At 41.4% G+C, this 288,358-nt stretch overlaps 8 protein-coding genes across 14 annotated transcripts; 2 read left to right on the forward strand and 6 right to left on the reverse strand.

The window, feature by feature from the left end:
• Positions 1 to 6,472: 6,472 nt before the first annotated feature.
• On the reverse strand, positions 6,473 to 30,559 carry yoy6 (ZK652.6). Its single transcript, NM_001165309.1, is given in 7 exon segments — positions 6,473 to 8,157; positions 13,548 to 13,836; positions 14,222 to 14,399; positions 14,546 to 14,647; positions 14,973 to 15,112; positions 15,301 to 15,468; positions 30,395 to 30,559. Coding segments are annotated over 7 exon segments (1,182 nt in total). The 5' UTR covers positions 30,411 to 30,559; the 3' UTR covers positions 6,473 to 7,868.
• A 701-nt stretch (positions 30,560 to 31,260) lies between these two features.
• On the reverse strand, positions 31,261 to 56,349 carry LOC106562078 (calcium/calmodulin-dependent protein kinase type IV). The gene is made up of 11 exons (XM_014126641.3): positions 55,927 to 56,349; positions 41,860 to 41,938; positions 41,688 to 41,750; positions 41,493 to 41,575; positions 41,183 to 41,255; positions 38,340 to 38,430; positions 37,987 to 38,061; positions 37,554 to 37,629; positions 36,792 to 36,918; positions 35,767 to 35,919; positions 31,261 to 32,874 (listed from the first exon to the last, which is right to left on the reverse strand). Exons 1-11 carry the CDS (start codon positions 56,046 to 56,048, stop codon positions 32,710 to 32,712), a joined length of 1,107 nt encoding a protein of 368 aa, XP_013982116.1. The 5' UTR covers positions 56,049 to 56,349; the 3' UTR covers positions 31,261 to 32,709.
• A 3,358-nt stretch (positions 56,350 to 59,707) lies between these two features.
• LOC106562085 (WD repeat-containing protein 36) lies at positions 59,708 to 80,499 on the reverse strand. Its single transcript, XM_014126651.3, has 23 exons — positions 80,189 to 80,499; positions 79,630 to 79,657; positions 79,210 to 79,310; positions 77,311 to 77,428; positions 76,978 to 77,110; positions 76,694 to 76,748; positions 73,811 to 73,943; positions 73,483 to 73,658; positions 72,451 to 72,571; positions 72,296 to 72,361; positions 72,080 to 72,163; positions 71,805 to 71,959; positions 71,527 to 71,641; positions 71,267 to 71,432; positions 71,022 to 71,130; positions 70,822 to 70,901; positions 70,466 to 70,573; positions 68,906 to 69,003; positions 68,464 to 68,606; positions 68,111 to 68,230; positions 61,934 to 62,015; positions 61,478 to 61,665; positions 59,708 to 60,078 (listed from the first exon to the last, which is right to left on the reverse strand). The coding sequence occupies exons 1-23, from the start codon at positions 80,342 to 80,344 to the stop codon at positions 59,929 to 59,931; spliced, it is 2,685 nt and encodes an 894-aa protein (XP_013982126.1). The 5' UTR covers positions 80,345 to 80,499; the 3' UTR covers positions 59,708 to 59,928.
• Positions 80,500 to 87,310: 6,811 nt separating this feature from the next.
• Positions 87,311 to 95,001, reverse strand: LOC106562119 (mitochondrial outer membrane protein SLC25A46). The gene is made up of 8 exons (XM_014126726.3): positions 94,502 to 95,001; positions 91,406 to 91,448; positions 91,159 to 91,216; positions 90,859 to 90,936; positions 90,599 to 90,699; positions 89,934 to 89,990; positions 89,616 to 89,673; positions 87,311 to 88,687 (listed from the first exon to the last, which is right to left on the reverse strand). Exons 1-8 carry the CDS (start codon positions 94,749 to 94,751, stop codon positions 88,112 to 88,114), a joined length of 1,221 nt encoding a protein of 406 aa, XP_013982201.1. The 5' UTR covers positions 94,752 to 95,001; the 3' UTR covers positions 87,311 to 88,111.
• Positions 95,002 to 95,021: 20 nt separating this feature from the next.
• Positions 95,022 to 114,329, forward strand: tmem232 (transmembrane protein 232). 4 transcript variants are annotated; one of them, XM_014126706.3, is made up of 13 exons: positions 95,022 to 95,337; positions 95,673 to 95,784; positions 96,377 to 96,477; positions 96,780 to 96,937; positions 97,099 to 97,198; positions 97,363 to 97,484; positions 110,695 to 110,843; positions 111,086 to 111,212; positions 111,430 to 111,628; positions 111,952 to 112,130; positions 112,742 to 113,061; positions 113,175 to 113,253; positions 113,664 to 114,329. In XM_014126706.3, the coding sequence occupies exons 2-13, from the start codon at positions 95,750 to 95,752 to the stop codon at positions 113,847 to 113,849; spliced, it is 1,755 nt and encodes a 584-aa protein (XP_013982181.1). In that variant the 5' UTR covers positions 95,022 to 95,337; positions 95,673 to 95,749; the 3' UTR covers positions 113,850 to 114,329. The 4 variants fall into 4 exon arrangements, with proteins under 4 accessions (XP_013982181.1, XP_013982163.1, XP_013982171.1 ...); XM_014126688.3 differs by having other exon boundaries at positions 95,023 to 95,337; positions 96,372 to 96,477; XM_014126696.3 differs by having other exon boundaries at positions 95,023 to 95,337; positions 96,372 to 96,477; positions 111,451 to 111,628.
• On the reverse strand, positions 113,998 to 177,029 carry man2a1 (mannosidase, alpha, class 2A, member 1). Of its 2 annotated transcripts, none has more exons than XM_014126665.3 (22): positions 175,998 to 177,029; positions 174,830 to 175,087; positions 167,425 to 167,569; positions 165,486 to 165,657; positions 162,846 to 162,973; positions 161,644 to 161,817; positions 156,634 to 156,820; positions 155,730 to 155,907; positions 155,189 to 155,388; positions 131,458 to 131,643; positions 131,095 to 131,209; positions 130,472 to 130,539; positions 130,075 to 130,240; positions 129,599 to 129,829; positions 125,921 to 126,043; positions 125,455 to 125,569; positions 122,397 to 122,530; positions 119,262 to 119,403; positions 118,821 to 118,954; positions 118,439 to 118,630; positions 117,038 to 117,151; positions 113,998 to 116,410 (listed from the first exon to the last, which is right to left on the reverse strand). In XM_014126665.3, the coding sequence occupies exons 1-22, from the start codon at positions 176,136 to 176,138 to the stop codon at positions 116,258 to 116,260; spliced, it is 3,456 nt and encodes a 1,151-aa protein (XP_013982140.1). In that variant the 5' UTR covers positions 176,139 to 177,029; the 3' UTR covers positions 113,998 to 116,257. The 2 variants fall into 2 exon arrangements, with proteins under 2 accessions (XP_013982140.1, XP_013982148.1); XM_014126673.3 differs by having other exon boundaries at positions 176,316 to 177,027.
• A 3,885-nt stretch (positions 177,030 to 180,914) lies between these two features.
• On the forward strand, positions 180,915 to 199,035 carry pja2 (praja ring finger ubiquitin ligase 2). The gene is made up of 9 exons (XM_014126770.3): positions 180,915 to 181,148; positions 183,800 to 183,994; positions 184,529 to 185,573; positions 186,036 to 186,197; positions 188,494 to 188,679; positions 193,163 to 193,274; positions 196,162 to 196,276; positions 198,238 to 198,353; positions 198,539 to 199,035. The coding sequence occupies exons 2-9, from the start codon at positions 183,802 to 183,804 to the stop codon at positions 198,662 to 198,664; spliced, it is 2,055 nt and encodes a 684-aa protein (XP_013982245.2). The 5' UTR covers positions 180,915 to 181,148; positions 183,800 to 183,801; the 3' UTR covers positions 198,665 to 199,035.
• Positions 199,036 to 199,294: 259 nt separating this feature from the next.
• fer (fer (fps/fes related) tyrosine kinase) lies at positions 199,295 to 245,952 on the reverse strand. 3 transcript variants are annotated; one of them, XM_014126757.3, is made up of 19 exons: positions 245,808 to 245,952; positions 240,540 to 240,848; positions 238,194 to 238,367; positions 237,886 to 237,985; positions 237,225 to 237,408; positions 232,609 to 232,746; positions 230,849 to 230,968; positions 230,482 to 230,604; positions 224,996 to 225,185; positions 211,204 to 211,299; positions 210,707 to 210,910; positions 209,966 to 210,088; positions 208,106 to 208,162; positions 207,860 to 207,975; positions 207,569 to 207,663; positions 207,329 to 207,452; positions 204,405 to 204,559; positions 203,974 to 204,096; positions 199,295 to 203,156 (listed from the first exon to the last, which is right to left on the reverse strand). In XM_014126757.3, the coding sequence occupies exons 2-19, from the start codon at positions 240,747 to 240,749 to the stop codon at positions 203,020 to 203,022; spliced, it is 2,469 nt and encodes an 822-aa protein (XP_013982232.1). In that variant the 5' UTR covers positions 240,750 to 240,848; positions 245,808 to 245,952; the 3' UTR covers positions 199,295 to 203,019. The 3 variants fall into 3 exon arrangements, with proteins under 3 accessions (XP_013982232.1, XP_013982215.1, XP_082834962.1); XM_014126740.3 differs by having other exon boundaries at positions 210,707 to 210,913; XM_082978836.1 differs by lacking the exon at positions 245,808 to 245,952 and adding an exon at positions 242,640 to 243,896 and having other exon boundaries at positions 210,707 to 210,913.
• Positions 245,953 to 288,358: the final 42,406 nt, after the last annotated feature.

The following is a 288,358-nucleotide window of genomic DNA, read 5'->3' on the forward strand; positions in this document are numbered from 1 at the left end:
TGATGCTGTCTGTCTGTGAGAAGGCCATAGACTCTTGGTCACCTGGAACGTCAAAGGACCAAATCCAGTAACCAGGTGACCCAATGGGGACGGAGGCCATATCTTCAACCCCCAACCACTCATCTCTATCTCTGACTGTAGCTTATTTAGGGTGTTTTTTCAGATGAATAACTGTGACTTTGCATCATGAATAGTATATTATTTTGAATGTAATCTAGAAGGGATGGGACCTTTTTGAATGTAATCTATTTTGGGATGGGAGGAGTGTCAATCATATATTTTGTAAATATGAAAAAGCATAATAGATTTTTTTCATCCCTGTGCAGATAACGTTTTACCTGCTGTCTGAATGATGTCGCGTGAGAGTCCGAGTGTATGCGTGCATTTGTGTGTGTGTGTGTGTATACGTGTGTGTGATACCCCTGAGCTGCGGTGTGTATGTGTGTTTTTTCTCCCGACAGATTCAATCCCACTGCTTAAGTAATAGTCGATTCTATCAATCAATTCTATGCTTTGTGCATCATAAGAGTAGCTTCTCTGCAGTTAATGGAAATGCTCCTTGTAATAATGTGCATTTAATAAAGGTGGTATGTCTTACAATAAGTTGTCTCCTTTCAGAATGTCACTTTGAGTTATGCTTTACCAATCTCATACATTATGTTCTGTACATCTTATTCATAGAACCCCAAGCTGATTGAATTACATCTGAGATTTGGGCCTCCTTGAGCAGCTGTTCAATTGTTAGCTAATCATATGAAATCATATACTGGCTACAGGTATATGCCGTTTTTTTTTATATCAAATCAATTTACATGATTTATTGCATGTAGGCTACCGACCTGCAGCAGAATTCAATACCGCGCTTCCAATCTCTCCTAGAATTGCTGTCAGAGGTCATTTGTCATTGTACCCCAGTAGCCACGAGATAATGGACTCATCTGATCCATGTACCTTATAACTCGCAATGATTTACTGCTTCAGTGCCGCCATCAGGGTTGCGTTAATTCAGGCACGCCATACCAAAACGTTTTGCAACAGAAAACGAGTATTCCTTAATGAACAAGTTCAGATATTCAGTCCATTTTATTAAGTTTGGTACCTAATGAACATAACCCAGCTTTCTGTTCTGCATCTGATAGGCATAGTATCTGAACACTGTGTTGGGATGTCCATCTCGGTAAAATGTTGATTGATACTTGACATGTAAACCCGCCATTGCTTCTGGTGGCTATTTTATAGAGCCAGCCCTTGCAGTGTCGTGAAAGGCATCCCGAAGGGCAACTTTGGGATCTAAAAATAAACACACAGTTAAGTGACAATGGCAGCTGGCCCGTAGAACAAGAGAAATTGTACAATTTACTGTATGCTGCTGCTCTTTCTTTTCGAGAGTGGCGTGTGGCACGTGTAGCTTGTTGTTGGGGAATAATAATAAGGCTATATCTAATCAATGGAAGATGGAATTAAAATGACGTAATTAAAAAGTAAAGGAGAAGGATAGGTTACAATGACCAAGAGCCAACAGGTATGCTGCTACTTAATAATCTGATTTGATTTATTTCTAACGGTGTAGGGCGAGAACGCGCATCCCGCCTCAGTTAGCCTAGCTAGCTAGCTAAACTAGCTTCTCCAGGTTTGATGCAGTCAAGACAGGTATGACGTAGTCATATTGCATGATAAATAACCTAGCTATGGCAGCTGTCGGGGGCCATGCAAGATGGCGACGAGGGCAGCAGCATCCATGTGAACTCTGGGACAATTATCAAGTACCACATTGATTTATTGAACCGCAAACTTATCTCCATTACGAAAGGAATTTAACAATAGGTCTTTTGAACCAAAATCAAGAAGATCTACCTGTTAGTTGAGACCCAAAAAGGAACTTTCTCTGTGCACCTGATTCGATAGCTAGATAGCTAAGTTACTGCCTTTAGCTAACTTTTTTTATAGCAATTGTTTAGCTGTCTGGCGAGTGACGGTACTGCAAAGGCCATGACTATGTTTACACAAGAATCTCCATGATAAACATAGAGGAGCTTTAATGATGCACCGGATGACTTAGGAGATCATTTGCCCCCAAGGACAACAATCAAGGTTCAAGGCTATCTCGTTTATTTGTGACCAGTTGTTGGTATCAGGCACTTGATGGTTTTTGAACCCTAATGGAAAAGACTTCACTTGGAGCAATGCTAAGAGAACTTTTTGTTTGCGGTTTCAGAAATCTCACACCATTGAGCACCTTTATCTGATCATAAGATGATAGTCTTGTTGGTTCTAAAGAAAAGAGTAGCAATATTTGTGGTTACTGGAAATTGAATAATAATGTATTACTAGATGACTTATTCATTGACACTATTAAACCTGATGCTACATTGGGCATGTTGCTCTACCAAGGAGAGGAGGTAACATCGAGATCCTACTACTACAAAGGGAGGCTTACTGGATATCCTATCTAAAAACATTGACCCCTAGTGGTCTGAATATTGACTTTGATCTCAGGCCCTTCTTATGAACAAATCTTTATTTTATGAACAAGTCTTATAAATGGATATATTCTTTCTACAGCTTATTAGCGTACACCTAATATGTTCCCCTGTTGATGATGCTCATTATACATTAAGGTTGAACCAAATTATTACAGGTAACAAAGATGAAATGAAATACAAAATAATTATGTGAAATTGAATTAATAATGTATGTTGACGCTAATATGATGTACAAAATGCAAGAGATACTGTTGCATGTAGGTCTAGATTATTTATGGAGTGATCATATAAACTCAGCAAGAAAAGAAACGTCCTCTCACTGTCAACTGCGTTTTTTTCAGCAAACTTAACGTGGAAATATTTGTATGAACATAACAAGATTCAACAACTGAGACAAACTGAACAAGTTCCACAGACATGTGACTAACAGAAATTGAATAGTGTGTCAATGAACAAAGGGGGGGGGTCAAAATAAAAAGTAACAGTCGGTATCTGGTGTGGCCACCAGCTGCATTAAGTACTGCAGTACATCTCCTCCTCATGGACTGCACCAGATTTTCCAGTTCTTGCTATGAGATGTTACCCCACTCTCCCACCAAGGCACCTGCAAGTTTCCGGACATTTCTGGGGGAATGGCCCTAGCCCTCACCCTCCGATCCAACAGGTCCTAGACGTGCTCAATGGGATTGAGATCTGGGCTCTTCGCTGGCCATGGCAGAACACTGACATTCCTGTCTTGCATGAAATCACGCACAGAATGAGCAGTATGGCTGGTGGCATTGTCATGCTGGAGGGTCATGTCAGGATGAGCCTGCAGGAAGGGTACCACATGAGGGAGGAAGATGTCTTCCCTGTAACGCACAGCATTGAGATTGCCTGCAATGACAACAAGCTCAGTCCGATGAGGCTGTGACCCATCGCCCCAGACCAAATCGGTCCCGCTCCAGAGTACAGGCCTCGGTAAAACACTCATTCCTTTGACGATAAACGCGAATCCGACCATCACCCCTGGTGAGACAAAACCACGACTCGTCAGTGAAGAGCACTTTTTGCCAGTCCTGTCTGGTTCAGCGACGGTGGGTTTGTGCCCATAGGTGACGTTGTTGCCGGTGATGTCTGGTGAGGACGAATTTTTATGAATTGTTTTTAAAGACAGGGTCCTGAAAAAGGGACATTTTTTGTTGTTGTTGCTGAGTTTAGAAATATCAAAACATTTTAACAACTCCAAAGCAATTGCATGTGGCACGGGAACCACTGACTCACTCCATTTTTCTATTCTCAGGACACCTGCTGACAACTCTTAACTGGTTAGGACATCTCACGAGATGCCCTAAATCTGTTGACTCGGTGTGACTCATGACTGAAGAGGCTTCATGCATAGCTAGAATGTTTTTCCATAAGAGTAGGAGTAAAATGTCTCTATTCTCAGCACTTATGACAAATGTTCTATTCTGAGACGGTTTGTGGATACAGGACCAGTTCTTACATCTTACTGCACGATAATGCAGCTGTAGAACATTTTGAGGATCTGAGGACCCATGCCAAATCTTTTCAGCCTCCTGAGGGGGAATAGGTTTTGTTATGCCCTCTTCACAACTGTCTTGGTGTGCTTGGACCATGTTAGTTTGTTGGTGATGTGGACACCAAGGAACTTGAAGCTCTCAACCTGCTCCACTACAGCCCCGTCGATGAGAATGGGGGCGTACTCAGTCCTCCTTTTCCTGTAGTCCACAATCATCTCCTTTGTCTTGATCAAATTGAGGGAGAGGTTGTTGTCCTTGCACCACATGGTCAGGTCTCTGACCTCCTCCCCATAGGCCAGGGGTGGGAAACGCCAGACCTCGAGGGCCTGATTGGAGAAAGGCAACACTTAAAGTAGACGGCACTAGCTCGCAAAAAGACAGTACTAGACAATAGATATACAAAAATTATACTTATCACTCCTGGAGATATCAGCTGTCCTCAAGCTATAGAATAAGTACAGTGCGTTGCTCACTGCTGTCATACTGGTAGTAAAAAAAGGGAAGCCATTGCAGTGCATAGATAGAGGTGAGAGCTTAAAGGGATACTTTGGGATTTTGGCAATGAGGCCCTTTATCTACTTCCCCAGAGTCAGATGAACTCGTGGATTCCGTTTTCACGTCTGTGTCCGGTTTGAAGGAAATCAGCGCTAGTGCAGTTGATAACTAGTGTTAGTGCAATGACTGGAAGTCTATGGGTATCTGCAGTCATTACGCTAACACTAGTTAGCATTGGCTTGCAAGTCTTGGCAAGTCACTAGTTAGCATTGGCTTGGCAAGTCGGTTAGGACATCTACTTTGTGCACGGCCCAAGTAAATTTTCCAACAACTGTTTACAGACAGATTCATTCACTGTATCACAATTCCAGTGGGTCAGAAGTTTACATACACTAAGTTGACTGTGCCTTTAAACAGCTTGGGGAAAATTCCAGAAAATTATGTCATGGCTTTAGAAGCTTCTGATAGGCTAATTGACATAGTTTGAGTCAATTGGAGGTGTACCTGTGGATGTATTTCAAGGCCAACCTTCAAACTCAGTGCCTCTTTGCTTGACATCATGGGATAATGAAAATAAAATCAGCCTAGACCTCAGAAAAAAACTTCTGGTTCATCCTTGGAAGCAATTTCCAAATGCCTGAAGGTACCACGTTCATCTGTACAAACAATAGAACGCAAGTATAAACACCATGGCAACATGCAGCCGTCATATCGCTCAGTAAGGAGACGGGTTCTGTCTCCTAGAGATGGTGCAAAAAGTGTAAATCAATCCCAGAACAACAGCAAAGGACCTTGTGAAGTTGCTGGAGGAAACATGTACAAAAGTATCTATATCCACAGTAAAACGAGTCCTATATCGACATAACCTGAAAGGCCGCTCAGCAAGGAAGAAGTCACTGCTCCAACACCGCCATAAAAAAAGCCAGACCATGGTTTGCAACTGCACATGGGGACAAAGATCGTACTTTTTGGAGAAATGTCCTCTGGTCTGAATAGAACTCTTTGGCCATAATGACCATCCTTATGTTTGGAGGAAAAAGTGGGAGGCTTGCAAGCCGAAGAACACCATCCCAACCGTGAAGCTCGGGGGTGGCAGCATCATGTTGTGGGGGTGCTTTGCTGCAGGAGGGACTGGTGCACTTCACAAAATAGATGGCACCATGAGGAAGGAAAATTATGTGGATATATTTAAGCAACATCTCAAAACATCAGTCAGGAAGTTAAAGCTTGGTCGCAAATGAGTCCTCCAAATGGACAATGACCCCAAGCATACTTCCAAAGTTGTGGCAAAATGGCTTAAGTACAACAAAGTCAAGCTATTGGAGTGGCCATCACAAAGCCCTGACCACAATCCCATAGAAAATGTGTGGGCAGAACTGAAAAAGCATGTGCGAGCAAGGAGGCCTACAAACCTGACTCAGTTACACCAGCTCTGTCAGGAGGAATGGGCCAAAATTCACCCACCTTATTGTGGGAAGCTTGTGGAAGGCCACCCAATACGTTTGACCCAAGTTAAGCAATTTAAAGGCAATGCTACCAAATACTAATTGAGTGTATGTAAACTTCTGACCCACTGGGAATGTGATGAAATAAATAATTCTCTCCACTATTATTCTGACATTTCACATTTAAAAAAAAATAAAAGTGGTGATCCTAACTGACCTAAGACAGGGAATTTTTACTAGGATTAAAAGTCAGGAATTGTGAAAAACTGAGTTTAAATGTATTTGGCTAAGGTGTATGTAAACCCCTTCTACACCCCGGAATACACTTTTCACAATTATGTGCAGACCATAACCAAACTGTACTGGGTAAGGGTTTGTTACATTTCTTTTCACATTGTCCTTTCCAGCACGGTTCCGGGAACTATGGTGGCTGCGCAACCAGTACAGCTTGGTACAGCTCAGCAGTGTGAAAAACCCTATACCGTAGCCGAATAACACGTCATCATACAGATCAAGAGGGAGGTGCTTCGTTTCATCAAAAGCTGTGCGCAGTTTATTGTAGTATTCTAAATTTACATTAAAAAAAAACAAAGTCTGCCCATGTCCTAGAACCATTATGAAAGTTAACGCACAAATTCAATATACATCTCATTGTATTTTACATAGAGTATAAGAGTATAGGCATGGAGGCGGCATGATTCATTACAAGGCTTATTAGAATCAGAGAGAGAGAGAAAAAAAAAAAGAATAAATAGAAGGTGCTATCTTCAGCTGAAAAACAAAATCTGAACGTATCTTTTCTTTTTTATAAGTGGAACAAAAAACAATGCCTGCAATGTGGAGTCCCGAGCTCCCCTTCCTCAACAAGGAGAAGAAATACAAATTAATGTAGGGAGGGAGTCTGGGCCTACAGAAGCAGAGAGATGGCAGAGGAGCAGAGTTGAGTGCGATCGATGAGAATGGGAGAGACTAGTTCTTCTGTACAGGTGCATAAAGTAGAAACTACATCTGGTGGTTACACACCGCTTATCACTAAAACATCTAGGAAAAATGTCAGAGGCAAGATCTTGTTTTTCTGCTCCTAGTACTGTATTATTTTATCATCTGCTAAGTAAATGCAGACGTCTTGAGTTGACTTTAGTGCAGCAAGTTGTTATATTCAGACGATGGTGTCACAGAGAGGGAAGGACAAACCGGAGCTGAGAGACAAACACATTGCATTGTTTTCTTTTTAAAAGCTACAACAGATTCCAATATGTTGCTTTTTTTCTATTAAAAATAAAAAAGTTGTAAAAGTTCCTAAACTTTTCAGCATGTCAGTTTTTTGGTGATATTAAATTTTTCGGAAAAACTCAAATCATGTAACCCTTTTAAAACGGTTGAAGATAAAAAGCTTTGGGATATTTTTTATTTTTTTTTAGCTTTTTAATGACGATAAGGTCATTAAAAGTCATGCACGCTGCAAAGAACCTCATGCAGTAGTTATGGTAAACCATTCAAGCACTTTATTAGTTAAGTCATAAATACACACAGCAGCTTCATCAGAGGGTGTCTGATCCCTCTTCAGTTTTTGAATGTGGAGTATTTATAAGGACCCTTTTGCATGAGAACAGGAAGCAGAGGTCTGCCACGGCTACCTAATGCTGACCTGCTAAAGAAAAATTATGTGATTATCAACTTTTTATATATATTTATATATTTATTTTCTCTCCATCGCTCGCTCAGCGCTGCGCACTCATCCACTTGCACTTTCCCCAATCGCTCCCACTCTCCTTTTTTATGGTTGTACACAATGTAACAAAGGTGACAGACCTGAAAGTACAATCACCAAAAAACAAACCAAAATACAGCCTGCTGCCCCACCCACCCATCACTGGCAGTGGCAGCACAGAGGACAAAGTCTGCGTGGTGCTGGGATATCATCAAAGAGGAGGCGGTGGAGGCTCCTTAGAGCTCCTCGAGCTGCTGCCGTAACCGCCTGTACCGCTCTCCTTGAGGTTGAGATTCTCCAGGGCCACGTCTAAAGGCATGATATCCACGCAGCCCATTGCCCCAAAGCTGGCGAAATCTCGCCGCTCGTCCTCGTCCGAGGAAGAGCTCTCCTCGCGCATCAGCGTGCTCAGCAGCAGCTCCTGAACAAACAGGCTGCGGTCGGCGCGCTCGCCCTCCAGCACCTGCCGCTCCGCCTCCGACATCTTGGGCTCGTTTAACCTGTAGCAGGACAAAGAGGGGAACTGGTTAGCACCAAGCAGAGGCAGGGATTACTGCAGTAGTGTTGTCATAATAGAATTTAGAGACTTTGATACCAAGGTTAGCATCACGATACTCGACCCCACGACAAAAAAAGCGGGGAGAAATGATTTTCCCACACTTTTTTTAATAGAAAAACAAAATTGAATGTTCTAAGTCCACATTGCTTTTTAGGTATAGGAAAAATCGAGCAACAACACGTACCATGTGGACCGAGGTGATGGAAGACTGATTGATGGAGCTGTGGAGAGAACGTGGCTGCCTTTTCAATGGGCGAGTTAGTTTTACATGGCCCAGTTTGCTCATTTTAGACCTTTCCATTGGTCCTTAGGTTAAATCTCCATGCAAAACATACTCCACCAATATTACATCTGCGAACTACTATGACAGAAACCAAAAAGATAATATGAAATTAAGTCCATAATCTGTCCTCCGTAAATTTGTTGACGTTTCTGCAAATAATAATTTGCACACTAATAAAGCAGCTCAATGTTTGCGTGTCAGCATTTTTTTCCTACAACAATCGAGAAACGCAAGGCAGGATTAAATAAGGAATCATCGTGTAATGCGAGCACCCACGTCCTGGGGTTGAGGATGGATGGAATGAAACATTTAGGACAAGGAAATGAGGAAATGTGAGCACTTCCAAGTTGTTAGCATTTTAAAAGCCGTGTAGTGTATGCCCAGCATTACTTGTAGAATCGCAATGCTCGGTAGTGGTCGACAACTTGACTTTGAGCCAATCAAAGAGCATGAACCTCCACGTGGGGGAGCAGACGGGAGTGACAAAAATAAAAATGGAAAAAGAGGGCACTTTTCCCGGTGTAATCCACCCCCAGTTCATCAGAATTGTTTTAATCAAAACAAAGCTGCATAATGCACCTTTTTTCTAGCGCAAGTCTTTATTTTTACTAAGCTAGCTATCTAGCATGATGAAGAAATAATCATTCTCCATTCTCTCATACTGTCAGTGCCAGTTCGCTTACTAGCTAACGTTAGCGTCACCATATGCAGTAGCACGTGCTAGCTCGCATCTACACTGACTCTTGGCTGCTTTATAATTTTTTTAATCCATTTTGATTTAATTATAATGGTGCTAGTTACCGACACTGAACAAAAATAAATGCAACATGCTACAATTTCAAAGATGCTTTACAGTTCATAGAAGGAAATCAGTCAATTGAAATAAACTCATTAGGCCCTAATCTATGGATTTCACATGACTGGGCAAGGGGGCAGCCATGAGCCTGGTCCACCGAACTGGGGAGTCAGGCCCAGCCAATCAGAATGAGTTTTCCCCCACAAAAGGGCATTATTACAGACAGAAATAGTCCTGAGTACCCCCCTCCCCCTCCTCAGGGGAAGAAGCCGGATGTGGAGGTCCTGGGCTGGCGGGGTTACAAGTTGTCTGCAGTTGGGAGGCGGCTTATGGTAGAGAAATTAAAATGGGACCAACACTTTATGTTGTGTTTATATTTTTGTTCAGTATAGTTGTTGATACTAGCCAGATGGCCACAAGGGCTTACTAACAATTCTAGCTAACTAGCAACAACATTTGCACAGCTTGCTATTTAGCTATCAGTTTTCTAACGCTGGCAAAATACAAAACAAGCTACTGCCACCTTGTGGTCTGGAGTATTTATTTCATCTGTGGTTAAACGGCTGTGTGAACAACAAAAAGTTAGCACCCCTACCCAGTGTCGGCAGTTAAGTACCTATAGATATTAAGACTTCTTGGAGTGTCTCTAACCCTTTAAAGAGGCATCGTCCTACTTGAGATGTCGAATTCTCTCTCTCAAATGACATACTTCAGAAAAAATGAATAATTAATAGGCAATGCTGAAGGATAAAGCAATGACTTGCATTTCTAAATTATATTACACAGCATTTTAAAATACATATAATAGCCAAATATAGCCTATTAGTAGCTGAATATAGCGAGAAGCATGCCAGGGGTGTCAAACTCATTCCACGGAGGGTCGAGTGTCTGCAGGTTTTAGTTTTTTCCTTTCAATTAAGACCTAGACAACCAGGTGAGTGAAGTTCCTTACTAATTAGTGACCTGAATTCATCAATCAAGCACAAGGGTGGAGTGAAAACAGGCAGACACTCGGCCCTCAGCGGAAGGAGTTTGTCACGTGCTATATGCCCTGCATGAAAAAATACGAATAAAATCACACCATGTCCGGGCCATTAGAAATTCTGTTTTTGCCATTAGAGTTTTGGCCAGTGAGAAAAAAATAATATTTGCATTTGATCCTGTGATGGAGTTTGCAGAACAAATGGCCACTGGATTGATGCAAATAATCAGGATTCTGCCAGGTAGACACAGCCTACTTTGTAGTTAACTTTTAATTGAGAATGTTTTTGGGAAAGCCTTCACATCTACCCGAAGACAGTTATCATTAGCATCGCTAATGGTAGTCCCAATTGTGTACAGTCATTTACATAGAAAAAAAACTAAAGTCTCACCTGTCACAAATATTGAATAAAATTATATTGGAACTTACTCTGACGATTGTCTGTGGGGTTGGGCCATCAGTGGGTTAAACATTTGAGACAAAATTTCCACAAAAATGTATTATTAAACCGACTTCAAAACGCGGGTCTCCAGATTAGTTTGCTCGTGACCTAAAACGTGTGGACAAGACAAAGTATAGTGTATTCAGAACCCTTGACTTTTTCCACGTCGTAAAAGTTCCAGCCTTATTCTAAAATTGATTAAATAGTTTTTTTCCCCCTCATAAATCCACACACACACACAATACCCCATAATGACCAAGCAAAAACAGGTTTAGATGTTTCGGCAAATGTATTAAAAATATTTTTATATAAAAAAAAAAGACATTTTCATAAGTATTCAGACCTTTTACTCAGTACTTTGTTGAAGCACCTTTGGCAGCAATTACAGCCTTGAGTCCTCTTGGGTATGACGCTACAAGCTTAGCACACCTGTATTTGGGGAGTTTCTCCCATTTTTCTCTGCAGATCCTCTCAAGCTCTGTCAGGTTGGAGGGGAGCATCGCTGCACAGCTATTTTCAGGTCTCTTCAGAGATGTTCGGTCGGGTTCAAGTCCAGGCACTGGCTGGGCAACTCAAGGACATTCAGAGATTTGTCTCAAAGCCACTCTTGTATTGTCTTGGCTGTGTGCTTAGGATTGTTGTCCTAATGGAAGGTGAACCTTCACCCCAGTCTGAGGTCCTGAGAGCTCTGGAGCAGATTTTCATCAAGGATCTCTCTGTACTTTGTTCCGTTCATATTTCCCTCGACCCTGACTAGTCTCCCAGTCCCTGCTGCTGAAAAACATCCCCACAGCATGATGCTGCCAACAACATGCTTCACCATAAGGATGGTGCCAGGTTTCCTCCAGAAGTGACGCTTGCCATTCAGGCCAAACAGTTCAATCTTGGTTTCATCAGAACAAATAATATTTTTTCTCATGATCTGAGTTTGCCTTTTGGCAAACTCCAAGCAGGCTGTTATGTGCCTTTTACTGAGGAGTGGCTTCCGTCTGGCCACTACCATAAAGGCCTGATTGGTGGAGTGCTGCAAAGATGGTTGTCCTTCTGGAAGGTTCTACCATCTCCACAGAGGAACTCTGGAGCGCTCTAAGTGAGGTTCTTGGGTCACCACCCTGACCAAGGCCCTTCTCCCCCAATTGGTCAGTTTGGCTGGGCGCCAGCTCTAGGAAGAGTCTTGGTGGTTACAAACTTCTTCCATTTAAGAATCATTGAGGCCACTGTGTTCTTGGGGACCTCAATGCTGGCATTTTTTGGTACACTTCCCCTGATCTGTGTCGACACAATTCTGTCTCGGAGCTCTACAGACAATTCCTTCGACCTCATAGCTTGGTTTTTGCTCTGACATGCACTGTCAACTGTGGGACCTTATCTAGACAGGTGTGTGCCTTTCCAAATCATGTCCAATCAATTTAATTTACCACAGGTGAACTCCAATCAAGTTGTAGAAACATTTCAAGGATGATCAATGGAAACAGGATGCACCTGAGCTCAATTTCAAGTCTCATAGCAAAGGGTCTGAATACTTATGTAAGTAAGGTAATTCCATTTTTTAAATATTTAATACATTATCAAAAATGTCTAAACCTGTGTTCGCTTTGGCATTATGGGGTGTTGTGTGTAGATTGAGCATAAAAAAAAATGTAATCCATTTTATAATAAGTCTAAAGTAACAAAATGTGAATATTTTCCGCATGCACACAAACCGAAGTCCTGCAGGTGTTTACTATGGCTGGGAATTGGCAGGGACCTCACAATACGATATTATCATGATACTTAGGTATGTAATGCGATTTTCACGATTCTATATGTATTGGAATTCCATACTGCAAATTTATTGCGATTGACGTTCCAAACATATCGCACATTTTAGGTTTGCTGCAGCGAGACAAAGAGCATGAAAAAACGAGTTTGATCAGTCAGGGAAATAAGAGCTGGAAACATGACTAGCTATTTAAAAAGATGTAGAACAAGCTATAGGATGAAATGTACTGGCGTTTTGGTAAGTCAAATCAATACTCGGAAGTCAAATATCGATATAATTCTGTCCCAAAACTACTATCAATTTTTTCTCCGATCACTAGTGTTTACATGGTTTTGCACATGTGCCAGGTATACAAATTACAACGGCAGTACCGGCGCTCTAAAAAGTCAGGCGAATAATACTTTCCAGTGGATATAAGGTCTCAAATTTCGACCCACTGAAGGACCAACAGAATCTGTAGAGTAAGTTCAAATTTAATTTTATTCAACATTCTGGCTTGTAAGGACACTTTCCAAGTTGCTGCAGGCTTTATACCAAGAACTGGTATCACAGTCTGATTTATTCGGCAACGCTAACGGATACACAAAGTGGTGAACACGCGCACCACACACAAAAAACGGGCATTCCCATGCCGTCGCCTCTTCAGAAAGTTGCAGGGAATACGAATCACTGATGCATTCTGTTTATGCCTTATGATAAACTCTTTCATTTGATAAACAATTGGTTGATTTCCAAACGTGAGACATTCGATAGAAGAACCAAAACGAACAGAATTCTAGTACCAAACTGTTTTTCATGTTGTAGTATCGAAAAAGGGTAGTAGGGGAGGAGACCTGTGAGTCTATGGGTGTGGAGAGAACAAGAGGAGGGAGACTCGGTGGGAGATACCATGCAAGGGCGGAGGGGACAGAGCAGATCCTGCCACTCGGGGCATTCAACGCCTGGGGCCTGATAGCAGTAACAGCGAACAGTGTGTGTGTACAGAGCCTTCCATTTAGAATAGTCAAGTAAAAAATTATTTTTAAAAGCCTCTGTTCACATGTACACCTCAGAGGGACCAACTCACCGTGTGAGCAGGAACTGAGAGCTGTGGGAGGCCATGGGGTTGCTCTCAGCCACGCCAGCCGAGTTGGCGACGGCGCTGGGCGGGGGGATGGTGGCGCTGATGTTGCCGCCGGGATTGGAGCGTCGCGTGGTGTTCCTGGCCGTCTCCAGCTGTTGCCGGGCCGCCTGGGCCTGCTGGCGCTCCAGCTGCAACTGCATCTGTAACTGCTGCAGCTGAGATGCGGACGGGCCCGACGAGTTGAGCTGGCCGCCCGCCGAGCGCCGCACGCCCGACAGCTGAGACAACAGCTCTGTGGGAGGAGAGATGAAGAAGTGTGTTCTGAGTTTCTTCTAGTGAGATTAATAGTTTACAACTAGGCTCCAGTAGAGACAGGTGAATGTGATACAGTAAGATTGTCACAGAAAAGAGGCACGGCGCTATGACTGTGGGTTATACTTCATACGAGATCATGGCCATAGCCATTACGTCTCATGAGACGTAATGGCTATGGCCCTGATCTCGTATGAAGATAACCACTGAAGTCAACATTCAAGTGACTCCAGTACACCAGAAGTGAACACAGATCAGGGAGTAAAGAGCAGACAACCAGATTCTCTATCAATCTCAAATGGGAAAGACCCTCCTTGTCGTTAACTATACAGACAGAGACTGGTCAGACCAGGTGCACTGCTCACCTGCTATGGGGTCCATGGCTTCCCTGTTACTGGGTGAGTACGAGGAGCTCTGTGAGGAGGAGAGCCCCCCGGTGGAGCTGCTAGTAAAGTGCATGTTGGTCCTGCGTGCCCTGGGACCGCCCAGCCCGCGACCGGGGTGGAACATCCGACGCACGTGCCGGACGCCGCTGGACTCATCGTAAACCAGGCAGGTTAAGGAGCAGAGTTGAAAGGGTTCGCAAGTACTTGGAATAATCATAAATAATACACACCCCGCCCACAATGGTGTACACACGCGCAGAAGCAGACACACGCAGACAGAGAACAGCTGCATTAAAAAGATATTAAATCTCTAGGTGCTCTGTGTTCTAGTGTGAGATGAGCAGCAAAGTCGTCGGTCACATGATTGGGGTCCCCGCCCGGCAACGCAGCACATATTGGACAGATCTGAAATAAAGCAAGCGGTAAACACCCTCTGGATATATTCAACTGACCACTCAAGTTATTGACAAGCATCAGTTGTAAAATAATCATTTGTGAATTGTGTTAATGCGTCCATGAGCCCTGGAATCTAAGCTGGATGTATGAGGTCATTGGCTACAATCTTTCCCATAGATTTTTAGAGGAGGACGTAAACGCCAAAACATTCTATTGAAACCAATGGAGGACACTTTTTTTTTTTAAACAAAAGGGCAACAGAGCTAGACTGGGGGAACGGTCCTTCCCATCTTAGTAAAGCTAGATGAAACACTAGGATGATGTGTCCACTCACCACCTCTGTGGAGGTCTCTGTATGCTCTGAGGCGACATGCTCCTGTAGGGATGTCTCTGTGTATCCCATTTTACCACAGTAAGGACAAGAAAAGCTCTGGGGCTGCTCTACTGAGAAGGCCTCACCGCCGTAATACAGGTCTGCAAAGAAAACAATCCATCTTTAGAGTCACTGTTATCATCATAACACAAACGGTTTACATAAAATACAATTAGGGCAAGGTGTTTTTCCTGACCAAGAACTCCAAGCCCTGCTTGGGCCACGTGGTTCAGGAAAAAACTCCTGTTATAAATGTCAAATGTTTCATCTACGCAGCAAATGTCCTTACCAAAGTCTACCCTGGTTAATATACACTGCATGGCGTGTTCTGTCGTGTGTCTCGTTGTGGTGGCGCCGCTCTCGTAGCACGACGCGCACAGGTCGTAGTCGTAGCAAATTAAACACTTGTACCGGCGCCCTCTGAAGTTCCCTTTTAAACACGCGTCACAGCTCACACCTGCAAAACAAGGGGGGAGGACTGAATGTCAACATACAGGCTAATTGCATACCTGATAGCGTGGTCTAGTGGAGTAGGCCTACGACCAGAGTGAGAGAGGAGGAGAGAGGGAGAGAAAAAGATAGTACAATCTGCTCCTAGGCTGGCTGATACTCAACAGCACGTCTTTGGCACTGACACTAATCCACAAATGCCAACCGAGAAGACAATCCACCTAAAAGTCAGCAGCAAGTCATTAAGGTATGCCAGTGTGTGTGTACCTGGCTGGCACTGAATAATAGTGCCCCATCTTATCTGCTCTTAGGCATTTGTATGTCATTTTTTCCCCCCCATTTGTTGCCCGGGCTTTATATTACAATGTAATAAACTAAGCAGGCCTAAAGAGCAAAAAGACAGACAAAAGAGATGATCTGGAGAACATAAACAGAGCACGTAGACGAAGTGAAAATAAAAGAACAATTTTAAAAAAGACACACCATTGTCCGCTTCCTGTCCCTTTGTGCCCTTTGTCATCATCTCATAACGCCTGTCTGAAGGAGGAAATGATCTAAACTGCTATAACCACCACCTTCACTTTGTTACTACTGCTTTTATCATACAATTTCACCACTGTTATAAAGCCAAGGCATTTACCACATAGGCCTATCACTCCTTAGGCAACTGACAAAACTGATACAAAAGTGTAGGAAGTGAAAAAGGAAAAGGTTAGGCTATGCCGCTGTTCCTTGCTCACATACAGTCAGACATGTATGAGAACTTCTATACAGATTGGTCATTCAATTGTCTGGATTCTCAACATTTTCAATTTGAGAATATGCCCTTGCTCTGTGATGACGACAACAGCAGCTGACTTCCCCATCCTTTGATGACAATCAAGCGCTGATGGAAAATGGTACCAAATGAATTACACCCCTTGCTACACTACTCCGAGGCCAGGGGCCTCATTTATAACCGTTGCACACATTTTATACTAAATATCTGCGGGCGCTATTCCTGAAATGACTACATATGCATGTTTCCTGTTATAAATCAGACCTGTCGTAAAACTGTGCGCGCGTGAACGAGCATTATAACGCCGCCTGAATAACGTCCATCATTCACCTTTCATGGTTACAATAATCCCCCTTTTTGCTGAATACTTTGGAAGTATTGGAATTAGGCCAAAACAGAATATCTAAAGGAAATACCAATAGCGAACATGATCAAATGTGTTGGCAGATTTATTTTTTATTTTTTTGCAGTGACATTCGCTGTTTCTGAAATACGAAAACAATTGCACATTGCTGTGAACCTCTAAACATATAATTTAATTCAATAATGTTTTTGCATTTACTTTCTCCTGAACCTAAATATGCTGCACTGCCCGCGAATTCTTAAATATTGTCTACTCTGGATTTTTATTTTTTACTGTAATAGGTCTACTTACAGTTGTAGCCTACAATTTAACGCTAAAAATATCAACTGTCTGTTCACCTGTTAAACTATACTATATGTTATAAATCCCTTTCAGATGAATAGAGAAAACATTCAATGATAATAGCCTATCTAATAGGCCCAATTAAATGAGACGAGCATGCTAATTTGTTGTATGGCTACTCCGAATATGAACTCATCGTGGCTAGAAAAGGTGCAACGGTTATGATATATTTAGGTTTAAATGAAATAGTGTCTTGGCTACTCGAGAAATTTGACATTACAGTATTCAGACGTAGCCTACAAAATGTCAATGGGAAAGGAGAACCGTCTGTTCTACCGTTAAACTGTGTTTAGCATCACATAGAGCAAAATACTTTAAATACCGGTAGCTTATCTATTTACTGCTGTGAAGTGGGTCCAATTAAACCAGAGATGTTAGGATAGGCTACCATTCGTCCCTTGTTGAAGGCCTATAGGCTATTTCACGAGTATGAAACCATCACAGTCAGAAAAGGTGAGGAATTTTAATTGGAAATAGATGAATACAAAAGATAAAATAAATAGTTTCTCACGAACAGCAAATTATTGCATCTTATTATATTTAGCTACATGTTGTTTTTTTGTTATGTATAAGTCATCATTTATTCCCCATTTGCACTCTCATTTGCCTTCTTGCAAAGCAATACTTCAACCACTAGAAACTGTACGTATGCATGATCTAAAGTTTGTGGGAGGATAACCACATTCTCAGGTCAAGTTCAGTTTTTATAAATGCCAACTTTTGCGTGAAAACTGGTGCACGCATGTTTTGGGGCATATTTTGTACGTACGCAATCGTTTATAAATGAGGCCTGTTGCAAAACGTTGCTTTTCTCAAGCAATTTACCCAATAGAAAATCTCGTTACACTTGCAAAACGGTGTCTTTCACACCACAGAACGACGGTTTGTGCCATCATTCTGTTACCAAACTTTGTACCTGCACTGTTCAAGTAAAATGTTAAAGTAATTGACATTTTTTTCAAACTTTGCAATCATTGGTTTCAGTGTCACTCCTACTGTGGAATTGTCCCTATGCAATGCTTGTCTGGACTCCGGATAAAAGTAGCCTGGGTACCAGTCTTTTTAGCTAACATTCCACTCCTGTCATTTGCCAAAGAGGCTGCTGGCCTTTCCGCAATCTCAATATGCAGCCGGGATTTACGGCACAGTTGCTGATTGGTAGACGGAAAAGCTGCTGTGTTGTTCAATGTACATGTAGCCAAGTAAAAAAAATCCCAACCTAAGGTTCGCAATACTCCCACGTAGGGAAATAGAGCCTGCGAGAAGAGCCCTGTGGCTTCAGACTATTCGGTGTGGGACGCCGTGTTCAAGTAGGCTACACGTAGCTATGTGTGTAGAAAACATATTACAGGTCAGACATTTAACGCCACTCACTACTTGTAGCTGTATAGTCCATTTGTGTTGTTGGTCTAGGCTAACTTAACGTTCCAGTCAGTAGCCCTACAATATTACGTTTTTCTAAGTAGTAAGAACGCTAGGGAGCAGGACATTTTTTAAAGTAATCTTTAGACATGTTGTACTTTTCTTAATGTAGTTTTGTAATTGACTAAAACAAATAAATAGATTACAAGAAAAATGTCATTTTAAAAAGAAAAGTTTTGGCTGTGAGCCAATGGGGTAATCTAAGCAACAACAGGTTGATTTCCCCACAGGTAGGTAGGGTCGCAACATTCTATCTAATACCGACTGTGTGAATACCGTTACAACCTGCTGCAGTCATTCCCTTGTGAGAAGGTAGTGTCAATGCAAGATCACGTTGTTCAAAGTGGCTTGAGAGGCCTCCGTAATGAGAGAGAAACAATGATACAGAAAATATTAGCCTACAAGATTAAAATCGAGCTACGTTTGCATCCCATATTTTTATTTATTTAATTTATTTAACTAGACAAGTCGGTTAAGAACAAATTCTTATTTACAATGACGGCCTACCCCGGACGACGCTGGGCCAATTGTGCGCCGCCCTATGGGACTCCCAATTACAGCCGGATGTGATTCAGCCTGGACTCAAACCAGGGACTGTAGTGACGCCTCTTTCACAGAGATGAAACGCCTTAGACCGCTGTGCCACTCGGCAGTCCATTAATGGGGAAAGTAATGTAAAACTGGCACCTGTTGTCATTCCTCGCACATATGCTGATTATCATGACTCCTCTCTTATTAAAAAGTGGAACTGACAGCATTTTAGCAACTTGAAATCTTATTAAAATCCGTTCAGTCACCCCCCCAGGAAGAATGACACTTTCCTTCTTCTGACAAGCAAGCACTTACATATGGTCATTTTCATAAATTCATAGAAAGTTTGGTTATGTCATATAGTAAGGCATTTCTGAAAATTCTATAGCAATATAAAATGGGAAAGCGGCCGTGTGTTTGAACAATTAATAGACACTGCAGTAAATAAAACTGCAACTGAAGTGGAATTAACCGATGCGAGTGCATCAGTCTAATTTCATAAAGTAGATGACTGTTGACTCATTTATACTTGCTTCTGTGTCCTATTCAGCCCGCGGGCCTGATGTTTGACGGTGCATCCCAAATGGGTGGCAGCAGCAAACAATGTACCAGGTCAGCTGATCTCAATAGTTTTGGGACTACCAAGACATGTATTGGTGAATTTTACACAATGGGTGGGTCTAATCCTGGACGCTGATTGCGTAGCCGGAGGTCTATTCCACAAGTTACCACCGGCTAAAGCTATGACGTTGAAATGCCAATTTACTCTGTTCCATCTCACTGCGGAATCCACGGTCTCCTCAGCCCAGCCAGACAATTTATAAACTTGATCTCCACTGTAAAAAGTATCTAGACATTATTCCCCAATTCTTTTAGACTAGCAATTGGTTTTCAATAGCGTAGATGTGTATAAACCTTGTTGTTAGTCTCTGACATTTGCAACACTGTTTCAATACCATAGCAATGAATGTGCAGGGGTCGGGACAAGAAAAACAGACAGGCAGCTTTTCTCAGCCAATCGAAATCATTAATCAGCATAACCTTTATGGGTATATACAAAGACATATCAATAGAAAACAGTTAAAATGAAAAGAAATGCAGCTAGTTTGCAGTCTTTCCATCTTCAGTTTGAAGTGATTGTGTTAGCTATATTTTTGCCTAGCTCCTCTGAACAAGTGTCTTGACGAGAGACCACATTTTCGATGCCAGGTGAAATCGCTCATCATTAGCTCATTGTTATAGATAAGGTTGCAAAGGGTCGGAAACTTTCCGGAATTTTTCCATGGGAAGTTAACCTGTTTGGGCTAGGGGGCAGTATTGAGAATTTTGGAAAAAATATGTGCCCATTTTTAACTGCCTCCTACACCAACTCAGAAGCTAGAATATGCATATTATTGTTCAGGTTTGGATAGAAAACACCCTAAAGTTTCTAAAACTGTTTGAATGGTGTCTGTGAGTATAACAGAACTCCTATGGCAGGCAAAAACCTGACAAGGTTTCATGCAGGAAGTGGCCTGTCTGACAAGGAGTCGTGCGTCTTGCATCTGTTTATTGAAGAGTAAGGATCTTAGCTGTAACGTGACAATTCCCAGGGCTCCAATAGGCTCTCAGAACCCGGGAAAAACCTGAACGATGACGAGGCAGCCTCTGGCTGAAACAGATTATCGCCTTATCCAAGTGGCCGATCAGAGGACCATTGAATGAGGCGCGTGCACGATTCGCCCCCGTGGAGAAATTTCATTCGGCTGTTTAGCTTATTGCAGATTCCCGGTCGGAATATTATCGCTTTTCTACGAGATAAATGGCATAAAAATTGGTTTTAAACAGCGGTTGACATGCTTCGAAGTACGGTAATGGAATATTTAGACATTTTTTGTCACGCCATGCGCGCGACCGTTATTTACCATTCGTATAGTGTCTAGAACGCACGAACAAAACAGAGGATATTTGGATATAACGATGGATTATTTGGGACCAAACCTACATTTGTTATTGAAGTAGAAGTCCTGGGAGTGCATTCTGACGAAGAACAGGAAAGGTAAGAACATTTTCCTTATAGGAAATAGGATTTTGGTGAAGGCTAATCTTGCCGGGTGTCTAAATAGCTAGCCGTGATGGCTGGGCTATGTACTTAGAATATTGCAAAATGTGCTTCATCCGAAAAGCTATTTTAAAATCGGACATATCGAGTGCATAGAGGAGTACTGTATCTATAATTCTTAAAATAATTGTTATGCTTTTTGTGAACGTTTATCGTGAGTAATTTAGCAAACTGTTAGTAAATTCCCCGGAAGTTTGCGGGGAGTATGCTTTTTCTGAACGTCACATGCTAATGTAAAAAGCTGTTTTTTGATATAAATATGAACTTGATTGAACAGACATGCATGTATTGTATAACATAATGTCCTAGGTGTGTCATCTGATGAAGATCATAAAAGGTTAGTGCTGCATTTAGCTGTGGTTTGGGTTTTTGTGACATTATACGCTAGCTTGAAAAATGGGTGTCTGATTATTTCTGGCTGGGCACTCTCCTGACATAATCTAATGTTTTGCTTTCGTTGTAAAGCCTTTTTGAAATCGGACAGTGTGGTTAGATTAAGGAGAGTCTTGTCTTTAAATAGCTGTAAAATAGTCATATGTTTGAGAAATTGAAGTAATAGTATTTCAAACGATTCAAAAATCGCGCCACTGAATTCAGGTGGCTGTTACGTAGGTGGGACGAATTCGTCCCGCCTTGCCCATAGAGGTTAAGCCTGGGAATTTGGGGAATTTTGCTTAAATTCATCAAAAGGGTTAGCTTATAACAGTGAACCTTTTTTGTGGGATACACATAAGGCAATTGTAGGTCTTACGGCATATTTTGGTTAACCTGTTAGGGCTAGGGGGCAGTATTGACACGGCCGGATAAAAAACATACCCGATTTAATCTGGTTACTACTCCTGCCCAGTAACTAGAATATGCATATAATTATTGGCTTTGGATAGAAAACACCCTAAAGTTTCTAAAACTGTTTGAATGGTGTCTGTGAGTATAACAGAACTCATATGGCAGGCCAAAACCTGAGAAGATTCCATGCAGGAAGTGGCCTGTCTGACAAGTTGTGTTTCATCTTGGCTCTTTTTATTGAAGACTGAGGATCTTTGCAATAACGTGACACTTCCTACGGCTCCCATAGGCTCTCAGAGCCCGGGAAAAAGCTGAACGATATCGAGGCAGGCTCTGGCTGAAACACTTTATCGCTTTTGGCAAGTGGCCGATCAGAGTACTATGGGCTTAGGCGCGTGCCCGAGTCGACCGAATGCTTTATTTTCTTTCGTCTGTTTACCTAAACGCAGATTCCCGGTCGGAATATTATTGCTTTTTTATGAGAAAAATGGCATAAAAATTTATTTTAAACAGCGGTTGACATGCTTCGAAGTACGGTAATGGAATATTTAGAATTTTTTTGTCACGAATTGCGCCATGCTCGTCACCCTTATTTACCCTTTCGGATAGTGTCTTGAACGCACAAACAAATGCCGCTGTTTGGATATAACTATGGATTATTTTGAACCAAACCAACATTTGTTATTGAAGTAGAAGTCCTGGGAGTGCATTCTGACGAAGACAGCAAAGGTAATAACATTTTTATGAACTTCATTGAACAAAACATGCATGTATTGTATAACATAATGTCCTAGGGTTGTCATCTGATGAAGATCATCATTTCTGGCTGGGTACTCTGCTGACATAATCTAATGTTTTGCTTTCGTTGTAAAGCCTTTTTGAAATCGGACAGTGTGGTTAGATTAACGAGAGTCTTATCTTTAAAATGGTGTAAAATAGTCATATGTTTGAAAAATTGAAGTTTTTGCATTTTTGAGGAATTTGAATAACGCGCCACGGGATTACACTGGCTGTTGAGTAGGTGAGACGCAAGCCCATAGAGGTTAAACTATCCCCAATTCAACAGAATTGCAACCCTCTGCATGCACAGTGCATTCTTCCATCACATGTGCCATGCACTCTTCCATCACATGTACAGCTGATTCTCAAGATCTTGCACACTAATGAGCCCACACTAGCACACTGTCTGAGCCAAGGACTACATGCTTTCTGTTTTGATTACAATACTGGGTGGAATTAATATCTTTTTTATAACATACATGATTTCTTGTTAACTAGTAGCCTACAGTAAAGTGTTTTTAAATCATTTCTAACAATTTCTGCTAGCTAGTTTTTGCTACCATGTGGGTTTTAGCTTACTTGAGCCTGCTAACTGAGGAGTGTTAATTCACCTGTTTCCATACATGTTTCATTTTAAAATATACACTGCTCAAAAAAATAAAGGGAACACTTAAACAACACAATGTAACTCCAAGTCAATCACACTTCTGTGAAATCAAACTGTCCACTTAGGAAGCAACACTGATTGACAATAAATTTCACATGCTGTTGTGCAAATGGAATAGACAACAGGTGGAAATTATAGGCAATTAGCAAGACACCCCCAATAAAGGAGTGGTTCTGCAGGTGGGGACCACAGACCACTTCTCAGTTCCTATGCTTCCTGGCTGATGTTTTGGTCACTTTTGAATGCTGGCGGTGCTTTCACTCTAGTGGTAGCATGAGACGGAGTCTACAACACACACAAGTGGCTCAGGTAGTGCAGCTCATCCAGGATGGCACATCAATGCGAGCTGTGGCAAGAAGGTTTGCTGTGTCTGTCAGCGTAGTGTCCAGAGCATGGAGGCGCTACCAGGAGACAGGCCAGTACATCAGGAGACGTGGAGGAGGCCGTAGGAGGGCAACAACCCAGCAGCAGGACCGCTACCTCCGCCTTTGTGCAAGGAGGAGCAGGAGAAGCACTGAGTGCACGGCACATGTGATGGAAGAATGCACTGTGCATGCAGAGGGTTGCAATTCTGCCAGAGCCCTGCAAAATGACCTCCAGCAGGCCACAAATGTGCATGTGTCTGCTCAAACGGTCAGAAACAGACTCCATGAGGGTGGTATGAGGGCCCGACGTCCACAGGTGGGGGTTGTGCTTACAGCCCAACACCGTGCAGGACGTTTGGCATTTGCCAGAGAACACCAAGATTGGCAAATTCGCCACTGGCGCCCTGTGCTCTTCACAGATGAAAGCAGGTTCACACTGAGCACGTGACAGAGTCTGGAGACGCCGTGGAGAACGTTCTGCTGCCTGCAACATCCTCCAGCATGACCGGTTTGGCGGTGGGTCAGTCATGGTGTGGGGTGGCATTTCTTTGGGGGGCCGCACAGCCCTCCATGTGCTCGCCAGAGGTAGCCTGACTGCCATTAGGTACCGAGATGAGATCCTCAGACCCCTTGTGAGACCATATGCTGGTGCGGTTGGCCCTGGGTTCCTCCTAATGCAAGACAATGCTAGACCTCATGTGGCTGAAGTGTGTCAGCAGTTCCTGCAAGAGGAAGGCATTGATGCTATGGACTGGCCCGCCCGTTCCCCAGACCTGAATCCAATTGAGCACATCTGGGACATCATGTCTCGCTCCATCCACCAACGCCACGTTGCACCACAGACTGTCCAGGAGTTGGCGGATGCTTTAGTCCAGGTCTGGGAGGAGATCCCTCAGGAGACCATCCGCCACCTCATCAGGAGCATGCCCAGGCGTTGTAGGGAGGTCATACAGGCACGTGGAGGCCACACACACTACTGAGCCTCATTTTGACTTGTTTTAAGGACATTACATCAAAGTTGGATCAGCCTGTAGTGTGATTTTCCACTTTAATTTTGTGTGACTCCAAAACCAGACCTCCATGGGTTGATAAATTGGATTTCCATTGATTATTTTTGTGTGATTTTGTTGTCAGCACATTCAACTATGTAAAGAAAAAAGTATTTAACAAGATTTTTTCTTTCATTCAGATCTAGGATGTGTTGTTTAAGTGTTCCCTTTATTTTTTTGAGCAGTGTATATTTTACAAAGTAGTTGTTTAACTTCTTCGGTCTAGGTGGCAGTATTCGGAAGTTTGCATGAATGAGGTGCCCAAAGTAAACTGCCTGTTACTCAGGCCCAGAAGCTAGGATATGCATATAGTATTGGATTGAAAACACTCTAAAGTTTCCAAAACTGTTAAAATAATGTCTGAGTATAAGAGAATTGATATGGCAGGTGAAAACCCGAGGACAATCCATCCAGAATTTCTTTTTTTCCCCAGCTCACCACTGATTACAATGGCTGGGAATGGGAATGTAAAAGGAAGTCCTCCCAGATTGCAGTTCCTAGGGCTTCCACTAGATGTCAAGTCTTTAGAAAGAGTTTCAGGCTTGTTTTTTGAAAAATGAGCTAGAATTTGTAGTTTTTGTAAGTGACTCCCATTTTGGCTGTAACGTTTGTTGCGCGTTCTGGTGAGGGCGCGCATTTCATAATTTATCTCCGGTATTCTCTGTCTTAAATTTGATCGTTTATTTACATATTAGGGTACCTGAGGATTGATTAGGAATGTTGTTTGATATGTTTGGAAGAAGTTTATTGGTAACTTATGGGATTCATTTGTATGCATTTTGAACGAGGGAAACCGGTGGATTACTGAGTCAAGTGCGCCAATGAAAATACTTTTTTGGGATACAAAGAAGGACTTTATCGAACAAAAGGACCATTTGTTATGTAGCTGGGACCCTTGTGATTGCAACCAGATGAAGATCTTCAAAGGTAAATTATTTATTTTATCGCTATTTCTGACTTTCTTGACGCCTCGGCTTTGTTGGAAATGTATGTAATGCTTTTGTGTGCGGGGTGCTGTCCTCAGATAATTGCATGGTGTGCTTTCACCGTAAAGCCTTTTTGAAATCTGACAAAGCGGCTGGATTAACAAGTTACGCTTTTAAATGATGTATGACACTTGTATTTTCATGAATGTTTAATATTACGACTTCTGTAATTTCGCGCTCTGCAATTTCACCGGATGTTGTCGAGGTGGGATGCTTTATCCGTAAGAAGTTAATCTAACTGCTTAACTATTTATCTGTTCATGGAATTGTATTTGGATTTTTTATTCTAATCTTTACAAGAAAATGCCACGGGCACTATCTGATGTGTGGAAACATTTCATTGCAGCTAATGTAGAAGGAAAAGCTGTGTACATTTGCAAATACTGTGCCAAATCATATGTGAAGAATGCAACAAAGATGCAGAATCATCTGGCAAAGTGCATAAAGTTCCCTCAGCGCTCACAACAAGCAACCTCTGACAAAAGTCCCTTTACTTCTATTTGAGGTGAAAATGATGAATAAGACACCTTATCGATAGCAACAGCTCATGGTCCTCCTGGAATGAGAAGTTTTTTTTGACTCACTGGAGGAACGTAGTCAGAGAAATGCTGATGAATGTCTTGCTCGAGCTGTGTATGCAACTGGTTCACCTCTGATGCTCACAGGCAATGTGTATTGGAAGAGATTTCTGAATGGTCTTCACCCAGCATACACCCCTCCAACCAGACATCCTTTATCTACTAATTTCCTGGATGCAGAGTTCAACAGAGTTCAAGTGAAGGTCAAGCAAATCATAGAGAAAGCAGACTGTATTGCAATCATCTCTGGTGGGTGGTCAAATGTTCGTGGGCAAGGAATAATTAACTACATCATCTCCACCCCTCAACCAGTATTCTACAAGAGCACAGACACAAGGGACAACAGACACACCGGTCTCTACATTGCAAATGAGCTGATGGCAGTCATCAATGACCTTGGACCACAGAAGGTTTTTGCACTGGTGACATTCAATGCTCTGAACATGAAGGCTGCTTGGTCTAAAGTGGAGGAGTCCTACCCTCACATCACACCCATTGGCCGTGCTGCTCATGCATTGAATCTGCTTCTCAAGGATATCATGGCACTGAAAACAATGGATACACTCTACAAGAGAGCCAAGGAAATGGTTAGGTATGTGAAAGGTCATCAAGTTATAGCAGCACTCTACCTCACCAAGCAAAGTGAGAAGAATAAGAACACATTGTAGCTGCCCAGCAAGACCCGTTGGGGAGGGGAAGGAGTCTCTCCAAGAAATGGCCATATCACAGTCTGCCGATATGGACAGCCCCATCAAGAGGATCCTCCTGGATGATGTATTTTTGGAGAGAGTGGTAAGCAGCCTGAAATTCCTGAAACCTATAGCAGTAGCCATTGCACGGTTTGAGGGAGACAATGCCAACCTGTCCGATTTTCAGACTCTGCTTGCAGATGTAAGAGAAGAAATCCATACTGCCCTGCACTGTTGCTCCAAGCAGAGGAAACTGCAGTTCTGAAAAACATCAGAAAGCGTGAAGACTTCTGCCTGAAGCCCACACACGCCGCAGCGTACATGTTGGACCCCAAGTATGCTGGCAAGAGCATCCTGTCTGGTGTAGAGATCAACAAGGCCTATGGTGTCATCACTACCGTGTCTCACCACCTTGGCCTGGATGAGGGCAAGGTTCTTGGCAGTCTGGTGAAGTACACTTCCAAGCAAGGGCTTTGGGATGGAGATGCAATATGGCAGTCGTGCCATAATTTTACAGATGTATGTTGAAAGATTTTTGGGAGATGTGATGAATCATTCAATATTCTCTTTTGTTCAGTGAAATAATCCCATGTGAAGAGTCAACTCATTTAATTGAAGTTCAATTTCTAACTACATTGTTTTTGTTTTATTGGAAGGATGTAATAATTTGCAATTATGTCTACTTATAAGGTAAAATGTTTATGTTTCTGTCTCCATATGATACGTTACATTTATCCAATACAAAAAACATCTACATTTAAATGGTATTCATTTGCATATATTTCTGTTAATTCCCATATATTCCTGTTAATTCCCATGGAAAGTTTCCACCTCTGTATATTCCCCAAAATGTGCAATCCTAGTTATGGATGTATCGAAATAAGCTGTTTTCTAGTGACATTTAAACAAATGCAGCTACTTAGCTGTTATTCTGGCTGCACTGTTTGACATGACTGTACGTTGGCCGTAGTTGACTAGCTAGCAAGCAAGCAAGCAAGCAAGGGAAAAGAACGTTGCCAGCCGGTATGGCAATAGAACATCTAGAACGAACGACTGGGTTGCGTTCATAGACACAGAACAAATAGACTTAATGACTGGGTCGTGTCTCTGGCAACCAAACCGATATATATCTTGTGGATGGATGAAATAGTATGAAGAAAGTTTTGAATGAAAATATGTCAATCATTATTTGAACATTTTGGTAACCCATTGTATAATGTGATAATGCCCTCGAAGTCTGTGTTTTCGACTTCGTCTTCGGCCTAAGAACACCCGTGCCAACATATCATTCAAACACCGGCTTTACTGGCATCATCACTTAAATATTTATGTTTAACTGCATCCATCTATTCTGCCAACAATGCCTTACTGTATGTCATGGAATTTTGAGTCAAATAGAACCTATTTTTAAAACCTCTTATAAAGTTGGTTTTGAAGCATAAACTGGTCATTTATATTTGTGACTGATATGATTGCAGATATGAAACAAACAGACAAAGTAGTTAAAACACTGAGGAAATCAATAGTGACATATAGGGATATTATTTTACTATTTATTTTATTGTTTTGACAATATCGCAATATTATTTTTCTGCTAGTTGGCTGTACCTGCACCAAAACTCCAGTATTTTTCCCTCATAGCTTGTTCTCCATCTTTTTAAAATAGGGAGCCAATTTGTTTTCCTCACTTATTTCCATGACTGCTCAAAACTCGTTCTCTCATAGCTCTCTTGTCCCTCCGCAGCAGACATATGGTGAGAAATATGTTTGGACAATGAAATCGCAATACATATATAATTTAAATACATATCATATTGGCACCTAAGTATTGTGATAATATCGTATTGTGAGTTCCCAGGCAATTCACTTATTTTGAGCAACTAAAAAAATATATCTATTTGAGGGGGGGGAAAAAAGCACCTTGCAGGATATAAAATAGGCTATTCACAGTGAACTGGGAGAGAAGTTTGAATGGCGAGAGCTTCTGTGGTGATCACATTTGTAAAAATGTAATAAACAGGAATGCTGTTCTCCCAGCAACAGAATGTCCAATGTTTGAATGTTTCCAATCAAATATATGAATGAAGTTAGAACGTTTTCCCATCAATCTAATTTGCATAAACATTGTGATTGGATGATAGCTGTGAGGGTTATCAAATTTGTATTAAATCCTCTGATCTCCTAGAGCTCATTAATGATAGAATGTTCATATTTGAAGATTTCCCGAAAGGCCAGTCTCTTTTGCTAATGACAAGAGTGGACACGAGTGGAATGTAATAGCTGAACAGAGCCCAACCAGGCTAGGGATAAAGGTGTGCTGCCTAGAAAAACATCCTATTTGGAACCTCTATGTCATTTTGACATAGCTAGCCAATGCACCAATTCACTGACTTCATAACAGGCCTTCATAATATTTGCACAGATCCTCTGCAGCAGCCCAACTAAAATGAATTATTCTCCAAACCTCACCAGAAACGTGTCTAAAGTGAAAAATGATGATCCTTAGTTAGCTACAACGTTACCCTCATTTGAAAAAAGCCTGACCTGGCTAGTCATCCAGACCTAATATGGCACAAGTGAACAAATCTGTCTAGCAAGCCAGATAGAGAAGGCTAGCTATCAAACTGGTTGTTCTCCAAATCCGTGCTCTAACAGAGTTAACTTGGCTAACTAGCTGGCTAACCTTAGCTAACTTGTGTTAGCTAACTTCACTCTGCTTACAGTTACCTAGTTTGCTGTTATACGGTACTCTTCTGCTCCGATAACCCTAACTAGCTAGCTAACGTTAATGAGTTTAATTAGAATAGGTAGCTAACGTTAGATAATTGAGTGACCATAGACGAGCTAGCTAACTAGCTAGCTAGTTTAGCTAACTAGCTAGCTAGTTTAGCAAACTAGTTAGATACATGCCTAGGTTTGGCCCACTGTGACGGAGGGCCTCAAACTAACGATACCTTGATGACAGTGCATTCAATGACCAAACCTTGGTGACTGAGTATTTCAGCACGAAGTCGTTAACTAACTAGCTATGAAAACAATCTGTGGCCATACCAAAATATACCACGCATTCACCCTTCCATTCACCAAAGTCTGGACACTTTAAACTAGCTACTACTACTGTGTACAGCGTTGAAGAACGCTAGTTAGCTTGCTAGTTAACGTCCCAGCTAACTAGTTAGCAACCGTCGGACCATCATCAGTTTAGCTAGCTAGCGTTAGCACGCTAATTAGCATTAGCTAACTCGCTATAAGAAAATGCCCCTCACTAGAAGTATGACTTCTTTGAAACATGACTGTTAATGAATTCGAAGACTGTCGTTAAAGAAAAACTGCCTGGTTCCACCCAGTTATCAGGAGGTTGAGAAAAGGTTGAAAATTCATGGTGGCCGCCATCATGAGCCCTGTCCAATGCATTGCAATACAAAACATGGCATGTTAGCTAGCAAGCTTCAGTGCTCAGTCTGCGACGCTAAGGACGTCTATTTTTCCACTTACCCTCATGTCGGGACATCCTACAGACGATGACACAGCCCCCTCCTGGGGCTCCCAAGCACGGATCACGAGGAAAAGATACCGTTTTTGAGGGATAACCCTGGGACGCGATTTCTCTTTCCTATTTTCTCTTTAAGATGGATACTGAGCTTACAGTTCTCTGCTTCCCCCTCCCCGTCTGTCATGAAGAAGTACTGAGACAGAGCATTCGCAGTCTTCTGAATAAACACTAGGAGGCGCCCTTCGCAATAATGTATTTTGTGGTTGTTCAACAGAAGAGGGTAATTAAAAAAAAAAATTAACTGAGACAAGAAAGTTATTCACCCAAGCCCTGACTAGTTTGAAGTAAAAACAATAAAATACATCCCCAAGCTGCAGGATCCATGGATCATGCTCAGTGATCATGCCCATCACTCTTTCTCCACATCGACCTGTTACACTGGTGGCAGCAGTGGGATGGCCTTTGGAGGAGCTTACCGGTTTGCATTTAGGGCTTGGTGCAAATGCAAGGACGTTTCGAGAGAGAGGGGTAATTCTGTAGCATGGCATAGCATAGCTATGTGAGAATACTACTGCCTCTGCCCTCGAGGCCAGGGCTTTCGTGGCGCAGGGAGTAGTGCTCTCACCTTTGCACCACAGGATCCATAGATCCCCCTTACAGCTCACTCTCTCTCCACATTTACCTGTTACATACATTATACTTACACAACCATAGACACTGGTCAGTATAGGTGCATCCTCCAGTACTGGGCGATGGAGACCAATATCAATAAAACAATATGTTAAGGATACTGCCATTATTCTTTACTTGATAAAAGTATTTGTTCAAAAAGTACATAAGCTGTCAGATATACAAAACCGCTCAAACGTATAACTTCATAAAGTTTTATTTTATCCTGCAGTCCATACCAAATCAATCCTAATGGTAACCATTTTAAGACAACACTGAATGATTAAATGTTCCCTTGAGCAAATAAAATGAATATCAAGTTGACGTCTTGGGGCCTTCAGAAGGCCTCTAATACTTCACTGTTTAACACAGATTACATCTGTCATGTGACGTAAGTCAACTATAGGGCGTTTTAACAGACAACCGCAGCAGTTCAATTCAACATTCCCACATGCAAAAGGACAACCCTTGTTGAATACATTTCATATATTATCCACAACATTCCTTTATACTGCAGGCAAAATCATGCTAAAATTCAATACACAGCCAGCCTTTTTCTTTGTAGATAAACAAACATTCCACTACAAGGCATGTCAGTTAATGGATTAATGAGAGAGAAATATTCGCACCAAGAAAACAGCCTCTTCCATTGTATATGACAGAGGTGGGATATTATCGAATAAATCAACAGACTCAACCAATTTTGGCACTGAATATCTACTCGTCCATTTCCGTGAAAATTGTGTATTTGGCAATAAAAAAACTGGGGTGCACAACCATTTTGGTATACAAAAGAAAAAGTTCTTAATGGTAAAACAACTCTACACTTTTAAATAACGTCACTTTTGTCTACCAATAACAGCTAGTTTTCAGTTTTCCCCTCCCCACTCAGATCACTCCCAGACATTCCTAGCAAAATTCTTGCTTGAGAAATTGGTCTTTGCTAAGAAGCAATTTTTGTTTCTTTTGACCATTTTAATGGATATTGTTACCCTGAAATTATTTGATTTTCTGATGAAAACGGGTGCATTGGACCTTTAACAAGATACTTAATATTTCTTACAAAAGGAGTGTAAAACACAGTTAATAAGATACAATAAGGCATTCTCCTTAGAAGTTGTAATAAAGGTTCAGTTTATGACCATCTGAAAAATGTGTCCAACCCGTTCTCCAAACAGATACTGTAGGCCTACACAACCACTACTACAAATCAACCTAAATCAGTTCTCCCGTCTATATTATATTCTGCCACCAGAGCAGCATGATGATTACCATCGTTATGAATTCATTTATAAACCGGCAAATTAATACTGTGAACACTTGGATGTCATTTTGCAGTTATGACATGTATAATGGAATAGATAAACCATCCAGTGAAGTTACTTGTTGTGTGAGTTAAGAAATGGGCATGCGCAGTCGTAAACTCTGATTTCACGTGTACTTAAAATACTTGTGGCATGTTGTTGCAATGTGCTGAGTCAGCATGGTTGTACATCATTTAATAAAATCAGTCACATGCAATAAAGCCAGGCGGAGTATCTCCAGTATAGGTGAGACCATATATGGTTCCTCTCAGAAACTGTCACAGTCCAACAGGAGGGTAGAATGGCTTCACAGGGTGACATGCAACAACAGAGGAGATCCACAGTTAGGATCCTTCCTTGATCTGTGACTGATTGTTCCGTGGCTGCTCCTCTTGTGCCCCTTCCTGATTGGTGGCGCTGTTGCAGTTGCTGTTCTTGCTGTTGTCAGCGTGGCTGTGACTGCCAGCGCTGCCCAATCGTGATGAGGCCACCACGGCCTTTACTGCAGCCTGTCAACAAACACATCATTCATCGACATAGTTTAGGATTAATGTGCAGGCCCACTCTGACTATGCAGATAAATCAACGAATTCTAGCAATCATTTACACAGAGTATACAAAACATTAAGAACACCTGCTATTTCCATGACATAGACTGATGAGGTGAATCCAGGTGAAAGTTATGATCCCTTATTGATGTAACTTATTAAATCTACTTCAATCAGTGTAGATGAAGGGGAGGAGAGGTTAAAGAAAGACTTTTAAGCCTTGATGCAATTGAGACATGAATTGTGTATGTGCCATTCAGAGGGCGAATGGGCAAGACAAAATATGTAAGTGCATTTGCACGGGGTATGGTAGTAGGTGCCAGGAGCACCGGTTTGTGTCAAGTACTGCGGCGCTGCTGGGTTTTTCACGCTCAACAGTTTCCCGTGTGTATCAAGAATGGTCCACTACCCAAAGGACATCCAGTCAACGTGACACAACTGGAGTCAACATGGGCCAGCATCCCTGTGGAATGTTTTCGACGCCTTGTAAAGTGCATGCCCCGACAAATTGAGGCTGTTTTGAACGCAAAAAGGGGGGTGCAACTCAATATTAGGAATGTGTTCCTAATGTCTGGTATATTCAGTATATGTTTGTATCTGTTCTGCCTGCAGCTATGGAACCCTGACCTTTTCACCGGATGTGCTACCTGTCCCAGACCTGCTGTTTTCAACTCTCTAGAGACAGCAGGAGCGGTATATATACTCTCGGCTATGAAAAAGCCAACTGCCACTTACTCTTGTGTTACTGACTTGTTGCACCCTCGACAACTACTATGATTATTATTATTTGACCATGCTGGTCATTTATGAACATTTGAACATCTTGGCCATGTGCTGTTATAATCTCCACCCGGCACAGCCAGAAGAGGACTGGCCACCCCTCATAGCCTGGTTCCTCTCTAGGTTTCTTCCTAGGTTTTGGCCTTTCTAGGGAGTTTTTCCTAGCCACCGTGCTTCTACACCTGCATTGCTTGCTGTTTGGGGTTTTAGGCTGGGTTTCTGTACAGCACTTTGAGATATCAGCTGATGTAAGAAGGGCTATATAAATACATTTGATTTGATTTGATCTGCTTGCATTCCAAATATACAGTCGAAGTCGGAAGACACCTTAGCCAAATACATTTAAACTCAGTTTTTCACAATTCCTGACATTTAATCCTAGTAAAAATGCCCTGTCTTAGGTCAGTTAGGATCACCACTTTATTTTAAGAATGTGAAATGTCAGAATAATAGTAGAGAGAATGATTTATTTCAGCTTTTATTTCTTTCATCACATTCCCAGTGGGTCAGAAGTTTACATACACTCCACTCAATTATTATTTGCCTTTAAATTGTTTAACTTGGGTCAAACGTTTCAGGTAGCCTTCCACAAGCTTCCCACAATAAGTTGGGTGAATGTTGGCCCATTCCTCCTGACAGAGCTGGTGTAACTGTGTCAGGTTTGTAGGCCTCCTTGCTCGCACACACTTTTTCAGTTCTGCCAACAGATTTTCTATAGGATTGCGGTCAGGGCTTTGTGATGGCCACTCCAATACCTTGAACGTTGTTGTCCTTAAGCCATTTTGCCACAACTTTGGAAGTATGCTTGAGGTCATTGTCCATTTGAAGGACCCATTTCCGACAAAGCTTTAACTTCCTGACTGATGTTGTGAGATGTTTCTTCAATATATCCACATAATTTTCCTGCCTCATGATGCCATCTATTTTGTGAAGTGCACCAGTCCCTCCTGCAGCAAAGCACCCCCACAACATGATGCTGCCACCCCCATGCTTCACGGTTGGGATGGTGTTCTTCGGCTTGCAAGCCTCCCCCTTTTTCCTCCAAACATAACGATGGTCATTATAGACAAACAGTTCTATTTTTGTTTCATCAGACCAGAGGACATTTCTCCAAAAAGTACGATCTTTGTCCCCATGTGCAGTTGCAAACCGTAGTCTGGCGTTTTTATGCGGTTTTGGAGCAGTGGCTTCTTCCTTGCTGAGCGGCTTTTCAGATTATGTCGATATAGGACTCGTTTTACTGTGGATATAGATACTTTTGTATCTATATCCAGCATCTTCACAAGGTCCTTTGCTATTGTTCTGGGATTGATTTGCACTTTTCGCACCAAAGTACATTTATCTGTAGGAGACAGAATGCGTCTCCTTCCTGAGCGGTATGACGGCTGCGTGGTCCCATGGTGTTTATACTTGCGTACTATTGTTTGTACAGATGAAAGTGGTACCTTCAGGCGTTTGGAAATTGCTCCCAAGGTTGAACCTGACTTGTGGAGGTCTATAAAGTTTTTTTCTGAGGTCTTGGCTGATTTCTTTTGATTATCCCATGATGTCAAGCAAAGAGGCACTGAGTTTGAAGGTAGGCCTTGAAATACATCCACAGGTACATCTCCAATTGACTCAAATGATTTCAATTAGCCTATAAGAAGCTTCTAAAGCCATGACATAATTTTCTGGAATTTTCCAAGCTGTTTAAAGGCACAGTCAACTTTGTGCATGTAAACTTCTGACCCACTGGAACTGTGATACAGTGAATTATAAATGAAATAATCTGTCTGTAAACAATTGTTGGAAAAATTACTTGTGTCATGCACAATGTAGATGTCCTAACCGACTTGCCAAAACTGTAGTTTGTTAACAAGAAATTTGTGGAGTGGTTGAAAAACGAGTTTTAATGACTCCAACCTAAGTGTATGTAAACTTCCGACTTCAACTGTATTCAATCAAAGGATATTGACACAAGCACACAATCATTACTTTAAAATGGCGAGACATCAATAAATTATACATGGTACTACTTGCTCCTCAACTACTGTACAAAAAAAAACGACTGAAAGAATTTGTTTTTGTATCTACCTTGAGTTTTCGGCGTGCATTGAACTCCTGCAGTTTCTTCTGAGCAGTGTCCATATGGGCTGAGTTAACTGCCTTCCCAGTCACCCAGGGGTGCTGCAGTGCTTGCAAGGTCGTTAGCCGCTTCTTTGGATCCTGGACAATCAGCTTTCTCACCTACAGGACAGCAGCACATACAGTAGCATATGGTTAGTAACTGGGTCACTGAGACCGTGAGTCTGAATTCATTATTTGCTTGGATGCTGTTTATGCAGTTTTTTTTGTCCCCATAACAAGTCGGCCCAGTTCGTAATTTGGAGATAAAATACAGAAATACAGTAGGAGATGGATGTAGTCTAGTTACCCTCCTTTTTTATCTTATTTTATAAATCAGACACACCTACATGGACATACTCCCACTGACCCTTCAGCTGGGAAACAGTTCACCTGACCCAATGCTACAATGCAGCATGCAGCCATATGCCTAACCAAAAGCAGAGGTGCATAAAGATGGCGGTCCATGCACTTACCACAAATTCCTTGTTTTGCTAAGTTCACCTTATTGTACATTGCTCTCTGTTATTCTATTTTTTTATGTATGGTCATTAGCAGAGTATAAATTATCCCAATTTCATCTCCAAGACGGTGGCAATTTGAAAAACCGAAAAAAGTAGGATTGTGCTGATTTATTGGCACATTGAACCATATCGTGTGCCGTAGTTTAAAAACTCAGTGTCGATAGTGCTAAAACAATGACGTCATATCGGAATTCTGCCATCTTTATGCACATTCGCCATTGTTTAACCCATGGTCTAACCGATCGGATGCTAAAGTGCAGGCATATTAGTCTGGAAGTACAGCACACTATGGTTTTTCATAAGCCAAGCCAGTAGTCGACAGGGCAAGAAGAGAACCCTCATGCTGGTTAGGTTTGCATTCTCCACCAATTACTGATTTATCAATTAGGTCTAAGTACCAGGGGGAAATGTCAACCCGGCAGCAGAACTGTGGTAACCTCTGGACCCCTGGTAACAATAAATAGAACTCACCAGATCCTTGGCATTGAGGGACACATTGTCCCACCAGGGGGAGACAAACTCATATTCACAGTTGAGGATCCTCTTAAACATGTACTGGTCCCCTCTATCATCGAAGAACGGTTCAAAGCCACACAGCCTGTCAGAGGGAGGATGAAAAATGAGGTATACATCAACCACAGACAGCTCCTATCTATTGATTCACTGGCTGGCACAGTCTGACAGGCTCTGACAGCCGCAGGGGCCTGAGCTACAACTCTTTTGGAGATGCAATCCTCCTCACACTAAGGTTTGCCTTTAAATGTTGGACAAAATAATAAGAAACTCACACACTCTCTTTTTCTCTCAGATTGACGTGCCTTCGAAATATGTTATTTTTTACAGTTTAATATTAATTAACTAGTAGTCTATATACCACTGTGCTTCTTCTGAATGCTGTTGCTTGCAGTTGCACTACCATTTCCCTGCTTGCTGTATAATGGGGAACTCACACCCACATACTATGTATACCAATCAGGATGTGAGGAGATAAAAAAAACACTCAACTGCTCTTAAACATGAATGCACCAACACCCTTGATCCAGAAACCAAAATGGTCTAACAATGCAATTAAAAAAGGTCTGTACTTCCTCTTATCAAATAAAGAACACAAATTGTTGATGCATTTTGTTGTTGTTTGTTTTCTGCTAACAAAAGAACAAAACTGTTCGGTGTCAAAATGAACTGACGTGACTCAGGGTTCCAGTACACTTTTGAGGGGCTGGTGTCACTTACAAGATGTATGTGATAACGCCCACCGACCACATGTCAACCTCAGGTCCATAAGCACATCCTCGCAGGATCTCTGGGGCTGGAGGAAGGCAGAGAGGGAGGGAAGGATAGAGAGGGAGGGAGGGAAAAGAGAAGCGCAGGATGTGGGGGGGGATGAGAGGCAACACGTGGAGGAGGGAGAGAAACAGAGATGAAAAACAGAGTAAGGAATTCTTACTGTACTAATTTATCCAAGGAAGAACGTACTATATAGTATGTGGATAAATATTACAATATACAGTGCAAACTATCCTCAGGGTACTTATCTCTGCTCAAAACTTGGCAGGTAAAGCATGCATGATCAAAACAACAACAATCTGCTATGTCTGAAATGGCACTGTCTATTATTTTGTTCCAAGTGAATTAAATAGCATCACAGTAATGGGTTACAACTCACCACAGTATCCTGGTGTACCACAAACTGTCTTCATTGTGACCTGATCGTCGATGATCTTTGACAGTCCAAAATCAGCTGCAAAATGAAAGAGAGCTACATTAGAGATCCTGCCTCTTTCTGGAAGTTCTCATTGTCTGGTATCGTTATAAAATAGTAGAATAGAATAAAATAGAATAGGACACCGGTACAATAGAATGGAAAACAAAAGAAAAGAATAGAATGGAATCGTTGGCATTGATCCCCCAATTATCTCAGTTCTGTATGTGATAGCACAGCAGAGTCTGTTCGGGCTCAGTGGATGTTCTTTGGGATAATCGTAGTGAATCCCACAGTGTATTGACTTACGCACCCACCTATTTTGAGGGGAGCATCTGGTGCTGAGGTGGCATATAGGAGGTTCTCGGGTTTCAGGTCTCGGTGCACCACGCCGTTCTCATGCAGGTACTGCCCAAAGACACAAGACAACAGCATAACTGACTGACTCCTATACACATATAGTGTTATTGATCTGTCTGGTGGTGAGTATGGAGCTGGACTGTTAGGGATTTTGGGGGCGGCATCTACCCCCACAGTTCATTTACTACGCAGAACCGTAACATTCCTGCATTATAGTGCACTGTTAAAAATGTAGAAACAAAATGCAAAGTTCAACTATTTTTCGCGTCCTCTTTCTTATCGTTGCCAATACAGTGTATTACACTGTAAAACAATATGCTATGATACTGTGTATTACACTGTAAAACAATATGCTATGATACTGTGTATTACACTGTAAAACAATATGCTATGATACTGTGTATTACACTGTAAAACAATATGCTATGATACTGTGTATTACACTGTAAAACAATATGCTATGATACTGTGTATTACACTGTAAAACAATATGCTATGATACTGTGTATTACACTGTAAAACAATATGCTATGATACTGTGTATTACACTGTAAAACAATATGCTATGATACTGTGTACTGGATGTAAGCATGTTTTAAACTGTTTTGGGGTTCAGCGAGGACTTTCACCTGTGTTACCACAGTAACTCATCAAACAAGGCCGCGTGGGCCATAGAATTCTGCACAGCTACAGAAAACAGCAGCACAAGGCAGCTTCCTTGATAACGCTGGTCATTGGAAAGACAAAGTTGGGATTTGAGTGAGGGAAAGCAATGTGTTCTCAGACTTTGTAGTGTCATGGATATAGACCTACTCTGACAAGTCTATGGCTCACTGTCTTGATAATGGTACCTGTTTGTAAAGCAACCTATTGTATAACTTCATATCATCTGCACACTGTGGGTGGGTGGGTGTATATCCAAACCCTTAGTTTCTTGTGTAAACTCTTAACATCAAGCTGTTGAAGAAAACCACATTCCATTCCACTGGCACTGACATTAAATGTATAAGCATCAAGGTTCGCACTGAAGGAGCTACACTTATTATGCAACAAAACAGACATATTTTCTGCTTGGGAATGACTGAGTTGAATAGACGTTGTTCACAGTGAACGAAGGCATCATTTTCTCCCCACACTATGTATTGTGACCCCCGCCCGGTGTGATCTCTCTATGATGTCAGAGGGGAATTCTCCTCTCCTCTCCTCTCATCCGATACGTGGAGTGTGGGAGGGATGAAAGGAGGGAAGAAGAGAAGGAGGTGAGGAGCGAAGACAGTAGCCCCCACCACACACACCAAACACACACACCGCACACATCCCAGGCCTCGCACGGATGCCATAGCACCACAACAAAAAGCTATTCGTACAGCACTGTAACCCAGCGACACAGCTGTGTATTCTCATTGACTGTGGTGCTCTTCTGCCAGAGAAAGTAAAGTAGGGCCTACCTGAGAGGTGGGCTAGCCGATGTATTTGGCCAATGAGGAAAATATTATTTGGAGATGCATAGGCTCTCAAAGGTAAAATATCAATATCAAGAACATTATATCCCGTCCTGACCAGTAAAGAGGTTATTTGTTATTGTAGTTTGGTCAGGATGTGGCAGGGGGTGTTTGTTTTATGTGTTTCAGGTTTGTGGTTAATGTTCTATGTTAGTATATTTCTATGTTTGTTCTAGTCTTTCTATTTCTATGTGTAGTTTATTGGGTTGACCTTCAATTGGAGGCAGCTGTTCCTCGTTGCCTCTAATTGAAGGTCCTATTTAGTAGGGGTGTTTTTTCATGGGTTTTTGTGGGTAGTTGTTCCGTGTGTAGCTGTATGTCTCACAGGACTGTTTTCTCGTCGTTGTTTTGATTAAGTTTTGTTTTTTTCTTCATAATAAAGAAGATGAGTTCACACATGCCCGCTGCGCCTTGGTCCAATCTTTACGATGAACGTGACACATTAGCCTAACACCCTCTTTTGACATAGTAAAAAAACGTCATGAAGAATCTCTGGATTCTCCGTTATCACAGCATAACGTGTCCAAAATAATCAACACATTGTGATGCTAAGATAACACCAAATGAGTTGCCTATAATGAAGGAATCTGTCACAAACAGAGTGGGGACTTAAGTGTAGATGTGTCAGTGAGATTGGCGGGAAATGAGGGTACCGCAATGCTCCACTGGGACGTTAGCAAGATATCCAGAAGGAGTTCATCATGTAACACAGACTGCAGAAGCTCTCTGCTGTCTTTCAAGTGACTGTGCACAATGTAAATAAATCACTCCAAATCAACACGGAATAAACACTTTCTCAGCACTTGCTCAACAACAAAAGGAAACTTTAAGAAACTGACTAAAACACCTAGTCCTAGGCTGGTTTCGATGTGTTAAAAATTCCCTGTCTGTCTTACTATTTAATCTCCTTGGCAACATCAATTTGTTGCTAACTGAGGATCATGGAAGGAGATCTCTTACAAGACACTAACAAGTTAATGCCGTATGACATATGGCTCGGTCCATGTGGATAAGATGTCAAAGATAGCTCAGTGAGAGACGTATGCTTGGTTATGCGATAGCTCAATGAAGTGAACTTAAACCGTGTCCACTGTTGATCCAACAGTGCTGGTTCAAATGACAGTGAATTTGGGATTTGATTACGGAAAAAGCTTTCTATTTCCCTTTTGTCCTTTATAATGTATAGATAAGGAGACAGGCGGGAGTGAATATGTGATGGTTTTACAGTATGTCAAGAGTTTGCTAGACATTTATTGGCCTACTTTTTGACATGTGTCAGAGGAAGGAAGTCAACTCACTGCAACAGCTTCTAGTACTTGTTTGACAGCATCAGCAGCATCCCGTTCAGTGTAGAAGCCCTTTTCCACAACCCTGAGAAAATAACATGTGTTGTGATTGTTGTAACAGAGGAATGGTACAGAGAGTGTGTGTGCGTGTGTGTGTTTTTGTGTGTGTGTGTGTGTGTGTGTGTGTGTGTGTGTGTGTGTGTGTGTGTGTGTGTGTGTGTGTGTGTGTGTGTGTGTGTGTGTGTGTGTGTGTGTGTGTGTGTGTGTGTGTGTGTGTGTGTGTGTGTGTGTGTGTGTGTGACCATTAGGGCAGTTAACTAACCTGTCAAATAGCTCTCCTCCAGTCACAAGCTCTAAGACCAGACTGATCTCTGACGGGGTCTCAAATATCTCTTTTAGTTTGATCTGGAAGAAGTAAAACAAAACAAACATGAATTCCGCATGAATAAAAAAAAAACACAACAGCAATCGTTAATTCTATGCAAGGGCAGCCCAATAAGTGCTGTAGAACACTCACAATGTTTGGGTGAGAGAGTCGAAGTAGAACACCTATCTCTGTCCTTACTATCTTCTTGTCCACCTGCAGAAACAAAACATAACTGGGTTAAAGAAGGACACTTAGCGTGTTGTAGTCGCTGGGTAAAATGACTACACTAAGACTCTACGGCGAATATACAGCGAGAACTTACTGTCTTCTTCAGCGTTTTCACCGCAAACGGCTTCTGTGTTCCCTTCTGTCGACATCTGCACACCACAGATGTCGCTCCCCTAAATGCAGAGGGAATACACAGTTAAGATACAAGAGCAACTGTCAAGTGGGTAGGGACACGATGTGCAAACAGCGCAAGGAAATGGTGAATAGGCTTTGATGAGATTCTTCTTTACTTCCATTATGGCTGCGTACAGTGCCTAGAGTGTTTGTCTGAAGCGTCAGTTGGCAATTCTCCCAAAGAAACTCAATGCTGTATTTTCTCTGTACTGACGCGTTCAAATCTGAGTGCTAGGTAGACAAATTACACCACAATCCCATAGGCCTATAAATTATTACAGTAGTAGGCAAACATGGAGATCAGGCCTATATTCCTTCAGGATTTAAGCAACACCTATGTAAGAATGCTGTTCATTGACTACAGCTCAGCCAGCGTTCAACATCATAGTGCCCACGAAGCTCATCACTAAACTAAGGACCCTGGGACTAAACACCTCCCTCTGCAACTGGATCCTGGACCTCCTGATGGGCCGCCCCCAGGTGGTAAGGGTAGGCAACAACACGTCTGCCACACTGATCCTCAACACTGGGGCCCCTCAGGGATGTGTACTTAGTCCCCTCCTGTACTCCCTGTTCACCCACGACTGCGTGGCCAAACACGAATACAACACCATCATTAAGTTTTACTTTAGTTTATTTGGTAAATATTTTCATAACTCTTCTTGAACTGCACCGTTGGTTAAGGACTTGTAAGTAAGCATTTCACGGTAAGGTCTACACTTGTTGTATTCGGCGCATGTGACAAATAAAGTTTGATTTGATTCGATTTCTACATTGTCATGTGTTCAGCGGTTCGGTCACCTTGGCCACTGGCTCGGGGTCAGTAATTATTTTACATTTACATTTAAGTCATTTAGCAGACGCTCTTATCCAGAGCGACTTACAAAATGGTACATTCACCTTATGATATCCAGTGGAACAACCACTTTACAATAGTGCATCTAAATCTTTTAAGGGGGGGGGGGGGCTTCAACTGGAAGCCAGTGGAGAGAGCGGAGGAGCGGGGTAACGTGAGAGAACTTGGGAAGGTTGAACACCAGACGGGCTGCGGCGTTCTGGATGAGTTGTAGGGGTTTAATGGCACAGGCAGGGAGCCCAGCCAACAGCGAGTTGCAGTAATCCAGACGGGAGATGACAAGTGCCTGGATTAGGACCTGCGCCGCTTCCTGTGTGAGGCAGGGTCGTACTCTGCGAATGTTGTAGAGCATGAACCTACAGGATCGGGTCACCGCCTTGATGTTAGTGGAGAACGACAGGGTGTTGTCCAGGATCACGCCAAGGTTCTTAGCACTCTGGGAGGAGGACACAAGGGAGTTGTCAACCGTGATGGCGAGATCATGGAACGGGCAGTCCTTTGTAATTAAAAGCCCTGGGCTTGTCAGAGTAGGAGTGCGGAATACGGTTATATGGACAGGGGAGGATGATTCTAGATAAGGGCCCTGAGCTACAAAGCCAACTAAAGATCTACTTTGTATTTATTCAAACATAAGTAGTACTGTTAGTTCTGAATAGAGCTCCACTTTGCATATGACATCTTTTACAGGTACAACATGACCCTGCTGTTGTCAGAGGAGTTGACATGACATTTTAAAGAGAAGATTGCTATAATGGCTTCAAGAAAGCAAAGGGGTACATACTGTGCTGCCTGCAGTATATAGAAAGGTAGCTATTGGAGCGCCTCCAATGTGCAAATAAATCACATTTGGTAGCACTGCTTACAAATTAGTGGGGAGAGGGAAGAGGCAGAGAGGGAGAGAGAGAGGGAGAGAGAGAGAAAGAGAGAGAGAAAGAGAGAGAGAGAAGCAGCTTCTGTGTTCAGAAGAAAGCACTTGGGCTCTCATTAGGTGTCCAGACCTCGATACTCACCATTACACCAGAAATACAAAACAGATTTTCTTTCTTCCCTCTCCCTCTCTCCCTTTCTCTCTCTTACTCCTACACACATCCTCTCTGCCTCTCTCCCTCTACCACACATTCTCTCTCTTTCCCTGCCTCTCACCCAAACCTCCTCTCTCTCTTCTCATCTCCCACATTCTCTCTCTCTCTCTCTCTCTCTCTCTCTCTCTCCTCTCTCTCTCTCTCTCTCCTCTCTCTCTCTCTCCCTCTCTCCCTCTCTCCCTCCCTGCCTCCTGTGGGAAATACCCTCACGGCAGGTCCATGTGAGCAGACATAAGGCAGGCATGACAGCCAGCTCACAGCTTCAATCCAACCACAACAACAGCCAAGAGTCTTAGGAGAGAGAATTCATGTGATAAACTAGACTTGGACTATACACTATTGTTGTGCAATGGAGCTCAGGGGCAAAGGCAAAGGCCTACCTAAGCATATAACACAAATCAAATAAACACTAATAACAAAATATCATTAAATTGTTATCAGGTTGACTAGATGACCTCATCCTAGCGTACCCTCCTCATTCCACTTTGGATCCCTCCCTGTAATTTCTACAATGCCTCATTTCATTAAATCATTAAATCTTAATGTCGTACAGAAAAGAGGGATCTATATTTATGAGTTTGCCCTGCTTTCTTCTCTGTGATGTATGAGAGCACGTGTAATGACCACTTTCCTATCCGACGTCAAAATGGCCATTAATTGGCAGAGGAGTAAGAGTTTGAAATACACAGACAGGCCACGACACAACGAAGAACTGAACATGTTATATCAATACATAGTTAGGCCTATACTCTACTATGTGTCCTCCTTATGTAATTGTCTAACAAAATCTGTCTAAATATCTGAGCCAGTTCTTGAATAAACTACCAATTTATTCCATTCATTTATTTTAGTCCACGCATGTGTTAATCCACTTTATAAATCCACCTCCCAATTCAACTTCTCCCTGCATTGTTTCCGTCATCCTTATTCCATGATTTCACACTTTAATTATATAGCATTTTGTTGAGCCTCTCAACTCTTGGAGAGATAAGCGTTATTTCATTCTAAAGTCATTGTATACACAGCATATGAGTCAAGATGCTAGACCACTTAGCATTGGAGGCTGACACCCTGAGAATGAAGTCTGTTCTAGCACTAAGCTCTACAGGGACAGGCAAAAGAGATCTGCACATAAAGCTGTACAGAGATCTGCATATATCCAGACCCTGGTCTGTCCTGCACTCCAAAAGGGTTCTTCGGCTGTCCCTATAGGAGAATCCTTTTGGGTTCCATGTAGAACTCTCTGTGGAAAAGGTTATACATGGAATCCAAAAATGGTTCTTCAAGGGGTTCCTCAATGGGGACAGCTGAGGAACCCATTTAGTTTGTAGAGACCACCTTTTTTTCTAAATGTGCACACACACACACACAGACACACAGACACACGGGGAAATTAGCTACTGCTATCATCAGATTCAGTTGTGGGATGATTTAATGAACAGATGGGCCTTCTACATCAAGCCCAGAGAGCTCCATCCCAGATCATCAGTGATGAATTCCACTAATTGACTAATGGATCATATTCATCATTCTGGAATGGTCATATCCATCCACAGCACCAAGACAAACACATCATTGATACTAAAACATTTAGTATCAATGAACAACACAAGCTCATATAGCTTTCCCCATAATTTTGCAGCCAAATGCAACAATGCTTCATGTGGGACAATATTGCTTTACGGAAGGAATTTTTTTAGGTAGGCTAAATTGTTTGAAATGTCCATGTTTGTCATACTCATTTACTGTTACAATTCCACTGTAACGGACTCAAATTTGTACTTAAAATGTATCTCAAACAAAAACAATTTATTTCAAAGTTTAACAAAATCACATTAACTGGAAGAACTGTGCAGAATTTCGGTAAAATCTTTTTATGTGCCATGTTTTCCAAAAACTCAGTTAAATATTTGAGATTCAATGATGTCTGCAGAAAGAATGGGGTTTCAGCGATGACATGACACATTGACTTTGAAAAAATCTATTTGGGTTATTGAACTACAGTAGGTGAAGTGGATTACACCAGGTAACGGAATTGCGGTAACGATGTTTCATCATGGGTCCCTGATCTACAGAAATGTATAATTATGGATATGAATGTCATTCTCTTCATGGTGATGTATCCTAAATAGGTACACAAAGGTATAAATATGTAATATCCTCCTTTGCATATTTGGGTATTATTCTACACACTGGCTATTATTTTAATGAGCTCTGCCCCAACAAGATCAAATTTGATTGGTCCAGACAAGACCAAATCCTAACAAATCATACGTCTATGTTTCACAAGTTTGGACATCAAAGTACAGCACAGTAGAGTAAAGTATAACACAGTACAGAAGAGTATTTCATTGTAAAAAAAAAAAAGGTTCATCTTTATTTAACTAGGCAAGTCAGTTAAGAACAAATTCTTATTTACAATGACGGCCTACCCCAGCCAAACCCGGACAACGCTGGGCCAATTGTGCGCCATCCTATGGGACTCCCAATCCCGGCCTGATGTGATATAGCCTGGATTTGAACCAGGGGCTGTAGTGACGCCTCTTGCACTGAGATGCAGTGCCTAGACCGCTGCGCCACTCGGGAGCAGCATGTGATACAGTAGAGTAGAGTTCAGTGCAGTACAGTACAGTGTACACAACTCTAGTGTGCTCTACTGCGTACTGTACTGAACTCTACCTTTCTTTACTGCACTCTGTGCTGTACTGTACTGTGCTATCCGAACTTGTGAACCCAACTGTGGTCTGTGACTACTATGATTTCCATTGCAACCAATTCAATTGCAGAAATTCCGTTACCAATCTTTCAGAAATTCCGTTACCAATTTGGTAATGGAATTGAGTTTTAATCACCTAATAATTCATAAACAAATTTGATATCAGTAAAAACACGAACTAATTGTCAGGTCTACCTTTACTTGTTACTTGTTTTCATTATCCTCTCTCCTCATGAGGGAGAGAAATGTTTAAATATATTAAAGATATGTAGGTTGTTGGTTACGGAATTTCAAGGCACAAGGCAATGTTTCTTAAAAATACAGATGGCAGAAACATTTCACCAAAACTAAATATAAGTATTGATATTAGTTGGCAGCGGTTTTTACTTCAACATTATTGTGTTTAGCTGTATTTGTAATTGTCACGTCCTGACCAGTAATAGGGGTTATTTGTTATTATAGTTTGGTCAGGACATGGCAGGGGGTGTTTGTTTCATGTGGTTTGGGCTATGTATTTAGGTAGAGGGGTATTTGTATTATATGGTTCGGGGTGTGTGTGTATGTAGAGGGGTGTTGGATTTATGTGTTCCGGGGTTTTTGGTTTATGTTCTTGTTTTGTATTCTAGGGTTTCTATGTTGTGTATTTCTTTGTTGGCCTGGTGTGGCTCTCAATCAGGAACAGCTGTACATCGTTGTTTCTGATTGAGAGTCATACTTAGGGAGCCTGTTTTCCGCCTGTCCCTTTGTGGGAGATTGTTTTTTGCATTGCTTTTGTGTAGCCTGCGAAACTGTCGTACTGTAGTTTATTGTTTTTCGTATTCACTTTACAAATAAAGTTATGATGAGCACGCAACCCGCTGCGCCTTGGTCTAATCCCTTCGACTATCGTGACAGTAATACCTTTTAAGACTTTCTGGTAGACGTTTTCTAAGACTTCTTTTCCATCTGTTTGACCAGAAATCAAAGCCTTTGCTTATTTCAAATGTTATTTGGCCCTTTATTTTTTTTAATTAATTCTTAGCTGTCATTTGACACCCAGTTAGACATGTTCTTATGAACTTCACGTTGGTATTCAAGGGTCCTTTTACATCTTAATTTAATTCTCTACAAAAATCTTAATATGCTGCAAATTAGATTAATAAAGATAACTGTCCATGGAGAGGATGACACAGATGAGGGTAATAATAATAAGCTGGATCTGCCCTCTGAATTGCACAATATGATTTTCCCCTGGAAACTACACTGACCTCTTTAATAAGTAACAGGCAAAATCCAATCACGTGTAACATCTCCAGCATGAAGTGTGACAAATGTAGAACAATGTAGGATATTGACAAGCTTATTTCAGATGGCAAAGATGCCTATTTTTGCACATCTGAAGGTTGTCCTCAAATAGCCTAGGTATCAGTGCCTGTCACGTGGCTTTACACAACATGGATGGAAATAACAAATTAACTTCAATTTAAAAACGACTGTCTTTTTCAATCACAGTAGTTACAATAACCCTCAAGCTTTTCTAAACCAACGAAACAAGTCATCTGAGTGAAGGCATCTCTCTGCTGTTGCAGCTCAATGCTGCCTGCCTATATATTACACAAGCTGCTCTTGTTTCAGTTTTGTACTCACACAACATTATGTAATTCCAGAAGAGATGCTGCTGCTACTCTCAGGAGCAAGACAAGCTACAGTACTTCTCCAGCATGCCAGTGGCAATCAACGGTGATCATTTGCCCACTACAGTCAGGTCAAGACCCTGGTGTGGACGACGAGCACACAGATGAGCTTCCCTGAGATGGTTTTCGACAGTTTGTGCAGAAATTCTTTGGTTGTGCACAGTTTCATCAGCTGTCCTGGTGGCTGGTCTCAGACGATCCCGCAGGTAAAGTAGCCGGATGTGGAGGTCCTGGGCTGGCGTGGTTACACAGGGTCTGCAGTTGTGAGGTCGGTTGGACATGTCATGGAAATTCTACACAGGGACACTCAGTCAATCTTAAATTAATCATTCTTTATTATTAGCGTGCTGAAGAGGTTCCAACCAGCTAAATGCACCAAGATCAGGAGCTCTTCCGGGGCAGTCCCGTTAGTTCTCTTATATACAGACAAGTAACATTTGCATAATTTTGCTTATTCATCATTCATAATTAATTGATAATTAACATGTGCTTCATTCATGTGACCAACCAAAACTGGGTCATGCTTGTGACATACCAATACCTCACGAGGCTTCTTCTCTCTAAGTTGAGACCTAGAAACTGTGATATCTTTAATTCTCAAAAGAAGGGTTGAGACATCTGAGGTATTGTGTTGTGTGACAAAACTGCACATTTTAGAGTGGCCTTTTGTTCCCAGCACAAGGTGCACCTGCGTAATGATCATGCTGTTTAATCAGCTTCTTGATATGCCACACCTGTCAGGTGGATGGTTTATCTTGGAAAAGGAGAAATGCTTACTAACAGGGATGTAAACAAATTTGTGCACAACATTCAAGACAAATAAGCTTTTTGTGTATATTGTGGAACATTTATAGGATCTTTTATTTCAACTCATGAAACATGGAACCAACACATACATGTGGCGTTTATATTTTTACAGTATCTCCTACAGGCAACCCTGTAATTGAGTGGGCATGTACACTGTTAGCTAATTCCTGCCTTTTGCAATAGAAATAGCCTGCACAATCCTGTGGGAAAGACGCCGCTTACAAAGCACTCTACCTCAAGCAGGATTAGCAAAAGGCTGGAAAAGCTGCCATATACACTTTCAGGGTGTAGAATGAATGGCCCTGCACGAAAAGCCCCAGTAGGATCATTCAAATGTCCACCAGAGAGCTCTGAAAAAGGAACAATTCCTTTATTTTGGCACCAACGCTCGAACACCCACCACAAAAAGTATATGGACACCTGCTCGTCGAACATCTCATGCCAAAATCATGGGCATTAATATGGAGTTGGTTCCCCATTTGCTGCTATAACAGTCTCCACTCTTCTGAGAAGGCTTTCCACTAGATGTGGGAACATTGCTGAGGGGACTTGCTTCCATTCAGCCACAAGAGCATTTGTGATGTCAGTCACTGATGTTGGGGGATTAGCCCTGGTTCACAGTCTGTGTTCCAATTCATCCCAAAGATGTTCGTCGGGGTTGAGGTCAGGGCTCTGTGTAGGCCAGTCAAGTTCTTCCACACCGATCTCGACAAACCATTTCTGTACGGACCTTGCTTTGTGCATTGGGGCATTGTCATGTTGAAACATAAAATGGCCGTCTAGAATGTCATTGTATGCTGTAGTGTTAAGATTCCCCTTAACTGAAACAAAGGGGCCTAGCCCGAACCATGAAAAACAGCCCCAAATCATTATTCCTCCTCCACCAAACTTTACAGTTGGAACTATACATTCGGGCAGGTAGCGTTCTCCTGGCATCCACCAAACCCAGATTTGTCCGTCGGACTGCTAGAAGTGGGATTCATCACTCCAGAGAACGAGTTTCCACTGCTCCAGAGTCCAATGGTGGCGAGCTTTACACCACTCCAGCCGACACTCGGCATTGCGCATGGTTTGCGGCTGCTCGTTCATGGAAACCCATGAAACTCGAAAGTTCTTATGCTGACGTTGCTTCCAGAGGCAGTTTGGAACCGAGTGAGTGTAGTGAGTGAGTGGCGATTGGAATGAGTAGGTGTGTCAAAACTTTTGACTGGTACTGTATTTCACCAGTAGGCCTAGTAAATGTACCGTTGATCCCTGTCATTTGGTTCTATACATTTCTGTTAATACATGTATTAATTACAGTAATTTATCGTTCTCATTCTCGCAGTGGAAACATTGTTTGCATTGTTCACAATCTGCTACACTTGTGAGAAACAAGTTTTGGTTTATTTCATAACCATCCCCCCCAAAAGAATGTTGGGAGTGCTCCATGTGAACAATGAGCATGTGTCTGCTTACTCTATACTGATACTGTTGAGGGAACCCGCACGCCAGAGCCGGCATAGAAAAAGCCTAGCTGGCCTGCTTCACGCAAATGTAGGAAAGTGCCCATTTGACTCACCACGTCCACCACTAATAAGCTGAGCTTCTCAGTACGTTTTTCTTCACCTCAGACAGTAAACCAACAAAGTCAGTTTTTTTAACATCTATTGAGAATGATATTAGTTCCTCACAGTATTTGAAAAATCTTTTCAACACTCTCCCTGCCTCGATAATCATCAAGCCTCAGTGTGAAAGAGCAAAATAGCATGATCTGATGGTCCCATATATCCAGTGGAAACGTCATAAAAAACTTCTGTCTGTCCCGAGCTCACTGGGCTGCATAAATCTGAGAGCCCGGAATAGGCTAGGTGATACAATGCTGCAAGTTCCCTAGGGACAGCTTCAGGCCGGACACAGTTGATTGATTTGTGTTACGCCTACTCCCGCTCCCCCTCCCTGGTGCTTGAGGGCACCAGACTGCCCATTATTACACATACCTGTCACCATCGTTACGCACACTAGCGCGTCTATGGACTCACCTGGACTCCATTACTTTGTTGATTGCCCCTCCTATATCTGTCTGTTCCTCGGTTTGATCCCCGTGTCAGCAAATTGTTGTTTTGTTTCCCCTGTCCAGACGCTGTCCTTGTTTGTTTCTTGTCGATTATTTATAAAAAATGTTCACTCCCTGTACTTGCTTCTTGGCTCCCGGCGTCTGTCCTCACAGAATGCTGACACCAATATTTGAAGCATCAGGGAGTTTTTTTGTTTTTGTTGGTGAGGTAGGGTACGGGTGCCGCTGCCGAAGGAACCGGGGGTGCCTCAGCTGGCTCGTCGGCCTTCCACGCCTTAGCTGACTCGAGAGGTTTTCTTGCCTCGGTTTGCTCGGCAGGCTCCCATCCCACGTCATGCCTCAGCCAGCTCGTCGGGCTCCCACGCCTCAGCCGGCTCATCTGACTCCCGCGCCTCAGCCGGCTCATCTGACTCCCATGTCTCGGCCGGCCCGTCAGGCTCGCCCAGGTGGGACGCCGAGTGGCGCCCCTGGGGGGGTGGGATGGGGGGGGGGTACTGTCTTGCCTGCTCCCGCTCCCCCTCCCTGGCGCTCGAGGACGCCAGGCTGCCCATCATTACGCACACCTGTCACCATCGTTACGCACACTAGCGCGTCTATGGACTCACCTGGACTCCATTACTTTGTTGATTGCCCCTCCTATATCTGTATGTTCCTCGGTTTGATCCCCGTGTCTGCATATTGTCGTTTTGTTTCCCCTGTCCAGATGCTGTCCTTGTTTGTTGATTATTTATAAAAAAATGTTCAGTCCCTGTACTTGCTTCTTGTCTCTCAGCGTCTGTCCTCACAGATTTGATACAATGTTTCACTTCACTAGAGATAGCTCAAGACAGATTAAAAGGGAGGAAGACAGGTGGAGTAGATAGATGAATGCAATTAAAAGAACCTGCATTTTCATCAGGATATTTTATACTGTTTTTATTTATTGGCTTTAGGCCTATGTATTTTATTTAATTGACGATGGAAGTTATTGGCCTATAGGCTGTCTCTGAGTTCCATTAGCTAATTTCTTTATCTGCAAATGGATCACGGTGCATCAATGTGTCCATATGGCAGAGGCTGGTGCTCTCGCATTAGTTGAATTTTTACTTTTAGATTTTTTTTATTTTAATTCAGATGATTATGATTACCTGAGACAATGATTTTGAGAAACTAAAACGTCATTATTGAAATGAAACTGTTCCATGATAATGCGCATAAGCCTATAAAATAATCATAACTGCCACTCAGATCGGTATAAATGGTAGGATAAATTGTAAGCTTCCCCAAACTTGAAACTCACACACGGCCTATGATATTTACTCCCATGTGCACACGCTTGCACACAATGGAGGTCCTGTGAAAGAAACGTGCCCCTCTATAGAACCCATTGCCCGTCCAACTGATTCCTTCTGGCACCGGCACTGCCCATGAGCCAACAGATATGGATAGCCTATGTTCAGCCCTAAATATAATATAGTATCCCCCATTTCATCTTACCAAAATCAATTATCAACCTGAATTAATTCAAACTCAACAGGCCGCCATCTCCCTGCTCACGACCAACAGCAGCATGGGCAGAAGCAGGTCCATTATGGGACTTCTGTAGATGGCTCTAATTTCCCTGATTCTATGCATTAGATTCCCTCTCTCCATTCCATATGCCTGATTAGGGCTCAGTGGCAGATCCTTGAGTGCAACTGTGGTCCCGATGCTATCAGACTGCCTTGTATAATACAATTAGTTATGAATATGGAGTAGGGCTCTTCTCATGTGATTGTGGCGGCAGAGCCAGAGCCATATAAAGCAGTGCCAGTGCATGATCAATACCACTCCTTTAATACGGTAGCCTATTGTGTGACTTTCCCTGTCTATCAGTGTACGAGTGTTTTGTTACTTGTCATGTTTTGTGTTTTTCGTGGACCACAGGAGGAAGAGTAGCTGCTGCTTCTGTAAAAACTAATGGGGATCCAAATAAACAAGTAAACAAATACACACCTCAGTCAGGTGTTCAGAACGTAAGGCGTAAAGGAAATAAATACAACACATACACCAATCCATATCATGTCACCAGACCACCAACTGAACGTGTTATAATCTGCTATGAAATCATTAACATGTGCTCCTGCTTATTTCTTATTTTCATATCTTGTGTGTTTTTGTTCTACCTTGTTATTTTTAGTATTACACTGCATTGTTGGGTTTGGAGCGTGCAAGGAAGGCATTTCAATGTACTTGTGCATGTGACATTAAAACTTAAAACTTGCTGCTGGTGTCTCACAATGTCATTGCCTGGAGACTGTTTAGGTAGGTGACTTGCTTTATGTAATCCACAGAGTATCTCAAATCAGGACAATATGTTAATAGTACTGCTATAACTCACGAGCAAAAGTGATGAGCAAAACTTCTTTGTATCTATTTTTCATGCTTTGGAAGTGTTTACAGTTGTACAGAAAAGTGCTATGAGGATAAACATGACCAAACAGAGTTGTGTTTTTCCCAATGGACCATGTTCCTAAAAGGACAATTACCGGTGTGACAGCCTGGTCTCAGAGCTTTTCGTATTAATCTGTACGCAAATCGAAGACACTCCATTTAGTATGATATGTTATATTTGGTATGGTTACATAAGACAGATGGTTACTTAAAGCAAAAACAAAAAAGGTCAACGTCCTGCAACCCAAAGATTGCGAGTTCGAATCTCATCACGGACAACTTTAGCATTTCAGCGAATTAGCAACTTTTCAACTACTTAGCGACTACTTAGCATATTAGCTCATCCTTCCCCTAAACTTAAACCTTTTAGCTAACTTTTCACTTAAGCCTAACCCTTTTAGCTAACCCTTCCCCTAACCCTACTCCTAAACCTAACCATAGCTAGAATGTGTAACATATTATACATTTGCTAATTCGTAACATATCATACATTTCGCAAATTCGTAACATATTGTACGTTTAGCAAATTCTTAGCATAATAGGTTATGCGAATTCGTAACATATCGTACATTTTACAAATTCGGAACTTAATATAATACGAATTGTCCTTCATAACATACAGTGCATTCGGAAAGTATTCAGACCCCTTGACTTTTTCCACATTACAGCCTTATTCTACAATGGATTAAATTTAAAAAAATCCTCAATCAACCAACACACAATACCCCATAATGACAAAGCAAAAACAGGTTTAGACATTTTTGCAAATGTATAAAAAAAATAATAAAAAAACCTTAAATAAATATTCAGACCTTTTGCTATGAGACTCAAAATTGAGCTCAGCTGCATCCTGTTTCAATTGAACATCCTTGAGATGTTTCTACAACTTGATTGGAGTCCACCTGTGGTAAATTCAATTGATTGGACATAATTTGGAAAGACACACACCTGTCTAGATAAGGTCCCACAGTTGACAGTGCATGTCAGAGCAAAAACTAAGCCATGAGGTCGAAGGAATTGTCCATAGAGCTCCGAGACTGGATTATGTCAAGGCACAAATCTGGGGAAGGGTACAAAAAAATGTCTGCAGCATTGAAGGTCCCTATGAACACAGTGGCCTCCATCATTCTTAAATGCAATTAGTTTAGAACAACAAAGACTTCCTAGAGCTGGCCGCCCAGCCAAACTGAGCAATCCGGGGAGAAGGGCCTTGGTCAGGGAGTTGACCAAGAACCCGATGGTCACTGACAGAACTCCAGAGTTCCTCAATGGAGATGGGAGAACCTTCCATAAGTACAACCATCTCTGCAGCACTCCACCAATCAGGCTTTCATTGTAGAGTGGCCCAGCCAGAACCCGGACTTGAACCCGATCGAACACCTCTGTAGAGAAAATAGCTGTGCATCGACACTCCCCATCCAACCTGACAGAGCTTGAGAGGATCTGCATAGAATAATGGGAGAAACTCCCCAAATATAGGTGTGCCAAGCGTGTAGCGTCATACCCAAGAAGACAAGGGTTGAATCGCTGCCAGTATGCTTCAAAGTACTGAGTAAAGGGTCTGAGTACCTATGTACATGTGATATTTAAGTTTACTAACTTTTAATAGATTTGAAACATTTCTAAAAAAAACACTTTTTGCTTTGCCATTATGAGGTATTGTGTGTAGATAGATGAGGGAAAAAACGATTTAATCAATTTTAGAATAAGGCTGTAATGTTTTTTTTAACATATTTTTTAAATTTAACTAGGCAAGTCAGTTAAGAACAAATTCTTATTTACAATGACTACCTAACCCGGCCGACGCTGGGTCAATTGTGCGCCGCCATTCGGGAGCAATGTAGTGGAAAAACTCAAGGGGTCTGAATAGTTTCCGAATGCAAGGTATCATATGAAATGGGTGATGGAAATCCACAAATTAATACATACCATACAAAACGTAACATAACATACTAAATAGAAAGTATCGGATTTACTTACTAAATGCTCTGACCAGGTTGGGCATGATGGAAATTGACTGTTATATTACATAACTTTTTATAGCCTTATCAATTATTTAGATGACAATTATGAATTTTTAGATTGTTGTTAAATAATCGTTTTCTTTAGCAAAAGCATCAGGAGATGCTAATCTAGGCAGGAAATTGTGGTAACCGAATGCATTCTCTCCTGTGTTGTACGCAGATTTTATTTCCATTTAAAACAAAATAGTGTTTATTTAATTGATGCAATACAATTTCCTGCATGTCCTTCGATCACTTACTAATACATTATTAAAATAATTGATTGAAAAGACCAGAAGATCATCAGAATGCGACTCCCTCGGCAGTGAAAACATGAGAACACTGAATACAGTAGTACTGTACAGAGAGAGATGATGCTCACCGTCCCAATTCGGACTCCAACTCATAGTAGTCAGCCAAGATCTCTTTCTTCGATCCATCTATCCAATAGTCTGGAGCAGGGGTTGCCCCTGCTCTGGACGAGAGCATAGTGACTTTAAGCATCACCAGCTATCCAAACAGATTTAAGTATCTTGACAGCTCGTCTCCCCTGCGGCGATTCAAGGCTTGACTCAGTTACAGTGGTTTGAAGAAAAGCGAGTTGTATACTGTCAAGCTGTGATAGAGACGCGCGAAAGACCGTTATCTTCTCCAAAGCAGCAAAAACCCAGCCTTTTGTAAGATCTAATATGAGTTACAAGACCATTTAAAGGACCGGGTAGCGTAATGAGCTTGGTCCTAAATGCATATTATTCACAGCCTCCAGCCCAGCATTGCTGCCATATTGCACTCAGTGTAAAGGAAAGTGTGCAGACAGTGGAGTCTGCGTTAGAGGGTTTCCACCGGGTCTTACTGTCGCTGGTTTAACATCCAAAAACAATTGAGTTACCTTTACCTGAGGTCACAATCAAGCACGTCATGTTACCATAACTACCAGACATAATTGTGTTGCTTTTTAATGACATGAAAATAGGCCTACCATATACACAGTGCATTCAGACCCCATGATATTTTCCACATTTTGTTGTTACAGCCTTGCTCTAAAATTGATTAAACATTTTTTTTGGGCCTCAATCTACACACAATACCCCAAAATGACAAAGCAAAACCGGATTTTTAGCAATTAAAAATAAAGAAAAAAACCCCCAGAAATATCACATAAGTATTTAGACCCTCAGTATTTTGTTGAAGGACCTTTGGCAGCGATTAGGTCTTGGGGACCTTCAATGCTGCAGACATTTTTTGGTACCCTTCCCCTGATATGTGCCTCGACACTCCTTCGACCTCAGGGCTTGGTTTTTGCTCTGACATGCACCGTCAACTGTGGGACCTTATATAGACAGGTGTGTGTCTTTCCAAATATTATGTCCAATCAATTTAATTTACCACAGGTGTACTCCAATCAAGTTGTAGAAACATCTCAAGGATGATCAATGGAAACAGGATGCACCTGAGCTCAGTTTCATAGCAAAGGGTCTGAATACTTATTTTAATAAGGTATTTCTGTTTTTATTTGTAATAAATTTGCAAACATTTCTAAAAACCTGTTTTCACTTTGTCATTATGGGGTATTGTGTGTAGATTGATGAGAGAAAAAAAATATTGAATCCATATTAGAATAAGGCTGTAACGTAACAAAACGTGGGAAAAATCAAGGGGTCTGACTACTTTCTGAATTAATTGTGTATATATAAGCAATAAGGCCTGAGGGGGTGTGGTATATGGCGAATATACCACGGCTAAGGGCTGTTCTTATGCACGACGCAAAGCGGAGTGCCTGGATACAGCCCTTAGCCGTGGTATAATGGCCATATACCACAACCCCCCCGAGGTGCCTTATTGCTATTATAAACTGGTTACCAAAGTAATTAGCGCACTAAAAATACGTTTTGTCATACCCGTGATATACGGTCTGATATACCATGGCTGTCAGCCAATCAGCATTCAGGGCTCGAATCACCCAGTTTATAAATATATTTGTAAACTTGGTGGTGTGAGTCCTGAATGCTGATTGGCTGAAAGCTGTGGTATACCAGACCGTGTACCATGGGTACGACAAAACATGTATTTTTAGTGCTCAAATTATGTTGGTAACCAGTTTATAATAGTAATAAGGCACCTCGGTGGGTTGTGATACGGCCAATATAACAACGGCTAAGGACTGTGTGCTTGCTTTCGTACATAAGAACAGCCCTTAGCCGTGGTATATTGGCCATATACCACACCCCCTCTGGGCCTTATTGTTTAACAATATGTACACTGTATATGGTTCTGGGCCTACCATTTGAACTATGTAATTACGCTGTAGCCTTATATTCCCGCAAACATATATGTTTTGGGGCACATAATTAAAAAAAATACTGCCCTACAAATTAAACACTGACAAATCACTAAAATGCAATTGATGCCCAGTAACTAACATTATCCTTCAATAATAACACTTTCATATGTAAAAGATGTAGTAAGACGTAATACATTAACAAAAAGTTACTCTATTGCTTTATCTTCCATACCATAAAAATGACAGGCTTGACTAAAACCCCTATCCCAAACCCATGCACCCTGCGTGGCTTGGTCATCCTCTAGGACTCCAACAGAGCCTAGCTACAGAGAGAGGCACACAGAGACACCATCTGCTCCACTACCTGCTCCGTCATCAGACAAAAACTATAATCCCCAACAGCACTGAACACAATGAAAATACAGTGCATTCGGAAGGTATTCAGACCTTTGAGTTTTTCCACATTTTGTTACGTTACAGCCTTATTCTAAACTAGAGTTTCCCCTCATCAATCTACACACAATACCCCATAATGACAAAGCAAAAGAAGGTTTAAAAAAAAAAAAAAAAAAAAGCACAACAAAACATTTACATAAGTATTCAGATCCTTTACTCAGTACTTTGTTGAAGCAACTTTGGCAGCGATTACAGCCTTGAGTCTTCTTGGGTATGTAACTACAAGCTTGGCACACCTGTATTTGGGGAGTTTCCCCCATTCTTCTGTGCAGATCCTCTCAAGCTCTGTCAGGTTTGATTGGGAGCGTTGATGCACAGCTATTTTCAGGTCTCTCCAGAGATATTCGATCAGGTTCAAGTCCGGGCTCTGGCTGGGACACTTAAAGACATTCAGAGACTTGTCCCGAAGCCACTCTTGTGTTGTCTTGGCTGTGTGCTTAGGGTTGTTGTCCTGTTGGAAGGTAAACCTTCACCCCAGTCTGAGGTCCTGAGCGCTCTGGAGCAGGTTTTCATCAAAGATCTCTCTGTACTTTGCTCCGTTCATCTTTGCCTCGATCCTGACTAGTCTCAGTCCCTGCCGCTGAAAAACATCCCCACAGCATGATGCTGCCACCACGCTTCACCGTAGGGATGGTGCCAGGTTTCCTCCAGACGTGACGCTTGGCATTCAGGCCAAAGAGTTCAATCTTGGCTTCATCAGACCAGAGAATCTTGTTTCTCATGGTCTGACAATCTTTAGGTGCCTTTTAGCAAACTCCAAGCTGGCTGTCATGCGTCTTTTACTGAGGAGTGGCTTCCATCTGGCCACTCTATCATAAAGGCCTGATTGGTGGAGTGCTGCAGAGTTGTCCTTCTGGAAGGTTCTCCCATCTCAACAGAGGAACTCTGGAGCTCTGTCAGAGTGACCATCGGGTTGTTGGTCACCTCCTTGACCAAGGCCCTTCTCCACCGATTGCTCAGTTTGGCTGGGCGGCCAGCTCTAGGAAAGGTTTTGGTGGTTACAAACTTCTTCCATTTAAGAATCATTGAGGCCACTGTGTTCTTGGGGACCTTCAATGCTGCAGAAATGTTTTGGTACCCTACCCCAGATCTGTGCCTCGACACAATCCTGTCTCGGAGCTCTACGGACAATTCCTTCGACCTCATGGCTTGGTTGTTGCTCTAATATGTACTGTCAACTGTAGGACCTTATATAGACAAGTGTGTGCCTTTCCAAATCATGTCCAATCAATTGAATGTACCACAGGTGGGCTCCCAAGTTGTAGAAACATCAAGGATGATCAATGAAAACAGGATGCACCTGAGCTTTATCCTCTGTATAATCCTTATTACTATGCTGCACACTATTGAGACAGCAGGGAACAAAGCAAACTAAAGCTGGCCAAAGGAACAAACAAAGTGAAAACAATCTGGAGAAATACAATGATAACAATCATGTTGTTTATTTTAAACGGTTACATCAGGTGTCGGTCAACCGTGGTTTCATTGAACTTCATATTTTGTTAGACCATTACAAAAGCATGAGAGCACTTCACGTAAAATGTGACCAATTTGTCTTGCATCAACTGTGATACTTGCGCCGAGAATACTGTATAGAGATTTAAACATAAAAGTTATGGTGAAAAACGACATTGGGAGAGGTCCACTTCAAAGCAGTGCACTCTTGGTGTATGACAGCAAACACAGGCTCTGATTGAAAAGTGTCTGCATGGATGTCCACGTCTCCTCCAGTTTCTCTGATACTTTAGATGCCTCCTCCATCAGCCCTGGTTCCTGGGAGATCAGTCTAAGATGTAGCTAGAGAGAGAAGAACCAGGGTTAGTGATGGATGTAAGTCTAGCCATACATGAGCACACACACTTGTTATTTGCCCTCAGAACGTGCCTGTGGTGCTGTGAAGACAAAAACATCATTCTTCATGTTCTGTAAAGATGCAATTTGAATGAAGGTACTCAACAAACTAGATGGTATTTTAAGAGGGAAACAATAGAACAGCCTATCAAGTCTGGGTATTAGTTTTGATTGAATAGGGCGTTGTGTATCAGAGTATTTTTATGTTTCTGTTTTTTTCTTTCCAATCATAATGTTCTGATGCCATCTGCTGGCTGCAGATGTAAGTGGATGACAGTCAATGCAACAGAAAACAACTTCCCCATCATCTAGTGGCATCTGAGTTGATAACATTTAACATTAAGCTGCTCTTATACCTTTGTAACAACGATACAATTACCGTAGAAATATTGGACTAAAACGTAACAAAAACAAAATCAATAAAATGTAGATTAAATATTATTTTTTTTTAAACTGTTTTTACACAGGTATAGAGTGGTTACATTAACGCAGAACTCTGTATTTTTCACCCAGAAAAATAGATAAAACGGCAAAAGAAATAGCTTGCTGTGTTTTGTAAACCAGATCTAAAAATGCTCCTTAATGTAATTTCTGCTTGGCATCAGACTAATTTTGTGCTTCAGTTGCACTTCTCCACTCAGATGAGAATACACGAATGGGCATTCTAGCATCAGACTGCGCTCTGACTGGATGTGTAGCATCAGACTGCGCTCTGACTGGATGTGTAGCATCAGACTGCGCTCTGACTGGATGTGTAGCATCAGACTGCACTCTGACTGGATGTGTAGCATCAGACTGCACTCTGACTGGATGTGTAGCATCAGACTGCACTCTGACTGGATGTGTAGCATCAGACTGCACTCTGACTGGATGTGTAGCGACTTTTCTCTGGTACTTTTCTCAGTTTCTCCTGAGAAATGAAGATTCACTTCAGGCAAAACAGGAAATGTAGCTGGCTACATTCTTTCTATGATAAATATGATGGCCATGCATCATTTTAGCAAAAAATACCTTTCTTATTTAATGCTAGCCAAATAGCGTTGCACTTCTGTTGTCATCTGATGAAAATAAAGCTATTTCCCACCGAATGTCGCACTAATGTATTTTCTGTGACGGTAAACTGTAGTTGCACCGCCTTGATCACTCCATTTGAAGCAACAAAATTTAAACAAAAATAAAATAAAATAAAAACACACGACTTTCAATATAGAACACAGGCAAAAAAACTTAAAATCAATACAGATGTCTGCATTTTGAAAATACAGTTGTGAACTAACGCGACCCTTGGTATAACAGCAGCTTATTAAACGTACAGTGTTAGTGACTTTGATATTTATGTGGTTACCTTTAGGAAGAGAGCCAGGTAGGCCTGTGCCAAATCAAAGTCTCTCTTGGAGTCCAGCATGCTAGCCACCATCTTCAGGAAACCTTGTAAGACGGAGACATCTCCACCCATATCAGGGGCTAGGCCTCGGAGCTCAGCATCAATTCCAGACGGACCCATCTCTTTCAGCATCCCCACAGGGCCATTATCTGGAGGAAACAATGAGGAGGATGCGTTATTCATTGTACTGGTATAGGCCTGAGGTACATGCCATTAGAAATGTAAAGTTCTGCCAAATAATACTTTAGTTAGCGCACATGCTAATGACTTGACTTCATAGCAGTAGGCCCAAGTATTGTGATTCTAAAATATATTCTTGAGTTTTTATGGCCTCAGAATTGATTTGGGGTTAGAGGAATTGCTATGCTTGCAAGAGGTGCGGTGAGTAATAGCTAGCTAAGTGAGATTCAGACTTACATTTGTTGCTGAGCATAGCAGATTCTAGCTGTTGGTAGAAATGGGACTTCTGTGCCAGGACTCCAAAATTCACAATCTTTGACTGTGAAAAAAGTAAACAAAAGAAGCATTGTTTAAACCAAATAACAGTTATTATGGGAGTGGGGATAATATGAAAAGCAAACAACCTTTTTTAAAGTTGGAATCCGTAGTAGGGGAAACAGGGCCACAGTCCATTATTGTTTTGTTGACAAAGCAGAGGTGGGGAGGGTCGCATAGAGCCCTGCACGGGCATGAATTTCAAGTCCGAGCCCTACCCATGTGTGACGACCCTCCCACTCTGTCTGCCAAATTCCTTCTCTTTGCTCTTCTTTTCCTTAATATGATGTCGGTGGGCGGAGCCGGGAGGGTCGTCAGTGAAATGGGACACACCTGGGCTCGGGTGTGTCCCAGGATAAATGCACCTCTTCCCCATTCATGGAGGAGACTCTCTCCATGCAGACACAGACAGATTTTGGTAGTGGCATTTTTGTGGCTATTTGGTTTGTTTGCGTTGGCACCTTTCAACACCCCTCATTATCACATGTATACACGCGACCACTCACTTACACTAACGACTAAACACACCATTGTTAATTGTATTTACTTTATTTCAGTTAATAAATATATTTTGTATAAATATATTCACGTATATCCTACCAATGGGACATTAAAAACTAATATCTTATGTTTTACCGAGTTGTGGCTGAACGACGACATGAATAACATACAGCTGGCGGGTTTTAAGCTTTTCGGCAGGATAGAACAGCGGACTCTGGTAAAACAAGGGGTGGCGGTCTATGTACAGTTGAAGTCGGAAGTTTACATACACCTTAGCCAAATATATTTCAACTCAGTTTTTCACAATTCCTGACATTTAATCCTAGTAAAATTCCCTGTCTTAGGTCAGTTAGGATGACCACTTTATTTTAAGAATGTGAAATGTCAGAATAATAGTAAAGAATGATTTATTTCAGCTTTATATTTCTTTCATCACATTCCCAGTGGGTCAGAAGTTTACATACACTCAATTAGTATTTGGAGCATTGCCTTTCAATTATTTAACTAGGGTCAAACGTTATGGCTGGCCTTCAACAAGCTTCCCACAATAAATTGGGTGAATTTTGGCCGATTCCTTCTTAGAGCTGGTGTAACTGAGTCAGGTTTATAGGCCTCCTTGCTCGCACACACTTTTTCAGTTCTGCCCACACATTTTCTATAGGATTGAGGTCAGGGCTTTGTGATGGCCACTCCAATACCTTGACTTTGTTGTCCTTAAGCCATTTTGCCACAACTTTGGAAGTATACTTCGGTTCATTGTCCATTTGGAAGACCCATTTGCGACCAAGCTTTAACTTCCTGACTGATGTCTTGAGATGTTGCTACAATATATCCACATCATTTTCCTGCCTCATGATTCTATCTATTTTGTGAAGTGCACCAGTCCCTCCTGCAGCAACGCACCCCCACAACATGATGCTGCCACCCCCGTGCTTCTCGGTTGGGATGGTGTTCTTCAGCTTGCAAGCCTCCCCCTTTCTCCTCCAAACATAACGATGGTCATTATGGCCAAACAGTTCTATTTTTGTTTCATCAGACTAGAGGACATTTCTACAAAAAGTACGATCTTTGTCCCCATGTGCAGTTGCAAACCGTAGTCTGGCTTTTTTATGGCGGTTTTGGAGCAGTGGCTTCTTCCTTGCTGAGCAGCCTTTCAGGTTATACAACTATAGGACTCATTTTACTGTGGATATAAATACGTCTGTACCCGTTTCCTCCAGCATCTTCACAAGGTCCTTTGCTGTTGTTCTGGGATTGATTTGCACTTTTCGCACCAAAGTAGGTTCCTCTCTAGGAGACAGAACGCGTCTCCTTATAAGTGAAATAATCTGTCTGTAAACAATTGTTGGAAAAATTACTTGTGTCATGCACAAAGTAGATGGCCTAACCGACTTGCCAAAACTATAGTTTGTTATCAAGAAATTTGTGGAGTGGTTGAAAAACGAGTTTTAATGACTCCAACCTAAGTGTATGTAAACTTCTGACTTCAACTGTATATTTGTAAACAGCTGGTGCACGAATTCTAAGGAAGTCTCGAGGTTTTGCTCGTCGAGTATTTAATGATAAGCTGTAGACCACACTATCTACCTATATTCTTTGTAGCTGTCTATTTCCCACCACAAACCGATGTTGGCACTACGACCGCACTTAATGAGCTGTATACGGCCATAAGTAAACAGGAAAACGCTCACCCAGAGGCGGCGCTCCTAGTGGCTGGGGACTTTAATGCAGAAAAACTCAAATCCGTTTTACCTCATTTCTACCAGCATGTTAAATGTGCAACCAGAGGAGAAAAAAAACAACAACTCTCGACCACTTTTACTCCACCCACAGAGAAGCACACAAAGCATTGAGTACACCACATCAGTCACTGGCTTCATCAATAAGTGCATTGATGACGTCGTCCCCACAGTGACCGTACGTACATACCCCAACCAGAAGCCATGGATTACAGGCAACATCCACACTGAGCTAAAGGGTAGAGCTGCTGCTTTCAAGGAGCGGGACTCTAACCCGGAAGCTTATAAGAAATCCTGCTATGCCCTCCGACGAACCATCAAACAGGCAAAGTGTCAATACAGGACTAAGATCGAATCGTACTACACCGGCTCCGATGTTCGTCGGATGTGGCAGGGCTTGCAAACTATTAGACTACAAAGGGAAGCACAGCTGCGAGCTGCCCATTAACACAAGCTTACCAGACGAGCTAAATGACTTCTATGCTCGCTTCGAGGTAAGTAACACTGAAGCATGCATGACAGCATCAGCTGTTCCGAATGACTGTGTGATGACGCTCTCCGTAGCTGATGTGAGTAAGACCTTTAAACAGGTCAACATTCACAAGGCCGCAGGGCCAGACAGATTACCACGATGTGTACTCCGAGAATGCACTTACCAACTGGCAAGGGTCTTCACTGACAGTTTCAACCTCTCCCTGTCTGAGTCTGTAATACCAACATGTTTCAAGCAGACCACCATAGTCCCTGTGCCCAAGAACACTAAGGTAACCTGCCTAAATGACTACTGACCTATAGCACTCACGTCTGTTGCCATGAAGTGCTTTGAAAGGCTAAACACCTCCATCTGCAACTGGATCCTGGACTTCCTGACAGGCCGCCCCCAGGTGTTAAGGGTAGGTAACAACACATCATCCACGCTGATCCTCAACATGGGGGCCCCTCAGTCCCCTCCTGTACTGCCTGTTCACTCATGACCGCATGGCCAGGCATGACTCCAAAACCATCATTAAGTTTGCCGATGACGCAACAGTGGTAGGCCTGGTCACCGACAATGACAAGACAGCCTACAGTGAGGAGGTAAGCGACCTGGCCGTGTGGTGCCAGGACAACAACCTCTCCCTCAACATGATCAAGACAAAGGAGATGATTGTGGGCTACAGGAAAAGGAGGACCGAGCACGCCCACATTCTCATCGACGGGGTTGTAGTGGAGCAGGTTGAGAGCTTCAAGTTCCTTGGTGTCCACATCACCAACAAACTAACATGGTCCAAGCACACCAAGACAGTCGTGAAGAGGGCATGACAAAACCTATTCCCCCTCAGGAGACTGAAAAGATTTGGCATGGGTCCTCAGATCCTCAAAAGGTTCTACAGCTACACCAGAGAGCATCCTGACTGGTTGCATCACTGCCTGGTATGGCAACTGCTCGGCCTCCGACCGCAAGGCACTAGAGGGTAGTGCGTCTGTCCCTGTACATCACTGGGGCCAAGCTTCCTGCCATCCAGGACCTCTATACCAGGCGGTGTCAGAGGAAGGCCATAAAAATTATCAAAGACCCCAGCCACCCTAGTCATAGACTGTTCTCTCTGGTACCGCATGGGAAGCGGTACCGGAGCACTAAGTCTAGGTCCAAGAGGCTTCTAAACAGCTTCTACCCACAAGCCATAACACATTTGAATATCTAATTACATGGCTACCCAGACTATTTGCATTGCCCCCCCCCCCCCCCTTACACTGCTGCTACTCTCTATTTATTATCTATGCATAATAACTCTACCTACATGTACATATTACCTCGACTTACCGGTGCCCTTGCACATCGACTCTGTACCAGTACCCCCTGTATTTTTTCTTAAAACGGCATTGTTGGTTAAGGGCTTGTAAGTAAGCATTTCACTGTAAGGTCTACACCTATTGCAGACCTGCCAACTTTTTTTGAGTACCAGACGCGCACGGCAAATTGGAGATTCAACTCTCGCTCGTAGCACTCCCCGAATTGGGGTTCCTTCCCCCGCAAGTGCGCACACTGTTCGTGAGTCTGATCGCAATTATAGAATTGTACCAAATCAAGTCTATAAAAAGGTTGGAATACTTTGACAGCGTTCCAGTTACACACATGGTAAAAGTCACTAACAAGATGTAATTAGAAAGAACACACCAAGGGCCTTTATTCTTGGAGTTAAAACAAAAAATATTAAGCAAATAACAAGTTATTTGTTTAGGTACAAAATGTACAAACGTCTTATCCACGGGAATTTCAACAACAACAAAAAAACGTATCCATAATAAAATGCTATGATAGGAAACAGTGGGTGAGAACAAACCTTCTCGAGACATTCAAATGTTCAGGAAATCATTTCCTAGAAAGATTTGCCTGGTAGCCAGCAGACTTAGCCTCACGCAGCAGGGCATCAGGGTAGACATCTCTGTGGCAAACAGTTCCTCTGGCAATCATTGAAACCTTGGTAACAAGGGCACTCAGCATGTCTATACTGAGGGTGGCTCTGTAGTGAGTTTTGTCCTTGGAAATGAGACTGAATATTCGTTCGCAGTCTGCATTGCTGTGGAATATGACCAATATCCCCAGCATCACAGCCAAAAGGTGGGAGTAGACCAGGCTGCCCCCCCCTTTTCATTGTGCAGATTTCTCTCCAGGTCCTGATCCGTGCGCATGTTGACCAGACTCTGCTCAAAGGTTGTTGCCTGATAAGAGGTTAAACTCATCTTCCACCAGATCAACAGAGGCTCCCTCAGAAATAATGCAGGGATAGCATGCAATGAAAAAGTAGACGGATGAGATCTTGGCAGTCTGTCTGTTGGCAGCGCATACATCATTTCAGATTTTCAAAATTGAACAAATCTCAAATCTAGTGCAAAGACAGTTTAGAGGCATTGCCTCTATAGCTAATACAGGACACTCATTCATTCTTCATCGCGCCGTCTTCTAAACTCCCGACTCCATTTAATGCCAAGATGTTTATATTTATTTTGGATTATACTTTTGTAATGCTTTTTCTGACATGGATCATCATTTCAGTTACAGTCTATCAGGTTGCGTGACCCTCGTAATGTTACGTAGAAAATACAACTAATGGGACGCAGAATGAAATGTATATCACACTCGCACAAATGCGACCAGTTATTTTCCTTATTGGATTTCATTTCGTTCACTAGCAAATGCGAGTAAACTGCTGTCACTTTAGAGCCCACTGAATGTCCATCTTATGTTCGCTAACGTTAGCGTGAAACAATTAGTGTTTACCTTTCCACAACACACGGAGTCCGAAAGGGATTTGTCCATGCGTTTACGTACAGCTGACAGTGAGCAAACTCAGCATCACAACAAACAGGAGGAGCGGCAGACATGGGGTAGCTATGTCCAATAACGATGTACTAATCTCCATGTCCGTTGACACAAACTCCGTAGATGCCTGTGTGTTGCAGCTCGAGAATAGGGATGTTAGATTTACTCAGAGGATTTATTTTTTATTAAAATGTTATATAAAAAAAAAAATGTTTATATAATAATCAGTCCCCATTAATTTCTGCGTACTTTTAACTCGGATCTCGTACATGGACAGAGAATTGCGCAGTTGGTATGCAAAATGCGTGCATGTTGGCAGGTCTGCTATTGTATTCGGCGCATGTGACAAATACCATTTGACTTGATTTTTGATTTGAACATCGCAAACAGACATGGCAGTTTCAACATTAAGGATTCCAGCTCCTGTAATTTACATTGAATGTAAAAAAATATATATATAAAAATGAAAATGTATTTTACAGTGTTGTGGTTTCAGGGTCATTCATGGAGTTCTGTTTATTATCAGAACTTGAAGTAGAAGATAACTTCTCTCACCTGTTCCCCCTGGTTGGAGTCTTCAGAGGGGGCGAACTGTGGTATTAGTCCTGGGATGGTGGGCATAAAGAAGGGGGCAGCCTTTGGAACCTTGGGGGGCTCCTTGGGTTTGTTCCGTTTCTATATGCGAAAGGGGAAAACACCAATCTCATTTCAGTCCGACATAACAAAAACAAAATATATGAGCACTGTGAACGTCTGTCTTATGAAGCGATGACAATGATTTTACTACACGTGTTGTCAGTCACTGCATGTGTAAGGAGACTTGTGTTGCCTTGGGTTTAGCTCAGAGGGCTAAGACAGTCGGTGACCCCGTTTTTCCTCCACAGACAACCACAGTGTGACATGCTCACCTTGATGATGTCGAGGTGCAGAAGGTTCTTCCAGCGAGAGTCGGCAAGCATAGAGAGGGTGACCAGCTGCTCGTCCAGTTGCTCAGGAGACTCATACTCTATCATCTCAGTGTTGAGATCAGCATCTCCCTCTCCCTCTTCATCTGCAGAAGAAAACTCATGTTTCTTTGGCAACGGATACCATCAACTACCATCTGATATTGCTTAAGTCCCTGAAAGGCTATTTCAAGCATTTGAATGTACAGTACTCTGGCACACACACATTACGGCACAGTATTGTTTTTCTCCATCAATATCTAGTCAATATTCAAAAGGACCGCTTGAATAATTGGCTGGTACCACTGTTACATGTGCCAGTCCAGATGGTGTGGGGGACTTTCGAGCCCTCTGTGCTCGGTACAGAGTAAGTGCTACATGGGTACAGTGGCTGTTCAGTCGGTACCTTGGCCGGGACAGGTTCCTGGCAGCATGATCACGGTGGGCTCGTAATCTGCAGGCAGGGGACGCAACGACACCATACCGCACAGCGTGTTGTTGGACCTGGAAACACAACAATATGGAATTCACTCAACATGGGATGCACACTCAACAATAATACTAATGTAGCTGTATGAAAGTTCAATCAGGAAGGCTGGTCTGAATGCTCATTTATACTTCATCCAGTAAGCATAACATAATTCACTTTGTTTCCTATTCTAGAGGCATATACAAAACTAATCATCATCAGCATAGTGTCCTGTTTCTTCTCCTCTTTCCTGGTAGCCATGTGTGGAATGTCATTGACCTATTGACCTTATAGCCTATAACCACGGCACAATAATGCACATTCCTCACACATGCTGTTTAACCCGTGGCCTCAATCCTGCAAGTATCACCTTCCTCTCTCTCAACCAATGGGTGTAAATGTTGGGATGTATTTATATGTCAACTTAACCTCGTTCTCTCACTTGCCATTTTCAACAACCATCCAACTCCCCACCACCACTAGCTATTATAACCTTAAGGTCAGTCACTGGAACTCCTTTCCTCCAGCAGGAGGGGGTTTCGATGCCAGCAGCCCCGCATAGGGCTACCTGTCATCACATCATCTAGCTCCGAGGATCTTCCCTCGGAGACCATACCATTCCCCAAACTATTTCATAAAATGTAATATTGCATTGTCTTTGTTGTTCATTCAGTTGGGCCTGTACTCGATTGAAATACTAATACTACTATGCTGTCGGGCTTTGTAGCCCAGTTGGTAGAGCATGGTGCTTCCCTGTGGCTCAGTTGGTAGAGCATGGTGCTTCCCTGTGGCTCAGTTGGTAGAGCATGGTGTTTGCAACGCCAGCATGGTGTGTGCAATGCCAGGGTTGTGGGTTCGATTCCCACGGGGTGCCAGTACAAAAACAAAAAAAGCATGAAATGAAATGTATGAAATCACTACTGTAAGTCGCTCTGGATAAGAGCGTCTGCTAAATGACTAAAATGTAAAAATGCTTGCAACGCCAGGATAACGGGTTCAATTCCCGGGACCTGCCGTACGTAAAATGTATGCACACATGGCTAAGTCGCTTTGGGTAAAAGCGTCTGGTAAATGTCATACATTATTATTATTGCTGAATACTACCAGTTACTATCCTGAATACTATTATACTGGATACTGGATGTGATACTACTACTCAATATACATGCAACACATTGTGTCACAGCAAACTACTTGAATACAAGGAAATAACTAAAATCCTTCATAAATAACAAATAAATGCTTCATAATAATCCTTCATAAATAACTGTTAAATTGAATAGATGCTGTAACAATTGACCATATGACTACTCATTTGTTGAGTCCCATTTATTCAAAGACTAAGCTAATCAAGATTGTTCCTTTATCATCTAATACTTGGTTGCCTATTAGTGTGAACATTAACCAGCAGGTTAGGTTGCGTAACAATGACATAACCTCAGATAATCATTGACTCCCCCCCACACAGTCTTTCTTTGATGTGGTGGTGACTCTTACCATAAGTAGATCCCCAGGTTGTCGACATGGGAGGAGGCTAGAAAGTCCCCTGTGGGTGACATGGTCAGACTGACTGCAGCAAAGTCAACCAAGAAGCAGTCTACCAGGCTAAGAAAGAAAGTTAACAGTGACAGAAAAAAAAAGAGAGAATAAAATCAAGTCAATTACTGAACACAGACAGAAATTCCCCTGCAGAGCACTTGAAGGAGATTCATTGATAAACTACATTTATGATAAAGCCCTTTAAAAAAAGAAGAAAAAAAGAAGTATCTGGACAAAGGTCATCTCAACGATTTCAGGTTATGGCGAGAGGAAATGACGAGAAGCTGCTCCAGAAGCGGAAGGGTTAGTCTTACCAGCCGGAGGGAAGGTCCCATGTCCTGATAGTACAGTCCATGGCTGCCGTTATCAACCAGCGACCGTCTGGACTGAAAGCCTGAGGGGACACGGCAGACAAGAAAAATCCCTCAGTACTCAAAAAGATATTTGGGGAGAAGGCAAGATCAAAATCGAGAGAAAAACAGAGAAAGGGAGATCAAGAAAGATAATGACTCACCATGTCATTGACCTGTCCTCGATGGCCAGAGAACTTGCGGACAATCCTCTTGGTCTCCATGTCCAGAACATTGAGCGTGAAGTCGTCCAGCGCTACGGCCAACATACCACTTTACCGGGGACAGAAAAGACTGCGATCAGACACTTTTCTACAGCTATGTTATAACCACGTGGAAACTAAAATCAGTTGGAAGAAGTGCAGTCGTGTAAATGCTATTATTCCCTGTGGTGTCATCTGTCCCGTACCTGTCCCGGTGCAGGTGTGTGGTGACGGGCGTGGTGCCCAGGTCAATGGAGTGGACCAGCTTCCTAGATTTGAACTTCCAGATGTGGACCAGTTTGTCAGCTCCGGCACTCACGGTCAGCTGGTTGAGTCCATCCACCGACACGCCGCGCACCGCCCCCCTGTGAGCTACAGGGTCAGAGATGGGACAAATAAAGCTGAATCTTTCACGGAACGCACGCGCCAAATATACATCGGTAATTGTCTTTCTGGGGGTACGCACCTTCATCCTCTCCATATTGACCTCTATGCATGCCAGACTGCATGTTGTAAACGTCAATATGTCCAGATGAGAGTCCTACCACCACGAAGTTACCACATGACGTGATATCAACCGCCTGAGGAGAAAGTACACATTTTAACGAGATAAATAGCGCTTACATCACGTTTATTTCAAAATGTGTAATAAACTTTGCATTATAAACTAACTCATCAAATCATTTGGGTTCATTTGACACACAAAAAACAACATTTTACATAACCAGTAACATATTTAGCTACCGTAGCATGGACGCTGAGAGCGCGGTTCTTGTTGAAGCGTTCGGGCTCCAGCTTGTGTGCTCCCATGCTGCCCTTCTGATAGTTCCAGGTGGTCGTCATGAGGTACCCTCGATGACACGCCACTATACTGTCCCAATCACTCTGACGGGCACTCTCTACATCACACAGAATCAGAGAAAACAAGCGTGTCAACAAATTAAATCCCATTCAATGATAAAGGTTCTACAGAAAAACTGACTTGTTTTGAGTATTTTTTTTTTTGTTGCTGAACATACCTGAGGCGAAAGTGGTGATGGCAGGAAGCTTTAGTTTGTCATACCTCAAGCTTTTCTTTTTGGATTTCTTCTTGTTGATGGAACCTAGTTACCAATTGGTTTATTGTCATGAAGAATAGAGCAAACAAGGATTCATGCAGGTAAACAGTACTCAAATTGACATCTCATTGTCCATAACAGCAATTTTTCCTACAACCGAAAAAAATGTCATCGTACCATGTCCTAAACTCCTGTTGAATCTCTCATGAACAGTGGAGAACGACTGCAGAGTACCATCTTGACCTTAGAAAAAGAAAGAGTACAGTGGATTAGAGAGAAAAAAAACTCATAGATGCCTTATACAACTGCCTGATACAGCAGGTCACACATACCAGCACTGAGAATGTGATGTCCGTTCAGGCCGTGGTGCTGGACCTTAGTGGGCGGGGCGCTGTGTCCCAGACGACTCCTGAGTAGACGGCCTCCTCCGCCCGCCGTGTCAAAGATCCACACCTGAGGAATATGACTGATCATTCAAAACTCTATGGTTGAATACCAAATCTTGAGGGCTCCCGAGTGGCACAGCGGTCTAAGGCACTGCATCTCAGTGAAAGAAGGCGTCATTACAGTCCCTGGTTTGACTCCAGGCTGTATCACATCTGGCAGTGATTGGGAGTCCCATAGGGTGGCGCACAATTGGCCCAGCGTCGTCCGGGTTTGGCCGGAGTAGGCCGTCATTGTAAATAAGAATTGTTCTTAACTGACTTGCCTAGTTAAATATGTTGGTACGAGTATGTGTTAGCCGTGATGAATTTGCAACTTGAGATTTGCAAATACAAGCTTTAAGACAGGGGTGTCAAACAAATTTTGCCCCGGGGGGCGCATTCGGTCTACAAAGAGGTCCGGGGGGCGCATTCGGTCTACAAAGAGGTCTGGGGGAGCCGCATTCGATCTACAAAGAGGTCCGGGGGGGGGCCGCATTCGATCTACAAAGAGGTAGGGGGCCGCATTCGGTCTACAAAGAGGTCCGGGGGGGCCGCATTCGGTCTACAAAGAGGTCCGGGGGGGCCGCATTCAGTCTTCAAAGAGATCCGGGGGGGCCGCATTCAGTCTTCAAAGAGATCCGGGGGGCCACATTCAGTCTTCAAAAGAGGTCCGGGGGGGGGCGCAATCGGTTTTCAATCTTTAAAATTTTCGATGCTCCCTGACTGTCAAGCTTTCATGTCGGTGATTATTAGCAAGCTGGACACAGTCAAGAAATTAATGTAGACACAATCATTTCCACACAGTTTCAAGAGAAAATGTGGCCGTATGGTTGACACCCCTTCTTTAAGATGTGTAGTAAAAAAAACTAAAACTAAAACATTTTTACAGCAATTGTACAGTGACGCCCTCTAGTGAATGACAATTTAAGTAACACAAACCCGAATGCCGTTATCAGCCCCATTGGTGATGAGAAGAGGTTCGCCATGGAGGAATGTCAATCCAGCGATAGCTGTGTTGTGGGCATCTCTCATCTGACAAACAAGCTTCTTCTCCTCCAGATCCCACAGCCCAATATGTCCAACAGGACTACCAGCCGCCATTACTGGATGGCCATCTAGAAGACAATCACATCAAAGTGTTAAGAGGTCAGTAAACATTTTATTGGACGCAAAGCAGTGACACACCAGACACAAAATGAAGCCACACAATGTTGTGTTTATCATTATAAATCATAAAGACAACACCACGTTCAATTGGGGATGTCACCTGTTCTGAAGGAAAGGGAAGTGACTGGGCCCCAGTCTTGCTGGAACTTCATCAGTGACTCATCAAACTTGATGTTGTGGATGATGATCTGACCCGATGATAGGCCAACACCCACAACGTCCACAGCTGGGGTCTGAGGGGGTGGTTTAGAGGAAATGGGTGAGAGAGAGATAAGCTCGACAGGAAACACATTGACTCTCCTTTTTTTACCCTTTTTTTCTCCCCAATTTCGAGGTATCCAATTGGTAGTTATAGTCTTGTCTCATCTCTGCAACTCCCGCACGGACCAAGCTGCACTGCTTCTTGACACAATTCCCACTTAACCCGGAAGCCATCCGCACCAATGTGTTGGAGGAAACACCGTGCACCTGGCGACCTTGTCAGCGTGCACTGCGGCAGGCCCGCCACCAGGAGTCGCTAGTGCGCGATGGGACAAGGACATCCCTGCCGGCCAAAACCTCCCCTATCCTGGACGACGGTGGGCCAATTGTGCGCCGCCCCATGGGTCTCCTGGTCGTGGCCGGCTGCGACAGAGTCTTAGAACACTGCGCCACTCGGGAGGCCCACACATTGAATTTCTGATTGCACAGTAGCCGACTTTTCTACACAGTAGATCCCATACATAGTGTATACCAGGGATCATCAACTAGATTCAGCCGCAGGCTGATCTTTCCTTGGGCGGATGGTTGGGGGGGGGACAGAAAATAATTACAAATCATTTTAAGACTGCAAATTGACCGCAAGCAGCCAAAACCAATATAATATTTGACTGACACATCATTTCAAACCTTGCTTACATTTGTATACAATCACTTCTTCCTATTATACGTGGGAATACTTGGGAACAGATTTCCCAAAATAAAAATCACTTGGAGCTGATTTTCTGGTGTTTTAAAATTTTATAAAAATGTTTTGCTCATTAAGCTTGGGAGGCCAAATAAAACCACCCGCGGAACAATGGTGTCACATCGCTCCAATACAGTTCCAGACACTTGTAGAATCTATGCCAAGGGCCAAGGTGCACTGAAGCTGTTCTGGCTCATGGTGGCCGTTGGGGTTTCCTTTATTTTGGCAGTTACCTGTATGCGGGGGCTTAGGCACAGCACCCACTGGGGAGCCAGACCCACCCAATCAGATAGAGCATTTTGCTCTAAGACATTATTTGTCTTTTAACTTAAGCGCAGTACTTGACTTGGTCAGGAGCTCACCGGAAATATATATCAGCACCTCAAATTCTCTTCTGCTTGAGTTCCTGCTCCTCTTATAGAATATTATCTCAAAAGTACCTGCACTGAAATATAAACGGTACCGGCACCCAAAATGAGTACCGGGACCTATTTCAGTCCAAGTCAAGGACTGGCCTAAACATGCATACACCATCAGATGAAATTCATAGCAAGCAGTAGGGAGGAGGTGGAAAACTAAAGAGATATATATTGAAAATAATATATATATATATATATATATATATATATTTTTTTTTATAAAATCAGCTTATGAATTTCTAAATAATGGGCAGGTTCTGGCACGTGTCACTTCGCAATGATACCATGTGCAGTAAACAGTAGCTATCGCTGTGTAGGCTAAGCTACGTTGTGTAGGCTAAGCTATACTATGTAGGCTACTAACTGTTAACTAGCTAGCTAAGATTCACTAAACAACTTGGCTAGCAAAAACTTGTAAAACTGCCAAACAAAGCATACCGCATTTTTTTCTTCTTCAAGAGGTCGTGTATAGAAGAGGATGTTGGAGCATTTCCCAAGATATTTGATGTAAGTATTTTGCCTTTAAGGGCCTCAAGTTCCCCTCTATATCAATCACTGATTGCATTGATCTAATTGAGGGCCTTTAAGAACAAATTCTTATTTACAATGACGGCCTAGGAACAGTGCCTTGTTCAGGGGCAGAACGACAGATTTTTACCTTGTCAGCTCGGGGATTCGATCTAGCAACCTTTCGGTTACAGGCCCAACGCTCTAACCACTAGGCTACCTGCCGCCCCACATGACTATCAGTCCAGTGAAATGGAAAAAATAAAAAAGGTATTTCTATTTATACTCTGATGTGCCTCGCAAGTAATAGGCTACATCAACTGACCTATTACCAGGGTTATCATATAGCCTAGCTTGAGACTTGAGTTTTGAAATACAAGGGACTGTACGTTATTTATAATGAGGAGTAGGCCTACATGGAGAAATCGGACCTCTTATTATATATGAAAAGAATGAAACAGTATTTATTTCCAGTCAATGTAAGTAGCCTATCATTTTTAAGAACTTAATTTCATTCAAAAAAGGACTTTGCCCTGTGCTTCTCCGGCCATACACTATAGTGAGGCCCTATAGGCTATTGATCATTTAATTGATACACAATACATTGTAGGCGCACCCTGCTTACATTTTCACCCAAAGTGATCTAGACCAAGAAGAAGTTGGTGACCACTGTTCTAGTCTACGGCTGCTTATTGTGATTATTAACGTTACATAGGCCTACGGTTTATTATGTGTAGAGTCGCATGTTAAAATGCAAGAGTCATGGATTTCCGTAGGTCTACAAGACTATTTGGTCTGTAATGCGACATCACATTAGATGGTTTGTTATGTGTGACTGAATACAGTAGGGTATAGGGTAGGCTATGCTTTTATGATCATTTAATTATGGTTCGAGTGCCCAAATATTGGCCGACCTAAATTTTTGCTGGCCCTTCCATCATCAGATTTCTGCCTATGCCACTGCCTGCATGTCTTCCCGAGCCAGAATGTAGGCTACGCAGTACCTTCATTCTACACAGTATTTGAAAGGAGTTGAACACATGTTTGCTTGACCGTTCCTCAACCTAAAAACTTTCAGCTTTGAGAAATGTAAAATGATATTTTAACCAACCTGCTGAAGCACTGTAACTCCTGATGGCCATCCAGTGAAGGTGTACAGAAGCTTGCTAAGATACAAATGGAATGCACTTAATGAGCAGAGAACATGGCAAACATTTATACATTTAAGAACAAACTTTGATAAAGCACACTATAACAATTTCAGTTGCATTAATACAGATCTTTGGTTGTTCTGTCCTTCCATCAGTTTTATGATTTCACAAACAAATTATAATTATATTATCAACCAATACTTTTTTAGTTCAATATATTTTAAAACTACATTAATGACCGTACTTCGATTTGACATTCCAGAGCTGGAGACCTCCTTGGCTACTCCCAAACAGGATCTTGTTCAGGTAAGTGCTTGGGTGCATTATGGCAGACACTTCAAATGACACTTTGTCAAATGTTATCTGCAGGTACTCCTCTGTGGGACGAACAAGCACGAGAGAACAAAAATATTTAACTGACTTCACAAAAACTGGTTTGAGTGGAAAATGAAAAACTACTGATCATCATTTCAAAACAATCAATTTACCAAAACATGTTCAACTCAAGGTTCATTGGAACAGATAAACTCAACGATGATCCCAATGAACAGTTCTGCATTATTTTTGCAACACAAACCCTCTGACTCCACGTCCCAAACAATGACAGCATTGCCCCGGTCTACAGAAATGATGTGATCCCCAAAAGGCAGCAGGAGGTGAACATCAGCTCCATGGCCGGTGTACATGTGAACAACCTGGATAGACGCAACAGCTCACAGTCAGTTTACTATAAGCAATGTCATTCACTATAATCAACGTAACATTTAAGCTAAAGTGAGCGTGTGCTCTCAGCTAGCCTCGTGTCATGACAAGTAGGTGGCCTAAATAGTTTGATATCATTGTCTTAAAAAAAAAAAAAACATCATATAATATACTGCTCAAAAAAATAAAGGGAACACTTAAACAACACATCCTAGATCTGAATGATAAAAGTATTCAATAAGATTATTTCTTTCTTTACATAGTTGAATGTGCTGACAACAAAATCACACAAAAATAATCAATGGAAATCCAATTTATCAACACATGGAGGTCTGTATTTGGAGTCACACTCAAAATTAAAGTGGAAAACCACACTACAGGCTGATCCAACTTTGATGTAATGTCCTTAAAACAAGTCAAAATGAGGCTCAGTAATGTGTGTGGCCTCCACGTGCCTGTATGACCTCCCTACAACGCCTGGGCATGCTCCTGATGAGGTGGCGGATGGTCTCCTGAGGGATCTCCTCCCAGATCTGGACTAAAGCATCCGCCAACTCCTGGTGCAACGTGGCGCTGGTGGATGGAGCGAGACATGATGTCCCAGATGTGCTCAATTGGATTCAGGTCTGGGGAACGGGCGGGCCAGTCCATAGCATCAATGCCTTCCTCTTGCAGGAACTGCTGACACACTCCAGCCACATGAGGTCTAGCATTGTCTTGCATTAGGAGGAAGCCAGGGCCAACCACACCAGCATATGGTCTCACAAGGGGTCTGAGGATCTCATCTCGGTACCTAATGGCAGTCAGGCTACCTCTGACGAGCACATGGAGGGCTGTGCGGCCCCCCAAAGAAATGCCACCCCACACCATGACTGACCCACCACCAAACCGGTCGTGCTGGTGGATGTTGCAGGCAGCAGAACGTTCTCCACGGCGTCTCCAGACTCTGTCACGTCTGTCACATGCTCAGTGTGAACATGCTTTCATCTGTGAAGAGCACAGGGCACCAGTGGCAAATTTGCCAATCTTGGTGTTCTCTGGCAAATGCCAAACGTCCTGCACGGTGTTGGACTGTAAGCACAACCCCCACCTGTGGACGTCGGGCCCTCATACCACCCTCATGGAGTCAGTTTCTGACCGTTTGAGCAGACCCATGCAATTTGTGGCCTGCTGGAGGTCATTTTGCAGGGCTCTGGCAGTGCCTCTCCTGCTCGTCCTTGCACAAAGGCGGCGGTAGCGGTCCTGCTGCTGGGTTGTTGCCCTCCTACGGCCTCCTCCACGTCTCCTGATGTACTGGTCTGTCTCCTGGTAGCGCCTCCATGCTCTGGACACTACGCTGACAGACACAGCAAACCTTCTTGCCACAGCTCGCATTAATGTGCCATCCTGGATGAGCTGCACCACCTGAGCCACTTGTGTGGGTTGTAGACTCCGTCTCATGCTACCACTAAAGTGAAAGCACCGCCAGCATTCAAAAGTGACCAAAACATCAGCCAGGAAGCATAGGAACTGAGAAGTGGTCTGTGGTCCCCACCTGCAGAACCACTCCTTTATTGGGGGTGTCTTGCTAATTGCCTATAATTTCCACCTGTTGTCTATTCCATTTGCACAACAGCATGTGAAATGTATTGTCAGTCAGTGTTGCTTCCTAAGTGGACAGTTTGATTTCATAGAAGTGTGATTGACTTGGAGTTACATTGTGTTGTTTAAGTGTTCCCTTTATTTTTTTGAGCAGTGTATATTCATCATATAAGTGATGGAATGGATACTTCACCTCTTTGTTCCTGGCAAACGCTGATACTTTTTTACCAGTTGCAACATAGACCAGCATCCGATCAGCTGCTAGGTATGATATGTCCTCTGGAAGTGCATTACCTTGGGAAAATTCATACATTCCTTAAATCTACAGTCAAATTGTTTGAAACTGTAACACCGGTGAATTAATAAAGGGAGCTAGACTTAGTGATATGAGTGATCGTCATACACAGTCGGGAAACTCTTACAGACATCAACAGAATCCAATCTTCCCGACACATGCCCACATTAGGAAGAGCAAACAGTGTCTCTTTTGGCAGATATGCATTTGATTGCTGTTGATTTCTGTAGGGAGGACGTCCCACTGTGTAAAATGTCATCATATCATAAAGGCTACCTTTAAATTAAACTACATAAATATACATGAAGTCCTACTTACTGACAGCAACGATTCCAAGTTTCTTGACCTGTAACATTGCAAATGGTTGATATCATTACCAAACAAAACAATGGAATGGACAATGGAATGTGCAAAAAGGTGAACTGATGATAACTTGTTATTTAGTCACTGTTATGGCTACAGAACTAATGATGATCACCAATAGGACCACTAAATAACCACTCCGATTATAATATGAGAATTAGCGAGCTATCAAAAAACTAAGTATACTCTTACAAAAAAAAATCGAGCAGTTTTGAAACTACAGTAAAAGTGCAGTAAGTGCAGTCTACTGTGGTATTTTGGGCGCAGTATTTGCAGCATACTGCACTCTGACTGCAATCTTTTTTGGTAAGGGTAAATAACGTTATTTTAGAAAAGACTGCCCTCAAAATCTGGCGTTGCATTCGTGGCACTTCCTCTAGCTATGTTGTTTCATCGATCTAGTTTTGACATCTGGAAATGGCAAAGACACTATCATCATATATGTTTTAAATGATTGCTCTGTGACAAGTAAATAGCTAACTTTATCGTTACATTTATCAACATAAGTACTTACATTGTACGTGTGGAAACAGTTTCCCACGGCTGTTACAATGTAGAATTCTCGATGTTTCTTGTGGTACCGTACCACGTGTGAGAGGTGATTCGAATACAGTCCCAATGCTCTGAAGCCTGAAAATATAACGCTTCCCTTTTTACTACCCACAGGCATGTTTTAGGTTATGATGTATATCAAGTAATGCTTTCTATCAAATGTAGACACCTTTTTCGTAAACTATTTGAAACGGCAGGCAGAATAACGTTCTTCCTGTGGTTCTTCAATGTTTTCGAAACGTGAACACATCTTGTGTAACACTGAAATGTGTCCGATCGACTGGATTTAAGAGAATTATAACTTCCGCGTGATAAATTCCCTGATATTCCCTCCATAAATATCTACCCCTCTCAATCTCTATTATATTGCAAATAAATGCATCAACAAAATCTTGAAAACGGTCTGATAAATGATTGGTATAGTAAAGAATATATTGCCTTGTGTGTCTATTGAGAATAAAATAATGAATTAATCCCCCACCCCATATTTTGTGTTGTAGCTAAATCAAAATACGGTATTACAGTGTTTATTATCAAACGTTTATTATTATTTTTTTAAATACAGAAATAAGACATCATTAATAAATCCTGAAATAACCAAATTAAAAATACGTTGAAATTAAAAATGTAATATCTGAAAATAAGCAATCATATAGAACATACTTAGATTTCACCAAAGAAGGTTGCATAAATACTTTTACAGAAAATACTTGATAAACAGCGTTGATTAATATTTGATTATAAAACAATATCAAACAGATTTTCTGCTGCTGGTTTTAAATGTGGATATGATAAAAATATATATCAATCAGGTTTGCAGTGGCGGTTCTAGACCATTTCAACTGGGGGGGCCACGCTGGGGCCAGTTGTACTGTCAGAGGGGCCAGTTACATTAGACGTTATTGTTGTCATATCGTTTTCTTCACTGCATTGCAGGCATTAGCAGGCAAAAAACGAAGTTCATAATCATCATCGCTGCCACTGTCTAATAACGGATGTAAAAAAAGAACGATAGCAAAAATGTGTTATGTAAAAATTATTTCATACTCCACATTTAGGGGGGCCATAAGGGGGTCCAAAATTGTTGTCACAGGGGCACTGCCCCCCCCCTCCCCCAGAACCGCTAGTGCAGGTTTGCAGATACAAAAATTTGCAAGCATTGCAAGAACTTGTATGGAACTCTTGCACCTTTACATGGCCGCCACTGAATGTCCTTCAGATGCCCACACTCTTCACACTGTGAAAATCAAACATACAATCAAAGACAATACTATTTGTACCTTTGATTTCAGAGAAACTCCATGTGATTACTGTCTGTCATAATAATGACAGACAAATATGGAAAATATGACAGATAAGAATGTTCAAAATACTCACCTTTGCAGAAGATGCCAAACTATTTTGTATCTCCCTCAATTCCTCCATAACGTATTTTCCACTGGGCATTGGGCAGTGAGACCATTTGAAAATGCAATTAGGCAGGATTGTCTGCAAAGTGAAATGAAAGGTATAATATGATGGCATTAGTCATTGAATTTTTTGTTGTTGTTGTCTAAATCAAGTCAAACCGATAGGATATTAAGAGCTAACCTTGTTATAACGCTTCGGTCTCCAACTTCCGCTGTAGGTTTTCCACAATGCCTGCAAATTAAACCACTTAGGTGTTTCAAACCTCAGGGAATCTCAGAATGTACAAACCTAATATCAACAAGATAATTAATACATTAAAAAAAACTAACTTTTAGAAATCTGACTTACATCCATGTTATATTTTGGTATGATAACATGTTTAGCTTCATCCTGCATTTTTTTGAGACATCCCTTATGCATTGCTGAAATGCTGTCAACAAGGTACACCGCAAAAGCCAGTGTGACATAACCTGCAAAAAATGAATTCAACACACAGACCAATACCACAATTACAACACGTCAGAAAGAAGCCAGGAAAGCTGTCAAAGTCAACATATGTTAAATTGGATCAGTTACCAATCAATTGTAAAATTCAGTCATTTACCAATCAGATGTGCCTTGCTCATCTTTGTGTTAATTTGAGAACTGAACATTTCAGTGATAGGGCATCTTTTATACTCTCTCAAATTCCCTTAATTTTACCCATAATGTCACTCCATAAACAAAAAATTATCACATGAACAAAATAAACTGTGACTCACAGTATGAATCATATAGGCATGTACTTTAAACTAATGGTCACTTCATCTAACATAGAAGAAATCTCAACCCACTCACCCCATTCCATAAAATCTCTGATCTCATAGTTTGAACAACCACTACGTACTCAGATTGAAAAGGGTACACCTCGGATTGACATCAGACCAAAGAGTTATCATACAAATTGATAAAATCAAATAGATAATTTCACTTTTCTCAAAAATGGAGTTCCCACAACTGTGGCCATTACTGACATTTGAGGGTTTCCTACTTTGAGCTTAGTCAGACCACTTTATCGTAATGAAGACATCGGTCTGTGTGTGAGGTTATATTCTGCACAAGGCAGACTAACACATGCAGCCTGAAGCACACCTTACACTTGACCACCATACAGTCCTCTCATCTAGCCTCCCCTGGAGAGAGAGCTGCTCTTATGGTCGCCTGATATCCACAATGAACAAAAATATAAACGCAACATGTAAAGTGTTGGTCCCATGTTTTATGAGCTGAAATAAAAGATACTAGACATTTCCCATATGTGGAAAAAGCTTATTTCTCAAAAATGTTGTACAAAAGTTTTTTACATTCCTATTCGTGAGCATTTCTCCTTCGCCAAGATAATCTACCTGACAGGTGTGGCATATCAAGAAGCTGATTAAACAGCATGATCATTACACAGGTGCACCTTGTGCTGGGGACAATAAAAGGCCACTCTAAAATGTGCAGTTTTGTCACACAACACATTGCCAAAGATGTGTCAAGTTTTGAGGGAGTGTGCAATTGGCATGCTGACTGCTGGAATGTCCACCAGAGCTGTTGCCAGAGAACCGAATGTTAATTTCTCTACCGTAAGCCCCATCCAACGTAGTTTTAGACAATTGGGCAGTCCTTTCAACCCAGCCTCACAACCGTAGACCAGACCCCGTGTAACCACGCCAGCCCCTCCACATCCGGCTTCTTCACCTGCGGGATAGTCTGAGACCAGCCTCTCGGATAGCTGATGAAACTGTGGGTTTTCACAACCGAAGAATTTCTGCACAAACTGTCAGAAACGGTCTCAGTGAAGCTCATCTGCATGCTCGTCGTACTCACCGGGGTCTTGACCTGACTGCAGTTCGTCAATGTAACCCACTCCAGTGGGCAAATGCTCACCTTTGATGGTGAGCGACACACTGGAGGAGTGTGCTCTTCATGGATAAATCCCGGTTTCAACTGTACCGGGAAGATGGCAGCCATATTGCTGTATGGTATCGTGTGGGTGAGCGGTTTGCTGATGTCAATTTGTGAACAGAGTTGACATCATAAGCTAGGGAAAACGAACACAATAGCATTTTATCGATGGCTATTTGAATGCACAGCGTAACCGCGAGGAGATCCTCCTCAGGCCCATTGTAGTGCCATTCATCCACCGCACTCTCCTCATGTTTCAGCATGATAATGCATAGTCGCAAGGATCTGTACACAATTCCTGGAAGCTGAAAAATGTCCCAGTTCTTCCGTGGCCTGCATACTCACCAGACATGTCACCCATTGAGCACATTTGGGATGCTCTGGATCTACGTGTACAACAGTGTATTCCAGTTCCTGCCAATATCCATCAACTTCACACAGCCATTGAAGAGGAGTGGAGTGGGACAACATTCCACAGGCCACAATCAGCAGCCTGATCAACTCTATGCGAAAGAGATGTGTAGCGCTGCAATTTATCAGCTGGCTCTTGTCGTGCAAGACTTTCGGTCTCATGGTAATTGACCAATAATTAACATAAACACATTTAGCATCTCCAATAAATCCAATTGAATAATATATCAATTTAATATATAACAATCCATTATCTATTTTAGATATGTCTAAAGAAACTATATTTCAGATCAACAGAGTATGAGTTGGGCTATTGCTGTATGTTATCTGGCTACATAGCATGCCATATAGGCTGTAGGCTTGTTCATTTAGTAGACAAGATATGCATATAAGTCCCTTGCCATTATATGATTTTATAGTAAGAACATCATAAAATGTTGCTGAATAAAATTTTTTAATATTTTTCCCATTCCTGAGTGAGTGTGTATATGAAGGCTATGTTGAGCATAAAAGTGATCATTTGAAACAGGTCCTATAGGTTACGCTAGATTTAGATTTATTTGGCAACTTTAGTTGTGTTGATACAAACCTTAGAATGTCTTAGAAATCAATACATAAATAGCCCGCATGATGTGCTTATAGGCTATTGATGACTTGAGAAAGTCACAAAAAAAGCTTGCCCTCTGTTCCTTGCCTCAGGCTGCACACACTGTTCTCTCATCAAGTGATCATATTATCACCCATCAGACTATTCTGAATGTAATATTGTCTTTACTAACACTGTGTTAAATTAGTTTTGATTTCGAATGGCCCATTATCAAATAGCGAATGGAAGGCGCTTTCCCGCCTTTTGGGTAGGATACTCCTCTTACTTCACTCCAAGCGTCAACCACTGTTTGAGGAGCATGCGGCCTCTTGCTGCGACAGGTGATACTGCGGTCATGACTCATGACTGCCAGTGTGGCGGTAACACGTCATCGCAATAGCCCCAGTCACACCTGAAACTGTTTTTCTGATCCACCCCTACCTTTATTTTTATTGTATCTGTGACCAACAGACGCACATCTGTATTCCCAGTCGTAAAATCCATAGATTAGGGCTTAATGAATTTATTTTAATTGACTGATTTCTTTATATGAACTGTAACTCAGTAAAAACCTTGAAATTGTTGCATGTGGTGTTTATATTTATGTTCAGTGTAACTGCCCCAGGTAAATCCCTTGGTACCGAGAGCAGAATTCCTCATACCTCCCTTATGATCAAATCAAATCAAATGTATTTATATAGCCCTTCTTATATCAGCTGATATCTCAAAGTGCTTTACAGATACCCATCCTAAAACCACAAACATCAAGCAATGCAGGTGTAGAAGCACAGTGGCTAGGAAAAACTCCCTAGAAAGGCCAAAACCTAGGAAGAAACCTAGAAAGGAACCAGGCTATGAGGGGTGGCCAGTCCTCTTCTGGCTGTGCCGGGTGGAGATTATAACAGCACATGGCCTAGATGTTCAAATGTTCATAAATGACCAGCATTGTCAAATAATAATAATCATAGTAGTTGTCGAGGGTGCAACAAGTCAGTAACACAAGAGTAAGTGTCAGTTGGCTTTTTCATAGCCGATCTTTGAGAGTATCTCTACCGCTCCTGCTGTCTCTAGAGAGTTGAAAACAGCAGGTCTGGGACAGGTAGCACGTCCGGTGAATAGGTCAGGGTTCCAGCAGGTCTGGGACAACAGGTCTGGGACAGGTAGCACGTCCGGTGAACTGGTCAGGGTTCCATAGCTGCAGGCAGAGGACAGCAAGGAGTCATCAAGCCAGGTAGTCCTGAGGCATGGTCCTAGGGCTCAGGTCCTCCGAGAGAGAGAAAGAAAGAAAGAGAAAGAGAGAATTAGAGAGAGCATATTTAAATTCACACAGGACACCGGAAAAGACAAGAGAAATACTCCAGATGTGACAGACTGACCCTAGCCCCCCGACACAAACTACTGCAGCATAAATACTGGAGGCTGAGACAGGAGGGGTCAGGAGACACTGTGGCCCCATCCGATGAAACCCCCGGACAGGGCCAAACAGGTAGGATATAACCCCACCCACTTTGCCAAAGCACAGCCTCCACACCACTGGAGGGATATCTCCAATCGCCAACATACCATCCCGGGACAAGGCCGAGTATAGCCTACAAAGATCTCCGCCACGGCACAGCCCAAGGGGGGGCGCCAACCCAGACAGGAAGACCACGTCAGTGACTCAACCCACTCAAGTGACGCACCCCTCCCAGGGACGGCATGGAAGAACACCAGTAAGCCAGTGACTCAGCCCCCGTAATAGGGGTAGAGGCAGAGAATCCCAGTGGAAAGAGGGGAAACCGGCCAGGCAGAGACAGCAAGGTGATGATGGCTGATACGGTACTTTTTGCATACCTATGATCTCCACTATAATTATTTGTTGATTTCCAAAAAGCTTTTCATTGGGAATATAATAGATCTACTTGTGTGTAGAGCTGGCTGGTAGACGAGACTAGTGTGGGTGGATGGAACGTTGTATATAACAATTAAATGCCCTATACTGAGGTCCAGTACATGTAAATCAGAGACATATTTAAATATACATTGAGTGTACAAAACCTTAGGAACACCTTCCCAATATTGAGTTGCACCCCCTTTTGCACTCAGAACAGCCTCACTTCATCGGGGCATGTACTCTACAAGGTGTCGAAAGCGTTCCACAGGGATGCTGGCCCATGTTGACTCAAATTCTTCCCACAGTTGTGTCATCGTGGCTGGATGTCCTTAGGGTGGTGGACCATTCTTGATACACACAGGAAACTGTTGAGCATGAAAAACACAGCAGCGTTGCAGTTCTTGACACACTCAAACTGGTGTGCCTGGCACCAACTACCATACCCCGTTCAAAGGCACTTAAATTTGTGATCCTTTTAATTGAAGGTGATGCCAAAGAAAAATGTCCATCCTGGATGGACAATAAAGTCCTATTCTACTCTAGCTTGTGTCTTGCCCATTCACCCTATGAATGGCACACATACACAATCTTTGTCTCAAGGCTGAAAATCATTCTTTAACCTATCTCTACACTGACTGAAATGGATTTAACAGGTGAAATCAATAAGGAATAATAGCTTTCACCTGGTCAGTCTATGTCATGAAAAGAGCAGGTGTCCCTAATGTTTTGAACAATTGGTGTATGTCTCTGAGGTAAACTATCTGAATGCTGGTTGGTTTCCTACTGCATTTGGAGTCAATGATGTAGCCACTTTATCGCTATCAGTCCTTGGCATTGGAGAACTCATTGTTCAAATTACACAAACCCACACCGAATATAAGTCAGCCATTTATTTTCAGCAAGGTTCTCAAGCGATCTTATACATTTCCCTACTCTGAGCTCCGTAAAGTCCTTAAACACTTAGAGGCAGCTCAATAATTTAAAATCCCTGAACTCAAATCAGCCATCTGCATAAATTATACATTATCTGCTCATGTTCCTAGTCTCGTACTAAATATCTTTAAATTGTTCCTAAATTTACTGTACTCTGTGGATGCCAAAATGCGAACAACTTGATACATACCTACACACACATTATCACTCCTAAAGCAAAGAATAATTTAAAGACATTCTGTACATACATTTCTGGCACAATCCATCATCTGCTAGTGCTAACACAAACCCAAAACCAACAAATTGTCACATTCATACAAAAGCAGAAAAGCGCAGAGAAAGCATGTCAACATGATTTGCAGAGAAGACTACTGACTGATACTTCACATAAATGATGCCAGGATGAGTTTGTTTGACAGATAAAAGGAAATATACACTTAACTTCCATGACTATTAGGGATATTTGTTGATGCCATACGTTATAGAACATATTAAGTACTTTGTGACACAGTGGAAGTGGTGACAATTACGTGACGAACACCACTCTCAGCAAACACTTGAAATGTGCTTCTGGACAGAAAAAAAACAAGTCATCTTTTGGTATTTTCCTTTTTTCCTCTTTTTTTTAGGACAACATTCTCTGCAGTGAGCACAACCCTGACTCACGTGAGAAAAAAAAACAGGTTTCAAAGGGGGAACCACCAGCCCAAAAAACATTTAGGAATATATTCCATTGTTTTGCTTTAAGCGTTTTGCAGCAAGGTGGAATAGATCACCTTGGTGATCTGCAGCACGGCGGCGTGTAGCGAGTACTGCACCACGATGGAGCCGAAGCCTTTGTAGAATCCCAGGGCTCCCTCCTCTCGCCGGATCACATTCACGCAGTCCCTGATACCCTCGTACTGCGTGTTGATGGGGAGGACCTCAAAGCCCAGGTCCGTGTTGTCGATGATGGTGCGCGTGCCCTGGATGTGGAGCCTGTGCATCACCGTCTCCAGCGGATAGAGGAGGACGTCGGCACACAGACTGGCCACGAAACTGGCCATGAGTTCAGGGAAGTAGGCGTCCAGCATGGTCTGGACTGTCTCTGAGCCGTCCTCGGGCTGTTTTGCCGGGCTCCTCCGGCGCAGGAGGAAGAGCACTAGCTTCTGCACGGTGGAGCTCACCACATAGTGGAGGACGCCGTGGAGCACGGTGGGGAGCATGAGGCCCCACAGGGGCAGCAGGCGCTTGCTGTGGGGAATGCCCATGCCCATGACCCGGCCCACACCCTCCTTCACACATTCCAGGATGCCAGGGTTGTCCCGGATGATCTCACTCTGGGGACACACAACAAGGAACAACATTGGTATGGTATTGCAGAATAGTTAAGAACAGCCTGAAATTATATTTGCTTGTGTGTTTGGGCTGGAATGACCAGATCTGCGAAGGAATCGTAAAATGTACTGATTCTTTGATACTGACAAAGGTGGAGTTTCCCAAAAACATAAAGATGATATTTATCTTTGGTAGGCAACGGACGAACGATGATCTTCACAAAGTGGTAGGAAATTTCCCAATTGTCATACTTGAGTAAGAGCATAGATACCTTAATAGAAAGTTACTCAAGTAAAAGTGAAAGTCACCCAGTAAAATACTACTTGAGTAAGTCTAAAAGTATTTGTTTTAAAATATACTTAAGTGTCAAAAGTAAAAGTATAAATCATTTCAAATTCCTTATATTAAGCAAATCAGACGGCACCACTTTCTTGTTTTTAAAATGTACCGATATCCAGGGGCACACTCAGACATAATTTACAAACAATGCATTTGTGTTTAGGGAGTCCGCCAGAACAGAGGCAGTAGGGATGACCAGGGATGTTCTCTTGACAAGTGCATGAATTAGACCATTTTCCTGTCCTGCTAAGCATTCAAAATGTAACGAGTACTTTTGGGTGTCAGGGAAAATGTATGGAGTAAAAAGTACATTATTTTTTTTAGTAAATGTAGTGAAGTAAAATTTGTCAAAAATATAAATAATAAAGTAAAGATACCACAAAAAAACTACATAAGCAGTATTTAAAGTATTTTTATTTAAGTACTTTACACTACTGTTTTCACGCTCACGATTATCTTTATGTTTTAGGGAAAATCAGTTAGAATGTGGAGGGGAGTTATAAAAGCGATACCGATGGACAAGATAAGGGTGACCAAAATACAAACAGACCACAAACGGATCATCATTCATACAAGTATGGACTCACTGACCTGCACAGTTTCAATGAGACTAGCTGAGTAAAATGGCATGGCAACCACATAGGTCAAACTGTAAGAAAGAGAGATACACAATGACTGTTCAAAAGATCAAAGCATTCTACTGATATAAAGATATTATCAACGCCATCTGATACCAGCATTTACTAAGGGTAAAGTCCCTTCAATCACACTGCACCGTTTTGAGAAATATATCCATTGGCAATCAATAGTTACGCAACTGAATCCCCACTTTCACCAGACATACTTTGTCCCTACTTTTAACAGTATGAAAACCATCCATTATAAAACAAAGCAAATAAATGGTATTACCCTTTCAGAACCAAATGTCCAATAACTTGCTTGGGGTTCCATTTGTGGGAGAGTTCCCTGAGGAAACAAAAATGTAATGTAATGAAACAAACATAGTCAGATCTGTATCCATGGTAACAGTTCATATTTGTTTATTGCATATGTTCAAATAAGGAGATTCAACATGATTGTGATTTTTACGAATTTAAAAAGACTGGTTGAAACTAGTTTTTGTGTTGCTTGAACAGTTATTGAAGTATGTGCTATAGTTTTGTATTATGTCGTTTTCCCCCCCATTCATTTAAAGTTCTTAGTGGTCTTTGATTTTGGTACTGGGATGTCTTGCTCATCTCACTGGAAACCTTGGAAGCTGATAGATATGGCCCCTCTGAGTAGAATCGGCCACTTCAGCATGTTCTGGTAGAGGCTACATTACAACGTGAATGCAAGTTTGACACTTAACGGCATCTATAATGACTCGCAGTAGATGTTGTGCTCGATTTTTATCAACAGCATTAAAAACATTTTTAAAAATGTGTTCATTGAAGTCTTGTCAAAGCTAATCCATAAGGAATAGGATATGGTGGGCGATCAGGCGATGACTAAGGGCAATATCTGTTCACACCCATTAGCTAGGTTTCTTACAACCTATTAGCTAGATTTCTTGTCTAAAATATAATCCATACCGTGGTAGTGGAGTACATTCACTAATGATGCCTTCTGTGCCCAATGTGACTCCTTGTACCACAAAGGTGCTGCCCATTCCTTTCCATAAGGCCTTAGGACCCTGCGAGCAGAGAATTCACAACAATATACCGGCATAAAAACAAAATGCCAGCCCCAAATTCACATTTTCAATATCTTTTGAACGTTTTTTTTGTGATTCACAATTAGCCCTAACATACAGTGCATGTTGGGTTTTGGGTTCATGAAAAACATTTATTACCTGACTCTTGGTGACATTATACATCACACTGACAGCAGTCAATGGGGACAGATGGTAGCACCTGGCATGATAATTGACCTGGAAGCCACAAAAAAAACAGAATTAGGAATAATGAACATTTAATATTACTACTTATTTCAACTTACTTCATTCATACTTACTTCAAGCGCACTGGAACATTCTAATGGACAACTGTGATATACCCAGGAAGATTGATATATTGTATGGTAGAAAATTATGAGTCTACAGACTACACCTAAGGTGGAACACATACAGTATCTAACCTGACCATATGCTTACCTGGCACTGACGACGAAACACAATGCAAGGGTGAGCCAGGACATTTTCAGTAAAGAGACTGGAAGAAGAAGTCATGGTGAGAATAAATGAATATAGGGCTACTATTTTCCATTTCTCAAACACTTCTCCTGTATATAGAATGTTCAATGACGTAAATATTTTTTTCTTATGAATTGAAGTTGGATTATAGTCATATCTTGACATTACTGGTGAACTACCGCCGTAGATAGGCCTAACACTGAATTACCTTGCAAGCCCGATACCAAATCCAGCAAATCTGTTCAACTGCTCTGAAAGAGAAAGAACAAATACATGTGAATATCAAACAGCAACATTTAATCGCAAACCTTATTTATTGCTCTATTTTAATAAGACATAGTCACTCAATAAGTAATAGTTTCTTATAACTATTTTGAGCATCACAGATTGAGTAGCGTAGCAGCAGACTATTTTAATTGTGTTTGTCGTTTACAAACCGGGTATCTGGCACACGTATTAGTCAGATGTGGGAAATTCCACAGTAAGGGAATTGCGCTGAGACTGAATTCTTTCACTTGAAATCAATGCCAAACAAAAAACATTAACACTGAACATTTTTCAAAAACACATTTACTGGAAGAACTGTGCAGGTGCAAAACTTGGTAACAGAATTTTGGTAAAATCTCCCTCAGTTTCTCAACACTCCGAATGAAGATTCAAAAGATGTCTGCAGAAAGAATGGGGTGTCAGCGATGACATATCTGATCTTAGAGAAGTTGTCATTGAAGAACATTCTCTGGGTTCTATTGGATAAATAACTATCCAACCATGTGCTGGCAGGTTATTATCCATTTATTTTAACCAATCATGTGTCATCTGGGTCAGTGCAGTACAAGTTGAGTGGCCTTCTCTATATACATGCTGAAAGTCAGCAGTTAACTTGTTCCCTGAAAAATAGCATTGTATTTGGTCAAACACAATTCTCTCCATCAGTTTACTAAGAACAAGCAGCAAATTAATTGGGTGGCTGTTAGAGCCAGCAAAGGGTGCTTTACTATTTTTAGGTATTGGAATTACTTTAGCTTCCTTCCAAGCCTGTGGACACACACTCCTTTAGGCTTTGGTTAAGGATCTAGCAAATAATGGTGGCAATACAGTCTGCTATCATTCTCAATAGTTTCCCATCAAGGTTGAGAATACCTGGTGGCTTATCATTATTGATAAATACTCTTACAAAAAAAGATTGCCATTTATAAACTGCAGTAAAAGTGCAGTAACTGCAGTCGACTGTAGTATTTTGAACACAGTAATTGCAGAATAACTGCAGTTACACTGCAAAATTACTGAAGTAAAAAAAAAAACAACAGTGTTATTTTGGACGCAGTATTTGCAGCATACTGTAATTAGAGTGCACTTTAACGGCATTGTACTGCAGTTAAACTGCACTCTGACAGCAATCTTTTTCATAAGGAATAACAATAGTTTTTCCAACTCTCCCACACGAACTTCACCAAATTCTAAACAGGCAATCCTTCTCTTTCATACAAAAATATAATGCTTCACTGTTGTTGTTTCCCTTGAGTTTTTCAACTTTACTAGTGAAATGGTTCATTGAAATGATTGGCAATACCCGAAAGGTTTTGTTGTAAATGAACCATCAACTTCAGTGAACGATGGAGATGAACTGTACTGTGCTGTCCAAACTTGTGAACATAGACGTCTTTACGGATCAGACCAAATCTGAACCAGTCACGGACGTCTATTTTTGGGCCAAATGAAGGCTGGTCCAGACGTCTGTGGACGTTGAAATCAAGGCTGGACAAGGCAGACTGACCAAATCTCAAGTACTTTTAAACGTCCATGGACGTCCGGTGTCGGTCGATGCTCAGTGGGTGAGGATGCTGGTTACAGTAAATGGAAAGAGAGGGGGCTCATGGATAGGTCTCATTAAGAGCATGGAGAAGTTACATTAATTGGAGAGAGAAAGCGATAGAGGAAGAGAGAGAGGGAGGGGTTGTCTATACTTTTCACACTATTGCTTTGACACCAGACGGCAGAAAAAGAAAACAGTTATGAGCTGAACATAACAGAATGCCAGTGGAAGGGAGGACAGTAGCAGCGAACCAACTGTGGTTTGTGACTACTATGATTTCCCAATGTAGACAATTCAATTGTAGAAATTCCATTAACGATTTTTCTGAAATTCTGTTACCAAAATTGACATCAGTAACAACAGTATAACTTATTGAAAGGTCTACCTTCACTTGTTACTTCTGTGAACTTTCAGGAGAAATTAAAAACAATAACGTTGAAGTAAAAACCCCAGCCAACTAATTTCAACACTTACATTTAGTTTAGGAAACATTGCCTTGTGCCTTGACATTCCGTTACCAAAAACCAACATATCTATAAGATGTTTTCTATGTATTTCTAATATATTTTAAGACTATTTCTGGTAGATGTTTTCTAAGACCCCTTTTCCATCTGTTTGACAAGAAATTAATGTCTTTGCTTATTCCTAACTCTATGGATGGAAAATGGTTGAAAAATTGATATGCCTTACTTTTCTCTCAAAAAAAAAAACATATAGACACTTAGCTTTCATCTGACACCCAATTTGACATGTTCCTATGAACTTCATATTTTGGTGCTCATGGGCCATTTTACATGGAAATGACCATTGTTAAAGACACCCACGATATACTCCCCCCTGAGCTGTGTCAACAATATGCCATTAGCTGTCATGTAGGCCTAATTGACGTCAATCAATGTTCACAAATCCACAACTAACCTAAAAGGTACTTCATAATATAAGAAAGATAGGCATTTCGATTTCTGTTGCACTCTACAGATGTTCCAGTGGGCCATGTTGCCTACTTGAGAACTGCACCTTGGTCTACTCTAGCCTCCCTCTCTCTTGGTCTTGTCTGACAACATAAATGGCTGTCAGCCATCTTTCTCTGGACTTGGTTGGACACTAACGGCCCAATTGTACATGCAATAAAGAACAATGCCTCATTCAAACTTAAAAAAAATATATATATATAACGTTATAGGCCTAGTTTGTGCTCTGTACTTAAATGGTCTTTGTACTTCAATGTTACTGAATCCCTATATTGCACACATATCAGCTGTGTGACTGGTAAATTATTGTAAACATAGATTTCAAGGCGAAGAAGCAAAACGTCTTCTACTGACACTGACTCTGCTAACATATACAAGCTAACGTTAGCTAGCCAGCTGAAATGTGTGAATGCTTTCACGTTCGAAACACTCATGACCCAGTGATGATACTGTGTCGTTGTCATTGCGGTTAATGAAAGGGGCCAGCATTACTGGAATGATCATGATGTCGATCCCCTACCGGATGGAGGAGCCGTGGGCAGGGTATCTTGAGTACCAGGCGCTGCAGGGGCCGCCTCAAATGGGGGCGTACGGTCATCAAAATGCAAATTTCGGCTACCTGGAATATCTGGCGGTGTTGTTACCCAATTCTGTAGGTCAACGCTAGAGGAATTATTAAATGACCTTCCACTGTAGCCCCCACTGAAAGCAGGATCCTCCCTACCCCTGTAACCTAAGCCATCGAAATTGTCCGGACGGCGAGAAGTCATGCTGCCTGAGAGCTAAATAGGAGTGACAGCTCCCTGGTATCACGATTGGTCAAATTTGTCTAACTATATCACTCTCAAAATCTACGAGGAACACATTAAATATAAAACTTAACCACTGTATAACATCAATTTCACCCGCTAGCAAGCTAGCCACTCTAAATGACGTCGTTAGATAGCTAGCTATGTACCTAGCAAAACAACGCGAATGAACCGTCAACTGATCAACCGGAAGTTTTTTCGTTCTTTTCCGCGTCCAAATTGCATTGTGGGATAGGTAATTTTTTGTGCACTTATTTGACATCGCTGCCATGCGTCCATGGAAACACAGCAAACAAACAAGGCAGATGGACACGAGATGAGAGTGAAATTCCATAGACGCAGGCGAGGAAAACAGGTGTCTACAAAATGGTAAAAGCTGCCTATGTTGTCATTTTGTATTTATAAAACTGTGCAAGATGCCTATAATTAAAGTTCCAGTTGTCCATAATTTGGGGATAATTTCCCAAACACACAAAGAGGATTTGCAAAAAAGACTTTTCAAAAAAGCTCAGGAAATAACAATCACAACCAATTCAAAGGCTACCAGGTAAGGACTGAGTTTACTGCACTGTCCCTTTTTGATCTTAATTAAGTAATGTAGCCTATAACCTGTATGTGTGTAAAGGTCTGGACCATATGGCACAGGTGATGGTAAACTTGCACAATAACCTCAGGGTTGCTGGTTCAAGCTCTGTCTCTGCAAAATGAGCTAGACTGGGGAACTCAATTTAGGCTACTGTCAGAATTATGTTTTACTGTTTCAATCTCGATATATTTTTGTAAAATGTATATACCCCTTCGTAAAAAATTGCATAGCCTACTACTGTAAGGTTGTTGTCTTCACTTATGCCTACTGTATGGTAAAATGTGTCTATTTTACAGAAACCCATTTGAAATAACAGAGGAGTTTATCAAAAAGTACAACAATTCCCAGGGCTCTGAGGAACAAGACAAGTATAATGAGCTGGCACGACAACTACTTAGCCGAAGCAAGGTGTTTACCTGGACATGTCCAATATGAAATGCTCATATGTTCATGTTCTGTTGCAAACGATACAGGGGTGCGTTCAGTTCGATTAAATGTTTGTTACATTACAAAACGTCTTGTACTGATCAACACCTTTCTCCAAAACGTTCTTCAAATTTCTTTAACAGACTTTGAAGGTACGTATTTAAAGTGCAGCGGCCACGCTGACAGCGTTCCCCAACCCACAACCCAACCCTCCCCTTTTCCCGTTTAATTGGACGTACCATAATGTTTTTTGTACTGAACGCAGCCCAGGTGTCAATGTCCCGCATTCATTTCTCAACCATTTTCTGTGACAGTTCACAGAATTCACAGCAGATGGTGACAAAATCAAATATGTGAGGCTATTTAACTGGACACTACGGTTGGGGCCAATTCCATTTAAATTCCAGTCAATTCAGGAAGTACATTGAAATTCCAATTCTCTTCTTGCGTTTCAATTAGGAAAAATGTGGCATAGGAATTTGGTTTACTTTCTGAATTGACTGGAATTTAAATGGAATTGACCCCAACCCTGCTGTACACCTCAAGGTTACCATATTTTTCCTCAACAGCGTAGAGCTGGACTGAAATGCATGGGCGAGGGCTACCACGTTCAGCTTCCTCTGGCATGGACAGAGCTGCTGTTGCTTGGTTTGTGCCATGGTAAAATTCAAAATGGTAGGTTATTATTGAGAGACCTATTGTGCATAGAGTGCACTTTTCAGTAACTGTACTGTAATGATTGGGCTGGGCCCTGATTTCTTTCCTGACCATTTGACCTGACCATTAAAAACTCAGGGCACTATAGATTACTATAACTATGCAACTAGAGCCTAGAGGTTTTCCTGGTCAGGTCACATGGTCAGGAAAGATTTAGGGCCTTGGTAATTATAATGATTATGAATAATATGTTAATGCCATAGCTGTTAACACATACTGTTTTTGTTTAAATCAAGACAAACATTGTGTTACCTCTTTAGATTCCCTGGATTCCCTTCTGATGTCATTGGACCATGCTCCAGTGCATGCAGAACAGATTCCTGCCCTCTTTTACCTGGGAGAGTCAGTCTTGTACTGGGTCTGTGCTGATACGTCTCAGAAGCCCAATTTGTACACCTGCGAAGTGAAGATACTCAAGGTAGAGTGGACAGATCTATGTTTCTTTTAAGTACGTGTCACTGTGTGGGAAAAAATACCTTATGTAACAAGTTTACAGAACAGCCATACTCCTAAAACAGGGTAAGAACTTGAATTGTATTATATTTAGTTCACCTTTACAATTTTATTGTGCTCTTTTAGCTGGGATATTTGGTCTTCTTGAGACTATTTCTCTTTCACATCTCTGGAAACCTGAGTGGATACCAAAGAAGCAAATCCCATCTTCACGTTTTTTTAAAAGGTAGAGTACTAGATGGAGAAATAGTGATTCATTCTACTTTTACATAGTAATATACTGTAATGGTGTAATTATTGTGTGTGTTCACATGCAGGTTCTACTAATTGATGTAAACTGTGTTGTTGAAAAACACAACTAATGGCTGTAAACTGTTGTTTCCCTTTTAGCTCTGTCTCAGTGTGAGCCATGCTACCAACCGTATCCAAACATTTTGCTCTCAGTGCACTTCATGTTACGTTCAGGGGAGATCATTTGTGGACTGGAACCTTTTCAAGATGATTCAGCATCAGTAAGAGTTCCATGCAAATTCTACAAATCTCCTAAAATATTTATTTTGGTCCTGGTGGAACAGTTGTTAAGAGCGCTGCCCATAATATATACCCTTAATTAAGTAAAAGTACTTTAAAGTACTATTTAGGTCGTTGTCTCTGTACTTTACTTTACTATTTATATTTTTGGACAACTTATACTTTTACTTCACTACATTCCTAAAGAAAATCATGCACTTTTTACTCCATACATTTTCCCTGTCATCCAAAAGTACTTGTTACATTTTGAATGCTTAGCAGTACTGGAAAATGGTCCAATTCACACACTTCTCAAGAGAACATCCCTGGTCATCCCTACTGCCTCTGATCTCACTAAACACACATGCTTCGTTTATAAATTATGTCTGAGTGTTTGAGTGTTCTCCTGGCTATCCGTAAATTTAAAAAAAAACAAGGAAATGGTTCCGTCTAGTTTGCTTAATATAATGAATTTTAAATTAATTTGACTTTACTTTTGATACTGAAGTACATTTTAGCAATTACATTTAAGATGATATAGCTTTAGACTTTTACTCAAGTAGTATTTTACTGGGTGACTCACTTTTACATTAGTCATTTTCTATGAAGGTATCTTAACTTTTACTCAAGTATGACAATTGGGTACTTTTTCTACCAGTGCTGTAATGTAAGTTGCTTTGGATAATACTCTTCTAAGTGGCATATATTCATTTAAATCCAGTCTATCCCAAAAATGAATTTGGTTTAAGATTAACATTGGAAAAGTGTATTCACATTCACTCAAATGCATGTCAGTATGTGTAATTTTGCACTGTGTCATAACACAACATGACTTATCTAGGTGGCTAATTAAGCGATAATGCCCTCAACTGGTATTTGGAAGATATATTGGCACGGGTGTTGTTAGTCCTGAGACAAAGTTGAGTGCTGGCAAACCATGCCAATATATCCTTCTAACACCAGCTTCTAGGGCATTATCACTTTTATACAACGGGTTACCAACATATTCAAATAATGATTAAAATATTTTAATTTTTTTATTTTTTAAAATTAATTTATTCATACTATTTAATCCTTTCAGGAGATATAGTCCCGACACAAATCTATGGTTGATACCCAAGCCGGTTGGTCGTTCGTTCTATTGGTTTGGTTGCCAAAAACGCGACCCAGTTGTTAAGTCTTTTTGTTCTGTATCAATGGACGTGACCCAGTTGTTCATTCCAAATGTTCCATTGCCATACTGGCTGGCAACCTTCTTATCCCTTGCTTGCTAGCTAGTCAACTGCAGCTAACTTACAGTCACGTCAAACAGTGCAGCCAGAATAACAGCTAGGTAGCTGCATTTGCGTTTGTTTAAGCTGTTTTCTAGTGACATTTACAGTGCCTTGCGAAAGTATTCGGCCCCCTTGAACTTTTCGACCTTTTGCCACATTTCAGGCTTCAAACAAAGATATAAAACTGTAATTTTTTGTGAAGAATCAACAACAAGTGGGACACAATCATGAAGTGGAACGAAATTTATTGGATATTTCAAACTTTTTTAACAAATAAAAAACGGAAGAATTGGGCGTGCTTAATTATTCAGCCCCCTTAAGTTAATACTTTGTAGCTGTAAGTCGCTTGGGGTATGTCTCTATCAGTTTTGCACATCGAGAGACTGACATTTTTGCCCATTCCTCCTTGCAAAACAGCTCGAGCTCAGTGAGGTTGGATGGAGAGCGTTTGTGAACAGCAGTTTTCAGTTCTTTCCACAGATTCTCGATTGGATTCAGGTCTGGACTTTGACTTGGCCATTCTAACACCTGGATATGTTTATTTGCTTTATGTTTTGGATCATTGTCTTGTTGGAAGACAACTCTCCGTCCCAGTCTCAGGTCTTTTGCAGACTCCATCAGGTTTTCTTCCAGAATGGTCCTGTATTTGGCTCCATCCATCTTCCCATCAATTTTAACCATCTTCCCTGCCCCTGCTGAAGAAAAGCAGGCCCAAACCATGATGCTGCCACCACCATGTTTGACAGTGGGGATGGTGTGTTCAGGGTGATGAGCTGTGTTGCTTTTACGCCAAACATAACGTTTTGCATTGTTGCCAAAAAGTTCGATTTTGGTTTCATCTGACCAGAGCACCTTCTTCCACATGTTTGGTGTGTCTCCCAGGTGGCTAGTGGCAAACTTTAAACAACACTTTTTATGGATATCTTTAAGAAATGGCTTTCTTCTTGCCACTCTTCCATAAAGGCCAGATTTGTGCAGTATACGACTGATTGTTGTCCTATGGACAGAGTCTCCCACCTCAGCTGTAGATCTCTGCAGTTCATCCAGAGTGATCATGGGCCTCTTGGCTGCATCTCTGATCAGTCTTCTCCTTGTATGAGCTGAAAGTTTAGAGGGACGGCCGGGTCTTCGTAGATTTGCAGTGGTCTGATACTCCTTCCATTTCAATATTATCGCTTGCACAGTGCTCCTTTAAACTTCTCCACAACAGTATATCGGACCTGCCTGGTGTGTTCCTTGTTCTTCATGATGCTCTCTGCGCTTTAAACGGACCTCTGAGACTATCACAGAGCAGGTGCATTTATACGGAGACTTGATTACACACAGGTGGATTCTATTTATCATCATTAGTCATTTAAGTCAACATTGGATCATTCAGAGATCCTCACTGAACTTCTGGAGAGAGTTTGCTGCACTGAAAGTAAAGGGGCTGAATAATTTTGCATGGACAATTTTTCAGTTTTTATTTGTTAAAAAAGTTTGAAATATCCAATAAATTTCGTTCCACTTCATGATTGTGTCCCACTTGTTGTTGATTCTTCACAAAAAAGTACAGTTTTATATCTTTATGTTTGAAGCCTGAAATGTGGCAAAAGGTCGAAAAGTTCAAGGGGGCGAATACTTTCGCAAGGCACTGTATTTTGATACATCCACAGGCCTGCCAACTTTTGAAGAAAGCCCGGAGTGAGATTTGCTACGTGAATTTCATTGCCCCCTGGCACAACCGCTAGATGGGGGACTGGGGGTCCTCCAGGAAAATGTTACTTTTTTAAAGCTCATTTCCTGAAATGCTATGTATTTTGACATGGCTTAGACCTATGAGCAGGGTGGAAAATTAAAAACCACAGTTCAGGTGGAAAAAAAAAAGAAGGAAGGGAAGGGAAGTGCTACAAAGGTTCACAATAGTAGTTTTTTGTAGACAGAAGCTGCTAAGATACACAATAGCAGGTTTTGGTAGACAGAAGCTGCTAAGGTACACAATAGCAGGTTTTGGTAGACAGAAGCTGCTAAGGTACACAATAGCAGGTTTTGGTAGACAGAAGGTGCTAAGGTACACAATAGTAGGTGTTGGTAGACAGAAGGTGCTAAGGTACACAATAGTAGGTGTTGGTAGACAGAAGGTGCTAAGGTACACAATAGCAGGTTTTGGTAGACAGAAGGTGCTAAGGTACACAATAGCAGGTTTTGGTAGACAGAAGCTGCTAAGGTACACAATAGCAGGTTTTGGTAGACAGAAGGTGCTAAGGTACACAATAGTAGGTGTTGGTAGACAGAAGGTGCTAAGGTACACAATAGTAGGTGTTGGTAGACAGAAGGTGCTAAGGTACACAATAGCAGGTTTTGGTAGACAGAAGGTGCTAAGGTACACAATAGTAGGTGTTGGTAGACAGAAGGTGCTAAGGTACACAATAGTAGGTGTTGGTAGACAGAAGGTGCTAAGGTACACAATAGCAGGTTTTGGTAGACAGAAGGTGCTAAGGTACACAATAGCAGGTTTTGGTAGACAGAAGGTGCTAAGGTACACAATAGTAGGTGTTGGTAGACACAAGGTGCTAAGGTACACAATAGTAGGTTTTGGTAGACAGAAGGTGCTAAGGTACACAATAGCAGGTTTTGGTAGACAGAAGGTGCTAAGGTACACAATAGTAGGTGTTGGTAGACAGAAGGTGCTAAGGTACACAATAGTAGGTGTTGGTAGACAGAAGGTGCTAAGGTACACAATAGTAGGTTTTGGTAGACAGAAGGTGCTAAGGTACACAATAGTAGGTGTTGGTAGACAGAAGGTGCTAAGGTACACAATAGCAGGTTTTGGTAGACAGAAGGTGCTAAGGTACACAATAGTAGGTGTTGGTAGACAGAAGGTGCTAAGGTACACAATAGTAGGTTTTGGTAGACAGAAGGTGCTAAGGTACACAATAGTAGGTGTTGGTAGACAGAAGGTGCTAAGGTACACAATAGCAGGTTTTGGTAGACAGAAGGTGCTCTTTGGTAAAAGGTGTAAATTGGTCATCAAAAGAAAAGGAGGACCAAGGCACTCTTCATATAATTAATTAAAATGCCTTTATTTGTATGGCATGTTCAATGGAAACAAAGTTTAAAAACTCTGACGCGTTTCTGCTGCATGGCCTTCTTCAGGGAGTACAAACATATGATAATACAATGTCCTCTTTTGAACAGCTTTTTCCAATCAACCCTGATTTGAAGTAGTGGTTACAGAATTCACTGGACAACACCTAGTAAGCAATACTATACACATATTTTTTAAAAGTTAAATACTGTAGATATGTTATCAGAAATGCTAATCAAGGCTTGAAGCATCAGAACCCCTAGAAAGGTAGTTCTAACCTTGAACATGACTGGGCAAAGTGTTAAGAATAGGAGAGCCATCTATTTTATTGTACACTAGATCACAGCAAACGGACCACAGCAGTCTAAACATAGCTGAGGGCAGTTGAGCAATATGTCCACTAAATGACAGCGAAGGGACCTCTCACAGGAAAGGTGAGAAATCCATATCTTCATTTAAACCAGGGTACTTAGTGGCCTGTAGTTTGTAAATTCCAAGAACTTTCCCTTTGGTCTAGTTGTTGAAGACGGTCCCCTTTTCTAATTGAGGCCGGAACATGATCAATACCCATAGCTTGTAGGGAGGCAGGGTTGCCATGGTGTAAGGACATGTAGTGCCTTGCCATGGGGTAGTCTTCATTGCCTACCCGTATGGCGTACTTGTGTTCCGCTAAGTGGTCTTGAAGGTGTCTCTGTGTCCGTCCTATGTAGAACACCTTGCACTGTGGACATTCCAGTCTGTAGATGACATGAGTGGTTTTGCAGTTAATGAAATGCTTGACTTGATACTCCATTTTAGAAGCTGTGTCAACAAAATACTTTTTCTGTGCAATATTTTTGCAATGGTTGCACTGGTTGCATTTAAAAGAGCCCTTGGGTTTGTGGTCTAGCCAAATTTTTGGAGAGTCACCAGGAATATAGCTGTGGACTAATTTGTCATTTAGGGTAGGACATCTCTTAAAGCTTATGACTGGTGGCTCTGGGAAGACTTGGCATAGTAGCGTATCACTTTGGATGATTCCCCAATTCTTTTTATCATTTTCATGTTCTGTATTTTGTAACAAAGTACACTCTCTCTAGTACATCACGGTGTGCTCCCCTTCGCAACAAGTTCTCTCTGTCAAGTCGTCCGGCCCTTATACCTGCATCTTTCAGGACCTGAGCACTGTAACCGCGATTCAAGAAGCGATTCTCCAATTCAGCAGCTTTGACACTGTAATCTGTTTCCTGATCGCAAATTCTGCGGACTCTTTGGAATTGGCCATATGGAATGTTCTCTTTTAGCCTTTTGGAGTGAAAGCTGTCTGCCCTCAGAATCGTATTCCCATCTGTAGGCTTCCTAAAGATTGATGTGTGCAAACAACCTTTGTCATTTTTTACTGATGTCAAGGCCCAAAAAATGAATGTCTTCCTTGCTGTACTCCCTACTTAGTTTGATGTTAGGGTTAATGCTGTTAAGGTATTGGTGAAAGGAAATAAGTATATCTTCTGAGCCAGACCAGAACTGGCAAACATCAATATAGCGTCCCAAACATATAATCTGGTCAAATAACTGGTTTTTAGAAGGATCCAAAATGAAGTCATTTTTACCATTTACATAAGTACAAACCAGCGTAGGAAGGGCTGTAGCAAGCTTCCATGGCACATCCTTTGACTTGTTTAAAAATATGGTCCTGAAAGACAGATGTTATTATTAAGAGTCCATTCAGTCAGTGAAACAATGAATTCTGTGGGAGGCATCTCAGTTTCAGGCCAGGTACTCAATGGTACATAGCTGCCAATCCTTGTTTGTGTTTAATGGTGGTGTATAGAGACTCCACATCCATGGTGACTAAAAAGGAAGCTGTACCTATATTGTTCAATTCCTTAATGTTGTTCAATACATCTGTGGTGTCTTGAATAGAGGTCGACCGATTATGATTTTTCAACGCCGATACCGATTATTGGAGGACCAAAAAAAGGCGATACCAATTAATCGGCCGATTTCTTTCATTTATTTATTTGTAATAATGACAATTACAACAATACTGAATGAACACTTATTTTAACTTACTATAATACATCAATAAAATCTATTTAGCCTCAAATAAATAATGAAACATGTTCAATTTGGTTTAAATAATGCAAAAACAAAGTGTTGGAGAAGAAAGTAAAAGTGCAATATGTGCCATGTAAAAAAGCTAACGTTTAAGTTCCTTGCTCAGAACATGAGACCATATGAAAGCTGGTGGTTCCTTTTAACATGAGTCTTCAATATTCCCAGGTAAGAAGTTTTAGGTTGTAGTTATTATAGGAATTATAGGACTATTTCTCTCTATACGATTTGTATTTCATATACCTTTGACTATTGGATGTTCTTATAGGCACTTTAGTACTGCCAGTGTAACAGTATAGCTTCCGTCCCTCTCCTCGCTCCTACCTCGGCTCGAATCAGGAACACATCGACAACAGCCACCCTCGAAGCAGCGTTACCCATGCAGTCTCAGAGCGAGTGACGTTTGAAACGCTATTAGTGTGCACCCGGCTAACTAGCTAGCCATTTCACATCGGTTACACCAGCCTAATCTTGGGAGTTGACAGGCGTGAAGTCATAAACAGCTCAATGCATTGCGAAGGGCTGCTGGCAAACGCACGAAAGTGCTGTTTGAATGAACGCTTACGAGCCTGCTGCTGCCTACCATCGCTCAGTCAGACTGCTCTATCAAATCATAGACTTAATTATAACATAATAACACACAGAAATACGAGCCTTAGGTCATTAATATGGTCGAATCCGGAAACTATCATCTCGAAAACAAAACGTTTTTCCTGTCAGTGAAATACGGAACCGTTCCGTATTTTATCTAACGGGTGGCATCCCTAAGTCTAAATATTCCTGTTACATTGCACAACCTTCAATGTTATGCCATAATTACGTAAAATTCTGGCAAATTACTTCGCAACGAAGCCAGGCGGCCCAATCTGTTGCATATACCCTGACTCTGCATGTAATGAATCCAAAATGACCCAATTTCACCTGGTTAATATTGCCTGCTAACCTGGATTTCTTTTAGCTAAATATGCAGGTTTAAAAATATATACTTCTGTGTATTGATTTTAAGAAAGGCATTGATGTTTATGGTTAGGTACAGTTGTGCAACGATTGTGCTTTTTCGCTAATTTGCTTTTGTTAAATCATCCCCCGTTTGGCGAAGTCGGCTGTCTTTGTTAGGAAGAAATAGTCTTCACAGTTCGCAATGAGCCAGGCGGCCCAAACTGCTGCATATACTGACTCTGTTTGCAAGAGAAGTGACACATTTTCCCTAGTTAAAAGAAATTCATGTTAGCAGGCAATATTAACTAAATATGCAGGTTTAAAAATATATACTTGTGTATTGATTTTAAGAAAGACATTGATTTTTATGGTTGGAGCAATGTGTACCTAAGCGATTATATGCAACGCAGGACAGGCTAGATAAACTAGTAATATCATCAACCATGTGTAGTTAACTAGGGATTATGATTGATTGATTGTTTTTTTATAAGATAAGTTTAATGCTAGCTAGCAACTTACCTTGGCTTCTTACTGCGTTCGCGTAACAGGCAGGCTCCTCGTGGAGTGCAATGTAAAGCAGGTGGTTAGAGCGTTGGACTAGTTAACCGTAAGGTTGCAAGATTGAATCCCAGAGCTGACAAGGTAAAAATCTGTCGTTCTGCCCCTGAACAAGGCAGTTAACCCACCGTTCCTAGGCCGTCATTGAAAATAAGAATGTGTTCTTATCTGACTTGCCTAGTTAAATAAAGGTCTAAAAATAAATAAATAAATCGGCGTCCAAAAATACCGATTTCCGATTGTTATGAAAACTTGAAAACGGCCCTAATTAATCGGCCATTCCGATTAATCGTTCGACCTCTAGTCTTGAAGATAGGCTGGGAGTGACGGCAGATGAGGCTTAATAAAGTAATCAATGTAGTTGGAGATGGGTTCTGTCAGACTTTCATTACCACTAATCACTGCTCTACCTGGGGGGTTTTCAAAATTCTTGTGGACCTTTGGAAAAAGATAATACTTTTTTAACTCATTGTCTGAAATGTAGCCATTCTCCTTAGCTTCTGTGAGGATCCCTTTCAATTAAGTTTTTAGGTCCTCTGTAGGGTTGAAGGTAAGAGATCGTTAGAATTCATCGTCTAATTGACGGTAGACTTCTGTCACATATGTCTTTACGCCATACTACGGTACTGCCACCTTTTGTCTGCTTTTTGAACCACAATCCGTGGCCTTCAGATGTAGAAACAAAATAGGTCAATCTTTCTATTGAATTCATTAGTTGAGTACGTGGCTGCAAAGGACAGTCCTTTAGACAAGACCCTTACACAACCATCATAAAGGGGTTCTCCAGAAATGTTGATCACAGCCTTGTTCTGGTCCTGCTTCGTGTGGTTGGATAGTCTTGATTTCTTCCTCCCCCTCTGTGTTGGCCTCTTCCACGTCATCTCCCTCTCTTGTTGGGGAACCTGCGTGGCTTCTCTTCCTGGTCTAAAAAATCTTGGGAGGAGCTGGCCTCTGAGCGTCTTGGGTGATCCTCATCATCGCTGCTCGTAAATTTGATCTAGGCTTCCTCTGTGGGTGTGATTCTGAATTCTTGCGGGTTGCGGGTTCTCCAGGCAATGGGATGGTATTCTTCGGCTTGCAAGCCTCCCCCTTTTTCCTCCAAACATAACGATGGTCATTATGGCCAAACAGCTCTATTGAGACCAGAGGACATTTCTCCAAAAAGTACGATCTTTGTCCCCATGTGCAGTTGCAAACCATAGTCTGGCTTTTTTATGGCGGTGTTGGAGCAGTGGCTTCTTCCTTGCTGAGCGGCCTTTCAGGTTATGTCGATATAGGACTCGTTTTACTGTGGATATAGATACTTTTGTACCTGTTTCCTCCAGCATCTTCACAAGGTCCTTTGCTGTTGTTCTGGGGTTGATTTGCACTTTTCACACCAAAGTACGTTCATCTCTAGGAGACAGAACGCGTCTCCTTCCTGAGCGGTATGACAGCTGCGTGGTCCCATGGTGTTTTTACTTGCGTACTATTGTTTGTACAGATGAACATGGTACGTTCAGGCGTTTGGAAATTGCTCCCAAGGATGAACCAGACTTGTGGAGGTCTAAAAAAAACTATTCTGAGGTCTTGGCTGATTTCTTTTGATTTTCTCATGATGTCAAGCAAAGGGGCGCTGAGTTTGAAGGTAGGCCTTGAAATACATCCACAGGTACACCTCCAATTGACACAAATGATGTCAATTAGCCTATCAGAAGCTTCTAAAGCCATGACATCATTTTCTGGAATTTTCCAAGCTGTTTAAAGGCACAGTCAACTTAGTGTATGTAAACTTTTGACCCACTGGAATTGTGATACAGTGAATTATAAGTGAAATAATCTGTCTGTAAACAGTTGTTAGAAAAATGACTTGTGTCATGCACAAAGTAGATGTCCTAACTGACTTGACAAAACTATAGTTTGTTAACAAGAAATTTGTGGAGTGGTTGAAAAACAAGTTTTAATGACTCCAACCTAATTGTATATAAACTTCCGACTTCAACTGTAGGTGTTAAGGCCCTGCAATAGACTTGTGTCCTGTCCAGGGGGTGTACTTTACATCAAGATGCCTCACGCTACAGAAACAGGAGATCGGCTCCTGCCCAATGAGCCATTCGGGCTCGCACAAGCCAAAGCTCTTATAATGTTACTTTTTTACTACTTATGCCTACTATATTGTTGAAGATCCTTTCCATCATCTTACTCTAAATAGACAAAATATGTGTTTATGAGTTGTGAGACCCCTACCATCTCTGCCTAGCTTGTGCACGTTACTAAAATATCAAAAATGATTTTGGATTCCTGGAGCATTTAATATCCAATGCTTATTTGTATGACTTATTCAAAACTGTCCAAGAATGTCTGCAATAATAATAAAAATATCCTACATTTTCGAAGACACAAGTACGCATATCGGATATGTGATTACACTGGGAAAATTGGGAAGAAGTGGAATAATAGAATAAGTCTGGGGAATAACGGTAGTGTTCTTGGTGACAAGCACAGTAATTACCCTATATTTTAGCCCATTGTTAAGAATGAGAATTGTTCCACTGATCAGACTAAATCAAGTAAATAGATAATACAATCTCCTGAAGACAAGATTACATAAATCTGCCCCTACAACCTAACCAAGGAATTGTTATATTCATTCCCTCCTCTAGAATCAACTTACACTTTTCGGTTGAAAACTGTTTGACAAAATTATTTTCATAGTTACAAATAAGGTCACCCTACCAAACTTCCCTGCTAAAACATACTGTAGGTCAGTGGAGGCGCCTCAGAGGAGGAAGGTGAGGACCATCCTCCTCAGTGAATTTCATAAAAATAAAAATGGTAAAACATTGAAAAGCTATTTAGATAAAACTATACAAAATATATTCACATATCACCAAATAATTAATTAAAACTGTTCTCACCCCCTTCCATAGACTTACAACAGTAATTATGACAGGTTGGAGGACGTCCTCCAACCTATCAGAGCTTTTGCAGCATGAACTGACATGTTGTCCACCCAATCAAAGGATCAGAGAATGAATCTAGTACTGAAAGCATGAGCTACAGCTAGCTAGCACTGCAGTGCATAAAATGTGGTGAGTAGTTGACTCAAAGAGAAAGACAATAGTTGAACAGTTTTCAACATATGAATTTCTTCAAAAATGAAGGAGAAGCGAGAGAGGGTGAGTGTCATTTTTTTCTCACTTTTAGTTTCATTTACTTATCTAGCAAATGCAGCTGGCTTGTTTAGTTACTCAACACCCGGCTCAAACAGAGGAATGCTATGTTAGCTAGGTGGCTATGACTATCCAACACAACACTGGAACTCTTCCAAGTCAAGGTACGCTTTTGGTTTTATTAATTTATTGCCACCGGCACCTGCCGGTGTAACTGCTTAATGACTGTACCTTACTGCATGATTGTAGTGGGTTTACTAACGTATTTGTTTTATTAGCTATGTTGACTAGAATGTTACTTTAGCTAATATAGGTACAACGATGTAGGCTGTGTGTAGCGGTTATGACATGGTTTGGTTTGGAAAGGTTTTTTCGCCTGGTCACATAGAGCTGATGTGTTGTTTATTGAAGTCCACAAACAAAGGGAAAAGGTGAGAGGAGGAGAGTGCATAGAGGCGAGAAGGAATACAACGTGGCTGCTATGAAAGTGAACTGTGTTTATGCATGATCAGGTGTGTATTCATTCAGCCGATTCTGTTGAATTTTATTTTCTTAAACGGAAGCAAATTACCAGAATATGTCCAATAGAAACTCGTTTGCAACTGTTGGACTAATGATTGCACCCTAGATTAGCTAGAAGCAGGCAAACATGTGCAAGGCGGTATTGAATGGGTCACTGTCTGTCCATGTGTCACTGTTTGTCATCTCAAATTTTTCTCTCATCCTGTGTGCACCTACTTTGTAAACTTTCATTCAGGCTAGGTTGTAGCAACCTCATGATGGGTATAGGGAACATTTGAGTATCATGTAGTAGCCTAAACCTATCGATGTTACATTGAATTGGGTGAATGGAATATGAATGACAGTCATCAAACATGTTGTAATAGAAAAAAGAAAATCGTCCCCCCTCATCATAAACGGCAGTGACCGCCACTGCTGTAAATCTAATTAATACATTTTCTTTGTCACAGCCTAAATGCCAATCACCAAACGAGGAATGCGAGTGTGGATTAAATCGACTTTAGTACATGCTGTCAAAAGGCTGCATTCAGCAATAATAGGGACGGGAGTAACAGCAAAACATTTTTTGACATTGTACATAAAATGCTCTTTTTACAGTTTTATAAACTCAGCGGAGAACATTCTCGCTCTGCATTCAGCTCCACTCTAATTTGAGGGGCGTTTCTTTAAAACATGCATTCAATCCCCTTGATCCCTTACATAACTAGACCAATAATATGCTTCAATGTTCAGCTGTTCACTGTGCTGTTGCAAAACAGGACAGTAGTAGAGGTTCCGCTCGTGATGTTAAATTGCAGGCACAGAAGCTACGATTTCAAAACGATTTGGAGCACAGTTGAAAAGTTAACGCGCTGACTATACAATTAACTAATTCGAAAAATAAAAGCAGTACTTTTCAATGCGTGAGAAGAGGGTCAAATGCGTGTGTCTCACTGCCAATGTGTGAGAGTTGGCAGATATGCATCCACAACAATGAGCTAATGATGGGCGATTTCGCCTGGCAAAGAAAATGCTCTCTCATCAGGACACTGTTGTTCAGAGGAGCTAGCCAACAACACAGCTAACACAATCACTTGAAACTGTAAAGGCTGCAAACTAGCTGCATTTTGTTTCGTTCGACCTGTTTTCTATTGACATTTCTTTCTACATAGCCATAAAAATGATGCCAGCTGATTCATGATTTCGCCTGGCTGAGAAAAGCTGTCAATCTCATCCCGACCCTTACACAGTTTATTACTATGGAACAGCTAGAGGTCGAATTTCAATACTGAAATAATATTGCAAATGTCAGTGAGACAGTAAGGGTTATACAAATCTCCACTATTGAAAACCAGTTGCTAGTCTAAAAGAAACGGGAGATAATGTCAAGATGCTTTTTACAGTGGAGATCAAGTTGAGGAATTCATATACATTGCCTGGCTGGGTTGATGTAAATAGGCATTTCAAAGTCATAGCTTTAGCCGGTGGTAATTTGTGGAATAAACACAGGCTGGAATGCGGTTTCAACCAATAAGCGTCCAGGATTAGACCCACCCGTTGTATACTGTTTGCATATCCCGTAGCTACGTCCTGATGCTTTCCATATGTGATCTGTTGTGTACTGTAGGCTCAGGCAGACTGTCAGGAGTATGACGTGAACCAGGTGCTCTGGCATTGTCTTCTCAGTTGGTACTGCGTGCAAAACAATGTCCGCCAGCTCTCCCAAGTAGCACACCACCTCATCATGCTGAGAGAGGAGCTGCAGAAAGACGACTGGTTGGTTTGGGCTGTGTATTGTAGTCTTGTTCTCTCCAACAGTCAAACTTTTCATTAGTGCAACATTAGTATAGACTACATCACTCATACATTAGTTCATACATTACTCCTGATGTATCATTCTTCATAAATATATGAATGTTTATTTTATACCAGTATCAAGTCATAGACTTGTGTAATCATCCAAATCAAAGTGTTTTATTCTAAATTAATACATTTTATTTAATCTATTTTAAATCCAGGGTGGACTGTGCTTTGGGATTAATGGTTCTGGGTGAGGCTGCAAAGTCCAGCTTGTTGTGCCTTCAGATGTTGATGAGTCTCCACATCAACCCAAAGACAGAGCAGGATGGGATTATAGAAGAAAATGTAAAGCTATTAACTGCCATTCATATTATGGGCTGGTTACCCAGACCAAGATTAAGCCTAGTCCTGGACTAAAAGTTATTTTTTAACTGGAGATTCTCCATTGAGCATGCTTTTTTTTAGCCCAGGTCTAGGCTAAATCTGGTTCTGGTAAAGCCGGCCCATATCCACACACTAAATGAACTTCTCTCTCTTTTCATTTCTTTCATTCGTGCTATAGGTATGTCATCCTCTTTTCCAGGAAGGTATGTCTCAGAGTGGTTGCTGGCCGTGGCAGTTGGAACACATCTATACCACTGTGTTAGCAGATATATGCCAGCATAGCAGCAATGCAGAGATACAGAAAACAGCTCTGCTGGGCAGTCAAACCCCTCCAGGATATCACAATACTGATGGACTGCTTAAACTTCTGAACCACTGTAAGTCCAGGAAGTGGCATGATGGATGGAGATAGTGGAAAAACAAGCAAACACTGAAACATGAGCATTGTACAAAAATAGCCACATTTATTTTGGTTTGTGTGAGTAATAGATTTTTCATCATCTTCAGATTTTATGCCTATATAATTTATTGCCTAAACTTCCATTGCATACATTACAGTTTAAAGCAAGAGTACGATCCAATGAAACAGCTTGCGTTAGCCATTATCTTTACACCAAAAGTCTAAAGCAGTTATTCCCTATCCTGGTCTCCAGTTTGTCAGGGTTTTCACTGAGTGTGGTGTCATCTGTTTATTCGCTAGCTGGCGCCGAGGCCTGGCAGCTGCGCTACAGTGCTGTTCAGGCTTTGGTGTGCGTATGCCGAGGGCTCAGCGGAGCTGTGTTGCAGGAGGGGCTGAGGAATGTGGCCTGGATCACTCTGCAGGAACACCTGTGCCAAGAGACAGACCAGAGAGTCGGAGATGCCGCCCGGGTTATAGAGGTGCTGAGTTAGATCTTTTCCTAGTCCGGTCACATGGTTAGGATGAACTCTGGGCCTTATTCATCTCAAATGTCAACTTACTCTCAAAGGAAAGAGATGTCTTTGACTGCTGTATTGTCACAACTGCTTTTACCTTTACAAAGCATTGTTTAAAGCACAAACATATCTGCTTACCAGCTTCGAGCTGAATAACATCATTAGGAAAATCCTGAAAGTCCTGAAATTTGTCACAGTCTATAGTATGGAAGATTCTGAAAAACTAATATCAATTCCCTGTACACTGAGAGGATTCAGTCTTAAAATCCAAACAGAATCAACAACTCGGCTTCTTATTCACACATTTATTGTTAGCTGAAATATAATTTGCATCAGAAAAATGTTAAACCGGTTCTTACTTCTGATCGAAACAACGGGAACAAAGGCCGTTTTTGGTGATTTATGGATCCAATTAAAGATTAGCATATTTTATCATTACTGTGGTTATTACCATGGCATTGTTTAATACTCTGTCCAAGTTTTTGCAAATTAAAGGCATAACTGCTAAAATGACTAACTTATTGATTTATTTTTTAAACATAAGTTAAGGTACTGCTATTTTATTTGTTTCCTAGGCTGAAATTAATGTTCCAGAGAGCAGTCTTCTCAGTGAGAGAGGGAAGCCATCATCATCTTCCTCTGCTTCTAGCGTACCTGCTAGTCTACCTGGCCAATTGATCACCTGGAGGTTAGCATGTACCCTCTCTCAGCTCTACCTGCCCCCCACGCCTCTCCAGCTCACCCCCCACACCAAGGCCAAGAAGGAACCACCACCTCCCTCCAACAGGCCTAGGCTGGAAGCCTGTCGTCCACTGCCTAAAGAAACACTCCCTGGCCCTGCCAGTAAGACTCAGCATCCAACCAGACATCCAGAGGAATATCACAGTGCCCCGGGGTAAAGGAAACAGATTTTGGCTAAATTGTTCTATGTTATGACTACACTACTTTACGGAACTATGGAAAAGAAGTGAAATGTAATTTAACATGATGTTATTACATTTATTCTAGAAAAAGTAAGAAGTATCAAACTTACATGGACTTCAATGCACGTACAGATGTTGACTTGATGAGAGTTGTGGAGGACCAGGTGAGAGCATTACATTAAGGCATACATGAAAAGTGATTCACGCAAGGTATTACAAATCTGATATATGCAGATTACAATTATGAATGTAAATTTGTATTGATAATGTCCCTTGCATAAATAGAGATGTGCCAAAAACAAATCATAGAGCGTAATTAGAAATGAATGTACTCCTTTTCTAGTGTGTGTGATGTGTTCCTTATGGTGGCATTGTGACTGGGGGATATACTGTACCCTGATTGCTTTTTGAGGATGTTCTCTTGCTAAAAGCGTACTAGCCAACCCTTACTGTGCATGGTGTAGTATATTAGCAGTGATCGCTTAATCAAAGTCCTTATAATTTCTGATGATGGTTGAAAATAAGTATGGTTGGGACGGAAATTCAAATCAATTGTATTTTCATTTCACTACAGTGGCAAAAAGAACTACAGATCAAAATGGCAGAGGAGGAAGATGCTGAAAAGAATGAATTAGAGAAAGTACAAAAGGAAAAAGAGGAACAATTCAAAGAGATTATGAGGAGGCGGGTGGAAAAAGTCAAGAAGGACACCAAACCATATGAGCTGCCTGGATATCAACAAACGGGAGGTCAAATGTGAATCTGAAAGAGACATAAATGACTTGTGCCATGCTCTTTGTTATAATACTGATCCCAAAACATTTTACCATGATGATTGCATCTAGCATTATTTTGGAGGGAATAGGGTCTTGCATACAACAAGTGCAAATTTAATTGGCAAACGTAACTTGGGTTTCATCCTTTTTTAATCTCACATTATATGTACAGAAAGATAGAAAAATGTGACTCTTAACAAGCAACATTGGTAGAAAGAGATTTGCACATAACACCCTCCCCTGATGCTGATTTGTAAAGATAGCCAAAACTATTGAAATTCTATACCAAGAAAAGTATATTGTTTCTCAAACGTGCTTTTGATTTCAAATCATCCCAGACCAGCTTGTCTTGAAGGTGACTTTTGTCTCTCATAAACGGAAATACTTAAAATATTTGCTCATTTGATCAGATATGATAGAAACTATTAAACTAGCTTTGACATTCCCGTCGACATTTAAAAACATTACGAAACAATGGTTTCCACATTCATTTACATTGACACAAACAGACTTGAACTTTTTTTTAGCAACCAATGTCCCAGGAATCCTTCTGATTTGTTACACTAACAGTGGAGGTGCAATTCTTTGACCCTCCTATTAGCTAGGCATGCTGCCGTATCACGCTTATGATACGCTCATCTCAAAACACCCCAGGAAATGTAAGGGAATATTGTAAACATCGTTACCAGAAGGTTTGCGTTTCCTTGAAACTTCAAAGGTGGTCAAAACATCAAATAAAAACCCGTGGCAACATGTTGAAGTGGAATTGGAAATGGCTCAGTCAGGTCACAAGAAAGAACAGAACAAAACAAAAATAGTATGAGCAAACGTGACAGGGTTTGTGACCTTTGGCATGTGTCATATGCTTAAGCAAGCGGTTGTACGCTTTTGGCCATAGTAACAAAATGTGTCACAAGGATGTAATGAGTAACTATTGTAGATTTAGAATATTCGAATCATTCGGATGGATGTCATTAGCAGAAAGGGGGGATTGCTGCATATACTGTATCAATGTTGAGTTGGATCAGTTGCATAGTTTGATATCTAGGCTGTAGGCCCCAATTCAATCAATCGCACATAATAATCAACCACACGGTTTCCCAGACACGGATTTAGCCTAGTCCTGGACTAAAAAGCATTTATGATGCAGAATTTCCATTGAAAGTGCTTTCTAATCCAGGAATAAAGTTATTCCATGGAAAACCGGCCTTGAAAGTTCACTCAGAATGTTGACACTACAGGTGTTTTTTTTCTTTTCATCAATATCCAATTCTAACAATTTCCCAGAGAGGAGCAGAGTGGGGTGTGTCTGTTTTCACACCACCACCTCAATGCAGTGTGAACATTCTAAGTGAACTCACAGTGCAGTTTCCCTTTACCTGCAAGTGATTGAATGGCTTTATGACTGGTACACCCTTGCAAATGTCTTGAACAAAACATCCGACTTGTGTGCTCTACCAAGAGGAGCTTCACAAAACAACAGTAGATGTGGCGTACGTGAGGACATTGCAAATCTCTGTTGAAGCAGTAGATATAGTGCACTGAGGTTATTGTAAGATATGATAAAAAAAAAAAAAATGTGATAGCTGTGTAAAGCAACAAAAAAATGTTTTATCACTCACTACAGTACATATATGAAGGTCACAATAACAGACCTTAATGCCACATGTCAATCTTGTGACATCAACTATTAAATGCATTCATTTCGCATCGATAACAAATTGTAAGTGACAATTTTCTCCCAAGAACAACATACAAAGATATGTACATAGGGCTCATTATAAAACTGTGAAGTAAGGCACATTTTTTGCTCTTTGGAACGACAACAAAACAAGATCTCACTTGCAATTAACAATTTATCACATATAAATGTTGACCGCTATAAAATATTGAATTAATATTTAGAATCAGTTGGCCTTCAAATCTTTTTTCAGGCACGCCAAGGACATGAAGCAATATTCACTATGACTGAAGCCATACCTCGGTATAAAGAAAACAAAGAATCACATTGTACAAAATCATATTTGTGGAAAAAGGAAATCTGAACATGTGGTCTTCCCAATAGAGTAAGTTCAAGTGAAATTGCAACACAAACGTTCCCAACACATACATAACCTGAGACTGCAGCATCACTAGGTATACTGGACTCAAACAATATAATATTGCACTTGTAGAATTAAGCTTAAGCAAGTTCCATTTACTTCTCCTGCCTCTCCTTTTCCACCTCTCTCCTTCCTTCTCGTCCTCCCTCTCTTCTTCCTAATCCTCTTCCCTTCCTCTTCCCCTCCTGTCTGTCTGTTCCAAGGCTTCTGCATTTCAGGCAGAGGCCGGATGTCGGGCTTGTTCCGCGGCGATCACCGACTCTCTCTGGCGATCGCCGCGGAACAAACGCTCATGTCAGCTGCACACGGTATGTGCTGATCTCCATTGGCTTAAGGCTGATTTCCTCTTGGTTCGACCTTTCCTCAGGCGTGTGCATCAGAGTAAGAGACGCAGGGGTGATGCTCTGGAACTTCAGTTCAGAAAACAGCTTCTCCGTGCGGATCTGTGAGAGAACCAATCCAAACATGAACAGCGGCGTTATACCCGCATGTTTGAATAGGAAAACCCAGTATGAAAGGCGTTGATGGATAGGTTCAATAAAAACATTTGACACCGATGATCACGATGAAATACCCTTTCCTTTTAGAAGCTATTAATATAACTGGACACTTAACAGGCTTATTAAATATATTAAGATTAAGTGCCTGGGTCAACAGAGATTTCACCATCTACTCTGGGAAATGTTCTAATGAAAACACTCTTGGTCATAACAGCCTTGATTTTCCTCTTGGAGAGAGATAAGTATTCACTTAAACCGATTATGGTTGCATTGTTATAGTTGTCATGACATTGGAAAAGGAGGAAATGTAATGAAAGGAATTTCCTTCCTCACTGCACATTTTCTGTGGCAAGTGACTCTTCAGCCGTTTTGCTCGAGGGGAAGTTAATTTCTGTAAAAAGAATGGTACTACTAGCTGCTTGAATAAAGAGCATTGCGGGCAACCCTCCTTTTAACCCTCAGGTTAAAATTCCCTTTAATTAATAAAGTGTTTGGTCACAACTTTCATTTGTGTGTGTGTGTGTGTACGTGTGTTCCTGTGTGTGCCGGCATGTGTGTGGCAGGCCTTACCTTCCCCTGCGTGGTGGCACACAGTAGCCCTGTGTTCCTATTCGAGAGGGTGCAGTCAAAGCCTTTTCTGTGCAGAATCAAAGCCGCCTCGTCCGACGGCCCACCCCCTTCCTCCTGTAGGACCAGTGAGAAACGCTTCAGTCCCCATAAAGACCCCTCCTGTTCTCCCCCCCCTCCCTTCAGCCTAAACACTGGGGCAATTATAGAGACCACCCTTTCACAGGTCAGCTGCATTTCCACTGCCATGTTCGAGGAGCTGCTTCTGCAACAGACCTGGGTTCAAATACTGTTCTACATCATTTCAAACACTTTATCTGTGCTTTATTGAGCTGGTCTGGATGAATGGACCAATAGAATAGTCTCAATACCACAAACCCCACCCCACCTATCTGGAATACCAGGCAAGAAAGATCGAAAGGTTTTAAATAGTATCTGAACCCAGGTTCGGACTCAAACAGGGTTACTGCAGTCAATTTTATCCCCCTTTCAGAAACTGTTTTTCTTTCTCCCATCCACAGTTCCTGGCTGAGTATACGGAGATACCACAGTGCATACTAAGTGTGTTAGTAGTAGCGGCAGTGGTGTCATCATGTGAGCATTCGTATAAATTAGTACAAAGCCCTCGTCGAAAACACATTCAACGATTCCGCCCGTCTCCTCTTTTGATTTGTTCTCAGAGTCAAATTGGATGTCCGAGCGTGCCTTTACAATCGATAATTGAGCAAATTGGTCGGCAGATCCCGGCAACAATTAGCTCGATCTTTGACATGATAGACGGCGGTATCATCAGAGTTGATGGGCCATGCAACAACAAAGAGGAGATCATAGAAGACTTACAACATACAGATGTAGTGTATTTACCAGAGATGATATAAGGAAATTAATGGGGAGCCCCTTGGAGGAGTGCTGAGTGTGTGTTTTGTCCTAACAAGCAATTAAGCCAGTATTCCATACAGCCAGGGTAATCAATACAGACAGGGATGAGCTTAATCATATTAAAGACAATGACTATGAGAACACAGCGGTGCAGTCATCACTTTAGAAAACTTGGTAACTCTTTGTAAGGAGTTGCTCCTATGTAGTACCACTGTTATTACTGTGGCAACAACATTGTATTAACATGTTACATAGTAATTCATTGTTTGAATACAGTAGCAAATGACGTGAGCGTTTCTTTTTTGGGGAATAAGGGACGGTTCATTCGCAAAAATGTCTCGAACGCCATGAATATGCAAGTACAACGCAACAATTAAATCACTAGGTAACAACCTGTTAATGCAAGGTAAATGAAAACATTACTACACAGGTAAAAGAGCAAGAGAATGTAAGGCTTGTTGCGGCCTTATGCTCCACAGACAGAAAATAAAATAAAGTATTATGTAGCAATACGAAAATCTTTACCTTGGACTGGATGGTGCGTAGGTTGACCAAGTGGACGTCACAGGGCAGTGATGAGGCCAGAGGGCTTAAGGGGGACAGAGACAGGGACTCTGCCTCCGTGCTCACAGCCATGGGGATCAGAGGGTGGTTCAGGTACAGCGACGACATGTGACTCAGCAGAGACGGGTAGCTGAGGGTAGAGGGTTTCTCCCCCTGGAAATATCAAAGCAGGGACAGGGACGGGTTAGAGGATTGATCATAATGTACTATATGACAATGTTTGAACCCTAATCGTCTTAATCAAGTCGCCATTGTCAGTGAACTTCAGTAAACCTACAATAGAACTACAAACTACAGTATTTATGAAAATGACAAAATTGCTTCAAATTCCTAGTATTAGTACCCCATCGGTCTTGGCCCTCTTCTCCAGTAGCAGGCGGAAGGAGCTGGCAGTAACTTTGTTGTCCAGGACGCCCTGGCCCAGCCCGCGGTTATCATCCTGGTTCAGCCGACGGTCCATGATCACCTCCAATTGGCCTGAAGGGGAAAAGATCAAAGTTGATCTATTTCAATATCATGTTGCCTTCTGTTCACATAACAGAAATGTGTATATATATAAATTTATAGCTTGGCAAGAAACAGCACGATAGAAACTGCACTCATTTTAAATCAAGTCATATCTCCTTCTTTTCACACCCTGGTGCCAAAATAGCAGATGACACTATGTACTGTACAGATGGTAATCTTAAAACCGAGCAGGGATGTCATCTTTCCTGGACACTTAAAGTACCGATGCCCTCCTTCCAATAGACAACAGAAAACAAATCCCCAGGAACGCACTCACCACTTTTGAGGCTGGCGGAGCCCAGGGACTGTGCGGTGAGCAGGGTCAGTCTGGTGCCGGGGTCCTGAAGGTAGGCCATACTGGTCATGGGGTAAAAGTTTGCCTGGAGAGGAAGTTTGGCCATGGTTTTTCTAGGCTGGATCTGCGAGAAAATCACATCAAATATGGTGGATAAATGAAGATGTCCCACTCATGCGCTGCCCAGCTGGCAAGTGTCTAAACTGACATTTTCAACTTCTCCCTGACCCAGTCGGTAATACCTACATGTTTCAAGCAGACGACCCTGTGCCCAAGAATGCCAAGGTAACCTGTCTAAATGACTATCGCCCCGTAGCACTCACATCTTTAGCCATGCAATGCTTTGAAAGGCTGGTCATGGCCCTCATCAGCACCATCATCCCAGACACCCTGGACCCACCTAAGTCATAGACTGTTCTCTCTGCTACTGCACGGCAAACAGTACAGGTGCACCAAGTTTGGAACCTACAAGACCCTGAACAGCTTCTACCCCCAAGCCATAAGACTGTGAAATGGTTAGTTAAATAGTTAACCAAATAGCTACTTGGAGTATCTGCATTGACCCTTTTTGCACTAACTCTTTTGACTCATCACATACGCTGTTGCTACTGTTTATTATCTATCCTGTTGCCTAGTCACTTTAACCCAACCTATATGTACATATTTACCTCAATTCATTTGTACCCCTGCACATCGAATCGATACTGGTGCCCTGTGTATATAGCCAAGTTATCGTTACTCATTGTGTATTTATTTATTGTGTTATCATTTCTTTTCTGTAATTTTTCTTTTTTCTCTCTGCATTGTTGGGAAGGGCCCGTAAGTAAGCATTTCACTGTTAGTCTTCACCTGTTGTTTACGAAGTATGTGACAAATAAAATTTGATTTGAATGACTTTTACCATTGAAAAAATAAAAGTCACAGTTCTGGTCTGCTTAAGGGGTGGCTCTCCCATCGGCACCATTGTGATAGCAGCTGGGTCTGGTCTGCTTAGTTCATTGATTAACCAAAAAAAGGAGCGAGTGAGCTGTCTCACTTCCTCTTCCGTCTCTGGTCACATATCAAGGTGATGTTGAGGAACCATGTGACCTGACTAGGAAAACCTCAAGGCCCTAGTTAGGGCTAGGCCCCTTTTTTCTCCATTTCCGCCTGAATGACGTGCCCAAAGTAAACTGCCTGTTGCTCAGGCGAGGATATGCATATAATTAGTACCATTGGAAAGAAAACACTTTGAAGTTTGTATAAATGTTAAAATAATGTAGGAGAATATAACACAATAGATATGGTAGGAGAAAATCTAAAGAAAAACCAACCAGAATTTTTTTGTTGTTGTTGAGAGAGACCATCTTAGAAAGGCAAGTAAAAGGTCATATTGAAAATTAGCTCCCTGGATGCAATTCCTATGGCTTCCACAGGGTGTCAGTAGTCTATGTTCAATGTTTCAGGATTGTAACTTCAAAAACAAATAAGAAATATCAGTTTTAGTACAGGGACACAGTCTTGGAAATGCGTGTTTGCGCGCCCCATGAAGACAATACCACACTGCTAAAATCGGTTTCCTATTGAACATACTTCTTTCCGTAAGAAATATTATAGTTTGATTACATTTTAGGTTATCTGAGGAGTGAATAGAAATGTATTTTGACTTGTTGAAACAAAGTTTAAGGGGTAGATTTCCTCTGCATGTTGAACGAGTGGATTACTCAAATCGATGGCGCCAACTAAACGTACTTTTTGGGATATAAAGAAGGATTTTATCTAACAAAACGACACTACATGTTATAGCTGGGACCCTTTGGAAGAGAAATCAGAGGAAGATTTTCAAAAAGTAAGTGAATATTTAATCGTTATTTGTGAATGTATGAAACCTGTACCAGTGGAAAAATATTTTGATGTGGGGGCGCCATCCTCAAACAATCGCATGGCATGTTTTCGCTGTAATAGCTACTGTAAATCGGACAGAATTTAAGCTTTCAGCCTATATTAGACACTTATATGTACCTAGCGGGACGCCTATCCCTAAGAAGTTTTAAAGGCTTCAACAAGGACCCAGAGTTGATCCTACAAGGGAAAAACTCCGGGCCCCACACATAATGAATCACCAGTGAGCAAGTGTGTTGAGTGTGATCTTAAGCTGACCGTCTTTGTTTTGACTACAATGGGTACGGGAAGCTGTTCTGTTCTGGGTCGTTTATTGTTTGTTTGCGTGAAGCGTTGCATGTCGGAAGAAAAAAATATTTAATCTCTGATGGCAGTAAATCCCTCTTAATCACTGAAAGTAAGGTCCGACTGCCAAAAACATGCAAATTGGGATTTTGAGGGAAAACACTGCCTCTCACTAGAATTATGGCAGAGTGTCTAATTGGCAAGGGCGCTCAAACACTGATCTGTCGAAAGATTCTCCCCTGAACAAAATGTAATCGTTTAAATCTGCATTTCAGCTTTCGTTTTCAATTCAAAACTTTGTCATGACAAAAAAATGGAAGACGTCCATGAAGTCATTTCTACGAATTTGGACAGTTAATATACCCCCATTCAGCCAGTTTCTATGTACATTTGATGTCAAGCTAATGCTACTAGCCATTTGTATCATAGTTAATTGCTCATGTCGTAACTGTCGACAGGCTCAATGTCCATGTACAGTCTCGCATAGAAATCGCCAGTTCAGAAGCAAGAAAAGCAGTATTTGCTCTGGTATATATGGCTCTGGTATATATTGTGAAGTGCTTTCTCGTGACTGGAGAGCTAGGGACTGGCCTGTAATTGTGCATTCCTACTTGAAATTCAAATAAAAATGTTCCACCGTGTATACCTTGTGTAAGGTTGCTCTTTGTCAGTGTTTTCTTCTCTCTACGCATGTGTCTGTGTTATCTTAAATATCAGGAGTTACTGTAGGGATCCATTTCCTTTCAAAGTGGCTTTTTTTCATTAAGTAAGCCCTCGAAGAGCTGTGACCGTTTTACCTGTACACTTATCCTTCAGTGTGTACAAAATAAAATTCTCATTCACTCATTGAATGATCTGGGGGCAGTGCCTGAGTAGGGAGGGGAGGGGTGAGAGAGCGAGTGAAAGAGAGAGAGGGGAGAGAGAGAGAGCCAGGTTATACAGTAACAGTACCTGGAATCCGTTGAGGTCTGTGAAGAATCGATCCTTGCTGTCCACATCGGATGTTAACCTCATTGTAATTTCACGGTTGAACTCCCCCCTTATATCTACCGAGTTACAGATCTCCACCGCCTGGCCCTCCACACCTAGAGAGAGAGAGAGAGAGAGAAAGAGAACACTAACACAATCACAGAGCATATTCACAGCACATATTTATAAGCTTTCTTCCTCTTTTGGCTCGATTTTGAGATATTAATTATACTCCTAGTGAGTCTCCGAATACACTTTTTGGGAATACATACAGTACCAGTCAAAAGTTTGGACACACCTACTCATTCAAGGGGTTTTCTTTATTTGTACTACTTACTACATTGTAGAATGATAGTGAAAACATCAAAACTATGAAATAACACATGAAATCATGTAGAAGCCAAAAAAGTGTAAAACAAATCAAAATATATTTTATTTTTGAGATTCTTCAAAGTAATCACCCTTTCCTTTAAGACAGCTTTGCACACTCTTGGCATTCTCTCAACCAGCTTCATGAGGTAGTCACCTGGAATGCATTTCAATTAACAGGTGTGCCTTGTTAAAAGTTAATTTGCGGAATTTCTTTCCTTCTTAATGAGTTTGAGCCAATCAGTTGTGTTGTGACCAAGGTAGGGGTGGTATACAGAAGATAACCCTATTTGGTAAAAGACCAAGTCCATATTATGGCAAGAACAGCTCAAATAAGCAAGAGAAATAACAGTCCATCATTACTTTAAGACATGAAAGTCAGTCAATGCGGGAAAAAAAGTTTCTTCAAGGGCAGTCGCAAAAACCATCAAGCGCTATGGTGAAACTGGCTCTCATGAGGACTGCCACAGGAAAGGAAGACCCAGAGTTACCTCTGCTGCAGAGGGCTCCCAAGTGGCGCAGCGGTCTAAGGCACTGCATCTCAGTAATAGAGGCGTCACTACAGACCCTGGTTCGATTCCAGGCTGTATCACAACTGGCCATGATTGGGAGTCCCATAGGGCGGCACACAATTGTCCCAGTGTTGTCCAGGTTAGGGTTTGGCCGGGGTAGGCCGTCATTGTAAATAAGAATTTGTTCCTGATGGACTTGCCTAGTTAAATGTAAAAAATATAAAGAGGGTAAGTTCATTAGAGTTACCAGCCTCAGAAATTGCAGCCCAAATAAATGCTTCACAGAGTTCAAGTAACAGACACATCTCAACTATTCAGAGGAGACTGCATGAATCAGGCCTTCATGGTTGAATTGCTGCAAAGAAACCACTACTAAAGGGCACAAATAATAAGAAGAGACTTGCTTGGACCAAGAAACACAAGCAATGGACATTAGACCGGTGGAAATGTACAATTTTAGGTTCCAACAGTCTTGTCTTTGTGAGACGCAGAGTAGGTGAATGGCCTTCCCTGTGGCTCAGTTGGTAGAGCATGGTGTTTGCAACGCCAGCATGGTGTGTGCAACGCCAGGGTTGTGGGTTTGATTCCCACGGGGGGCCAGTACAAAAACAAAAAAGCATGAAATGAAATGTATGCATTCACTACTGTATGTCACTCTGGATAAGAGCGTCTGCTAAATGACTAAAATGGAAAATGGATGATCTCCGCATGTGTGGTTCCCACCGTGAAGCATGGAGGAGGGTGTGGGAGTGCTTTGCTGGTAACACTGTCAGTGATTTATTTACAATTCAATCTGGTTTGCGCTTAGTGGGACTATCATTTGTTTTTCAACAGGACAATGACCCAAAACACACCTCCAGGCTGTGTAAGGACTATTTGACCAAGAAGGAGAGGGATGGAGTGCTGCATCAGATGACCTGGCCTCCACAATCACTGACCTCAACCCAATAGAGATGGTTTGGGATGAGTTGGACCGCAGAGTGAAGGAAAAGCAGCCAACAAGTTCTCAGCATATGTGGGAACTCCTTCAAGACTGTTGGATAAGCATTCCAGGTGAAGCTGGTTGAGAGATTGCCAAGAGTTTGCAAAGCTGTCATCAAGGCAAAGGGTGGCTACTTTGAAGTATCTCAAATATAAAATCCTTTTTTGGTTACTACATGATTCCATATGTGTTATTTCATAGTTTTGATGTCTTCACTATTATTCTACGATGTAGAAAACAGTAAAACATAAAAAATAAACCTTTTGACATTTTTTGGGAATACATCTTACATTGTTTGATATCATTTTACATACCTAACTTAATTAATCCACTGAGAGAAGAAATAAAAAACAGTTGAACAAATTTGCCCCAGTTCTTCAGATGAAAAAAAAAAAAAAAACATACCCCCAGAAATAATGCAAAACATGAATAAATATATCTAAGAAGAAAAAATCCACAGTTACAGTACATAGACTTTGGGTGAATGCAAAAGCAGTAGAAGTAAACTGGGTCTCAACATTGAGCCATTAAATATCATAAATACACTAATAGAGGACCAATGTCACAGTGAAGCATTCCAAATGGGTAAATTACAACTATAGTGATACGTCTCGCAACATGCATACTGTATCTCTATATACTGTACCCTCAGGTCAAAATATGCAATGAAACCATTCTTCAGTAGGAAATCTGCATGCTGGGGCCAATTAAGGCCTGTTTGGCTGTGTGATGACATGCAGCCCTTCAGGGGATCCTTCTCCTGTGTAGCATGACTGCAGCTTCCTTTTTATCGACAAGCACGCAACAAAACAACACACATTTTCTCTACGAAAGCAAGCCATTCAAAAGGTTTTGCACTGACTAAACCGTCTCTCTCCCTCTCTCTTGACTATCCTAGTAGGCTCACTGAGTGAGTCTTCGTGTGGCTCATCTACAGACAGGGTTTTGGATCTTCTCCCATTTCAAAGACAAACAATTACATTTCAGGGTGTTTTTGATATTTCAACGTTCTGTTTTTCTGATTTTGATACAAGTAGCCTACAAAGGTCTCATGCATGTTTGTACAACTGCTTTCAGTTGATGTCACTGATCAAGGTCTAACAATGTATGGGGTCAATTGTAGATTGGCCACACATGCGCACGCACGCACGCACACACACACACATTCCATCATTACCTTGAACGTGATAGAGGCGTAGAGTGTGCGTCACATGATCGAAGGTAGTGGTGATCTCAGAGAACACAGATCCCTTGGTGACCCTTATCACTGGAGGCCGAGCGGGAGAGTACATCTGGAGGAGCACAGAAAATCAATGGGGATCAAATCACTCATAACACCATCTCCCATCCATCCTCTGCCAATAATACCTCCTACAGAGAGTGTGCCGGCAAGGGAGCACAAATAAGGGAGAAAAGAGAGGGAAACTGGGGTAACAGAATTACTCTCTGATTCAGAGTGGTTGGGTTAAATGCAGAAGACACATTTCGGTTGAATGCATTCCGTTGTGCAGCTGACTTGGTATCTCCTTTCCCTTTACTGTAAGAGCTGAAAGCACTCTCTTCTTTACAAGGTTTCAGTGCAGCTGCAATGCTACACGTTGACAAAGGAGAATCAATCACGTTTAATAAAGTTGCCGAGTTACCTTGGCTACCCCGTCGGGCAGGAACAAGTAGGCTCCGCTTTTATCTCGGTTGCTGGTTGTGCCGTACCACGCAAACTCCACCTTAACCTGGTGTTCTGAGCCGTCCTCTTTCAGCTTCAATCTCTGAGGGTGTCAGTCAGAAGAAGGTTGGATTCAACACTTGCATCATCACCATTACACTGGCAGCTTGACATGAGTAAAGAGAGCTAACGGATATACCGTTTTAATACTACACAGACTGTATCCTGTGTTGTTGTAGTTGAGATGATTTGGTGAACAATGTGATGAGCTTGTGTGATGACTAATCTCACCTGAGACCTGAAGACTTGTTTTGTTTCCGAGAACTCATGCCTGTGCACTAACTCAGAGGAATAATGTAGTCTTTTGTCACACAGATGACCCTGGTTTGATACCATGTCAGTACCATTAACAGTCTAGAAGTGTGATACATTCCATGTGACCTTTCAGTGCAGGTCACAGTCACTAAATACTTCATGACTCTGGTTCAGTGCTAATATTAGAATAGACTTGAATTATAGTCGAGCCTGTCACCACGACTATAGTACGGGACTGATTGAAGCTCAATGTTAAATTCAAATCTCTCTAGCATCCTATCTAAGCCAATATGACACCAATGTCTAAGAAAATTCGAAATCAATTTGATTGGAGGTACAACACACTCCCCGCCTCTTGTCATGATCCGTCCGGCTGTTACCGAGAACCACTATACCGGATTTCTGACAGGGTTGTTAGCATTAGGGTTGTCAGACAATTTTTTGCCCAAACCTAGCTCAGATTTTAGACGTCGGATTAAAATGACTACAGCGTCATAAAGTGACTACAGGCTGCAGCGTTCATAAAGTGACCATTAGGCTTAGATCCATTGGGATTAAATATGTTTGTAGGTGTAAGAGTTTTTATTAAATTCACAATTTACCGCTCTCGCATGCACATTTTATTTTATATTTATTTAACCTTTATTTAACTAGGCAAGTCAGTTAAGAACAAATTCTTATTTACAATGACGGCCTAGGAACAGTGGGTTAACTGCCTTGTTCGGGGGCAGAACGACAGATTTGTACTTTGTCAGGTCGGGGATTCGATCTTGCAACCTTTCGGTTACTGGCCCAATGCTCTAAACACTAGGCTACCTGCCGCCCCTGATTCACATTTATGCCCAATAAAAACCAACAATGTACTACCTTTTGTAACGTTTCTGACAATGCTAACATCTTTTCAGCTGAATCTCAGAAATCTAAAACCAGGTTGAGCAACTCGGCTGCTGCGCAACAGTAGTAGCTAACTAGTAGAAGGCTAGCAGCTGAAGCTAGCTAGCTAACACCAGTTGGATGAAAAGCAAAAAGAGGATGCTAGCTAGCTAGGTATATTTTGCTATGGAAGGTTTTTCATATTGCTAAAGTCATCTGTGTAAACTTCTGACCTGGACACTTGTGTGTAATCAGACCACAAACAAATAAGCTAGCTAACAGGGTTCATAGCGTACAGGTTAGCATCACCGCCCTGATATTTTGACCATTCTCTTTCGTCTATAGTTTTTGACATTCCCCTCCCTTTCCCGACACACACACTGTGTGTGTGCTAATATTCATTTATTAGGTGTCTCTTAAAAAGAGAATTTGGGTTTGTTGGGCATTTTTGAGTGGCAAGGGAAAGGGAGTGTATGTAGTACTAGTGTGCGCGTCTTGCTACTACGGAGGAGATAACGGTGGAGAGACCAGCTCTCAATCTCTCAAGGAGGACGTCGTTGCCCTCATCCGTCAGATGCATGCCATCCCTACGGTACATCCCAGGGACACACTGCTTAATGGCAGAGACTTGCGCATAGGCAGACTTACCAGCTCTGCCGTTGAATTGTTAAACAAGCATTTGATTCACCCTCTCCTGACGTGCACACAAGAGCAGTGGACCTCTACACCAATCTTGGTGCTGCAGGGAATGCCCCAGCCTGCTTAATGGCCAGGATAGATGCCATTTATAAATGTGGGAATGTGTTCTCTTTTACTGGAGTTGGACTGCTGTGTACAGCATTACTAAGAACATTTGTAGCTAAAGGATTTAGACCGCCTATCCAATGTCAGATTTGTAAATATGTATTCTTAAAAATATTTTGTACAGGTGTGGTAGACCTGTGCTTGAACAAGAAAGCCTGCATAACCTTGTAGCTCTTCAAGAGCAATTGTGGCCATCGCTGAATTGTATGTACAACGTTTACTATATCTGATGAATGTACGTTTGATTGTAAATCTTATATAAACCACTCATTGTGGTTTACAGGTAATGTAGTACTATGTCTTTCTTCAGTAGTAGTCACCTTCCGGTGTAAAAACAATGGAAATTAAAAATAAAAAAAATGATGTTTTAGGTGAGAAGTCGGCATTGATCTGAAATTCACCTGAGCACCACAATGCGTACTTCACCCATGCTCTAACAAGATTTTGCAGCACACATCTTTGACCTACTACAGTAGCTAGGTTTGTCTATTTTACTTCCAGCGATGTGTGGGCAGGTTGCTCTGGATTCAAACCTTCTCAAACAGCCTAATTCATACTATTCAGAGGGATAATGGGCTTTGCAGTGTCCTGCTATTAAAATAATATATATATATCATTAGTATGCATGTATTTTTCCGATACAGGCCTATTGTAAATGTGTATTATTGTAGCGTCATCATCTGTATTGCAAAAATAAATACAAATACACATATAACTTTAAGCTACATAGTCTTTTGACAAAGGCGATAAACTGCCTATTGATCAGCACAGCAGTTGATAAAACAGGTCCATGTTTGAAAAACAAGTGGTTCTGAGCTTATGTAAATATTACACAAGTAAGCTAACGGTGACAGAAATCAGGAAAGGCAGACATGCTCTATAGACCTCTATATCTATATGAGTGACTGAGTTGAACACACCACCTCCTGTTCTTATGTTGGGTACCTACTGACCCCAAAAATATGTTATGAAATATATGTATTTTTCAATGACATGTATTGTTAAAATAAAGATTTAAGGAAATACAGGCAGGCAGGCACCACATTACTACAAGACAAAATAGCTCACTCAATCAAGCCTGATGGTGTTGTAAGTATAAAAGCAAAGCTTGCTTTCATATAATAAAACAAAAGCATGAAAAGGTAGTGGAATGGGGGTCTTAGTGTGGGGTGGGAAGAATGCAATACATTAGCTTATATGTGGTACAAATCACATTATTCTGGGACCACCTCCTCTAAGAGTATGAATTAGGCTGTTTGAGAAGGTTTGAAGCAACCTGCCTACACATTGTTGTAAGTACAATAGACCAACATAGCTACCGTAGTAGGTCAAAGCTGTGTGCTGGAAAACGTTGGTGGAGCATGGGTGAAGTACGCATTGCGGTGCTTGTGTGAATTTCCTTTCTTTTTCGGCTTCAGACCAATGCCTACTTCTCACTTAAAGCGTAGTTTTTGGTATTTAATTATATAGCACTTTTGCAGGAGTTCGGCGTTGTGCCCTGCTGTGTTGTGAAGTGCTATGCTTTACTAAGCTATGCTATACTTTACTAAGCTATGCTATGCTTTCCTATGCTATTCTTTACTATGCTATGCTTTACTAAACTATGCTATGTTATGCTTTACTGTGCAATGGTATGCTTTGTTACGCTATGCTGTGCATGTCTTACCTCCATCAGGCCGGTGGTGGGGGAGCTCCAGACCTGGAGGTGGGGGTTGTGGATGCTGAGGGGGGTGGAGGCGTCCTGGGGGATGTTGACTGTGAAGTGCTTCACATTGACGGACAGCTCGCCACTCTGCCTGAAGAAGACGTATTCTGCAGTCTCCGCTCCGCCCCTCGCAGCCTTACCTAACTGGTACACCCCAAGACCCAGCGCTGGCACCTGTGCTATGAACGACAACTGATCCCAAAAGAAAACACCATAACACGAGATAATGTGGGAGAAAGCATACATGAACATAAAAAATCACTATGAACTGGTAACACATTGGTAATCAATCTCCAGTTAATCTCCAATTAATCTCTGTGGTGACCTCATAGTCCTACCTGATACAGCCATTATAAAAACACTATCGATAAATATCATTCCCATGGATAAATAAAGGCTAAATACAAACACTAATGACAAAAATTTGACAATTGTACCTGGAAGGCCTCTGTGGAGGCTGTGGTGGGTTCGTCCCACACCGCGCTGATTTGAGCGGAGACGGGACGACCGTGGTCTGTGACCACACGCACGTGGGGCGTGTTCACATACACAGTCACCACTGACGTGCGGTCCTGCTCCGTGGGGTTGTAGATGACCACAGACCTGGCGGAAAATAGACAGGTTGGTACGAGTTGCTAATGCTTTGAAAAGTCTGAAAGGCAAATTGGTCATAAAGAAAAGATTCCACAGCTGTCATCAGGTTTAATATTGTTCAACCTGACCAGACTATAACTTCCTGTATTTATTCTAAATCATATTTGCAATATGAAAGGGGTCATAATATCAGCCAGAATGTGTAAGGGAAAAGGGAGGAAGATTTGTACGGTGCCTTACCTAGGCTGTGAGCTGATTTTCAGAACTGTTTTTCGAGGCAGGGCATCTTGAGCAGGCTGGATATCATCCTGAGAGAAATGTGCATGAGATTAGAGTTGATTTGCAAAAGAACACCAATCTGGTATAGCTATACCAACACACAGTCCACAGGCTATTTCCAGTTCTTATAGACTAATTTTCAAAAAATATATTGAATTTTGTTTTTGTGGTATTGGTAATGCTTTTCAAAACGGATAAGCTATTTAAACATCTTAGGCTCATTCACTTTAACACAATTTTCATTAGGTTTGGGTGAGTGAGATGCATATCAAACGTCTTTTCAGCTGCTGTAGCGAAACAAGGAAGTGGAAGAGGTTACATTACTCTGAAAACTGATGTTGACTTCCTGCCCGGGAAATTTGCATATTCAAATCCTGATGTTGTGCCTCCTTCAGGGATTTGGCCAAAAGTAGAGTCTGGTAAACACTTCAAATGTAGCTATTGCATGCATTTCACTTCCTGCACCACCACCATAAACTGTCACCCTTTGAAAATCACTATACTAATCTGAAATGTTGCTATGTACAATCAACTACCTTGTGTTTCAACACTGAAATTAAAACGCCAATGCTTTTTTTACTCACCATTTTAAGGAAGGCCTTTGAGGGATTGTAACTGTATGCACTTTTGTCCTTCAGCACCAGCCAGTGAGCCGAGTTGACGATCACTTGTTTCAAATTCAAAATGGAATGAAACAATCTGAGAAGGGAGATTTGTTCTAATTAAATGCCCAGAGGAAAGCAGTCAAAGTTCTGAGTCAAATATGTAGTGTTTCACTTTCATTTAACCAATGTCTACAGCACGATGCTGGTAATAATGACAAAACCATGTCGGTGCAACCCATTAAATTATTGATTCATCTGTGTGTTCATGTTTGAACTGCATCTCTCCCCATCAAATAAGACAATGAAAACTAATAAAACAAGCAATACAAAAAAAAGTGATACCTGGTACCGTAGTCTATCACTACAAAGTCCTTGCCGGTGCCTGCGATAGCATCATGGTGCTGGAACAGGCCCAGGTTCCTCCTGGCTTCAGTGAGCAGTCTGTAATTCTCCACAGCTGGAAAATCATTCCGCTTCCCAGACGTTCTAATATTGGCCAGGGTGAGGGAGTAGATGATTTCAGCAGCCCTGAAGGACAGACAGAGAGAATAGTTATTTTCTTCACATGAGTATGCCTTTCCATGACACCAAGACAGACATGGGTCGTGTTCATTAGGGAGGAAACGTTTTGAACAGGGATATGCTACAGTGCCTTCAGAAAGTATTCAGACCCCTTGAATTTTTCCACATTTTGCTACGTTACAGCCTTATTCTAAAATGTATTTATATTTAAAAAAATACTCAGCAATCTACAGCAATCCCCATGATGCCAAAGTGAAAGGTTTTTAGAAATGTTTGCAAATGTATTAAAAATCAAAAACAGAAATACAATATTTACATAAGTATTCAGACCTTTTGCTATGAGACTCGAAATTGAGCTTAGGTGCATCCTGTTTCCATTGATCATCCTTGAGATGTGTATACAACTTGATAAGGTAAATGTGTATACAACAAATTTACCTGTGGTAAATTCAATTGATTGGACATGATTTGAAAAGGCGCACACCTGTCTATATAAGGTCCCCCAGTTAACAGTGCCTGTCAGAGCAAAAACCAAGCCATGAGGTTGAAGGAATTGTACGAAGAGCTACAAGATGGGATTGTGGGGAAGGGTACTGAAAGATTTCTGCTGAATTGAAGGTCCCCAAGAACACAGTGGCAACCATCATGTAAGAAGTTCTTCCTAGAGCTGGCCACACAGCCAAACTGAGCAATCGGGGGAGAAGGGCCTCAGTCAGGGAGGTGACCAAGAACCCGATAGTCACAATGACAGAGCTCTAGAGTTCCTCTGTGGAGATGGGAGAACCTTCCAGAAGGACAACCATCTCTGCAGCACTCCACCAATCAGGCCTGTATGGTAGAGTAGCCTGATGGAATCCACTCCTCAGTAAAAGGCACATGAAAGCCCACATGGTGTTTGCTAAAAGGCACCTAAAGGACTCAGACCATGGAAACAAGATTCTCTGGTCTGATGAAACCAAGATTGAACTCTTTGGCCTGAATGCCAAGCGTCACTTCTGGAGGGAACCTGGCACCATCCCTATGGTGAAGCATGGTGGTGGCAGCATCAGGCTGTGGGGATGTTTTTCAGCTGCAGGGACTGGGGGACTAGTCAGGATCGAGGCAAAGATGAATGGAGCAAAGTACAGAGAGATCCTTAATGAAAACCTGCTTCAGAGAGCACAGGGCCACAGATTGGGGTGAAGGTTCACCTTCCAACAGGACAACAACCCTAAGTTCACAGCCAAGACAACGCAGGAGTGGCTTTGAGGCAAGTCTCTGAATGTCCTTGAGTGGCCCAGTCAGAGCATGGACATCTCTGGAGAGACCTGAAAATAGCTGTGTAGCAACGCTCCTCGTCCAACCTGACAGAGCTTGAGAGGATCTGCAGAGAAGAATGAGAGAAACTCCCCAAATACAGGTGTGCCAAGCTTGTAGCATCATACCCAAGAAGACTCGAGGCTGTAATCGCAGCCAAAGTTGCTTCAACAAAGTACTGAGTAAAGGGTCTGAATACTTATGTAAATGTGATATTTCAGTTTAAATCTTTTTATAAATTAGCAAAAATGTCTAAATCCTGTTTTTGCTTTGTCATTATGGGGTATTGTGTGCAGATTGATGAGATAAGAAAACAAACAATTTAATAATTTTCAGATTAAGGCTGTAACCTAACAAAATGTGGAAAAAGTCAAGGGGTCTGACTACATTCCAAAGGCACTGTATATGATTTGTCCAATAAGAACACTGATTTTTGTTTTCCATTGCAAAAAGTTTTGCTTTTGTTCACTCATTTCAGTGTATTCAGTGAAGTGACAAGTAGTTGTTTGTATATGGGTCATCATGGGCCAAGAGCATAAGAAAATTACTCCAAATTGACCACAGTTGGAAATCTCCCGTATTTGATTGCAATCAGAGTCTCAGCTTGTGTTATGGAACTCATTTAACCCCCGAGCCACAACAATGAAAACTGGGCTGCTCTTCTCCCAAAATAGAGGTCTTTTCATTATCCCTAGATAGGGCTGTGGCGGTAATGACATTTTGTCAGTCGGTGATTGTCAAGCAAATAACTGCCGTTCTCATGGTAATTGACCGTTAATGAACATAAACACATTTAGCATTTCCTAGCTTCCACGCATAGTGACATGACTGCCCTGTGAGGATCAGAATGGGTCAGATCAGCATGGCGGTGGATGACAGTAGCCAGGCCCTCTCTCACCCACAGAAGGGGGGAGGGAGCTGCTGGGGGGTTGACAGTTCACACCCTGATGTAAATTACAGGAGGAGAAGACTCTTTTGTCCTCTCCAGTGTTAACCAAAGGAATCCCTTTGTTAACAGACAGTCTTCCCGCCAAAACTCTAACAGTTTCTAAAGCGAATACTGGAACAATATTTCTAACATAAGAACGTGGGGAATGGTCAGTGGTGAATAATAATTTCAAATGGATTGTTATTTTGTGATGTCTTTAAAAATGGTAACTTGTAAAGTATATCCCCTTTATCTGTCAAGTTTCCATCCAATACGTGCATATAATATGAAAAATGATGAAAGTATTAAGTAGGAATGTGATTTTAGGAGCCATAAGAGAATCTATCTCCGATAAACTGTGCATAAGTAGCCACCCCCCGAGTGAGGTCAGAGAGCATGTCAGTGTCACGTGTGCTCCCTCTCCGGTCTCTAGGTCACCAGGCTGCTTGTTATGGCGCACACCTGTCACCATCGTTACGCGCACTTGTGCATCATCAGACTCACCTGGACTCCATCACCTCCTTAATTACCTGCCCTATTTATGTCACTCCCTTTGGTTGCTTCCCCAGGCATCATTGTTTCTGTTTCTGTGTCATGTCTGTGCGTTGTTCATGTTTCTCATTTTGTATTATGTTGTGTTTATTTATTAAAACACTCACTCCCTGAACTTGCTTCCCGACTCTCAGCGCAAATCGTTACAGTCAGACTGACGGAACCGTCCACTTCGGCCAGAGTGCATAAAAGGATTGGTAACAAAATTAACATTAGACCAGAAAAAGGTGAGGCGGTAGCCTACATGTTTGAAATGGTTGGAACTTTGAACCTCAACATGAGGTAAAGATAAAATAAACTCACCTCCCAGACTAGACCAGAACATCGCCAGGCGATAGCTGCGCGTGTAAAGTGGTTCAAACTCTGACTATTAACACGAGGTGGAGAGAGGAGAAAACTCCCCTCGTGGACAATCGCTGGTACGGCTGATTAGCTGTCCAAGTCAAATATCTAGAAAAGTTAATTTAAGTGGGACCATCCTATTACTCCTCAAATCACCATAGTGCGCTACTCTCATCACCCCACTGGAACCATCGACACGGCTGGCTAGCCTATCTTCAAATAAGCAGCTTCAGGAGCGAATGGAACAGAGTGAACTCTTTAGTTCTGTTCAGGACTACATGACAGACAAAGACATTCACACGTAAATACATTCATGATTTCTTATTCCAAACAGGTGGTGGTTCGTGTGCAAAGTATATGATTACTGTGAGAATAGTTTTGAAAATGTATCAACGATAAGTGTCTCTTTTTCTCACTCTCCCTCTCCATGTTGTTGTGTAAAAAGCCACCATATTGTGTCAGTCCGCTAGGGACCTTTAATCATGTATGAAGTGTGTATGTTTAATCTGTGTTATTATTTAGTTAGCTAGTAAATAAATAATTAAACCAATTTATGTGGTACTGAATCATAAGTAAGGCTGGGGTTTTTGCAGATCCAAGAAGGTTACGACTGTTCAGAATGATGATATGATAAAAGGTTATCATTAATATGTTGACTGTTTTATGGATGTGATAGGTAAAGATCTTCAGTTTAATTCGGGAGATGGTAACTCTTTAAACAGTTGTCCTTATGTTAGGCCCTGATCTGGCTATGGCTGTGGGCTGTGGGCTACATATGTCTGTGGGCTACATTAGTTAATTTAGCAGACAAGATTTGCTTAGAATTCCGTGGCACTATTTTATAGTGTGAAGAATACAATTGAACATTGCTGAATAAAATAGAAAGGATATTTTCTCCAAACGATTTGAGGGAGTGCGCACATGCGGCTATTCTGTGTTGAGTGGTTAACAAAGAAACAGGTCCTCCTATTTGCTTAAATTAGAGTTATTTATGCAACTGCGGTTGTGATAAACATTAGGCTATATGTTTAGATTTTTAATACATTCTAAGGCTGCATGATGCGACTTTAATGATGATTTGAAAAAAGTTGCATGAAAGGCATGAGCTATGCTTTGTTTTTTTTTGCGCAGGACACACACTTAATCAGTCTCTCTATCACAATTTGACAAGCACTTGATAACGTCTCAAACTTCTCGGCAGCATCCCCTTTGTGTGGCAGTAATGCCCCCTAAAAAAATCCATGCCTTTTGCGCCCAGTGGCCGTTGTGCCCTAGGGCTGAATATAATAAATATAATTCCATTCTCCTGGCTGTGTGCTCTGGAGCACCTCTCACTCACATGGCTCTCTTAGATAGCTCAATTCTTATTAGCCAATGCCCGTCACGTGATCAGGTCTTTTTCACAGGCTACAAGTGAAGATGGACACATCAGGGACGGAACGGCCCGTGTCCTTATCCAATTCTGAGGCGTATATTGACGATATTGAAAGGACTGTCCACATTTACTTTTTGTCAGCCAACAAGATGAGTAGGCCTAACAAACAGCAAAAGAACTAGCCTATGTCAATCTACTATCCAGCAAAAGAACTAGCCTATGTCAATCTACTATCCCCCATAGCACAAAAGTTGACCTATTATATTCTGTGAGAGAAAGAAATATTTAAAACATACTCTGGGACAGTTGTGGGATGCGATAGATCCCAAATTAATAAAACCATTAGCATCCAAAAAAACGTGTTTAAGCAATGAGGCTGACGCAACAGATCAGAACGTTTAGCTTAAATGTTGATCAACTATTAGGCTATTTCTTCACATCATAAGCGCAAATGTTCCAAAATGCAATCAATTAGCGGGGAAAGTGACCGCAAATGCTATTCTGCATGTAATGCTTTTATTATAAAGGTTAGCATTTTCATGGTGAAAATTATTTATCCCAAACTAGAAACTCACGCGCTGCGTATGTATGCCAGTTAGGCCTCCCGAGTGGCGCAGCGGTCTAAGGCACTGTTAGGGGAGGGTTTGGCCGGCTGTGATGTCCTTGTCACATCGCACTCTAGCGACTCCTTGTGGTAGCCTGGCGCATGCACGCTGACTTCAGTCGCCAGCTGTATGTTGTTTCCTCTGACACATTGGTGTGGTTAGCTTCCGGGTTAAGCGAGCGGTGTGTCAAGAAGCAGTGCGGCTTGGCGGGGTCATGTTTCGGAGGACGCATGGCTCTCAACCTTCGCCTCTCCCGAGTTCTTACGGGAGTTGCAGCGATGGGACAAGACTGTAAATACCAATTGGATATCACGAAAAAGGGGTAAAAAGTACCAAAAAACAAAAGTATACCAGCTCTACACCCGTGGTAAAGCGGATTAATGTGCTTAATTTTAAGAAGTTATTTGGCCACTTTAGTCGTGATACAAACCTTACCAAAACTACATGAGGTGTGCGATCATGATTTGAAAAAGTTGCAAAAAAAAGGCTTACTGCTCACAAGCTGGGCATCATTCACAAGTGATAATATATAATTCACAAGTCATAGGCTAAAATTGTCACCCATTAAACTATTCTTGATTTAATCTTGTCTTTACATGTCCAAAAAAATACATGTGTGAAATTTGTTTTGATTTAGAATGGACCATTATCATGCACCTGTCTCGAAATGGGCAGGGGATTTTTTTTTACTTAAATAGCAAACGGAGGATGCTTTTCCTGTGGTTAATTTTCATGCCAGCCAGATAGGCTATACTCGTTGTAAAGAGAAACAATGTGCTTAATATTAGTAAAGTTTAGATATAAATATAGTAGGCCTAGTGTCACGTCCTGACCAGTAATAAGATTATTTGCTATTGTAGTTTGGTCAGGATGTGGCAGAGGGTATTTTGCTTATGTGTGTCGGGGTGATGGTTTATGTAGTGGGGTGTTTGATTTATGATTTCCGGGTTTTTTGGTCACTGCTATATGTTAGTCTATTTCTATGTTCTTTCTAGTTAGTCTGTTTCTATGTGTAGTTAATTGGGGTGTGGACTCTCAATTGAAGGCAGGGGTTGTCTAGTTGCCTTTGATTGAGAGTCCTATATATTAGGGTGTGTTTGTGATTTGTGGGAGGTTGTTTCTTGTTTAGCTGTCTATGCCTGACAAGACTGTTTTTCGTCGTTCATCATCATCATCATCATCATCATCATCATTGTTGTTATTTTTGTATACGTGTTTGTTTGGTTTTCCTTCTTTCGCCTATTAAAAGAAGATGAGTATATAACCCGCTGCGTTTTGGTCCTTTCCAGACGACAATTGTGACACCTAGCCTATAGAAAGCTGGTAGGATCCTCTTCTTTTTAATTGAGACCATCAAAACTTTGTTTTCTCACGAAATTGCATAGCCTATAGAAATGTTGCGCAACATGAGCTCATGGGCTCTCATGAAGTGTTTGATTAGATTTTTTAATACATTTGCATTGATGTCAGAGTGATTAGAGGGACAATAGAGTGCTGAGTACCAGGCAGTTAGCAAGTTTGGTAGGCTACTAATGACCATCAGCAGCATCAGAGCTTGGAGATGCCTAATTATTGTGACAAAACGGTTCACATGGAATTTGACTGCCGTCATGACTCGTGTGCGACGGTAATACGGTCACCGTAACAGCCCTATCCCTTGAGTATCAAGGAAAACAGCTGATGGAAGTGCTGTCAGGGAATCAGACACTAGCTAATGACCAAATGTGCTAACTGCCAGTGCTAATGGCCTGGTACTCAGCAATCTATTGTCCCTCTAAAATCAATGCAAATGCTTTCAAAAATCTAATTAAACACTTAATGAGAGCCCATGAGTACATGTCACACAACATTTCTGTAGGCTATGCAATTGCGTGAGAAAACTGAGTTTTTATGGCCTCTATTAAAAAGAGGAGGATCCCATCAGCTTTCTATAATATTCAAATCAAATCAAACTTTATTTGTCACATGCGCCGAATACAACAGGTGTAAACCTTACTGTGAAATGCTTACTTACAAGCCCTTAACCAACAGTGCAGTTCAAGAAAGAGCTAAGAAAATAATGACCAAATAAACTAAAGTAAACATTTTTGAAAAAGTAACACAATAAAATAACAATGAGGCTATATACAGGGGGGTACCGGTACTGAGTCAATGTGCGGGGGTATATGTTAGTCGAGGTAATTTGTACATGTAGGTAGGGGTGAAGTGACTATGCATAGATAATGAACAGCGAGTAGCAGCAGTGTAAAAAACAAATAGAGTGGCGGGGGGTCAATGTAAATAGTACTGGTGGCCATTTGATGAATTGTTCAGCAGTGTTATGGCTTGAGGGTAGAAGCTGTTAAGGAGTATATTGGTCCTAGTTTGGCGCTCCGGTACCACTTGCCGTGCGGTAGCAGAGAGAACAGTCTATGACTTGGGTGACTGGAGTCTTTGACCATTTTTCGGGGCTTCCTCTGACACCGCCTAGTATATAGATCCTGGATGGCAGAAAGCTTGGCTGCAGTGATGTACTGGGCCGTACGCACTACCCTCTATAGCGCCTTACGGTCAGATGCCGAGCAGTTGCCATACCAGGCGGTGATGCAACCGGTCAGGATACTCTCGATGGTGCATCTGTAGAACTTTTTGAGGATCTGGGGACCCATGCCAAATCTTTTCAGTCTCCTGAGGGGGAAAAGGTGTTGTCGTGCCCTCTTCACGACTGTCTTGGCAATATTAAGCACATTGCTTTGCAGCAAGAGTATAGCCTACCTGGCTGGCATGAAAATGAACCACAGGAAAAGCATCCTTCATTTGCTAATTAAGTGCATAGATGACATGTATTTTATTCCCCTGCTACTGTTCCGATAGGTGCAATTATGCAGTTATTAAACGGTACATTCTAAATGTAAATGATGCCCAGCATGTGCAGTAAGACAAGAAACACCACATGCCTTTTTTTGCGACTTTTTCTAATCATAGTCACACACATCATGTAGCCTAGTGCATAGGCTTATAATTTGATTGTATCACAACTAAAGTGACCAAATAACTCCAAACGTATCCTACAGGCCTAGGACCCCTGGAACATGGTTGGAGAGCACAGAGCCTACAGAGCCTAGTGAAACACGTCTTCTTATAAGCATGTGAAAACAGAGTTTTCACTGGCCACTATTTCAAAAAGGATCCCAGCTTTCTCGTGCTGCTATATTTATTGCTCAATTCTTAACATTAAGCACATAAATCCACTTTACAACCTGGCATATATAGGTGGCATGTGAGCTTCAAGTTTGGGGAAAAAGTCAGTTTCACCATAAAAATGCATCTTTATAATAAAGCACTCCATGCATCATCGTATTTGCAGACGTATGTAAGATAACCTACTATTACTAATGTGATGAGTAGATTGGATAGTCATCATTTAGCCTAATAATATAACTCAATCACTGTTCGCAAAATAAGACCGTTCAATGCATGGCTGAGCGAGTATATTCCTAGGCTATATCAGATACATTTCTTCTTTCTTTGCATGGGAAAAATATGGCCTTTTATAAACACATTTCATGCAATTGTACTACTCTTTATATGACTTGGGACATTAGCAGAATCGTTCTTAATACGTCAAATTACAGGGTACCCTACTCTGCTGACACTGACAAACAACGTTGTCCATATAATAAGCCTACAGGAAGGAGAGACACAAATCGAACATGATGTCCATCTAAACTGGAAGAGGAAATGATTGTCCAAAAAACAAAGTATTAAGTAACACTGACCCAATAATGATAAATAGTGAATATGCACACCGGGGATATTGCCGATTCTCTCCACTGGTGCCAATAACACAGGCTCTACTGTTGTTCGCTCAATTAAGTTGAGAATTTGAAATAATTAGTCTTTTCATTGTCTTCTCTTTACAGCTATAAACATTTGCTTTCCAAACTATGTTTCCTGTGATTGCATTTTGAAATATTGTGCTATGCCTGGCTTGGCCTCTCTACTCTTCACAGTCACAACTCAACAATCATCTGCCCAAATCGAGTGCGCTGCCTTTCCTTCTGACTGTAGGCAATATGATTTAAAACAACCCAAAACGTATATTTTTTAAAGAAGGTAATGATCCTCAGTGGCCAAATCATGCTTTAGTAGCCTATTATGAATAATTGTATTTATTTCTGTATAGATGGGAGTAGTTAGGCTATATCCTTTGGGTAATTTCATTCATTTCACTTTAGGAAAAGCTTCCCTTAGCCTTATGGATATGCTGCCTATACTTGCATATATAAAAAAGTAACCCGCCAAAATCTAAAAATATAGTATTTGTAACACAGCTAAAGTTGCATAAATAACTCAAAATGAAGCATATAGTAGGACCTCACTCCCTCAGAAATCGTTTGGAGAAAATATCCTTTCTAATTTATTCAGCTATGTTCAATTGTATTCCTCATACTGTAAGATAATATAAAATAATGCCACAGAATTCTAAGCAAATCTTGTCTGCTAAGCAAAGCCCACAGCCATATGGCATAGCCAGATCAGGGACTATCCAGTGGAGGCTCCTCAGAGGAGGAAGGGGAGGACCATCCTATTCGGTGAAATTTCATAAAAATAAAAATAGCGAAACATTAAAAAGTTATCCTTTTTAGATTAAACTATACAAAATATACTCATATGTCACCAAATAATTTATTAAAATACACTGTTTTGCAATGAAGGTCTACAGTAACTTCAACAGCCGTGTCTGGGGTAGCACCATGGTATAACCGGAAGACAGCTAGCTTCCGTCTTCCTCTGGTTACATTGACTTCAATACAAAACCTAGGAGGCCTCACCCCCTTCCATTGACATACATGGTAATTATGACCACTCCCGGAGGACGTCCTCCAACCAACCAAAGCTTTTTCAGTATGAAATGACATGTTGTCCATCCAGAGAATTAACCGAGTGAGTTTTTTTGGGATTGTGCCACAGAGCATTATGGGGGTTCTATGTGTTGAGAGGCTTGGTGACATTGTTGGATAGAGATTTTTGGGATATTATTCAATTGAAATTCGTTTTTTCAAATTACAGGAGATAGAGGAGGTATATTATATACTGCTCAAAAAAATAAAGGGAACACTTAAACAACACATCCTAGATCTGAATGAAAGAAATAATCTTCTTAAATACTTTTTTCTTTACATAGTTAAATGCGCTGACAACAAAATCACACAAAAATAATCAATGGAAATCCAATTTATCAACCCATGGAGGTCTGGATTTGGAGTCACACTCAAAATTAAAATGGAAAACCACACTACAGGCTGATCCAACTTTGATGTAATGTCCTTAAAACAAGTCAAAATGAGGCTCAGTAGTGTGTGTGGCCTCCACGTGCCTGTATGACCTCCCTACAACGCCTGGGCATGCTCCTGATGAGGTGGCAGATGGTCTCCTGAGGGATCTCCTCCCAGACCTGGACTAAAGCATCCGCCAACTCCTGGACAGTCTGTGGTGTAACGTGGCGTTGGTGGATGGAGCGAGACATGATGTCCCAGATGTGCTCAATTGGATTCAGGTCTGGGGAACGGGCGGGCCAGTCCATAGCATCAATGCCTTCCTCTTGCAGGAACTGCTGACACACTCCAGCCACATGAGGTCTAGCATTGTCTTGCATTAGGAGGAACCCAGGGCCAACCGCACCAGCATATGGTCTCACAAGGGGTCTGAGGATCTCATCTCGGTACCTAATGGCAGTCAGGCTACCTCTGGCGAGCACATGGAGGGCTGTGCGGCCCCCCAAAGAAATGCCACCCCACACCATGACTGACCCACCGCCAAACCGGTCATGCTGGAGGATGTTGCAGGCAGCAGAACGTTCTCCACGGCGTCTCCAGACTCTGTCACGTCTGTCACATGTGCTCAGTGTGAACCTGCTTTCATCTGTGAAGAGCACAGGGCGCCAGTGGCGAATTTGCCAATCTTGGTGTTCTCTGGCAAATGCCAAACGTCCTGCACGGTGTTGGGCTGTAAGCACAACCCCCACCTGTGGACGTCGGGCCCTCATACCACCCTCATGGAGTCTGTTTCTGACCGTTTGAGCAGACACATGCACATTTGTGGCCTGCTGGAGGTCATTTTGCAGGGCTCTGGCAGTGCTCCTCCTGCTCCTCCTTGCACAAAGGCGGAGGTAGCGGTCCTGCTGCTGGGTTGTTGCCCTCCTACGGCCTCCTCCACGTCTCCTGATGTACTGGCCTGTCTCCTGGTAGCGCCTTCATGCTCTGGACACTACGCTGACAGACACAGCAAACCTTCTTGCCACAGCTCGCATTGATGTGCCATCCTGGATGAGCTGCACTACCTGAGCCACTTGTGTGGGTTGTAGACTCCGTCTCATGCTACCACTAGAGTGAAAGCACCGCCAGCATTCAAAAGTGACCAAAACATCAGCCAGGAAGCATAGGAACTGAGAAGTGGTCTGTGGTCCCCACCTGCAGAACCACTCCTTTATTGGGCATGTCTTGCTAATTGCCTATAATTTCCACCTGTTGTCTATTCCATTTGCACAACAGCATGTGACATTTATTGTCAATCAGTGTTGCTTCCTAAGTGGACAGTTTGATTTCACAGAAGTGTGATTGACTTGGAGTTACATTGTGTTGTTTAAGTGTTCCCTTTATTTTTTTGAGCAGTGTATATTGTTTTCTTGGTTTTAGAACTTTATTTTTGTGCCCAGAAAGTGCAATTTATTTAAATTTGCCTTGCTAACTTCCGTAGCTAGCTAGCTATCAGCACGAGTGTGCAGATTTCTCTGCCAGAATGGGTTAATGGCCAACGCTGACAAAAATGATGTGGCTTTTTTGTTGAAGAACCCCTTTCATTCTCTGGGGTACACGGAAAAGGTGCGAATTAAAAGCGAGGGTCGACCTCTGCCTGAGATCAGTTTCATGAATCAGGATGAAAAGGTGAGGGCGTTCAGTATCACCTGACGTCAAAACATTAGCTGGTTAACAGGGAGCTTTTCATCAAGCCGCCTGTATTGCTGGCCTTGCCTGCTTTTGGAAAGTCTGAGCCTTGGTCGAAAGATGGGTACAGTGACCTGAAGAACATCGATCGTGTTCAGCTAAATTAAAAAACAAAAGCAGGGCATGCTCAGGTAGGCTTTCCACTTTCCTCTGGTATTTATTTAGCACATAATCACTCTGGACAGGCACAAGCAAAAACTCATGACATAAATGTTGCAGCAGCCTAGGCTACATCTAAACATCTGACATGCTATATTGGATGAAAACGAGACGATTTGAAAATTGCCCCACCGCTCTGGGACCTATGGTGCCACCAGTCTGCTTGCAGTTGTCAGTTATCGTCAGGTATGTGGAAGAACTGGGCTTTATTCAGGAATGTTTCTTGGGACACTTTAAGTGGGCGAGATGCGCAGTCTGTTTGACTTTATGAATTTTGAGATGTCTGAGTTTAACTTCATAGAGAAACTCGTTGTCCAAACCTACGAGGGCGCAGCTGTAATGGAATGTATCTGCTATTTGTATTTACAGCTAAGTCCCCTCCTGGTCTCTGATTAAGAGGTGACGACCACACCACTTCACTGCCATTGTCAACTTCAACTTTCTCCTGACATGAACTGAAGCTACGTCTCATGTGCCCTCTCGTCCACTGGCACAATGAACGCTTCCCCTCAAAGAACTGTGAGTACCCCTATCAATTTTCTCTCATTCCTGTATGTAGAGTCAATCACATACGCAAACACAATCACATTATTACAATGATTTTACTCCTTGCTTGGACTAACTCATTCTTAGCTCTTTTGTCTAACTGTGTAGTGTGTTGTCTTATAGTTTTTGTCTTCCCAGTCAAATCCTGTCCTGCACTGGTCAAGCCTCTGAACACCTCAACTCATGCCTCATACCCTCATTCAATCACTGCTGTGATCCCTTTCCAACACAGTTTAAGTAGCCTTCTCATTCCCTTTCCCATAATATTTTACTACAAATGTCTTTATTAAATGCTTTAGGTTAACATAATTAGTCTTTGACGATTTTTGAAACACACTTTGTCATCTATACCATCTTCCTCAATTTTTCAGGTCACCAGCCGCCACTGGGCCTAACATAAGGACAACTCAGAATATGCTATGTTGTTCTTCTGAAATAGGCTACATTTTCTTCATATCATGTTTCTTTAGACCTGTCTAAAATAAATAGACCTGTTTAAAATAAATGCTCTAGGCTATATTAAATTGATTTATTAGACTTTTTAAAATGTAGATGTTCAAATGGTCTGCATCAGGGGCTTGTAGGTTAGGAGATCCTGAACGTTTTTATGGTAATAGATTATGGTAATTAACGGTCAATTACCATGAGACATGCAGTTATTTGCATGACAATCACGGGCTGACAAAATGTCATGACCGCCACAGCCCTAGTTTCAGCCCAATGGCAGCCCTGCCACTTGGTTTGGTATAAAGCTGAGAGATGGAACTGGGAGAATATAAGCACTCTTAAAGTCATAGGACAGTTTTTTACTAATGTATAACTTGATCACTGCTTTTTCTCTACCGTATCTCAATATTTTATTGCGCATCCTGATAATCTTACTATGTTTTATGTCTTATTGTGTCTTTCTAGATTGTTGCAATGGTGGAGCAATACCTCTTGTTTGTGGTAGTATCTCTAAGAAAATCATGTGTTTTAATGCAATGATCGCATCTTGAGAGCTTCTAACATAATACAACACACTGAGGCAACTGACCCAAATGCACTGTGTAAAAAGCCAATAGCTCTACCTCCATCCAAGGAGAAAAACATATTTACAGAACGAGACAATGACTTAAGGGAACATCTCTTTCAGATGAATGAGGATGAGAGAAGGCAGACATATACCACATACTGTGCACAGTCTTGTTTGCAGCTTGAAAGGAGACGCCGGTTGAGTGCCAAGACTAATTTAACGACTGTATTCTGATTAGCCATCTCCCTTCCTATATTTAGACACCATCAAATGCAAATACGGTCCTGTGTTTAATGAAAATCCACAAATCCATCCCTACTGTATTTGTTGGTGTACTGAATCTAACAAACTCCTTCCTGTTATGAAGTTGAACCATCCAAGCTTAACAATAGATGTGTATACAATCTTGAGACCTCAGCAGGACAGAACAGATTCGAAGTTCAAATGGATTCAAACTCTCTGTGTGCTTAGTTCCTGCACTGACCACTTTGACGGCCTCACACCAGGGAGCCTGTATGATTAGGCCCTTATCTCAAAAGACAAAGCAAAGGAAATCAATACGTGCTGAGAACACATTTCTAAACAATGTGACTGAAGGTCTTCACCCTGTATCGGTAGAAAGTAGCCTAACTTTTGGTCAGAAGTTTGGGTACATGGTACTTTCAGGTGTATCTCAAGTGTGTTCATAGAGGAAACACTAGATTAGAAGGCACGGATAATAAAGAGCTGCCGGGATTTTCCATGCATCGTCAGTACAGAGAAGCTACGTCTGGATAGTTATTTGTCAATAACAGCTGGTGTGCGATGTCTAATATTAAAGAAGTCTCGAGGTATTGCTCGCCTGAGGTAGAGTACCTTACGATAAGCTGTAGACCACACTATCTACCAAGAGGGTTCTCATCTATATTATTCCTAGCCGTCTATTAAGCTCCACAAACCGATGCTGGCACTAAGACCGCACTCAACCAGCTGTACAAGGCCATAAGCAAACAAGAAAATGCCCATCCAGAAGCGGCGCTCCTAGTGGCCGAGGACTTTAATGCAGGCAAACTTAAATTCGTTTTACCTAATTTCTACCAGCATGTCACATGTGCAACCAGATGAAAAAAACTCTAGACCACCTTTACTTCACATTTAAAGCTCTCCCTTGCCCTCCATTTGGCAAATCTGACCATAATTCTATCCTCCTGATTCCAAGCAAAAACTAGAAAGTACTAGTGACTCGCTCAATACGGAAGTGGTCAGATGACCGGATGCTACTATACAGGACTGTTTTGCTAGCACAGTCTGGAATATGTTCCGGGATTCATCCAATGGTCTTTAAAAAAATGTAAAATAAACTATTTCACCTTTATTTAACCAGGTCGGCCAGTTGAGAACAACAAGTTCTCATTTACAACTGCAACCTGGCCAAGATAAATCAAAGCAGTGTGACACAAACAACACAGAGTTACACGTGGAATAAACAAACGTGCAGTCAATAACACAATAGAAAAGTCTATATACAGTGTGTGCAAATGAAGTAAGATTAGGGAGGTAAGGCAATAAATAGGCCATAGTGGCAAAATAATTACAATTTAGCAATTAAACACTGGAGTGATAGATGTGCAGAAGATGAATGTGCAAGTAGAGATACTGGGGTGCAAAGGAGCAAAAAACAAATTGGGTGGGCTATTTACAGATGGGCTTTGTACAGGTGCAATGATCTGTAAGCTGCTCTAACAGCTGATGCTTAAAGTTAGTGAGGGAGATATGAGTCTCCAGCTTCAATGATTTTTGCAATTTGTTCCAGTCATTGGCAGCAGAGAACTGGAAGGAAAGGCAGCCAAAGGAGGAGTTGGCTTTGGGGGTGACCAGTGAAATATACCTGCTGAAGCGCGTGCTATGGGTGGGTGCTGCTATGGTTACCAGTGAGCTGAGATAAGGCAGGGCTTTACCTAGCAAAGACTTATAGATGACCTGGAGCCAGTGGGTATGGTGATGAATATGAAGCGAGGGCCAGCCAACGAGAGCATACAGCTCGCAGTGGCGGGTAGTATATGGGCTTTGGTGACAAAACGGATGGCACTGTGATAGACTGCATCCAATTTTCTGAGTAGAGTGTTGGAGGCTATTTTGTAAATGACATCGCCGAAGTCAAGGATCGGTAGGATAGTCAGTTTTACAAGGGTATGTTTGGCAGCATGAGTTAAGGATGCTTTGTTGCAAAATAGGAAGCTGATTCTAGATTTAATTTTGGATTGGAGATACTTAATGTGAGTCTGGAAGGAGAGTTTACAGCCAGACACCTAGGTATTTGTAGTTGTCCACATATTCTAAGTCAGAACCGTCCAGAGTAGTGATGCTAGACGGGTGGGCAGGTGCGGGCAGCGATCGGTTGAAGAGCATGCATTTAATTTGACTTGCATTTAAGAGCAGTTGGAGGCCACGGAAGGAGAGTTGTATGGCATTGAAGCTCGTCTGGAGGTTTGTTAACCTCTTAGGGCTAGGGGGCAGTATTTACACGGCCGGATAAAAAACGTACCCGATTTAATCTGGTTACTACTCCTACCCAGTAACTAGAATATGCATATACTTATTAGATATGGATAGAAAACACCCTAAAGTTTCTAAAACTGTTTGAATGGTGTCTGTGAGTATAACAGAACTCATATGGCAGGCAAAAACCTGAGAGATTCCTTTACAGGAAGTGGCCTGTCTGACCATTTATTGGCTTTCTTTGACATCTCTTTCCAAAACAAAGGATCTCTGCGGTAACGTGACACTTCCCACGGCTCCCATAGGCTCTCAGAGCCCGGGAAAAAGCTGAATGTCGTCATTCCAGCCCCAGGCTGAAACACATTATCGCCTTTGTCAAGTGACCGATCAGGGGACAGTGGGCTTAGGCGCGTGCACTGGTCGCCCCCGTCTTTCTTTTTTTTCCTCTGTTTACCGAAACGCAGATTCCCGGTCGGAATATTATCGCTTTTTTATGAGATAAATTGCATAAAAATTTATTTTAAACAGCGGTTGACATGCTTCGAAGTACGGTAATGGAATATTTTGAATTTTTTTGTCACGAAATGCGCCATGCTCGTAACCCTGATTTACCATTTCGGATAGTTTCTTGAACGCACGAACAAAACGCCGCTGTTTGGATATAACGATGGATTATTTGGGACAAAACCAACATTTGTTATTGGAGTAGAAGTCCTGGGAGTGCATTCTGACGAAGAACATCAAAGGTAATCAAACTTTTGTAATAGTAAATCTGATTTTGGTGAAGGCTAAACTTGCTGGGTGTCTAAATAGCTAGCCCGTGATGGCTGGGCTATGTACTTAGAATATTGCAAAATGTGCTTTCATCAAAAATGACATATCGAGTGCATAGAGGAGTTCTGTATCTATAATTCTTAAAATAATTGTTATGCTTTTTGTGAACGTTTATTGTGAGTAATTTAGTAAATTGTTAGTAAATTCCCCGGAAGTTTGCGGGGGGTATGCTAGTTCTGAACGTCACATGCTAATGTAAAAAGCTGGTTTTTGATATAAATATGAACTTGATTGAACAAAACATGCATGTATTGTATAACATAATGTCCTAGGGTTGTCATCTGATGAAGATCATCAAAGGTTAGTGCTACATTTAGCTGTGGTTTGGGTTTATGTGACATTATATGCTAGCTTGAAAAATGGGTGTCTGATTATTTCTGGCTGGGTACTCTGCTGACATAATCTAATGTTTTGTTTTCGTTGTAAAGCCTTTTTGAAATCGGACAGTGTGGTTAGATAAAGGAGAGTCTTGTCTTTAAAATGGTGTAAAATAGTCATATGTTTGAGAAATTGAAGTAATAGCATTTCTAAGGTATTTGAATATCGCGCCACGGGATTAGACTGGCTGTTGCGTAGGTGGGACGATTTGGTGCCACCTACCCTAGAGAGGTTAACACAGTGTCCAAAGAAGGGCCATAAGTATACAGAATGATGTCGTCTGCGTAGAGGTGAATCAGAGAATCACCAGCAGCAAGAGCGACATCATTGATGTATACAGAGAAAAGAGTTGGCCCAGGAATTGAACCCTGTGGCACCCCCATAGAGACTGCCAGAGGTCCGGACAACAGGCCCTCCGATTTGCCACACTGAACTCTGTCTGAGAAGTAGTTGGTGAACCAGGCGAGGCAATCATTTGAGAAACCAAGGCTGTTGAGTCTGCGATAAGAATGCGGTGATTGACAGAGTCGAAAGCCTTCGCCAGGTCGATGAATACGGCTGCACAGTATTGTCTTTTATCAATGGCGGTTATGATATAGTTTAGGACCTTGAGCGTGGCTGAGGTGCACCCATGACAAGCTCGGAAACCAGATTGCATAGCGGAGAAGGTACAGTGGGATTCAAAATGGTCGGCAGGGTGGAATAAATATAGATCTGTAACAGGTTGGGTCTAGAGTGTCTCCCCCTTTGAAGAGGGGGATTACCGCGGCAGCTTTCTAATCTTTGGGGATCGAAGACAATACGAAAGAGAGGTTGAACAGGCCAGTAATAGGGGATGAACAACTGTGGCGGATAATATTAGAAAGAGAGGGTCCAGATTGTCTAGCCCAGCTGATTTGTAGGGGTCCAGATTTTGCAGCTCTTTCAGAACATCAGCTATCTGGATTTGGGTGAAGGAGAAAGAAGGAGGCTTGGGAAAGTTGCTGTGGGGAGTGGAGAGCTGTTGAAAAGGGTAGGGGTAGCCAGGTGGAAAGCATGACCAGCCGTAGAAAAATGCTTATTGAAATTCTCTATTATCGTAGATTTATCGGTGGTAACAGTGTTTCCTAGCCTCAGTGCAGTGGGCAGCTGGGAGGAGGTGCTCTTTTTTTCCATGGACATACAGGACGTGAGTTCGAGGCTGGGGCCGGCAGGTAAACAAAATGAGGTACCATGTTATTGAAACAGTCCAGGGGGCATCAGCTGTGTAGCTGAGTGATCATAGGGTCAAAAGAGCAGCAATAGGTGAGTCAGGGTACGGTTCGGTAGTCGCTACTACACTAGGCGAGCAGGGGACACAGCGTTCAGAAAAGCTAGTGGGCCGGGGCTAGTAGATGGTTCTTCGGCGATATCGTAACAGAATAGCCTGTTGAGACCACATCGGGCGATCATGTCGGCAGTCCAGTCGTGATGGATCGGCAGGGCTCCGTGTCGACAATAAAGGGTCCAAGCCAATTGGCAAAGGAGGTATTGTAGCCCTATAATTAGCTGGTATATGGGCCTAGCTTGAGTATGGCTGAAGCATGCATGAGAGCACCAGCTGTTCCGGAAGACTGTGTGATAATACTCTCGGTAGCCGATGTGAGCAAGATCTTGTAACAGGTCATCATTCACAAAGCTGCGGGGCCAGACGGATTACCAGGACGTGTACTCAAAGCATGCGCGGACCAACTGGCAAGTGACTTAACTGACATTTTCAACCTCTATCTGACCAAGTCTGTAATACCTATATGTTTCAAGCAGACCACCAAAGTCCTTGTGCCCAAGGAAGCGAAGGTAACCTCCTTAAATGATTACGGCACCGTAGCACTCACGTCGGTTGCCATGAAGTGCTTTGAAAGGCTGGTCATGGCTCACATCAACAGCATCATCCCGGATACCCCAGACCCACTCCAATTCTCATACCGCCCCAACAGATCCACAGATGACGCAATCTCAATCGCACTCCACACTGCCCTTTCCCACCTGGAGAAAAGAAAGACCTATGTGAGAATTATGTTCATTGACTACAGCTCAGTGTTCAACACCATAGTGCACTCAAAGCTCATCACTAAGCTAAGGACCCTGGGACTAAACACCTCCCTCTGCAACTGGATCCTGTACTTCCTGACGGGCCACCCCAGGTGGTAAGGGTAGGCAACAACACGTCTGCCACGCTGATCCCCAACACTGGGGCCCCTCACGGGTGCGTGCTTAGTCCCCTCCTGTACTCCCTGTTCACCCATGACTGTGTGGCCAAACACGACTCCAACACTATCATTAAATTTGCTGATGACACAACAGTGGTAGGCCTGATTACCGACAACGATGAGACAGCCTATAGGGAGGAGGTCAGAGACCCGGCAGTGTGTTGCCAGGATAACAACCTCTCCCTCAATGTGAGCAAGACAAAGGAGCTGATCGTGGACTACAGGAAAAGGCGGGCCAAACAGGCCCCCATTAACATCGATGGGGCTGTAGTGGAGCGTGTCGAGGGTTTCAAGTTCCTTGGTGTCCACATCACCAACGAACTATAATGGTCCAAACACATCAAGACAGTCATGAAGACAACACCTTTTCCCCCTCAGGAGACTGAAAAGATTTGGCATGGGGGATCAGATCCTCAAAAAGTTCTACAGATGCACCATCAAGAGCATCCTGAACGGTAGCTTCACCGCTGGCAACTGATCGGCATCTACAGAGGGTAGTGCGTACGGCCCAGTACATCACTGGGGCCAAGATTCCTGACATCCAGGACCTATATACTAGGTGGTGTAAGAGGAAACCCACAAAAATTGTCAGACAGTAGACTTTTCTCTCTGCTACCGCACGGCAAGCAGTACCGGAGCGCCAAGTCTAGGACCAAAAGGCCCCTAAACAGCTTCTACCCTCAAGCCATAAGACTGCTGAACAATTCATCAAATGGCCACCTGGACTATTTACATTGACCCACCCCCGCACATTGACTCAGAACCGGTACCCCCTGTATATAGCCTCGTTATTGTATTGTGTTACTTTTCAATTCTTTTTTACTTTAGTTTATTTGGTAAATATTTTCTTAACTCTTTCTTGAACTGCATTGTTGGTTAAAGAACTTTAATAAGGATCCGCCCATAAGGATCCGCCCCTTTTTATTCAATTTTCGTCTCTAAAATGGCACACCCAATTCTAACTGCCTGTAGCTCAGGCCCTGAAGCAAGGATATGCATATTCTTGGTACCATTTTAAAGGAAACACTTTGATGTTTGTGGAAATGTGAAAGGAATGTAGGAGAATATAACACAATAGATCTGGTAAAAGATAATACGAAGATAAAAACAACCGTTCTTTTGTATTTTTTTGTTCCATCATCTTTGAAATGCAAGAGAAAGGCCATAATGTATTATTCCAGCCCAGGTGCAATTTAGATTTTGGCCACTAGATGGCAGTAGCGTATGTGCAGCGTTTTAGACTGATCCAATGAACCATTGCATTTCTGCTCAAAATCTTGTATCAAGACTGCCCAAATGTGCCTAATTTGTTTATTTATAATGTTTCATGTTCAAAATGGTGCACTCTCCTCAAACAATAACATAGTATTCCTTCACTGTAATAGCTACTGTAAATTGGAAGGTGCAGTTAGATTAACAAGAATTTAAGCTTTCTGCCAATATCATATATGTCTATGTCCTGGGAAATGTTCTTGTGACTTACAACCTCATGCTAATCGCATTAGCCTGCGTTAGCTCAACCGTCCCGTGGAAGGGACACCTTTCCCGAAGAAGGGCTTGTAAGTACTACATCTGTTGTATTCGGCGCGTGACAAATAAAGTTTAATTTGATTTACCAGGAAGTCTAGTGGTTGCCAAGGTGTCAGCTCATGGAGATCCAATTCAAATAAAGACCTCTGTAACTCAATCAAAGACATGGTGAAACTAATCCACTGTGCAATGTAAAATGCACAGCATTATAAACACATAATTGATTGGAGAAATTGTTATTTTTACATTTGAAGCTCTGAGACAGCCCTAAAATAAACTGTGAATAATAACCACATCTCAAACTAAGCCTATTCCAATTATTGATTGAAATAATATGCTTGTTAGATATTATTTTGGTTGCATTCGTAATGACGTCTTTCACCAACCTCTTGCATATTGATGAATATGAATCCAACAAAATATTCTAATTCAGTCTTCTCACTCCAAAGTGTTGAAAGAAATGAAAGCCAATCTGATGGTCCACCATCTAATAACCTTTAACACTGACCAGACAGACTTGACTTTAATGCATTTAGTACTAGTAGACTTTAACCTTAATTCACAGGCTTGAGAAGATCTCCACCAGGTTGTTGCCTTTGATCCAGTCTGTTTCTTTCTTTAGTAAAGGTTCACGTAACAAGTCATTTTTTATGTGGTGGGGGATTTGGCCCCATGCACAATCCCCAACCTGGAGGGCCAGGGACTGCTTTGTCCGCCTACTACCCTTCGACCTGTCTGGCTTGGTTGGACCTGCCGGGGGTATACACCCTCTCTGGCAAGGAGACAGTCCAGGAGACTAATTACTAGCCTTAATTAGTAGTTATCCTTAATTAGTGCAATGGACAATCTCTCCCCAATTAGTACAAAGGACAATCTCTTCCCATTGTCAGCACGGTCAGTTAGAGCCAGTGTTGAGTGTGGTGTTGGGAAAGTTAGTCATGACCATTATAGAAAGGGTCTGTAAGGCTTGTGGGATATTTCTCTGCCTGCGTCTTCTAGGCATAGAGCCACAACTTTAGGGTCGCCAGGGCATAAATGAAGATATGCAGGAAACCGACAGTCGATGTTGGTTTTACTTGTATGTAGTACCATTTAGCAGATTTGAATTTACTTCACTGAAATGGTGTAAATTCACATTTACAGAAATGTTCATTCATTCATTATTATACTATAGTTTCTACACAAGTGAGCCTTATGGTTTGGCTGTTCCCCAGCAAATACTCTAGATAAATAATCAATGTTGTTTGGTCTATTATGTGGCTAATTGACAGCCAAGTTAGCATTCCCTCATGTACACTGCAACCTTAAAAGGCGACTTCCTGATTTGGCCTCGTTTTAGATTTGGTTCATTAAGAAATGCTAGCAGCCAAGACTGAATTCAAACACAAGTTGGTTCCGGTAGGTGGTTTGATGTGGGTGTCTCTTGTGTGTTCGCAGGTGAGGAGAGCTATCCAAATTATTTTGCCAATTAGCTTCAGCTAGCTGGTGTGCGACTATGGCAAAATTGGTTTGACTTTGGATAGCCTATCTCCGGGGCAAGTTACGGACCGTCAACAAATTACACAATGTAAATTAGACAATGTTTTCATGTTGCACACCTTTAGGTTTTCTCATTAAATGCTTTCAATATTTGTATATGAATTTCTACAATTTATAGTTGGTTTAAGGTTTTCAAGTCATTGAAATTTGGAGCACTTGGAATTTTTATATTGTCCCATGTAAATTGTGTAATTTAACGATGGTCCCTAACTAGCCCCATAGAGATATCCAAACTAAACCCAAATTTACCACACAGATTACGATTAGGTCACGTGCAGCTGAACTCTGAATTGATATTTACTTGTGTGCTGCCAGCTGTGTGCATGTGGGCAGAATTGAAACAAACCCAACCTTAATTTAACTCTTGTTTTGGACGAGACTGACTTCATGACCAAAATTATCCTATTTACACTTAGTAGTACATTTTGACACTAGAATAAATGTTTCGCAGTCATATCAATGCCACATAGGTTGTTTTCTAAATTAGAAATTCATTTTTTAGGGGCAGTTGCTCTTTAACCAGTCATCCAATAGATGTACTTACAGTGATTCACTTTCTATGTTGAAACTGTACTGCTTGTAAAAAATGATCTATGTAATTTGTGTTGGTTGACGGATGATGATTGAAATTGAGCAATATTGAAAAAAAGAAATAGGAAAAAGAGAAAGAAATTACAATACGTTGTAAAAAAAGAAACAGAGAAAAAAGAAACAGAGAAAGACAAATAGGTTGCCACAAAATAACGGTCTGTGCTCCCACCTGAGGTGTGACTCCAGCACGCGGTCCATATGTTTGTAGAAGGGTCGGGAGGTGAAGTAGCCGCTCCAGTAGTGGTCATCTCGGTCTGCGTAGGTGAAGAAGTCTCCGCTGACCACCGGTAAAGAGGGACCAGTGTGACCGGGGTCTATGGCCGATTTACGAAGAGCATTGAAGTAATCCGTGATGGTGCCGAACTGAGCCTAGAACAGAATACATCAGTTAGAATAGATAAACTTAAAATAGCTCTATCATTAATGCCGTAGGGTAGTTTACTCTTCTGCTTTATTGAGAGCAGTGTACAATTGCAATAGCTGGACACAAAAACAATATTTCAAGAAGGGTGGGAAGCCAACGAAACACACCATTTCACTATCGACCATGTCACGCCAATCATGTGTTGCATCAAAACCTTAAACCCCACAATCTTCCACTATTGCACACCTAATAAACCTGAAATAAATCTGGCCGCCTGAAAAGGAAATGAAAGACCAAACAGAACTTCCTGCATATTCACGCAACATTCCAGCTCCCAAAGTCAGACCTTGACGTGTAGTTCTGGATGAGAGTTCATGTAGTCAAAGAGCTTCTGGTAGTTCTGGAACTGCTGGTCCCACTCCAAGGCATCTGTGAAGCGGAAGTCGTCTCCTAGGGGGACCATCACCACCTTGGTTCGGAATAGCTTGGACTTCTTCCTGTACTGGTCCAGCAGCATCTGAACCCTAGGGATCATGGGAAAAAGAGTTCACTATACTACAACGAATTCACAGTTTTCATGACATATTAAGCTGTTATTGTGCTTCTACACCTGCATTGCTTGCTGTTTGGGGTTTTAGGCTGGGTTTCTGTACAGCACTTTGTGACATCAGCTGATGTAAGAAGGGCTTTATAAATACATTTGATTGATTGATTGATAATTGTCAATGAATTACCTGTGTGTGTTCGTACATTCACGTGTGTGATCAATTGTCTAGTCTTGGATTTGCTACTGTGTCAGAAAGTCCACTTATCATCAGAGACTATCTTGTGTTAGAAAAACAAAGGCCATCTGAAATTCCTATTACCACAAAATATTATCGTACAGTGGCTTCGATGTCTTATCTTATTCATGCAAAGTGTTTGACCCTTGTCCATAACATTATCAAACTGTGGAGAGAATGTGGACTGTCTGTCTACCCCATAAACCAGTGTTTCTAATACTTGTCTGTACCAGGGAGAGGAAAGCTATGGGACAGACCACAGATTAAGAAACACTTTACATAGAGGACCCAAAGCCTTTGTGACCAGCTTTGCTTTTGTCGTGTTTGAATGTCAAGTGTTGTTATTAACTGTGTGCCTCAAGCTAAAGACAATTTCCTGTTTCATGTAAATTCGATCGGACAATAAAGATTGGTTTCTTATAGGGACACAGTATATCACTCTCATTCCATTTCTATGTGATTGGTCACCTCTGTTGAACGTTTCCATCTGTGATTGGCTGAGGGGGGACCCTCCAGGGACAGCTGACCCGCCCACCAGGAAGTCTCTTGAAGTCAAACTGGCAGCAGATCTTGGGGTCGGGACCACACGTGTGGGGAACATCGTAACTGTAGAAGGGCATCATGTGACATAGAATGTCCGTGCTGGAGGCTGGGTCTGCACATAGACAGAATAGAACATGAAATAGAATAGAGAATTAGAATAGAACATAGAAATATAATAGAGTATTAGAATAGAACATGAAATAGAATAGAGAATTAGAATAGAACATAGAAATATAATAGAGTATTAGAATAGAACATGAAATAGAATAGAGTATTAGAATAGAACATAGAAAATATGTATTTTTTTCCTAACGGTACGTCTTGTGTGGTATTTGCATTTGACAGTACAAAGAATGCACAAACGTCCTTATGACAACATTTCAGAATGTGGACTGTAAACATATAGCTAGCATGCAATGTCTAAAAACAGTTTGAAAGAAAAACTGTTTACATTTCTATCTGAAAGAGACTGGCCGTGGTATGCACGCAGTATTCAAAAGTACTAACATTTATCCCTTATTAGAAATAACAACTAATGCCTGGTCGCTTGTACGATGATGATGATGATATAAAATTATATAAGATAACATTGGGTGATATAATCTGATCTGGCATTGAACCGATGACTAATTTGCTACGACCAAGCAGTAGCAGTGCGAGGGTAAAATCACTGGGGAAGCCCCCCCCCCCCCCAAATAAAAATGATGATGATGTTTGCTCTATAACCTGTTCATTCATATGCCTTGCCGATATATAGGCCTAAAAGCCGAGACAATAAGAAGACACAGTGGCATAATAAATTAAACCACACCTTTGTTTTATCATAAAACCGGATAGCAACCTCTGTCCAGTGAAGTCCACAAAGCATATTGCATGTAACAGACAGTTACGTGGTCAAGCAAGTTAATGTTTCCGACATTTTCGAACTACTAAAAAACTTTGAACCACAGAGAGTTACCGCAAGTCGCAAAAAAAACAAGAATTGCCTCCACTATTCCAGCACCATTTCAACATCAAATCACCTATGCTTAGTCCAATACAGTGACAACTAAAAGAGTCACCTATGCTTAGTCCAATCAACGTAAGCTAAATATAATGTGGCTCTCCATGGTTCTGATTTGTGTGGGTGTGTGTGTGTGCATACGCGTTTCTTGCAGGTAGAAAAACATGTTGACCTACTTTTAGAGAAACGCCAATGCCATTCTCCTCTCTTTCATGTTGACAAAACGGTCTATCACTCTGTCATATAGTAGACACTTCTTTTTTGTTGTCCTAGGCTACTTGGCTAAAATGCTTGCTCGCGAGCCTAACTTCCATTCATGGGTAACGTTAGCTAGTTAGCATTAACCTTCTACATCTAGCTACATATTGAACTTCCATCCTCTCAGGCCAGGGGCACAACAATGTATGAATTAATGGTTGGATTAGAATTGCCATTATAATCATTGGCCAGTACGAAGAATGAAGTAAAACCACAAGTCCAAATCCCTATGTCCATCCATGGCTAATTTAGGAAAGGGACAATTTTAGCTAACTAACAACAGAAAGGACAACAACATGAGATGAAACAATTCAAGTTTTTCTGTCAATAACATATGCTCTCAATGGGATTTGATAGGAGTGATTCCAAAATCCAAGCTGGCTTCCTTGTTTTGGTGTGCCAGGACCATTCACAGATGAGCTTTCTCAGTTTTCTCAACGCTGACTGGAAAAAATTTGATACTTTTTTTTTATCAAGGGAGGCCAAATGCTCGCTGGCTTCCTTTGCCTTCAATGCTACGGGCGGCAACAATGCCATACTCGTTTGGACTAGACATCCTCAGATAGATGGCATTCACGTAGAGAGACAGAGGGGCGCTGTTTCGCTCGCTCATATGCTTTCTCCTTGGAGATACTCTTGCGAATTGAAGGAAAATTATGAAACAGAGAGACGAAAGATAAATTATTTTATGTTTTTAAATGTTAATTGGTAAAAATTTGGGGGAAGGCTGGCTTCCCTTGGCATCTATGAATACACGCCACTGGGGCCAAGTGATTTTAAATCCTATTTGTCCTGCAGTGGAAGTGGCCTGCTTCCTGAGCTAGAGCACGCTGTCATCTCCCATATGGATCTGCCAGTGTGACATTGCACATTTCGAACCATGCACTCTATTATGCCACAGGATGTCTGTCTCTCAAAAGAATAACAGAGTGATGTTTCCAACCACTACATCAATGTTGGTTTTCCATGACATGTATTTGACCCCGCGTTTGTTATTGAGTAGAAGGAATATTGTCATGTGTACTCCCTCTCCGGCCTCTAGGTCACCAGGCTGCTCATTATGGGGCCCACCTGTCACCATCGTTACGCGCACCTGCGCGTCATCAGACTCACCTGGACTCCATCACCTCCTTGATTACCTGCCCTTTACATGTCACTCCCTTTGGTTCCTTCCCCAGGCGTTATTGTTTCTGTTTCCTGTCTGTGCGTTGTTCGTGTTTCTTGTTTTGTATATGTTGCATTTATTAAAACACTCACTCCCTGAACTTGCTTCCCGACTCTCAGCGCACATCGTTACACATACAGAGAAGGTGAGCAGCATACACATTATCTTTAGAAAGCTTAGTAATATACTGTATTCTACTGTTATTTGACCAGTACGTTACAGGTAAAACAACATTCTCAGACCGACCGACTGTTATGTGACTATTCATTCGACATTTCATTTCATTCAAGTCTTCAAAGCTAAAAACCACAATACTTTTTATCTCATGTATATAATGTAGATGCTCTTTAATTTGTATGTTTCAAAACATTGTCCAGAGACTAAGCTATATAATTAGGGAGTGTGTCCCCTGGCAGAATGGCACCACATAGCCAAACAAACTGTAATCTACTCAAATCAGATGGTATTTATCACGTGCCAAATACAACTGGTATAGACTTTACAGTGAAATGCTTGCTTACGAACCTTTCCCAGCGATGCAGAGTTTAAAAAATAAAACACTAACTAACAAAAATGAATAAAATAAAATACACAAGAATGAAGTTTTATACGGGTAGTACCAGTACCAGATCAATGTGCAGAGGTACGACGTACTTGAGGTAGATATGTACATGAAGGCAGGGTAAAGTGACTAGGCATCAGGCTAGATAATAATAAAAACAGAGTAGCAGCAGCAAATGAGTGTAAAAGTGTGTGTGTGTGTGTGTATGTGTGCATATGTATGTTTGTGTTGCGTCGGTATGCATGTGTGTGCATATGTATTATTTGAATATGTGAGGGATTTGCGTGGGAGAGACAGTGTAGTGTGTGTGTGTGTGTGTGTGTGTGTGTGTGTGTGTGTGTGTGTGTGTGTGTGTGTGTGTGTGTGTGTGGTGTGTGTGTGTGTGTGTGTGTGAGTGAGTGTGTATTTAAAGTCTAGTGAGTGTGCGTAGGGTCAGTGCAAGGTAGAGTCAGTGCAGATAGTTTGGGTACCATTGGGCTGTCCACAACACCCTTTGTAGCGCTTTGCGGTCAAGGGCGGTGCTATTGCCATACCAAGCGGTGATGCAGCCAGTTAAGATGCTCTCGATGGTGCAGCTGTCGAACTTTATGAGGATTTGAGGGCCCGTGCCAAATCTTTTCAGCCTCCCGAGGGGCATCAACAAGTATTCAATTCTAACATAAAACACTTCGATAAAAGTGAACCATAAGAACAGCGCACAAACTGATCTGCTCTTTCATCATTGTCTACTATTAAATAATCGTAACAGTATTTGGTCATTATCATGACGTAAATAAAAAAATTGTACAGACAGATGCTCTGGCATTGCAGACGATTTCAGCATCTGTCTACCCAGTGAGAATCATTAATGAGTACTGTATCATTTGGCTTAGGGGTTTGAGTAATCACCCGTTTTTGGACAGAGTGTCTGGGGGATGGTTGGTTCCAGCATGGCTGCATGGACCCACTAACTAACAACGCACGTTCTGTTACCAACTGATCCCTGTCACAAGCGCGCGCAGGCACACACAGACACACAAAGCAGATGGTTCACGGCAAATGTGAAACCCCTTATGTTGGTCATGAGGATGTGGTCTACAGTGTTTTTATCAATCAGCATGCTCATCATCAGACCTGGGTTCAAACAGTACTTATCTTCTTACAAATGCTTCAGCTGCACTCAATTGAGCTTGCCTGGTGCAATGGAACCAACGTAATTGTTTCAAAAGTGAAAACCCTGCCCATCTGGCACTCCGTTCAAGCTCAATCAAACACAAATTGAAAGAAATCAAATACTTTTTGAACCGAGGTCCGTTCATCGCATGAAATGCCAGCCAGACATATTTAAGCCAGGCCTCAGTCCATACAAGGAGACAATCCCCTATACCACAGATGCTATAAGATGACGCCAAGCAAAATCGGAGCCTTGAGAGACGAGCATGCTCTTGCATGTGATACGCATGCAATTATCTGTGGACATTGTAAATCCCTCTGCGGTGGTCTGAGCGAGTCAATACCGTCCACAGCAGATGCTACTGTCGCCTAACCTAGCGCTTTTAGTTACACAAGCTGACTGTCCAGAGTTCAACACTGGGCATCAAACCATCCACAGCATCTGCCACAGAAAATATGTAAAGGAATTGGAAGTAGCTGGAAGCATGCGTTTTCTACTGAGTATGAAGTAGTCACTCTGGGGTCATGTTCTTTTGTTTCTGCCTATAGAATTTAAACTAGGACTTTGAATATGCTAAATGCTAAATTCAATAGGTAAGATAGCGCCTGAAACACCGAACGACTGAAAATAGAGGCATGAGGAGCAGCTCTCCGGGCAGATATCTGAAAGAGGCACTGGATGTTTATTTGAGGGCCTTAGCGCCCCGCCTAGAAAACAATCTAGCTAGGGGAAACACTGGCTCTGGGAAAGCACCCTGAGAGAGCCACAGGGGTACAGTCGGTCTGCATACTTGCCCCAGTTCTGTCTCCAGAAGAACTCCAGGGTCTTTTGACTGGCAAAATGTTTCTTGACGGAGTAGTGCACCCTCTGGATGAGCATGTTGGCCAGGCCAGCCTGTTTCAGCAGGTACGCCTGGGTAGGGGAGTGGCCAAACGGGTCCACAGCCCAGCCCGTCTGGGGTTTCACGCCTAACAGGGAAGACCAGAGGGAAGATTCAGGTTCATGCAACAACCCTCCTCAAAATGTTGAGGAAAATTATAAACAATAGAAAACAATGAAACATCACCTAAAAATCCTTGTAATAAACATCTGTTACACAGGTCATCCCATTAAATCAACCAGTTTTCATTTGTCATCCTCCCTTAATTTTTAAGTCACCAGCTGCCACTAGGTTATGTGTTCATGTATAAACAGTAAAAATCTCTGATGGTTAAAATATGCCAATCATTTTGTGTCAATCATGCAAAATAACAAATTTGTTGAACAAATGCACTGAGAGCACAAAACATTAGGAGAGTGTTAATTGAAGACAAATCACTAGCAAGTAGCTTTCATTTGTGACTGGATGCATGTGTTAACACACCTCTCTCTCCAGCACAGGAAAACAAACAGCTTCACAGTGAGTGGACAAAATAATATGAACACCTGCTCTTTCCATGGCATAGCCTAACCAGGTGAAAGCTATGATCCCTTATCGATGTCACTTGTTAAATCCACTTCAATCCGTGTAGATGAAGGGGGTGGAGACAGGTTAAATACAGATTTTTAAGCCTCAAAACAATCGTATGCGTGCCATTCAGAGGGTGAATGGGCAAGACAAAATATTTAAGTGTCTTTGAACGAGGTTTGGTAGTAGGTGCCAGGCGCACCGGTTTGTGTCAAGAACTGCAACGCTGCTGGGTTTTTCACGCTCAACAGTTTCCAGTGTGCATCAAGAATGGTCCACCACCCAAAGGACATCCAGCCAAATTGACACAACTGTGGGAAGTGTTGGAGTCAACATGGGCCAGCATCCCTGTGGAATGCTTTCGACACCTTGTAGAGTCCCATCCCCCTGAAGAATTGAGGCTGTTCTGAGGGCAAAAGGGGGTGCAACTCAATATTAGGAAGGTGTTCTTAATGTTTTGTACACTCAGTGTATGTTGTGCCTGCCAACAACACTTATTTTTTACGATCTCTTTCCAGATAACAAACGCCTGATATATTATGTACTCACCCAAATTTCTCTCCAACCATTGGTGCCCCTCCAATAGCTGGTCAATTAATGCAAAGTAGTGTGAGTTGGCTTCATCAGGCATCACCCAGCCTCCAGTTGTAATCTCCAACTGGCCTCGCTCAACCAGACTAAACAACACAGAGCAAAAGGATCAGGATTTCAGATTGTCAACTCAGTCAATTACCGTCTCATAGCTCAAAGCCAAAATAAAAACAAACAAATCGTGAAGCGATCCAAAAACCCTGCAGCTTCATGAATTTGAGCTTATTTTTCTGTTCAACAGACAGGTATAATGTTTATTACTTGTTAAAAAAAAAACACTGGATTAAAAAGAGATGCTTTCGGTCACAAACATTATGACATGGATAATACGACATTCTGAGGGTGTCAAACATGCATCTTAGTTGCAGGAGAAGTCAAGGCCTTACTTATTGCAATAATCAGATCTATCTTTTCCTCTGTTGCTGTTTAATTATCTTACTCCTATGTCCTAAGAGTGTAATCAACTACTTTAGTAGATACTCCCCTCTCTTATTAGAAACCTCTTGCATTGATTTTGAGTCAGCATCGTTCCTCTGTTCGCAGAGCACATTTCAATTGCAGACTTCTTTAACGTGTCCCTGGCAAGTCCCTGTAATAAGAGCATGGAGCAGCAAAACAAAGTACGACGACTCAGCCCTTTTCGGAATAGAAATAGCTCTTTATTTTCTCTCCTTGGAAACCGGATTTTCCTCTGGGATCATTCAATCACCAGTGGGTTTCTTTTTGTTCTATTGTTCTATGATTGGACAGGTGGGAGCGGGGTGTAGTGTAGGTCTGTCCTGGTGTTGAAGAGTTGTAGTGAGGAAAGCAGATGCCATCTTCACTGAGCGGATAGCAACACTGCATTCTAACGAGGACGGATGGATGTGGCTGTCCTACAAAACCCGAAACGTGCTGCTCAAAAACAAGTTCCTCTCAAATCCTAAAGGTGTGTTCCCGAAGAAATAATGAGGTTGTTTGTTTGAATTTCATGAGCGATAGTTCTCCGTGTACTGTAACAGACAACATTTTATCATTAAGCGCCAGACCTTGAATTTGCTGACATCAAATGAAAACCTGCAAAGAAAATAAGTTATTAAATGAGCAACACCACCCTTCAAAAAAAGAGCAAACACGGAATATTCTAAAAAAAAAAGAAAAAAGGGATGGATCTGGTTCGCTTTGAACTCCCTGCGCATCAAATCAATAGTGAATAAATATTAGTGTTGGATTTTTCATCTTCCTCCATCCTTCACCTTCAGGCTGTTTTCGCTTGTGCTCCTAATTGGAATTCTAACCTGCAGCTGAAATGTTTATTGCATTTCATACACCGTTTTGTAATCTCCCAAGGCTTCGTGCTGAAACCTACCCGCCAGTAGCTCGTCGTGAGCATGGCCAATGCACACAGCATTTTGTGATACCCTCTTTGCTTTTAGGGCTGTTTTCTGAAGCGGAAAACCCTCTCCCCGTCACTCCCTCCATGTCGTTCGCAGAGAACCCCCTGACTCCTGTTACATCCTCAAGGGGACATTGTCAACAGCAAAGAGACTGAGGCAGAGAGAGAGAGAGAGAGAGAGAGTATGTGTGAGCCCATGTGCCTCTCACAAGCACAATTGATTTTATGACCTCACGACCATTTGGAGTCAGTTTGGCTTGTTAAGGCAATTCAAACCAATGAACTCCTGCTACCAGGTAGAGTAAAGAATAAGTTGTACTGTAAACTGGGATGCGGCCATTGTTTTACCTGTACATACTGTATAGTGACAATCTCAGGCTGTGATGTTGTTGAGTTCATTTATCTACAACTTCTTCACTTCTAATGTCATTGCATTTTTAATAAACCCTATAAAACCGCTAGCCCTAAGCAAGGTATAACCTTGCTTTAATTAAAATGGGAATAACAGAGGAGCATCGGAATGTTATTGCAAATCCACTAAGGAATTAGCTTCCATGTTTACAGCAGCCAAGCTAAATCAAGAATACACTAACAGAATCCATAAGTGATTTGCAGTGGTGTACAGTACTTAAGTAAAAATACTTGAAAGTACTAATTAAGTTGTTTTATTCCTGTACTTTACTTTACTATTCATATTTTTGAAAACTTTTACTTTTACTTCACTACATTCCGAAAGAAAAGTATGTACTTTTTACTCCATACATTTTCCATGACACCCAAAATAACTTGTTACATTTTGAATGCTTAGCAGGACAGGAACATGGTCTAATTCACACACTTATCAAGAGAACATTCCTGGACGTCCCTACTGCGTCTGATCTGGCGGACTCACTAAACACACATGCTTTGTTTGTAAATTATGTCTGATTGTTGGAGCGTGCCCCTGGCTATCCATAAAGAAAAAATAAAATGATGCCGTCTAGTTTGCTTTATATAAGGAATTTTTACTTTTGATACTTAAGTATATTTAAATACTTTTAGACTTTTACTCAAGTAGGATTTTACTGGGCGATTTTCACTTTTACTTGACAAATGTTCTATTAAGGTATGTTTACTTTTACTCAAGTATGACAATTGGGTACTTCTTTCACCACTGGTGATTTGCTGCTCATAGTGATTTCAGTCTCAACTTGAAGCTAGAATGACACAGACAGAACTCCTACCTCTTGACAGCGTCTCTCTTCTGGCCGTCGATGCTGTCCCACCACTTGGCGAAGTAGGAGATCTCGGACCAGATCATTTTCCTGCGGCTGTCCTCGTGGAGTTTCACCACCATGTTGTTCAAGATGTGCTGGGTCTGGTCCCGGTAGTAGTCATCAAACGTCTTCAGCCATCCTGAAAATGAACAAATGGACAACTATGACAAAGTGGTTGAGCATACATTACGACTATAGAGTGGTGTGTAAGGAATAATCTACTTATGTTCAGTTCTATATATAATGCTATGTGGTCTATCTGTCTGCCATAGATTAAATAAACGGATTCAATAAAGCCATCATCATCATCATCATCATCATGTGAATGAGCAGAACATGTGGTTCAATCAATTTGCCACATCCATTGATTTCCCAACATGTTATCATATTTCCAATGAAAATCAATGCATTCAACAAAAAAAGTCTGAACATTGCATTGTTCTTTCCAATGCAAGACAAAATAGGATAAATCATCCAGTGAACGGCAAACAGGCCTGAGTGCTTTTAATCTATGCAAGGGTGTGAGAATAGTCATGAGCTACTGTATACAGCTGTAAGGGAAAGACCACCCCAGTTAAACCAGAAAGCCAGCTCGGGTTACTAAAGAGTTAACCAATCTCAGGAACAAAGAATAGACTGGACCTGGCTGTTACTGAGCTGCAGATGCTGCTACTGAGCATACACACGACGTGACAAGCGCCCGGAACTACCAGCACTCTTACTGCCTGCACTGACGCCGTAGTCTCTAGAATGCTTGTGAGGGACTACGCCTTCACACTGCAATACATAGTTCAAATGCTCTGTTTCTGTGGAAAATGTAACAGTGAGGAAATGTATAGAAAACAGGCTTGTTATATGTCTGATCAATTGTTTTCTTTTTCTGATCAATGTGTGGTATATGGCCAATATACCACGCTAAAGGCTGTTCTTAGGAACGACACACCGCGGAGTGCCTGGATACAGCCCTTCGCCGTGGTATATTGGCCATATACCAAACTCCTGAGGTGCCTTATTGCTATTATAAACTAGTTACCAATGTAATTAGAGCAGTAAAAATAAATGTTTTGTCATACCAGTGGTATATGATCTGATATACAACGACTGTCAGAATTCAGGGTTCGAACCACCCAGTTTATAATGTGGTATAATGTAGTCTTTAGGTTGTATACTCTGTTATAATGCTTGTCTTTAGGTTGTATACTCTGTTATAATGCTTGTCTTTAGGTTGTATACTCTGTTATAATGCTTGTCTTTAGGTTGTATACTACGTTATAATGCTTGTCTTTACGTTGTATACTGTGGTATAATGCTTGTCTTTACATTGTATACTGTGGTATAATGCTTGTCTTTACATTGTATACTGTGGTATAATGCTTGTCTTTACATTGTATACTGTGGTATAATGCTTGTCTTTACATTGTATACTGTGGTATAATGCTTGTCTTTACATTGTATACTGTGGTATAATGCTTGTCTTTACATTGTATACTGTGGTATAATGCTTGTCTTTACATTGTATACTGTGGTATAATGCTTGTCTTTACGTTGTATACTGTGGTATAATGCTTGCTCCCTTGGCAGACCATGAAACACAATTAACCTAGGAATATGAATCCTGACTGCTGTGGAGCTGCCTACGCCTTGCTTCCTGTCTACACGAGGTGTGACTGTATTAAGTAGAGAAAACAAAGCGTTGAAGAAGTCACAGAGGAAAGTCCAGTGTTTCTAGGTTAGCTTCTAAGGGACAATATACTCCAAAATGAAATGTGAGCAGATGTTTTTAAACCTCAACGGTAGTCTTACGTCAAGATAATTCCATGTCCCACGCCATCGACTGTGAAGAACCACAACTTGATTTTGGAGTGTGGTGTCCCTTTAATGCTCTCTGAAGTAGTGCACCGCTTACCAGGATCATTGTGTGAGTGGGGCACAACAAAGACTTGTAGTGGCTCGCTGTCCCATTCATTCTCCTGGTAGGTGATATCAAATCCTTGTTTCCACACTCCCCCGTCAGGATTGTCAAAGGTCAGAAGATCATAAACATCCAGCAACTGAAAAAGACACAAAAAGCAAACACTCCAAACCCTGTTTCTGTTTCTCCCTGAGACAAATAGTGGGATATTCTTTGAAGTAAACTACTACCATACACTGAAGTATATTTCACCTGTTTATTGTCAACAATGTATTATTAGTAGTATTGAAAGTATTGAACAATACGGCCACAAATAGTCTGTGACACTGGTTTGCAGCAAAGCGTCACTTTATCAGGCAATGTTGCCTACTCTAGAATGTGTTTAAGGAAGTTTAATGTACTTGGTTCAGTTTCAGTTTGGTGTTCACGTTATGTCAAAGTAGCAGTCAAATGAAGTGCCCTAAATCCACCAGTGAAAAGAAAGAAAACGAAGAAAACAATGCCTCTGTTCCTGGAAATCGGTGTATGATAACATTCACATCTGTGATATCAGCAGGTCAGAAGAATGCAAATGAGAGATGGAACTTCTAATGCAACAGAGGCTGCTTGGGGTTTCTCTGGGACTCGCGCCAACTTAAATATCTGGCTTTGTTTTACGGCCAAATAAAATAATGGAGTAATTGGAATGTGATACCGAGAGGACAAGATGATAAAATGGGTTATCTGTCATGGGTTTATATGTACAGTATGGAATTGTACAAGAACCCTTACTAAAGCCATGGTTTTAATAACAGGAACATGAAACGCAGAAAATAGCATGTTATCATGATTGGTGTCAAGAAGAAACATGATGACACAGTGCATTCGGAAAGTATTCAGACCCCTTGACTTTTTCCACATTTTGTTACGTTACAGCCTGATTCTAGAAATATATATTTTTTAAATAATCCTCAACAATCTACACACAATACCCCATAAAGACAAAAGTGGAAACAGGTTTGTAGACATTTTTGCACATTTAATAAAAATGAAAAACAGAAATACGTTATTTATATAAGTTTTCAGACCCTTTGCTATGAGACTCGAAATTGAGCTCAGGTGCATCCTGTTTCCATTGACCATCCTTGAAATGTTTCTACAACTTCATTGCAGTTTACCTGTGGTAAATGTAATTGATTGGACATGATTTGGAAAGAAACACACCTGTCTATATAAGGTCCCACAATTGACAGTGCATATCAGAGCAAAAACCAAGCCATAATGTCGAAGGAAATTTCCGTAGAGCTCAGAGACAGGATTGTGTTGAGGCACAGATCTGGGGAATGGTACCAAAACATTTCTGCAGCATTGAAGGTCCCCAAGAACACAGTGGCCTCTACTACCAAGACTCTTCCTAGAGCTGTCCGCCTGGCCAAACTTCGAAATCGGGGGAGAAGGGCCTTGGTCAGGGAGGTGACCTAGAACCCGATGGTCACTCTGACAGATCTCTGGAGAGACCTTAAAAAATCTGTGCAGCAATGCTCCCCATTCAACCTGACAGAGCTTTAGAGGATCTACAGAGAAGAATGGGAGAAAATCCCCAACTACAAGTGTGCCAAGATTGTATCGTCATACCCAAGAAGACTCGAGGCTGTAATCGCTGCCAATGGTGCTTCAACAAAGTACTGAGTATAGGGTCTGAATACTTAGAATTGAAGCCAGAGGTTTACATACACCTTAGCCAAATACATTTAAACTCAGTTTTTCACAATTCCTGACATTTAAGCCTTGTAAAAATCCCCTGTCTTAGGTCAGTTAGTATCACCACTTTATTTTAAGAATGTGAAATGTCAGAATAATAGTAGAGAGAATGATTTATTTCAGCTTTTATTTCTTTCATCACATTCCCAGTGGGTCAGAAGTTTACATACACTCAATTAGTATTTGGTAGCATTGCCTTTAAATCGTTTAACTTGGGTCAAGCGTTTTGGGTAGCCTTCCACAAGCTTCCCACAATAAGTTGGGTGAGTTTTGGCCCATTCCTCCTGACAGAGCTGGTGTAACTGAGTCAGGTTTGTAGGCCTCCTTGCTCGAAAACGATTTTTCAGTTCTGCCCACAACTTTTCTATAAGATTGAGGTCAGGGCTTTGTGATGGCCACTCCAATACCTTGACTTTGTTGTCTTTAAGCCATTTTGCCACAACTTTGGAAGTATGCTTGGGGTCATTGTCCATTTGGAAGACCCATTTGCTATCAAGCTTCCTGACTGACTGATGTTTCCTGACTGATGTCTTGAGATGTTGCTTCAATATATCCACATAATTTTCCTACCTCATGATGTCATCTATTTTGTGAAGTGCAACAGTCCCTCCTGCAGCAAAGCACCCTCAGAACATGATGCTGCCACCCCCATGCTTCACAGTTGGGATGGTGTTATTCGGCTAGCAAGCCTCCCCCTTTTTCCTCCAAACATAACAATGGTCATTATGGTCAAACAGTTCTAATATTGTTTCATCAGACCAGAGGACATTTCTCCAAAAAGTACAATCTTTGTCCTCATGTGCAGTTGCAAACCGTAGTCTGGCTTTTTTATGGCGGTTTTGGAGCAGTGGCTTCTTCCTTGTTGAGCGGCCTTTCAGGTTATGTCGATATAGGACTCGTTTTACTGTGGATATAGATACTTTTGTACCTGTTCCTCCAGCATCTTCATAAGGTCCTTTGCTGTTGTTCTGGGATTGATTTGCACTTTTTGCACCAAAGTAGGTTCATCCCTAGGAGACAGAACGTGTCTCCTTCCTGAGCTATATGATGGCTGCATGGTCCCATGGTGTTTTTACTTGCGTACTATTGTTTGTACAGATGAACGTTGTACCTTCAGGCGTTTGGAAATTGCTCCCAAGGATGAACCAGACTTGTGGAGGTCTACCATTTATCATTTTTTCTGAGGTATTGACTGATTTCTTATGATTTTCCAATGATGTCAAGCAAAGAGGCACTGAGTTTGAAGGTAGGACTTGAAATACATCCACAGGTACGAGGTGTACCAATTGACTCAAATTATGTCAATTAGCCTATCAGAAGCTTCTAAAGCCATGACATCATTTTCTGGAATTTTCCAAGCAGTTTAAAGGCACAGTCAACTTAGTGTATGTAAACTTCTGACCCATTGAAATTGTGATAGAATTAATTATAAGTGAAATAATCTGTCTGTAAACAATTGTTGGAAAAATTACTTGTGTCATGCAGAAAGTAGATGTCCTAACCGACTTGCCAAAACTATAGTTTGTTAACAAGAAATTTGTGGAGTGGTTGAAAAACAAGTTTTAATGACTCCAACCTAAGTGTATGTAAATGTGATATTTCCGTTTTAATTCTTAATAAATGTGCAAAAATGTCTAAAAACCTGTTTTTGCTTTGTCATTATGGGGTATTGTGTGTAGATGGATGAGGGGGGAAAATAACTATGTAATACATTTTAGAACAAGGTTGTAACGTAACAAAATGTGGAAAAAGTCAAGAGGTCTGAATACTTTCCGAATGCTCCTTCTCTGGTTCAGGCTGTTGAAGAGCTCCAGACTGCTTTTCAGTCACTGCAGGCCTCCCTTTATGGTCTCAAACTGGTCTTGAATATACAAAAAAATAAATTCATGACCTTTACCAGAGCTAGAACGTTAGCATTGTCACATCTGGTGGCTTATCCATTGAAAAAGTGTCATCCTACAAATACCTAGGTATTTGGTTGGATGACAAGTTGTCCTTTAAAGTTCATGTGGATAATCTTGTGACAAAGCTTAAACTGAAATTGTTTTTTTTATTTTCGTAATAAGACTTGCTTCCTGCTTATGGCTAGAAAGAAGCTTGTTCAGGCCACTTTTCTCTCTGTAATTGATTATGGTGACTTGTTGTTTATGCATGCAACCTCCAGCGATCGGTAAGCTGCTCAGACAGCTGATGCTTAAAGTTAGTGAGGGAGATATGAGTCTCCAACTTCAGTGATTTTTGCAATTCGTTCCAGTCATTGGCAGCAGAGAACTGGAAGGAAAGGCGGCCAAAGGGGGTGTTGGCTTTGGGGATGACCAATGAAATATACCTGCTGGAGCGCGTGCTACGGGTGTGTGTTGCTCTGGTGACCAGTGAGCTGAGATAAGGCGGAGCTTTACCTAGCAAAGACTTATAGATGACCTGGAGCCAGTGGGTTTGGCGACGAATATGTAGCGAGGACCAGCCAACGAGAGCATACAGGTCGCAGTGGTGGGTAGTATATGGGGCTTTGGTGACAAAATGGATGGCACTGTGATAGACTGCATCCAATTTTCTGAGTAGAGTATTGGAGGCTATTTTGTAAATGACATCGCCGAAGTCAAGGATCGGTAGGATAGTCAGTTTTACAAGGGTATGTTTGGCAGCATGAGTTAAGGAGGCTTTGTTGCAAAATAGGAAGCTGATTCTAGATTTAACTTTGGATTGGAGATGCTTAATGTGAGTCTGGAAGGAGAGTTTACAGTCTAGCCAGACACCTAGGTATTTATAGTTGTCCACATATTCTAAGTCAGAACCGTCCAGAGTAGTGATGCTAGTCGGGCGGGCTGGTGCGGGCAGTGATCGGGTGAAAAGCATGCAATTAGTTTTACTAGCATTTAAGAGCAGTTGGAGGCCACGGAAGGAGTGTTGTATGGCGTTGAAGCTCGTTTGGAGGTTTGATAACACAGTGTCCAAAGAAGGGCCAGATGTATACAGAATGGAGTCGTCTGCGTAGAGGTGGATCAGAGAACCACCAGCAGCAGTTACCATACCCGGTCTGCTAGGTGGTTGCTACTTAAAGTCCCCAGGGCATTCACAGTATTAGGCAAGACTGCCTTCTCTTCTTGTGCACCAGCCGCATGGAATAATCTACAATCCATGCTTCATCTAGATATGTTAATGCCACTGAATGAATTTAATATATTAATGGGAGACTGTTACGAAGGAGTGTAAATGCTTTTTTTTAGGCTGGATCATGTTGTGTTGTATTGTTGTATGTTTTAATTATGAAATGTATTGATTGTTGCTGCCTTCTTGGCCAGGTCTCCCTTGAAAAAGAGACTCTGGGTCTCAATGGGCTTTTCCTAGTTAAATAAAGGTCAAATAAAATAAAAACATATACACACACGGTGGCAATATTCACTCATTTTGTCTATTTAAGCACAGGGGTGACAGATTTCTTTGTTAATCCGTAACATTGTTGAGTATTGACTGACTTAATTGTACCTAAAGGCATTATCTCTACTGAAAGAAACCTGTATTTCAAGTCAAACTGCAGTCCCCTCCTCAACACTAGCTGCCCTCTTACATTTTACATGCAATTTTTTGATTTTTTAAAATGATTGTTGTGTATCCTATTTGCGAGATATTTTATTAGGGTTGGGATGTATCCAGATGTTCATACCGTTTCTGTACAACACCGGGGTATTCTGTATTACCGGAAGTGCACACTGCACGGTTATCCAGAGCAAATTTTAGTATAAATTAGGGTTAAGTGCCTTGCTCGAGGGCACATCCAAAGATTATTCACCTCGTCGGCTCAGGGATTTCAACCATTGACCTTTCCTGGCCCAACGCTCTTAACCTCTAGACTACCTGACACACAAAACAATTGTAGGCAACAGGGATCTTGATACAGGAGGGGATTGAATGTCTCTGCTGTAACCAATAAGCTTGATCTTGACATCTAACCACTTAGCTAGTAAGTTAGCAAACCAAATACATAGCTGGCTAGAGCCCTGAGCTGGATATAATTGATTTGACACAGCTTAGATTTCTGATAGTTATACTTAAAGACACACTATGCAGAAATTGCTCCGCCATTTCCTGGTTGCTAAAATTGTAATAGTTCCCCTAATTTCAGTTTATGTGACAAAACAAGCAGTCATTGTGTTTGGAATCATTGTACCATCTAGACCGCTGTGAAATATCTTTCCCATAACCAAAAACATTGTATTTTCAGCTGTTTGAAGGTGGTGTCCAAAACCAACAGCAAAAGACACAAAAACAAAACTTAAGAACAGGAAGCATAGAACAGATCTACCGCTTCTTAGACTTGCTTTCAATGAGACTGAAATATCTATAACTCACATTTCTATGTGATTTTGGTCGGGCCATTCAAAACATTACATATTGTAGCTTTAACTTATAGTTAGTTATAAGCAGTGGCGTAGCACGCACCCCACATGCTCATGATATAGGTACTGAGTGATTAACCAACATTTTGGTAATTCTTTCATTTTTAAATAGCTACTTGTCCAATGTTGGTTCCATTATTTGAATTCCATTTCATTTCATTTTTTATTTTATTTTGCTCAATGCACAGTTTCTCTAGAGGTAAATCAGATCAAGCCCAAACTATGTGAGGTAGTAGGGAGTTCTAGTTTCCAAGAGGCCAATCTTCTACATGGTTAGCGCAGAAAACGTGGTAACTAACTACAATGCCCATAATCCATTGCGCGCCTACTTGTCTGGTCTGTGCGTTTCTTTTATGCCTGCTACACTAGGTTAGTGTGGGGCAGACACGGCGTGGGAGACAAAATAATACACGATCGAGAGGGATAGAGAGCAGTTGCTTCGGGAGGTATCTCTACCTGAAAATACATGATCTAAGTGATTGACAGTTGGTATTCAGCAGTCATAAAGGTATACATTATTTACTTTGAAGAACTACTAAAATAGTGATTTTGTCAGACAGCATAGGCAGCAGTTGTACAGAGATGATGACTTGGAATGAAATAACAATGTCATCAAATAAAATAAATGTAATATACACCACAACTGAAATATTTTATTAAAGTAATGTGAATAAATTATGGTTAATGGGCAGTCACTACCATCATGGGACTTTTAATAATTGTTTTATTCTGTGTTGTTAAAGCATTCAACCCACATAATGCATAGTGCATTTAATATCTATAAAATAATCAAAACCGAAAACTGATATTTTTTTTTAGAATCGGACCGAAACCAAACCAACCTCAAAAAGCACTAATCACTCAGCACTATCATGTTATTAATTATGAAAAATATTCATGACACATAGTGTAATGGTTTTTACATTTGTCCTTCATTTTAACACCATAGTCACGTCCCACTGTAACAAGGACTTTCCCTGTGGCTATCGCAAGGCTTCATATTTCACACTGACGGTAGGAGCAATTCAGCGTGGTAATGAGATCATGACGATGTCTCTCTGTATAACGAAATAATCTTATCAAAATAGGTTAGAGTTCAGTAATAAAAATAACACGGGCAGTTCTAACGCTGTCCATTGAAGTTTTGTTCACTTCAAACTTTCAATGGAGTATGCTTTACAGCTCTAATCGTAGTTCAAGCCTACAACAACATTGCATCTGCAAATACCTGAGCTGTTTCTAATTTTCTCTAAAAGTCTTACCTGCACCCCATCTGCTGGCTTAGAGAACTCCCTTGCTGCAAACTGACAGTCTTGGGAGTCAATAGGGAGGACCAGTGGAGGCGAAGCCAGCAGTTCTGGGTAGGGTCCTTGGCTCATGTTCCCTCCATCAGGAACCCCATCCTTGACCGACTCCTTGAGGTTGATCACAGAGTCCCTGATGTTGGTTATGATCTCATTGTTCTCTGCCAGTAGTCTCTCCAAGCGGTCAATCTTACCCTGCAGGATTGACAACTGGCCCTGGTCAAGGAAAAGAAGGGACAGAGGAAAACAAGTTCACTGGCTTTATACAATACAGTATGCATCTAATTACTATGCAATAACCGTTGATAAATGAGTTATAATGACAGTCAATTGACAGTCAATAAACTAGTTGTAAACCCTTAATAAAAGTAACCTTATTATAGTGTTACCAAAATGAGGACCTATGGCTATGTCATCCATGGTGACAAATATAGCATACTATATTACACACAAATCCAGTGTCAATGCATATAGGGTTAATTGTTAAGCCCTCAATGAAAGGAAGTGGAAATGACGAATAAAGAGATAAGAGGTCAATCACCTTCTTGTTGCACAAACATGTCAACTTTTAGCAGTTTCACTTAGTCTCGATATCCCATACCTTGGGCAATAGCATTAGGCGCCAAATAGGTGTATAATAATAGGGTGTAGGTTATGCTGGAACATTGTTATTGTGGGAGGCAACCCGATTGCCTAGAAATACTAGTTTTCACTGATTCAGGAACGTAATTATGTGACACACAACCCCACGATATCAAGATCTCAATATGAAAATGACCTTAGGACTTCCAAAAAATCATACACTTGTGTTTATTGGAACCATTTCTGTTTCAAGACGATAACGATATCATGGCTACAGTTGAAAATGTGTTTCCTGTCGGGAAGCGAAAACTGTTAAACATTGTCTGTAACGTTGGTACTTTGTAACAATGTAAAAACGACCAGTTGGCCTACTAACCGTACCCATGCCTACAGCAGCCAATCAACACCAGTTATCTACACAGTAAGCGTTATAGGATTTTGAGGAAATAGGCTACTTTACAAATTCATTAATATTTGTGCAACTATGTAAAAACAAGGTTCCTCAGTTATAGGCTATATCTTACAGAAAATAATTCCGACTTACATTTTGCAATCTATCCCCACCGTTGTTTGGACTTTTGGTATTGTCTAATTGCAGGTGATCCAGCATCAGGTACAATGAGAAGACCACTACACAAAATATGGCACTGCCAAAAACAGTGACTTGCCGATTGAGCCTTATCATAATTTACAATCGATACTGCCAGGTGAATCGAAGTTGATTGCATTGAGTGACAGCAATAAAGGAAATGGTCGATGTCTTGACTCCGCGGTGAGGATCGGAAAATGTTTATGCTATTCCTAAAACTCTTTAAAAAAAATAGTAATACATTCTTCTTTAGTGTGTTACGACGGAACTTACATAATTGTAGACATTTCCTCCTATGTACAATAAACTTTAAAACGCTGGATCTGTCACGCAAAGGTAGCCTGAACCACAGGCTGCGTCCTCGGAGGCAAAGTTTTAGTGTGAAAGATTAGTGTGATTCAGCAGATCGACCCCGTCTCCTTCCTGTATTTGTTTTCTGTTCAAATTAAGCGAGGAAGTGAAAAGCATATGGTATGAACGTGCGCCGCCTACCGACTCACAACTTTCATTTGAGGCGCACAGGTAAAGTCGTGCGTTACTGCGTTTTTAGTCCAGCGCACAATGCGTAAACGTTTCCAACTCCATCGTTTTGCGATCATTGCCCTTATCCCACTGTAGTATTTTCCAGAAAACACGCCTCCAATGATTCATTTGTGATGCCAAAACTTGGTCATTAACTCCAGAAAACACCAGAGACCTCGTGAAAATGCCACTGATGATTCCAGGCTGTCCAAATGCCAGCTTCTACTTGATCTCGTTCATATTTTCAACATTTGGAATTGAAAACGAGCGAAAGATGTGACGCTATTTCATTGCAAACGTCAACAGCATCTGCGGAAATAGACAAGCTCCACCGACAAAATTTTCATTTCTTACTCCATCCTAATTGTAAAATGGAGATAAGCAAACAAAATTGAAAACGCCACCAATTTCACTCAGCATTTATGGATTGAGTAAAGCGACACGAACGTGCAATTCTTTGCGTTACAAGTTTCCTTTGTGAATGTAATCTCACAACTGAGAAACGTCTCCCTCCTCTCTCTCCAGGCCACAGTAGTAGCCCAGTAGGGCACAGGAGAACCGAAACTTGCATACGCCTCCTCTGACATCATTTGGTGACGAAAAATATAATTTGGATCAAATTTAACAGGTAAAAAAAGATATGGATAGATTCATGGGGTAATTCGGAGTGTAAATGATCAACTATTTATATTAGGCTAATACTAATACTAATATTATTATTAATACAACTAATAGTCTTAATAATAATATTAATAAATACTTGTTTTTTTATTAACTGTAATTATATAATCAAGGTCAAATCATCTAGATTTGGCAGTCAATCATTTATTCGTTTAAATAACTTAATTAATCTTGCTGCAATGTCAATATTTTTTGAGAAGCAAGCTTCTAGGATCCCCATCCCTTGCTTGGCTTGGAACTCAAGCTGAGTTGGGAACAGATTTCTATGCAACCTCTTTAGCCTGGTGAAACCACTTTACCCTGGTGAAACACAGCCACAGCCTCATCCACCTTGGAGCACAGGGTGGGTGGACTGGAACCAGAAATTGGCGCTGGAATTTCTAACACACTGGCCCCCACACCGGCCCATTTTTTCCCCTTGAGGCTCCCATTATTAGTCAGATCATATAAAAGCTCATTCCCACCACCATAAAAAAAAATTGGCACTATCTAAACATTTTGAGATAAGTAAGTCCACATTTCGAGATAGTATGTCAGAATGTTTGGATAGTATGTAAAAAATGCCAGAGATGTAAGTCAACATTTTGAGATAGTATCTAAAGAAAATTGATACAATCTAAAAAAAAAAATTGATAGTAGGCCTAGCTCATACATACAGCGCATTTGGAAAGTATCCAGACCCCTTGACTATTTCCACATGTTTCTACTCTACAGCCTTATTCTAAAATGGATTTAAAAGTTTTTTCACCTCAATCTACAAACAATACCCCATAATGACAAAAAGAGGTTATAATTTTATGCAAATGTTTTAAAAATAAAAAAATAAAATAAACATTTACATAAGTATTCAGACCCTTTACTCAGTACTTTGTTGAAGCACCTTTGGTAGCAATTACAGTCTTGAGTCTTCTTGTTTTTTATTTTTTATTTTATTTAACCTTTATTTAACTAGGCAAGTCACTTAAGAACAAATTCTTATGTACAATGACAGCCTACACTAGCCAAACCCGGACGACACAGGGCCAATTGGACTCCCAATCACGGTCGGGTGTGATACAGCCTGGATTCGAACGAGGGACTGTAGGGATGCCTCTTGCACTGAGATACAGTACCTTAGACCACTGCACCACTCGGGAGCCCACTATGGGTATGACGCTACAAGCTTGGCATACCTGTATTTGGGGAGTTTCTCCCATCGTCTCAAAATCTATCAGGTTGAATGGGGAGAATCGCTGCACAGCTATTTTCATGTATCTCCAGATATGTTTGTTCGGGTTCAAGTGCGGCTCTGGCTGGGCCACTCAGGACATTCAGAGACTTGTCCCGAAGCCTAACCTGCGTCTTGGCTGTGTGCTTAGGGTTGTTGTCCTGTTGGAAAGCGAACCTTCGCCCCAGTCTGAGCGCTCTGGAGCAGGTTTTCATCAAGGTTCTCTCTGTACTTTGCTCCAGGTTTAGCGCACTGAGTGGTTTACGCATGGAAAACGAGTTAAACATTATTTTCTTTTTGAGACTTTTCTATTTTTTGGTTTTGGTCAATATTTTCAAAGTGTAATTAAGACACTTTACAATAATAGTAACAGCTCTGTTAAATTATCCCATGGAACTTCATAGAGATTCGACATTACACGTGGAATAAAACAAGGATGCCCAATTTCTCCTTTCTTATTTTTATTGGTCACACAAGTTATGGCACTTCATAGAAATAAGGATAGTTTTAGGGGTATTCAGATACATGACAAAGAGATAAAATGTTCACAATTGGCTGACGACACCACCATTTTTTTGAAAGATCATAATGAAGTCAGGAAAGCTATTGAGTGTATAATTGCCTTTTCACATGTATCAGGTTTATCTCTGAATATTAGGAAATGTGAATTATTTGCGTTGAAAAGATGTGACTTAAACTCAGTATGTAATATCCCTGTAAAAGATATGATCACATATTAAATCAAAACAAAGTTTATTTGTCACGCACCGAATACAACAGGTGAAGACCTTACAGTGAAATGCTTACTTACAGGCTCTTGGTATTAAAGTTAGCAAAGATCAGAAAGAAATGGCCAACTTACATTTCTCTCCTATTGTAGAGAAAATTGGAAAGAGATTTAACTCCTGGTTATTAAGAGATTTTTCTTTATCTGGACGTGTACTTTTATCAAAATCTGAAGGTCTGACCAGATTAGTTTACATCTCCCTTGCCTTGGATGTTCCTCTGTCAGTAACTAAAATGGTTGATACTAAGTTATTTAACTTCATATGGAGGAATAAACCTCATTATTTAAGAAAAGCGGAAATATGTAGCATCCAAAGTGAGGGAGGGTTGAATGCTCTGGATTTTAGATTTTAATATAATATTTAAGATTAAATGAATACAAAACTATTTAAGAAATAACGATTGCATTTGGAATATCATCCCTAATTTAATATTCCAACAGATTGGTGGTCTAGAATTCTTATTCAAATGCAACTTTGATATGGGTAAAATCCCTATTAAGCTTGCAAACTTTCATAAACAAGTACTTCTAACTTGGAACCTCATGTACAAAAACAATTTTCCCCCCACATAGGTATACAATCTGGAATAATAAAGACATAAAATACAAAAACAAGTCTTTATTTTTCCAGAACTGGTTTGACAACAACATTATTTGGGTTAAACAATTATTGAATAATGAAGGACAACTATATGATTATCCAGAATTTATGAGAACACACAGTGTTACATTCACTCCCGAGGAGTATCAAATTGTTGTTAGAGCTGTCCCTAAAGGTGCAATTCTTCTTTTATGAGAATATAACAATACTCAAAGTGCAACTGTTGAGGATTTTGTAGCCTCAATACAATTAGAAGGAATTGACATTTTAAACTATAAATGTAATAACATGTATATAAGGAAACTATGTCAATATGTTACTATTCCCTCTGCTAAAATGTACTGGAATGCAGCCCTAGAACAAGTGATAAGGTGAAAGAAGTATCATACAAACTCATTCATAGAATCTACCCTGTAAAGACCTTTATTATACATAGATTTAAAATAGCTATTGATAACAAATGTGTATTTTGTGGTTGTGACCCAGAAACTCTTGACCATTTATTTTGGGACTGTTCTTATGTCAGAAGACTTTGGAGTGAGTTAGAAGATTTTATTTAAAAAGAAACAACTATTAATGGTAATCTGAGAGACTGATATTATGCTTTATTTTGATCCAAATGATATGGACCCTGATTTAACTTTCATTGTTAATTTGTTTATCTTTCATGGAAGATTCTTTATCCATAAATGAAGTGGGCAGAGAACAAACCCCTTTTCACATTATTTAAGATAAAATGTAAATATTATTTTGAAATTATCAGTAAATGTAAAAAAAAAAAAGCAATAGCACCATAAAAGTATTTAACAAATTGAAAACGAATCTTGATATGTAATACCCCTGTCTGTTAGGTTTATGTACTCTTGTTATATTTATTTTTTATTTTTTATTTGTTGTGTTCATAATAAAAAATAATATATATATAAAAAAAAACATGGAAAACGAGCTCCGGACTGGACGTACTTCTCGGCGCACATGCGCACTAGGCAAATTCAGGAAATGCCGTGATGTCCGGAGCTGGAGGCGAAAAGTTATATTAGGCAATTCAGAGACTGAAACGAATACACCAGATGACAAATATTTAAGGAGCGAATCGATATACAATCCCGAAATCAGCTGTAAATGTAAATAGTAAAACAAAGCTTAAAACGATGTTTGAAAAGGCGTACTCCTACTCCTCACTACTTATGTTGCTAATGCAGTCTCGGACATTCTGATTGGAGAAAGCCGGTCACATGACACTTTGCGGATGACGTTGGCTTATAGGCTTGTTCGCAGTTTCGGACGGAGAGGAAGTCTCGGGGACAGGTAATACCACCATATTTTGTATTTGATATTGGTTAAAATAAGCAAGCTAGTTGAAAATAAGGTGGTCGCTAATGTTTGATTGATAACAACTGAAAGGTTTTGTCCCTTGTTGTTTGAAAATTGCTACAGTAGCCAACTAGTTTACTGCATGTATTGTTGACAACCAGAAGAGGAAGCTTTTTTGACAAGCTAACGTTAGCTAGCATAACACAACACAGTTAGTTAGCCAACGTTAGGCCAGGGCCAAGCTCTTTCCAAGTTCGATCGACAAATAAAAATGTTATCTTGTGAAAATACACGCACTAATAATCAGCTAAATTGACTAACGTTACTGTTATCGTATCGGGGCCAATCGTTTCTACCTTCAGACCATCACATCAGGCTACTGAATAGCCACCACTAACGTTAACTTAGTCAGCTAGCTAACGCGTCACCTGCTCCCCCTGCTATTCCCCCACAACGGACTTTTACTCTGCCCGTACCCAAACGACATTCATCAATGTTGCAGTTGTTAATGTGTATTATTGATTTAAAAATATATATATATTTTTGTTTTTATTTCACTTGACCCCTACAAGTACAACCCTCAAGGGTCACGCTGCCCTCACCCCCCAATGATCAGCAATTTCCACCTCCTCAAGTCTTTACTCTGCCTCCACCCCCAATGGACATTTGATTTATTCATCACTGCTACAGTTATGATGTGTGTAGTTATATTTATCTTTTTATTTTATTTTTTTTGACCATTTTCATTATTTGATATTACTTAGTCATGCATGTTGGAGCGCGGAGATTGTCACTACCCTGCAATCACACCTGCAACCCTGTACATGTGACTATTAAACAATGAATCTGAATCGTAAATTAGCTATATTTTGCTTGGGTGCAATTAGCTAGCAAGCTAATGGCGTCATTAAAATAACTTTGTAACCAAGCAAGACAATGGCAAGCCGGTTGCAGTAATTATTCAGCTTGCTACCTAGCTACAATATTGCTTATTCCGTTTCAATCATAGCTGTCTAGTTAGTGCCATAATCTAGCTAAATGTTTGTTTGCCATTAGCTGGTTATTAAGTCATGTTGCACCTTACCCAAGTCATGTTGTTGGTTACTTCCACAAGGCGATGATGATAATAATGCATGTTATGTTATGCAACGATATGTTAACAAACTTAACCCCAGGAAGGCCCAAAAAATTGTCAGACACCAGTCAGCCAAGTCATAGACTGTTCTCTCTGCTACTGCACTGCACGGCAAGCGGTATCGGAGTGCCAAGTCTAGGTCACAGGCTCCTTAACAGCTTCTATCCCCAGGCCATAAGACTGCCGAACAATTAATCAAATGGCCACCCGGACTATTTACATTGAACTCTTCCCCACCCCACACATTTACACTGTTGCTACTTGCTGTTTACTATCTATTTACCCCTACCTACATGCAGTGATGTAAAGAATACTTTAAAGTACTACTTAAGTTTTTTTGGGGGTTTCTGTACTTTTAATTTACAATTTTTTGACTACTTTTACTTCACTTCATTCCTAAAGAAAATAATGTACTTTTTAGTCCATACATTTTCTGACATCCAAAAGTACTCTTTACATTTTTAATGCTTAGCAGGACAGGAAAGTGATCCAATTCACACACTTATCAAGAGAACATCCCTGGTCATCCCTACCGGCTCTGATCTGGAGGACTCAATAAACACATGCTTCATTTGTAAAATATGTCTGCATGATGTAGTGTGCCCCTGGCTATTCGTATATAATAAAAATAAGGGAATTGTCCCGTCTGATCTTAAGCAATTTGAAATTATTTATACTTTTGATACTTAAGTATATTTAAAATCAAATACTTTTACTGAATAAGTATTTTACTGGGTGACTTTCATTTGTCATTTTCTGAAGGTATCTTTACTTTTACAAGTATGACATTTGGGTACTTTTTCCACCACAGCCTACATGTACAAATTACCTTGACTAACCAGTACCCCCGCACATTGACTCGGTACCGGTATCCCCTGTATATAGCCTTGGTATTGTTATTTTGTCACTTTTTATTGTATTTTTTTACTTTCGTTTATTTCGTAAACATTTTCTTAACCAACAATGCAGTTCAAGAAAAGGGGTAAGGGCTTGTAAGTAAGCATTTCACAGGCGCATGTGGCGCATGTGACAAATAATATTTTATTTGAACCCAGCCAGAGAGAGGCATATCATACTTTCTTTGGATAATTTCGTAGCACTGCTGGTAGTACTGAATTTGATAGTGTATATACACTTTCTGCCTTTTCTGTTTCTCAATTTCGGTCACATTTGTAGGTCAACAAGAATTTTAGCAAGACCATGACTGTTTACTTTTCTTTCATGCCATGTTAATCATATTTCAGTGTTTTCGCTTTCCTTTGCCAACATTTCCAGACAGATTTTAAGTGTACAGAAGCCCACCACAACCATAATGGCTTGCAGCAATGTTTCTTGTATCTTTACTGTTCTGTATTTTGTATGGATCAAAGTTCAAAGTTGCATTTTCTCACCCTCCCTCTTTTCAGACAATTGGGGTACTTTCAGGTTCGATTAAACCATCAGTCACTCTCTTTGCAGCTTTTAGTTTTGAAGCTGTATATTTCAATGTTGTTATTTCCTCTCTCTCTAGTGATGGGTCAGGAAGCTGGCAAGCCAGCCTGGCCCAAACCGGCTGTTGGATATCACACAATAACAGGAAGGAGATACGGCAGGAGGCATGCGTACGTTAGCTTCCGTCCAACCTCTGCCAAGCACAGGAACCTAGCCAGTGTGGAGGGTTGGACAGCTACGGAAATGGACGGTGTCCATAGAGCGCATTCCATACGTACGTTCACGGTGCAAATACATCTATTATGCGCCATCTCAAGTCCCATTTGCAGTGCGTTGATTAGCTGAGGGACAAGATGTATGTTATTTGAGTCTGAAGAGCATATGATACAGGTCTATATTTCTGCATGTTAACAATGATAACGAGCTCGGCAAATCAATGGAAGTTGTTTGTTTTTTGTGACATCATCCACGGCAGACCATTAAGCAGATTGTATAGTGGGCAGCAGCATGTGAGTGAGTACTGCATAGCTTGAGGTTTGGATTGATTTATCCTGTGACATGGAATGCAGTGTGAGCAGCTAAGCCTATGAATCCCTTATTCTGCTTTTTAATAAAATATGTCTGGTTGGAGCTGCTGCACGCTATATCTGTATTCAGAAAACAAGGACCGCTCTTTTTCTGTCTTTGCTCTATTGTCTCTCTCCTCCTTTCTCTTTCAACAAGTGTAATCATTGTGTATTGACAAGTCATGGTAGATGTTTTGGTTGTGTTTTTAGCTGTGACTAAATGCCTCCCTCTACTCCTCTAGCTTCAAAAGGGAACATCTCCTCGACGCTTCACGCCAGCGTTCCTGTGTCATCGAGTTCGGTTCACCCAGAAGTAAAAGCCAAATCTGGTAAAGATCCTCCCCACAAGAAACAGTCAACTTCTAGGAAGCCATCGGAAGCCCGCTCCGTCCATTACAAGAAACTAGAGAGTGACCAATCTGTAGCCTGTGACCAGGACCAAAATGTCTTGAAGAAAAGTGCTGAAGCCAGTGCGTGGCCTATCTCCGAGGACAGTAACCCTTCTAATTCTAGCGTATTGAGCTTTGTAAATATTGACGCTTATGAGCCGGACAGTAGTGGAGGCGAGGAGGAGGAGGGGCAGGGCTCCGACCTGTCTCACGGTCTCCAGAAAAGACTGGATGATATGATCTTCGAGCTGGGTAAAGAGTTTGACTATCTCAGCGGTTTGCACTCGTATTTGTATACAAAATCGTGTGAAGGGACAGACTGTTCCCTCAGAGACACTGAGTCAGTGAAAGAATCAAGAACCGATCCTAAATCGGATTCAAACACAGAGGAACCCCCTCCTGAGAGGAATATATCAGAACACAACGGAACAGATCACATGGAAAACAGCACTGAGGACCACCATACACCAGATGACCTAGCAGCCGGTGGCTCTCCCATCGGTCCCAAAGGTCCTGCCGAGCTGGGGAACGACAACCAGAGAGGGACACAGTCGGAGATGGTGGTGAGGCCCAAAATTCGTAAGCAGACAAGTGAAACACACCTGGAGAAGAGGAAGAGTTCTCACCGCGAGGAGGTAGACTATGGCTTAGCCAAACAGGCCAGCAAGACCAAGTGTGTGTCTGCACCTCCGTTCTTTCTGACGCAAACAGAAAGGCCAAACCAGGAGATGCTCTTTGATTTTCCTCAGACTGAGTCGAATGGGTTTAGCCCTATAGAGAGGTGGCGTGAACATGGAGAGGCTGGTAGCAAAATTTATTCAGATGATGAAGAGGATATCTGGGAAGATCTGGAGGATTTCAATGAGACGTGTGCTCCGTTCATGAAGGCTGAGGAAAGGTATTATAATATACATTATATATACATTTTTTTACGTAATAACCTTTTCTTGGTCTTAGAGCCTAGTAAAATATCACAAAACACGCAGAAAGTGTGGATACGGTCAGTGAAATCTAATCATAAGTATTGGATTGCGGTGATGGAAAATGTCAGTTAAACATTAGCAGTATAGTTTGTCTGCACTTGGAATTATTCATAAAAGTAGACCGGTCATTTTCTAGATCTCTGATGAACCATGACATTGCAACTCGCAATATTATTAAGCCTTTCCCAGAAAGTGTGAATACGAAGCTCTCTGTTGTCCTGATAAAGCATTAACTGAGGAAGCAAAGGTTGCTAGCGAAGGTCTTGTGTTTACTGCTAAGACCTCTGCTAGCGGATTGGTTGGTGTTTACTAGGGGGAATCGCGTGTGTGTGTGTGCGCGCGTGTTTACACATCCGTGTGCGTTGGTGTGCCTGCAGCTCGGAGTGCAGCGAGGGGGAGTGGTCGGCCTCGTGGACGTCAGACTCTGGCCTGGAGAAGGAGCGTCAGAAAAGCTGGGAGACTCTGCCCGGCCTGGACGAGCTGCACATCAGCTACAGCAGCAGTCTGGAGGACGTACCCGAGCTCAGCCTGCCCCCTGCGTAAGCACCATAACACAGGCCTTATATACATACAGTTCACTCCTGATAAATACACCATGATGATACAGGCCTTATATACAGTTCACTCCTGATAAATACACCATGATGATACAGGCCTTATATACAGTTCACTCCTGATTAATGCAATCAATTGCTTGAGACTGGTCTAAATGCATGCACTAATCTGGAGCAAGGCAGACATGAGTAATTATCTGGCGTAGTTAAATAGAACCTATTCAAATTGAGACTGGGGACCACTGCACTTAGACTTTGCATTCATCAGTCAACTGTATGTACAGTGAGGGGAAAAAAAGTATTTGATCCCCTGCTGATTTTGTACGTTTGCCCACTGACAAAGAAATGATCAGTCTATAATTTAAGTGGTAGGTTTATTTGAACAGTGAGAGACAGAATAACAACAAAAAAATCCAGACAAACGCATGTCAAATTTTATAAAATGATTTGCATTTTAATGAGGGAAATAAGTATTTGACCCCTCTGCAAAACATGACTTAGTACTTGGTGGCAAAACCCTTGTTGGCAATCAGGTCAGACGTTTCTTGTAGTTGACCACCAGGTTTGCACAAATCTCAGGAGGGATTTTGTCCCACTCCTCTTTGCAGATCTTCTCCAAGTTAAGGTTTCGAGGCTGACGTTTGGCAACTTGAACCTTCAGCTCCCTCCACAGATTTTCTATGGGATTAAGGTCTGGAGACTGGCTAGGACACCCCAGGACCTTAATGAGCTTCTTCTTGAGCCACTCCTTTGTTGCCTTGGCTGTGTGTTTTGGGTCATTGTCATGCTGGAATACCTATCCACGACCCATTTTTAATGCCCTGGCTGAGGGAAGGAGGTTCTAACCCAAGATTTGACGGTACATGGCCCCGTCCATCGTCCCTTTGATGCAGTGAAGTTGTCCTGTCCCCTTAGCAGAAAAACACCCCCTTAGCATAATGTTTCCACCTCCATGTTTGACGGTGGGGATGGTGTTCTTGGGGTCATAGGCAGCATTCCTCCTCCTCCAAACACGGCGAGTTGAGTTGATGCCAAAGAGCTCCATTTTGGTCTCATCTGACCACAACACTTTCACCCAGTTGTCCTCTGAATCATTCAGATGTTCATTGGCAAACTTCAGACGGGCATGTATATGTGCTTTCTTGAGCAGGGGGACCTTGCGGGCGCTGCAGGATTTCAGTCCTTCACGGTGTAGTGTGTTACCAATTGTTTTCTTGGTGACTATGGTCCCAGCTGCCTTGAGGTCATTGACAAGATCCTCCCGTGTAGTTCTGGGCTGATCCCCCACCGTTCTCATGATCATTGCAACTCCACAAGGTGAGATCTTGCATAGAGTCCCAGGCTGAGGGATATTGACAGTTCTTTTGTGTTTCTTCCATTTGCGAATAATCGCACCAACTGTTGTCACCTTCTCACCAAGCTACTTGGCGATGGTCTTGTAGCCCATTCCAGCCTTGTGTAGGTCTACAATCTTGTCCCTGACATCCTTGGAGAGCTCTTTGGTCTTGGCCATGGTGGAGAGTTTGGAATCTGATTGATTGCTTCTGTGGACAGGTGTCTTTTATACAGGTAACAAGCTGAGATTAGGAGCACTCCCTTTAAGAGTGTGCTCCTAATCTCAGCTCGTTACCTGTATAAAAGACACCTGGGAGCCAGAAATCTTTCTGATTAAGAGGGGGTCAAATACTTATTTCCCTCATTAAAATGCAAATTAATTTATAACATTTTTGACTTTTTCTGGGTTGTTGTTATTTTGTCTCTCACTGTTCAAATAAACCTACCATTAAAATTATAGACTGATCATTTCTTTGTCAGTGGGCAAACGTACAAAATCAGCAGGGGATCAAATACTTTTTTCCCTCACTGTATATAGAATTTCATTGGTAAACACAGCCAGCCCTCAGATATACACCTCCATGTGTTACTGCTGTGATGTTGAACCAGGGTGTGGGCTGGAATGACGATTAAGCTAAGTGCCACAGCAGCACACTGTCCAAGCAAGGTCTTGCATTAAATCAGTTGAGGCAGGCTGAATCATTCCCGTGGATATTGATTTTGATGAGTTAAGTAGCTAAGATGTACAGTAGTTCTGGCTTGTTTGCGTATGTGTGTAACTTGATAAATAGCGAGTTGCATAGCCTACATTTTCCAGTACATACACTTTTATTTTCAGTTGCAAGGTGAAAATCAATATTCCTTATTGGACAAGTTCCTCTCTGTTTCAGTCTGTTTTCTTCTGTCTGGTGCCCAATGAACATAGCCAGTGTGTGTGTGTGTGCAGGGAGCCTACACCTCTGGAGGAGGGGGAGATTCCTTGGTTGATGTACAACGAAGAGACGGGCAGCAGTAGTGACGAAGACCCCGACGGCATGAGTCACTTTGTCCACCCGGGCCTCTTCATCCTTGACGGTAACAACAACCTGGAGGATGACTCCAGCATGAGCGAGGACCTGGACGCTGAGTGGAGGTGGGGAAACATGAAGCTTTTTACTACAAATTGTGAGAGATGCACTGAGTGTCCAAATCATTAGGAACTCCTTCCATGACAGACTTTCCAGGTGAAAGCTATGATCCCTTATTGATGTCACCTGTTAAGTTCACTTCCATCAGTGTAGATGAAAGGGAGGAGACAGGTTAAAGAAGGGTTTTAAGCCTTGAGGCATGGATTGTGCATGTGGCCCATTGAGGGTGAATGGGAAAGACAAAAAATATGTGCCTTTTTGAACAGGGTATGGTAGTAAGTGCCAGGCACACCGGTTTGAGTGTGTCAAGAACTGTAACGCTGCTGGGTTTTTCACGCTCAAGTTTCCCGTGTGTTTCAAGAATGGTCCCCCACCCAAAGGACATTCAGCCTGCTTGACACAACTGTGGGAAGCGTTGGACTCAACATGACTCTTTCGACACCTTGTAGAGTTCATGCCCCGACGAATTGAGGCTGTTCTGAGGTCAATATTAGGAAGGTGTTCCTAATGTTTTCTACACTGAGTGTATAATTTAACTTCTATGGGCAAGGTGGGATGCTAGCGTCCCACCCGCGGTACACACTATCAACAGCCAGTGAAATAGCATGGCGTGAAATACAAAACAGCAAAAATCTCATAATTTAATTTTCTCAAACAATCAACTATTTTACACCATTTTAAAGAAACTTCTCGTTAATCTAACCACATTGTCCGATTTCAAAAAGGCTTTACGGCGAAAGCATAAAATTAGATTATGTTAGGACATAAACTTCACAAGAAAAACCACACAGCCATTTTCCAAGCAAGGACATGCATCACAAAAACCAAAAATACAGCTAAAATATTCACTAACTTTGATCTTCATCAGATGGCACTCGTAGGACTTCATGTTACACAATACATGTATGTTTTGCTCGATAAAGTTCATATTTATATCCAAAAACCCCATTTTACATTGGCGCGTAATGTTCAGAAAATTTATTCCCACCAAAACTTCCGGTGAATGAGCACATCAATTTACAAAAATACTCATCATAAACATTGATAAAATTTACAACAGTCATTGAAAGAATTATAGATATACTTCTCCTTAATGCAACCGCTGTATCAGATTATAAAATAGCTTTACGGAGAAAGCACATTTTTCAATATTCCGAGTACATAGCTCAACCATCAAAGCAAGCTATACAGATACCCGCCAAGTTCTGGGGTCAACTAAACTAAAACTAAGAATTTGTATTATAAATATTATCTTACCTTCACTGATCTTCGTCAGAATGCACTCCCAGGACTCCTACTTCCACAAGGAATGTTCTTTTTGTTCGAAATACTCCATATTTATGTCCAAATACCTCCGTTTTGTTCGTGCGTTCAGATCACTATCCAAAGGCATAACGCGCGAGCGTAAATCCAGACACGAAAAGTAAAATAGTTCCATTACCGTTCGTAGAAACATGTCAAACGTTGTTTACAATCAATCCTTAGGGTCTTTTTAACATAAAACGTTGATAATATTCCAACCGGACAATGGCGTATTCATTACAGAGGAAAAAGAAGGAGCGGTGCGCCAAATGTGCCTGCGCAGTAAACAACTCACTGGTCCCAGGCAGTCCACTCATTGACTGAGCTCCTATTTTCTGCCCAGTAACAGGAGAAGGATGAAACACGTTTCTAAAGGCTGTTTATAGCCAATGGAAGCCTTAGGAAGTGCAACGTGACCCCACAGACATTGTAGTTTTGATAGGGATTCAAAAGAACTACAATTCTCAGATTTCCCACTTCCTGGTTGGATTTTTCTCTGGTTTTTGCCTGCCATGAGTTCTGTTATACTCACAGACATCATTCAAACAGTTTTAGAAACTTCAGTGTTTTCTATCGAAATCTACTAATAATATGCAAATATTTGACTCTGGGCCCGAATATTTGGCAGTTTACTCTGGGCACGCTTTTCATCCGAAAATGAAAATACTGCCCCCTATACCTTAAAAAGTTAAGGCTCTTTTGTGTTTAGAGGCTATGCTCATTGACGGAACATTTAAAGGGAGGCAGCTTGAAGAGTTTCTAATTTACATACTATGTACACACTTCACTTTACATTTACATCCTTGCCTAACCTTTGGTTGTGGCTGGCAGTAAGCTTGCAAACTATTCAACGATGTGAGCAACTTTTCCTTTAAAACATATTGGGTTCACATGAACAATGCTACCAAACCATATTACAGCATTGAATAATGTGCAGACAATAATAATAATAATTATTTTTTTTTTTTTTTAAATCATCTTTCGTACATCCATTAGCTAAATGTAGCTTGCAAGACAATAACACTGCTAGCTAGCAACATTAGCATTACCCCTTTCATACGAATATACAAGTACGGTTTCAGCGTATTAAAGTTACCTGAGAACAAACCCGGCTTTATTTAATCAATATCGTGGAAGTTATTGTATGAGGTAAATGCAAAATTGCGACTGAGAATGTTGATGCTTCTTGCCTGGGCGGTGGCTCAGAGCAGCCAGTGGGGGAACACTGTTGAGTGTCCCTTAAAGACAAGGCGGCAATATCAGAATGTAACAGGCTCAGGTGAAAACTCAATAAAACAAGCAGTGGAGATTTTAGCATGTAAATCTTGGTGGGGCAAACTCTCCATTTTTAAATGTTTTTGTATTATTTTTTTTTTAGATGCATGCTATTTGTTCAGCACTTAGTGAAATGTACAGCGACAGAATTCAGAACATGGGCCGTTCTGAATTCTGGGGGCTCCTGAATGGCGCTGCGATCTAAGGCACTGCATCTCAGTGCTAGAGGTGTCACTACAGACCCTGGTTCGATTCCAGGCTGTATCACAGCCGGCCGTGATTGGGAGACCCATAGGGCGGCGCACAATTGGCCCAGCGTCGTACGGGTTTGGCCGGAGTAGGCCGTCATTGTAAATAAGAATTTGTTTTCAACATAACTTGCCTAGTTAAATAAATAAATAAATCAATGCCAGCAAAGCCATAACACAACACTAAACAACACATTCATTGCACAATAACGGTGACAAACGGTGCACACAAACTGTTAGGGCCTACATAAAGCTGTCCCAACAGCCAAGCTTTATTTTCAGCACTATGGAGTTAATCCTTACCACTACTACATCAGCGGAGCCTTGTCTGGCAGCAAAACAGTTCATTCAGCCTCATTTACTGCCTTTTTAAAAATGTGGTTTCTACTGACAATTGATCTGTACCAACTATGTCATAAGGGGATGACGAGCGGATAAGAGGCAATCCGTAATTTTGATTAAGACATTAATGAGCGAAGTACACATCTCCCTGGCATATTACATAATTTATGCAGCAGCATATAAGACATTTTTGGACTCACCTTGCTGTGCTCACTTGGACAGGAAGGTGGTGTGGCAGTCCTTTTTGTGGGCAAATTGTGTCATCAAAGTCTGGCATTCTCTGGATTCATGGTGCTTTAAAGACAACTGGGAAGTCGGGGGGAAAAAAACAAGGTCGAATCATGACGTCAGTGATCTTCAGGTCGGAGCTCTAGAAAGAGGCCCAAGTTCCCGACTTGGAATTCAGAGTTGGATGACCGTTTTAAAGCGTATTTTCCCGGTTTGAGCTTTTTTTATTTATTATATATTTTTTCCTGTTGTCTTATTAAACTCACTGAAGTCTGAGATTTACGAGTTTCCAGTTGTTTTGAACGCGGCAGAAGTCATGCTGGATTGACAGCGTGGCCAATGTATTCAACCTTTTCTGGCCCGTGGTATCGAATGTTTAGACCTTTTAAGCTTTGAAAAGAGACACTTAAACCAAGACTTGGACTACAAACCCTCTCCACTGAATAGCAGGCTAGTGATTGCGTTGCAACGCTTGCAGTTAGCTACTGATTCCTTCCAAACTACTCATTGTTGAATTTTCGACTTCTAACTTGAAATGGCCGATGGAGCACCAATCGGCCATTACATCTCTAATTTCTCTGCCCCACCTGCCCTGAACGACAGGTTGCCACTGAAAACAAGTCTCAAATATAGTGATAATGTCTATATACATTTCAGCTGTTTCAAAAACATTGCTATGCTATTAGTATTTTTACTGTATGAATGTTGTACTCAGCTAGACAATTCTGTTTATACTGCCCTGCTTAGAGGGGGGCAACTGTCCAGCGAGTGTCTTGCGCAACCTCCAGAGGTAGTGTTCAAGACCTGAGAATTTCTCAAGTTTGAATTAGTCATGTCTATCGAAGCAATGCATCTCGAATTTCTTGAAATTCTCATCATAGAAAAGGATCCTTTGTTTCCCGGCGGTGTGAATGTTTGCCTGTACTTTGTTGACTTTTACAACATGGTAGTTTCACTTCACTAAATGTAAGATGTATGTAAAGCCAGGAGTTTTCTCTGACCATGTGAACTGACCAGGAAGAATTGACATGGTATACTATTGTTATGAGAGAAATCAACATAATTAAATGCATTTTGTTTTGCTTCATCTTAGGTTGCTTGATGACTTTGGAGAGGGCTTTGGGATGGCCCAGGCTATTTCCTATGTGGATCCTCAGCTCCTCACATACATGGCTCTTGAAGAGCGCCTTGCCCAAGCTATGGAGGTAAGGCCCAAGTCCTAGACTCTTCAAGGGACAGCGAATGCACTGCTGCGTAGTCACTATGGGACCTCGTTCCAGAGCACCTGGTTAAATTATGCATAAGAAATATATATATTTTTTAATGATGATCATCTCTAAATGGTGAAACTAGTGAAAATACAGTATATATGGTTACTGTAATATTTTGCAAGTTTGCTTCGTTTACTATCATCCTAAAATGAAATATGGAATTATTTTTGCCATATTTTATGTTATGCTACATTCCAGGATTTGGACAATATGTGTTACTACATTTACACAAGCTCACGTTTTGAACACATCAAATTGGGGGGGGGGGGGGGGATTACATTATTTTTGTTAGTATAAAAGTTTAATCATCACGATGAATTAAGATTTTGTACTTTAAAAATGTTTTATTTCGATTTGTCATTTTCTAATTCAAATGGACAGACTAGAGAACAATTCTGTGCGGGCTCTCTATAAAAGCGACACACCAATACACAGATTTGACAAACTATCACTGAAATAGCAGCCAACAGTTGTCACTGTTGATGTCCTATAGCGGGTTGTGATTCATTGGAAGTGGTTTGTTTTCTGTCTGTTTTCTGTGATGGCTGCCTCCCAAAATGTACATCTGCCATTCCAAAATATAGATAGAAACCTTCTACAAATGATAATCTAACCAATTATATATATCGATTATTCCAAGTTTCCGTATGGTCTTTGTATAAGGTATGTTTAAACAGAGGATACAACCCAAACGTTTTGCCCCCGTTCTATTGATTTCAATGTGTAATTAATATGAGCGATTTAACAGAAGTGTTGCATTACACTTACCGCGTTGGCATCAGTTCAGCTGGCTGTCTTCTAGAAGTTGTCCTCTACCAGTGATGTATTCATTTTTCAAACCGTGTGTTTTTTGTTGTTGTTGAGCTGTGCTAGTTTTTACAGGACTTGCAACCTGATTTCCCCGCCACACTCGCTCTATTGATTTCAATACGAGTAATCGACAAAACAGTGTTTCCCTTAGATTTTGATAAGGGTGTCGCAGAAACGTTAACACTTTAAAATGTAGCAGACAGTCTTCTGCAGGTTGTTCTCTAAACGGGGGGGGGGGGGGGGGGTTAGTTTCATGCATGTTTAGGTTTTCAATATATCACAAACTGTTTCTGCGTATTGACTATTGATTTGGACACTTCAAAACAACATTGGGCTATTTATCAAAAGTTCTTGTCAACAGGAAGCAGAACGGCATAATTTTCAACTTGTTTCAGGAATATGAATGGAACTTTCAACATTCAATTCCTATAGTATTCTACTTAATCAGGTAAAAACTGCTGAATGAGTCAATGTGCTGTGATTGATTTATTTACTTTGATAATTCAGAAATCATGATAACTGGTTTGCCTTGCCGACAATGACACGAGTCACTTAGGGCGTAAGTGCAGACGGAAGCATCTTAGGACCATATTTGTTAACTTCTATGGGCTAGGTGGGACGCCCTGAAATATCAGGGCAGCAAATTCAAAAACAACAATGTCATAATTCAACTTTCTCAAACATACAACTATTTTACACCATTTTAAAGATACACTTCTCCTTGATGTAACCACATTGTCCGATTTCAAAAAGGCTTTACAGCGAAAGCAAACATTAGATTGTTAGGAGAGTACATAGACAAAAATAATCACACAGCCATTTTCAAGCAAATGAAGCACAAACCTTTGACGATCTTCATCAGATGACACTCCTAGGACATTATGTTACACAATACATGTATAGAATTATAGATGGACTACTCCTGGATGCAACCGCTGTGTCACATTTTAAAATGGCTATACGGAGAAAGCACATTTTTCAATATTCTGAGTACATAGCTCAGCCATCACGGTGAGCTATTCAGACACCCGCCAAGTTCGGGGCAACCTAAACTCAGAATTAGTATTAGAAATATTCTCTTACCTTTGCTGATCTTCATCAGAATGCTCTCCCAGGACTGCTACTTCCACAAGAAATGTTTTTGTTCCAAATAATCCATATTTATGTACAAATGCCTCCGTTTTGTTTGTGCGTACAGATGACTTATCCAAAGGCATAACGCGCGAGCGCGGAACAAGAGACAAAGTCAAAAATGTTCCATTACCGTACTTAGAAGCATGTCAAACGCTGTTTAAAATCAATCTTTATGCTATTTTTAATGTAAAATTGTGATAATATTCCAACCGGACAATAGCATATTCATTCAAGAAGAAAAAGAAGGAACGGCGTGGTTGCGTGACCGCGCATATCCAATCCCTTTGTTGCCAGGCAGACCACTCAGTGAATGAGCTCCTATACTCTGCCCAGTGACAGGAGAATGCTCAAACCACTTTCTGAAGGCTTTAGACAGCCAATGGAAGCCTTAGGAAGTGCAACGTCACCCCACAGACACTGTAGCTTCGATAGAGAATCAAAAGAAGAACTACAATTCTCAGACTTTTCACTTCCTGCTTGAATTTTTCTCAGGTTCTTGCCTGCCATATGAGTTCTGTTATACACAGACACCATTCATACAGTTTTAGAAACTTCAGAATGTTTTCTATCCAAATCTACTAATAATATGCATATTCTAGTTTCTGGGCCAGAGTAGTAACCTGTTTAAATTGGGTACGTTTTTCATCCGGCCGTGAAAATACTGCCCCCTAGCCCAGACAGGTTAAACACCATTCATCTCTAAAAGGTTTGCTTCAAATGTGCTTTTCAAGATGGTGCCATCTTACGTTGATAGACCGTGTTGCGGTCTTGTACAACATCGAGACACATTCCTAAAAATTTGTATCTACCTACACTATAATTTCATTGTAACTACCACGTAAGGACGTTGGCACCTGATCGTCTGTTTGGTTCACAGGCGGCTTTAGCCCACCTTGAGTCTCTGTCCATCGACGTGGAGCAGGCTCACCCTCCTGCTACAGAACAGATCATCGAGTGTCTGCCTCAGATCACCATATTGGAGGACCACAGTGGTAAGTTTACAGTGGTAGGACCACATCTTGTCCTAACAGACTAACCCTTCCCTTTGCTCCCTTTTGAATTGGCTGTATTGTTAATGTGTGCAATTGCCCGCTTTTGTGTTGGGGGAAAAATGGAGATTGTCACTCATTCTGGGTGTAAGTAGCTAAATACTGCTAAATGTGCAATACTGTAAAGAATTCTATTCATTGGTCAATGTTGAAATTCAGAATGACCTTTGGAAAAAGCTCAAGCAAAGCCACATTTTCAGTGGTGGAACGAGTAAGATTAGTTATTTTAATTTGACGTGCACTAATTACTGTAACAGGCCTAGGTAATGCAGTGCTTAATACCAACATGATGAGTGCCTTTGTATCAGAATAAAAACAAAACATGTAGCCAAATTAGTGAGACTATCCACTCTGTAAATCCCCAACCTCGGTCTTTAGTCAGTTTTGCCATTAGCCAACCAGCAGTCCAGTCCAGACTAACTGTCTGAAAGTCAGAAATGAGCTACTAATATACTAAATATACAAAGTATGTGGACAGCTTCTAATTAGTGGATTCTGCTATTTCAGCCACATCCGTTGCTACAGGTGTATAAAATCGAGCACGCAGCCATGCAATCTCATTGGGAGCTTCATGAAATGGGTTTCCATGGCCGAGCAGCCTAAGATCACCATGTGCAATGCCAAGCGTCGGCTGGAGTAGTGTAAAGCTCGCCGCCGTTGGACTCTGGAGCAGTGGAAACACGTTCTCTGGAGTGATGAATCACCCTCCGCCATTTGCAGTTTGATGGATGAATCTGGGTTTGGCGGATGCCAGTAGAACGCTACCTGCCCCAATGCCTAGTGCCAGTTTGGTGGAGGAGGAATAATGGTCTGGGGCTGTTTTAGATGGTTTAGGCCCTTTAGTTCCAGTGAAGGGAAATCATAACGCTACAGCATACAATGACATTCTAGACGATTCTGTGCTTCCAACTTTGTGGCAACAGTTTGGGGTAGGCCCTTTCCTGTTTCAGCATGACAATGCCCCTGTGAACAAAGCGAGGTCCATACAGAAATGGTTTGTCGATCGGTGTGAAGAACTTGACTGGCCTGTACAGAGCCCTGACCTCAACCCCATCGAACACCTTTGGGATGAATTGGAACGGCGACTGCGAGTCAGGCCTAATCGCCCAACATCAGTGTCCGACCTTACTAATGCAAGTCCCTGCAGCAATGTTCCAACGTCTAGTGGAAAGCCTTCCCAGAAGAGTGGAGGCTGTTATAGCAGCAAAGGCAGGAGCAACTCCATATTAATGCCATGATTTTGGAATGAGATCTTTGACGAGCAGGTATCCACATACTCTTGGCCACGTAGTGGTATAAAGACTTGAAGCTCTGTTTATTAGTCTGCTAACTCTGCCAGAAAATGGATCATAAAAAAGAGATTTCACAATCTCTCAACACATCAATGCATTCCGTATGGCAATATCCCGCTGTTACAGAGCCGATGTGGTGCCACGATAGGAAATAACTGTAAAGCAATGCATAATATGAGTCATAGGCACATAATGTAAATGTGAGAGGGGGAAAATAACATTTTCATGCACTGGCGCCGCGTCAAGTTTATGACACGCCAGGCGTCCTCGGGAATAAATCACGACATGCAGGCGTTGAGGCAAGATGGCCGCCATTCGTCATGCCATGTGTCGGAGCGTACAGTTCCATCTGTGTGCACGTGGATCTAGCGATTCGAGCCTGATGGAACGTGAATGCTTGGGGCTGTGAATACAGAACAGTGTGGTTGGGGCTGTAGCACATGAAGTGATAGATGGCGCGGCGCCGTTCTCTGACACTTACAATTAGTACTTCCTGTGTGTCTCCTTGTCAGTATGACTGGGCCTTTCTCGGTGTCTCTTTTTATATCCTTTGTCCTTTTCTCTATGCATCCCTCAATCTTTATCCTTGCCTTTCTTTCCCCCTCTCTATAGGGCAGGAACAGTGCTGTGCCATCTGCTGTTGTGAGTACATCAAAGATGAGATTGCAACCCAGTTGCCATGCCACCACATGTTCCACAAGATCTGTGTGACTCTCTGGCTCCAGAAGGTGTGTGTGTGGATAATTACTTATTTTGAAGCCCTTTTTTTAAGACTAACCTTTTCATGTATGTGATCATTTGCATGTAATTTAAATGATGGTGGCGGTGGCATCAGTCTAGCACCTGGCCTGTGTCAGAATGTCTTTTGTGATAATGATTGTTTATATTGACTTATGGTATCTGCTCTCTCTAGTCTGGGACTTGCCCTGTCTGTCGTCATGTCCTGTTGCCTGTTGTCGCTGAGACCCCTGCACCCACCTCGTTTGTGTCGGATCAGTACATCCCTCCGTCCAATCACAGCGCAGCCGGAACACGGTGAATCCACTGGGGACCAATCAACAGCCTCTAACGCTTAAATTAAAAATACCTTTTCTGTCACTGCCTCTCCGCGATTTAGCACTTCATGAGGTTTATTTAGTTCTGCACATGTAAACAAGTTCCATGTCTGAGGGTGACAGTTCAGGCTTATTTTCTGAGAAAATATTATGTGTAATCAAGTTTTTGTTATGAATGTATGTTTTAATGAAGGATAGGCAATTGCAATTTGTTTAGCCCAGATTTTTGTTCACGCATTTTACATGCACTTTTTTTTTTTATACAGTTGAAAGCACTGCTTATTATGCACCTTATTGTACTCATTTTCTAAATCATTTTGTTTCCCCTGTTCAATAAAGGCTGTAGTGTGGGTAAGGCTTTGTCTTCAAGAACTCTATCAAAATCATAACTTCCTTACTCAGTTTGTATAGAAGTCAGTCAGATGAAGTCGTTTATAAGAGGGAAAGATTAGGCACTACACCATCTCTCATACAATTTACCCATTGTAAGCCTCTGGTTGCCTGTTGAATGAAAAAATGAGGATCAAATATTTGTATTCTGAAAATGGATTTAAAAGATTATGGTTTGGCAAAATTCTCTGCACCTCCCCAAACAGATAACACCTGAGATTGAATTCAAAGAGCCAAAAAAGATTTATTGCAAGTACACAGTATAAAAAAACATGACATATGATCATTAACAAGGGGAATATACAGTTAAGGACATTTTTCAATTCTTACTCTGAAGTGGGGTAACCGTGTAACATTAATTTGATAATCACTTAAATCCAGTGCATTGTCCACTTTTTACTTTAGATATGGTCTTTATTAAAAGGGAAGCATGTTGAGCTAAACAATTAACACAACAGTACTAGTGTGCCTTTTCTGATAGTGTCTTTAACATGGCCAAAAGTGCAATCAAAATATATAAAGGTCTCTTGTGGCAATAAATATCCCAGCTCTTTAAATTAGTCTGACACAGACTCAAATATTAGCAATATACTTTAGGAAAAGCGCTCAATAACGCACATACTTTCGAATGCTGTAAAGTTGGCCTTGGAGTAAATAAACGATGATACAGCACAAGACATTCACATTGAATTGTGAAGCAGAATTACAGTCACTAAAAAAACATGAGTAATAAAAAAAATACAATTCCATTCAACACAGATGTAATAATGGTTTGCATATCATGCATTGGCCAGTAGTGTAGAGGTGAATCTCCAACTACTCTTGGGAAAATCTAGACTTGGTCACTTTGCATGAGAATAATAAAAATAGGAAACAAATTAAACCATAAAACAAATTCTATAAAAACAAAAAACACTGGCAAATATCTTAATACACAAATTGATACCAAATGCTAAGGATACTATTTTAGTGTCTCAAATAAATAAAGGGGTTACTAAAGGTGTATGCCTTAAATTTGTTTAAACAGAAATATATTGTGCTCATCAACCAGTAGTTAAGATGTAAGCACCCATTCATTCTACACCTTTTTGTTATTAAAGACTGTTAATATAAAATATATACGTACAAATCAATGGTTTGGTGTTTAGAACTAAAGCTGTCATTTGGAATGCAAGAAAACCAATCTGGAGGTAATTTGACTGGAGAAACCACTGAATAACTGTTACTCCAGTCTACAAACCAAAGGTTATGTCTCAAATGGCAACCTATTTACCATGGAGTGCACTGCCTTTCACATATAAGTGCACTATATGGGGAATAGAATGTCATTTGAGAGACAACAGATGAGGTCATGACAGTTTGACATTGTATACAGGATAGGTGAGCAGGACACATTGTATACACAGGATAGGAAAATCTTTCCAAATATCTTTTATACATACTAAAAATGTACAAACAATCATGCAGATACAGACGCAAAACGTAGACAATGTCTTCTTTATCAAAGAAACAATCCTATAGAGCTACACACAGATAAAGAGTAACCTACATTTGCATGATTGCATTTTTTTCAGATTAGTATTCGAAAAACAAAATGTAGAAAAAGGTTATAGCATTTACAAAATACAGGAAGAGGAATGTTTGATAGTGAAACTGATGGATGGATGTGATGTGTTTAATTCACAGAAGATGCTTTTAAAGACACACCTGGACTGTCAGCACAAAATGGCAAGGAGCTTGGCTACATGGAAACAACATGGCAGCCTTAGACAGAGGAATGACCGAATACAGAAGTGACTGAAATAGCTAATTAACTATAGAGCCAGGAGAATTTCCTGGTCAGGAAAAACTGTAGCCCCTAGTTATTGACTAGGCCAAAGGGCTCAATACAATCCGTGTTGCGGAAAATTCACGGTAAAGCACGATTTAAATTTAAAAGGCAACGTTCCTGGTAAACGCTGCATATGTTGGCTCAATTAAAATTATCTTTACATTTCAATCACGCCATACTGCGGATCTTCCGCGAATCGCGATACAGATTGATTCAAGCCCTAGGTCCCAGAGTTTTATCCTGGTCATGACGCATGGTCAGATAAAACTCCTGGCCCTAAGTACACTTAATGAAAACTAGTTCACTGTTCATTACTGAATGCAATGTCTATCAACCATTTACAATTGTGTTTCACAAAACAAATTGTGAAGTAGAAAATACCACAACATATGAATGCATGAAAACCGGAGTTCCTTAAAACTGTCATGCTAATGTAACAGCGGACTGTTTTTGACACAAAATGCAAAAATTTCACATTTCACGTCAGATAGTACAGCTATGATACATTCTAATTTTCAGATCATACAAAAGTATTGAGGTTGTAACAACTGACCGAGACCAATACTTAGAAATGAGGCAGCAATCTGGAGGGTTTTAAATTAAATAATTCAAAGTAAAATTGTATTACCGGTAATTAAAAATACACAACTTAGAAGTTTATTCACTTAATAATTAAGGCAGTCTTATTGCAATATTTCTGCATTATATAGCCTGGTGTAACAAATTGCACTAATCCTTGTATGTTAAACTTAAAAGGTTTCCTAGATTGAATGGTGTGAGTGAAGAGAACACTTGATCTTTGGAAAGACATTGTAGCTGATCTCAAAATCGTCACAAACAAGACTTTCAGCTGGAAGTATTTTTCTTCCTGGAAAGTCGAAAAGTCAAAGCTTGAGACATACAATAACAACCCCTAGGTGTGATCTGCTGGTAAAGAGAACAACAGGTTCTCATTGCGCAATCTGTCTAAAGACTGAAATGAGCTACAGAGTGCATCTACCTTAACAGTCTGTTTTGGAGGTTGCACAGCTACACGGAGCCCCAGAAACCTTTTTCACGTCCTCATAAACCATCCTACCTTAACAGGACCAAACTTAGGGCCCTAAAAAAAAAAAGACATTAAAAAAACATTTGGAAAATGTTCATTATTGTGGCTATGAATGAATGATGAGCAATAGCAAAAGTCATACAGTGAGCTCCAAAAGTATTGAGGCAGTGACACTGTTGTTGTTTTGGCTCTGTACTCCTGCACTTTGGGTTTGAAATGATACAATGACTGTGAGGTTAAAGTGCAGACTGTCAGCTTTGATTGGAGGGTATTTTTATCCAAACAGAGAATCGTTCAGAAATTACAGCACTTTTTGTACATAGTCGCCCCATTTTAAGGCACCAAAAGAATTAAGAGAAATTCACTTATTTGTGAATTAAAATAGTAAAAAGTTACGTATTTGGTCCCATATTCATAGCACACAATGACTACATAAAGTTTGTGGACGCATTTGCTGTTTAATGTGGTTGTGTTTCAGATTGTTTTGGGCCCAATAGAAATGAATGGTAAATAATGTATTGCGCCATTTTGGAATCACTTTTATTGTAAATATGAATATCATTTGCTTCTAAACACTTCTGTATTAATGTGGATGCTACCATGATTACAGATCATCCTGAATGAATTGTGAATAATGAAGCACAAATATAATTTGTATCATTTGTCACTGTCCCAGTACGGTTTGAGCTCACTGTATGTGCAACGGAGCATCGTTTTATGTATTATACACATGATCTTTCCATGGTTTTGCTCCAAAATACCTGAAGTTTACTGAGGTTCAGTGAGAGGTGAAAGAAAGGAACAGGAATAAAAGAACACCAGGTTTAAAAAGAAATACGGTCGTATTTTGACAATGATCCAAGCTAAGCAGAGACCTCTCTCCTTGATAATGGCTCAAAACAGTTGCATAGGCAAATAACACAGTGATTTTGTGACAAAGTATAAACTGTAAATACAATCACGACAAGTAGCATCAAGGACGTAACGTTCTGTGGTGTTTACTTCGGGTTGTAAGGGGATGATGCCCTGGAGGTGATGCATGACTTGGTCCCCCTTCCCCTACCTGGGTGCTATTTTTTCTTGACCGAGGCCAGTTCTTTCTGAAGGTCGGCAAACTTTGGCCGGTTTTCAGGCTTGTACTCCCAGCACTTCTGCATGACTTTGTAAACCTCATCAGGGCACTTTTGTGGACAAGACATTCTGTAGCCTAAGATGGGGGTGAAAGACACACACACACACACACACACACACACACACTTTTTTGTGAATTTCCTAGGATGGATTGAGGCAGGATAATCAGGGGTATAAGGTTGGAAAACAAATAACCAACCAATGCGGTTGTCTTCACGACTACCTGTAGTTTTTCAAGTAATTGGCTCTAAGGCCAAATCCAATGAAAGAGAACACATAGATAACTCACTCAATGGTCAATGCATAATTATGGTGGCGTAGTCTTTTGAGTTCTCTCATTACCTTCAGTTTTATACCTAATTAGTACACCGTTCATTCATTCTTAAAGACCGTTACCAGTCAGAAATGCCGTCATCAGACCACTAATGGGGCGGCAGCGTAGCCTAGAAGTTAGAGCGTTGGACTAGTAACCGAAAGGTTGCAAGTTCAAATCCCTGAGCTGACACGGTACAAATCTGTCGTTCTGCCCCTGAACAAGGCAGTTAACACACTGTTCCTAGGCCGTCATTGTAAATAAGAATTTGTTCTTAACTGACTTGCCTAGTTAAAAAATTATTTAAAAAAATAAAATTGTCATATGGTCTGATATCATTAGCAAATCTCTAAAAACAGGCAAAATCATAAGATACAAATCGGTTAAACGATCTTGTCAAGAGGTAAAAAAAAAAAGATTAAGACAGACTCCAACAAAATACTGGAGCACATAGTCCTCTGGCCTAAAAAAATCAGTTGGCTAAAGCACAAACGGCTCCGGCTACCAAGCTAATACAGATATTCTGTCAGACAAGGAAATCAAGACGACACTCTGAACCCTTGGAGGGACGTCTTCTTACCTTTCTCCACTTGCTCTCTGGCCTGCTGGTTGGTCATCCCAGGGTAAGGACACACTCCCAGACTAAACGTTTCCCATAGGAGGATCCCATAGCTCCACACGTCACTCTCCGAGCTGTATCTCCCTGGAACAACAACCAGACAACAACAACCCTCTCAGCCACCATGTATGGGAGAAGAAATGTGGTGACATGTTGGGGATGTTGTGTCATCAAAAAGCTATGCTACCTTCTGCAGACTTCAAATCATATACTCCAAAAAAACACAATTAAGAGCTGTTTTTCCCCCTAAATACCAACTACCGTAGTTGCATTTTGCTGGGTTAGGCCAGTGTTGTGGGGTTAGGCTAGTGTTGCTGTTAAGCACATAATGACAAATATATTTGGAGGTTTGATAACGAAATTGGTGAAAAAGTTAAGCCTCGCAGTTTTACCATAATTTAATGCCTCTGGAGCCGTCCACTTGATGGGGATCTGTTTGAGGCCGGAAGACGAGTATATCCCATCATCCTCTTGTCTCGACATCCCAAAGTCGCTGATCTTCAGCAGGTTGCTCTCTCCCACCAGACAGTTCCTGGCAGCCAGATCCCTGTGAGACAGACGGAGGGACAATATCACTTTACTTCCACTTTCACTCCATCTTCCTCAGATCACGGGGGGTGTAGACAAAAAAAAAGAGTGTAGACAAAAAAGAGAGTGTAGACAAAAAGAGTGTAGACAAAAAAGATGGGCTGTGGTGGGTTCTAAATACAACAACACCACAAACAGTAGGCCTTTGTTTGGATATTAACTTTTCGTGAATGAACAGTCACTCATGACCACAACCTTTAACAGGCATTTCAACTGAAACCATTGCTCTCAGAGAAGTATTAGTCAATAGATTCTATACCATGACAAGACTGGCAACATAGCGTCTGACCGTTCAGCTAGATAGCCATTCTCGCCGTTATTTGCTGCCCGCCCCAACATCCCCATCAAACAAGCAATTTATGCGCACGCATGCACACACATTGGGTGTAGTAGCTAGAGCAGAATATTTACAGAACAAAGTGAATGGATGTGGTGGTAGAGCCTGCTTATCGTGACAGATGCTAGCCATATGAATAACCATCATGTTAATATTAACAATGGACCATTAAATAGATGACTTAAATAGTAGGCAATCAGGACAGATAAAACACATGTGCCTGAGTCGGGACAGACAGGGATCTCAACTACTACTGTACATGTAGGTTAAAGGTCACCATACTGTCTGTAAATCAGATGATATCAACATTTATAATCTACAGAGAAAACTCATCCACCAGATTGGTTGGTGGATGGTGGATGGGATGACCCTGTACCGTGTGTGTGTGTGTGTGTGTGTGTGTGCGCACGACACGCACAAATTGAGCCCTGTATCCCTCCCGTTTCAATTCCACAGCCCTGCAGCCCCTCTGGGAGGAGGACTACAGCTCCTCAATGTAAACTCAGCAAAAAAAGAAACGGCCCTTTTTCAGGACCCTGTCTTTCAAAGATAATTTGTAAAAATCTAAATAACTTATTTTCCATGCTTGTTCAATGAACCATGAACAATTAATGAATATGCACCTGTGGAATGGTCGTTAAGACACTAACAGCTTACAGACGGTAGGCAATTAAGGTCACAGTTATGAAAACTTAGGCCACTAAAGAGGCCGTTCTACTGAGAGGCCTTTCTACTGACTCTAAAAAACACCAAAAGAAAGATGCCCAGGGTCCCTGCTCCTCTGTGTGAACGTGCCTTAGGCATGCTGCAAGGAGGCATGAGGACTGGAGATGTGGCCAATAACTTGCAATGTCCGTACTGTGAGACGCCTAAGACAGCGCTACAGGGAGACAGGACGGACAGCTGATCGTCCTCGCAGTGGCAGACCACGTGTAACAACACCTGCACAGGATCGGTACATCCGAACATCACACCAGCGGGACAGGTACAGGATGGCAACAACAACTGCCGAGTTACACCAGGAACGCACAATCCCTCCATCAGTGCTCAGACTGTCCGCAATAGGCTGAGAGAGGCTAGACTGAAGGCTTGTAGGCCTGTGTAAGGCAGGTCCTCACCAGACATCACCTGCAACAACGTTGCCTATGGGCACAAACCCACCGTCGCTGGACCAGACAGGACTGGCAAAAAGTGCTCTTCACCTACGAGACGCGGTTTTGTCTCACCAGGGGTGATGGTCGGATTCGCGTTTATCGTCGAAGGAATGAGCATTACACCGAGGCCTGTACTCTGGAGCGTGATCGATTTGGAGGTGGAGGGTCACAGCATCATCGGACTGAGCTTGTTGTCATTGCAGGCAATCTCAATGCTGTGCGTTACAGGGAAGACATCCTCCTCCCTCATGTGGTACCCTTCCTGCAGGCTCATCCTGACATGTGCCTGATTTCCTGTAAGACAGGAATGTCCGTGTTCTGCCATGGCCAGCGAAGAGCCCGGATCTCAATCCTATTGAGCATGTCTGGGACCTGTTGGATCGGAGGGTGAGGGCTAGGGCCATTCCCCCCAGATTTTGACCCTCCCCCTTTGTTCAGGGACACATTATTCAATTTCTGTTAGTCACATGTCTGTGGAACTTGTTCAGTTTATGTCTCAGTAGTTGAATCTTGTTCATCCAAATATTTCCACGTTAAGTTTGCTGAAAATAAACGCAGTTGACAGTGAGAGGACGTTTCTTTTTTTTCTCCTGAGTTTATTTTTCAAAGAGCTTCTCCTGGCGTTTCTGCTGACTGCCAGCACTGAGCCGCAGAGTTGGGCCAAATTAGGCTGTCACTCAGGGATACTGGTCCCGGTGAGATAAGTAAGAGCAATGCACCGGAGATGATTTGATAGTCCCGCTGTGCTAAGAGAAATGTAAGACTGATTGCAGCAGCAGCAGCACCTCACTTTCTCTTGCTGCGACTATCTGGCTCGGTGGAAATAGTTTTCAACTGAAAACACAATCTCAAATTAGCCAGCATAGAGAAATAGAGATATGGCTCAGAGCTCAAGGTGTTACTATCAAAGCTGATAGTGTTGTAAACCGTGTTAAGCAGCGAGAGATCCATATCTTACTTTAGAGGGGGGGGGGGGAATCATGGAATTGTAGAGGGGAAGACATTTCATGGGGGTCTAAATTCAGTTAGGTTTGAAAATGGAGTGGGCTTGCTGCTAGGGCAAGAGGTTTCATGTGTAAATGTTGTGCCATTAATATGACCCATGAGTAAAAATAAGAACAGCTTAACTGAAATTCTGTTCACAGCATGGGCGATCTCTTGAACGTTAGACAGATAGGGCTATTTGCTGGAATACTCCATGCAGAATAATGAACATACAGCACATGTAAAACAATACCTGTGGATGCAGTTTTTGAGCTCGAGGTAAGCCATTCCTGCAGCAGCATCTAAAGAAAACTTCACCAGCTGTTTGGTCTTCAGGTCTTCCTTCTTCTTCCGGAGGAACGACAAGAAGTCCCCTCCTTCCAATAAGATATCAAAATCTATGTTCAGAATTGTAACATTCGGGGGGGGATCAACGGAGTTATGTCCCAAAAAGTTGTTTCTGTATGGCAGTGCTGTATGCTACTGGACTTACCTGGCACTAGTTCCATCACAATGTAAATAGGCTGCCGTTGGGTGCAGACGCCTATCAGCTTCACAATGTTTGCGTGGTCATACTGCTTCAGGATCCTGTAGTAGCAACATTTGACAGTACGAGACATTTACATATTTGTCAGATGTCTAAAACACCAGACTAAAAGTTTGTTCAGGTAAATAATGTTAAAGACGAGTGAACAGATGTAGGAGTCTAGGCACTTAAAAAGGGACCTGCAACTGATAGCTGACATTTTCCTCCACTATATTGCAGGACGTGTGCTCCTCTTACCTGGCTTCTGATAGGAATTTGATCTTCAGCTCCTGTGGAAGATCCTCTTTACATGTCTTGACTGCCACAGGAGTCTTGTCCCGCAATGTTCCTTTGAATACCTCACCAAAGTTGCCCTAAGAACAAAGAAAAAAAACAGAGATACAGTAACAAAAGTTTGTTTAGTATATATTAATTTAACAACCAAAAAAAATACTCTGTCCTGCAGATGTGGTGAACATGAAGAGGATATCCAAAACCACTAACTTTGCCAAGAAGCTCTCCAAGAATAACATCCTCATGGTTGAGTATCCATTTTTTATCCTACGAAAGATGGAACAAAACACAGGCAATGTAAACACCAAATACAAAACATCCACACACACACGAAACCATACAAATGCTACTGTGTAACAAAGCATTGACTGACTATTGTATTATCAGAATTTCTATAAACCGAGAAAAACAATTACTTCAGCCACAAAAACCTTGATGCCTCAAAAACATTTTCACGGAGCAAGAAAACAATGGCCCAGCTAAACATAACACATTCCAATGGCCAGTCTCAATGAATAAAATAATGATCAAATCTTCCAAGTGCAATGTGGTGCCTAATGGTAAAATGTCACCGCTTTGCCATGAAGTGCTCACAGAAATACTATTTAAAAACACTTAGTGTTCGGAGGCTTCAGCAGACCCAATACTGTAGTAATGACAACAACCATTAACCCTGTGTTCGTAATGGCTGGGGCAATTAAAACACCATTATGTTCAACACCAACCGGGTAGCTTAGGAGGACTCTAGGACTTCTTTATGATTAAACCTGGGTATTGAAAGTGTTGACTTATTTCCCTCTATCGAGAAAACGTCAGGCATATTGGATCCAGTTGCAGCACATAGAGGATATTAAAAATACATTTGCACTTCGAGCCTATACATGAGAAATGTGCCGTGAAAGATGTCATACAGGTCAGGAAACCACAGGTTAATAGCGTCAATGGCTAAAATAGCCAAGGAATCTTTTGGAGCACATCATGATCAATGTCATTTAATACAGAACAACAGCTTGGTATTGTAGAGGACTGAAAAGCCCAATTGGAATATGTTTCATTCAATTGTGGCAAGTGTGGTTTGAACTTAACCTACAGAAAGTTGTTCAACTGTGATCACAGCACACTACTTATTAAATCTGAAACATTTACTTGATGTCAGATTCTTACTATATTTCAGGATATGGCCAAAACCTGCAGAACAAAACATCAAATAACGCTGAGATGATGCGGCATGTCAGAACATCGGAAAATCAATCAATTAAAAGTCGCGAGTACCAGAAAAGCTAGGGATCAACTTCATTTCGACTCATGCTGATGTCAGCAGCAGATAGTGGATGTATACATAACGAGTCTCAGTGTAAAAAGTAATGCATCTCAAATGAAAGACCTGGTGAAAACTGACTGAAATGAGAGCCGAGTACAAAAACACTATGGCAGTAATACAAACCGATTTATGTTTATTCTGGTCCCGTGTGACTCAGTTGGTAGAGCATGGCGCTTGCAACGCCAGGGTTGTGGGTTTGATTCCCACGGGGGACCAGTATGAAAATGTATGCACTCACTACTGTTAGTCGCTCTGGATAAGAGCATCTGCTAAATGACAAAAACTTTATAAAATGTAAATAAGAACTTCAGAACCTTTAATATCATGATTTAGGGCCAGGAGTCGGGGCCCTATTTCTAGAGTATAACTAGGACTAATAGTTGTTTTTACTATTTAACTCAGTGCCTAGTTATAAGCAATGGAGCCTAGACCACTGATGTCGCTGAAAATGACTTGAGACGTGGGTGTTGCTTGCTATCCTTTTCCTGTTTTGGAAGCATCAAATGTAATGTGAAAGATAATTCTGAAATTGATGGGGCTTATTTCTGAACATCTATTAGCCTAACACCAAACGCTTCTGGACAACCTGACCATATTAATGAGTTTTACAGTGTGCCATTAAAGGCCTTCCAAGACAGCTTGATGGCTTTTGCAATAATTACATTCCCATCCCTGTTGTGAGAACTCCCATTGACTTCTGATCTACATCACATGGTGAATGAACATGGATATGAGAGAAAATGTTTTACCTTGACAACTGGGTTTAAAAGCACCACCCCTGACTTCTTGGTAATGACTTGTTTTGTGGTGTAATGGTGTTCAATTAACTGAGGAATGGTCGGGAAGCCAGTGCCTTCAAAACGATACTGGTTCTGCGGACAAAGAGGAGGAAAAGAGCAGAAAGTAAGTAAAAAAGAAAGACTTGTGCAAAGCCAGAACAGCTCATAGGAGCAGCTTGATGTACAAGTATACCCCCTGAACAGGACGCTAGTCTATCCCAGGGCCTTACCCCCAATCCATCTCCGTAATGCTGAGGGCCCAGCAGTGACGCATCGGGTACCATTTTGGTACGACTCGGGCTGGGGATCGAACTCCCAATCTTCCAATCTCAGGGAAGACTAACTGCAAGGCTACTCACTTAGTCATTAATGAATTCAAAAGATGAGTTTGAAGCTTTGCTAATCATCATCTTTCGTGTTGACGGAAACCGTACAACTTCACAAGCAATTACTTGCAGCATTACTAGTAGTTGCCATCTGAATCAATGAACCATAGAATTCCTTGTCAAATAGTTTCAGTTCGTACCAAGTTGCCTGTAAACCCGTATCTCTGCATACGTAACAGACACAAAGTAATCATTGGCTGACGCACATCATCGCATAAAATATACCCGAAGACATCCTTATTTTTTGTCTCTTATACTGCTGAAACCCAATTGCTCTGCAGGGAGACAAACAGCTTTTATTCACAACTGAACACGTAGAACTCACGTCTGCAAACTGGATGATGAAGTGTCTCCGTTGTCCGTCGGAGAAGACAGACAGGACGTACTCGCCAGGCTTGCCATGGCTCTCCCGGACCAGGAAGTCGCCTTGCTGTTTGAGCAGCTCCTGGGCCTCGGTCCTGGGGATGGCCCCGTGGTACCATTCCTGGTCCCCCAGGGGCTTCTCACTGGTCGGGATCACGTCAAAAAACTGCTGGACACGTACGATGGAATGAAATGACATGATGAAATATGATATTATGATGATAATGACAGTTAGGGATCAATTGTGAACTACTCTTCAATTGTCAGTCAAGACAGCTAGAAGATCTGTGTCACTCCACTCAGAAAATGACATATTGTTGACTAGACATGATAAAACAGATAATTCACAATTTGAATGTAATGTGTACGATACACAACACATTTTCCACACTCACTACACAAGGCAACACAAACAATGGTTTTAAAAAATAATTTTTGAAATAAGACTTAAGAACCTACAGATGATGAGCCAAGGACAGATTTCGGAGAACGGATGATACCGGCGATGGAATGACGCAAGGTGTCAAACTTTGATATCTTGTCTTTGCCTTTGTCCTGAAAATACAGACATATGTTAGACTTATAAGCAGTCGAGCATTAACAATTGAACAAGCCCAATATAGTAAACCTGACAGTACTGTATGTTCGGGCTCACACTGCCCTCCTCTGTTCACCCAGATATCTGCAGAGAGAGCTGGAGCCCAAAGCAGGCTCAACAGCACTAAATCATCTCACATACTATACAGTCAACACAAGGCTTTTTATATGTTGTGCTCATACGTTGCCCCATTCAAAGTCAAACATCTCAATGTCAATTAAATATGTTTACCATTTCACTAAAATGGAATGGAAAACTAGTATGCAACATCAGTGTTTTTCATTCTGAACTGGTTTTCTATGACACCATATGCTTTTAAACAGAAACTTGATTGACACACACACTGTCACATTTCATCTCCCCAGACGGGCACAGCATTGTCCTTTAGATAGAAAAAAAACAAAAACATTTCAGTTGTCTGAATGAATATGTCCTTGGAGACAGCAGAAGACAAAAAAAAACATGACCTACAATGAAAATGTACAGGACAATGCAAAGAATGAATAGAACGGTCATAGAAACTATAACCCTGACAATTTGACTGCTAAACTCATAGGTACACTCGCAATGTAATCATTTCCATGGTCATTTGGAATGTTCTATCAACTGATACGATATTCACGTGATAAGGACGAATTCCCCTCGACCACAACCACAAATTGGGGAAACCAAAAATCTATTTCCCATTGAAACAGAGCAAACTTACTTAAACAGAAATAACAAAACATGCCAAAAAGCTGCGTTGTTCAATGTACATTTAACCAGGTCAAAAATCCCGACCTACGATTCACAATGCTCCCACGTAGGGAAATATGAGCCTGCAATAAGTTCTGTGGCTTAGGCTATTCGTGGGAGAATGGGAAAAGTGGGTATCCGTTGTCCAAGTAGGCTACACATACAGTGCCTTCAGAACTTATTCATACCCTTTGACTTATTCCACATTTTGTTGTTACAGCCTGATAAAAAATATATAATAATTCTCACTCATCTTCACACAATACCTGATAATGACAAAGTGAAAACATGTTTTCGAAATGTTTGCAAATTGATTGAAAATGAAATAGAAATGTCTCATTTACATAAGTATTCAATACATGTTTGCATCACCTTTGGCAGCAATTACAGCTAAGCGTCTTCCTGGGTAACCATTTTCAAGTCTTGCCATAGATTTTCAAGCAGATTTAAGTCAAAACTAACTCGGCCACTCACTGTCTTCTTAGTAAGCAATTCCAGTGTAGATTTGGTCTTGTGTTTTAGTTTATTGTCCTGCTGAAAGGTGAATTAATCTCCCAGTGTCTGGTGGAAAGCAGACTGAACCAGGGTTTCCTCTTCGATTTTGCCTGTGCTCAGCTCAGCTTTATTTTTTATTAAAGGAACAACTTCCCAGTCCTTAATGATTACAAGCATACCCATAACATGATGCAGCCACCACTATGCTTGAAAATATGGAGTGGTACTCAGTAATATGTTGTATTGTATTCGCCCCAAACATAGCACTTTGTATTCAGGAGACAAAAGTTAATTGGTTTGCCACATTTTTTGCATTATTACTTTAGTGCCTTGTTGCAAAAAGGATTAATATTTTAGAATATTTTTATTCTGTACAGGTGTCCTTTTCACTCTGTCAATTAGGTTAGTATTGAGCGGTTTCCTTCCTCTCCAGCAACTGAGTTAGGAAGGACGCCTGTATCTAGTGACTGGGTGTATTGATACACCATCCAAAGTGCAATTAGTAAATTCACCATGCTCAAAGGAATATTCCTTATCTTTTTTTAATGTTTATATACCCATCTACCAATAGGTGTCCTACTTTGTGAGGAATTGGATTACCTCCCTGGTTTTTGTGCTTGAACTTCACTGCTTGACTGATACAGATAATTGTATGTGTGGGGTACAGAGATGAGGTACTCATTCAAAAATCCTGTTAAACACTATATTGCACACAGAGTGAGTCAATGCAGCTTATTATGAGACTTGTTAAGCACACATATGCAACAATTTGAACAATTTTACCAAGTTACAGGCCATATAAGGAAATCAGTCAATTGAAATCAATTCATTAGGCCCTAATCTATGGATTTCACATCTAGGCATAGGCCCACCCATTGGGGAGCCAGGCCCAGCCAATCAGAATGAGTTTTTCCCCAGAAAAGGGCTTTATTACAGACAGAAATATTCCTCAGTTTCATCAGCTGTCTGGGTGGCTGGTCTCAGACGATCCCGCAGGTAAAGAAGCCGGATGTGAAGGTCCTGGGCTGGCGTGGTTACACGTGGTCTGCGATTGTGAGGCCGGTTGGATGTACTGCCAAATTCTCTAAAACGACATTGGAGGCAGCTTATGGTAGAGAAATTAACATTAAATCATGTGGAAATAGCTCTGGTGGACATTCCTGCAGTCAGCATGCCAATCGCACGCTCCTTCAATACTTGAGACATCTGTGGCATTGTGTTGTGTGACAGAACTGCACAATTTAGAGTGGCCTTTTATTGCCCCCAGCACAAGGTGCACCTATGTAATGTTTATGCTGTTTAATGCGCTTCTTGATATGCCACACCTGTCAGGTGGATGGATTATCTTGGCAAAGGACAAATGCTCAAACAGGGATGTAAACAAACATTGTGCACAAAATTTGAGTGAAAAAATAGAACATTTCTGGGGTATTGTATTTTATTTTAACACTTTACATGTTGCGTTTATATTTTTGTTCAGTATATTTAGGCATGCCATAAGAAAGGGGTTGAGTATACATTTCGAAAAACATAATTCCACATTATGGGGTATTGTGTGTAGGCCAGTGATAAAAACAATCTCTGTTTTTTCAATTTTAAATCCAGGCTGTAACAAAATGTGAAAAAAGTCAAGGGGTGTGAATACTTTCTGAAGGCACTGTAGCTAGCTATGTGTGTGGAAAATATTTAATCAAAGGTAAGACATTTAACTTGTTTGGTAGTCTAACTGTAGCTGTACGGTCCGTGTGATTGTGTTGTTCGTCTTGGCTAGCTTAATGTTCCGATAGCTAGCTAGCACTCACTTACGTGGCTGCTAGCACTGTCATGAAAAGGGGCATAAGGGAAGCCCTACATGCCTACAACATAACGTTATAAGTAATGAGAACACTCAGGAGCAGGCAATGTTGAAAAGTAATCTTTAAAGATGTTGCACTTTTCTTAAATGTAATTTTGTCAACTCAAATCAAGCTTTATTTATACAGCACATTTCAGACATGGAATGCACAGGAAAATGTACTAATTGAATAAAACCAGCCAACAAGAAAATTGTTTTTGAAAAAGGTCAAGTTTTTGCTGTGAGCCAATGGGGTAACCTAAATAACCACAGATTGTTTTACCCACAGGCGGGCGGGGCCGCCACGTTCTATTTAATACCGACTGGGACTATGCTGGATAGCCATGGTAATGTATAATGTTCATTTAAATGATGCTAACTGATGTGGCTCATGCAATGGAATGTACTTGTTGTAATGTTAGTTGAGTTGACTCAACAAGTCGCAGCACAGACTGAAGGGTACACTTCCTGCTTTTACTTCCTGGCACAGATACACGGTGAGGCGTGACTTGACATGACCACGCCCCCAAGTAGGGGACAGCCACTGTTACTCCTATGTATTTAGTCTAACTTTGGCGTCATCCTAAGCAAACTGCTTTTTTGTCATTTCAATTATCGTATTCAGCAGCCTCGCTTGTTGTTATTAACATACTTGGTTGCCACAACAAATTATTTGCATTACTTATTCTGCCACTATTTTGTTATCTGACCTGCTAACACTGACCGTAAAGCTGTCGCATTATACTTATGTCACTGTTTGTTTACAGTGCCGGTTAGCTGACATTAGCAGGCTGGCTAGCAAGAGAAGTTCATCTCAATCTAATTCGCTAGTCTTAGATATGTTGCGGAACTAATTCCAGTCTTTGCCTACCCTTGAACGGTCTTGGTATTTCGAAAAGTTGATTCCTGTTGTCTTGCCTCTATGTCCTTTCAACTTGCTGGAGACCAGCTGTGGATACAACCCTACCAAATGTCTCAAACCAAATTAGCCTATGGCAACATGTACATGCAGTTGGTGGAATCTCCCGGTTTGCATAAATATCCAAATGCATAAGAATATTATAGCTGTTATTTGGAAGGATACAGCTCACTCGTCCTTACTACAAGCTAACTAGCAAGCTTGATGCAAAGTGACTTACCAGTGATCAATTCTTTGAGTAACTGGAGCGCACAGCTTTCCATAATCACAGCGTAATAGCCTGAAACCACGAGGTTCGTCTAACCTGGTCCTTCGGAAGTTGATGAAACTTAATTTGGTGGTGTTTTTTCCTACTAATGTTCAAACAAAACGGTACGCAACAGTCTTTTCTGCATTTTAAAAAGCAGGCTTAGTTAGCTAACTGAGGAAAGTCCGTTGGAATCGGCTCTTTGGCTAATAATCGTGATGTACATTCCATGCAACAGTCTATTTGTTCACGCTAACATTTTTATGTTTAGAGTGAAAGTGTTTTTAGGTATGATGTGGTTTGTTGATGAAGACGACATGGAAGTACAGTTGAAGTCAGAAATTTACATACACCTTAGCCAAATACATTTAAACTCAGTTTCACAATTCCTGACATTTAATCCTTGTAAAAATTCCCTGTCTTAGGTCAGTTAGGATCACCACTTTATTTTAAGAATGTGAAATGTCAGAATAATAGTTGACAATTATTTTTCAGCTTTTGTTTCTTTCATCACATTCCCAGTGGGTCAAAAGTTTACATACACTCAATTAGTATTTGGTAGCATTGCCTTGAAATTGTTTAACTTGGGTCAAACGTTTCAGGTAGCCTTCCACAAGCTTCCCATAATAAGTTGGGTGAATTTTGGCCCATTCCTCCTGACAGAGCTGGTGTAACTTAGTCAGGTTTTGTAGGCCTCCTTGCTCGCACATGCTTTTTCAGTTCTGCCCGAATATTTTGTGATGGCCACTCCAATACCTTGACTTTGTTGTCCTTAACTTCTTTGGGAACGGAGGGCAGTATTGAGTACCTTGGATGAATAAGGTGCCCAGAGTAAACTGCCTGCTACTCAAGCCCAGAAGCTAGAATATGGATAGATAGAAAACACTCTAAAGTCTGTGAGTATAACAGAACTCATATGGCAGGCAAAAACCTGTGAAAAATCCAACCAGGAAGTGGGAAATCTGAGGTTTGTAGTTTTTCAAGTGATTGCCCATCCAATATACAGTGTAAATGGGGTCAGATTGCACTTCTAAAGGCTTCCACTAGATGTCAACAGTCTTTAGAACATTGTTTCAGGCTTCTATTGTGAAAGGGGAGCGAATAAGAGCTGTTTCAACCAGTGGTCTGGCTGAAAGCCTTGAGTTGTTGATCGCGCACAGCCGTGAGCACGAGCTCCGTTCCCTTTCCTTTCTAATGACAAAGGAATTGTCCGGTTGGAATGTTAAGGAAGATTTATGATAAAAACATCCTAAAGATTGATTATATACATCGTTTGACATGTTTCTACGAACTATAATGGAACTTTTTTGACTTTTCGTCTGGACTTTGTGAGTGCGCTTTGTGCATTTGGATTACTGAACTAAACACGCAAACAAAAAGGAGGTATTTGGACCTAAAGATGAACTTTATTGAACAAAACAAAGATTTATTGTGGAACTGGGATTCCTGGGAGTGCATTCCGATGAAGATCAAAGGTAAGTGAATATTTATAACACTATTTCTGACTTTTGTTGACTCCACAACACGCGGGTAACTGTATGGCTTGTTTTGGTCGCTGAGCGCTGTACTCAGATTATCGCATGGTGTGCTTTCACCGTAAAGCTTTTTTGAAATCTGACACAGCGGTTGCATTAAGGAGAAGCTTATCTATAATCCTATGCATAACACTTGTATCTTTCATCAAAGTCTATGGAGTATTTCTGTAAATTGATGTGGCTCTCTGCAAAATCACCGGATGTTTTTTAGAGGCAAAACATTACTGAACATAACGCACCAATGTAAACTGAGATTTTTGGATATAAATATGAACTTTATCGAACAAAACATACATGTATTGTGTAACATGAAGTCCTATGAGTGCCATCTGATGAAGATCAAAGGTTAGTGATTAATTTTCTCCATTTCTGCTTTTTGTGACTCCTCTCTTTGGCTGGAAAATGGCTGTGTTTTTTTGTGACTAGGCGCTGACCTAACATAATCGTATGGTATGCCTTCGACGTAAAGCTTTTTTGAAATCAGACACTGTGGCTGGATTAACAAGAAGTTTATCTTTAAAATGGTGTATAATACTTGTATGTTTGAGGAATATTAATTATGAGATTTGTGTTTTGAATTTGGCGCCCTGCAATTTCACTGGCTGTTGTCGAGGTGGGACGCTAGAGAAGTTAAGCCATTTTGCCATTTGCTTGCAAGTATGCTTGGGGTCATTGTCCATTTGGAAGACCCATTTCCTACCAAGCTTTAACTTCCTGACTGATGTCTTGATGTTGCTTCAATATATCCACAATTTTCCTCCCCCATGATGCCATCTACTTTGTGAAGTGCACCAGTCCCTCCTGCAGCAAAGCACCCTAACATGATGCTTCCACCCCTGTGCTTCACGGTTGAGATGGTGTTCTTCGGCTTGCAAGCCTCCCCCTTTTTCCTCCAAACATAACGATGGTCTTTATGGGCAAACAGTTATATTTTTGTTTCATCCGACCAGAGGACATTTCTCCAAAAAGCACGATCTTTGTCCCCATGTGCAGTTGCAAACCATAGTCTGGCTTTTCTAATGGCGGTGTTGGAGCAGTGGCTTTTTCCTTGCTGAGCGGCCTTTCAGATTATGTCGATATAGGACTCGTTTTACTGTGGATATAGATACTTTTGTGCCTGTTTCCTCCAGCATCTTCACAAGGTCCTTTGCTGCTGTTCTGGGATTGATTTGCACTTTTCGCACCAAAGTACGTTCATCTCTAGGAGACAGAAGGCGTCTCCTTCCTGAGCGGCATGACGGCTGCGTGGTCCCATGGTGTTTATACTTGTGTACTATTGTTTGTACAGATGAATGTAGTACCTTCAGGCGTTTGGAAATTTCTCCCAAGGATGAAACAGACTTGTGGAGGTCTACCATTTTTTTCTGAGGTCTTGGCTGATTTCTTTTGATTTTCCCACGATGTCAAGCAAAGAGGCACCGAGTTTGAAGGTATGCCTTGAAATATAACCACAGGTAGACCTCCAATTGACTCAAATGATGTCAATTAGCCTATCAGAAGCTTATAAAGCCATTACATAATTTTCTGGAATTTTCCAAGCTGTTTAACCTCTTGGCGTTCCCCTAGGATAGGGGGCGCTAAAGCGATTTTTGAAAAAAAATTGTGCCCATTTTAAACGCCTCTTACTCAAACTCAGAAGCTAGGATATGCATATAATTAATACTTGTGGATAGAAAACACCCTAAAGTTTCTAAAACTGTTTGAATGGTGTCTGTGAGTATAACATAACTCATATGGCAGTCAAAACCCCGAGACAGATCAAAACAGGAAGTGGAATTCTGAATTGCGAACTCAACTTCATCACGTTGCCTATTAATCACACCGTGAGCTATGGTTCATTGAGCACTTCCTATTGCTTCCACTAGATGTCCCCAGTCTTCACAAATTGGTTTGAGCCTTCTACTGTTAAAACTGAATGAATGAGAAGCTGTGGAACGTAGTCACACGGAGAGGGCCATCACCATTATGATGCCGGCGCCCCTGGTTACCCTCCCCTTTCGAAACGTTTTGAAACACAATGCAATCGTCCCCCTCGAATCTTATTGGCTCTCTTGTTGAAAAACGCCCTGAAGTGTGATTACCCAGTAAAGTTATTTTTTAAATCTGGCATTACAGGTGCTTTCAAGAGATATTCATCTATAAATCTTAGAATGACAATATTACATTTAAAAAATGTTTTCGAATAGTAATTTAGTAAATTGTAGCTCTGTTTCATCGGATGCATTTGAGGGAAAATAGTTAGTCAACGTTACGCACCGATGTAAAATGCTGTTTTTATATATAAATATGAACTTTATCGAACAAAAGAATGCATGTATTGTGTAACATGATGTCCTAGGTGTGTCATCTGATGAAGATTGTCAAAGGTTGGTGCTGCATTTAGCTGTTTTTTGGTTATTTGTGATGCATGTGGTTGGTCGGAAAATGGCTATGTGGCTACTTTTACGATATACTCCTCTAACGTAATCTAATGTTTTGCTTTTGCTGTAAAGCCTTTTTGAAATCTGACAACGTGGTTCGATTCAGGAGAGGTGCATCTATAAAACGATATAATTTGGAGAAAAAAAAAGAAAAAAAAGAAGTATTACATTTTGTTATGCTAATGGGGATATGATTTTTCGCTGGATGTCGAGGCCGCACAGGGGTTAAAGGCACAGTCAACTTAGTGTATTTAAACTTCTGACCCACTGGAATTGTGGTACAGTGAATTAACCTGTTATGGCTAGGGGGCAGTATTTTCACAGCCGGATAAAAAACGTACCCGATTTAATCTGATTATTACTCCTGCCCAGAAACTAGAATATGCATATAATTATTAGCTTTGGATAGAAAACACTCCAAAGTTTCTAAAACTGTTTGAATGGTGTCTGAGTATAACAGAACTCATTTGGCAGGCCAAAACCTGAGAAGATTCCATGCAGGAAGTGCCCTGTCTGACAATTTCTTGGCCTTCTTGATTATCTCTATCCATTACAGGGGATCTCTGCTGTTACGTGACACTTCCTACGGCTCCCATGGGCTCTCAGAAGGCGGCAAAAAGCTGAATCGTGGCTTTGCAGGCTCTGGCTGAAAAAAAGTAGCGCGTTTGGATAGTGGCTGGTCACAGTACTGTGAGACTCAGGCTCGTGCCCGAGTCGACCCCATGCTTTATTTTCTTTCGTCTTTTTACCTAAACGCAGATTCCCGGTCGGAATATTATCGCTTTTTTACGAGAAAAATGGCATAAAAATTGATTTTAAACAGCGGTTGACATGCTTCGAAGTACGGTAATGGAATATTTAGAAATCTTTTGTCACGAAATGCGCCATGCTCGTGACCCTTATTTACACTTCGGATAGTGTCTTGAAGGCACGAACAAAACGCCGCTATTTGGATATAACAATGGATTATTTTGAACCAAACCAACATTTGTTATTGAAGTAGCAGTCCTGGGAGTGCATTCTGACTAAGAACACCAAAGGTAATCAAACTTTTCTAATAGTAAATCGGAGTTTGGTCAGGGCTAAACTTGGTGGGTGTCTAAATAGCTAGCCGTGATGGCTGGGCTATCTACTCAGAATATTGCAAAATGTGCTTTCACCGAAAAGCCATTTTAAAATCGGACACCTCGATTGCACAAAGGAGTTCTGTATCTATAATTCTTAAAATAATTATGTTTTTTGTGAACGTTTATCGTGAGTAATTTAGTAAATTCACCGGAGGTTTGCGGGGGGTATGCTAGTTCTGAACGTCACATGCTAATGTAAAAAGCTGGTTTTTGATATAAATATGAACTTGATTGAACAAAACATGCATGTATTGTATAACATAATGTCCTAGGTGTGTCATCTGATGAAGATCAAAGGTTAGTGCTGCATTTAGCTGTGGTTTTGTTTTTTGTGACATTATATGCTAGCTTGAAAAATGGGTGTCTGATTATTTCTGGCTGGGTACTCTGCTGACATAATCTAATGTTTTGCTTTCGCTGTAAAGCCTTTTTGAAATCGGACAGTGTGGTTAGATAAAGGAGAGTCTTGTCTTTAAAATGCTGTGAAATAGTCATATGTTTGAAAAATTGAAGTTTTTGTATTTTTGAGGAATTTGTAATTCGCGCCACGCCTATCATTGGATATTGGAGCAGATGTTCCGCTAGCGGAACGTCTAGATGTAAGAGGTTAAGTGAAATAATCTGTCTGTAAACAATTGTTGGAAAAATTACTTGTGTCATGCACAAAGTAGATGTCCTAACCGACTTGCCAAGACTATAGTTTGTTAACAAGAAATTTGTGGAGTGGTTGAAAAATTACTTTTAATGACTCCAACCTAAGTGTATGTAAACTTCCGACTTCAATTGTATGTTAAAAATGACTAACAAAGCATAACCAAAATGTTTAGAGAATGATGAAAAAAAAGAATACAGCCGGTCGTCGGGTTATGCACAAAGAAGGCAATTTAACATGGGTGTACGCTACGGCCGTGTTCCAGTTCCCACCAATATCCAGCCACTTTGCACAGCCATTGAAAAAGAGTGGGACAACATTCCACATGCTGAAATCAACAGCCTGGTCAACTCTTTGTGAAGGAGACACGTCATGCAGCACGAGGCAAATGGTTGTTACACCAGATACTGGCTGGTTTTCTGATCAACATCCCCAACTTATTTTCAAAGGTATCTATGAGCAACAGATGCATATTTGTATTCCCAGTGATGTGGAATCCAGTCTCTAGGGCTTACAAAATCATCCAGCAGACACTATTAATAGAATGGCGCTGGAAGGAATGGCGGCCATTTTACAGGCTCCTGACCAATTGAGCTATTTTGTGTACTTTTTTGGGCCGATCATAACTTTTTTTTGTAAATAACGTTTCTTATGACCGAAAATAGCTTTTGGACATCAGAACAGCTATCACTAACCTCGATTTGGACGAGGACTTCTACTTCAATTAATAGGAGGCGAAAGACATACAGTGGGGGAAAAAAGTATTTGATCCCCTGCTGATTTTGTACGTTTGCCCACTGACAAAGAAATGATCAGTCTATAATTGTAATGGTAGGTTTATTTGAACACAGAGACAGAATAACAAAAAAAATCCAGAAATAAATTGACAACAATTGGTAACACACTACGCCATGAAGGACTGAAATCCTGCAGCGCCCGCAAGGTCCCCCTGCTCAAGAAAGCACATATACATGCCCGTCTGAAGTTTGCCAATGAACGTCTGAATGATTCAGAGGACAACTGGGTGAAAGTGTTGTGGTCAGATGAGACCAAAATGGAGCTCTTTGGCATCAACTCAACTTGCCGTGTTTGGAGGAGGAGGAATGCTGCCTATGACCCCAAGAACACCATCCCCACCGTCAAACATGGAGGTGGAAACATTATGCTTTGGGGGTGCTTTTCTGCTAAGGGGACAGGACAACTTCACCGCATCAAAGGGACGATGGACGGGGCCATGTACCGTCAAATCTTGGGTGAGAACCTCCTTCCCTCAGCCAGGGCATTAAAAATGGGTCGTGGATGGGCATTCCAGCATGACAATGACCCAAAACACACGGCCAAGGCAACAAAGGAGTGGCTCAAGAAGAAGCACATTAAGGTCCTGGAGTGACCTAGCCAGTCTCCAGACCTTAATCCCATAGAAAATCTGTGGATGGAGCTGAAGGTTCGAGTTGCCAAACGTCAGCCTCGAAACCATAATGACTTGGAGAAGATCTGCAAAGAGGAGTGGGACAAAATCCCTCCTGAGATGTGTGTAAACCTGGTGGTCAACTACAAGAAACGTCTGACCTGATTGCCAACAAGGGTTTTGCCACCAAGTACTAAGTCATGTTTTGCAGAGGGGTCAAATACTTATTTCCCTCATTAAAATGCAAATCATTTTATAACATTTTTGACATGCGTTTTTCTGGATATTTTTGTTGTTATTCTGTCTCTCACTGTTCAAATAAACCTACCATTAAAATTATAGACTGATCATTTCTTTGTAAGTGGGCAAACATACAAAATCAGCAGGGGATCAAATACTTTTTTCCCCCACTGTATTGATTAATCCTGGACCAGGCCCCGACACTCACAGAAGGCGAAGACGGCACTATAGAGGCCAGCACATGGACACAATGATGGTAAATTAATAGAATCGCCTCTACCCTCTGTTCTATTAGCAAATGTGCCATCGCTGGAGAATAAACTGGACGAGCTCCATTTGAGACTATCCTATCAACGTGACATTAAGAACTGTAATATACTATGCGTCTCGCGAGTCGTGACTGAACAAAGACATGGATAATATACATCTAGCTTGCTTTTCTATGCATCGGCAGGACAGAACAGCAGAGTCCGGTAAGATCAGGGCTGGTGGTTTTGTCTCTTATGTGTACATTGTCCCCTATAAATAAATAAAAATGAACAACAGCTGGTGTGCGATGAGTTAGAATACCTAATTATTAATTGTAGACCATACAATTTAGAGAGTTTTCACCTGTATTTTTCGTAGCTAAGACCACACTCAATGAGCTGTATAAGACCACACTCAATGAGCTGTATAAGACCACACTCAATGAGCTGTATAAGACCACACTCAATGAGCTGTATAGGGCATAAGCAAACAAGCAAACAAGAAAATGCTCATCCAGATGAGGCACTCCTAGTGGCCGTGATTATAATGCAGGAACACTGAAATCTGTTTTACAGGAAACGGAGGGCCGAACATGACCCCATTCAGATCGACAGGGCTGTAGTAGAGCGGGTTGAGAACTTCAAGTTCCTTAGTGTCCACATCACTAAGGACCCATCATGGCCCAAACACACCAACACAGGCGTTAAGAGGGCACGTCAAAAGATTTGGCATGGGCCCTCTGATCTTCAAGAAGTTCTACAGCTGCGCCATTGAGAACATCTTGACTGGCTGCATCACCGCTTGGTTTGCAAACTGCTCGGCATCCGACCACAAGCGCTCCGGAGGGTAGTGCTTACGGCCCAGTACATCACTGGGGCAACTCCCTGCCATCCAGGACCTCTATACCAGGCGGTATCAGAGGAAGGCCCTAAGAACTGTCGAAGACTCCAGCCACCAAAGTCATAGGCTGTTCTTTCTGCTCTTTGCAAGCGGTACCGGAGCGCTGAATCTGTGACCAAAAGGCAGCTGAACAGCTTCTACCCCCAAGCCATAAGACTACTGACCAGTTAATCAAATGGCCGCCCGGACAATTTACATTGACCCTCTCTATTATTTATGTATCTTAATTGTTTTCACTGACTCCCTTGCACACTCACTAGACTCTACACACACACACACACACACACACACACACACACACACACACGCACACAGGCACACTTACACATACGCTGCTGACACTGTTTAGTATATATCCTGATTGCCTGGTCACTTTAACCCCTACCCATATGTACATACTGCATTACCTCGTACCCCTGCACATTGACTCAGTACTGGTACTCCTTGTATACAGCCTTGTTATTGTTTTTATTGTGTTACTATTTCCTTTAGCAAATATTTGTCTTACTTTTTAACTCTGCACTGTTGGGAATGGGCTCGTGAGTAAGCATTTTTGTGTAAAGTCGACACCTGTGTATTTTATTTTATTTAAGCAATAGATGCTTTCATAAGGATATACAGAATCTCTCTGGGGAATGCATTTAAATAACACGGCAAAGACGACAGTTTGGCTCGACACAAAACGGTCTAAAACAGAAGTTCATACAGTGGGTCAGTCTGAGTGGAAAGTGCTGCATTCCTTCTTATTACAAAGCTGTCTGAGTGACAAGTAATAGCCTGAAATCCACACTGATATGCTCCGTTTCACCATGGTTCACCATCGCATATCAGCTTGGATTCCAGGCTAGACAAGTAAGTTCTTCCCAATTAAAAACCAACAACACTGACGCACCATGGAGTTGACTGAGCGCGCATCGTCCTCGTAGTTGACCATGGGGGGCAGCTCCTTGCCCTCGTTCTCCTGCATCTTGTGGTCGAGCAGGTCCTTCTGGGCGCCCAGCTTGGCCTCGGTGCAGCGCAGCAACTGGACAGTCTGCCTCAGATCCTCCAGAGACTGCTTCTGACTGAGCAGCAGAACCGCACTGATGGGGAGAGGGGGAGGGAGAATGAGATAGGGAGTGAATGAGTGTGTTGTGAGAGAAACAAAGAGAGAGAGAGAGAGGCAGTGAGATGGAGAGAGAAAATGGGAGTATGTGTATGTGAAAAGATAGGGATAGATATGGGGGAGTCACTCTGGCGCTCGTCTGAATTCACAGTATTACTGCTTAATCTGCCTCTCGGAACGAGGAAAATTATTTTTGGGTTTGCTTTCTCCCAGAGCGATATATAGCCTACAGTGCAACAGCTCTAACCGCTAAGCTTTATCTGTGCTCTGATTAATGGGTGTGAAGACCAATATTCCCTCTAATTGTTTTCGGCACTGAGCAGATTTTACTGTGAACACTGAGGCTACACCCGCTTTAAGTTACAGTTTTAACAGTGGCCAAGTAGCCTAGTGTGACTATTTGACTACAAGAGTGGCCTACCATCAAAAACAAACAGTAGCAGCCAATGTGTGGTGTTCAATGTAGGCCTACATTCCATCAGACTTTTGAAAATAAACATGCCTTAACATTAAACCTGTTTATCCACTTCTCCTTCAGACAAGGTGACTGAAAATGTTGTTTGATGCAAGAAACCACTTTACAAAATGAAATGTATTATTATTATTATTCCCATACCATTATTACAGAGAACCAGCCAAATTATACTACCCTCTCTGCCTATTGGCTACTTAGCTTATTCAAACCTGCCTCAAAATACAACACTATTTACCGGACTCACTTTTCAAAGACATCTACAAATGTACAGATTTTGTGCTCTTGTAGGTAGCAATCACTCCACTATTGCTGACTACAAGTTATCTATAACTAATAACTCACTAACTAGCAAAGGATATGAACAAAATGTGCACACGTGGCTACATGCAGCTCTCGCTTTGATCTCAAAACAATCGCATCTACTCATGACCGCTCATGCTGTAAACACAGTCCAACTCAAAGTAAATGGCACAGATCCATATATGGCAATGGTCTATTTGCATTTTGGCCTACTGCAGATCTGATTGTTTATGCAGCACCAGTCTGTGAAGAGTATGGGCTGAGTAGTACGTGCCAATGCAATAGAATCCTACTTCGATGCATTCTGCCTACAACAACATCTCTTGCATAGTTCGTTTTGTTTCGGTGTGTTGCATTGAAAGTGGCTAATTTTGCGTTGATTCGATCACAATTGCCACAGTAAAGGGAAACGTTGATAGGGTTAACAGGGAAAACTCTAGAACAGTGGTCACCAACCTTTTCTGAGTCAAGATCATTTTCTGAGTCAAAATACAATCCAAGATGTACCGCCCAGATTTTTAAATGTTTTTTTATTTTTTTTATGGAAGCCTATGCAACAATAACCAATTAAAAACAGTACTGTAGCAATGAGGTTTGTGCAGTAAGCTATAGGCCCAAAACATTATCACCACATATTGGCTTTGCTTGAATTGCTTGGGCCATATTTGAATTATATTTAAACATTTGAGGTAGGCTATATGATCACACCGGTAATAGATCCGTTAATCATTAGCTTTAATTTTTATTTACTGGGCTGATGATGCCTGCATCTGATGGTCAGTTTCAACGGAGGGAGAGAGCAGCAGACTGAGGGTCCGTCTCTCAACCTCCCTCCACTCTCCCTTTCCTCCACCGACACTGACCAAAAAGGGACAGTCTTCCAGCTGATGGCGAAACTTGAGTCGCACCGCATTATTTCTGCCTAATGCACAAATTCATGTTGTTACTCCTATTTCTCTATCAAAAAAGACCCAAGCCGCTAATATTAACAACAACGCAAGCCGATACACTTCCCTACTCATTCATTACTGCTGCAGTGCTTGTTGTAGCGCTGAGTGGAAATAGGAAGAACGCACATTTTATGGCTTATTGACAGTGCTGAGTAAGAACTTAAACATGGACTCACTAATAAAAACAGCAGCTCTTTGCTGTATATGTTGACAGTCTCTCTCTAGTCATGGTTTTAAACATTTTGAAATCTCACAGTAACTTTGTTGTAGCTTTCTTTTATGTCTGCTACGTTACAGCAGACACGGTAATCTGAACCATCCGATTGGCCAGCGTTAGGCCTATAGTGCACTTGATTTGCTCTCCGGGCCCGCCGGGAAGGCAGAGTTTGTACCTTCAGACACATAAAATGGTTCAAAATGGCAACAGTTCGCCTACCCGGCAAGCAGGGCAGCTGAATCGGCTCCACCTACCGCCAACAACCAGAGACTACTAAACAGTGGCGTAGACATTTCAGTCAAAACACCCAACAAATTGCTGAGGAAGCTGGGGTCCATTTAAAAGTGATGCTAAAATGTATGAAATCAGCACAATTCTTCACATCAAACTTCTCACTACTTGGTCCTCATCAAATGACCATCACTTCATTTATGTTTTCATAAAGAGAACTTCAGACAGGAAAACAACTAGCCTAGGCCATACTTTATCCTCATCCTTTATCACACCTGTAGCTGAGACTTTACAGGGGGGGATGACTGGACAGGCCCTGATTATATCATTGTCTCCTATAGGGGATTATCCAGCAGACCCTGAAATATGTGCTGAGCCCTGTACTACAGACATAGCTCTCTCCATTGTACCCTGTCCGCCTCAATGACTCTTCACATCATTCACACTCCTGGAGTTAGATCATGGCCAACTGGGCTTCTTAGAAACAACACCAAACATGGAATCTAGCTAGCTTATCGCTAACAATATCTAAGTTGCTATTGGTAAAGGGAGGTGTGGTCAACTGACAGCAATGAGATCGAGGGAAACATCGAACATATCAGCTGTTTCATCCGCTTTTAATGTCCTTTGAACCCTTGCAACAAAGAACCATATGTGCATTTAGAAAAAATCTGATAGTCCTCCAAATAGTTGTGCAAACCATATCAAATGTCATTATTGAAAGATCATGTCATCACACTTCTCTTTCAATTCTACTTGCTAGTTTTTGATTTCACACTTCTTTTGCATACTTTTTATAAGGATTCATGAAGTCTATATAAAAAAAATCTAATTACATATAGTTCTTTGTCTGTAGGATATATTTGCAAGTAGCTGCTATCTGTAATAATCTCACATAGCATCTGTCATCTTTGGAATGGAAGACTTGAGCAGTACATTTATGGTAGAAACTTGTCCGATTAATCAGGTTGTAATAAACAATTATGGGTATATTCAGTCTGAAACTTTGGAGTGCAACATCCTTACAAGCCACTGACAGAGTATTTTGTGTAGATCGTTGACCAACAATTACAATGAAATCCATTTTAATCCCACTTTATAACACAAAATGTGGAAAAAGTCAAAGGGGTGTGGATTCTTTCTGAAGGCACTGTATTTCCGGCGTGCATTTCCAAAATGCTGGCGCATGCGACGTAAACACCTGCACAAAATGTAAACAATAGCTGAACGTCACTGAACCAAAGACCGACTAGCTACGTTCCCTCACATTCAGCTGGCACTGGCAAACTTACCCGCTCTCTGAAAAACGATTTCCTGTGGATATTTTGTCTAAAATAAATAAATACAAAAAAAAATATATATATATACACACACACACACACACACAGTGGGGCAAAAAAGTATTTAGTCAGCCACCAATTGTGAAAGTTCTCCCACTTAAAAAGATGAGAGAGGCATGTAATTTTCATCATAGGTACAGGTCAACAATGACAGACAAAACGAGGGAAAAAAAATCCTGAAAATCACATTGTAGGATTTTTTATGAATTTATTTGCAAATTATGGTGGAAAATAAGTATTTGGTCACCTACAAACAAGCAAGATCTCTGGCTCTCACAGACCTGTAACTTCTTCTTTAAGAGGCTCCTCTTTCCTCCACTCGTTACCTGTATTAATGGCACCTGTTTGAACTTGTTATCAGTATAAAAGACACCTGTCCACAACCTCAAACAGTCACACTCCAAACTCCACTATGGCCAAGACCAAAGAGCTGTCAAAGGACACCAGAAACAAAATTGTAGACCTGCACCAGGCTGGTAAGACTGAATCTGCAATAGGTAAGCTGCTTGGTTTGAAGAAATCAACTGTGGGAGCAAGTATTAGGAAATGGAAGACATACAAGACCACTGATAATCTCCCTCGATCTGGGGCTCCACGCAAGATCTCACCCCGTGGGGTCAAAATGATCACAAGAACAGTGAGTAAAAATCCCAGAACCACACGGGGGGACCTAGTGAATGACCTGCAGAGAGCTGGGACCAAAGTAACATCAGTAACACAATACGCCGCCAGGGACTCAAATCCGGCAGTGCCAGACGTGTCCCCCTGCTTAAGCCAGTACATGTCCAGGCCCGTCTGAAGTATGCTAGAGAGCATTTGGATGATCCAGAAGAGGATTGGGAGAATGTCATATGGTCAGATGAAACCAAAATAAAAATTTTTGGTAAAAACTCAACTCGTCGTGTTTGGAGGACAAAGAATGCTGAGTTGCATCCAAAGAACACCATACCTACTGTGAAGCATGGGGGTGGAAACATCATGCTTTGGGGCTGTTTTTCTGCAAAGGGACCAGGACGACTGATCCGTGTAAAGGAAAGAATGAATGGGGCCATGTATCGTGAGATTTTGAGTGAAAACCTCCTTCCATCAGCAAGGGCATTGAAGATGAAACGTGGCTGGGTCTTTCAGCATGACAATGATCCCAAACACACCGCCCGGGCAACGAAGGAGTGGCTTCGTAAGAAGCATTTCAAGGTCCTGGAGTGGCCTAGCCAGTCTCCAGATCTCAACCCCATAGAAAATCTTTGGAGGGAGTTGAAAGTCCGTGTTGCCCAGCGACAGCCCCAAAACATCACTGCTCTAGAGGAGATCTGCATGGAGGAATGGGCCCAAATACCAGCAACAGTGTGTGAAAACCTTGTGAAGACTTACAGAAAATGTTTGACCTGTGTCATTGCCAACAAAGGGTATATAACAAAGTATTGAGATAAACTTTTGTTATTGACCAAATACTTATTTTCCACCATAATTTTCAAATCAATTCATTAAAAATCCTACAATGTGATTTTCTGGATTTTTTTTTCTCATTTTGTCTGTCATAGTTGAAGTGTACCTATGATGAAAATTACAGGCCTCTCTCATCTTTTTAAGTGGGAGAACTTGCACAATTGGTGGCTGACTAAATACTTTTTTGCCCCACTGTACATATACATACATACATACATACATACATACATACATACATACATACATACATACATACATACACACCAATTAATTGTGTATTATAGCCTGATTAATCAGACAAGGTAGCAACGTACTCAGACTTCCTTTCACATGTTCTGGTGGACTCCTCGATCTTGTTCTCCAGGTCCTGCATAAGATCCTCCTTGCTGTGTAGGCTCTGCTGAGTGAGGACCAGCTCATCTGATGTGGATTTTAGCCTGTGGAAGATGATAGTGGAATAAATTGTTGTTCTGACCTTTGACATAATCAGTCAGGCAACACAGATACACACACTATAAACGCAGTCAATCAGAGACGCTGTACTACAGCTGAGATGAGACAGCGGATGGATCTCCAAAGTCCTTCCTAGATTCCTCGCACCCTCCTTCTTTTCAAAACATCAGCGCGAGACAAGGTCAATGACCGCAATACTCTCCTCCCTTCATACATTGTTTTACTCACATCGCTTGTAAACTGTCTGCAGTCAAATTGTTCCATAGGATCTCGTTTGCTTGAAGATTCTCTGTTTCCTCCAACAGTGAAATGTCAAATTCTACATTCGGTTCTTTGGTTTCTGGAGACCTGGAAGATGACATCTCATGTTAACCAAAATCATTTAAAATGGGGACAAAAGTACTGTTACTTAAAGGAAAACACCCCAAAACTATTTTGGGGCATTTGTTTTATTAGTCCATTGTTGATATAGTCCCAAAATGTTTTGCATGTCAGCAATGAACTTTGCAAGATATTTAACTTTCAAAATTCAGCAAGCTGTCCCGTATGATGCAAAAAGCAGCTTCATATGATGCTAAATGCATCATACGGGCCATATTTCTGTATTTTGAAAAGTTACATATCTTGAAAACTTGATTGCTGACATGCAAAACATTGAGACTACATCAACAATGGACTATAAAACAAATACCAAAAAAAATAGTGGAATTTTCCTTTAAAGGCGGGCTGAACTGACTCATTTAGCCTCTGGGTCAATCCTCCTCATTAGGAAATGTAACAGAATGAGATTTGGGTCTTGGAGGCATGCTTTGATGTGTGTGTTCGCACGCGGGAAGCGTTTGTACACACTGCCAAAACAGTACACAATTAGTCACTCACCCTTCTAGATAACTTGAAACAGTCTAATCAGGTCGAGTCTGGAAGTAGCTTCCTTCGCCAATTAGCTTCAGCCGGCTGGTGTGTGACCGTGGCAAAGTTGGTTTTACTTTGGATAGCCTATCTGTGGGGCTAGTTAGGGACCGCCAATTAATTACACAATGTAAATGGGACAATATCTTCATGTTGAACACCTTCAGGTTCTCTCATTAAATGCTTTCAATATTTGTATATGAATTTCTAGAATATATAGTGGTTTTGAGGTTTATAATTCATTGAAACTTGGAGCTATTGAAATGTTAAAATATTGTCCCAATATTGAGTGTACAAAACATTAAGAATACTTTCCTAATATTGAGTCCTCCCCCCTTTGCTCTCAGAACAACCTCAAGTTGACTGGATGTCCTTTGGGTGTACACATGGGAAACTTTGAGCGTGAAAAACCCATCAGCGTTGCAGTTCTTGACACAAACCGGTGCGCCTGGCACCTACTACCATACCCTGTTCAAAGGCACTTAAATATTTTGTCTCGCCCATTCACCCTCTGAACGGCACACAAACACACTCCATGTCTCAAGGCTTAAAAATCCTTCTTTAACCCGTCTCATCCCCTTCATCTACACTGAGTAAAGTGGATTTAACAAGTGACATCAATAAGGGATCATAGCTTTCACCTGGTCAGTCTGTCATGGAAAGAGCAGGTGTTCATAATGTTTTGTACACTGATTGCACATTGTGTAATTTACTGTTAGTCCTTCACTAGCACCATAAGGATATCCATAGTCAAACCAAATTGACCATGGGCATTACAATTGGGTCTTGAGGATTACTTCGGTGCTGCCAAATGTGGGCAGGATTGAAATAAACCCAACACAAAGAAAACTGTGGCGTTCCCTTAATTCTGTGACATTTTTTTCCCCTAATCGTCTCACAAATCTCAGATTTTGGACGAGACTGACTTTATGACCAACATTATCCTATTTACCCTTTGTAGTAAATTTTGACGCTAGAATAAATGTTTATGACTCATCAATGCCACATGGCTGTTTTCAACCAGAGAAGTTGGTTTTTCGGTTCAGTCTCTCTTTAAAGGCAAAATCACTAAAACCTACCCGTAGACCTCAATGAAGTGTTCATACTCTGACACAGGGTCAATTTGGTCGATGGAGGTGTGTATTTCTTTGTGGACCTTCACTATTTCATCAGTTAAGAGACTGGTGATTTCACTGTATTCCTCCAAAATCCCCTTCCTGAAAATGACAAAACAGTTGGAAAATCATAAAACAAAGTTAGAATACGCTCAATTTCAGTTTATCTATAGTATAAATCGCTATGAAATATTTTCAATAACTACAAATATTGTATACATATTTCTTTGAAGTTGGTGGACCAAACTGAAAGCAAAAGACTCAAGTGTAAGTCTCCACTGTGTTGAGGGAAATGGGATGCATGGGAGGGAGATAGGCTGTATTCGAAACAAGTGTCGTTGCAATTCGCCAAACTTCCACAAGGGGGAAGTTAGAAATAGTTGCTTAAAGTAAAACAGCACCCAAAAACCACCTTTTGTTATTCGTTTAATTAGGCCATTGTTAATATAGTCACAAAATGTTTTGCATGTCAGCAATCAAGTTTAAGATACATAACTTTTCAAATACATAAATACAGCTGGTATGATTTATTTAGCATCATATGATGTCGGGTGTAAACAAATACCAAAAGATAGGTTTTGGGTGCAATTTTATTCAGCGTTGTAGTACTCGAGCCCTACAAAAATATAAAAGTACTACAGGTACTCGAGTACTACAAAAATTCCCAGTTTATGCTAGCTAGCTGCTAGTAGGATGTCATGTTATGCCATTGGAGTGGGTGAGTGACTGACTTTTGTTTATTGTTTTTCGGAGTCTATACACAGCTAGAGATGCAGGTGTGATTTGGTAAGCTGGCAAGAACTTGAACGACTGTCATCCAGTTAGCATATGTCTTGCGTTCGCAAATTCCCTCTGGCTATCTACTCCGATTTCAGAGCACTCTCATCTGAGTGTGCCAGAGTGCAGAACTGATACGTTTACGAACACACAACACCCGCTGAATATGAAAGGTGTCAGTAAACGTAGGCAGTGGTGGAAAAAGTACTTGAGCAAAAGTTAAGATACCTTAATAGAAAATGACTCAAGTAAAAGTAACCCAGTAAAATTCTACTTGAGTAAAAGTATAAAAGTATTTGGTTTAAAATATACTTAAGTATCAAAAGTAAAGTATAGATCATTTCAAATTCCTTATATTAAGCAAACCAGATGGCACCATTTTCTTGTTTTTTAATCCAATATTCAGACATAATTTACAAACAAAGCATGTGTGTTTAGTGAGTCCGCCAGATCAAAGGCAGTAGGGATGACCAGGGATGTTCTCTGTTTAGTGAGTGGGCCAGATCAGAGACAGTAGGGATGACCAGGGATGTTCTCTGTTTAGTGAGTCCACCAGATCAGAGACAGTAGGGATGACCAAGGATGTTCGGTTGATAAGTGTGTGAATTTGACTATTTTCCTGTCCTGCTAAGCATTCAAAATGTAACAAGTACTTTTGGGCGTCAAGGAAAATGTATGGAGTAAAAAGGACTATATTTTCTTAAGGAATGTATTCAAGTAAAATTAGTCAAAAATATAAATAGTAGACCTCCTGAGTGGCGCAGTGGTCTAAGGCACCACATCGCAGTGCTAGCTGTGCCACTAGAGATTCTGGGTTCGAGTCCAGGCTCTGTCGCAGCTGGCCGCGAACCATTGGGCGGCGCACAATTGGCCCAGCGTCGTCCGGATTAGGGCAGGGGTGTCCTTGTCCCATCGCGCACTAGCGACTCCTGTGGCGGGCCGGGCACAGTGTACGCTGACACGGTCGCCAGGTGTACGGTGTTTCCTCCAACACATTGGTGCGTCTGACTTCCGGGTTAAGTGGGCATTGTGTCAAGAAGCAGTGAGGTTTGGTTGGGTTGTGTTTCGGAGGACGCACGGCTCTCGACCTTCGCCTCTCCCGAGTCCGTACAGGAGTTGCAGCAATGAGACAATTGGATACCACGAAATTGGGGAGAAAAAGGGGTAAAAATATATAAATAGTAAAGTACAGATACCCCAAAAAACTACTTATGTAGTACTTTAAAGTATTTTTATGTAAGTACTTTACACCACTGAATATAGGCAAAAAAAGTAATAGTTAGTCAAGAACGCTCTAGATAACATGTAAACAGCCTAACCAGCTCTGCTACGGCGAGTAAAATGGTCAGAGTGAGGTGTTCTCTCATTTGTGTCTGGAAATAGCTAGCTAGCTTGGGTGCATGGTTGGGACATGCATGCATTGGCAGGCAAGCTGCAGAAGGACAAGGACGACCAACTAGCTGAAAAAGTTTGAGAGGGTATATCCGATGTTCTTTCATTAGATTTTAGCTCATCTTGCTCTGCCTAGCATTACTTGTTGATCTTGTTGTTGTGCATAACTGAGAGAGAGCCTACCTTGTCATGGTTGTTTGATCAATAGGACTGTAAAGTTCTAAAATATACGAGGACTCCCGTGGTGTTTACATAATTGCAGAAATCCATTCAGGTGTATTTTGTGGCTTTTGGCGAATTCTTTCTAATGATTTAAAAGTCACGCTGTTGCAAATGCCTGTAAACACACAGTCCAGTTCAAAGTGAATGATGGCAGGCCCTTGTAGCAAATGGCTTGTTTGTATAAAAGCCTACTGTAGCTCTGATTGGCTATGGCAAAGCGGTCTGTGTAGACTCCGGTCCTAGACGAAACAGATGCTTTTATTCGGTTTTATTAATTGCAGTGTCTATTAATTGTCCAAACGCACGGCCGCTTTCCCGCTGTATATTACTATAGAATTTTCACAAATGCCTTAGTATACCTAATTACCAAACATTCTAAGAATTTATGAAAACGTGAAAATGACCATATCTAAGTGGTCGCTTGTCAGATTTTTTTTTTTTTAAGTGTCATTCCTCCTATTGGTGTATATGAACAGATTTTAATAAGATTTCATGGTCGGTAAAATGCTGCCAGTTCCACTTTAAATGCAACAATGTTTCACGCATATAAGCTATTTTCAAAGATATTGCTAACAACAGCAAGCGTGCTGCAATAAAAAAAAATAAAACAGTTCCACTCACCAGATAATGATAATTTAAAACTTAACTTCTTGTTGAAAGTTATTCTTGACAAGGGAGAAGCTAACAAATTAGCAACAACATCCTCTTTGATAACACCTGCTGCAGCCGCAACAAACTAGACGACAACAAATGCTAGCTAGCTAGACCGTGGGGAAACTACTGCTTGCTATTGCGCGATGACCTGTTGCCTTCAAGGCAGAAGTTTCCATACGTTATTGCAAAAACAGTCCCACCCAATAAATCACTCCAAAACGTTGCCCTAATACAGTTGAATGACAGACGCCTTTATCTAGCGTCTGATGGCCTAGCCAATGGCTGACTAAACTAGCTAGATTTATCTCCCCAGAAACATGCAAAAAAAATCCCGATTGGATCTTTTTTCCCCTTCAGTGTTAACCCTTTCCAACAAAAACTGTAGAGATGAAATCAGATAATCATTGAAAATAATAATTATCATTACAATCATTATTTTATAAATCCTTAGCCCTTCTCTGAAGGCGTAGAAGGCCCATTGTTTCCCACTGTGTTTGGGTTAGTAATAATGTGTAGAGTGGCTCTATTTTCACTATTCTGAATGTCCAAAGAATCCATATGTTGTTCTGAAACATGAACATTTTGAACTCTTATTATGCTGGTGATTTGACAAAATTACAATCATGGTCTTGAACTGGACTCGCATTTTTCATTTAACTCTGTCTCGGTCTCACCCCCCCCAGTCTTGGTCTTGACTCGGACTTGATTTTCTCCTGTCTTGGTCTTGAATCGGTCTCACTTTAGGTGGTCTCGAACACTGGTTTTACATTAAAGCAACTATTTCTAACTGCCTCCTTGTGGATTGCTGACATGCAAAACATTTTGGGACTGTATCAATAATGGACTAATTAAACAAATACCAAAAGATAGTTTGGGGGTAGAATTTTCCTTTAAACAGGACATCTGAAAATGCCTCTGCCTCCTAGTAATCCCTTGACAGCTATGAAATTATGGGATTAAGCCGCATCTGGGATCGTCCCACATGACAAAAATAACTCCTAACTCGCTATACTAAAATAATTCTGGATTTACGTAATTCCGAAGAATGTTTAAATTGCCAGACATGTTAGGGTGTTACAGATATGGTAATCTGCAGTGTGCTGCTGGACGTCTAGGTTGGATATTGCAGAAAAGGAACACTTTGCACACAGTGACATATGCACCCAAGTGTATTAACCAACAACATTTCAGCCCGTAGACCTTCATCAGTTCTTAACCTAAGAGTCGGGACCAGTGGTGTAGTGGAGGGTAAACACCTTTGTGGAAAAATGCAAAGTATAAGGATTATTACTTTACTCACTGCGAACACCGTTCTTTACCTACCTTATTTTTCCATACTACATCACTGGTAAAGACGTAACAAAGTAGCATGACTTAAAGTAACATATCATACAGAATTGAAACAAAGTAACCTAACATAACAAACACACTTGGCGCATACATCGCAGTACATTGACCTCCAGCATCTTTTCAAAGCCATTAGATATCATGCGTATGTTGTAATCCCTTCCTGAATCTCCGCTTGACACACTCACAGTGCACTGATCATCTCCTCCTGCATCTTCTGCAGGGAGTCGAGGAGGAGGGGCAGCGTGGTGTCGTGGTAGTGCTCCTGGTGGAGCTGGGCGCTCCGCACCGCCAGCACGTACTGGTTGTGGAGGTTGTGCAACTTCATAGTGGTCTTGTCGTAGCGCTCCCTCGCCTTCTCTGGCTCCTTGCCTGAAATCAAAACAAGAAGACAGACATTTTTACATTTTTTATTTAACTAGGCAAGTCAGTTAAGAACAAATTCTTATTTACAATGACGGCCTAGGAACAGTGGGTTAACTGCCTTGTTCAGGGGCAGAAGGACAGATTTTTACCTTGTCAGCTCTGGGATTCGATCTAGCAACCTCTCAGTTACTGGCCCAACGCTCTAACCACTAGTCTGCCGCCCCAAAGAAATGCTGTGCTGCTGGTTTGTACGGAGGTTTAATTTGGGTGTGCCTCATCATTCGAAGGACATCATTGGGTGTGCCTCATCATTCGCCTCCCAAGACATGTCAGTCATACGATCTGCCTCCAAAGGTTTGGTGTGGTAGGTATTGATGCACTTCAGATGGTTTCTACTAAGACTTCATGCATTTCTAAGGAAAACTGCACTACGAAAACATATTCAACTTCAGTTTTCTGTCAATGTTCATTAGAAATGCTTACCTTTCACCATTGCTTCTCTGTATTTTTCTTTGGCACTGTGGGCGTCCTTTGTCAATTGTCTATAGGTGCCCTTTAACTTTTCTAGGTCACTTTTTGTCACCTAGAAGAGATCATGTCAGAAACATCACATCGTCAACAAAAGCAACATTAGCATCTTTGACATAAGTAAAGTTCACCTCATTTACACTCGGACCACATGTGATACACCCTGTCAACAAAACGCCCCATAACCGTAAATAAAGTCTATGCACAGGAAGGATAGTGTATGAAGATACAGTAAATGTGTGTGAGGTGAGTGTATACAGTACCTTGTTCATCTCGGACTCGATCTGCGTGTGGATGCTCTGGTAGCTCTTCTTGACCTGCTGCTTGTCTTTGATCATCATGGTGAGTCTGTGCAGAGGGCCCGAGTTCAGCTCCTCCGCGTGACACTTCATGATCTTACTCAGCTGTTCCGTCTGCTGGACCACGTGGGCCCAAGACTGGAGAGATGGAGGTGGAAGAAGAGAGAATGATAGATGAGAGGAAGATAGCCTTCCCTGTAGCTCAGTTGGTAGAGCATGGTGTTTGCAACGCCAGGGTTGTGGGTTCGATTCCCACGGGGGGCCAGCACAGAAAAAAAAAAAGAAATGTATGCATTCACTACTGTAAGTCGCTCTGGATAAGAGCGTCTGCTAAATGACTAAAAATGTAAATGTAAATGTAAGATGGATATAGGAGATCGCGATGTCACGCCTGATTTCAGTATATAGGAAAATCAACTGGAACTTTCTTGGGGAGGTGGGACCCACCCACGGAATAGTGTGTCCCACCCACGGGACACACTATTCAACAGCCAGTGAAAAATCAGAGTGCCAAATTCAAAACAACAAAATGTCATAATTCAAAGTTCTCAAACATACGACTATTTTACACCATTTTAAAAAGGTACACGTCACCTTAATGTAACCACATTGTCCGATTTCAAAAAGGCTTTACGGCGAAAGCATAAAGTTAGATTATGTTAGGACAGGTACAACATAAGAAAAACCACACAGCCATTTTCCAAGCAGGAGAGGGGTCACAAATACCAGAAATTCAGCAAAAATTAAGCACTAACCTTTGACGATCTTCATCAGATGACACTCCTAGGAATCAATGTTAGACAATACATGTATGTTTTGTTCGATAAAGTTCATATTTATATCCAAAAACAGCATTTTACATTGGCGCGTGATGTTCAGAAAATATTTTCCCTCCAATACTGCCGGTGAATCAGCACAACAATTTACAAAAATACTCATCATAAACGTTGATAAAATATTAAACTGTTATTCAAAGAATTTTAGATAACCATCTCCTTTATGCAACCGCTGTGACAGATTTCAAAAAAGCTTCACGGGGAAAGCACACTTTGCAATAATCTGAGTACTGCGCTCAGAAAAAGACATCAAGCAATACAGATACACGCCATTTTGGAGTCATCTAAAATCATAAATAGCATTATAAATATTCACTTACCTTTGATGATCTTCATCAGAAGGCACTTCCAGGAATCCCAGGTCCACAAAAAATGTTGTTTTGTTCGATAAAGTCCATAAGTTATGTCCAAATACCTCCTTGTTGTTTGCGCGTTCAGTAAGCTACTCCAAATGTAGGAAGCGCGCCCAAAATTTCACGACGAAAAGTCAAAAAAAAATTATATTTACGTTCGTTGAAACATGTCAAACGTTGTATAGCATCAATCTTTAGGGCCTTTTTAACTTAAAACTTCAATAATATTCCAACCGGACGATTCCAATGTCTTGAAAAAAGTTTTGGAACTCAGCTACCCCTCACGTGAACGCGCACCAATGAACTCATGTACTTTCCTGAGTCACCAACTTCCCAGCCTTCTTGTTCGCTCTCTGTTCACTGCAAAAGCCTGAAACAAGGTTCTAAAGACTGTTGACATCTAGTGGAAGCCTTAGGAAGTGCAAAATTAACCCTAAGTCACTGTGTGTTGGACAGGCAATGACTTGAAAAGACTACAAGCTCCAGATTTCCCACTTCCTGGTTCGATTTTTCGCAGGGTTTTGCCTGCCATATGAGTTCTGTTATACTCACAGACATCATTCAAACAGTTTTAGAAACTTCAGAGTGTTTACTAATCTACTAATAATATGCATATTCTAGTTCCTGGGCCCGAGTAGTAGGCTGTTTAATTTGGGTACGTTTTTCATCCGGACGTGAAAATACTCCCCCCACCCTAGAGAAGTTAAGGCATGATGTATTGTGCAAATGTTTTATTCTTTGAAGCAAACGCATTTACCGCCTCCTGTAGAAAACTTTCTACACAACGCTGTGACTGATATCCCACTATAACCAACCCAGTTCCACACTCCCCTTCCAACATCCTGCTCAACAGCAGAAAAACAACCCACATTCATAAGTGTGGGAGCCCCGCTGGTAAAAACATCAGATAAAAAGTGAGATATGGTCTTAAATTAATCTACATGTTCACTGGTGTGTGTTGTGTCTGTAATAATATAGCATATCATATTGGCTTCGGTGGTCAACAAACCACCATCTTATCATCTCCTATCTTGCCTTAGGTTGCTGTAGTCTGTGTTCACTGTTGGGTCTGTATTGCATCTGTCGCTACTGTGTATTGATATGTTTGTATAGGTCTATACCTTGGAGACGTTGCTGATGTAGTCCATCTGGGAGGAGTTGTCGTGCTTTTCCACCTGCTGGCTGATGTTGAGGAGAAGTGATGCGTACTCCTTGTCGCTCTTCACCCGTAGCGTCATGAAGCGCTTCACCGTCTCCAGCAGCTTCAGCTCCCAGTCCTGCAGCTTCAACAGCCCGTCGTGGGAGTTCCGCAGGTCCCGTCCGAACCCCATCGTCCCTCTTCCCTTCAGTCTTCCTCAAGGCACGCTGTTTAGTCTCACACTTCGCCGGGCCGAGAGGACAGGGAAATCACCCTCAGGTCTGCATCTTTCCTGGAAGGAGGATTGAGAGGGACAGAAAACTAAGCATTGATATTTGCACATACAGAAGCTATAGTACATGGGTGAAACCTATTTTTCTACAAAGTACAGCAAACAGTTGGTGGAAGGTTTTCTATGACATAGCCTAAATAAAAAGGTACTCCTTTCATTAGCCAAACCCTTTATAGACTGCAACAGCCTGTTAATGGAAGAGGCAGAGTTCTCTGAAATAAAGACCCATGAATGAGGAGGGAAGGACGACCAGCTTAGCTTAGGAAGTGGGTGTGAACAGCACAAAACTGAAGCGTAACAAGAGACGCAACACATAGACTAGCCCTAGCCGTGTCACACCATAGCTCCTCAGCTCTCAGGTAGCCTGTTTAAAACCACATGGAGACATTAAAACAAAGTCGATAGAGAGGCCAGAAACCATTGTTTGATATACTGTATCTACAACAACAGGATGTAGGCTAGTCAATTCTCTAACATGAGATATAAGGGTCAACCTTTATAGATAGGGCAGCTAATACACAGACAGACGTGAATTCCCTCTACCTCTGCTACTACTAGATATTTAATCCGTCTTTAAACCTCAGGGGGGGAAAGCGCATTATCTCTGAGCCTTCTGTTCTGTTCCATTGTCTCACACAAAATACTTTGAAAAAAGGGAGTTGTGTCTCACAAGGGAGTGCTAAAAACAATAAAGTACCAAGAACATATCTTGAACTATCAGTTCTGGGAGATAAAAAGTTCGGCAAATACAATTTGTCAAAGATGTACCAAGCATCCCAGAGGCTAGACAAATGTGGTTTACTATTTGGGAATGTGGTTGCGTGTGTCCCAGTAAGATCACACGTGCCATCCACTGTAGACTAATTGGAAAGGAGTGTCTTCAAATATTGTGCCTTGATCTAATATTTGAAAACGTGCAATCTCCATTATGAGAATGGAGCGGCTGAAATTCAGAGATGTATAAACTTAACAAGAATCGCCTCATTTGAAACCGCCTTATCCGTCAAGCAGATTTGTCTAACCTGTGTCATAAAATGGGTCATAGCATAAATACTAGGACAAGCACAACAAGAGGCTACTAAGCAAACACAAAATGTCCTCCACATTCAGGAAACCTTTTTTTAGTCTTGAATTCTAACAATTCTTATGGTACAGAAGATCATGTGAATTGTATTTAGGCTGTCCATGCAAAAATCAAGTGGACGGAGTGTCAGGTTTTCGGTCACGGATCACAGTGAAATATTCAGGCTTGTTGCACATTCTTGGCATGATGAGCACTGCCTGAAAGGAATTCTAAAGGCGTCATTTTACCACCCACAAGTCACAGGCTAACAAGGATGAGGGACATGACTCCATTCTACAGCGCGAGTACTGAAACTATACAGTTTATAGCTAATGTCTCTGGTTTACTTAAAAACAAGCTTTAAAATACCATTACAGAAGCTGGATCAGAAGCAAATCTTTCACAGCAGAAGACAAAAGCATGAACCGAACCCCAGAATGATAACATAGGCCTTTTATATTGAGGAAACCCCATAAACTGACATACACTAGGCTACTAAAAGTTAACTAGCTAAACAGGGATTTTGCCATTCTAGAAAAGCTTCTGTATTAGCCTAGGCCTAACAGCCATGCATTTTTGTGAAAGTTGATCTCCTGGCTACCACCTGCCCCTTACATTACTGTGAACAGTTAACATCTCCTTTACAAGGTGGCTTTGAACACTTACCTGTAGCCACAGGCAACACCACACATTTTACCTCAACAAAGAACATGTTCTAGAACACCTACCTTTAGTCAGATAAGATCAAGGGAGCATCTTCAGTAACACAGACTACAGTGCATGTTCAAGTCATCAGTGACCTACCAAAAGTAAAAGCCACCAGCAAGCATCCTGAGAAAAAGTATGAAAGAAAACCACAAAGTGGTTATAATGCAATTGACGTAGGCCGGCCTAAGAATCAAGCCATGGGACACCAACAAGAGAACGCCAAGTCGGGCCGCAACTCTCTATTCTCAAACATCTTAGGATATATGACAAACAAACAAAACTGGATTGTTTTGTATGTTTCAATGTGACTTTTAGCAAACTATAGGCCTAACTATGCCCAGACTGATTTATCCCACTAAACTAAAGCCACAATCAGTCAGTGTCTGACTGATAGGGAGACAAAAATGGTATTGGCAAACACCAACTAGGGATGGGGTAAGAAATCGATACAGTAGAGTATACTGTGACTCCAAGTATAGCTAAAAATGATAAAATAGCTAGGTAGTTATGTTAGCTAGCACTATACAGTTGTACCTGCGCCGAAACTCCAGTATTTCTTATCCTATAGTCATTTTTACATGTTTTAAAATGGTGTGCCAACATGTTTTGAGTACTTTTATCTTCCTAAACTCATTTTCTAATGGCTTTCTCTTGTTCCTCTGCAGCAGACATAGTGAGCAATATGTTTGGAACATCGAATTTAATAAAATCGCAGAATCTAAATCGCAAAAGCCAAACATAAAAGAATTGTGATAAATATAGAATCGCAAAACATATCACATCGGCGCCCAAGTATCGTGATATTGTTGGATGTCCCTGGCAATTCCCAGCACTACCACAAACTTACAAAAACAATGGAGTTGACTGCAAGAACACATTTCAGCATGACATCCTGATAAACAAAGACCATTGAATAGGTCTGTGTTAGTAGACATTCAACACCTTTCAAGCCTTTTTTCTCCATGCTACACAGTATCATTAGCCTAATGCAAGAGAGAGCAAAGCTGCTGACTTGGAGCTTCAGGAGCAGGAAGCTGTAAACTGTGGTACACCTTCACCTTTTTCCCTGACACAAAATGGTTGTTGGTTCCTCCATCATCAGGCAGGCACATCTCAATACTTAGCCTTTTGGGTCTATAAAGACAACATTGAAAATCAAGCTTGCATAACATACTGAGTCATCCACAATAAAGAAATAGCCTCTGACTGGCCATCTAGTGAAAGTACAAGAGGGAGTTTGTTGTGTCACTTACGAGACAGATCACTTTGACCTGACAGTGTATTGTGACAACAACAAACCTTGGGTACAAAAAAGGAAATTCAGCCAAAGCCAGCACATTTCATGAGCACATTTCATAAGCCCACAAATGTGAAAAACTTGTCAAACAATAAGATAAAGATGGAACAGCTCTCAATTTCAAACAACTCTTTGTAGTAAAAGATATAGGCTCTTTCAGGCCAAGCTTCACCAAGAGCTAATAAAGTTTCTATTGACAGAGTTTTTTCTATTGACAGAGTTTTAGGACGAAGCTAGTTCCCTGTATATAGCCTTAGTATTGTCATTTTATTGTGTTACTTTTCATTATTTTTTACTTTAGTTTATTTGTATACATATTTTCTTAACTTTTCTTGAACTGCATTGTTGGTTAAGGGCTTGTAAGTAAGATTTTCACGGTAACACCTGTTGTATTCGGTGCATATGACAACTAAAGTTTGATTTGACCTAAATGAGGGACGAGCAAGGTGCAATGCCCAGACTATTTTCCTGATTTAATGCAGCCTGGAACAGTTACAGTAAACGGGTGTCAAATGGGCCACAATGTTGTTTTTTTGTCACATTTGGGTTCTTTTCCTCCCTAATGTGTGCAACAAATGATGAGTCAAACAGTGTGCTTGTACACTTGCACACAGGAGTATGACAGTGAAATGTCTTCATGTGATGTTGTTACAATCCTCTCTCACCAGCAATAACACAATTAGGGTGGGTGGTGGTGGGCCGCTGAAGGAGGTCATCAGTGGGAGTTAGCTAAGCTCAACAAGGATTTGCTGTGTGCTACAGAACAGGGTCTGTAGGGGGGTACTGCTACTTGAATACCCCATCTGAGCGAGCAGTCCAGTAAAGGAATGTCCTCATTCTTCTCACTGGCGTGGCACGAAAAGGTCACGGAACTCGAGGCTGACAGACAAACAGTGTCCTGACATGAAACAACTGATGATGATATATTGTTATCTGGATTTGCATTTCTAACCTGTGTGTGTGGATTAATGTAGGTGGTAGGTGTATGCAAACACTGTAGTTAGCTAATATATTTATTTTGGCCAACGAATAGCCTATCTATGATGGGAGAGAATATTGGACACAGCTGGTTGAGTGTGACAAAAGGTTTTGTCAAGTCCTATTGGACCAGTTGGCTGTGATAAGGTTTGCTGTAACTACATCCGTTCCCTCCGCCCATTTTGTGGCAATTCATAATACAGTACTTCACAGGAGCATTGAACTTTTACCCAATAATACTGGTTATAATGCAAACAAGTTGTCACATGTCAAAACCATTTCTGCAAAAACAATAACAATCATGATTAACTATTTGAAAGCGGACATAATTTGAACCGTTTCACCTAAAATGGCTATTTAACGTTACATGTTTCCCATTCCGAGGAAAGTTTTTGTTAATATTATGCAGCAAAGCAAAGGCATTAGCTAGCTAGAACAACACATCAGCCAAAGCTCCTTACAGTGCGGCGGTAACTCTTCTTACCAAGTACAGTCCAGTAGTTAGTTAGCTAGCAAGAGTAAGCTAACTAGCTAAATCTGAACATAATCTGATTCACATTGGCAAACTAGCTTGCTAACTAGCAAACTATTTTAGCTTTAGCGTGCTAGGTAACGTTACCCAGAGTGACTATTTTACGGGTGATAAACAGCTATGTATTATAAAAGGTCGCTATAATAATATCATGGCTAATTAAGTTATCGGTATTTTTATTAGTTTGCTAGCTAACCCGCTAGGTAAACTTAGCTATTCCTGCTAATAATGTCGGGTGCCTGGCTGGACGTTTTTTTCCCTTAGGGAAAAAAAAACCTCCTAAACCATTTCTCGAGTGTTCGTTCTCTAGCAAATATCACATCTACATGTCGATTCCGTTCAAATAGACAGTTGATACAACCAATGACAGATTGCACTCACTTTATAATGATAGTTTCTTTTCTCTTCTACTATTTCTCAGTGTTTCCTGATTCCTTGGTATTCTTCTTTTCTTTTGCTCCGCTGCCTGAGTTGGGATTCGGGAGGGGTTTCCGCTTGAGCCCTGTACTGGTACCATAGGATTATGACGTGCTTGTGTAAAATATCGTGTTTTAGAAAGAAAGATAAATGGTTAAATTACACAGCTCTGATCCTGATATACAGTGCCGTCAGAAAGTATTCATACCCCTTGACTTATTCCACATTTTGCTGTGTTACAGCCTGAATTCAAAATGGATGAAATATATGTTTTTCTCTCACCCATCTATCTATACATAATACCCCATAATGACAAAGTGAAAACATGTTTTTATAAATGTTTGCAAATTTATTGAAAATGAAATACATAAATATCTAATTTACATAAGTATTCACACCCCTGAGTCAATACATGTTAGAATCACTTTTGGCAGCAATTACAGCTGTGAGTGTTTCTGGGTAAGTCTCTAAGAGTTTTGCACACCTGAATTGTACAGTATTTGGATTGTAAAATTCTTCAAGCTTTGTCAAATTGGTTGTTGATCATTGCTAGACAGCCATTTAAAGCCATTTAAAGTCTAACTAGGCTGCTCAGGAACATTAAATGTTGTCTAGGTAAGAAACTCCAGTGTATATTTGGCCTTGTGATTTAGGTTATTGTCCTGCTGAAAGGTGAATTTGTCTCTCAGTGTCTGTTGGAAAGCAGACTGAACTAGGTTTTCCTCTGGGATTTTGCCTGTGCAATTCTGTTTGTTTTCATCCTAAAAAAACTCACTTTTCCTTGCTGATGACAAGCATATCCATAAAATGATGTAGCCACCACCATGCTTGAAAATATGAAGAGTGGTACTCAGTGATATGTTGTGTTTGCCCCAAAACATAACACTTTGTATTCAGGACATAAAGTTAATTTCTTTGTCACATGTTTTGCAGTTTCACTTTAGTGCCTTATTGCAAACAGGATGCATGTTTTGGAATGTTTAAAAACATTTCTGTACAGGCTTCGTTTTTACTCTGTCAATTAGGTTAATATTGTGGAGTAACTACAATGTTGTTGATCCATCCTCAGTTTTCTCCCATTACAGCCATTAAACTCTGTAACTGTTTTAAAGTCACCATTGACCTCAGGTGAAATCCCTGGGCAGTTTCCTTCCTCTCCAGCAACTGAGTTACAGTAGGAAGGACGCCTGTATCTTTGTAGTGATTGGGTGTATTGGTACACCATCCAAAGTGTAATTAATAACTTCACCATGCTCAAAGGGATATTCAATGTCTGGTTTTTTTATGAACTCATCTACCAGTAGGTGTCCTTTGCAAGGCATTGGAAAACCTCCCTGGTCTTTGTGCTTGAATCTGTGTTTGAAATTCACTGCTCGACTTAGATACATTACAGATAATAATTGTATGTGTGGGATACAGAGATGACATAGTCATTCAAAAATCATGTTAAACATTATTATTGCACACGGTGGTCAATCATCTACACGGATTGAAGTGTGTTTAACAAGTGACATCAATAAGGTTGTGTCCTTGCAACTTATTATGTGACTTGTTAAGAAAATATTTACTCCTGAACTTATTTAGGCTTGCCATAACAAAGGGGTTGAATACTTATTGACTCAAGACATTTCAGGTTTTCCTTTTTAATTAATTTGTAAACAATTCTAAAAACATAATTCCACTTTGACATTGTACTATGTGTATTATGTATTATGTGTATTATGTGTAGGCCAGTGACACAACATCTCAATTTAATCTATTATAAATTCCGGCTGTGACACAACAAAATGTGGAAAAAGTCAAGGGGTGTGAATACTTTCTGCAAGCCCCAATGTTCATCAAATCTTACTACTTGCAGGGTGTATGACAAAATTGTGTGGAGGCATTTGTAAAGTAGGCAGGCGTACTCTAAGGATTTCCTATTAATTATAATTGATAAGGAACAAACTGATAACTCTCTTGGCCTATTGCTTGGTGTGAGAGTCTTACCAGTTACATGTTTCTTATCAATTATAATAGCCTTATGTTTACACTATCAGTTGAAAGAGACTACAATAGTAATGTTGCCTACTACATACTCCATAAATACGTTCCCAGGGGTGGGACTGGGACCATATACACTACATGACCAAAAATGTGTGGACACCTGCTCTTCAAACATCTCATTCCAAAAATCATGGGCATTGATATGGGTTTGGTCCCTCCCTTTGCTAGATGTTGAAACATTGCTGCGGGGACTTGCTTCCATTCAGCCACAAGAAAATGAGTGAGGTCGGGCACTGATGTTGGGCGATTAGGCCTGGCCTGGCTCGCAGTCGGCGTTCCAATTCATCCCAAAGGTGTTCGATGAGGTTGAGGTCAGGGCTCTATGCAGGCCAGTCAAGTTCTTCCACACCGATCTCAACAAATAATTTCTGTATGGACCTCACTTTGTGCATGGGGGCATTGTCATGCTGAAACAGGAAAGGGCCTACCCCAAACTGTTGCCACAAAGTTGGAAGCACAGAATCGTCTAGAATGTCATCGTATGCTGTAGCGTTAAGATTTCCCTTCACTGGAATTAAGGGGCCTAGACCGAACCATGAAAAACAGCCCCAAACCATTATTCCTCCTCCACAAAACTTTACAGTTGGCACTATGCATTCGGGCAGGTAGCATTCTCCTGGCATCCGACAAACCCAGATTCTTCCGTTGGATTGCCAGATGGTGAAGAGTGATACATCACTCCAGAGAACATGTTTACACTGCTCCAGAGTTGAATGGCGGCGAGCTTTACACCACTCCAGCTGACTCTTGGCATTGTGCATGGTGATCTTAGGCTTGTGTGTGGCTGATCAGCCATGCAAACTCGTTTGATGAAGCTCCCGACGAACAGTTCTTGAGCTGACGTTGCTTTCAGAGGCAGTTTGGAACTCTGTAGTGAGTGTTGCAACAGAGGACAGACAATTTTTACGAGCTATGTGCTTCAGCACTCGGCGATCCTGTTCTGTGAGTTTGTGTGGCCTACCACTTCACGGCTGAGCAGTTGTTGCTCCCAGATGTTTCCCCTTCACAATAACAGCACTTACAGTTGACCGGGGCTACTCTAGCAGGGCAGAAATTTGACGAACTCACTTGTTGGAAAGGTGGCATCCTATGACAGTGCCACATTGAAAGTCACTGAGATCTTCAGTAAGGCCATCCTACTGTCCATGTTTTCCTATAGAGATTGCATGGCTGTGTGCTCGATTTTATACACCTGTCAGCTACAGGTGTGGCTGAAATAGCCAAATCAGTTGAAGGGGTGTCCACATACTTTTGTAGATACTGTATGGTGTAAATATTAACTGGTTTTAGCTCTAATCTCAACTTTGAACAACCATTTCTTATGTTGAGCAGATCATCCACAAAATGATTTAACAACTAATATTATACATTTAAAGCCCCCATGCAGTCTTTCTAATTGTATGTTTAATAAATCACTGTCAGACTGATTTGTAATAGATTGTCATAACCCCAATTCAAAAAGTAAACATTGACCTTTGATTAAATAACTTGTTTTACATGGTGGGGTCCTGGTACATTTTTTATATCAAAATCGGGTCACGGTCTCCAAAAAGTTTGGGAACCTCTGCTCTAAAGCCTACCCCACTTAAAATAGTACGAGGACACATATGCACATAAAAGATGACTGGTCATAAATTAGTCTCGAAAACCTAGGCAACACATGCCGCATTCAATACAACTGGGCACTCCGGATTCGGAAAACTCTGACTTCTGACTTCAGTGTGTTCAAGACAACTGCGAACTCTTAAAGAAATTAGCTCTGACTGGGAAAATTTGTTTTGAACGGTCAACCGTTCAACTTGGAAATCCAACTCGGGAACTCTGGCCTCTTTCTAGAGCTCCGACTTTCCGACCTGAAGACCCCTGACATCATGATTTGACCTCTTATTTTTTGAGTTCCCAGTTGTTTTGAACGCGGCAACAGTGACTAGAAGAACTAGAACTACGTCATTGCCTACGTCACTACTTTATCTGCTTGAATAAAATACAAAATAATAGCTAGCAAGATGGAGATCACGGAGGTTGTTTTTAATCAGTGCATTTTTGCAAGTGTCTATTTTGCATCAACTACCTTAAACTAAAACGACTGCAAAGGTTTTGCCTGCAAACTTTGGTTTTGAAATGCGACGTTCTGTCATGTCTGCCTCCTGATTTGTGGGTAGAGTCCCCAGATTTGTTTTCCCCTTATCGACGTGACATAGTTCCTCTATGCCAACAGAGTAGAGCCCTGCACTATATACTGTGGAACGCCGTTTGGGTCTTTCCGTGTCTAAAAGAGTTATTTGACTCGTCAAATAAGCTTCTTGATCAATCAGGACCTGAATATGACTTCAAGTCACATAATAATTTAACACGTTCATACATTTTTTACGTAGTTATTACACATTGATTACACTCTCACTCGTATTTCATATGCATGGATGCACGAGCATGAATTTTATACCTGAGTCCTACCCAGGCCTGCGACGTTCAGGCCTACTCAGGCCCAATTGCTTCTGCCAAATGTAAGGACCAAAACCCGAAATCAGAAATAACTTCCTCCGTTAGTAAATCCATTAGCTCCTCCTCTTGTTTGTCGTGAGCCTGCTCATGGCGCTCTGAGTCTGTGAATAAAGCAACGGCTCCGCTTGGGCTGCCTCTGCTCAATTAAGAGACACGAGAGAGCTTTTAGCTACTTTTTGTCACTCTGAACTAAGACAAAACCATTCAAGGACCATTATTATTTTCTGTGAAATAATAACCCCTGTCTTATATTTGACAAGGTTGAAGCACTTCTGACACTATTTTATGAGCTTAGTCAGATATTGCTGTACTGCGCAGCAGAGCATGCGCAAATGGCTCAGCTTCTTAATGTTAGTGATCAATTGAGTGATACCTGAGCCCTGCCCGTACTCTAGTTATTGATGAAAATACAGGCTCTATCCGGCCCTAACCTGATGCATAATGTCGGTGCTATCAAGTCGGGCCGGTCGTGCTCAGGTCAGGTAGCAGAGCTCAACAAAAGAGTCCATCATCGAACCAGACCCTAGTCACTGTGTTGCCTAGGGTCCGGTTTTCAAGACTAGTCATTGCTCAGAATAATCAGATCAGATTGTAATGTCATGCTGTCGGCCAACAACTGAAATTCACTTACACTAAAAGGGTATTATCATCATTTTCACAATTTCAGAATATTATTTCGACCTCATAGTGTGGAAATATAATTCAAGAAAATTGGAAATCACGTTTTTGACTGCACTGCGCCTTTAAACACATATTCCTGCATGAAGGTAGTAGCACCCTCTAGTGGCTTAAAATATCATGTATCATATCCTAGTTCAATCAAACAAAACCTGTGCCCAGTCTTTGTTTTACTACTTTTTTCTAATAAATACTAATTCAGAGTTTGTGACTATTACCCATGCAAAATAATTGGCATTGATAATTTTCATGTTTTCTGGCAAGGTGATCATCAGAGCCTTTGACACTGATAAAAGCCCTGAGGTGTGAAGTTTTGGAAACATTACTCTTTTTGGAAACATTACTTTCTTTATGTTAAACCACTTGATCCCTGTTGAAGCTCTATTTGGTATTAAGATATAGGTCAAATAATATGTAAAATGCTTGAAAGTATTTGAGCTGGCTTGACTGACATTGGAGTTTGCACTTTTCGGACGTGGTTCCCCATTATACATGGCACAGATCAATCAAGTGCAGCTCAAATTATTATTATTGATACCGTGGCACTGTTGAATACTCGTTTCTGATTGGATTTAAGGGCATTCAAAATCATGCATTATTTTCCTATAATGCATGTTATAAACTGGGTGGTTCGAGCACTGAATGCTGATTGGCTGACAGCTGTAGTATATTAGACCGTATTCCACGGGTATGAGAAAACATGTATTTTTACTGCTCTAATTATATTGGTAACCAGTTTATAATAGTAATAAGGCACCTCGGGGCTTTGTGGTATATAGCCAATATACCACGGCTAAGGTCTGTATCCAGGCACTCTGTGTTGTGTCGTGCTTACGAACAGCCCTTAGCCTTGGTATATTGGCCATATACCACACCCCCTCAGGCCTTATTGCTTAAGTGTAGCAGGTTGGTGCTGAGTTTACGGCTAGAAGGGGTCCAGCTTAAGTCAAATTAATGTCAGATTTGACTTTTCGTAGCAGGTTAGGAGAACTTACGCAGCAGGTTAGAATAATTAATGTAGCAGGTTAGGAGAATTAGGTTATGGTTAGAAAAAGGGTTAGGGTTAGGGTTAGCTAAAATACAAAACATTTCCACTTTTTAAATTAATTTGACAAAAGCTGGACCCAATCTAGCCATGCCCTGGTGCTGATATACTGTGCTCGGCGCATTAGAGCATGAGAATTTCACTGTACCCTGCAAGCAATTACATCTGCAACCCTGTGCATATGACTAATAAACTAATCTAATCTATTATAATTCACAGGGTTGGGTAGGTCACATTCCAAATGTAATCCGTTACAGTTACTAGTTACCTGTCCAAAATTGTAATCAGTAACGTAACTTTTGGATTACCCAAACTCAGTAATGTAGTCTGATTACAGTTACTTTTAGATTACTTTCCCCTTAAGAGGCATTAGAAGAAGCCAAAAATGTATGTTACCAATTGAACGACATCTATTGCAGGATAAATCAATGTTAAAGTTTACATTGCTGGCCATATATGGATGTTACATTTTACTTTATGGGTTGGTTGTGTAGGCTTCTTCTCTAACCCATCACTTTCTACTACATATAATAATATGATTCAATTATATCTTTACATTAATATATATAATTTATAAATCCAAAAATTGATGTAACAACTACAGATTGCCCCTAGACTATCAGACTATCAAAAGTGTGCGAGTTTGAGCATGTATCCTTTAGGCCTATGGATTACTTTTTTTATCAGCATGAATTAGATTGAGCAATAAAAGCCCCACTTTTATTCTATAGGCCGGGATCCACACTATGCAGCTGTTGCAAGAGCGCCTTTTTCACTGGCTGTCCACTGGTTTCAAATGTTTTTTTGATAGGCAGCTTAAACTTCCTGAATTCAAACATTATTGGGTTCAAATACACATTTAGATTTCTGAACAGCCATACACAACAACCACAATTCGTAAGGCGCAAATAGCTAAATGAGAGAGCAGCAGTGTGATTCACATCAATACGCTATGTAGATATCAATAAGAAGTGATAACCGTACGTCACTGCTTACCTCCAAGCATTTATTCAAGTTGGATAATCTTTGGATGCCGACAGCAGTCGCAACATTGGAAGATATAGCTTGGACTGTAGTCTACATATGGCTATTCCTGCTCTTTTCCCGCGATCCATCAATATACATTTGGTGTGTCATCATAGTGGTCTCTGACTTGTGGCCAGACACGCTCAGGTGGAACAAACTTAAACATGCGCCTTTTTTCAATGCTGATTTGAATGTCATTGAGAAAACAGAGAAGTGTCAAATATTTTTTTTCCGCAAACATCCTTTCAGAATTTAAAAGTCATCTTCGAAGTAATCATCTGCTTTTTCAAAAGTATCTGTAATCTGATTACAATATTTCTGCTGGTAACGTAACGGATTACAGTTACCGTTTATTGTCATGTCCAACCCTGATTAATTAATTGGCAATAGATTATTCTTACATGTTGTATGTTTGAGCTGCTTTTGAAAGCAAAATAGAATTGAAAACATTACTGGCATGCTAGCCTGTTTGTTTGCTTACCTTGTAACTACTGTAGCTATCTAGTAAACTTGCTAGCTACTTCAGTGGATGTTGAACACATTCTACCTGCAAATTAATACATTTCTAGCGGCAAATGTGTTCAATTATATCCATGGTATAACATAGATAATGAACTCGGGCCTCTATGCGTTCTCTGGAAAAGAATGCAACTCACGACGTTCATTATTTTCCATCGAACGCATAGCCCCTCCTTGATGATTCCACCTTATTAGTAATTGAATTGAAGTTATGTAGCTAGCACCCTTATGAAGCCATTCAGTTATGTCCATCTCTACCAACGGGAATGGATCACTTTGTTTCTTGGCTTGAGCACCACTGGCAGGGTTGGGGAGTAACTGATTAGGCTACATGTACATGTAAACTCGGCAAAAAAAGAAACGTCCTCTCACTGTAAACTGCGTTTTTTCAGCGAACTTAACATGTGTAAATATTTGTATGAACATAACAAGATTCAACTACTGAGACATAAACTGAACAAGTTCCACAGACATGTGACTAACAGAAATAGAATAATGTGTCCCTGAACAAAGAGGGGGGGGGGGGGGGGGGGGTATCAGTCAGTATCTGGTGTGGCCACCAGCTGCATTAAGTACTGCAGTGCATCTCCTCCTCATGGACTGCACCAGATTTGCCAGTTCTTGCTGTGAGATGTTACCCCACTCTTCCACCAAGGCACCTGCAAGTTCCCAGATATTTCTGGGGGGAATGGCCCTAGCCCTCACCCTCCGATCCAACAGGTCCCAGACGTGCTGAATAGGATTGAGATCCGGGCTCTTCACTGGCCATGACAGAACACTGACATGTCCTGTCTTGCAGGAAATCACGCACAGAACGAGCAGTATGGCTGGTGGCATTGTCATGCTGGAGGGTCATGTCAGGATGAGCCTGCAGGAAGGGTACCACATGAGGGAGGAGGATGTCTTCCTTTTAATGCACAGTGTTGAGATTGCCTGCAATGACAACAAGCTCAGTCCGATGATGCTGTGACACACCGCCCCAGACCATGACGGACCCTACATCTCCAAATCGATCCCGCTCCAGAGTACAGGCCTCGGTGTAACGCTCATTCCTTCGACGACAAATGCGAATCCGACCATCACCCCTGGTGAGACAAAACCGCGTCTCGTCAGTGAAGAGCACTTTTTGCCAGTCCTGTTTGGTCCAGCGATGGTGGGTTTGTGCCCATAGGCGACGTTGTTGCCGGTGATGTCTGGTGAGGACCTGCCTTACAACAGGCCAACAAGTCCTCAGTCCAGCCTCTCTCAGTCTATTGCGGACAGTCTGAGCAATGATGAAGGGATTGTGAGTTCCTGGTGTAACTCGGGAAGTTGTTGTTGCCATCCTGTACCTGTCCTGCAGGTGTGATGTTCGGATGTACCGATCCTGTGCAGGTGTTGTTACACGTGGTCTGCCACTGCGAGGACGATCAGCTGTCCATCCTGTCTCCCTGTAGCGCTGTCTTAGGCGTCTCACAGTACGAACATTGCAATTTATTGCCCTGGCCACATCTGCAGTCCTCATGACTTCTTGCAGCATGCCTAAGGCACGTTCACACAGATGAGCAGGGAACCTGGGCATCTTTCTTTTGGTGTTTTTCAGAGTCAGTAGAAAAGCCTCTCAGTAGAAAGGCCTCTTTAGTGTCCTAAGTTTCCATAACTGGGACCTTAATTGGCTACCTGTAAGCTGTTAGTTCCACAGGTGCATGTTCATTTATGGTTCATTGAACAAGCATGGGAAACAGTTTTTAAACCCTTTACAATGAAGATCTGTGAAGTTATTTGGATTTTTACGAATTATCTTTGAAAGACAGGGTCCTGAAAAGGGGACGTTTCTTTTTTTGCTGAGTTTATTACAATGCTGTAACTGTAATCAATTATGTTACCAGAAAAACATATTGTAATCAGATTACAGATACTGAAAAGTAGATGATTACTTCTTGGAATACTTTTAAATTCAGAAATTATGTTTGTGGAAGAAATACATTATGAAACATTACGGTTTTCTCAATGACATTAAATTCAGCAACAAAAAAAAGGCAAAGTTGAAGTTTGTTCCACCTGAACGAGTCTGACCACAAATCAGAGACCACTATCATGACACACCAAATGCATTTGATGGATCCTTTTTGTCTTCTTCGAATGCTGCTTAAGGGGAAAGTAATCCAAAAGTAATCAGATTACATAATTAGGTTTGGGTAATCCAAAAGTTAAACTTTTGGACATGCAACAAGTAACTGTAATGGATTACATTAGAAAGTAACCTACCCAACCCTGACTGGTCTGTTTTTTCAGGCTGCAATAAATTATGCATCCTCCAGATGAGGCTGTTTAATATAATATTTTTCAATCACTTTTGCAGATGTAAGTGGTATATTAAAATAATTCTAAGTACCAAACTCTAAACCGATAACACTTGTTATGCCCCCTATCTTATGTTCAGAACTTCTCATTGTGTATTCATTGGGGTTTCACAAAGAGAACATTTTGTTTCATTACCAGATAATGATAGGCTCATGATATAGTCATTTTAACTACCATTTAATCCAATAGAAAAAAATACAAGACGCACATTTCAAAACTCTTCTTCTTCTTCTTCTTCAAAACTCTTCTTGTTGAATCTGACAATTAATCTGGATGGTTGTACAGTCGTCTCAAATAAAACTGTGAAGGACCTCGGCGTTACTCTGGACCCTGATCTCTCTTTTGAAGAACATATCAAGACTGTTTCAAGGACAGCTTTTTTCCATCTACGTAACATTGCAAAAATCAGAAATTTTCTGTCCAAAAATGACGCAGAAAAATTAATCCATGCTTTTGTTACTTCTAGGCTGGACTACTGCAATGCTCTACTTTCCGGCTACCCGGAAAAAGCACTAAATAAACTTCAGTTAGTGCTAAATACGGCTGCTAGAATCCTGACTAGAACCAAAAAATTTGATCATATTACTCCAGTGTTAGCCTCCCTACACTGGCTTCCTGTTAAGGCAAGGGCTGATTTCAAGGTTTTACTGCTAACCTACAAAGCATTACATGGGCTTGCTCCTACCTATCTTTCCGATTTGGTCCTGCCGTACATACCTACACGTACGCTACGGTCACAAGACGCAGGCCTCCTAATTGTCCCTAGAATTTCTAAGCAAACGGCTGGAGGTAGGGCTTTCTCCTATAGAGCTCCATTTTTATGGAATGGTCTGCCTACCAATGTGAGAGACGCAGACTCAGTCTCAACCTTTAAGTCTTTACTGAAGACTTATCTCTTCAGTAGGTCCTATGATTAAGTATAGTCTGGCCCAGGAGTGTGAAGGTGAACGGAAAGGCTGGAGCAACGAACCGCCCTTGCTGTCTCTGCCTTGCCGGTTCCCCTCTTTCCACTGGGATTCTCTGCCTCTAACCCTTTTACAGAGGCTGAGTCACTGGCCTACTGGTGTTCTTCCATGCCGTCCATGGGAGGGGTGCGTCACTTGAGTGGGTTGAGTCACTGACGTGGTCTTCCTGTCTGGGTTGGCGCCCCCCCCCCCTTGGGTTGTGCCATGGCGGAGATCGTTGTGGGCTATACTCGGCCTTGTCTTAGGACGGTAAGTTGGTGGTTGGAGACATCCCTCTAGTGGTGTGGGGGCTGTGCTTTGGCAAAGTGGGTGGGGTTATATCCTGCCTGTTTGGCCCTGTCCGGGGGTATCATCGGATGGGGCCACAGTGTCTTCTGATCCCTCCTGTCTCAGCCTCCAGTATTTATGCTGCAGTAGTTTATGTGTCGGGGGGCTAGGGTCAGTCTGTTACATCTGGAGTATTTCTCTTGTCTTATCCGGTGTCCTGTGTGTATTTAAATATGCTCTCTCTAATTCTCTCTTTCTCTCTTTCTGTCTTTCTCTTGGAGGACCTGAGCCCTAGGACCATGCCTCAGGACTACCTGGTATGATGACTCCTTGCTGTCCCCAGTCCACCTGGCCGTGCTGCTGCTCCAGTTTCAACTGTTCTGCCTGCGGCTATGGAACCCTGACCTGTTCACCGGACGTGCTTGTTGCACCCTCGACAACTACTATGATTATTATTATTTGACCATGCTGGTCATTTATGAACATTTTAACATTTTAACATTTTGACCATGTTCTGTTTTAATATCCACCCTGCACAGCCAGAAGAGGACTGGCCACCCCTCATAGCCTGGTTCCTCTCTAGGTTTCTTCCTAGGTTTTTGGCCTTTCTAGGGAGTTTTTCCTAGGGAGTTTTTCCTAGCCACCGTGCTTCTTTCACATGCTTTGCTTGCTGTTTGGGGTTTTAGGCTGGGTTTCTGTACAGCACTTTGAGAATATCAGCTGATGTACGAAGGGCTATATAAAAATAAATTTGATTTGATTTGATTTGATTTGAACTGCTGAATAGAAAGATGGTAATAATAATAGATGGTAAATATAATTTTCCATACAGTATTTGACTACATCTTCCCTATATCTTATAAAGAGACAGGCAATACTGTATCAGTTGACAAGTCATGTTGGAAAGGTGATCTTGTACAATGTTGCATGGGGTCTCCCACTCTTTCTATTCTGGTTAGAGCCACTTTGCGCTGTTCTGTGAAGGGCATTGTACAAGAACTTCAGTTTCTTGGCAATTTCTCACATGGAATAACATCATTTTTCAGAACAAGAATAGACTGACGAGTTTCAGAAGAAAGGTCTTTGTTTCTGGCCATTTTGAGCCTGTAATCGAACCCACAAACGCTGATGCTCCAGATACTCAACTAGTCTAAAGAAGGCCAGTTTTATTGCTTCTTTAATGAGAACAACAGTTTTCAGCTTTTGTAACATATTTGGGTTTTCTAATGATCAATTAGCCTTTTAAAATGATAAACTTGGATCAGCTAACACAACGTGCCATTGGAACACAGGAGTGATGGTTGCTGATAATGGGCCTCTGTACGCCTATGTAGATATTCCATAAAAAATCTGCCGCTTCCAGCTATAATAGTCATTTACAACATTAACAATGTCTACACTGTATTTCTGATCAATTTGATGTTATTTTAATGAAAAAAAATGGCTTTTCTTTCAAAAACAAGGACATTTCTAAGTGACCCCAAACTTTTGAACGGTAGTGTATATATATATATATACAAGAAACAAAAGTGTGTTTTATCTTATAATTAATTGTTGACAGCCAGTAGACACCATGTTTATACTTGACAAGGTGGCACATTTAAGTTGGTTATGTTGTGCCATGGAAGTTGTTTTCTGTTGGTGGTGAGCAAACTTGTCCAACAAAAATATACAATATGACACCGATAGGTGTCACTTCCTTAGTCAGTATGTGTTACACCTGTGCTGGTTGCCATCTCGTTAGTTTGGAAGGGGTTTCACCTAGTCCTGGCCCAGGTGCTATTTAAGAGTGGCTGGCCTAATGCTTCAGCTGTCTTGAAAGGAGTTTATTGTGGCTTTTTCTTTTGTTTGCCTCTTTTTGGACACATTAGTGGGTATCTGTTTGTTGTTGCTTGTCAACTTTCAGTGAACATCCTCATGAGTGTCTTTCAAAACCCCTCATAAAACACCACCTGTTTTAATTTTGGTTGTTGTTCAGTGACTTTGTTAATTCCCCCTACTGTTTGAGTGACATTTTTGGTTTTCTTGCTGAGGAACGTAACAATTCACACCCTTGAGTCAATGCATGTTGGACTCAAATTTGACAGAAAATCCACTTCTGAGTCTTTCTGGGTAGGTCTCTAAGAGCTTTGCTCACCTGGATTGTACAATATTTGCACTTTTTTAAATACCGCCCAGCTCTGTTGGTTGTTGATCATTGCTAGGCAGCCATTTAAGTCTGCCATACATTTTCAAGACGATTGAAGTCAATACTGTAACTAGCCCACTCAGGAACATTCAATGTTTTCTTGGTAATCAACTTGTGTAATTTGGCTGTGTGATTGAGGTTACTGTCCTGCTGAAAGGTGAATTTGTCTCCCAGTGTCTGGTTGAAATCAGACAACCAGGTTTTCCTCTAGGATTTTGCCTGTGCTTAACTCATTCAGTTTTTTTTATCCTGAAAGACTCCTCAGTCCTTAACGATTACAAGCATGCCCATAACATGATGCAACCACCAGTATGTTTGAAAATATGGAGTGGTACTCAGTAATGTATTGGATTTGCCCCAAACATAACACTTTGCATTCAGGACAAAAAGTGAATTGCCATGGCACATTTTTTGCAGTATTGCTTTAGTGCGTTGTTGCTCTGTCTATTTGGTTAATATTGTGGAGAAACTACAACATTGTTGATACATCCTCAGTTTTCTATCACAGCCACTCTGTAACTGTTTTAAAGTCACCATTGGCCTCATGATGAAATCCCTGAGCGGTTTCCTTTTTCTCCGGCAACTGAGTTAGGAAAGACGCCGGTATCTTTATAGTGACTGGTGTACTGATACTCAATCCAATTAAGGGATAATGCCCTCAAAGCCGGTGTTTGGAGGATATATTGGCAACGGTGTTAGGTCCGAGACAAAGTCGGCAAACAGTGCCAATATATTCTCCTAACACCAGCTTCGAGGGCATTATCACTTTTATACAACGGGTTACCAACATATTCAAATAATGATTGACATATTTGCATAATGTTATTTTGATGAATTTATTCATACTATTTCATCCTTCCACAAGATATAGTCCTGACACAAATCTAGGGTTGCTACCCAAGCCGGCCGGTTGTTTGTTCTATCATTTCGGTTGCTACAGACGCAATCCAGTCAAAGTCTTTTTGTTCAGTGTCTATGGACACGACCCAGTCGTTTGTTCTAAATGTTCCATTGCCATACTCGCTGATTACGTTCTTATCCCTTGCTTGCTAACTTACGTGTGATAAAGTGTGATGACCCTCCCACTCTGTCTGCCGAATTCCTTCTCTTTGCTCTTCTTTTCCTTAATAGGATGTTGGTGGGCGGAGCCGGGAGGGTCGTCAGTGAAATGGGACACACCTGGGCTCGGGTGTGTCCCGTGAATAAATGCACCTTTCCCCATACATTGAGGAGACTCTCTCCACACATACACACTGTTTTTGGTTGTGGCAGTCTGGGTCTTTGTGTGCATTTTGTTTTGGCACCTCAACACCCCTCATTATCAGCATCATGCGTGCATCCACTCAACACTACTGACTACACACACACCATTGTTATTTGTATATAGTTTACTTCATACAAGAGCGTTGTCTCCCTCTTTGTTATGGGCTACAAGCCGCTTCGTAACATAGAGTAACAGCAAAGCAGCTGCATTTGCATTTAAGCTGTCTTCTAGTGACATTTATTTGGATAACAATGAGGTAATGAGGCCCGATTTCTCCTGGCATAGAAAATGTGCTCACTCGTCAGGACACTGTTGAGAGAAGCTAGTCAACAAAACAGCTAACACAATCACTTCAAAATGAAGCTGGAAAGTCTGTAAACTAGCCACACTTAGTTTTGTGTGACTTTTTTTCAAATGAAAAATGACAGTTGATTCATGATTTTGACTGGTTGAGAGACGCTCCCTGTCTCCTCCCATCCCCTACACGTTCATTACTATGGGCCAGTTGGAGATCGAATGTGAATATTGAAACAATGTTGCAAATGTTAGAGACAGACAGCAAGGTTTATACAAATCTCTGCTGTTGAAAATGAGACAGTGGATTGCGCAGTCAGATGGAACAAAGTAAATAGACATTTTAACGTCATAGATTTAGCCGGAGGGAACTTGTGGAATAGATATCGTCTGGAAAGTGGTTTTAACCATTCAGGATTTGGCCCACCCATTGTATAAAGTGTAACTTAACCATGCTCAAAGGGATATTTTACCTATCTACCAATAGGTGCCCTTTATGAGCCACTGGAAAACATCCCTGGTCTTTGTGGTTGAATTTGAAATTCACTGCTTGACTGAAGGACCTTACAGAGATGAGTAGTCATTCAAAAATCATGTTAAACACTATTGCACACAGTGAGTCCATGCAACTTATTACGTGACTTTTTAAGCAAAGTTTTACTCCTGAACTTATTTAGACTTGCCTTAACAAAGTTGAATACTTATTTACTCAAGAGATTTCTGCTTTTCATTTTTAAAATTGTGAACAGTTCTAAAAACAATTCCACTTTGACATTGTTGTATTGTGTGTTGGCCAGTGACAAATCTCAATTGAATCCATTTTAAATTCTGCCTATAACACGAAATGTGGAAAAAGTCAAGGGGTGTGAATACTCTCTGAAGGAACTGCACATGCAAGTGCGAATGTCCAACAAATCACAATCATCTTACATGCACTGTGCTCCATATATACCCCTCTTTCTTCCTTGTGTTTAGTGAGAAAGCAAACATCAATAGGCTACAGTGTATGACAACATTGACTGTATATATTGAACAAAAATATGAAGCACAGGTACACCTTGTGCTGGGGACAACAAAAGGCCACTAAAATGTGAAGTTTTGTGTCACAATGCCACAGATGTCTGATGTTTTGACGGAGTGTGCAATTGGCATGGTGAATGCAGGAATGTACACCAGAGCTGTTGACAGAGAATTGAATGTTCATTTTTATACCATAAGTCCCATCCAAAGTTGTTTTAGAGAATTTGGCAGTACGTCCAACTGGCCTCACAACCGTAGACCACGTGTAACTACGCCAGACCAGGACCTCCAAATCCGGCTTCTTCTCCTGTGGGATTGTCTGAGACCAGCCACCTGGAGAGCTGATGAAACAGGAGTACTGTATTTATGTCTGTAAAGAAGCCCTTTTGTGGGGGAAAACTCATTCTGATTGGCTGGGCCTAGCGCCTGAGTGGGTGGGCCTATGCCCTCCCAGGCCCAAACATGGCTGCGCCCCTGTCCAGTCATGTGAAATCCATAGATTAAGGTCTAATGAATTTATTTCAATTGACTGATTTCCTTTTATGAACTGTAAGTCAGTAAAATTGTTGATTGTTGCATGTTGGGTTTATATTTTTGAATTCGTAAAGTATTCATACCCCTTGATTTTTTTATATCCACATTTTATTTTACAGCCTTATTCTAATATTGATTAAACTGACCCCTCCACCTCATTCTACACACAATACCCCATAATGACAAAGCAAAAACAGGTTTTTGAGATTTTTTTTGCAAAAGAAAAAGTATTCAGACCCTTTAGTCAGTACTTTGTTGAAGCACCCTTTGTAGTGATTATTAAATGCAGTTGACAGTGAGAGGACATTTCTTTTTTTGCTGAGTTTACATATTGGGAACAGCTTCTCGTGAAAAAATGCTCTCGATGGTAACTCATACTGATTGTCCATTTCCTGCAATAATTATTTAAATGATTGCTTTTCAACTGTATGAAAGGAATCACTTCCTTTACCAAGTAGTGAGTCATAAGGTCAGTTATTCTCTGCCATTTGTTGCTGTCTCGTTTGTATTTCTCCACCCAGGAGAAGGCCTGAGCAACAACTCAGCTGCCCCTTGCCACACGTTTTGCTGCCACCTGTTGAATCTGTTGTGGCAGAGGTTCCTCTGAGTTCAGCAAATTTTGCAGGGTGGTTAATTCAAAGGTGGCTTCTCAGATTCGAGGTGCTTGCGTGTTTAACAAATATTTTCCTCTCACATATTCGCGCAAATGGCTTCATCCAGGTTTATTAGCTGACCTTTCACAGTTTACTTGAATTCAAAATGTGCCCAAATGGCTGCAGTTGTGTTTGGTTTTGAAACAATATCCATGACAGTGTTTTAGAATCAGTTTCCACCTGTTATTGACAAACTGGCCCTGATGGGACTACTCAGATCTTCTGCTCTTTTCTGTCCATATGGGAAGACATGGTTAAATCAAGGTAAGTCAATACACCAGATTTTTCAAAAATGTTTGCTTCTGCTATTGCTATCTCTGCAGATTATTCAAATTCAGTCATGAAGTGTTTGATTTTCGACTGCATTTGCATTGATGTCAGAATGATTAGAAGGACAATAGAGCCCTGAGTGCCAGGCCATTAGTGACTAGATGGCTGTTAAGCCTATTTACCGTAAATCCACGGTCACGTGGAATTTTACTGCGGTCATGACTTACTGCTGGTATGGCGGTAATCTGGTCACCATAACAGCCCTAACCACAACTGTCACAGCTTCTTTCATGTGTCCAATGTCGGTCTTTGATTTTGCCCACAGTTCTTCAGGTACATCTTTCAGCCAATCAATGTGTGAATTATCTTGTAATACTACAGGCATGGTTTCAATTGTTTATTTTCATGGTATTGTCATTGCAGTAGCCCAGTATGGGGAATAGAAAGTTGCAGTAGCCCGGTATGGGGAATGGAAAGTTGCTGTTGGAAGTTGACCACTTTCCCTCTCCCTTCCAGGCCACCCAATCAATCAATCAATCAATCAATCAATCAATCAATCAATCAATCAATCAATCAATCAATCAATCAAATGTATTTATAAAGTCCTTTTTACATCAGCAGATGTCACAAAGTGCTATAAAGAAACCCGCCTAAAACCCCAAACAGTATGGTGGCTAGGAAAAACTCCCTAGAAAGGCAGGAACCTAGGAAGAAACCTAGAAAGGAACCAGGCTTTGAGGGGTGGCCAGTTCTCTTCTGGCTGTGATGGGTGGAGATTATAAGAGTACATGGCCATTAAGGCCAGATTGTTTTTCAAGATGTTTAAACGTTCATAGATGACCAGCAGGGTCAAATGATAATCACAGTGGTTGTAGATGTTGCAACAGGTCAGTACCTCAGGAGTAAATGTCAGTTGCTTCCATCACTTTCTTCATCCAAACACCCACATCTTTCCATTGTGTGTCAGAAGCTTTTGATAAACTACAATGGGGAACAGAGCCAGGTGCTTCAAACAGACTCATCTTAGTTACCGTCAGCAGCACTCCAGCTGCTACCAAGTCTTCTCCTCTGTATATCCCATTCATGGTCATCTCAACTTTCTCTTTTTGTTTTGACCATCTCTGTTGGTATTCAGGGTCCACTTCGCATGAGGGAACAGCAGCAGTCGAATGTAGGTTTTCAGACACTTCTCAGTTAGCATGCAACGGGGAAGAGAGGGATTGTCTCTCAGCTCTCCCTCAACATGTTGATCATTCAGGTGGCAAACATAGTAACAGTTCATCAGGCACAGAAATAGGCCATTTTCTCTCGATCCCAATGACAATCCTTCAGGGAATTCCATATGCTCCTACTGTGTGCATTGTTTTCTTTGAGGGGGGACAGACAGGACAGATATTTTCAACACTGAAACCGCGGCCCCAGTACCAACCAAAAATGGAATTCTATGTTTACCAACTAAAATGTCAATAAGGGGGTTTTGGGGTTTGACAGGTTTCTCCTGGTTCTTCATTTTTTTCTTCATTAGTTTTCTTCTGTTTTCGCCTCATCCTATATTTAGTAGTCCCCTCTTTCAAATGGGTTGTCCACATGCACGCCAACAGGTGGGGACGGCCACTCTCTTTGGCCTTCTCCTGCTCTAGGACATTGTCTAGAGAAATGCCCTAACTTCCCACAGTTGTAGCAGCTCCAGTCTCCCCCTCCGTCAGTTCCAGAAGGGGCCCCTCATCCTCTACCTCTTCATCTGCCTCTTTTTCTCTTTGCTCATTTGCTCTGGTTCTTGTCTTGGCTGGTTGCTTTCTGTCTTCAGCTTCAGCTCCTTCTGCAGCTCCTCCAACAGCTCCTAATCCCACGGTTCCTCCACCGGGCACAGGCCCACCCCCAACTGGGTTATGAGGGGGTGGAAGGCCACCATCTCCGTCTGCTGGTGGAGGATTTGGCAGTGGCGGATACAAAGGTGGGCCTTATGAAAGGGTTCCCCTCAGAGAAAGGCCAGCCAGGCTTCCTCTTTTTCTTTAATCTTTCTCTTCAAGTTGGCCTCTCACAGATACCAGTTTTTCTGTGCTCAGTGTCCCATCCGCAGGGAAATCTCCATCTGTCCATCTTGTCCAGTCTTCTGTTTGGCAAAATAAATTGGTAGGGGGGTACTGAACCATTCACTACACGGCCCTTTTGGTTCCCAGCACGGATCCTCCATCCTACTCTTACAATTTCCCTTTCCTATACTAAATCCGTTGTTGAACTGTTTATGTTTCCCTTCAGACTCTGGTGTTGGTGGCTGTACTTCCTCCGTCATATGGGCCTCAGTCACCTGGGGCTTGTCTATCACATGTTTCCTGTTGCTGTGCAGAATATCAGAAAGAGAATAGGGCAACTGAGGCCAGAATGGAACATTGTTTCCATATGTGAATGTGACTCACCATCTGGATTCTGTCTAGCAAAATTTGAATTATCATTATTTTTTACATTGGTAAAAAGTAAAATGGTATATCATACACTACATTTTGAGGAACAATGGGAAAGTAATTCTGCTTTGAAAGTTGATAAACTTGTAAACTTACTTTTGAGAAAAGGGCCTTTGAATGTTTTGGTACCTACTGGAGAGCTCTCCTTTACACCCATTCAGCATTTTTCACACCCTCTTAAGCCAGCCCTACCCATCTCTTTAAGGATTCACATGTAAGGTCTAACAGTGAGTAGTGTAGTAAAGATAGAGACTAAAAGTGGTAGTAGTCTAGAATAAGGAAAAATTCCAGGTAAACAGAAAGTGTCCAGATAAAAATATTTTATAAATATTAGATGACACTTACCTAGACACACTTGTCTAAATTGATGGGTCATGTGAAAGAAATGCTATAACCCCCAGCCATATCCAGTGGTGGAAAAATTACTGAAATTGTCATAGAGTAAAAGTAAAGACAACTAGAATTGAAAATGACTCAAGTAAATGTCTGGCCAGTAAAATACTACTTGAGTAAAAGTATTTGGTTTTAAATATACTTAAGTATCAAAAGTAAATGGAATTGCTAAAATGTACTTAAGTATCAAAAGTAAAAGTATAAATAATTTCAAATTCCTTGTATTAAACCAGACGGCCCAATTGTACTATTTTATTTTTATTGACGGATAGCCAGGGACACACTCCAGCACTCAGACATAATTTACAAACGAAGCATGTGTTTAGTGAGTCCGCCAGATCAAGTGCAGTAGGGATGACCTCTGATGTTCTCTTGATAAGTGTGTGAATTGGACAATTTTCCTGTCAAAATGGGTGTCAGGGAAAATGTATGGAGTAAAAAGTCCATTATATTCTTTCGGGAATGTAGTGAAGTAAAAGTTGCCAAAAACATAAAATAGTAAAGTCATGCACAGATATCCCCCCAAAATAGTAGCAGCAACGTATGGCATGTGTGTTAGGAGTGTCATTTGAATAGAGGCACTGCAGATAGTGCTGATGACTGGTCTGTCCAAACCACGCATGAACAAATTAATCTACATTCGGAGAGCCTGTTTCTGTCCTGCCCTTGACTTTGGTGCAGGGCATGTGATGTCCAATGCCTTGTCGTCGTAAAACTCCTGATCTTGTCAAAAATATACGTTTGTCTAGCTGTGTCCAGTGCAGATGGTGCTTGTACAGGCAGACCATCTATGGGAGGAAGGATGTCAGCTTTGCGCAGCTGGTCCTAACTGAGTCCGAACACTTCTTGGTGATGACAACACCAGGCTCCAGAGCATCGAAGCTGTAAAACAGGGAATAACAACAACAAAAAATCAGAAGACATTACAACATTTGCACAACATCAATTCACCTCCCAAGTTTATATAACAATAATAACCTCATACAATGAAAATGATTTTCACCTGAAGTACTGGTACTGCTTGATCTGTGGCAGCAGCCTGAAGTATAGAGTCAGGTGTTGTTGCCAGCCATAGCTTTCCACCAGCACCGTATCACCTCCAGCACCGTATCGCGTATCACCTCAAATCTAAAAAACTTCACATGAAATTAATTGTAAAGGGTTTAAATACTGTTTCCCATGCTTGATCACTGAACCATAAACAATTAATGAGCATGCACCTGTGGAACGGTCGTTAAGACACTAACAGCTTAGACAGTAGGCAATTAAGGTCACAGTTATGACAACTTAGGACACTAAAGAGGACTTTCTACTGACTCTGAAAAACACCAAAAGAAAGATGCCCAGGGTCCCTACTATTACATTATCCTCTGTGTAGTTGTTTATGAAGTTCACTACTCTCTGCAAGTCCTCATACTTCAGGTTAAACCTGTGCTTGCTTGGGCCAGCTCTCTTTTTGATGGGAGGCATTAGACCATTATCCTTGTATGACTGGTGGAGGAGAGTCAGGCGTGTTCTACTGATGTTAAAAGACAAATTCCAGATACAAATATTTGAGCATTATTATACAATAGATGTGAAATGGCATTCTGAGATATCACTACACACAGTTCATCTAACGTCAGCTAGCAAGCTAACAGCAAGCTTTAACTTGGTATTTTGTTTAGACATCTAGCTAGCTAGCTAGCCAGCTAAACATTTAACCGTAATCCCAAACCATAGAGTGCTAGCAATACAAACCGAATGACATAGCTAGCTAAAGTTAACAAAATAGGGTAAATGTTAGCTAGCTTACATTAGGCTGTAACTAGCAATGCGAAATGGCATTCTGAGAAAACAGCACTATAGTCACGTTACACACAGTCCATATGTAGCGTGGTTCGTTCTGCGTTGTGTACTTTTAATTAGGACACTGCCACAACTGGAGGTCTGCTGGTTGAATTATTTTTATTTGCCCTGCACACGAAGAGACAACACACAATATTTTAGCCCTTGGCGCAGTCATAGCTCTCAGGCACCTTGCTATGCCGAAGGTCAGGCAAAAGAGAGTGCCAAAAAGAAATAACAGGTGCTGCGTGCACACATTCAGTGCACAACAGCACACCATACAATACAAGTAAAATGATATAGAACATAATTCGGACAAAATAAAAGACACACCTGCGCACGAAGAGACAACACACAATATTTTACTTCAGGCAAAAGAGAACAATAAGGGGCATGGTCACTGATGAGGGTGAAGTGGTGCCCTAGCAGGTAGTATTTCAGGCTTTCTAGAGCCCACTTTACTGCCAGTGCCTCTTTCTCAACGACTGAGTAGTTGGCCTCCCATGGTTACAGCTTCCTGCTTAAAAAACAGGATGGGGTGTTCCACCCCTTCTACCTCTTGGGATAGCACGGCTCCCAAGCCGACCTCTGAGGCATCTGTCTGAAACACGAACTTCCGCTCAAAGTCTGGTACCACCAGCACTGGATTATAGCTGAGAGCCTCTTGTAATGTTCTAAATGCTTTGCTGGCCCTTTCATCCCATTTTACCATGTTTGGCCCTCTGGCTCTAGTCATGTCGGTTTCTTGGGGTGGCCACTGTGGCATAATTTGGGATGAACTTCCGGTAGTAAACGGTCAACCCTAGGAAGGCTCGAACCTGCTTCTTATTTACTGGTTTTGGCCACCCTCTAATTGCCTCCACATTCTCACGTTGGGGTTTGATTAACCTGTCTGGGCTAGGGGGCAGTATTTTCACAGCCGGATGAAAAATGTACCCAATTTAAACAGGTTACTATTATGGCCCAGAAACTAGAATATGCATATTATTAGTAGATATGGATAGAAAACACTCTGAAGTTTCTAAAACTGTTTGAATGGTGTCTGTGATTATAACAGAACTCATATGGCAGGCAAAAACCTGAGAAAAATCCAAGCAGAAAGTGAAAAGTCTGAGAATTGTAGTTCTTCTTTTGATTCTCTATCGAAGCTACAGTGTCTGTGGGGTGACGTTGCACTTCCTAAGGCTTCCATTGACTGTCTAAAGCCTTCAGAAAGTGGTTTGAGCATTCTCCTGTCACTGGGCAGAGTATAGGAGCTCAGTTACTGAGTGGTCTGCCTGGCAACAAAGGGATTGGATATGCGCAGTCACGCGAGCACGCCATTCCTTCTTTTTCTTCTTGAATGAATATGCTATTGTCCAGTTGGAATATTAGCGCAATTTTACGTTAAAAATAGCATAAATATTGATTTTAAACAGTGTTTGACATGATTCTAAGTACGGTAATGGAACATTTTGACTTTTCGTCTCTCGTTCCACACTCACGCGTTATGCCTTTGGATAAGTGATCTGTACGCACGAACAAAAGGGAGGTATTTGTACATAAATATAGATTATTTGGATCAAAAACAACATTTCTTGTGGAAGTAGCAGTCCTGGGAGAGCATTCTGACGAAGATCAGCAAAGGTAAGAGATTATTTCTAATACTAATTCTGAGTTTAGGTTGCCCCGAACTTGGCGGGTGTCTGAATAGCGTGATGGCTGCGCTATGTACATTTTACATTTTACATTTTAGTCATTTAGCAGACGCTCTTATCCAGAGCGACTTACAAATTGGTGCATTCACCTTATAATATCCAGTGGAACAACCACTTTACAATAGTGCATCTAAATCATGTACTCAGAATATTGAAAAATGTGCTTTCTCCGTAAAGCTATTTTAAAATCTGACACAGCGGTTGCATCCAGGGGTAGTCTATCTATAATTCTTAACCTCTCTAGGGTATGTGGGACGAAATCATCCCACCTACTCAACAGTCAGTGGAATCCCGTGGCGCGATTTTCAAATACCTTAGAAATGCTATTACTTCAATTTCTCAAACATATGACTATTTTACACCATTTTAAAGACAAGACTCTCGTTAATCTAACCACACTGTCCGATTTCAAAAAGGCTTTACAACGAAAGCAAAACATTAGATTATGTCAGCAGAGTACCCAGCCAGAAATAATCAGACACCCATTTTTCAAGCTAGCATATAATGTCACATAAACCCAAACCACAGCTAAATGTAGCACTAACCTTTGATGATCTTCATCAGATGACAACCCTAGGACATTATGTTATACAATACATGCATGTTTTGTTCAATCAAGTTCATATTTATATCAAAAACCAGCTTTTTACATTAGCATGTGACTAGCATGTGACTAGCATTCCCACCGAACACTGCCGGTGAATTTACTAAATTACTCACGATAAACGTTCACAAAAAGCATAACAATTATTTTAAGAATTATAGATACAGAACTCCTCTATGCACTCGATATGTCCGATTTTAAAATAGCTTTTCGGTGAAAGCACATTTTGCAATATTCTCAGTAGATAGCCCGGCATCACAGGGCTAGCTATTTAGACACCCAGCAAGTTTAGCACTCACCAAAGTCAGATTTACTATAAGAAAAATGTTATTACCTTTGCTGTCTTCGTCAGAATGCACTCCCAGGACTTCTACTTCAATAACAAATGTTGGTTTGGTTCAAAATAATCCATTGTTATATCCAAATAGCGGCGTTTTGTTCGTGCGTTCAAGACACTATCCGAAAGGGTAAATAAGGGTGACGAGCATGGCGCAATTCGTGACAAAAAAAATCTAAATATTCCATTACCGTACTTCGAAGCATGTCAACCGCTGTTTAAAATCAATTTTTATGCCATTTTTCTCATAAAAAAGCGATAATATTCCGACCGGGAATCTGCGTTTAGGTAAACAAACGAAAGAAAATAAAGCATGGGGTCGGCTCGGGCACGCGCCTAAGCCCATAGTACTCTGATCGGCCACTTGCCAAACGCGATAAAGTGTTTCAGCCAGAGGCTGCTTCGATATCGTTCAGCTTTTTCCCGGGCTCTGAGAGCCTATGGGAGCCGTAGGAAGTGTCACGTTATAGCAAAGATCCTCAGTCTTCAATAAAAAGAGCCAAGATGAAACACAACTTGTCAGACAGGCCACTTCCTGCATGGAATCTTCTCAGGTTTTGGCCTGCCATATGAGTTCTGTTATACTCACAGACACCATTCAAACAGTTTTAGAAACTTTAGGGTGTTTTCTATCCAAAGCCAATAATTATATGCATATTCTAGTTACTGGGCAGGAGTAGTAACCAGATTAAATCGGGTACGTTTTTTATCCGGCCGTGTCAATACTGCCCCCTAGCCCTAACAGGTTAATAGCGCGTTTTTAAGTTTCAAAAGATTGCAACCCCCCCCACCCTTTGCCTCACAATGGTTTGATCCACTGCCAGTTCCTTAGTTGGCAAGGTAACAGAGGGGTCGTATCTACTGTCTGAAAGGCACTCAATGAACGTAACTGACGTGAGGTTAATCTAGTCAATCGCGCACACACACTAGCTGAATATGCAGAGCTAGCGCGCAAATATTAACTATTAAGCTAGCTAGTACCTATTCCATTTATGTGGCGTCGTCAAAGATGGAATCTTTGCTATCGTCAATTTATTCCAAGATCAGCATGCAGATGATGCAAGTTAGTGCTTCAAAGTCCCTGTGATAAGGTTAGCGATAAACTGAAGTCCAAACTGAACAGAACTACACTCTCTTCTACCATTGTCTTAAATATATTTAATGGTCTCGTTGCAAAAGCTAAATTGTCGCAAGGGAACTTTTATTTATTTATTTTATTTCACCTTTATTTAACCCGGGTAGCAAAGATTATAGAAAACACCACTGAAACTGAATTGGTGCTCGCTAGCTTTGCAAATTCAGCTATTGTTGGAAGCCAGCCAATATGAAACAAACTATTAAAATTACAAAAGGTTGCAGCATATGTTGTGTAAATGGTGAACTCATACAGCTGTCAACTCTTGTCATTTTAATCCGTTTCACATTTGCTAGCTACCTTTTAGATCGAAGCCCAAATAGAATGATAGAAGATGATAGAAGCCCATCTCCTACTGTAAATAACCTACACACTGTGTGTGTGTGTAGCCAGCCAGGTAGAAAAATGGCAGAAAAATAAAAGACGGACATCAGAGTATTTTTCAATACACCAAAACGCATAGTAAGAACCCTAGTAGCCTAATATCTCAAAGACTAGTTGATAAAATGTTCATAAGAAAGAAATGAAATTCTAATGGAAATGTTTCACAATGATGTCATTAGGCAGAGCAGGCAACAGATGGCACACAGACAGCAGAGTTGGGGACAGATATGCAGGGACAGACTAGCAGAGACAGGGAGTCTCAGGTAAGTTTGTTGAGTCTTTGTTTGGCAACATTATGAAAGGTTCTCAATTTTTTGGACTTGTAAAATAGGAACATAATTGGAAAATGCCATGGATACCCCCACTCTCAACTTAAACTGGTGACTGAACTAAGATTTGTTAAAGGCAATGGTATTGCTGTTGTGATTAGTTGTGTAGTTTTGGGCACCGGTAGTTAGGAGTACGGCAAACACCTTATTTCTTTGGTTCCTCAATATACATTTACCATATTACAATGTAGGCTATGTGTTACAGCACTACTTTTGGTGTCCCCCTCAGGAATTGCTCTTGAGAAAATTTCATGTAATTGTCCCCTCCAAAATTGATATCAGATTTTCGCCCCTGCAGTGAAGGCTCCACGTTTATGTTGTTCAGCATAACATTTTGCACCTGATTGGTCTAACCCTAAAAATGATGGTTCGCAGTGATTGGCTTGAATGTCCAACAACCCAGGGTAGCTTAAAATGCCATCTACCTCGGACACGGTAAATTAGTTAATCCTTTAGACCCAAATAGAATTCTAGAATGCTGTTGTAGATTACTGAGAATTTTCAAGATAAAGCACATTTTCTCACACATTTCAAACAAACAGACATAGCTCAAAAACAACGAATAAATCACAATTACAAGTTAACTTCGTTTTAGAGAGCACACACTGACACACACTGTCACTCCAACACACACACACAAACACTCACTCCATCATTTGCTCACTCGCACATAATATGCACATACATTTATACTGACTCTTCACACCCACTCACATACAAGCTGCTTCTACTCTGTTTATCTTATACCCTGTTGCCCTTACCCGTATACAGTACATATCTGCCTCCATCACTCCTGTATCCCTGCACATGTAAATATGGTATTGAGACTGACTTTTTAAATAATTCCTGAATATAGTATGCTTACTTTCTTACTTACTTACTTTGTGTATTTCATATTTGCTATTCTTATTTCACGTGTGTTTATTTTCTAGTAATAAGTTGTTATTTGGTTTTGAAATTTCACTGTACTTGTACTTGTGCATGTGACATTAACAACTTGAAACACAACCTCTTCTTTAATTTGACGCCACATTCATGTCAATAAGAATAAGACTAATTTTGTCTTCCATTGTGTAAAGACACTCACTATAAAAACAAGATTAACACTCAACACAACAAAAAACCCTAGAGTATGTAGTACATTCGACTAAATTACTCAAAATGTACCAAGTATAATACAGTATATTAATAACCTCTTAGGGCTAGGGGGCAGTGTTCGGAAGTTCGGATATAAATTACTCAATCAAAATGTACCAACTATAATAATAAAAACGCCGTCTGAGCGGTCGACTGTGAATGCCCTCACCTTCTAATGCAATTATTCTGACTGTGATTTGGGTTCTGACCCTCCACAGGATGTCCTGTACAAACAATGCTGATGCTTCTCTGGGTTCTGACCCTGCACAGGATGTCTGGTAAAAACAATGTTGATGCTTCTTTTTTCAGGGTTTTTATTTCATTTTCCTCTTCACCGACACACACACACACACACACACACACACACACACACACACACACACACACACACACACACACACACACACACACACTCACTCTTTTGGTAATATAACATGAATCTTGACTGGGAGTGAATCTGGGTGGAGTAGTACTTGTGTTTCTCTGAATGAACTTAACATATGGCACCTTCTCTCTCCTGCCTTCCATGCTGATGTCTTATCTGATTTGCCTCAGCACCACAGGGTAGTAAAGTACTCTTCGCATGCACGAGCTCCAAGATCCAACTGGGTGGGTTCTAGAAGCTCGCCCGTGGCAGTGCAACAACCACTTTAAGGATTGCCGATATCATGGCATTGTAGTTTCAATGGAGTGGTGTATATAAAAAGTACATGGTATTGATATGGCATTATATCTACAAATGAAATGGGATGTAGCGCAGAGGTGGAGCGCATGAGGTCCTCGCTTCTCCAAGGAGTTGTCACGGTTGTCGTTGGATAAAGTGGACCAAAACGCAGCAGGAATATGTGCACCCTTCTTTTATTAAGGAAAGAAGGAAAAACCAAAAGAAACACAACAACAAATAAATAAACAGTCCTGTAAGGCAATAAGCTATACATGGAACAATCTCCCACAAACTACAAAACAAAACACATACCTATATATAGGACTCTCAATCAGAGGCAACTAAAAACACCTGCCTCCAATTGAGAGTCCAACACCCAAACCTAGACATAGAAATACAAAGAACTAGAAAGAACATAGAAATACAAACACAGAACATAACCCAAAACTCCCCGGAATACATAAATCAAATACCCTACTAAAACCACCACCCTGAACCATACAAAACAAATACCCTTCTGCCACGTCCTGACCAAAATCTAATACAATTACTCCCTCTGCTGGTCAGGACGTGACAGGAGTTGTTTTGTGGCAAATTCACATTTTTACGCAACGACTACTTTCGATATTCCAAGCAGAAAATAGTGGCATGGTGGCCAAGTGGAAGGTGTCAGTTTTGTTAACCAAATCATGGGTTCAATCCCCGTCCGTGCCATAATGGAAGATAACTGACATCATGGTATTGGAGTTGTATATGAAACAGCACACTGTATTGATATGGCATTATGTCTACCAAAGAAAGGGGACGAGGTGCAACACAATTATGAAGTCCACGGTTTTATACCAGCTTCTCCATGGAGTTATTTGTTGACAAATTCACGTTTGCACAACTGCTACTTTCCAGAATGTCGCTATCCCAAGTAGAAAATGGTGGCCAAGTGGTAACGTGTCGGTCTCGTTAACTGAAGATCATAGGTTCAATCCCTGCCGGTGCCTTTATTAAAGATAGTTGACATCATGGAACTGTATGTTCATTGGAATGGTGTATAGAAAAAGTGAATTGTATTGATATGGCAGTACATATATAATACAAAGTTGACATAGAGCGCATGCTTTACATGTATGAGGTCCAGGGTTTAATCCCCAATTTCTCCATTGTCTATTTGTGGTTGTTAAATTTACCCAACTCCTACTTTCCATAATGTTGGAAAGTAGGAGGAAATAGAGATGTGGTAAGTCATTTGGTTTTGTAACCTGAAGAACATGGGTTCAATCCCTGTTCGTACCTGTATTAACAAAGGCCACTATGGAAAGTGCTACAGTATCATTTGCATATGAAAACTATGTTTACCAATTAACAATGACACCTATGGCAACGGGATAATGCTACATACTATAAACAATATGCCAAGCAGTATTGGCAACTCAGACATGAAAGAATAGTAATAGCTGTACTACAGAACACATGGCTGCAAACTGATCAAAGTTACTAAGTCATTTGTGGTTATTACCCCCCCTGCAACATACATTTCAATGCACGCACCACATTCAGGTGTTCTTGTTACTGTCCACAATACAAATAGTCCTCAGAAATGTGTGTCTTCTTTCTTCGGACAACGATAACACTCTGACCTGAGTGGCTGGGTGCAGTGTCCAGATTCGCCTTTCCAAGTGCTCTGATTGGTTGGGAATGGCAGGGGTATGATGGGTCTACAGACCAGGCCTGACACAAAATGTAGAAATACTAGCCTACTTTGACAACAATTCAGTGAATGCAACAAGTATTAGCTAGAGACCAATAGAGAGAGAATATACAAAACACAACTGTTCAGAGACCATTTTAAAAAGTGCACCATTTTCCTAAAAGATTTGTAGGACATATTTCACACTGTGTTTGCATTTAGCCTACAACATGGAACTTCTTGAAGCACGGCCCAATCCTGCAAAGTGGCACAGAACACACAGAGCACTCAAAGGAGGTTTCTACACATCTCCCACTCTTTGCCCTGCATCCTCTCCGGATGCACACCACACACCCTCTCTTGTGCCCGTCAAACTTCACCTGCATTCAAATTATGAGTTACATCTCAGCCCACACGACCTGGTGCCACACTCTTGGCTCCCGTCTTCCTGCCACTGTAGCCATATCACAAAGTCAATGCACAAGCTGCATTTTGAATTCCTTCAGGGACCAGCTCCTGCGGTTTCTGGGCAGGGGCCTTTGCACAATAAATGCACAATATATGCATTTATGATGGCAATGTTGAGAATCCCCCAAAACACATATTGCACTTCCACCATTTCCTGCCTTTGCGTCCAACATTGTAATAGCTCCTCAGTTGGTCAAGATGGTCAATCCCGCCCATTTTCTTGTTGTAATGTATTACAAGCTCTGGAACAGATACAAGTTCCTACCCCTTTTAAAAACAACTCCAAAACCCTTGCCACTGTCACTTTAGGCCAGGCTGTGTAGTACAATAGTGGGACTTGGGGCAGACACACTCCATGGAAACATAGGCTCCCCTCTCAGGTTTGCTCTCCCTCTTCCTCTTCCTCCTCCTCTCCTTTTGCTTCTTCCTTTCCCTCGTCCTCTTCCTCCTCCTCTCCCTCTTCCTCTCCATGTTCCTCTTCCTCTCCATGTTCCTCTCCTTCCACTCTCCCTCCTCTTCACTCTCCTCTCCTTCACTCTCCTCTTCCTCTCTCCCTCTTCTTCCTCTCTCCCTCCACTCTCCTCTCGCACCACTCCTCCCTCCTCGCTCCACATCTCTATCCCTCCAATCATCTCTAACTCCTCTTCCTCCCCACCTTTTGCTGCTGAGCTCACATCACTCCCTTCCCTTTCACTGATCTAGTGGAACAGAGTAACAGAAGGAGAGGAACAAATAGAATGCAATAGTGGTCAGGAACATAATCTCTCTCTCTTCCTCTCACACGTCTCTCTCTTCCTTCCTCTTTTTCTCAACCATACTCAAACCGTCTTTCTAAGAATGGGTGTCCATAATTCATTGTGTTATACAGTTACAAGCCTCCATTCGATACATACACTTTCTCTCTCTCTCTCTCTCTCTCTCTCTCTCTCGACTCCAACTATTGCTTTGTTGCCTGGCAGACTAACTACATACAGTAGTTTTCCAATGTTAGCTGATTAGTTACAAAGCTGGGACAGTTTCCAAATGAATTGCATCTGTAGAAACAGGATACAACAAGCAACTTGTTAGCTGGCTATGTAAACATATATCCAACTCATCATATGAGCTCCATTGCACGGGCATCTACCCTAACACAACAGCTAAGCTGTCAAATAAAAGGAAAACGAGGCAATGTATAGCCTTTGAATGTCTGCACCTAGCAAACATGACAAACCATAAACTAAGGCCAACAGATAAACACAAATTAGTCAATCCATTTCGGTGGCTAGTTAGATGGTTGTCTGTATGGCTAGCTAGTGAAAGTGACAGCTGAAGTTAAAGCTACAAGAGCACAGCCCAAATTTACCGCTACACACAACTTTTCTTGCCTGACTAGCGTGCTAACTATAGCTAACTATAGCAAGCAGCTTGGGCCGTTTCCATGTGAATTACTTTGGTAGAAACAAGACAAAACAACCAATTACACTGACCAAAAACGAATAAATGGAATATGTAAAGTGTTGGTCCCATGTTTCACGAGCTAAAATAAAAGATCCCAGAAATGTTCCATACAAGGTCATTGGCCACAGATAAAATGACGTCAAATCACATTATATCTACCGTAGCTTTGATTTGACTGACACTTTCAAAATCTTAGCTAGCAAGCTAGCAGTCATTGTCATGAATCAAGTCGATAATCAACTGGAAAATCCTTTTCAGTCCTTGTCATATGAAGAGAAATTATGAAGAGAAATTATAGATAAAACGTATCGGTGCTGATCGGCCGTTGGAGTTAAACATTATGTAACAAGTTGGAAATTGCAAATTCAACAATGAGTTTGGAAGGAATCAGTGGCTAACTGCAAGCATTGCAAAGCAATCACTAGCCTGGTATTCAGTGGAGTGGGTGTGTGGTCCAAGTCTGAGTTAAAGGGCCTCTTTACCTAGCTTAAAAGGATAAACATTCAACATTGGCCATGCTGTCAAGCAGGCATGACTTTTGCTGCATTCAAAACAACTGGAAACTCGGAACTGGAAAATCTCAGACTTCAGTGAGTTCAAGACAACTGGGAACTCAGGAAAAAATGGGATTACATGTTGCCAAAACTCTTAAAGGGACCTAATGGGACTGTCACCTAATGTCCTTGACCCCTGTTTGCTCGGATGATGAAAGTTTTCCGACCAACAGAAAAAAACAACAGACATTTTTTGGGTTGCAGGTTTCCCAGCAAACAGGGGTCGTTCTAAGGACATTAGGTGACAGTCCCGTTAGGTCCCTTTTAAGGGTTTTGGCAAGATGTAATCCCACTGACATTCTGAGAATGTTCTAAGATATTAAAACATGATGTTAACCTCAGGACCATAAGAGGATGTTCAGTACAGGTCCCAGCAGCCCCAATGGATGAAAACCCTAGGCACCTGCAGCAGTTCACCACCAGTTACCCCGTGTCCGGGCCCTACAGACGTGACTGGCGCAGAAACCAGAGCCTCCAAGGAGCAAGATGCTAACTCCATCGGATGCAACAGCCTGGCCCCAGGCGGAGGAACATGCTAGGCCTACTGCACTCACTTAGAACATTCCTGCCGCCAGGGCTAAGGTAACCGATCAGTCATCCCAGCCAAAAGTGTAGTTACTGCATTTTTCCATTGTAGGGCAATGTAATACAGTATACTGTAATATTTACTGTAGTGCTTTTGCAGACATTTCTGTAGTATTTACTATAGTGTTTTTGTTTAATTATCTTTGACATAGAAGTGGAGGCTCTGCTTGAGGAAACCTACTGGTGAAATATTAAAATTGTCCATAACCTGTAGGTAGGTACAATAGGACTGGAATCTGAACAGACAGGTCCAAGCTTCTGCTCTTTCCTATAACCTGTAGGGAACACAATATATGATATATATTTGCCATGCACAGTAGGCTTCTCACTTATGGGTGGCACAAATTGGGATATGGGGGAATGGGCAGGGTGTATGCAAATTAAATACTGTAGTATTTACTATAGTTTAAAAAGTGTTGTGTTTTTGTGGACATTACTGTAGTATTTACTACAGTCTTTTCCCCCCAGATAATACTGTAGTATTTACAGGAGCCAAGTCAGCCAGTGCTCATGGTTCTCACAGGGGAAGTGAAATGATAGGCTACAATGAATTTTCTCATGATGCACGTCGCAGATGACGTAACAATACCCTGAGTGCGTCAGACACGAAACACCAATATAACAACAAAAAGTTCCTTGAATTTTCTTTTGAATTTTCTTTTGCTTGCTCATTATAGGATAGACACTTCTGGTTTCTAGCTGCACACACCGATCAAAGCAGTGAAGCTTGTAGTGAAGAAATAATTAATGGTCAAAACAAGTCATCTTGGGGCGACGGGGAGAGCAGGGTTGCAAAATGCAATCATATCTGTGACGGACCCTCCCTGCTCTGTCTACTGGGTTTTGCTGTGCTTACTTCCTGCAGGAGATTGGTGGGCGGAGTAGGAGAGGTGGGCGGAGCTGGGAGGGTCGTCAGTGCTGATGGGGCACACCTGTGAAAGCTCAGCTGTGGCATAAAGCCACTGAATCCCCATTCAGCAAGAGATTCCTCTCACCTTGCATACCTTTGGTTGTTTTGTTGTGGTTTTGGTAGTTGACACCTAATTTACTGACCTTCATGACTCATCTGATTATTGTTGTGAGTGTTAACTTTACTTATGGAATACATTTGTTTTGTTATTCCTTTACTCAGTGTGTTTTGCCATTGTTACAATCTTGAACAAGGTTGTAACATATCATGCAAATATAGGCCTACCATTTATAAAATTGTCACTTTTTGACTACAGACTAGCTAAAAAATAAGTGAAAATTGACAAATGATGTACATTTTCTGGTAAAGTGGAGGTGCAAAATCATTTTGCACCCCAAAAAGCTGTTTGACTCAGCTCAGTCGTGCCTCATGAAGAGGAAGAACTTTGAAAGTGTTTCTGATTAACCCATAAGCCTCGTCTAAGCCGGGTGGGGGGAGTTCTTCTTGGCTACATGGAATTGTTTAAAGGTCATACTAAGGATAATTTTACTATTTGCTTTTGACCACTTGAAGTATCTCAAAAATATTTGGACTTGTTATTAGCCCATACAAACATATTGAATAACAGATTCACTACAAAATAGCCCCCCCAAAAAAGGAAAATTCTAAAGGAAGTTGGTTCTGAACTATATAAACTCAGCAAAAAAAGAAATGTCCCTTTTTTAGGACCCTGTCTTTTAAAGATAATTCGTAAAAATCCAAATAACTTCAGATCTTCATTGTAAAGGGTTTAAACACTGTTTCCCATGCTTGTCAATGAACCACAAACAATTAATGAACATGCACTTGTGGAACAGTCGTTAAGACACTAACAGCTTACAGACAGTAAGCAATTAACGTCACAGTTAAGACAACTTAAGACACTAAAGAGTGCTTTCTGACTCTGGAAAAACACCAAAAGAAAGCTGCTAAGTGTCCCTGCTCATCTGTGTGAACTTGCCTTAGGCATGTTGCAAGGAAGTGGGAGGACTGCAGATGTGGCCAGGGCAATAACTTGCAATGTCCGTACTGTGAGACGCCTAAGACAGTGCTACAGGGAGACAGGACGGACAGCTGATCATCCTCGCAGTGGCAGACCATGTGTAACAACACCTGCACAGGATCGGTACATCCGAACATCCCAACTGCGGGACAGGTACAGGATGGCAACAACTGCCCGAGTTACACCAGGAATGCACAATCCCTCCATCAGTGCTCAGACTGTCCGCAATAGGCTGAGAGAGGCTGGACTGAGGGCTTGTAGGCTTGTTGTAAGACAGGTCCTCACCAGACATCACCTGCAACAACGTCGCCTATGGGCACAAACCCACTGTCGCTGGACCAGACAGGACTGGCAAAAAGTGCTCTTCACTGACGAGTCGCGGTTTTGTCTCACCAGTGGTGATGGTCGGATTCGTGTTTATCGTCGAAGGAATGAGCGTTACACCGAGGCCTGTACTCTGGAGCGGGATCGATTTGGAGGTGGAGGGTCCGTCATGGGGTGGGGCGGTGTGTCACAGCATCATCAGACTGAGCTTGTTGTCATTGCAGGCAATCTCAACGCTGTGCGTTACAGGGAAGACATCCTCCTCCCTCATGTGGTACCCTTCCTGCAGGCTCATCTTGACATGACCCTCCAGCATGACAATGCCACCAGCCATACTGCTCGTTCTCTGTGTGATTTCCTGCAAGACCGGAATGTCCGTGTTCTGCCATGGCCAGCGAAGAGCCTGGATCTCAATCCCATTGAGCATGTCTGGGACCTGTTGGATCAGAGGGTGAGGGCTAGGGCCATTCCCCCCTGAAATGTCCGGGGACTTGCAGGTACCTTGGTGGAAGAGTGGGGTAATATCTCACAGCAAGAACTGGCAAATCTGATGCAGTCCATGAGGAGATGATGCACTGCAGTACTTAATGCAGCTGGTGGCCACACACAATACTGACTGTTACTTTTGATTTTGACCCCCCCTTTGTTCAGGGACACATTCAATGTATGTTCGTCACATGTCTGTGGAACTTGTTCAGTTCATGTCTCAGTTGTTGAATCTTGTTATGTTCATACAAATATTTATACATTTTAAGTTCGCTGAACATAAACGCAGTTGACAGCGAGAGGACGTTTCTTTTTTTGCTGAGTTTGAGAGATTTTAGAAAGATTTTTTATTTTTATATTTAACCCTTTATTTTTGTCCCTTAACAGTCGAAGCCAGTTGGTTCTACTAATCATTTTCCTATTTTATTTGGAATTTTAAGACCCCTTGAAGTATAAAATAAGTTTTTCTTTTGTGTAGATTTTTTTTTACATTTATTCACCCCCTTTTTTGGTCACTAAAGTCATCCTACAACATACCATACTTCCATTCATTCATTTTTTTCAACTGGTACAAGGGGACCTTCATACAAGTCTTGTGAAGCCTGTGGGTGTCCTAGAGCAGAACAACGTTCGTGAGGGTCTCATCTTTCCACAGTGTACACCTTAGTGTGTTGCCCAAACAGTTCGGATGCCACAGAAGTTGGCAGATCAGCTGTACCAACTTCAGATGAGTCCCAAGATGCTTGTGGGGATCGTAGAGTAAAATGGAGAACATCATCGTGTTCATGAGTCTCATCTTTGGAGTGGTCGGTCAAACCGTTTTGTAGGCCAAATCGTTTGGACGCTACAGACGATTATGTTAGAAGACCGATTTTCAGGATGTCTCATGGTCTGATAAATACCGCTCTAGCTCTGTTACCTTTCACTGCAGATGTTGCACACTAGCTTAAACTGACAGATTATTTATGTGGACTTTTTTTATTATGTTAATTTGATTTCAGCAGGGCGTGGACATGTACTTCAGGGAGTTTTAGTAAACAATGCCATGCTGGTGGGTGGTACCATTCAAAATAAAACTGAAATACAGAAAAAGTCCCCATTTTGGATTTCCCACTTCAAGCCCAAATATACCGTACTTTGACTAAAACGATGACTTATTGATTTCAATCATTGTGGAACATCATGGGTAAACTCTGTGGGGTATACTTCTATTAAAGCTATATCTACTCAGGGATTTCGAAAACTAGTCAGCTTCAGTTAGCTTCTCCTTCCAGCTCAGGCTTCTTCCGTACTACGATGGTGGATATTGCTCGTCCGCCTGCTGCTAACTCTAGCAGGCTTGTAAGTGCACGTACATGTGGCTAGGTGAACACCAAACTCTTCATTGAGACACGGCTGAAACATCAAGCCATGGGCGAGTCAGTGCCACATTTTAATTGGTGCATAAATCAAAATGAAATGAAAGTTATCTTAGAAATTCAGCAGGCTATGGTGTGAAATACGCTTGTTGAAGTGCCGTCTTTAAATCAAATCGTATTGTTGGTCACGTACACATATTTTGCAGATGCTATCGCAGGTGCAGGGAAATGCTTATGTTTCTAGCCTCTAGCTCAACCAGTGCAGTAATACCTAACAATACAAAACAATACACACACAAATCACCCCCCCCCCCAAAAAAAAAAATATATAAAGAAATTAAGAAATATCTTAATGAGCAATATATAAAAATGTATATACTGGTGTGTATAGACAGTATGGACATAGAAAATGTGTGTACAGCAGAAGTTGTGTACAGCAATAGTTACAGGGCCTTCAGAAAGTATTTATACCCTTGACTTATTCCACATTTTGTTGTTACAGCCTGAATAAATACAAACAAATCTCATCCATCTACACACAATACCCCATACTGACAAAGACAAAACATGTTTTTAGAAATGTTTGCTAATTTATTGAACATTTAATACAGAAATAACTATTTTGCATAAGTATTCATACCCCTGAGTCAATACATTGTAGAAGCACGTTCGGTGGCGATTACAGCTTTGAGTCGTCTTGGGTATGTCTGTATCAGCATTTCACATCTGGATTTGGGGATGTTCTCAGATTCTTCCTTGCAGATTTTCCTCAAGCTCTAGTAAATTTGATGGGGAGCAGCAGTGAACAACAATCTTCGTCTTTCCACAGATTTTCAATGGGATCCAAGTCTGGGCTTTGGCTGAGCCACTCAAGGTCCTTCACATTCTTGTTCTGAAGCCATTCCAGCGTTGTTTTGGCTGTATGCTTGGAGTCATTGTCCTGTTTGAACATAAATCTTAGGCCCAGTCTGAGGTCGTTTGCACTCTGAAGCAGATTCTCATCAAGGATTTGCCTGTATTTGGCCCATTCATTATTCTTTCTATACTTACCAGTCTCCCAGTCCCTACCACTGAAAAGCATCCCCATAGCATCATGCTTCAAGGTGAGGACACTATATATACAAAAGTATAGCATCAGTCAAAAGTTTGGACACACCTACTCATTCAAGGGTATTTCTTTATTTCTACTCTTTTCTACATTGTAGAATAATAGTGAAGACAAACTATGAAATAACACATATGGAATCATGTAGTAAGCAAATCAAAATATAATTAGATTCTTGAAAGTGGCCACCCTTTGCCTTGATGACGGCTTTGCACACTCCTGGCATTCTCTCAACCAGCTTCACCTGGAATGCTTTTCCGACAGCTTTGAAGGAGTTCCCACATATGCTGAGCACTTGTTAGCTGCTTTTCCTTCACTCTGCGGTCCAACACATTCCAAACCATCTCAATTGGGTTGAGGTCAGGTGATATGACGCACGCCAGCACTCCATCACTCTCCTCCCTGGTCAAATAGCCCTTACACAGCTTGGAGGTGTGTTTTGGGTCATTGTCCTGTTGAAAAACAAATGATAGTCAAACTAGCGCAAACCAGATGGCATGGCAAATCGCTACAGAATGCTGTGGTAGCCTTGCTGGTTAAGAGTGTCTTGAATTCTAAATAAATCACAGGCAGTGTCACCAGCAACGCAGCCCATACAATCACACCTCCTCCTCCATGCTTCATGGTGGGAACCACACATGCAGAGATCATCCGTTCACTTACTCTACGTCTCACAAAGACACGGCGGTTGGAACCAGAAATCTCGAATTTGGACTCATCAGACCAAAGGACAGGTTTCCACCGGTCTAATGTCCGTTGCTGGTGTTTCTGGGCCCAAGCAAGTCGTCTTCTTATTATTGTTGGTATCCTTCTTTGTAGCAATTCGACCATGAAGGCCTGATTCACGCAGTCTCCTCTGAACAGTTGAGATGTGTCTGTTACTTGAACTACATGAAGCATGTATTTGAGCTGCAATCTGAGGTGCAGTTAACTCTAATGAACTTATCCTCTGCAGCATAGGTAACTCTGGGTCTTCCTTTCCGGTGGCGGTCCTCATGAGAGCCAGTTTCATCATAGCACTTGATGGTTTTTGCGACTGCACTTGACATTCTTGACAAGTTCTTGACATTTTCCGGATTGACTGACCTTCATGTCTTAAAGTAGTGATGGACTTTCATTTCTATTTGCTTATTTGAGCTGTTCTTCCCATAATATTGACTTTTACCAAATATGGCTATCTTCTGTATACCACCCCTACCTTGTCACAACACAACTGATTGGCTCAAAAGCATTAAGGAAAGAAAGTCCACAAATGAACTTTTAACAAGGAACACCTGTTAATTGAAATGCATTCCAGGTGACTACCTCATGAAGCTGGTTGAGAGAATGCCGAGAGTGTGCAAAGCTGTCGTCAAGGCAAAGGGTGGCTACTTTGAAGAATCTCAAACAGAAAATATATTTTGATTTGTTCAACACTTTTTTGGTTACTACGTGATACCATATGTGTTATTTCATAGTTTTGATGTCTTCACTATTATTCTACAATGTAGAAAATTGTAAACATAAAGAAAAATCCTCGACTGAGTAGGTGTCCAAACTTTTGACTGGTACTGTATATCCATACAAACTATCAATAACGACATTTAAATAAACTAAATCAGCCTGCTTTTCTAACAACATTCTAATCAGGTCCCTACACAGGCTCAGAAGGATCCTGTGAGGGCGAAACATTTTCTGGTGACAGTAGTCCTTGCAGTGCTCCTGCCATGATGTCTTGGAGGCCCAAAAACTTCTCGGCTGCAGATATATTGATGTCCAGATTCTTGGACTTCTTGGACAGTATAATGAATAACTGTGGCTATAAAGTCAACAAAATCCACCTTCACAATAAGTGTATCCAGATCACTTGATTGACGTAAAACATTTGCAACTGGTTGTGATGTATCCCCCACCATATCTCCTTCAGCACTGTGGCCTCTTACCCCTTCACATAGGATATTTGCTGTATAGCCCCGATCCTTGACACCTCAACCTCTTTCACCGTATTGAACCTTTATTTAGCTAGGCAAGTCAGTTAGAAACTATTTCTTATTTCCAATAACAGCCTAGTGGCAGAACAACAGATTTTTATCTTGGCAGCTTGGGAATTTGATCAAGCAACCTTTCGGTTACTGGCCCAACGCTTTAACCACTAGGCTACCTTCTGCCCCTAACAGGGCACTCAGTCAATTCTGGAATATGGTCCCAACCACAGTGGCAACTGTTACATTCAGAGACTTCAATAACCTATTCCTTCCGTCTGCAATCACTTGACACCGGTGCAAAATGTATACACTTCTTGTATTGCATCGGGTTTTGCACAAACATTCTCACGTCGAATCTAATATCTCCCAGCTTTACATAGGTTGGTAGATACACTTAATCAAACATCAATAATATAGATAAACTTTGCACCTTCTTCCCATTCTAGACTGAACAAAAATATAAATGCAACATGCAACAATTTCAAAGATTTCACTGAGTACAGTTTATAGAAGGAAATCTGTCAATTGAAATAAATAAATGAGGCACTAATCTATGGATTTCACATATGCATCTGTTGGTCACAGATACCTTAAAAAGTAGGGGTGTGGATCAGAAAACCAGCCAGTATCTGGTGTGACCACCATTTGCCTCATGCAGCGCGACACATCTCCTTCGCATAAAGTTGATCGGGCTGTTGATTGTGTCTAGTGGAAAGTTGTCCCACTCCTCTTCAATGGCTGTGTGAAGTTGCTGGATATTGGCGGGAACTGGAACACGCTTTTGTACACGTAGATCCAGAGCATCCCAAACATGCTCAATGGGTGACATGTCTGGTGAGTATACAGGCCATGAAAGAACTGGGACATTTTCAGCTTCTGGGAATTGTGTACAGATCCTTGCGACATGGGGCTGTTTATTATCATTCTGAAACATGAGGTGATGGTGGCGGATGAATGGCACTACAATGGGCCTCAGGATCTCGTCACGTTATCTCTGTGCGTTCAAATTGCCATGGATAAAATGCTGTTGTGTTCGTTGTCCGTAGCTTATGCCTGTCCATACCATAACCCCACCGCCACCATGGGACACTGTTCACAATGTTGACATCAGCAACCCGCTCGCCAACACAATGCTAAACACACTGTCTGCCATGGTTACATGTGGTCTGTGGTTGTGAAGCCTGTTGGATGTACTGCCAAATTCTCTAAAATCTCAAAGCCTCGGCTTATGGTAGAGAAATGAACATTAAATTCTCTGGCAACAGCTCTGGTGCACACTCCCTCAAAACTTGAGATGTATGTGGCATTGTGTTCGACAAAATTGCACATTTTAGAGTGGCCTTTCATTGTCCCCAGCACAAGGTGCACCTGTGTAATGATCACGCTGTTTAATCAGCTTCTTGATATGTCACACCGCCAGGTGGATGGATTATCTTGGCAAAGGAGAAATGCTCACTAACACATGTAATAAAATTTGTGCACCAGATTTGAGCAAAAATGTGAGCTTTTTGTGTGTATGGAACATTTCTGGGATCTTTTATTTCAGCTCATGACACATGGGACCAACACTTTATATATTGTGTTCATGTTTGTTCAGTGTAGATACAGGTCAAGCGACGTGCATGAACTACATCCTGGAATTTTTGGCCTAAGATATTGATTATCAATGTCCAATGGGACTCCAGAGAACACCTTTAACCGGTGCCCTGCTCTGAAAATCAAAGCAGTCCACGTCATGCTTTTTAGAAAGACACGATATCAACACCATACCATTCCTGGTTACTTTGACTGCATCAACTTTAACCAGCGCCGCCTTCACCATCCTTGTGAAAAGGGTTTCCCAAATGAGCATCCTTATCCAAAAAACGTACTCAAACAACCAACGATTCATCACTCATTTTCCACAACAATTTTAGCTATTTTTGTTCCCTTCTTGGACTTTACTGTTATCCACTTTATCACTAACTATACTTGACACGCTTTGTTTCAAACAACACTTCCGCTATCTCAACCAT

This window comes from Salmo salar, chromosome 01 (assembly GCF_965601325.2).
Source record: "Salmo salar chromosome 01, fSalSal1, whole genome shotgun sequence".
Classification (NCBI taxonomy): Eukaryota; Metazoa; Chordata; class Actinopteri; order Salmoniformes; family Salmonidae; genus Salmo; species Salmo salar.

Coding starts and splice junctions, on each gene's coding strand:
- LOC106562078 (XM_014126641.3), bottom strand. CDS start 56,048: ATGCTTAAAGTCACTATGCTCTCGTCCAGAGCAGGGGCAACCCCTGCT. Junction 37,630..37,986: donor TGGTACACCAGGATACTGTG/GTGAGTTGTAAC, acceptor GCCTTCCTCCAG/CCCCAGAGATCCTGCGAGGA. Junction 32,875..35,766: donor ATGCACGCCGAAAACTCAAG/GTAGATACAAAA, acceptor GTTTGTTGACAG/GCTGCAGTAAAGGCCGTGGT.
- LOC106562085 (XM_014126651.3), bottom strand. CDS start 80,344: ATGCCTGTGGGTAGTAAAAAGGGAAGCGTTATATTTTCAGGCTTCAGA. Junction 72,164..72,295: donor CAACAGGAGTTTAGGACATG/GTACGATGACAT, acceptor ATTGGTAACTAG/GTTCCATCAACAAGAAGAAA. Junction 68,231..68,463: donor TGCACCTCGACATCATCAAG/GTGAGCATGTCA, acceptor TTTCGCATATAG/AAACGGAACAAACCCAAGGA.
- LOC106562119 (XM_014126726.3), bottom strand. CDS start 94,751: ATGACTTCTCGCCGTCCGGACAATTTCGATGGCTTAGGTTACAGGGGT. Junction 89,991..90,598: donor GAATGTACTCCACTACCACG/GTATGGATTATA, acceptor TTGTTTCCTCAG/GGAACTCTCCCACAAATGGA. Junction 88,688..89,615: donor GTCTCATTGAAACTGTGCAG/GTCAGTGAGTCC, acceptor GTGTGTCCCCAG/AGTGAGATCATCCGGGACAA.
- tmem232 (XM_014126688.3), top strand. CDS start 95,207: ATGCCTATAATTAAAGTTCCAGTTGTCCATAATTTGGGGATAATTTCC. Junction 111,629..111,951: donor GCTTAAACTTCTGAACCACT/GTAAGTCCAGGA, acceptor TTTATTCGCTAG/CTGGCGCCGAGGCCTGGCAG. Junction 113,254..113,663: donor TGAGAGTTGTGGAGGACCAG/GTGAGAGCATTA, acceptor ATTTCACTACAG/TGGCAAAAAGAACTACAGAT.
- man2a1 (XM_014126665.3), bottom strand. CDS start 176,138: ATGATAAGGCTCAATCGGCAAGTCACTGTTTTTGGCAGTGCCATATTT. Junction 165,658..167,424: donor CCACTCACACAATGATCCTG/GTAAGCGGTGCA, acceptor GTTCATTTTCAG/GATGGCTGAAGACGTTTGAT. Junction 118,631..118,820: donor AGAGGGCCAAGACCGATGGG/GTACTAATACTA, acceptor TGATATTTCCAG/GGGGAGAAACCCTCTACCCT.
- pja2 (XM_014126770.3), top strand. CDS start 183,802: ATGGGTCAGGAAGCTGGCAAGCCAGCCTGGCCCAAACCGGCTGTTGGA. Junction 193,275..196,161: donor GCCTTGCCCAAGCTATGGAG/GTAAGGCCCAAG, acceptor TTTGGTTCACAG/GCGGCTTTAGCCCACCTTGA. Junction 196,277..198,237: donor CATATTGGAGGACCACAGTG/GTAAGTTTACAG, acceptor CCCTCTCTATAG/GGCAGGAACAGTGCTGTGCC.
- fer (XM_014126740.3), bottom strand. CDS start 240,749: ATGGGGTTCGGACGGGACCTGCGGAACTCCCACGACGGGCTGTTGAAG. Junction 210,914..211,203: donor CTGTCCTTGGCTCATCATCT/GTAGGTTCTTAA, acceptor GTACGTGTCCAG/CAGTTTTTTGACGTGATCCC. Junction 210,089..210,706: donor TCATCATCCAGTTTGCAGAC/GTGAGTTCTACG, acceptor CTTTGTCCGCAG/AACCAGTATCGTTTTGAAGG.